The sequence below is a fragment of the Gavia stellata genome, chromosome 10, assembly GCF_030936135.1.
Source record: "Gavia stellata isolate bGavSte3 chromosome 10, bGavSte3.hap2, whole genome shotgun sequence".
NCBI classification, from domain to species: domain Eukaryota; kingdom Metazoa; phylum Chordata; class Aves; order Gaviiformes; family Gaviidae; genus Gavia; species Gavia stellata.
Genome location: NC_082603.1, coordinates 29,938,351 through 30,226,708, shown reverse-complemented (window position 1 = coordinate 30,226,708; position 288,358 = coordinate 29,938,351). Strand labels below are relative to the sequence as shown.

The 288,358-nt window shown below is 41.6% G+C and overlaps 1 protein-coding gene across 1 annotated transcript; it reads left to right on the top strand.

The window, feature by feature from the left end:
- Positions 1–77,392: 77,392 nt before the first annotated feature.
- Positions 77,393–274,800, top strand: LRP8 (LDL receptor related protein 8). Its single transcript, XM_059821665.1, has 18 exons — positions 77,393–77,462; positions 78,300–78,419; positions 198,488–198,610; positions 230,789–230,917; positions 249,028–249,390; positions 255,854–255,976; positions 259,367–259,486; positions 259,616–259,741; positions 261,621–261,792; positions 264,613–264,840; positions 265,421–265,539; positions 267,030–267,169; positions 269,647–269,788; positions 270,229–270,381; positions 271,037–271,267; positions 273,262–273,330; positions 273,560–273,732; positions 274,762–274,800. Exons 1-18 carry the CDS (start codon positions 77,393–77,395, stop codon positions 274,798–274,800), a joined length of 2,640 nt encoding a protein of 879 aa, XP_059677648.1.
- The last annotated feature ends 13,558 nt before the right edge of the window (positions 274,801–288,358 follow it).

Here is a 288,358-nt window from a genome sequence, read left to right as displayed (position 1 = left end):
CTACCTGCAAGGGGGTTGCAGAGAGGTGGGTGTTGGTCTCTTCTCCCAAGTGACTAGCGACAGGACAAGAGGAAATGGCCTCAAGTTGCACCAGGGGAGGATTAGGGCTGGATATTAGGAAAAATTTCTTTACTGCGAGAGTGGTGAAACACTGGAACAGGCTGCCCAGGGAAGTGATGGAGTCACCATCACTGGAGGTGTTCAAGGAACGTGTGGACGTGGCATTGTGGGACATGGTTTAGTGGGCATGGTGGGGTTGGGTTGATGGTTGGATTTGATGATCTTACAGATCTTTTCCAACCTTAGTGATTCTGTGATTCTGTGAGACATTTACTCAAACATACTTAAATTTATCTCTCTTCTCTCTCAAAAAAGGTATACCAGCCATGGGCTGCAACAGTTTCTCCGTTAATGTCTTTCAAAGTCAAGTGGATTTTTCTTCACCTAAGCATTCAGAATTTATTGTACTTTCCATATAGTTTGTTTCAAACATAACTAGACTTGCTTTTTATAGAAAAGTGAACATTTGATTTTGGTTGTGAGGTAAATATTTATTTCTGCAGACAGTTCAAAGAATTCTGCTATTCTGATTGTGTTATGTGTTTATATATACATTTGATTTAGCTTATCACACACCATTGGCAAGACCATCCCACAGAGAAATTTTTTGAATGAGATGTAGAATTGTATGTGGATGCAGCTTCATGCCTACTATAATTTTCTCCTTTTTTCATATTTGAAAGAAAATGAGGCACAATAAAGACTCTCTTCTCTAAAACTTACTCAGTTCACTCTAGCATTTTATGTAACATACGGTGGGACTGCAACATAAAGTGTGTACAGATAAGAGTTTTGTATTAAAATAGCATTTATAAGAATTATTATCTTGCCAAAATGAAAGGAAAGCAACCTGCTGATTTCATGTTATTGAAATCAATAGCAATAATGTCTGCTTCTTTCCAACTTCTGAATCATACGAAGTGTGTGGTTTTGGTATGCAGTTTGCTTTGTACATGAAACAGTGAAGAAAAACAATGATTTAGCTAAAAGGGAACAAATCAAAAGACTGTCTGCCTTTAAATTGAATAGCAGAAAATTGGGTTTTGGTTTTTTCCTCCTTCTCAGACTTTCCAGCTAACATTTTACACAGTAAATGTTTTTTGGCAAGGAAATTGTTCTGCTTACATCTGACATTTCACAGAGCAATAGCAACATAATCAAGAAATTTGTTCAGTCTGAGATCTCCATTAACAAATACTTGCAAACTTGGTTCAAAATAAATGTTTTCTTATGCATAACAATCAAGAATATCTTTTGAATTTTTAAGACACCACATATGAAGATAAAATCATCTCTTCAAAAATTATCTTAGTAGTTTGGAAGTGTTCCTTATGTACTGCCATAAGTTGTTAAATAAAAATTGATATAGTGATAGTATTATTAGCTCTTCTACATTATAACTGATTAGTCCCATCTTTATGGCTATCAGTTATGGTATACTCAACATGAGGACATCTACCTGCACAGGCAGAACTGCCCAAGGAGGACTAGCCAGGTTTCAGATGCTCCCCACCACTCCACACCCAGCCCCTTTCTGTTACATGGTTTTAACAAATACCTTGACTCCACCTATGGATTGGTAACTGATGTCCTGGCATCACTCACTTTTGGGTTTACAGGGAGACTACTGTGGCTTCCTGTACTGGCTGATGAGCTTGCAGGTTAATTTCCAATCCCTTACTGGACATCTCAAGTTAGGTCTGGCCCACAGGCTGGCAAGAAGTCTTCTCTAAACTGCCAAGTAACATCAGTACTCCCCTGTATTGTTGCTGGGAAGAAGGTGTTTTCAATTCCATGTACACCATGCCCCTGGTGTATCCGTTCATTAAAATATAGCTTGGCTATCTTGACAGTCATATATGTCTCTTCTGTCCACCCACATGGCTAGGAAACCAGGCTTCCTTCCCCTCCTGTCTAGTTTAGGATATTGAAGTATTCTTTCCTCTGAACTCCACATGTGCAATCTTTTCCCACTCTTACACACTCAGAAGAAGCCTTCAGCAAGGATTGTTCTGCATCATGTCGTGCATCCCTTTGCTCTCCTCCCACTTCTCTTTTGCATTAGTTACATCCTGCTTCACAAGGGAAGAAAAATCCCTTTCACATTTTATCCCCATCATACCTATTAGCTCATGTTCACTGTCAAGATGCGGACACTCACCTTCACCTAGCCCAGAATATCGTTTTACTAAGTAGCATTGATAACACAACCTTCATTCTTTCTTCTGTAGTCATCCTCATATTTAGAAGTTCCTTATAAAAACCATCAAAGCCTTAAAACATCCCCTGACTGACCTGCAGGACAAAAAATCTCCCTTTCACTGTTGAGCTTACACTAGTGCATATCCACAATGATATCTGTCACAGAATTGCAAGGTTCAGCTATCTGCTGACATGCTTATGAGGTTGTCCAATCCTGCCCAAAGCAAGCCTACATGACAGTGGATAAAGTTCTTTGAGTCGCTTCTGTAGACTATATTTTCCACCTTTCTAATAACTGTGAAATTGTACTGTACTAAACGTCTTTTTTAAATGTGAGGAAAAGTGCAGTATAGAAACAGTTCAGTATGATTAGATCATATATACCATAAGATTTGAAGTGGCTAAAATGTGTTTGGATTACACAATTTTTAAAACTGGTTCCAGTTAAGTTGTTTAAATTCATATAAACAGATTCACCTTTTCAATTCTCTTTCAGTGTCAATTCCCTTACTTTAAAATATTATCTTCAGTAATTTAAACAGGAATTCCACTGGGGTGGATTTTTTGTTGTTGTCACACAAGTTTTAGATGGAGCACAATTAGGTGTTGATTTTCATCTGCTATATCAAAAAGGTGAACCTCTATGCTATGATCAGAGAAAACTGGATGGAGTTCATACGTAAGTTTAAATCTTAAAAATTTATAGAAGTTATATAAAGCACTTCTGGTTTCTTTAACAAAGACAACTAAAATAAAGCTTGAGTACTTAAAATTGTGGATCTTTTTAATATATAACAGGAAAACTTAGTTCTTAAATATTAACAATAGAGACTTTATTACTATGACTGCTGTTTGTTTATTGTAAGATCTTTATTTAAGAGAAAAGCAGTAGTGATTAAACTGTAAAGTCTGTGATCTGGTTATTTCATGAGTACCAGAAGGGCAGGGTGAACCAGGAGAGAAATCAACCCCAGCAAGGAAACAAAACACACAATAGTTCTTATCCTGCATTAATGTATCTCCCATATAAGCAGGAAATAAGATGTATTAAGGGGAAAAGAATGAGACAGACATAAATACACACTCGCAGATCCTTTCCCCAAATAAGTGGTGGAGTGTTTAAAAATCCCTATCTAGAAATAACAGATCTATGCTAAAAACCTTCTGTGGAAAACATTCAGTCAGTTTGCAATAAATAAGGATCACTGTATCATCAAAGTCTGATTGTTTCCTTATATTCCCCGTCTAAGAAATTTAATAATTATCCCTTCAGAAGAAATCTTTTGTTTCTTTAGAAGGTCACCTTTGTAGACATTAATACAAAAGAGAAACTGAAAACCCAAAGACTAGTCCACTCTGTTAGTGCTATGGCAGCTGCTGGGGTGCCGTAGTTACACCACCATTTTACTTTAGTAAGCTCCCAAATTTAGTCGGTTTTAGCCTGGACACCTCTAGACTTGTCAATCAGTCTTCTGCCTGGAGAAACAAACACATTTTTAATCCAGAGTCCTCATTCTCCTTCCCCTCAGCTATAGTTCTTGTCATACTCTCTTAGACACAAAAACCACAAAATCACATTTGAATTCTCCCAAACAGCAAAAAAGGGATTTTATGCAGAAACAGTCACACTCACCATAGTAAGTAGGTGGCCTGTTTAGAGCCATCTTTGCTTAGCACCTATTTTGTGCTGAAATTGTCATATTACCTTGTCAGCAAGCCTAAAGCAATGCTAATAGATGGATAAGGCAGGAGACAGCTGAAAGACTATTACAAACATTGAGTGTACTTGCTGTGGGCAGGATTCCATTTGTGATTGTCAACACTGGTATATATCCCACATTTTCTAACTGCATTTCTCCACCTCACATCTGAATTAGATTTCAGAATATCTGAAGTAGCTTAAACAATGCAAAATAAATAAAAACAGCTGTTTGCCATAATTTCTTCCTCTTCAGCCTGGACTCTTCACAGATACTTCAATGAAGCAAATAAAAATGAAGTGACCAAATAGTAGTTACTTATCAGCATAGCATGGAGACTATCATCAAAATGTTTACCTTGGAGAGAGAACAGACAAGAATAGTGATGATTAACTTCTGGCATGCATGCTAGAATTGGTTTCTGGTATTCATACCAATAGCACATCATCTGGTCTTTGGGCGTGATTCTGGGAATTGATAGACTTCCAGGGAGGTGATAAAGCTCCTTGCTGGCTCCTTAACCCCGTATGTCAGAGACAAACTGTGATTTGTAGTGGGGAAGAGAAACCAAGCACTAGCACTGATGAATTTGCATTAGCTGATTCCAGCCAGGTATACTGAAGGATGCTGTTCAGAAGCATTCCTTCTCTTCTATGTTATTTCCATAAATTTCTCCTATGGACAATGACAACAGAATCTTTCCAATTTAGTTGAACCTTCTAGACTATATATATACACTATATGTATATGTATGTGTACATATATTTGAGGTATATTTTCACTGGAGAAGACTTCTGCAAATATAAACATAAAAAGACCAGTTGAAGGAATGTCTGCCTGTCTCCAAATTGAGGAAGTAAGGCTCTCCTCCTCTGACAGACTTACTTTCTTTCTATGTTAAGACAACTTGCATTTCTTTCTTTTTCCAACATGAAATGTGTTGATCAGCTACCTCAGCTGGCTCCTGGAACTTCGAAGTCCACTAACACAATATAGAAAGTAAAAAATGGAATAGAAAATAAAACTAATGCATTGATAGGGCAACCTGCTCTTCTACCTTCTTGATGCAGCAAATTAAAAAAGGAGAGACTTACTCAACAGTGGACAGCAAATCACCTGTGGCAGCAGAGATTATGGACAAAGACGACATGAGAGTATTGGAGGACTGACCAGCAGCTTTGACAGATACAATGATAAGAGGACGCTCATGTGAAGCCATACTAAAGTATTTTCACAGTGGAAGCAAGAGGGAAACCGAAGAGGCACATTTTCTTGGCATTTCATACTTTGTGAACATAAAATCACACTTTTGTTACAATAAATTGAACTATTTGCAAGATAAGTTATTATGAAGCATAAAAAAAACCGAATCAGACCATAGGTTTAGCAGTATTTCCTTAAAATCTAAGACAAAACTGATTTTAAGTCAGGAAAGTTTAGTTTGATGAACTCCAGAAAACACATAGAAAAAGACACCAAATCATCTCTTCAATTTCCCTGAAGCTGTGGGACCCAACTGTCACAAAAGGTTGCCTTTTGCTGCAGGGTTGTGCTGTTGAAAAGCTTGACCTACACAGCAGTGGCTCCTCCAGGCAGTCCCCTCTTTAGCTGTTTCCTCAGCAGCAGGCTGTTTCTCTGGGCAACTGCTCCGCTCTGAGAGCCAGCTCCTCCGAAGCACAGTGCTTTGGGCAGCCATGGCAGCCATCAGCGCACTCTGGCTCTCAACAACAGCAGAAAAAAGTGAAAGGGCAGCTGAATGCCCAGCAGCAGACCATACAGCCTTCACCCATCCGGTACACAGATGTAATGTAGCTGCTTGAAACCTTTCAGACTTGCGCTTCGTTCCTATGCCTGTTATATACATATGAAATAAAAGGAAATAAAAGGTGAGCAGTGGTGGGAAGTACTCACTACCTGATGGCTGATAGTAATCAATGATCCCTATTACCTGATCCCTAGTTTTGGCTGAACAACAGCAGTCCTCTGTCTTTCTACATACGTATCTTCATCTTTCAAATAACAGCACCAGCTCTTAGTTTATTTTAAATAAAATACTGGAGGGTTGAAGTCTGATCAAAATTACTTCCATTGCACATTTAAACTGAGGACAGGAGTTGCATTTCTGGGAGGAGGCAAGGTACTCCTGCTTTGACATATCAGTACAATAACCCCAGCGCGAGGAGTGTATTTCATGCCCAGTGTCCCATTTGGGCATAACATGCTGCAGGGTATGCTGAGGTCTTCCTCAGGCTTCCTCGGCCTTTGCCACCAGAAATCTCTTTATTCCTGAAAGACAGTTTGCTTTCAAAGTTCACACAGACGTGAACTTACACAACTGTTGTCTTAAAGTTTATTAGGACTCCAGCCTTTTAACATTAAGAGTCCTGTTTTCCATGGACAATGAATCTGAAAATGTTGAACTGGAACATGCTGTATTCCACTACTGTAGTAAAAATTCTCATATATATTTAACAGAAGACTTATCTTTCAATATTTAATGGAACCAAACCACTGACATGGCTACATATAATAAATTGAATTCACATAATGATAAGCGTTCCTGACTAAAGTGTGTATCTATGCAGTTTATTGAAATCACAATACAATCGCAATCGCAAATACAATATTTGTCTTTTATTTTAGCATTCTTTGCCTCAGAGCTCATACAAACCCAACAAGTTTGATAATTTTTGAGCATACTGTATTCTTAAAGGTTGAAGTATTAATGATAGTTACTGTTATTTGCAGTTGGCAGAAATGTTCGCAGAATATTTACTGGAAGGCATCCAAAGGTTTCCTTGCTCTTTAATAGAAAATCTGTACATGTCTGTACTGTACAAATTGGTACTGTATTTTAAATTATTAACCAGGGATAGAAGACTAGGTATAATATATGCACTAATTAGGCACAATATCTATCTCTTAAAAAACCACAGCTTTTTAAAAGTACAAATTAAAACCAATGTAATTAATTTTCTTTAATGAAGGAATAAGGCAACATCTTAACTCAAATAAAATATTTGTGTATATTCTTCATTCAGATGAGTCCCAGTCACTACACATATCTCAAGCCTCTCTTTACCCAAGTGTTTTATGTTAAGTATTATAGTTTTAAAACCAAATACTAAAAAGCAAATAAAAACATCATTATCTACAGGAAATCTTATCTATACGAGTTTCCATTACTGTAAAAAATAGAGATTATAATGAATATTTGTGTTGAGATAGTAAATAAAGTATGATATGGGTATTTGTGGGTGATCACACAGGGCCAATAATTAGGCAACCATCCTCCCCAAATTATATATTTTAGACTCGATTTATTTGCTACATTATCATGACAGTGATCTATCCAAGAGTCTTGTGATTCAAAATGGTGAACTGGTGAATATTACAGATTGCTAGCAACTTGATAATAAGCCTGGGGAAAGAAGCTGAACTATCTTCGTTATCTCAGTAAGACAAGATTTCCTATTTTCATAGCAGTCTTTTCCACCATGTGCACTCAAACATGGAGGGTAGAAATGAATATTTGACATGAGATTTCAGGAATTCCTTGTACAATGGTATTAATATTTTCATATATCTACTAGCAATACCAAACCTAGAACATTTTAGGATTGTGTTTAGCTTTTCCACAGATGTCTTCACAATAGTGACTCATAGGTAGCCTGTGTTCAACTAATGTATCTCTTCCTTGTTTGGTTTCCAAGTGCTGAGCTCCTGTTAGTGGGTTTTCATACATACATTGTATGCTGTTAAATTTCATTCCATTTCTGTTATTGCAGTTGCCACAGTATCTATTTCTTTCCTATATGAGCCTTTAATCCTCTTCTGTATTAGTAGGATCTCTCAGTGTTTGCTTTCAGCAAAATTTCATTAGCATACTCTTTTTGTGTCACAGTCATTACCGGAAATATTAAGTAAGACAGATTCCACTAGTGATCCTTTAAGAATTACAATAATACCCTCCCTCCAGACAACAGTTCCTCTTCTAGCACAACCAGGGGTTTTTCCTGCTTTAGCATTTTATTCACAACTTACTTTACAGAAGCCTAATAATATCTACAGCACTTTCTACTGATTAACACAGTGGTTTTAATTAACAGAAATATATTCGCTCAACCTGCTTTACCTTTGGTAAACTTAGGTTGCATTTTGTCCCATTTTCCATTTATGTCTACTTACATAGATGTTTTTCTTAAAAATACCTTCTAGAGCCTTGAATGCTACTGAGATCACTTTAACGTTTTCTGGTTATCCTTTATTCCCCTTTCTGAAATACAGGCAAGAGGTTTGCTTTTCAGTAGTGATACGCTACCACTTGGCAGCTTTATTAAAAATCCTTGCTGCTGGACATGCAATTTCATGTGCCAGTTCTTTCAGAACCCAGGGACGGAGATTATCCTGTCCCTCCAATTTCAGTGCTTTAAGCTCTTTTTCTTCTACTTCACATATGATAATTTCCATTTCTATATCCTCATTCCATTTACATATTACATTTCTCTTTTCTGGATGGTTTCATCTTTAAATGCTTGGCAAAGCAATTCTTATTCAGATTTATTTTCATAATAAAGGTCCTTTGATAAATCACAGTTCTATGTTAATTATTAGGCTTTGCCACATTAAATAAAAACCCCATAGTTTGGGGGTTTGTGGGGGTTTTTACAGCCAATTCTATATATAAACTTTACTGTGAAAGGAAAGAAACAGTTACGCATCCATGCATGTAATAGTGCTATGACAATGTTACTACTATCAGACCACGCACTGTTTAGAATACAAATACATCTGACAATAACTGGATTTGTGAAGTGCAAATGGCAGAACTGAACAGAAAACACTGCAATTAAATGACTTGCAGGATTAGGGATTTCAGTCTGTTATCAGACTATTTTATTCATGAGCCTCTACCGCATCCCTCTGAGTTAGTTTTTTTTGGAATTATAAAGCTTCACAGACTAGAGTTTAGGATTGTGGGTAGCTTCTGCTAGGTTAAAATGAGGTACTTCCCAGGGTAGGGTGAGTTCCTGTGGGCTGCTTAGGAAACAGTTATAATTACTCTGAGGGTTTTCCAGGGTAAGGCTCATAAGAGTCACTGGGCCAGGGCTGTGAATTAGGATAGTGTAATTTTTAGCAATTTCTCCTAACTAATTGACAATTGATAAACAGTCTGTTTCTTTTGTATTTGTCACATGATAACTAGCTTCCACCTTGAGCTACCTGTATACTAGCTCTAGATACTCAGAAAGCGGGTGTGGGCAAATGGCTACCTCACGAGCCTTGCGTTATCAGAGAACCTCATATAAAGAAACTCACATAAAGAAAAAATGAAATACAGGCCTTATAAGGAGATCCTGGGATATCCTGATTCGTTTTTTCTCAAATCATGCCTGTATCTGATTTTCTGTGTGCAAATTATTGAGTAGCTATAATGGCATGTACAAAGTTTACCCACTGTAAACCTAATAAAAAGGAAATAAGGAAAAATTGCAAGACTATGTTGCCTTGCAGAAAATTACACATAAGTCTCAAAGTAAGATCTAAAGAAATTCTATTAAAGAAAAAAAATTATTATTATTAATTTTCTCAGATTGAATTCTGTGCACTTGTGTATGAAAAATGACAAAGCAAAATGTTTCCCTTTTACACTCATTTCCATTATGAAAGTGGGGTTCCCAGGGAGAAAAGCATGAGAAGAACAGAGTATGTGGTGAAGAAAGACAGACCAGAAATGAAATGAATGAGGAATAATTTAGAAAGAAAATGTGTACCTGAGAAAAAAAAGAAAGAGAGGGAATGAATGCATGTAGCAGCAGAAAAAAGAATGGAGGTTAGATTTACAGAATTAAGTGAAAATGAGAGCTATTGTGCTCAGGGTTTTCAGTCTGATTTTGATCAGTCCTACAGTAGATGATTAATAGAGAAATATAATTTATGTGGGCCACTAAAGGAGGAGGGAATTTATATTTTTGATTTCTTTATGCTCATAATAAGGCTTCCAGAATATAGCAATGTATTGTTAATAAAAGTTACTATAGACGATCCTAATTTATTGGGCAGAAAGCCTTTGCCTTCGTCACATGGAATTGTGTAACAATATAAGCACTTTAGCAATTCATGAAACAATAGACTTGTTGCTCAGAAAGAATTCCTCTCTAAAGCATGTTACCTGGTGTCAAAACAGAACAATCATCAATGTAATGCTATGTAACAGTCCTGGTGCCGATGATACTTACACATGCAATTTAGGGAGCCTTAAACCATGCAGATGCGAGGATAAACTTCTTCCAATGAAGATTCGAAGTCTGAACTTGTTGATATGCATCTCTTTCAGCAAAGACTATTGGAAGCAAAAATAATTAAAGATTAAATCTGGCCTTATTTATGATCATTTTAGACCGACATAATGCAGAAGAGTCTGCTCTGACTTTTCACCAGAGTAAAAAAAAATGAAGGCTTTGCTTAATTTAATGAAATTATGCTAAATTGATATCAGTATAGTCAACATCAAAGAAAGACTCATAAAAGAATCATACCAATGTGTTTTTCCAGCAGGGCAGAATCTGCCTCACAGATGTTCACGTGCAGGCAGATGGTGTGCATACGTAATACATGTACAGGATAGAAATTCAGGCATATACAATGCCTGTTAAAAGCATAATTGGATTTCCCAGAAGACTTAAAAGGAAGGTTTCAGTATATACTCAGATTTTTTTTTCCAAACTTTGGTGCCGCACTAAATCTTTTCAGATACCAGAGTGACTTGACTGTAAAGACAAGGAACATCCTCAACTGTGGCATTTTCTGAAAGACGAGCCTTTTTCTTTGTAAACATGGAACGGTGGCATAGATTACCTGGAAATTTTAGTCAAAATGCTGTGGAGGAAACCACAAGGGCAGCTGACTCCTCCTCAAATTCAGCCCCCCAAAATCACCCGGGGCAAGCACAGCTCCTGCCTTTCATGTTGCTGCTTCGCTGCCTGGGTCCGCTCACTCTCTGCTGTTCTCTGTGTCCGAACAATGAAACCCTAGATTAAACAAATATAGTATTTCCATTTAAAGAAAGCAGCATTGTAGCAGCAGAAAGCTCTGCTGGTCGCCCTGTGCCCTCCGTCTCCCTCACAGTGCTCCTCCCGTGCAGCAGCCATTTTGCTGTGCAGAAGGAAGTGTGATGATGGCGCACTCCCCCACAGCCCTCAGCTGAGCCTCCCTGGCGTCTAGGGGCTGGTGTGTTCCTCAGGGCAAGGCAAGGGAGATTTTCATGGCAGCTTTCTTGCTGACATGCGGGTTGGGCTTGTGCAGGGGTCCCTGCATACCTGCCAGCCCTGGTGCCTTGGCAGGACCCTCCATGGTCCCAGTCCTGCCCCTGCACCGCAGCGAAGGGGCTGAGGTAGGAAGAGTAACGTGGCCGCCTCAGGGGGAACATGGAGCCCAGTGCTGTGGCTGGGGAGAATAGCTGTGTGCGGCACCCCTGAAGTGAAAAATGCCCAGGAAGAGAGGAAGAAATAGAAAAAAAGACACCAAAATACAGTGTAGCTAAAGTGGGCTGTTATTGACCCTCCGGTTTTTAGGCCTTGTGTCTCTGCCCTGTGCAGCTGCAGCAAGAGAAGAGCACCAAGGGCCACCCCAGCATGTCAAGCAGCAGCTGCCATTGCTCGAGATTTGTGCAAGAAGCGTGAACCCATCCTTCACGGAGGTGCTGCCCAGGGAAAGCACAACATAGACCTCCCTGAGGTGGCAAGAGAAGTGCTCTCACCAGCTTGGCAGATGGTGCAGGGCAGCAGCGCACAGGAGGAGCAGGTACAGCGCTGGGAGGATCCCAGGCCTCAGGGAGAGAAGCCGCTGAGGAAAAGGTTAGTTTTTTTTAACTAAGGAGGGGTTGTTTTGTGGCTTTTCTGGCATTGAGAGGGTCTCAGGTGCAGAACTTGGCACTGTCATGGCGCCTGCTGTTTTTGTAGTACCAGGGGTTGTGGAAGCTGGTGGCTCCTGTGACTCGTTCTGACCAACTCAGGGGCAAAAATGACGGTGAGAGAGGAAGGTGGGCTAAACATGGGGGGTTATATTATTTTAAAATATAAGTCTCCTAGAGCCCTCTGCTCCACAGTCCTTCCTTGGGCCAGGACACTGCTTCCTCCTTAGCCTGGCACTGCAGAGTTTTTATGTGCTGCAGTTATAAACTCTGCCTCTGTGAGAATAAAAGGGCAGGGGCAGGAGGGCAGCAAGGGCTAACAGGCCTTGGCACCACTAGCCCTGCTTGGGAGGCCAACACTGACAGCTTCATCCATGGCATTGCTGGATTTTTTTTACCAGCCAGGGCCCTCACTGGTTGGAACTGATCTGCTACCACTTGCTGTCTCTTAAAACTCCTGACAAAATTTTGCTGTGTTGCGGGTAGATGTAGATAAAGAATTCATGAAACAGGTTGGGGGGGGGGGGTGTTTTTCAACAGAATTCTGTTTCTAGAAATTCAAATTAAACTAGACAGTTCTGTCAAGAAAATGTTATAAGCTTCTGCTAGATCTTACTCCTTTACGCCAGGCATTTATGCTTTGTTTCTGTCACAGTGGCAGGTGGAAGTTTCATGTGGATAAAAGTAGTCTTGGCAAGGACTAATTAGCAGGATATTACAGATTAGGTGGGTGTTCCCTGTGCAAGGGCAGAACCAAAGCAAAACTCATGAGGAGAAGGAAAAGGCTGCAGTGATTACATTTGTCTTACTGCTGGTTCTGTTCTTAGTGACCTGTAAAATCAACACAGCTTTTAGCATTTACAGTGCATCACGCATGTTAATAAAGAAAAATGTAAATGTACGATAGATTTGGAAAGAATTGAGTTGAAAGCACTGTTTCAGCAAGTGCAGCCAGGTCCAGAAGAAACTGCTGCATTGGGCATGCATACTCTATGTACATGGCCCTGGTTTTCAGATAACAGTAGATTTGCCTCAGGGGCCTTGGTTTACTGGGTTCTCGTGACGATTGAAGATCATCTAGTTAATGTCATTATTGATAGCAAAGTAAACATACTTAAATTGCTTTTCAGAGAGGATAAAACACGTAATTAAACATTTTTCAGACTTCTTTTTAATTATATGGGGTCTACTTTTTATCTGTTACTTGAGCCCCTGGATGTCTTTGACTGCATAAACAGACAATATGACTAATTAATAGCCAGTAAAGACCTCAGGATAGAAGTAGAATCCTACAAAAAGATTTCTGTTGTGCTTTATTATATGAACAAATCTCCAAAGGAGGCTTTTAATGTCCTAGTTTTTCTCTTTGAATATTCTTATTCCTCTGGGTGGAATCCAGTTTGGACAGAGGTTAGTGCACATGATGCCTGGCTGGGTCATTTTGCTGGCAGGTGTAACTGCACTTGCCTGTAGCATTTTTTCTCTTTGTTGGCAAAATCGTGTATTTTTGACCCTGCACATCCCTTTTTCTCTCTGTTGCCAGCAGGCTGTGTGCAGTGCTAGCACAGCCAGAGTAATTCCAGAGATTTTCCTGCAGTGAATTTCTCATGAAACTTGGAGTCCAGCAGGGCACCTCAGGCTATGGAGCGAAGTGTTGCTGCTGTCTCCTCATTACGTACCACAATGATACATATTCCTTTCTGGAGACCACTGTTACTCTGTGAGCTGTGTTTAGGATGGCAAAGACTAAATACATTTGGGCACTTTGCTTCATATAAAGCTATAGGGGCGCAAACAACTGAGTTGCAAAATGAAGCAGCTCTCAGAACTTCTCTAATCAGTGCTAGATGCCAGGTCAGGGAGGTACAAGTCACATCTCATCCACCCTTTCTCAAGAACAGGGAGACAATAGGATAAATTTAGCCCCAAATCACAATATACAGTCACTGCTCTGTCTCTATACAGTTAATTTTATAGAAAGTGTTTGTTCTGCCTGCATTGTTCCCAGTGTTTGAAATTTCAGATGCAGTCTATTTCCAAATGCTCTGTTATTCTTCATACAGGTTTAATTTTCCTTGGTCTCTCTGTAAGCAATCTGGTATAGCTTATTTGAAAAAAGAATTCAGTTCTTTTTAAAGAGAGCTGGCATTAAACCTATTTTGAGTGGTTTTCATGCTGAATACCCAGGATGATGGCTTGACTGACTTCTGTTTTCTGAAACAGAGTGCTGAATATCTTTTATGAAAATGATAATGGACTAAAGAACAATTATTTTACTCTGATACATCTCATTTAGTCCTACTGAAGTGAAGGTGGAACCATCTGAGTAAAATCTTATGCAAAGATACTTGGCTTTCTACAGAAAGAGGATCTATTTGTATTCATTTTCTAAAGATGCATGACAGTATGTGACATACATTATTTCAGTTCTAATGTGCTCAGTCCGTGTAGTGCTTTTCTCAGAGTCAGGGAGGGGGGAAAAGGGGTGGGTGTGCTAGCCCAAGAAAAGGTTGCCTTCATTCCAGAACCTGGGACCAAAACAAATCAGTATTTTGTGAATTAGTTCCCTGTGTTCACTACGAAGCCTGGGAAGTAGCTTTACAGGTGTGACTAACAGTATGGCACTAGGAGGTATAAGAACTGGACACGTGCAATTAGGGGGCAGAGGGTGCTTGTGCTGACACTACGGAGATTGATGCTTGCCAAACCACAGCGTGAGTGAGCTGCAGTAATGAAGTAGAATATAGCTATAGCCCTGCTATATGCACCAGCAGGACTCAGACTTGTTTGTTTGGCCCTTCTTACAGTGGGATTTACCTTTGTTTGCTACAGAGCTAAGATCTGTCTCAAGGCTGAATGGGATGGTTTCTCATACGTCGTGCCACCTTTGAATCAGTAGATGGAGCTCCAAGATAAATCGTTCTAGCCCTGAAGCATGGCAATCAATTAAACATACAGCTGTTAAGAGACGACAGTAATTACAAGACTAAATTATATCCTTAAATAATCCCTAGGGATTTATACATCTTATTCTAAAAATCTTATCATACATACATAGAGGTTTGTTAGAGAGAGAAAAAAAAATTCATTCTGTGCCTCTCTGCCAGATCTCTCTGGTGTCTTTCCAAGTGTTTAGAAGACTCTGAATGATAGCCAAAGTTATAGATGTACTCTTGGCTTCAGTGCTTTTTCAACTGCCTATTACACTCTAGTTTATAGAAGCCTGCTTATGATAATGTGCTTTAATTTTCACCCTCTTAAATTCATTGCATTTTTCCTATATAATATGAACAGTTAGTACTGACTTCCATGGTTTCTCCACTTTACCATTTAGGCCCTTGATCTCCCAAATTATGGTCTATATTTAGTGCTCTAATCATTGTTCAAAAATCTGACCCCCTACTTTAGTGCACTTTTCATTATTCTTCAAATTATCTTTAACCTCTACTGTTCACTTATTTGCTAATTGTTCTCACTGTTTAAATGCATCACTTAAAGTTTCTGGAAGTGGAAACTTCTGTGTGCCTGATAAAAAAAATGCTTTGCATAAAACAGAAGAACAGAAGAAACATCAGCAATAAGAATTACCCCCTTAAACTGTGCTGTCTATAAAAGATGCAGTTTTCCAACAATATTTTTATTGCGGCAGCAGTAAAAGATAAACTGTCAGAGCACAAATAAATGGGCTTAAAGTTATTAATAAGATGACAAGATATGACAGGAATGATGTTTGTTTTATGAGAATTTGAGCTTCAGTAAAATAATTGTCAGAGAGATACAAACTAATTAGAACATAGCAAGACGACTGCCATGCAGCTTCTTTCCAGGTAAATGAAATTGGGAAGAGTTAGGAGGTTATGAGAACAGGCCCAGCTTTTTGGAGATGAAAGACAAGATAAGGATTGACTCTTGTAGGAAACCTGGATTAGGTCTGAATTGCTGCCCTGTTTTTCACAATGTGGGATGGGAGATGCTGCTGGTTTTGTCTTGTATTTGGTTGTCTGATAACTTCATGAAGTACCAGTGAAGCCAGGGTTACTATACTAATTTATTGAGGCTCTGGCTGCATCCTGTTAGTTAAATAAATAATGTATTTGCTTCTTCTGATGTGTAAGAAATCCACAGAGAAACATTAGCAATATTATATATTAATGTAAAATGAAATTAATAGTGATGTAAGCTAATAGGCTGAGCTTTGCACTTTTGCTGCAATAGGGAAGATTTCTTGCTTGTTCTTCCAACTCAGAAAGAGGGATAGTAATCTTCAGGCAGGTGATGGAAAGATGCTGGGACTTAGCACTGTGAATCCTAATAACTTGAATTGTTGGAGATGATGAATCACACACCTTGGGGACCTGTTTCCATCTTCACTTAGATTCATTCTGGTGATTTTCCCAAGGCTGCACCTCATACTGCATCCCCATTTACCTTCCTGTAGCCTCAGGAGAATGAAACCCAGCTTTGTGAGAATGTGAAAATGATTGGTCACAGATTTATTATGCAAGTTTCTTGGAAAGGGCATTCATTAGAGCTAGAGTGCACACCTGTCAGTGAAAGTTGAGATAATATTTCCTCCCAGGGAAACAATGCTGAGATCTAGAGGACAGACCACTCGCTTAGCTCCCTGCTCCACCATGCTGCAGGCCCTGCTGCAGGCTAGCAGGAAAATGCAGATCTGTAGCCTTCTATCTGCTGCAAAATGGCTGTGCTTTAGGGAACCAGCTCACTCCCTCCCTTTTCACTGACCTTGGAGGACGCTGGAGAGTCTGTGCATATAAAGAGGTGGGTATAAGCTATGTCCGCTAGAGTTTTGCAGCGGAAAGTTTCTCTGAGGTTCTGCAGAGTTCCCCTGCTGTGACCTCCTTGCAATATTTATGAAAATGTTTGGCTAAGCTTGTGAGGCCCTGTAAATCCCCAAGAGATCTGCATGCAGGATTTCCATTTATGCTATTCACAGTTAACTTTCACCAAAATCCTTGAGTATCCAAAAAATAAGACTTCAAAGGGGAAGCCTTTCAAAAAAGGAAATTAATTAGGTGGAAAAAGCAAAACACCTTCTGCTGTTAATAATTCAATCTCATGTAACTGTAACCTTTGGTACTCAGACCAGCAACTTTAATCAGAACTATGGCTGATTTTTTTAGCTATATTTTGTACTGCAGTCCAGCGTTGCTATTAAAACCCACTCTTCCGTTATGCCTTGGAGGAGAGATGGATCTGTTGGGAATAACACAAAACATGTATATTGGATTTCTTTTTTTAAAAAAGAGGTTAAAATAGCAATAGCAACCTTGTCACAGAGCACTGGCTGGGGAGCAGCTTGCGGAAGCTAATAGCCCTTGGCCTTGCCTTCAGTGATCCAGTCTCACAGGTGGTTGTCAATCCCTTGGAAATACTCTCAGTGCTGATTGTTATTTTTAATTATTAAGATAAACATTGTAAGTTAGATGACAGCTAAGAAGTAGAGCTTTTCAGTTAAACTAATAGTGGTAATACATTAATGGTGAAATGTCCATCTTTTAAAATCCTTTGGGAATTTTTGAAAGAAAGGAAAGGACAGACACATATATGATGAAGTCTAAGCAGAGAAACCATATGATTTTGGTAAGAAAGTGCTATGGAACACAATCTGAATTCTTAAGCCAGCACAGATGGAAATTAATTTGACCGTGAACTCCATGATCAGAGCTAGTTCAGTCTCCATGTACTTACTGAACAGCACCTGCAGGGAGAAAAGTAGGTAGTGAAATATTTTCTATGTAAAACATTTCTTTTCATTCCTTCAAGTCGACTCCAGTTGCATGAAGTGGAGAAGTAAGCTGGATGAGAATGATATCAAGAAGTTTCAGAGGAAAAAAGGAAATACAGGATAAATCAGGAGCCTTTGACATTTCCGTTTCTGCCTGGTATAAACCAGCAGAGTAGCAAGCACTCATTATAAGAAGAGTGCTCTAGGAGAAAATCTCCTGGAAAGATACTGAATATTCATTTTTTTCATTGCACCATGTGCCCCAAGGCCAAACCTGTCCAGAATTTTAAACAAGCAGTCCCAGGCAAAAGTGTCAAAACCAACTACAGCTTATTTGGATTTTCTTGAGAAGGTACAGCTTGCTCACAGACACTGAAGTTTCAGGGAGCTTGCTCTCATATGTTTGTTAATGTGAGCAAAATATCTAGTACTGAGCCAAAATACAGCAGCAGCAGAAGGGGAGGGGACTCACGTGCTACTGATAGAACAAAAAATTACACTATATACCATATCCTTTCTTCTACATCCTATCAGCAGGACCCACAGACATTGAATGCTCTCTGGCCAGAAGGCAAGAGAGGCAAAGAGCTGTAACACGAAACAGCATAACGGAACTGTCACTCCCTCTTAATGCTTTGTCTTTCTGCAGCCTCTGCTTGGGAATCCTGCAGTGCTCTGATCACTTCCCCATTTATCATCCTTCAGGACTGCAATCTCTCCCTGGAAAGGTTTAAATTAGGGAAGAGCAAAGAAATAAGGAAACAAATCTAGCAACAGAATTCCAGCTCCTCTCATAAATTGCTTGCAGGTCCAAGATTTAGCTGGAATTTCAAGGCAAATGTTAATGGTCTGATAAGACTTACAGTCATGGGAGGTGTTTTTAATAGAAATAGCATTGACAATACAGTGAATGATTCAGGCAATGATCCACTTTTAGTCTAAAACTTCAAAGATAGACAGGCTAGGCTCATTTACCGGAGAAACCGCCCATGGAAAATAATATGCCTGAAATCTCTCTGACCAAGGAGACAGCTTATTTCAGAGACAGTCATCCAAGACCTCAGCTAGTATAAATCAGCATAACTTGACTGATTGAATCCTGTGAAAACATAATTGGGTAGTGTATCCCTTCCACTACATTTCTTGGAGAGAGGTAAGGACAGGCCCAGTTCTTGTGGCTGAGAGAAGCTGTCACAAGTAGAAGTCTACAGTAGTGACATAATGAAAGAGAAATATATTTGTCTGTAAAAGGATTCAAAACAGTTTGGAACAATAAAAAAAGGCAATATAGCTGCTCATTTGCAAGAAAGTGTCATAAAAAGGCTGATCAAAAACTCCATCCCACTTTGCAGTACAAAAGATTAAGTAAAATGATACCATTTTCAGTGGAAAATTGTAGCGAGAAAAAAGCAAACGACCTCAGCTCTCGCTCTGCAGAGTAATTGCTAAGAGATACCTAGTCAATAGCTTTGTTCTGTCAGAGATCATGATAACATATACAAAGATAAAGCCAGGCAGTCTGTTTGGCTAGACATCATTAATATAAACCCCATAATTTAGAAAATACCTCTCCAGATTCCCTCTCCAGACAGAAATCTGCTAATGAACCATGATTCAGTTATATTCCTAATCAGGAGACTTTCCTTCAAGCTGCATTCTAACAGGGCAGTATTTTGCTTCATACATCCCAAAGACCAATTAACCATTTTGTATGCAGCTATGCTATAGATAATGAATGTACCATACAAAAATGCTTAATTCAATTTTGAAGAGAAAAAATAGCTTATGTCTGCTCGTTTCAGTAACAGGCAAACTGGATGATTTACAGGACCTCTCTAAAATGGAGTTCTACAAGGAAGAGAGCAGGGCGATTTTAAGTCTGGGTGGCAGCATGACAGTTAGCAAGATGAACCACTGGAGAAATTGGTGCCTAATCGGTTTTTGCAGCATGTCAGTCACAGTATGCTAATGCCACAGTCTTTAGTGGGCCTCCACCAGAGATAGATTTGGCCCACTTAACTTAGCTAGAAGGTCTGGAAAGCTCTAAGTCCTGTCAGTAAAACCTGGAAATGGCTGGGAAGCATAAACTCATCCACTAATACAAGGCAGGCCTGTGTAACTCTCTTCTCTCATCACAGCCACATGGATCTACTCTAGGCAGCTTTTTTTACCAGGTCTGAACTCTGCATTAAAATCTTCACTGCCTGAGTTTAAATTAAATCCTATCCATCCTTGCAAAGAGAAAATACAGAGGAAATCCTCAAGCAAAAATACCCATATGGTTCAGAATCAGAATAGAATACAACCTCTGCACCAGACTTCAAACAGTGAACTACTATTTTAATAAATAGCATTTTGCAGGAAGATCGGTAAAAAGCTTTCACAAAGGTTCTCTTTCACTCCTGATATAAGAAGGCAAGCCATTTCACTTCAGTCAGAGAAGAATCATTGTATCAATATCTTAATATTAGGGCTTAATCAACATCAGACCATTTATCAGGCCAGGTTTCTCCCCAAAGATAACTGGGTTTATATCTTTGTCCATTAAAGATTAAAAAGAATGTGTGTAAGACAGAGGAAGAAAAGCTCTTTGTTTATGTCTGTGAAGACCTTTTGTTGCCAGATATTTTGGAGCATCTTACTTTTTAGGCGGTTTCCTGATGGCTTGAATTCTGATTACTTATCCTCAGGAAGTCGGTATGATATTAGTTCCACTCATCTTGTTGACTTTGCTTTCATGTGCAGCAGGTGACACTGGGGAAAAGCAGAAAAGATGGAATCGTTATGGATTCTGAAAGAAGTAAAAACAAACATCCACCACAGAGCACTTCGAAGAACATAGGAGACCCCGCAGCACAGTTCTGCCATAACAACCCACTCATCCCCACAAGCTTTATCCTTTTGACTGGATAATTAGCATGGCAATACAGAAAAACTTGTGTGAGAGGTGCAGACTAAGCCTCTAGGTACAGGCAAGTAAGTCAGTGCTTTCCAGCAAAAGAAAAGACAACTAGGAAATGCACAGTGCTGGACAGAATGTCTTGATGGATTCCAGTTCCCTGATCTAGCCAGTCTTGAGGGAAATGTCAGTCTAGGTAAGCATTAGTCTCTGTCCCTGTGTATTCAGTCCATATTTGAGTTTTATGAATCAGCTGTAGAATGGGCAAGGTTTGCAGTGGTATTTAGATGCTGGAAGCTGCTGCTAGGTAGATAGATAGTAAATTTTTTGCAGATGCCTAGGGAGAGGAGATACTTAGTTCCAATGGAAGTCAGGCAGGTCTTTCCTACTAGGAAAAGTATGACACTGGATGCCTATCTCTGTGTTCTGAAATGATTTTGAAAGCCTGATCCTTGTTTTGTTTAGCTCAAGCTGCCAAAGCCCTTGTTCTAAATGCTGCAGCTCCCAGGCTGGACTCAAGAAAATCTAAGTTAATCAAAGTTGATAAGTAAAGTGGCCATCAGGAAATACAGAGCAGACACACTCCCTCCTATTCTCACACCCCTCTTATCAGATCCACATGGAGCATGCCACATACTTATCTACGTGTCTTCCTGTACATAAGTTTCAGGCACAAGGAGATACCCTGCCTGGAGATGTCTGGGATTTTGCTTCCTTACTATGCCCTATAGGGTGTAGCAAATTTGATCTTTTCCAACTGTGAGCTCAGCGCTGCAACTCCTTATTAAAGAACTGTTTGCCTTTCCTGAAGCATCCAAAGATTTCTTGGCATGAGAGGGTTCCTGTCTGTGATAAGTTTTTTTACAAATTGAGGCTGCTTTGTATTGCAAAGAAAAATCTGTTTCATCTGGTTTCTTCTTCAGCTTGTTTGTTATGTGGTAGAATGCTTAGATAGAATGCAAGGGAGAGAACAGGAGCTCTGCTGCTTAGGGAAGAGCATGAAGATGACCTTAATTTTTCAGATCCCTAAGGTATCAATCACATGAAATGCAAAGATTTTGCAGCAAAAACGTGGCATACAAGACTAAGATATCAAGGGAACCAAAGGTGAACAATCCAACTGTCATTAGATAGTTTTCCCTGTGCATTGCTAAAAAGCTAAGGCACTGCCATGGAAAAAACAGCAAAAGAAGTCAGAGAGGGAAAACATGCACACAGTTCTATGCATATTTCAGATGGTGGAACTGGAATATCTTATTCACAGCACATGCTAGTAATTGCTATTTTACAGCACTCCAAACTACATTAGGGTTTGCAGTGATGCATTTGCACATTGATAGCTTTGCACTGATGTCCTCTAAAAGCTGCATTTCCCCCAAAACATAACACTGCAAAGGAGAGACTTGCTGAGCTGTGCTAATACATAGCTCTGCAAACTCAGATGCTGACATTCATGTGACCCATTGATGATCTTATTGGCTAAGTGCCATGTTAAGAGATTGAGTGCTGATTTGATAGAACCAGAAGATGAAACCAGGTGTCCAGGTGTTGATACTTGCATTTGATAGCTGGATTCATATCCCATCACAAGATCTCTCCATTAAATGATATTGGTGTCTCCCAGTGAAGCAAAAACCCCAAAAAGACAAGGGCAGAACTTCATATGAGAGGAGAAAGGTGAAGCAAAGACAATAAAATATTTTTCCTGGCTAACATACAGATGCAGACTAGTTGGATTTGAATTCAGAATGGCACCTGTAAACTCAGGACTATAATGATCAGGTATTTTGGGGGCTGACTTTTCCCATCCCAGCCTGTGAGAAAGGCTGAAGCAGGCGGCAGGTGTATGGTCATCCCTACCACTGCAGGTACAACAGCTATGAGGGGAAAACTGAATTTGTGTTGGCTTCTATTTACTAACCCTCCCCTACCTGGCAGGGTTCCTCTGCTGAATGTAACAGGAATATTTTTATTTCCTCTGAGACATGATTTAAGGCTCCTGCAGAATTCAGAACAGCTGTGCAATGTGAAAGAGAAGGGACTGTACAAAATGCAAGGAAAAGGCAGAGTAAGTGAAAATAAAGCTGGGTGGGGTGATAGTGGGGAATATAAGGAAATGCAAGCATGACCTTTGCTAAGGCTGCAATCCAGAGCTTTCCCCTTCTATTCAGTGGTCTTTTAACCAACTCCTTATGTGAGGTTAGGATCAATAGAGCTTCTTTTTACCAGTTTCCCAGTGCATAAACACTACTGGTACTAAGAACCAGAAATGGAGGACGTAATAATCTTGTTGTTCCCCTCACAGAGGAGTGCTCTGCACCATTGTGGAGAGCCTGTCAGTCTACTGAAAGGCATTTGCAAGGAGATTTTGTGTGGTATCAGCATAGCTGCATATCAGGGAATGGAAGGACAGAGTGAATTACTGAGACAGACGGGCAAAATTTGCTTGAAGAACTAACTTAACTACCCAGTTAGAATTTGTTATATGGCAGATATGCAAGACTGAAAGAAAATCTGGAAGAATACTGATATATTGCTAAAATAAGGGCTTTTTGATGAGCACTATGGATCCCCATATCCTCTACTTTATCCAACATACCAGATCATTCTATCTTCTTGTGAAAGAGACACAGAGAACAAATCAGAGATCTGGAAACTTTGCCAAGAAAGGACTCGTCAACTTATGTGGACAGGCTTTGTAATTGATTGAAGATTTTTAGCAAAAAACGCACGTACTTTCTTGCCCCTGCCCAGGACAGCTTCTGGAGAAGGAACTGTTAAAGATGATGCCTTATTATTTTCAAATGGAGAAATACTTTTATTAAAGGGGCCATATAGTTCACGGGCAATGTTATTACTCAATTTTTGTATGTCTCATGAAACTCAGAAATAGTAGTTTTTAGCAGCAAGTGTGCAAATAAAGAACTGCACTAGGGCAACCCTCTGCAACAGTAAAGCAACCAAAACAAAAAAATTGCAATATTGCATAGCAGCTTCTAAAGGGTCCTGTGACTGTAATTATAGTCAGCCAGGTGGGATTGCAACACACCTAGAGCTTGACTTGTGCATTTAATGTTCCTCTGCTCTGGCAATCTTGTGGCAGAGCCATCTCAGGGCATCCGTGGCACTGGCTATGAGAAGAGGCATTGAGTGACAGGGAGGTAGTTGCTGCAGAAATGCCCAGCATGGTTTTCCTAGCGGGTCACCCTTTGGGAAATACACAGTCTTACTGTAAGAGTGAACTTGTTGGATTGCAGTTCCTAGTACTAGCCTCTTTTCACCAGCCTTTCTTTAAAACAAAATAAAAATGACAGGCAGTCAGCCTAGCTCTATATTAGAAATTAGTATGGCTGAGGATATAATGTTTTCTAGAAATTAAAGGGAAGAATAACTAGAACAGCTAGTCACCAGTCTTGACTATGCTTTTTGCCACTAAAACAGCTTAATGTCTTTTGTTAAAAGTTCTTTGTGTAGTGAGATATAGACACTAGAGAAAGAGAGAAGAACTGAAAAATCATTCCAGTTGCGATAGAATGATAAGCTGATAAATCAGTCCATGAGGAGCAGAACCACAAATGTACAGTGCAAAGCTGTGTATGCTACAGTGCATCTGAAATTACATCATTAGAGACTAGATTTGGCCATGTTCTGCACACCAGAGACTGAAACAGTCAAAAAATTGTTGTAATTATTCTCTATTTTGGGAGTAGCCATTAAACATTCTGGTGTGAATTTTAATAAGCAGTATTCTATGAAGGAAAGAGATCGCAGAATCACAGAATCACAGAATCAGTAAGGTTTAAAAGACCTGTAAGATCATCAAGTCCAACCATGAACCCAACACCACCATGCCCACTAAACCATGTCCCGCAGTGCCAGGTCTACACGTTTTTTGAACACCTCCAGTGATGGTGACTCCACCACCTCCCTGGGCAGCCCGTTCCAATGCTTGACCACTCTCTCAGTAAAGAAATTTCCAGCCTAAACCTCCCCTGGTGCAACTTGAGCCATTTTCTCTTGTCCTGTCGCTAGTCACTTGGGAGAAGAGACCAACACCCACCTCTCTGCAACCCCCTTTCAGGTAATTGTAGATGAGGTCTCCCCTCAGCCTCCTCTTCTCCAGACTGAACAACCCCAGCTCCCTCAGCTGCTCCTCATAAGACTTGGGCTCCTTCAGTAGTGTGGGGTGAGAGGAACAAAGTCTTAACAGACAGGCACAGGCTTACAATCCACACAGCTTTTAATTCAGTGCCCCTCTCTGCTGATTTCTGGTGTGAACTTCAAAAAGCCATGACAGGTTACTCTGAGAAACCTTCCTTTGACTAGCTGGAGCAATTCCTCCTGGAGGTGCTCACATTTACTCCTATCTGACTCATCTGAGAAGACTGAATTCTCTGAGGTTGGAGCACTCACCTACAGTGTCTACATGCTTCACTTCCCAGGGCAGGCCCTGATCTCAGCAGGGGCTTGACATGTCACTGATAATGAAAACCATAGCCACTAGCTTTGGTGAGTGTATGTGGGAATGGTCTCACCTGTGTCATCCCAAGGCAGGGGATATATAATCGCATGTGATACAAATCAGTCAGAGGCAACTGGTAGCATGAATTTACTTTCCTTGAGGTAGAAGCCTTGATTTTTCTTTTCTCATGAGAAGCGTGTTTAACAAAGTAGAGACTCCTCGATCATGTGTGTAACAAGCCGCTGCAAAAACTGGTAGGACTTCAGTTTCCAGGAAAAAGAGAAGAGGCTGCTTTTACTGAGACAGACTTGCATGCACAGGAATTTCCAGGGACTCTGTCCCTCCTCCTGCATTTTGCTGCCCCTTTTCACTACTTTAACTTAGGTTTGGACTGACGGTACCGCTGGTATGGTCTGGGGAGAGTTTTCTATGTGCAGTCTTTTCTACCTGAAAGACCATCATGTCAGCACATCATTTGCAAATGTTAGTGCAACAGGAATGCCTTGAAAAGTGCTCATCAGTATGCATACAGTAGCTGCTGTGCACAAATATGTATGAAATTTTGATCACTGGTATTGAAATGGTGATCCTGAATATAAATTAGGAAGCTTCTAAATATATCAAATTTCAGTTAAATGGTAACCAAGTAAATACTACATTTTAAAATTATAGTTGTCTTCCATTTACAAAAGGGAAATCTGATGTTAGTTCGTTCTTCAGGCTAGCTAAAGCCCTTTAGGGAATGTAAAAAAAACGTTATTAAAATAACAGACATTTAAATTTGAAAAATAATTGCCTAGGCATAAGCAAGCCTTTTATCATTCATGTGAAGCTTTCAGATCTTTAGATGTTGCTGAGATATGGCAGATAGGACATAAAAATTCTTACCTGTGCAATACCTTTCTATTATCTGCTCAGGGAATATATTTTCAAATAAATTGATTATCCTAAACAAACAAACAAACCCTAAACAGAGAGAGAAAGTACTGTATCTGGTTCCAGCTACCACTTGTGACGAGTTTGTCTTTACAGCTTGCTTGCTATGGCAGCTCTCTGAAAACCGTTAAACCACTGGACATCTTCATCTTCCTCCAACATTAAAGAAGAGAGAATTCCCATCATCAGAGATGTAGAAAAGCCAACATCAAATTTCCCTCAGTTCCCTTTGCACAGGAGCTGAAATGCACCTTCCCTTTGCATTGTCGGCTGTAGTCCTGCGAGCAGCTCTTCATACAGTCTATACAGAATCCCACACAGGGAAGACACCCATAGTTTTTTCTTGCTTTGTCAGTCCTTACCTAGAAAACCCTCTTTAATTAACTATCTCTCTATCAGAAGTTTTTAATTTAACCAGTGAGAAACACTTGGATCAACAGTGTAATCTTTCAGGTGTGTAAACAGTACACTTATTTGTAGTTTTGAGACAAAGGTTTTCTATTATTAAAATATCAAGAATTATCTAGCAAGATCCCAGTGCTTTTCCCTATTTAAGAGCTGTTATTGCCTTCATTCCAAACTGCACTTGAACAGCAAATCTGCTATGTGATATGGCTTGCTGTGTGTTCAGTCATGCTTTGTAGCTTCTGTGCATTTTCCTTGTACAAGAAACACAGTATGTTAGTATTGCACACATTCAAATCAACATGATGTAAATATTTGATTAGTTATCTGTTCATCTTAAACCAGATTATGCTTAACACATCAAATAGCTATGCTTTAATTGTGGAAAAAGAGAATGCAATGAATAGTAAAAGAAATAATGGGAAAGCATGTCAAAAATTCAAAATCAGTTGGGAATAGCAGTTCTGAAGGCAATACATTATTGCTAGAGTATTATCTCAGTCTCCAAAATTACATTGGTACACAATGCATCTGTGAAATAGAGCCACTATCTTTGTAGGGAAACTGTAAGTGTAGCTACTTCAAATATTTATAGTGTAGCATTATTTGAAGTGTATTAGGCATGCTGTACAGCACTTTGTCCTGCTGCTGTACATTCTGGATTGTGTACAAGCTGGGCTTCTCAAAAATGACTATTGCTTTCTAGTGTTTCCCCATTCTAGAAGCACATAGGTTGTTGAGCATCCATAGAAGCTCAGGATGGGAACACAAACACTAATAAATCCAACAACTGTAGTTATCCTGACAGTCTCAGATACAGCCCATGGATCTGCTGAAGACAATCCTCTTTGCGTTCAGTTGTATTCCATATTCCATCCCGGGAGAAGGGGGAGTGAATGCATTTTCATGCTCCGCTGGGTCCACGCTTTCCTCTTACACTGCACGTTATTGTTGTCACCTACTTGTGTTTTCTGTGACTTCCTGCAAACTAATGGGGGCCTGAGCATATTGTTTGGTGTTCACATATCATGCCATATGTGCTGCCACATGCCTGTACTGCACACTAAGCAATGAGTATTTTGTATTGTGATACCTCCAACGTGCCCCTGTTTTAGCATTTAACGTAAAATTCCAGCAAAAGGAAGCTTCTAATTTTTGGTTGCCTCAGAAATCTAGTTGTATAGGTATTATCAATAAAAACAATCAATCAATGACTGACAACTGTCTATCAACAATTTTGATATGACAGATAGTTTTGAACTGCATGGAGTAGAGTGAAATTAGTGCTATCTATTTTATTTATCGTCGGCTGTCCTCCCAAATCATCTTCATCAGATAGCTGTCTATACCAATTTTACTGGAGACTATCTTTTTAACCTGACATCATCTTCATTCTATACCCACCACAGCAAGTTACAAACTATGATCCTGACAAACATGCTGCTCTGGCTGCCAGTGCAAACATGGCACCTGAGTCTTCTCCTTATTTCATCAGTGTAAGTAAGTGGAGCAACTCCACTGAAACCAATGAAATGATGTGAGTGCAAAAGTTGTGCAATATTAGAAGTGGTCTGAGAGCACTGCAAAAAACCAAAAAGCAAGTTTTCCTTAACCTGATATACCTGCTTAACCTCATGCCCTGCTGTATACTAATGTACAGCTATGCCTTTCAATCAGGACTATGTACACTGTCATTTCCAGAGAAAAGTCCTTTTTAAATGACATGTAAATGAATTTTCAAAGGTATTAATTCTGTTTCATGACAGGGATTCATTCCTGGCATGAACCAGACTTCAAATAAGACTTTACCTAAGGTGTGAGGATTTAACAAGCAGCAATTAAAAACTTTTTTTTTTTGTATGAGACTTCTGCAAATCAGTGGGGCTGACTTCTGATGCTGAGTATGTGGTCTTTATGATATTTAATTTCCCAATATTTTATGACAATATATTTCCTTTTCCTAGTTGGAGTATGCAGGTAGAATAAAAATCAGGAGCCTTTCAAAAGGTGAATTATTTTGAGTGGGTGAAAATCAACCCTCTAAGAGACAAGTACTTACAAGTGCAAATCCTACTCATGCCCCATTGAAAATTAGGAATTGCTGCAGACACTTTGTGCTAGCCCTAGGAGGGCATCTGATATGTGTTTCTATGTGCTTTTTTTCTTTAATGACGATAATATTTATACAACCAGTAAGCATATATAAGAAGAGAAGGCTTGGGAAAAAAAACCCAACACTTCAGTGGAATGGCATTTCCACTTGCAGCTGGCATAGTTAATGTTTTATTGATAAGACACAGGTCTTGCTGTCTACTATACATATCCTTTACTTCATTTCCTTTGCAGGCAGCAAGAAATCTATCATAATTCACATTTTTCTTCTCGCCTGCATCTCTCTTAGGCAGTATTCTTAGTATATGGTATTGTAACAGTATCATCTCTCATATTATGAAGTTGATGGCTAAATGCCTGATCCTGTTATTTAAGCCCTCTCAGTGGGCAGAGAGGTTCCACAGAATTTTGGAAGTGCATGAACTTCTTGAGATTCTTGAGTTAGGAAGGAAAACTGCTGATAAGCTGCAAAAGGAAACAATTCATTTTGCACCCTTTCCGCCTTCTTCCTTACCACAGGGCAAGAGTGAAGGTGCAGGCTGAACAATGGTATAGGTGACAGAAATGTTTGTGTACAAAGCAAAGTCACGCTTCTTTCCACAGTTCCTAGGATGGAAATCTAAAACCCAATGAAATAGTGGGTTCACCATCTCCAGTGAGTTAGCATCTATTCACTTACAGTAAATTTCACTTGTGTGCAAAGACCTATGCAGTATTTCAGTAGCCCTTGGGCTCAGTATTGGCCCTTTTGGTGGGAATAAATGTACTCTTTAGTACACTTACTTTCATTCTAATTTATAATTCACTGACTCAACTCACTGGTCACCATCATCTTTTGTTTCTGTCTGGGCATCAGAAGTGTTCCTTACTCATATGGCACTCCTATTAACATAGGAGGAGGATATTACCATATCCTGTACCTCACACCTGCTTTTGAGAATGTTAAAACAAGAACCAACTTTGTGATGCATAAAATTGTAAGTAGAAACAGGTCAATAGAATAAAGCAATGATTACTGCAATGTACAAACATGAAAGCTGCCCTCAGGAGGTCCCTTAAACACATCGTTATAAGAAATGCTTACAAATTGAGTTTCCCATGTCAATAAAGTCTACTGCTACAAAATATGCCATCACTTAAAGCAAAACTGGAAAGATGCCTTCTGGCAGAGTAGAATCACTCAAGAGCATGGGGATAGATCCTGCCCAGCCAGTGAAAGACAACAAAGAAACATTTCTCTGTCCATTCTGGGTCACTACTATTTTCCTATTAGCCATCAGCTCCAAAACTCTTACTTATTTTCATTAGACCTGCTTCCACTGTAATTCTGTCTTTAGTCACATGTGTAATTTTAATTCCATATTTGAGAAGCAGATCTGGTGTCTCTGTCTTTGTTCATTGCTTGAAGAGGGCAGTTGTTGAGGTCTTGCCTGGTTGGTGCTTTTTTTTCTCCAGAGTTGTCTTCATACAAGTGCGTGTGGGTGTGTATGTGTAAGAAAGGGAGTAAGAGAGCAGATAGGGAAGAAGAAGAGAATTAACAAACGAGCATTAGTCCTTTCTTTAAATTACATTCTCAAAGATGCCTGGATATCTTTTTGCAGAAGTATAGCTCCTTTCTCCAGAGTTTTCAACCTGCTTTATAAGTAAGAGGAATCTTATTTTCCCCTTCAGAGAGACAGAAGAATTGAGACACACACAGTTAATGCCCAAAGTTATTCAGCAATTTCTCTGTTTTTTTTTAAATTGTCTTATTCACCAAAAATATTCCCTCATCTAATTCATATCTCTCAAAATTTCTACCTAGGAAATAATCTATTTTTTCATGGTTTGAGCTATATGTTTGCCTTAAAGAATAATTCCTTTGTTGCAGGGACTGAGTCTTTTGCAAGAAAAGCAACCCAGGTGAACTGCCAAGTCCAGACTCAATATAATAATGCCATCTGAGGGAGACTTTGAAAAAAATAATTAGCTGTCCTTGCTCCTAGATTTTGATTTGCATCTATACATTCTTGTCTTTGGAAGTTCCAGGAAGGTTTAGTTATAATTTTTGTTTTTCTATTGCAGCAGTAAGTTATCACAAAGTGATATTTTAAAGCAGGTCAATAAAACTTTGATCTTAAATTTTCAAATATAACTGTCTTTTGCCTGACATACAGTAACTTAGAGAGGATATGATTTACAGATGGTACATGCTCAGCACTTTCTGAAGGCGAAGTCCCCCTCTTGTCTTTCAAGTTGAATGTTCAAAAAGAAGCATCACAAAACATCAGACACATTTTGGAAGTCAAAGTGAATATTTGCTATAGCATATTTGTTGTCACTGACTGATTTACTTTTTTTCTCTACTTTTTCAGGCATAAGATATAGAGATTACTAAGTCTCTCTTGTAGCCCATGTATGTGAAGTAGAATAGGTAGTCCAATAAAATGAACTCTCATGTTTATGTTCATTATTTTCAAGAGCTCAAGCTATTTAGTTCTCTGCAAATAACCATTCAGCAGCATTAGAAGTTCTCCATGTAGCAAGTCTGTTCTATTACACTGAAGCACCCAGCCTGAAGGAAGATGCCTGATCAAACTCTCATCTGCATCTTTCAGACTTCACACCTGCTTGGAGTCAAGACAGTTTTCCATTCATAGACTTTCCCCCCTCATCACGCTGGCCAAGGCAATTCTTAATAGTAGTACTGAGCTGCAACAGCAGGTAATTCATACTAGTAAATAAAGGACCAGCTTCTAGTGATGCAGATGCATGCGAAACAACACAGTTCTTTCTTACACTGAAACCTTTTCACTGCTAATACAGACTCAAAGACAGAGTCTTACTTCCTGCCATAATATGCATTTACTCAACCCTTTATGACCACAGAGCAAAAGTGGTTTTCACCTGTCACAGAACTACTGGAATTCATCTTCGTGCACCACTAGCATAAGGGTTTCTTTGAAAATTTCATGGGAGAGCTATTTGCATGCAGTACGTTGTGGACGTGCTCCAAATGCTACTGCACCAGAGGCATGCAAATGTAGAAGTCTTATAAAATAGGGGTTTTCGTGGCTAGTCCTTGAGAGGCAGCATATTGGAAAGAGAAAAATAAATGTATTAATTGAGACCATAGACATTCTATCCTTATGAGAAGCAAGTCATCTGCCCTCCATTGCTAGTGTGAGTCAGTGCCGACTTTACAGAGACCTTCATATGAAGAATCTCTGAAAAGACAAGTGGGAGTGTACGTGGACTTAAGGATTGATATGGAGCGACTGCAACATTTGCAAATAAGACTCTGCGACTGAAAAGGAGACACTATTACCTCCTTATCAGAAGAGAAAGGACACACTCATGGGTTGAGAATAGAGCTCTGAGTCAGGAATCCTGTACTATTTCCTGTGGAACATGCTTCAACCTGGGAGATCAGAAATGATAGTTAAAAAAACGCTATTATCAGGAAGCTTAGATTTGCCGTACATTCAGCCACATCCCTATGTCAAACAGGGCTGCTCAAGCTGAAAATGTTTGATAACTTCATTAATGATTTCAATGAGGTATTAGAGAACATGATGATTAAATTTGCAGATCAACACTACATTTGAAGGGCTGCAAGCATTTTGGAGGATAGGATTAGTATTCAAAGCAATGTTTATAAATTAGAGATATGAACTAAAAAAACCGTGAAGGCAACTTGATAAGAACAAGTGCAACAGAGGTAGGAATGATCGCTACAGCATCAGAAAAACAGGATGACTGGCTAGAGAGAGTTCTGCAGAAAAGAGTCTAGAGGACTTCAGTGGATCATAAATTGGACTTGAGTTAACACTGTTGTACTATTGCGCAAACACCATTTGAGCTGTCCAAACTGAAGCACAGCAGGTGAGGTATGTAAATGCTCCATGCCTCCCTCACCTCTACTGGAGCAATTTGACCCATTTGGCACATTGCAGTTCAAGACAGATTTGGACCAACTAGTCCTGAATGATGGTAGCCAGAAAGATCACAGGTCTAAAAAACCATGGCTTTGAGGAAAGACTGAAGAAATGGGGATTTTCCAAGAATGTCAGGGCTGATGGGGGTGGCGGAGAGCGAAAACAAATTGCCGTGTAGTAATAAGAATCTTCTTTCTTATATCTATGTTCTGTCAGTAATGTTCTGTTATCATTGGACTTCTAAGGAAATACCTCTAGACAGCAGCATTTAGCTTTTTTTGCACACCTACAGTATAAAAATATTTATATCAGTTTTCTTGGCTGAGTGGATAGGAGGATGTCAAATAAGTCCCATTTTTCTAGGCCAATTGGACAGAAATAATTCAAAATTGTTGTTTATTGTTACCCTGTATGGCTTTAAAGTTGAAATTCAGTAAAAATGACTGACTTTGTGGTGGAAATATAAAAGTTGGAATTAAACTTTGTATTTAGTTGCCTGTAATAAAAGAGGTTTCCCATACTTACTTTCAAGTATCTAGCTCAGCAGGAACAGGAAAACTATTAATGTTGTTAGTATGTGACCTGTTAGCATTTCACATTTATTTTAACTGTTTATTTTATGATACTGCTTAGATCATTCTGGCATCCACACCAACTAGGGCATTAGTGATTTTCCTTTTCTTTGTCTTTTCCAGAAGAGGATGGAATTGGGAGTCTTTTACAGACATCAAAGTGGTAGGTGAGCAAAACATGCTTTGGACTCTAGCACTTAATTCTCCCCCTTTAACAAACAAAGTACTTATCTTCCTTGGTTTACGTCTCAAAACTAAGTACAGAATGAAAAGAAAAAAAAGAAAAAGAAAGGGAACAGTGCTGCTCTGAGTCTCTGTTACCTTTTATGCTAATTTTCAGATTAAAATAAAAGATTTTTTTTCGGCAGGAGATTGTGCCATTCTGCAGACATAGGTGGACTCTTCTTCCAGAGCATCATAGTCATTTTGCCCTTGACCATTTGTATCAGCATGGGCATGTAGAAATATCTATGATTGTGCAGTTGTGTAATTTTTACATTATTTTTAAGGGAGTGATATGTGATTAATTTAACTGTTTTTCAAACATCTGCTGTTTCACCACCAAATCTCTGACACTTACCTAGCATTTGAAGTATCAGCCCAAGCAATGTAGAAGGGCTGCAGAGCCAGCTTGTGTCTGTCAGTGTCTCTTGATGATCCTCAGCCTCTTCTATATTCACTCACGTTACAGGTATTTTTCCAGAAATTAGTTTGGCTTGCCTTCTCTTTATCTGATGAGCACTGGATATATATATCCAGGGTATATAGAGTTGACTTGTCTACACAGAGATAGACAGTGCCCTTCATTGGTAAACTAGTCATTTATTTTCAAGGTCAGTTATTAGGGGCATAGCTAGCACTTCTAGTTAGGATATTTTATTAAGAACTGACTGAGTCAAAGTTTTAAGATTTAAACAGCTAGGAATGCATAATACTTTGCAGGGCACCTCCAGTAATTACAGCAATTTTCTTAGAATAACATGCTCTTCCATGAAGTGCATCTGTAATTAGTTATCTTATTAATTGGATAATCTGCTTTTATCAGCATGACCATGTGAAAATGCATTTCAACATACAGATACAAAGCTAATGCCTTGTGTGTGTTTTTTATTGATTTTTCAGCCTTTGAAGTATTAATGTCTTAAGAATGTATCTGTGCAGCGAAGATACTAAAATAATTTTCTGTCACTATCCTAGGACTAGTGTGCATATCATCATTACACATGCATCCAACTTCATTGTACTATACTGCCTTGATATCTTTCATGCTGCATTTACATGATGAATCTTTCTTTTCCCCAATACTCTTCTTAGGAAAATTATTCTTTTCTTATATTATGTTCTGGTTTGATCTTTCCCCTTTTTTAGTCTTTCATTTTGCTAATTTAATAATCTTCAAAGACAAAATGAATCTAGATCTTGACACTGGATTTTGCCTTCCTGAAGGTGAATGAGGTTCAGAAATTTCACATGAGCAATTGCTAGTTCTGTGATTCTTCCTTGAGAACGTGCTCTGATTTTTTCAGGCACTTAAGTGAGGCTGACTGGCCTGTATTTCCCTAAATCCTCCTTTTTGTCTTTTTTATAGGTGGGTTTTGCCTTTTTTAAATCATTGGGATCATAGGACTAGTCCAGCTGTTTTCCCAGTGTTTCTGACACAAGAGGTCCTGGGATTCAGGTTTGCAATGACAGGCTCTTGTTGCCTCACACTAACTGAGGACCTTTGCTGGATGATCTGGGATTACCCTAATTTTATATAGTGGGCCAAAGTAAGACTGCAAAAGAATCTGAATCTTTATTTTAAATTATAAATAAATTGCATCCCTCTGGGTGTAAATAAGGGACTCATGAAACTCTCTTTTGCTGTGCTTTAGCTGAGGATCCGGCAAAGGCTGACATCCCAGGACAATCTATGTTTTATTCAACCAGCATAGTAAAAAGGAGATCAATGTGTATTGGTGTCTGCTGATAGAGATGATAAGGCATGGAAGGAGATAGCACCAATGGAAAAGGATATGCACAGTACAAAAAAAGACAGTAAAAGGCAGCTATGTGTGAACTAATTTCTACTCAGACAAGAACAATACTATGAGGGCACATTACTGAATGGAACAGTAATATAGGGAAATGTCTTGGCCAGTTACTGAAGGTAAATTGGAAGGAACGTGCTTAAACTATGGTGAACAATTTCAAGCAGCTGTGTTTCTCATGTAAGACGTGTTAATGTATTCCAAGGATTTTACAGCTTTCTGTATACATGAAGTAATTTGCTGGGAATAGCAGTACAAGGGGAAGCCATAGCTACATAATACAAATGTGAGAAGTTCTGCTAAAATCACTGGAATCGCTTTGCCCCAAGGTGCAACGGAAATGAGACTTCAGCATCAGTGTGTAATATCATGCTCCTTTAGGAGGTAACTGTCCTTTACTTAAGGTTTTGTCTTTCAGAGGAGATAGACAATACCATGAAACAGAGGCTATGGAAATTTTTAAAATAAATTAAAAGAAATTAAGAATGGCAGACAAAGCATTCTACAAGCGACTGGCAGAAGTCTCACAATCGCAAGCCCTTGTTCTTGTGGGGGACTTCAACTTACCAGACGTCTGCTGGAAATATAACACAGCAGAGAGGAAACAGTCCAGGAGGTTCCTGGAGTGTGTGGAAGATAACTTCCTGACACAGCTGGTAAGTGAGCCTACCAGGGGAGGTGCCCTGCTTGACCTGCTGTTTACGAACAGAGAAAGACTGGTGGGAGAAGTGGTGGTCAGAGGCCGCCTTGGGCTTAGTGACCATGAAATGACAGAATTCTCAGTTCCTGGTGAAGTAAGGAGGGGGGTCAGCAAAACCACTACCATGGACTTCCGGAGAGCAGACTTCAGCCTGTTCAGGACACTGGTTGAGAGGGCCCCTTGGGAGACAGTCCTGAAGGGCAAAGGAGTCCAGGAAGGCTGGACATTCTTCAAGAAGGAAATCTTAAAGGCGCAGGATCAGGAGGTCCCCATGTGCCGTAAGAAAAACCGGTGGGAAAGACGACTGGCCTGGCTGAATGGGGAGCTTTTGCTGAGACTCAGAAAAAAAAGGAGTGTTTATCACCTTTGGAAGAAGGGGCAGGCAACTGAAAAGGAGTACAAGGATTTTGTTAGGTCATGCAGAGAGGGAATTAGAAAGGCAAAAGCCCAGCTGGAGCTCAATCTGGCCATGGTCGTAAGGGATAACAAAAAACTGTTTTACGAATAAATTAACAACAAAAAGAGAGCCAAGGATAATCTCCATCCTTTATTGGATACAGGGGGGGGAGAACATTGTCACCAAGGATGAGGGAAAGGCTGAGGTACTTAATGCCTTCTTTGCCTCAGTCTTTAATAGCCAGACCAGGTATCCTCAGGGTGTTCAGTTCCCTGAGCTGGAAGACAGGGATGGAGAGCAAAACAAACTCCCCACGATCCAGGAGGAAGCAGTTAACAACCTCGTATGCCACCTGGACACTCACAAGTCTACAGGGCCTGATGGGATCCACACAAGAGTACTGAGGGAGCTGGCAGAGGAGCTTGCCAAGCCACTCTCCATCATTTATCAACAGTCCTGGTTAACAGGGGGGGTCCCAGACGACTGGAGGCTTGCCAACGTGACACCCATCTACAAGAAGGGCCAGAAGGCGGATCCAGGGAACTACAGGCCTGTCAGCCTGACCTCAGTGCCAGGGAAGATTATGGAGAGGTTCATCTTGAGGGCGCTCACAGGACATGTGCAGGAAAACCAAGGGATCAGGCCCAGTCAGCACGGGTTCATGAAAGGCAAGTCCTGCTTGACCACCCTGATCTCCTTCTATGACCAGGTGACTCGCCTAGTGGATGAGGGAAAAGCTGTCGATGTTGTCTACCTGGACTTTAGTAAAGCCTTCGACACTGTCTCCCACAGTATTCTCCTGGAGAAACTGGCGGTTCGTGGCTTAGACAGATGTACTCTTTGCTGGGTAAAAAACTGGCTGGATGGGCGAGCCCAGAGAGTTGTGGTGGATGGAGTTCAATCCAGTTGGCGGCCGGTCACAAGTGGTGTTCCCCAGCGCTCAGTTTTGGGGCTAGTCTTGTTTAATATATTTATTGACGATCTGGATAAGGGGATCGAGTGCACCCTCAGTAAGTTTGCAGACAACACCAAATTGGGCGGGAGTGTTGATCTGCTCGAGGGGAGGAAGGGTCTGCAGAGGGATCTGGACAGGCTGGATCCATGGGCCGAGTCCAATTGTATGAGGTTTAATAAGGCCAAGTGCCGGGTCCTGCACTTGGGTCACAACAACCCCATGCAATGCTACAGGCTTGGGGACGAGTGGCTGGAAAGCGGCCCCACAGAAAAGGACCTGGGTGTGCTGGTTGACAGCCGGCTGAATATGAGCCAGCAGTGTGCCCAGGTGGCCAAGAAGGCCAACGGCATCCTGGCCTGTATCAGAAATAGTGTGGCCAGCAGGAGTAGGGAAGTGATGGTCCCCCTGTACTCGGCGCTGGTTGAGGCCACACCTCGAATACCGTGTTCAGTTTTGGGCCCCTCACGACAAGAAGGACATTGAGGTGCTGGAGCGTGTCCAGAGAAGGGCGATGAAGCTGGTGAGGGGTCTGGAGCACAAGTCTTATGAGGAGCGGCTGAGGGAGCTGGGGTTGTTCAGTCTGGAGAAGAGGAGGCTGAGGGGAGACCTCATCGCTCTCTACAACTACCTAAAAGCAGGTTGCGGAGAGGTGGGTGTTGGTCTCTTCTCCCAAATGACTAGCGACAGGACAAGAGGAAATGGCTTCAAGTTGTGCTAGGGGACGTTTAGGCTGGATATTAGGAAAAACTTCTTCACTGAGAGAGTGGTGAAACACTGGAATAAGCTTCCCAGGGAGGTGGTGGAGTCACCATCCCTGGAGGTGTTCAGAAAACGTGTAGACGTGGCACTGCGGGACATGGTTTAGTGGGCATGGTGGTGTTGGGTTCATGGTTGGCCTTGGTGATCTTACAGGTCTTTTCCAACCTTAATGATTCTGTGATTCTCTGGGAAGAACTCTCTAAGGATGTGGTTATCTCTGGTTATCATGTGGGTCCCTGAATGTACTCCCTACAGCCTCAAGGATCCGTCTGGAAGAGGACAGAATCATACTTAGTTGTGCTAACTTAAGCAGAGCAAGCAATTTCAACTCTTATAATAATCAATTATTGGTTCTTAATAATAATCAATAATAATAAAACCATAGAAACTGGAATCTTTACTCAGCTCAAACTATTAGCTGGACAGCTGTACAGTGCAAAGTTGTGCAGACAGAGCTATGACAATGTGGTACTGTTACAAACTTTATAATTTTGGTTGGCCTACTCAGGGTTGCAAAATCCCCGGTGTGAACAGGAATGATTTTTTTTCAGCTTACTTCATGTTGTTTAGAGAGGTTACATAACTTCCCCCCCCAAAAAAACCCCAAATCCCTTCCTTTTGCCGTGATATGCTGTGCTTCCAGCAGCTCTACGTGCACGGTGGCTGCAGTAAAGGTACAGCTTGAGGCCATATGGGTTCAGGAAAAATGATCCTGTTTCATGCTATTCTTAGTTTTCTGTGTAGCAACTTTTTGTGTGTTCTCTGCATACTACTCTGCCACAAGAAAGAGCGAGAGTTCTCTGAGTACTACTTGCTATGAGCTGTTTGCTGGGCAATATGGAAGGTTATTTTGTAGGACATTGGGAAAATATTAAGTAGTTATGGATTTCATACGTCTAGACTTATTCAGAAGTTCTACTTAAAGGAGCTGCTTTGAAGTCAGGATTTTCTCTGCTTTGTGAGAAATAAGGTATATGCACCTCCTCTCCTATGAAGTTTGCATCAGGGTAATGAAAGCGTTTTGGTTAATTCCCTCCAGGGTTGGGACAGGTATTGCTAATTCCTCTATTATCTGACCATTAACCCTTGCAGTTGTTCATCCTGTGACATAAACTACCTGGTGTTAGGTCAGCTGTAAGTGGAAGGAGGACAGGACAGTGGGACAGCAGCCAGCTTTCACTTTGAGCAGGTTAACCATTTCTTCTTACTGCATGGGGCTCGACCGGGCCATCAGCTACGCTAGACGAAGCTGATGCAGGTGGCCAGCTGAAGCCACTGGCCCCCAGGGACTGGCAAGAGAGTATGAGAGAGAAATAATTAAGGAATTGCTCACTCTTCCCTTTCAGCACTACTTGCAAGCAACCTAACCCGGCCTGTGTGGGCTCAAATAGTGCAACAGCCATTGCACTTCATGTTACTGTAAAGATTATTCTGGGCAAATAACTCAGCTGCCTTAAACCGAGAGTCAGCAGTGCAGGAGTGGAATCCGGGGAATTTTCTTCCAGCATGATTCCTGCTATCATGCTGCATAAATTTTCTATTTGTCTTCAGAATGGGCTTATAGTGTTGTTGCTAATGACTGAAGAAATGCACAAAAAGCTGTTTTGAAGTATTCTACTCTTAAGTAGTTAACTGCCGCTTTCTAATACAGTTAAGTTTGAATAAGTAAAATGTCTTTCAACAAGCTATTTAGCCATCCAACAGCAAAGGAATAATATTTGAAAGAGCATTAGAGCTGTTGCTCGTCTCCAAGAGCTGCTCCTTAGGGAAGCTCTGAATTTGTATACTGGATGCTTGTCCACTTTGTCACCTTTTCATCTTTCCCTCTTTCCTCTTATCTTTATCCCACAAAACTAATCCTACTGCAAATCAGCTCCTGTAAGGTCTATGCAAACCTGTCCCCAATAACTCAGGAGCAGGATTGGTATAGGAGACAAGGAAGCTGCGAGGCTGAATTGAATGGATGTGACATCTCTATTCTCCACTTCTGCGTTATGGCTCTTATTTTCCTTGAGGAATGAGACAAATGGGGCTTGTTTCCAAGCTAGTGAGTATAAAGTTGAAGTAATTGCATCCGCAAATACGTGGTCATGGTTTATATGGTTGAAATAAATGACATTGTGTCTCAGTGTTCAGTGATGTAGAAAACACAGTTAGAGACAGAAACATAATTTTTTTTCTTTTTTCTTTTTTCTTTTTTTCTTCTCCCTGATTAACCAACATGTCACATCTTCCTTTTATCTGAACTCTCCCTTATGTGATGATAAGCAGCTGTGTGTTCATCAGAGTAGAATCTGCAGCAAAACACCTGTGACATGGACATTTGCAAGGGATTTTAATGGTGCTCCTCCAACATTAAATATGGTCTGATTTGTTATTCACTTTGTGAAATCCTGAGTATACAGCACAAGGAGAAACACGGAAATTTGTTATGCTTTAGCAAACAAACCGTGTTTGTGAAAGATCCAAAACAAGTCTGCTGCTAGCCATGTCTTATGTGTAGGTTGCTATCTTTAAAAGTATGGAGCTTTCCATCAGCAGAATCCTGTAGAGCTCGAGTTAATACTTCAGTAGTTAAATTTTATTAACTTAATTTTTAATACATACTTTGGCACAGTTCAATTAAGTTACATTTCAAAGAAAATTTACCTCAGTTTGGTTTGTTATTTTAAAGGAAAATTACCCTCATTTTCAGGAGTTGTGTTACTATACTTGCTATTGATTCATGTCTGTGTTTTATGAATAAAAGCAACATTTCTCTCAAACCATATTTGGGTTAATCATCAAATTTAACCTTGCTGTCTTATTCATGGGAAGGAGCGCTCAGACGCTATTGTAGTAAGATCAACCTGCCACAGAGCAAGAGCTGCCTCCTGTAATAACAGGCTGGACCGATCACATCTCTTCTGTGCTCTGTAATGGGGACAGAGTATCCCCCAGTGCAGGTATTTGCAAATCTGCTTGTTTATTTGAACTGGTGCTTAGGGTCTCCACCGGAGATTCAGAGTTTGCTGGCTGCTTTAAAACACAAAGTGAAAGCACTGCCTGTCCCAAAGCGGGACACACGTGGGAGAGAAAGTACAAATGGGGGACTTGGATACATACAGAGACGTTGTGGTATGTCCATGGATTGTTTTACTGAATTGCCAAACTGCTCCTGTAAACAAGTGTGCTCAGGGGGTCAGTGGGGGAGAGGCTGGAAGGAGTGGTTTGGAAGGAGACTCTTGAGGGAGAATTGCTGCATCCTTGTCCCCCTGCCAGTAGTAGGAGTGCTGGTACAGCCTCCTTCATGCTGCTGGTAGCTTCCTCTGGTTTGGTGAAAGCCAAAAGGAAGAAGGCAGCAAAAGGAAGAAGGAACAGAGAACAGGAAAGCGCATGGGATTTGGAAATTGCTGACAGAAAAGGCAGGAAGCTTGTTAGGATCTAGGAGACCTTCCCAGATTGACAGAGCTGGGGCTATCAAGAGAGAAGGTGCCGGGGCCTGGCAGAGAAATGAGATGGCTCTTCAGGAGAAGAACAAGGAGAAATCGTAGGGCAGCTGAGGCTGGAGTGTGGTCTGGTGATGGAAGGGACACAGAGAAGAAGCAGGGAATTCTCACCCAAAGAAGGAATGGTGGAGCGCAGCAAAGCAGAGGTTGTGGGAATTAGTATAGGAGAAGGAAGGGGAAAGAAGGATTGGCAGAGGGAGAGATTAATTTTTTTCTGTGTGGATCCTGCCTTGCTAGCGTTGAGAAAGCCTGGCTAAACTCAACAGGGATTCTGTGTTACAGGCTTTGCACCATTCACTGCCTTCTCATCCAAAGTAGGGAATGATCTTCAAGCCTTCACTAGCGTCCCAGCCGAGAAACTTTGTGGCCTGGATCAAGAAGATGTATAAAAGCTTGTATAGGGGTGATATAATGATTTACATTTCTCTTTCTAACCTTTAGGCCATTCTCTTTTCATGAGATGATTTAAACTCTGACCCAGACGAAGGCAGGTGGTGCCAACCAATGGCACAGTCATTCTGTGAGACACAAGTGCACGTTAGGAAGCTCTCCCATCAAGCTGAGGTTACTGCAGATTCACTTGTACAGACTCTGTACCCCAGTAGAGCTTACTGCTTGGTTTGTGCTGGACCGAACGTTTGCTCAATACAGTTGCTACCTAACCAGTGAGGAGGAAAGCCCTGAGCAGCCGGAATTAATCTTTGAAACCATTTTACCAGTTGAATACATTTGCCACCTAACTCACCCTCCCTGGATTGTGGGTTTATTCCTCAATTCCTCTCTCTGAGCACCTAGGCTTCAGCCCACCCATGTAAGCAGAGGTCCCTACTGATGAAAGCAATGGGAAGTGGAAGTCTGCACAGCTAGCTGTGTAACAGTTACTTAAATTACTGATCAACAGCCAGTTTGGCCAGGGGGAACAGAGGTTTAACAGTGAACAGGAGAAGAGGAAAGCAAAGGGGTATTCTTTCTCTTTCTCAGACCAGTGCTAAAAATCCAGATGTTTTTCCTCCTCCACTTGCCTTCTTTCAGACCAGCAAATGCATGTAAGTCTGCATTGTCTTTGCCTCTGTAATTTTCCACTCAACAGTTCCTCTCACCTGGCCATCTGAGTCAATACCGTTTTCCTTATGGTAAAGTACCCTGCTTTAACTTCAGCTGAAGAAATAGCTTTGTTTCTTCTCAATCTTAGATTTTGGCAGGGGAAATAAAGCCACTGTAAATTTATTCAAGTGCTAATATATGTGCTTAGATTTACTGAGACTAGGAGGAGGACAGTTGTGCACAGGCAACTTTAAAAACCCCTCCCTTTTTAGACTGTTATCATTTGGCATGCTATACTGCACATACAGTTTTTATAAGATGTTACTAATGAAGCTCAGTGTAGTCTTGTATGTGGTCTGAAAAGAACCATAATCTCAAGAAATGCTGTTTTTCCCATCACTGCTGTAGCATTATCTAGTGTGTTGTAAGTGCTGCCATTAACCATGATATATCAGGTTAAGAACTATGTAACTATTGAACTCAGATAGTGTGGGGTTCAGGGAAGGTTGGGCTGATTTATATTTATTTTTTGGACACAAATTCACCATTAGTTCTTGAACCTTATACGGTACGCTCTGTGCTCATTTTAATGAGTATTCCCATCAGAATCCCGATTGCTTCATGCACTTAACGAAGGGGATTTCTGAGTCTTAGAAAAAGTTGAGGCCCAGTTCTAGGTTTATCTGCTTAAAAAAGAGCTCTTTGAGAAAATATGTATTGGTAGCTAACCACTACTGACTCTGCCCTAAGGATCTGTCCTAACTTCAGGTTATAAACAGAAGATTTTTTTGAGAATAATAGGGAAGAGCATCTCAGCTCTTCAACACAGTCTGCTTCTACACCTGTATGGTTGAAAAGGATGTGTTGGAGTATCCTTCCATATTCTGTAGGAAGTAAAGGGTCATGATATACTCGATAAGAGATAGATGCACAGACAGCAATAGCTACAGTGAAAATACGTTCCTCCTTTTTCCTAGCCTGTTTGCTAAAGACAGCTGGAGAGAGTGCAGCCTGGGAACCCTGAGCACTTCTGCATAATTTTGCACTTAGTAATGATTCAAAATTTGCTCATTTACTGATTTCTAAGGAGTCAGTTCCAGTTCAGCTGTGGATAAGTTATTTTTCCAGCTGCATCTAAATGATTGTTTTCATATTCAGCACCATGATTAATGATTTCAGAAACAATAAGAAAAAGTATAGTTTTCATAGGCATATTTCTAATCCTTGTGAATCTGGAAAGTTCCTGTAAATAACTTAGTCTTATCTTTATTTGTGTTGGTTTCTTTCTCCTCTTTGTTGCCTTACCTGAACACTGTAAAAAGGCTTCTAGATGAGTGCCATGTGTTTAAGTAGCCAGTGTCCTAGTTTATACTGCTCATGTGATGTAGTTCAAAGCAAACCTGCCTTCAGTGCAACTCTGGAGTAATCCCACTGTTATTAATGAAGAAGTCTTCCAAAATTATACCAGTTCACATGAGAATAGAATATAGTGCTGTGATACAAATCCAAAGCAATCCAGCTGAACTCAGCCTTTAAAGTAACTACCATAGATGTACTATAGAGCTACGGCCACACAAAATCATCACTTCTGAATTGTTGATTTTAGACATGATTTTTACTCCCAGCAAACCTGAAGTGCCATCAAACTGTAAATAAAATTCTCTCCATCAGAATGTGAAATCTTGAAGTATTCAGCATTGCCATTTTGTGTTCAAATACTTGATCCCAAATTGTTCAATTCTTTTTGCACTTCTATGAACAGATGAAACTAGCGTCATGAATTAAAGCACCAGAGTTTGGTCCTGCATTCCTGGATTTCTCCTATAAGTTTTGTGTGCTATGCTTCAGCTTGTATTTTGGCCTGGGCTGGAGAACTACAGCAAGCACATGCGTGGGTACTCATATATATCCTTTGGACTGTTAGATTAGTAGGAGGAGATAGGTATATGATTAACAATGAAAACTACTAAGAGCATTTTATTAAAGAACTGCCATTGTTTACGCTTCAGGTTTGCTGAAGTGTCTCTGACAAAAGAAAGCACATTCAAAATGGTGAGCCATCTTGCTGTGGATTCATTTGCTGAAGCCACTTTGGACAGGTACAAATAGATATAAGTTCAGATCCATTGATCCAGTGATCCATTGATCCAGTGATCCATTGGCAAGTCCACTGAATTTAATCCACAAAAGGACAGAACCCTATATGGCTCCCTGCAGAACACGTTTTTTCCTCATGTCTCAGAAGCTGATTTCAAATGTGTTTCAACAGGCTTTTACCAGAGGTGATAACTTCTGCCATGTCTTGTACATGGACTTTTTCTAGCTATGGAGGACTTTGAGCATGAGTTTCATTTCCAAGACTACTTTTCCTTGCTTTTCTGAAGACAATCTGAGTTCCTAGCACCATATTCGTTATTGGTTGAATTTTGGAGATAGTGTGTTATTTAACTTCTACCTTACTGGGCAGTCATCATTAAAGTAACTTGCCTTACTTGGTTTTGTCTTAACAAATGCTTATTAGCAGATGCATTAACGTGGTAAGGTTTTTTGGCATGCTACAGGCTAAGTCTTTCTTCTCAGGCACCATTCCTTTCTTTGAAAGCTGTCCTCTGCTGCAGACTGAGTTACTCTGTTGGCAGAACCACTTCTTTGAGCACCGTAGACAGAGGAGCTGTGGCTGACAATTTGTCTTCAAAATGCCCTGTTTTCTTTAGGAAGCCTTGTTATTAATAGATCCCTTTAGCAGACAGTGAATCTTTTTATTGCCAATTTCCAGTCTGTAAAAATTGCTCATACTTCACCATAGCAATAGTCATCATTACCTTGTAAAGACCTTTTGTTTGTTCCTGTCATGAGCTCATTTTCATTGCACCCATTAATCTGAATAAACTGCATGTTGTTTATCTCCATCATTTCTGCAAGCTGGTGATGAGCTCTGTCAGTCTCACAAATATCGAGATGAATGGGTTTCCTTGAAAAACCAATGCCAGGGTAGGGAACAACAAGGACAATTAAAAGAATAAAGCACTAAGGAAAAGAAAGGTAAAACTTAAAAACTGAGTGTAAAATTGAATCTTCTGGATTTAAAAATAAGATTAAATTCTCTTTGGCTAAACTGCTGGTAGGTTGACACTGAATTCTCTGAAGTCCATTGGAATTTTGCCTGTCTTCCATGGGAGCAGAATCCCATGTGAAAATGGGTACACATTTCTTACTGGGTAATTTCTCAGCAGATAGAGAGCGTCCTTTGACTTGGTTGAGCCCATTGATTAAGCTAAATACAATATGAGTCTGCAGACCACTCAGTTGATCAGATACATGTAACAGCCAGTGTGGTGGATTAGAGCCCAAGGCTCTAACCCAGATCTATGTTCATCACGTGAGTGAAACCAATGATGTGACTGACCTTTTTCATTTCCACAGAGTTGTAACGAGGCTGATTCATTGAAACCCGCAGCTACAAGAGGATATGCATTTCAACCAGGAAGGGAAGAGTGCTTTATACACTTTTGTAGCTATGTTCAGTGTGTATTTGGAGAGAAATTATAAGTGAATAAATTATGATGTTAGACTGCACAAATTATTTCAGAGGAATGGCTGTATTTTTATTGTTACAGTGACAGTTCAAAGTGTTTAAAGCTTATGTGGAGCAGTTGTGAAGAGACATCAGTACACACATGCTCTTCTGAGTCTTGTTGCACTGAAGCACCTTTTAACAAATTGAAGCCGTTTGTAGTTGCTATGGGAGAGTCACCCTGTCTTGCTTCTTACTGTGTAAAGTGCAATGCAGGAAACAGTGGAAGTGCAGTGCAGAAATCCTTTGTTGAGGTTGCTGTGAATATGCAGAGATCCATCTCTAGCAGCAGAGAGGGAGAAAAGCTTCTTCCAGGTTTATTTTTAAGGATTGAAACCTGTGAAAAACTTGCTAAAGCTGAAAATCTTTGGATTCAGATAAGCTTTTCCTATATATTTCTTATCTCTCATGGCTGCTGATAATGACTGGCCTTTTCACCTGCGGAACTGCTCAAGAGCACATTAGAATGTCAAGTGCTAAATGAAAGCGGGCGGCACATATTCATGAATGCAAGTGGTAGCTTATGTCCCAATTTCCAATGAGCAGTTTCATTTGATGTGACAGAAAGCATGCAAATTGGGATATTGGCATGAACAAAAAAAGTTTTTTGTGCATACGGTGTTACAAAAGAAAGCATCAGCGACTACATATATTAAAACTAACCTGTTTTTAAGGTAGCAGTACTGTGAGGAACAGCTCTTCTTGCATTCAATATTTTAAAAACAGAATTGGGATTACACAACAATTTACAGAGAAGGTTTTCATAGCAAAGAAAATGTAATTCCTGAGGCTGACTGTCCACAAGTGCTATCAGTAGAAGGCCTACAATCGTAAGTCCCAAACCACAAGTTAGATAAAATATTGTCTGGTCATGTGCCTAATGCTAATCAAATACTGAGCATTCAGAGATTCCTGACCTAAAACTTTAATTGGTGTTTTTAAAAAAAAAAAGGGAGACCCAGGTCAGGCAAATTCAGAAGTTTTTTCCTTTTTCTTTTTATTTCCTAGAATTTTATGTAGATTTAAATGGAAAATGTCACTGTTGACATATGTATAGTTTTCTCTCCGGGATGTGAGATCTCTGACTTTATGTTATAACTGGCAAAGCAGAGGAGTGAAAGCTCTGCAGAACAGTTGTGCAAAATATTGGCAGTAAGGAAATTCCAAGGAGCAGTAGTATAGGCAGACTTGGTAGCCCCCCTTCCTTTTTGCTTCCTTTCCTGCTCTATTTGCTTGGCTTCTTCCCTTCCTCCTTGAGGCACATTTTCATCTTGTATGTTGTTGCCTGTGTTACGAAGCTCCATGTTGCATGTCAATTATACAGGTGGCTCTTACAGAGTGAACCCAGTGACTTGGAGAGAGAGGGATTTTCTTTACCTGTGCAGTAGCTGCTTTCTTTTCCTTCGGCATTGATCAAAAACACATGATTGATCATGGCAGTATATTCAATCTCCTGTATATAGGTCAGCTGCTGACATGTGTGGTCAGTGTTTTTGTGGTAGTTCTCCGCCTTAGTGCTGACAGTTACCAGTGTTTTGATGAGAGGTTCATCCCTTTGTCCCATTGTTGTGTTTTAAATTTCCTACTAAATGGCCATTTTAAGCAAATTCCATTTATCAGTAGACTATCACTGTGATTTCAGATGCGACTTCTGGAGTAGGACTTGTGATGACAACTGTTTCCTCATCTTGGACTGTCTATTTGGTGATTCACTCCCCCAAATAAAGTCTGCCAACTCCAGATTCAGACATACTCAGTTGTCTATATGTTGTTCTGTCTACCTCTAGACATGTCATATCTGCTGATATCCTAAAGGGACCCTCTGAGACTGAAACTAAGCAGTGGTCTTACTTGTGGAGGAAGAGGAAAAAAAGATTATCTTCTACTGGCTGGTTTCAAGATGATACAGTGGAAAATTGGAAGTTTTTCCAGTGTTTAAATGTGGAAGGAGCTGGAGACAGAATGGAACGTCACCTTTTGATAGCTTATTTTCTGCAGATGGGTACCTTGGAAAAGGCTAATCTTATATTGTAATGCTGGACTATGTTCCAGATGGAGAGAATAAATTGAGTTGGCAGAAGAGATGAGCTGTACTTTGTTTCTATAACTAACTTACTGGCCTGAAATGAAAGGCGGAAGGGCTAGCATGTGTATACTGCCATCCCGAGCCTCCAGCAATCTGGGGACACCTACTTCCCCACAGTGACTATTAAAGTCATATGTGCCATGCAGGCAGGGCGTGCTGAACTGTCCCTTTGTTAGATGTCTGCAGCAGATGAAGAGGTTTCCACCTCAAAAAGACACGCTGTAGTCACGGCACCTGGAACAGTTCAGAAAGAAAAAATGTTGGAAATGTTTTCTTTTCCCATTCCTTTTTCACTTAGGCTGCTGTTCATGAGGGCTTGATCCATACCCACTCTCTTCCTCTCATCCCTGGCAGCTTGACGCGCTTCATGTTTGTGAAATATTTGGCCATCTTCTTGCATCTCAGATTTTTTTTCCCCCTTCTTATTTCTTAAATAGTTTGTTCGCAATTTTGATAACCAAATTGTTTTATAGCTAATGTCTTTTCTTCACTTAGCTTCTCACTCACAATATTCAACAGGTAAGTAAAAATTTTGCAAGAAGTTTGGTATAGTCTGGCGACCTATAGTCCATCCTGGCCTGCAGGACTTGCATTGTCTTTGTGTTTTTCTCTCCTGAGCTCATTTACACTTTCAAATGGTTTCTTGCTGTCAGCTTCCCTATTTATCTCCTCTATTTCTCCTGGTTGCTTCTGCCAGCATTCTTGCCTGCCACCTATCGTAAGTTTGGAGATGTCATCACTTTTCCCTAAGCCATGTTTGCACTGAGCACACACATTTAAATATGGATGAGCCTGGATAGATTCCACTTTGTCTTTTGCCTGGCACTGTTATAAGCTTGTCATAAACACTTCCTGAAGGATTGCCACATTGAAATATTTAAGGAGCTGTTTAATCTAGTCACACTGATTAAAATTGTTTAGTTCTTTAATGCACCTTTCTTGCTTGCTTATATTTGTTACACTTACTGTGCTAGTTTGCAAATTTGCTGAGAAAAAAGATCAACAAATAATGACACTAATCTTAGCAACTTGCATGCTTTTGTCATGAAAGGCTCATCTTTTGCCACTTTCTGCAAAAGAGGAGTTGGCAGGAAAGAAATACACAAAAGAAATATAAATATAAAATATTTATAAAATATAAAAGAAATATCGTGGTGGGGGTGTTCAATAATTGCTTAGGCAGGGAAAAAGCTATAATTGAAAAGACTTCCAAATAATTTGATTCCAGGACTTCAAGCCTGAATTATAGTATCAGTGGCAGTTATGCCACTTCTGTCATTACGGAAAACTTTTTACTGTCCTTCAGTGTCTGGCAAAATCAACAGTCATCTGAGAAGTGTCAAATTATTCGTTACTTTGGTTCTGAATGCAGTAAGCTCCTGTTTTATGTGTCATTAGTTTAAAGCCAGTAAGGACGACCAGGTTCTGCCTGTTCTTTGTCTTTTATTCCCCTGGATAGCTTGCCATATCTAATTAATATTTTGTCATCCATCACTATATAAGTCCTCAATGCTGTCTTCCATGTGAAATGTTTTCATCTATTTTGCTCTTTGTACCATGTGTTGTGTAATGGGGTCTAGCCAGTAGGCAATAGAAGCAGCTGCCTCTGGTGCTGAAATGTGTGGCAAACATGTCCTGTTCATTGCTGCTCTGCTTTGAAGCTCAGACTTCATGGTAAGGCTCAAAACTCAGAAGCGTGAAATAAAAATTAGTCTACAGAGACAAAAATCTCCTATTATCACCGGCAAGTAGCAGGAGTCCATGTTACCTTGTTCATTGTTCTCTGAGTCAAATGAATTATGTATGTGTTGTTGGTGCTGAAGAAATAAATAATAGAAAATAATAGTAAGTTTAAAGTATTTTCATGATACATATTTGTAAAAAGACATAGTTTTAGGTTTGTGGAAGCTTTTATGAGTTTGGGAATAACCATCAAGAGCTTTTTGGGCCTTGAAGAATTGGTCCAGGAGTCTCTCAAGAAAGAAGCTGCTCAGAAAGATTTTAATATTATTTTCTCCTGATTTTTTTTCAGAGGTTTATCTACTGCTGCATATTGGCACATCTCTTTCTGGTATAATGTGACAGGAGGAGACACAAAACATTACCTTGAATTATGGGAAGAAGAAAAGAGCTAACCTTGATGAAGGTTATTGAAAGGTGCCTCTACTCACTTTTCTTCCACTTTAGTTAAATTTGGCAGCTCTCTGCTCATTCAGAATGGTTCCAAACGTCTCTCCAAATGTCTTCCAAATGCCTTGTGAGATTAAGCTGGGTGCATGAAATGCAAGTCCGCAAAAGTCATACGATTTAGCAAAGCAGAGTAATGACCCTTTAAAATTCTTTTAAGGTGTCACAAATTAGTCTTCTAAGTTTTTTTAGTTTTATTCTAACATGATGGCTATAACTATTCTAAAATTATTGCTGATATCTGCAACATCTTGACTGACATTACTTTGACCTAATTAATTGCTAATTCTTTAAATCTGTTACAGTGTTTACATGAATATTCCTCATCTACTTCACAGGTTTTAACGATACTGAGTTTGTTACCCTGGTATTTATCTCAGCACTTCCATGTAACTGACATTTTTGGAGCCAAACCCTCTATTTCAGTTGAGAACTGGAAGGCAGAATGATTGGAAACAACTTACAGAGTATTTCTGCATTGTTGGGAAGCCTCAATATGCTGTGAAGTGTCTCAGAAGTGCCTGTGTGCCAGCAGTCTCTCTCTGCCTCTGTCATTGCATGGGTGATGGTGCACAGACAAGCTGTACTGACCTCTTAGAATAACATCATTTATCTTTTTATTTACGTTGCCTACTTTGTGCCTTCTCTTGTAGCACTTTACAGGTGGAGATACAGAAACTTAACTGACAGTGAGTTGTCCTTTCCCTGTCTCTTATGTGGGTTTCCACAAGATGGTTGTGATTTAGCAGGAACCTGGATTCGGATATTCCACAGCAAGCTCAGTGCTTTTTTCTTTATCCTTTCTTGGGAATCCAACAGCAGAGGAGGATAAACCAGACTGGCATTTAGGCTGATGTTGCCTCCAGGGAGCACGTTGCTTAGGAGGGCACAGCGCAGATGAGTGCCAGTGCACCTGCGGCTGGTTTTCCCAAGACTTACCTCCATGCTTCCTTGATGCACAAGTCCCATGAAGATGGTCGGCGTGCACAGGCTGCCCTCCCTCCTGTCCCTTTCTACAGGCGAGTCCTGTGCCGTGGAGCTCCCTGGGAGCTGCTCAGCAGGCAGAGGGGCTAGAGGTAGCCTTCCCTGCCCGTGTCTTGCCTACCAGGCATTTGTGCAGCTGCTACTGTGGCTGGCTCCAGCAGGAGCGCTTAGGCCCCACTGCAGCAGCATTTGGTGCTGAGCTGAGGGAAGTGTGGCAAACCTTAACCTGTGCAGTACTACAATGTGGTGTGGGCATGATCTAACCAATCCTGTGTGCAACTCAGCAGTCATTTCCAGCTCCTTCCTCCCTCATTTGGACTGAAGGAATGCTTTGTATTTTAGTTTTCCTTGGGAGAAAACTCCTTCAGAACTGAAATCTTGGAATATACTGTTTTGCAATCAATACAAATGTGCTTATCAGTAGCCTTGGGCTTGAGAGGCACACAGGCTGTGGCAGTACCTATCTATTGACTCTAATATATTAGCTGACTAAAGTACTTTCCAAGAAAATAGCAGCAGCAGTTTGACCTCTAAGTAATGCTGCACTCTCATGTGTCCTGTGAATGAGGCATCTTCATTCCTATTGCTCAGAGATGCAGATGCTGGAGCATGCAAAAGCCAGGAGATGAGAATTTCACCCTTCTGGTTCAGCCATCAACATTTTTCCCTGTCTTTCAATCCCCATTTCAGCCTGATGTACATCTTCCATGTAACTGATAAACAGAATTGGAAATTGGTGAAAATAACTGCGTTGTTATAGTAGGAAAGTCTTTCCCTTTTTAGTTGAGGTGTAAGAACTGCAGCCCTTGCTTGCCTGAAGAGCTTTTATTTGGGGAAAGCCACAGTGGCAATAAATTCCAGTCTGAGCTTCAGTCTAAAGGGCGCTAGAATGCCAAATCTTTTGCGAAAGGTGGCCATGGGGCCGGCTGCTCTGATGACGCCAGACTGCTTCTGTTTGAGGGACAGAAGCCAAAAACCATCAGGAATTTTTTTTGTTTGTTTTTTGAGGTTCAGATAATGGTTTCCCATGATTCTTTGGGCCTGAATTCTATTTGAAGCTATTTATTTTTTAGGAATCTGTGTAGCACAGTGACTTGTATTATTATTGTATCACAAAAGCTATCAATTGACAGTGGGGCTATGATGTGGGTCCTACCATATTTACTGATAGTTGGTGGGTAGGTTAAACATCAATGATACTTTAAAGCAATCTTTACCTTTCAAAAGGCTTGGATGTCCATGGGATTGAAGAGGGATTAAAACTTTTAATGAAGATACAAGGGAGTGGCGGAACTGTTTAAACAAACTGGGTAATAACATAAAGGTGAATTGAGCAGGGTAAGGATGTCGGGCTGTTGCACTGGATGAAATCGTGGCATTAAACCCTTTCAGTTCTTACACTGAAAAATATAACTGACCTCTTGGTTCTGTATGTCAGAAGCTGGGGTCCTGTGAGTGCTGCTGTATTAATTTTCTGGAATTAATATAGGGGTCTTTTTCTGAGCATAAAGAATCTTTCTTTTGAAGCCCTTCCTTGCTTGGGGAAGAAGGGCATTTGTTCATGCTTATGAAGCCAGATTTTACCATGCGCATTACAGAAGAAGTCCCACTGAAATCAATTAAAGAATGTATGTCATAAGTGACCATTCAGTATGAGTAAGGATGGCAAAATACGGTCTTTAGATAAACCACAGGAGCAGAAAAGTCTGTCTTAATACTTTATTTTTATAAATCCTGAAGAAAACACGAGACAGATTGGTATAAACATGTTGCAGAAATTGAGGTGAGCAGGTTTTCTTCTAAATAGCCTGATAGCTGGGTTGCACCCTACAAGATTGATCTGGCAATGAATACAGAAATAAACTACTTAGCAGCATTTTCTGTGAGAGACTAATATCCTGCTGTATTAGCCCAAAGTACTGGGAACCGAAGAAAAAAGAGACAGATGAAAGGATAGAAAATAAAGGCCTTTAAAGGAAAATACAAAAGGAGAAAAAACACTTCTGCCTCTGCACAGATTCCAAATGGACGATTGACATAAAGGATCCTGGTATTGTCTCCCACCTTCTATTAGGGCTGTCTTATGGCTTGAACTGAGGAAATCTTAATTTTCTAGACTGGTATAAAAGGAAAAGCATCTTGAATTCCCTGGCCTGATGCCCTATTGAAGCATCAATTCATATACCATTTCAGAATGGGCCCGGCTAACAAGTGCTTCTGTTTGAATCCTGAAAAGCTTTCAAGGGTGTGCAGTGGCTGTTGCCTGGCAAACAGGGAGGAGCTGTCTGTTGAAACCCATAGCTGGTGTACATCTGAAAAGCTGGACCAACTGAAAATCATACCTGCTCTGCTTATATGTATGAAGAGATCAGCAGGTTGGTGTGGAAGGATCCAATACTAAGAATTTGTGTAGTGTACGTAATTATGGTTAGTAACAGCAAAAAGATTGAAGGAGGGATGTGTTCATTTGTCAGGTAACAGCTAAAGCCAAAAAAATTTAACTAATTTATTTCTGATTTAAATTTTTTAAAAATTACTGCTGTGATTATTGTACATGTGGATGACTTTTAAACAAAAGTACATAGTTGTAATTAAAATTATTATGTTTAAAAGAACAGTTGTTCTTTTAAAAATATTCAAATAAAACTAAAGAATGCACATGCCATACTAAGAAGAGAAACAAAGGAGAAAAAAGAAGAAGAAGCAGCAGAAGAAGAAAAACAAGAACAAGAACAAGAAGAAAGACAAAAAGAGAGGGGTTTAGTCATGGTCCTGAAGACAAACATGAAGGAAATTGTGTGATCTCCAGGGCATATGCAGCCCTCATCCGACTCATGGTGGTGATGAGCAATTGCAGCTGTGGTGGATGGTGGGCACTGACCAGTGCTAATGTGGGACAAACACCAAAAGCCCCAAGAAATCCCAGGCAACCTCAGCCTTTATGTTTTTTAAAGTGAGACAGCAGAGGGGAGTGTGACATCCTACTGTGTACCACGATGAGGTTACCAGTTATGGCTGTGTAAGGTACAGGATGTGGAAAAGTTGAATGAACTGCTTTGCTCTGCTGGGTTTCTGTACCCTGGCAGGTCATGGTTTATACACATGGAAGGGTGTACTGAGATGTAAAGGTACCATTTTGTTAAAACTATAGGTGGCTAAATGTAACGAACTGCTAGTAGTGCTCTGTTCTAATGTTAATGCCTTTCATGTTCAAAGCATCTTCTTCCAAGAATTCTGAAGTATTTCAAATTAATCAAGGGCAACCTTAAATCTGTGTAGTTTTCTGTGATGCTACTTATGCAGCCTTCTGTTCCTCCCATGTTGAAGCCATCTCTGGTTGCTAACTGATGATTCCCTCAGATTTTATTAATCAAGGCATGGCTTTCCTGTATGTGCCACTTCAAAACTTCAGGCTGCTCTCAGCTCCTGCAGCCACACTGGCAGATGACCAGGGCAAGGAAGCTAGTAGTTTTGAATGGAAAAATGAGTTCTCCCCTTTACTCGGGGAAGTGGTGGGGAGGGAGGAGAGGGAGGAGGAGGGATAAATTTCCAATTTACTGGACTTGCAGATGTAGTCATTTCTTTGTAGTTTGTCAGCTTTTCTGAGATGTCTTTCTGTAAATCCATAGGAAATAGATTGCAGCAGTTTTTTGCATGATTGATAATGGTGCATACTTCATCCAGTTTTAAACTCTACAACCTTATGTCCTGAGCAGTTTTTCCATATCACTTCTCACAGGACAGATAAAAATTATCTTGAGGTCTCCTTTGTGTGTTTTATTAGCATTATTAATATATTTTGTTTCCATTTCAGTCCCATTAAAGTCATAACTTCAAGCATATTCACTGCTGAATATCTCATCAGAGAGAGCTGTATATTTATAATCCCTGTTAAGAGCTTGCCAGTCATACAGTCTCATGCTTTTCCTCCTTCAGAACAATATCATTTTTCAGTTTATCAGTAGCTCTGACAGTAGAAGCAATGGGTGCTCTATTCCAGACTGTTTGCTTTTACGTTATTGCTCCTTAATGTGTTATACGGTAGTTTCATCTTTCTATCTCCTCCATTCCTTTGCTTATGGAATCACTGTAAATTTATGTTCAATAACCTCCTTTTTTGTACAAGTCTGGGAAAAAAATGAGCAATAAAAGCCCCATTCTGTCCTCTTCAGGGGGATATGCAGGCAAACTGTAGTGGTTATTAGTACAGAGGACAAAAAGAGATTTTAAACCTAAGTAGCTGGGTGAAAAGAATGGATACTTTATTATTCCATTAGGTAATTTGTGTGATAGTCACATTGCTTTATCATCCCACTCCTTTATCACTTCTATTAATAATCATGTTTATTTCTGTTAAATTGTTCCTGGAACTTACATCCCTGGAGCCATAAATTGTACTGAAATACGTTGAGATTGTGTACTTGTTTATGCAATTTTGCTAAAGCCAAATTGGATAATGGCTGAAAGTGATGCTCAGGATTTAATTCCATTGAATACTTTATGAAAAACATAAAATAAAAGATAGTAATTAAATGGTGCAAGCAACTGATTAATTCTTTGTGAAGCTGCATATGTAGTTTGCCCTATTGCTGCTGTTTTCAAACAAAGGGCTATGACAGTCACTCTATGCTTCATTGACTTGTGTGAAAAAAATAAAACTTGTTGTACAGCAAGGCCACTTGCATGGCCATTTCACTGCTGACATCTTGATACAAACCCCTTAGGGGTCTAACAGAGATCAGTTTATCAGTACAGTAATAACCTCATTAAGTGCCAGGGAAATCATAAAGCATTAATGCTATAATGCGTTTGGATTTGGGTCATTATTATGTTAGGAAAACATTATTAATAATACTTTATGCCTGTTTATAGGAATTCTTATGAGCAATTTGAGATACTAAATGGCAGGTGTGTCGGTCATGCTCTCTTTAGTCAGTGAGCTTTTAAGAGCAGTGGACTCTTAACTTCCACACTTCTATTACTGCAGAGCTCCTGTGCAGCATGGGACTATTGACCTGAGCCAGTGCAGCAGCACTGACACTGCCTTACCTCGCAAGTCTCTTCATACACACATTGAGCATTCCTATCTGTCCAAGACAATATTAAGAACTTCAGCATTAATCCTTTAAATATAACTGTTAAAGACATCCATAGCTGAACAGTATTGTCTTGTGATTTATGCATAGCTAAATTGTGCCATAGGACAGGTGACTCACCCAAGTTTTCATAGATAAGGTCCTCCTCCATTTCCGTAATTGTTTTAATTACCTCTAAAGCACTGTGACAGGTGAGCTGAGTCTAATGCCAGGTATCTTAGCTGCATGTGTCAGGGGCAGCTGTGTGCTTGCATCCCCTCAGGAGTTTTTATAGCTGGTATTGCTACCTATGGCTTTATTTAACATCTGATGCCAGCTGGCACCTAGGTAAATGGTGATCAGTATCAGTTTCTTCAACTCTTCAGGAAAATAGAATATTATTTTATGCACAGCAGCTCTTTTTGCAGTGTTCCTGGGTGACAATGATTTGCTCTTAAAAGACACTGGAATATGTTGCTAATTCTGTGGAAATACTTTCTGGAGATTAACAGTGTCATGTCATTTTCCTAATTAAACTATAAAGCACACCAAAGACATTTCCAACTCTCCTCCGTAGTATAACATTAGGAAATATCAGAACCATGGGTACTGACATACTAAACTTTACCTGGACTCCTGATACCCAACCAGGCTTTGTGTTTTAAAGCACACAAATGCATATGATACTCAGAGGTTTAAAGTTAGATGCCCAGGTACCCAGGAGATAGTCATGTCATAACAGATGCTTTTTAGGACTGAATGCAAATTCTGCTTTTGGCTTTTGTTTTGTTTGTGTGGTTTTTTGTTTGTTGGTTTCTTGTTTCTTTTCCTTTTTTTTTTTTTTTTTTAAATAAAGTGGCTTGGTGTATAAGGAGGACAGAAGCAGACTCTTCTCAGTGGTCCCCAGTGACAGGGAAAGAGACAATAAGCACAAATTGAAATGCAGGAAATTCCATATGAATGTCAGAACTTTTGTTATTATGAGTTGGTTGAACACTGGAACAGGTTACCCAGGGAGGCTGTGGTGTATCCATCCTTTGAGATACTCAGAACTTGACTGGACACAGCCCAGGGCAACCTGCTTTAGCTGACTCTGCTCTGAGCAGGGAGTTGGAGTAGATGATCTCCAGAAGTGCCTTCCCACCTCAACCATTCTGTGATTCCTCAGAGAACAAAAATTTGGTACAGATTATGTAATGTTGTGGAAATAAGGAAATATTAAATATAGCCGTGGGAATACGGGACAGAAGATAGACTCTCCAAAAGGTATAGCAAAGAGAATTTACACACTTATTACCACAGCTAATGTATATTAGCTCCCAGAGAGAATGTAGAGCTTACTATCACCTTTGAGAGGAAGGCCAGGATGTGAGCTAATACTCAAGTCAGTGCTTAATTAACCAAGGAAAAAATATCAATAGAGGTTCATCTGAATGTCACAGATAATATGGAAATACAGTTTCTAATTTAATGCAGTAAAGTCTCTAGACATGCCCACCCCATATAAATGAGATCTAGGCCATTATTAAATAGAAAGGATGATAAAACAGGGAAAGAAAGGCTAATCTAAAACAGCTTGCTGCAACTTTATCAGAGATGTACTGATAGGGATCATCTGTGTTTCTGAACAACTGTACTTTTAGATTCATAAATAATTGTTTTAAAGGGATTAATTTGTCATTCAGACTTCTGGTTACAAGTCAGTGGTCCACTATGGTTCAAACAAATAAACAAATCTACCATCATTTTTTAACCTGAAGCCATTTGATTGGTAACGTAGTGTAGCTTGCAGAGTAGGAGCATCTTTTTCAGAGCTGCAGCAAGGCTTTCCTGCCAAACCCCAGCTAGAGAGGGTACCCAGACCCTGCCTGCTATTTGCAGTATCTGAAGCAAAACAATCCCTCACCTTTTCACTGCAGGTCCTGTGCTGCTCCATTCCTGAGAGTGGTGCTGGCATATGGATTTGGTCATATGCATTCACTTTGTGTTACTGGAACATCTAGAAGTAATGTACCTGGAAGTAGAGAAAGGTGTTTCCTGTGCCCCGGTATTGGGAAACTCAGTGTGGCAGATGATAGTTGACATTGTCATCAGCAAGAGTACCTGCTAACTGTTGAATCATTCAAACTGAGCTAAATCTTGATGTGTGCAATGCAGAGCTTTGTTGCCTTGAACTGAAATAACTCCAATAAATTGTGTACTGCTGTTTCTTAGCAGGTCTGTAACAGCAGGTTGTTTCGAAGTCGGATGTGCTTCAGTGGCATGGATTTACACTGAATTGCTGGGATGTCAACACTGCAGTCTGAAAGGAAATGGTTCTAAAGTGATATCCAAGATGATATGTTTTCCTTTTCTCCTGCTGCCTGCAAAATCTATCCTACTTTAGTTGTGTCCTTATTTTCCTGCACTTGAGCTCCAAGATTTGCATAGCAGCCACAATGCTTTCTGCACAGCATATCAAATGGATTGCGTAGTCCATAGCAACATCATCGGTTTCAGTTCTTGCTATATGCCTCCTGTATTCACCTAACTTCATCCTTCACTGTGACTTTTGGGGACTTTTATGACAACAAAACAGTAAGTCTTCTTTGATTTGATCAATCTCTCTATAAGCATGTGTTCTGTTCATGAATGGTACTGGGTAGTCCTGGAAACTGTACATCCTTTCCTTATCAAAGGCAGTGTGGACAGTGATGATGGATATTGTTCTCAACCTCTTGCACAGTGGTCCGGAGTCTTCCAAAAATAATGTTAATACCAACTGGGGGCCAAAGAGTTTCTATAGTTTGGGTGCTTTTCTAGTATCAGTGGGAACATCTAATCCCACCATATAAGGCCTTCATAGAATCATATTGTTATTATCTTGTTATGCTCATGGCATGGACAGGTGCACTCCTTGCTGGGTAAAAAATTGGCTGGATGGCTGGGCCCAAAGGGTTGTGGTGAATGGAGTTAAATATAGTTGGTGGCTGGTCACAAGTGGTGTCCCCCAGGGCTCAGTTCTGGGGCCAGTTTTGTTTAACATCTTTATCAATGATCTGGATGAGGGGATCGAGTGCACCCTCAGTAAGTTTGCAGATGACACCAAGTTGGGTGGGAGTGTTGATCTGCTCGAGGGGAGGAAGGGTCTTCAGAGGCATCTGGACAGGCTGGATTGATGGGCCGAGGCCAACTGTGTGCGGTTCAACAAGGCCAAGTGCCGGGTCCTGCACTTGGGTCACAATAACCCCACGCAATGCTACAGGCTTGGGGACGAGTGGCTGGAAAGCTCCCCTGCAGAAAAGGACTTGGGGGTGTTGATTGACAGCCGGCTGAATATGAGCCAGCAGTGTGCCCAGGTGGCCAAGAAGGCCAAGAGCATCCTGGCCTGTATCAGAAATAGTGTGGCCAGCAGGAGTAGGGAAGTGATGGTCCCCCTGTACTCGGCGCTGGTTGAGGCCACACCTCGAATACCGTGTTCAGTTTTGGGCCCCTCACGACAAGAAGGACATTGAGGTGCTGGAGCGTGTCCAGAGAAGGGCGATGAAGCTGGTGAGGGGTCTGGAGCACAAGTCTTATGAGGGGTGGCTGAGAGAGATGGGATTGTTTAGCCTGGAGAAGAGGAGGCTCAGGGAGACCTTATCGCTCTCTACAACTACCTGAAAGGGGGTTGCAGAGAGGTGGGTGTTGGTCTCTTCTCCCAAATGACTAGCGACAGGACAAGAGAAAATGGCCTCAAGTTGCATCAGGGGAGGTTTAGATTGGATATTAGGAAAAATTCCTTCTTCACTGAAAGGGTTGTCAGACATTGGAACAGGCTGCCCAGGGAGGTGGTGGAGTCGCCATCCCTGGAGGTATTTAAAAAACATGTGGATGAGGTGCTAAGGGACATGGTTTAGTCGTGGACTTAGCAGTGTTAGGTTAATGTTTGGACTTGATGATCTTAAAGGTCTTTTCCAACCTAAACGATTCTATGAATCTATGATTACCTAACACTATGTAAATTAACAGTTCTACTTAAAAGTAAATCCACTGGTGATTGCAATTATAATGGTCTAGGGAAAACCTTTAGACCAGGAATTCCCTGAAGTACTGTTTCTCTGAAGCCTGTGTCAGAAAAGGATCGCACAGACTCTTTTCCCAAGCGTCTGCTGATGACCACTGCTGGAAGGAGGATACTGTGCAATGTGGATTCTTGCCTGGCCCAGTGCAGAAGTGATGTCCTCAAATGAGCTGCCTGCTGAGGGTAACTTCTTGTTTCAAGTGATCTAAATTAATTTGAGCCAGAAATTTAATTTTTAAATGCTCCTTGTTCCATGACTGTAACACATAGTTCTCTGGTTGTGTTAGTGATGGCTATATTCAGTTAGGTCAAAACAGTAAAAAGAGTAGCAAAAGGAAATGCCCATGGAGAGCAGAGGGAGCATGGAAAAAAATCAATATTTGTCAGCAAGAAAGCACCAATATTATAAAAAAAATGTGATTTTTCAGGCCCACTAATAAGAAATACAATAACACAGAGAAGCTTTTGCTCTCTTTTGTGAAAAGAGAGGAAATATATAGATGGCTGAATCCATTCAGTTAAGAGAACAAGTAAGCATCATTGAGTACCTCTGTCTTTCACAGCAAGTAATTGATATTTACCTAATTCTACACCCAGAAAAACTAATCCTTGTGTGAAAAAAATCATTGGTGCTAAATCAGTTCTTATTTGAACAAGGAGGTCAAGATCTGTGTAATTAAATATTGTCCCAGGGAAGCATATACTGTAATACCACTCGACAGGTACGTTAGTCTCCACAGAGTTTTGAGTAAGGAGTCTGATTGTGCCCCACCTCCACTGAAATCATTACAATTTTGTAGTGAGCTCAGTCAGGACAAAATCACACATACTGGGAGTAGCATGAGCAGCAGTTTAAGGATGCCCAGACCTGGACGTTGCTTTTTGTGCTGCAGTACTTCAAAGCCCCTTTTCTCTGGCTGCCCTTGTCTGAAGATGTGATGAAGTTCTGGGCCATGGCAGGCTCTCTGCTCTCAGTCACCGGTCCTGTTTGCCCTCACTCTCCAGGCAGAGCATAGTGAGCAGGCTTTCTGGCTCTCACGTTGTTCTCTGAACACCGACTCCTCTGATCTTAAGCAACAACACCAACCTGCCTAATAAGGTGCCCTGCTGTGTGTTCCCTTTTTGTGCTTCGTGCCAGCTACCAGCCAGGAATATCACATCACTGCACAGTAATGTTTCCATTAATATAAGTGCGATTTCCTGGTGCTCCATATCCCTTTAACTTGTGCCCATATGCACAACTGCCTGTATCTGTGCTGTGCAGAAGTATGCATCCAGAATGCATTTTTTTTCTCATGTAATATGAAAGGTATTTCTGAAAGAGTATCTAGTGAAGTGATGAGAATCCTCCAGGCTTTGAAGTCTAAGCTTTGCTGGCGTGATTAGTTTAAATGACTCATTTGCCATATAGGGAAGTAGTATTGATGGGTTTGGGTTTCTTCACCCCCCTCTTCTGTTTTGAAATTTGATAACTCCCAACAAGTGCTATTTGGAGCAAGCTTAAAGCTGCTGCTGTTTCCCAATAGGAGCTGTCCAATGTATGTGCAAAGAGGAAATTATCTGGCATTTCTGAGCTCTTCTTTTGGTTGCCCATGTGCTACTTTACAATGAAGGTGTTTGAGAAGATGGTGTCGGGCGTATAATACAAGCTTAGTTAGAATCTTTCCTCTCCAGAAGCCTAGGGCACTTTTCAAGATACCTGTTTCTGACTCATAGAGTTAGACAATTCCAAATGCTTGCACGAGCAGATTCAAGTTGTCTATGCACCCAGCTGGACCTTTCTGTAACAGCTATTCAGCTCCTCAGACAGTCTCCCGCAATGAGGATTTATCTTAGTGTTTGTTGCCTCAATCTCATCTCCTCCTCATTAAAATGAGCTCTCAGCCAACACAACCAAGACACATCTGCCACTTATGTGGTCCACACTTCCCCATAGCTGGATATTAAGATGGACTGTATGATGAGAAAACTCACTTATGCTGAAGACTGACTTGATTTACCAACATGCAAACCAATCAATCCTAGAACTCATCACAAAAACCATTTTAGTCTCTTAAACGCTCTTGTTACTCAACTACTCTGTTTCTGCTTTCAGCCCAGGAACATAGAGGACAGTAGGATCCAGCTGTGGAAGATCTGTGGAGGCATTGCGGGACCAGCATAATTCTGTCATCTTTTAAAGCCTGGCTGGAGTGTTACTTTTATGCGTTTGAATCTTCCTGTGGATAGTCATCTGCATGCTGCCAGCCCAACATCCATGTAGATTGGGTCCAAAAAGGCTTGCCAGAGCATCACTGTTGAAACCTCCTATGACTGTGTGCAGTGAGCATGGTCTGCTCTAGCTGAGCAGGGTTTAATTGCAATCATGGGATACTTCAAGTCAGGCTGGGCACTTATCCTCCCTCTTCTTCTTACAGCCCAACAACTGCAAAAGCAAGCTGTCTGGCTGAGAGTCTGGGGAGGTAACAGCTGGGTCTATGGTTTATGCCAGAAAAGAGCACAGACTTTACATGCATGTGTTTACAAAGCCTATGACAAAGGACTGTTAAAATGACAAAGTTAAATTCACAGAAGTTGAGCTTTCCTATGTTTCCTATGCAACCTTAATTCACTTATTTTACAAACCTGAATTTTGTTAATCTGTAAATACAGGATTCCACGCTAGATTTTTTTTGCTTGGGACCTTTGCTTCATTTAAAAATTAACATAATGAAGTGTGCTCTGAAGATAAATTGATACTCTGTAGTGAATAAGCACCAAAGTGTTTCATGTTTCAGAAAGTGAAGAGCAGATAGCCAGTGATGCAAGGATCTGCAGAAGGAAAAATGATGGGTTTGTGATGGCTTTCTCTTGTGGCAGGTGAATAGCAGAGAAATGGATTTTATCTCCACATGCGCCAGGGAAATCTTACTAATTCTGAGCATCCTTCTTGCATCAAGCGAAACTTTTCAAGGCTGTTTTCTGCTTGTGAGTTTTTCTTTTTTTGTAGTACACAGATAAGATCCTAGGGTTGTAAACTGTGTAACTATTGAGCAATCACAGTTCCAGCTGAAGCCACTGGAATCTTAATCTTGAATATATGAAGTACTGTATAACAGTCTGAAAACACAAGTTTTAAACAGCTTATGTTAGGTACCCAAGTTTAGCTGGTACTTCTTACTCAATTCATGTTCTGTAAAAATGGTGAACCTTAACATCCCAGAAAGTTTATAAAAGTGAATGCATTGATGTCTGAAGCATTCATACTATTCTGCTAAGCACCACAGAAAAGCCTATGAAGAAATGAATAATTCTGTTTTCAAAGCAGAATCTGAATAGCGTGCAATAAATAATGCCTGGTGAGAGTGAATAATGAAGGGAAAATAAACTATTGAAAGCTACACATTAGTTGAACGTTGTTCATTCTGTGCACTGAATGAGGTAAGGGTCTTACGGAAAAGAGCATATGTGACAGTGTCATTTACAGTGCTATCGTGGTGCCTGTGCACGAAGCACATGAATTACTATTTCACAGGCAACCACACCATTTTATGTGCTTGATTAGCAGCCTTTATAATGTAAGCAAAGCATAGTTTTTGTGTGCAATAGATAAGTTACATGGTTTTTAACTCATTTGAAGTCCCTACTTCAAGATCTGAAGGCTCTGAAGCCTTTTCAGTTGAATGGTACTAGGGTTATTCTATTCTTTCATGTGGGGGAACAATATATTCTCCCTGCCTTAGTTCTCTGAAATATGTGAACTATTTTGTCTGAAACTAAGAAAGAAAAACTCAGCCTGGTGCAGGTATCTCACATAATGGATTTTATTAATACTGTAAGTGAAAACAAAATTCAATCGTTGAAAGTACTGGGCAGGGGCTAAGACATCCATTGGTGACGTCAATGTTTCCTGTTGTACCACTGTTATTTAGGAATATGGTGGTGGTTCATCCACCTCACAACTGTAGTGACTGGAGATGCCAGACTAGTCTTTTCCTTAGCAGAGTCACCAGTTTTGTTTATATTTACACCCTATGCTGCTGTTACTCAAGAAAAAAAAAATTATATGTATCCACCTTCAAGGATAGAGGGGCAGTTTGGTCAGCCTCCAGGCGGTGAGGATGAATTGCCTGGTTTCATAAGTGTTTTTTGTAAACAGATACTGGTTAACACTGGTAGGATTTCAAGGAGACTCTACATGGAAGGCAGCAATGCAGTATATAGAGATCTGAGCTAGATGGAAGTGAATCATGTGAGGTGTTCAGGTTGCTCACATGGTTGTTATGAGGATGGATTTATATCAAGTTTGCTGCTGCCTAGATAAATATTAGTGCTGATGACACAGGAAGGTGTCAGAAGATGGTGGTCAGTCTGACTTCCCATATGGCAGAAGACAGAGAATTTGGGGTTTGCTGAAAGCCATCAACAGCCTCAGGGTCATTAAGTAATAAGCTCCTCTGCCCACAGCAATAATTAAAGAAAGGCTACCATTCAACTTAAATTTTACTTTTCAGCCTTTTTTAGGGGTACTCTTCAGTTTTTGTCCACCAACAAATTCCCATTCTGCTGTGCAGGACTCAGACACTGGCTTATTTCAAGATAAATTTTCGTAAGTACCGGTATCTTTTACATCTGAATCCTTGTGCACTTGGTTAAAAAAAACAAAACAAGCCACCATGTTGCACTATGTCCATTGTTTACTCTTGCATTTAATTGCAGGAATGCTGTCTTGCTCTTTGAGTTTCCTTTGAAGATTGATGAATTTCCAACGATGTCTAAAGCAAACAAGGGGACTTTAACTTAACACAAGAACAATGAGAATTTAAAAATTTTATAAGGGTGCCAACCATGCTGGTTTAATTTTTGATAAGGGATGATACTATGTTTCTGCATTTTTAAGAAAAAGACTGACAAAAGAGTCGTTTAAGCTACCTAGAGAGACAAACTTTTACAGCAAGACTGTAACAAATTCAAATGTTAATGGTAAAGATACCAGGACAGTCTATCTTAAAAGACTGTCATGAAATAGTCACTAGTGTTGCTGCATAAAAGTCAAAATATTACTTTTGATTTGCAGACACATTATACAATGCTGTCAGATTCTTAAAATTGATTTGGAAATAATTTTAAAATTGTGAAAAACTGACGTAATAAAATCCATGAAAATACCACCCCACACTGCAGGCAAAAACTTAACTCTACTGGATTTCTGTTTGTTAAGGGAAGACTTTGATTTATATTACCAGAATTTTTTATGTGTTTCAGAAAGATAATTTCAGGTTACTAAACTCTTAAGAATATAATGTGCAAATTTCATTTCCAGGTGCATGATATGTGTTATGATCAAAGGATCATTACACAATCATATTACGCACAGTAATATTTAATTTTTTTTTTAATTTGCACAGTCTAGCCTTACAGATTATCCTTGTGTAAGAAGCGTGATGTTTATCCATGAAACATTTATACTAAGAGCACCACTGCAAGAAACATGACTGGACACTCAAGGTCGGATTTGTGCACTTCGGCTATTTTGGGGGGGAGCTGAGTCGTGAATTGAGACCTATCATCATCCATGCATCAGATATGCTAGGTGTGTTGAATGGTAGGAAGAGCAGCTCAGTTGATCGGGAATAGGGCTTTTGATAGGGCTTCAGTGCATGCAGGACCCTACTACCTGGTAGACTCCCTGGGTGCAAGGCAATGCCATGGCTTATGTACCAACTATGTCTTCTCTGCAGCGGATCACACAGCAGTCTGACCATCTGTATCCTGCATATGTGACCACAGATGGGGAGAGAGAGGTCACAGTGCAGACCTGTGCATGGATTTGATATGAGCCTCACTGTGGGGAGTGTGCAATAGGAGATAACTACATTGCTCTCAGCTCTGTGGGTAAGATGTAGAATAGAATAGAATAGAATAGAATAGAATAGAATAGAATAGAATAGAATAGAATAGAATAATTTTAGTTGGAAGGGACCTACTATGATCATCTAGTCCAATTGCCTGGTTGTACAAGGCTGTTGGTTGCCTTTCATGGGCCTGTTCAGCCCTATCTCATTTTTCTTCCCTCTCTAAAATGGGTCTTGCATAAATTTTCCTGGCCTAGCAAATTTTTGAGAGGCCAATAATGCTGTTAGACCCTAGATGAACATGAATAATAGCCTGTTTGCACAGCTGATAACTGAGCTGTAAAAACGAATCTGCTCCCAGATGAAACTTGACATGCAAAATCTAAGCTTGGGGAGCAATTCTTTGTACGTATTCTGAATAAAAAAAAAAAAAAAAAGGCTTGGACTGCTTAATTTTTATTCATCCTTAAAATAAAAACTCTACAGGAGGGTCAGCAGAGAAAGCTTCTGTGTTTTGACATAGCACTTGAAATTAGCTTTAAACATAAAATACAGCAAATGTTTAATCTGTAATAAAGTTGAATCTGCTCATTTTGGAGAATAACAATGGCCAAGGGTCGAAGCCTTGGGTTCTGCAGTTGCCAGATGGGATCATTTCCAAAAGGGAATTTGGATGGTAATCAGTGTCCGCTGGGATCCATGCCCACCGCTCCGAGTCCGCGTGCCACAAAGGAGAGATTAGGGGCAGAATGAGAATGTGCAGGGCTGGCATGAATCAAAGGGACTCCCTGTAAAACCTATTACATCTGCTCTCTAAAAAATGCATAGAGAAACTGACAGTCAGGAAAATGCAGTTTTGATTGTGCTTTGACGGCTGGGAAGCTAAAATTGTGTGGGTGGGTGGCTAAGTGTAATTCCATGTCCATGCCAGCTTTATTTGACTGAGACAGCCGGAGTCAGGCCAGTTTCCATTGTCCTTTCAGGACTTTCAGAGCAGCAGGATAAATAAAGGAATGAAATGGGGAAATGAATTTATAGACTTTGGTTGTCAAATGATTAACAAAAGGCCCAAACCTTGGTGTTTTGTTCTATTGATTTTGTTTTGGCAAGGCAAAGATAAGATTGCGAACCTATACAAAGGGAAGTGGCCTTTACTTCCCTCTGTGCCTTTGTGAATGGCTGGGTGATTTGCTGAATTGAAGTTTCACTTTCGGACTGAAAGCAGGTGTTACTCTACACTGAATTATGAGCTACAAACACTCTGCCATGGTTTTGGGACCCACAGAGTTATCTAGTACTAAATCAAAACAGACCCCAAACATTTGGGTGGGAATATCTGAATTTCATCAATGCCTGCTTTGTAATGGTAAGAGAAACAATCCACTTCTCAAATCAAGCTTCAGGTGAACTACGCGGACTTGTCATGATCTTTGGGAGCCCATGTTGGTCCTTGAGGCCTGTGCCCCCTAGCAGGTGAGTGTGCCCATGGTTTGGGTCCTAGCCCTCTAAACCAGCTGAAGAACATGAGCTGGCCACGGGAGGTATCATTTTCCAGGAGAAAGGGAACAGCTGTGCAGGGCTGAGATGTTGGCTGCAGCCCTTCAGTGCTCTCCTCCAGTGCTTTGTGTTGGCTTAGTGTTGTCCTTCTGTCCTCCTAGGGATCATGGGCCTCCTTCGCAAGTACTGAGACCAGCCTTTGATGACTAGTGAACAATAAATATCTAGCAATCCTACCAAGTGGCACAGGTTATATTGAAATAGAAGTTATTTAAAAAAATAGTAACTCTGACATTAGTTTGGACATGTTTAAGCTTTCTAAAGAGTGAATGAAAGGGAGACAAGGTCTTTCTGAGACAACAGCAGGAGTCTCATGAGGAAAAATTAAAATGCTTTGACCAAGTGCTGTGGAAAGTGCTTTATGAAAGTTCAAACTGTATGTGTCTGACAAGATCTGTGCAGACATACAAATACATAACTACTGTGCTTTATCAGAGCCATAGGAGAACCCAGGGCTGAAGCACAAGAGGTTCAGCAAATCAGAGACCAGCTGAATTAGTAGGAGTTAGTTTAGGTTGGTTTAGACTACAAGTATCTATATGCTTGTATTCTTTCAGGCTTGATCCATCTTGGTTAGAACTTAACATATGTGGAACTGAGAGACACTTTTGCTTTTGAAGAAGAATTGGGGATGGGGGAATATTTTGAAGTGTTTACTAGTAAGGGTAGTAGGAGAGCTGTTTTGTGCTTCTAGAAACTATGTCTCCAGGACATGTTATTCTGAAGTGCATCTATCACTTGATGCTTTATGTGATATGACAAAATGCCACAGGGATTGATCCATCAGCTGCTGTTGTTGCAACATGGTATAACAGGCAGGAAATCTGAAAGGACATATTTTCTGAAACTTTGTTTAAAAGAACTGTAGCTCTGGGAGTGTACATACACGTCTTTCACTCATACAAGCATGGATTCTACACATGGCGTGAGCTGTGTCCTAACATTTGTGAGAAAAGGTTTCTCAACTTCAAAGAAACAAGTTTTTCACAACTCAGTTACATTGCTAACTCTTCTCAAACGTACGTAAACAAGGCTGCGTTTGTGTGACTTTAATGTATCTCTAATGAAGCTATGCATAGAGACACCCAGAAGAATTTTATCATTGACTAAGCAAAACACTGTGCAAAGTGAGGAGATATTTGAACATCAGGCCTACATTTGCAAGATGATAACTGGATTCTTTTTCTCTCTTGGCAAAAAGATCTCCCAGTGTTTCCCTTTTCTTCCCCTCCCCCCATTCCTCTTTCAGGGGGATTTTAAAAACTAGTTTGATTTTTATCCACTTTGAAAAACAAATAATTCCACTCTGACCAAGCGCAAATCTTTCGGTTATGCACAAGACTCCATTCATTCTCTTGTTATTTAGGAATTGAAAGTGATGAGATGGCAATATCTAATGGGATAGCTTTGAAAAAAAATATTAGACAGGCTAGTAAATGAAAAGAGAAAGCAAGAAAAAACCATTCAGAATCCGACCTTGAAAAATTTGCTTTTAATGAGCTTTCACTTTAAAAAGGAAAACAAATGTTGGGTTTATATTCCTTCATAAAGAAAGACAGCCTTGTCAAGCAGCTATAAGAATTTACAAATTAGATGACTTAGACTCTGCCTGCCGCTTAGCACGAAGGCAATAGATTCACCACTAGCTTGAAAGCAAGACGGGTTTTAAAGTGTTCTGCTGTCATATGAAATCCGTACAAAAATAATGAGAAACATTCCACGCAGACATCATCCTAAATTCCCATTTGGGTATTATTTTCTCATTGATGTTGTAATTAATGCTAAAATAATTTGTCTGTGAGCCTTCAAGATGCTTAGAGCTTTCCAGAGGGCTGCTAGGAGCTGAGGGAATTTTGCACCTCACAGAACCAGACCTTGTCTCCGCTTCCACCATCCATGCACAATACACCACTTCTTTGCAGCATTGGGGCCTAAACAAATAAGGTGTGGGAGAAAAATTGAGCGAGTGTCTAGCTTACAGAATTTTTAAAAAGGAAAAAAAAAATCCAGGCTTGGTGCTGCTACTAGGTTTTACTGTTTGTGTCTAAGCCCCTTGGGAGCCATAGAGCAAACAGCAGCCTGTGGTACTAATCTGCTGCTTTACAGCATTGGTTTATGGTCACTGTAGAGTTACACGAGACACTGTCAACTTCAGTTTTGCTCCAATTCATGATTCCTTTGTTAGTAGTAATAGGATAAATAGTTTGAAGTGAAACATCTTGAAAAAATCCCACTGTACTTGTTACTAACTATGGCCTCAAGTCTGCATTTCTGTTAGCTTTCACGGTGATTAGTCACTGTACGACAGCAAAGAGCAGATCAGTCTATAGCAGTGCTCCCCTAGCATGCAAAAGATCTTGCCAGACACCTAATCCTCACTTTTTTTCTTCTGGGTCCCTTCATTTTTATGCTCATTAAAATTAATGGGAAAGGTTCCTATTGTGACTGTAGGTTTGGTTGCACTTAAAGATCTATTGTCTAGGGATACTGCTGTGGCAGGGTGTTCAGTCTTGGGATGGGAATGAAGGGCAGAAGCCTTCTGTGTTAACTCCTCTCTAGCTGAATAAAAGCTTTACCAATGGACTGCAAAGCATCTCTTATCTTTCCCCTACTCCCTTGAAAAAGCCACTATAGAGAGGTAGGAGCAAAAGCATGAAGTGGAAGAAGATGGATTTGAAGCTGTACTGGAAAAGTATTGTGAGTAATGCAGCACTCTCCAGGAAGCCAGGTTCCCAGGGAGCTGCTCTTTCCAGATACTTTGGGAACCTTAAATGGCCAGAGTACTGCTGAATGGTGCTGGGTTATATTTCAGTTGATTTGCTAAGGAAAAACAGGAGGTGGTAATCAAAGTGGACTAACTTGGGATTGCAGTTTTATATACAAATATGTATATATATAAAAAAAAAGTTTAAGATAGTGGTTGTAAGTCAGAATTGCTCTGAACACAAGAATCCACAAGTCATATGCACAATTGAGATACAGACTGATATCTGCGTATGTGTCTACGCAATTAGTGAATGTGTGACGCAGTGTATCTTACAGTTAAATGGAAGTCTTGGTCAGTAAATGTTGCAGCCTCATACCTGAACAATAAGCACCACTGAGATTTTGTTTGGCCAGCAGTGTGGCAGTGTTATATCATATTGCTTCTTATGCTTGAATAAAGGAGGAGAACTGAGTGACAGTTTTAGGACAAAGATGAATTATGGCTATGGAAGAGAGAGATTCTGGCTTGTAGGAGAGACAATTCTTGAGTGATAAACTGATGAGTTTTGTAGTTTGATTTAAATCTGATTGTGTGATGTCCTCCTTTCTTTACTAGGCCATGAGCTGGCTAAAAATAAGGATGTCATTAGAAGACTTTGAGTGCGCTAAGGGGTTTAAACTGACCTTTTAGGCATAAAACAAGCAAAAGAAAAGTCCCAGTGGCTGTGAAAGGTCCCTAGAATGTGAAAGGGGTAGATGGAGCCATTAGACAGAGTCATATGGGGCAGGGATTTAAATAAGAAATATGATAAGCAAAACAGCAAACAGCTTAGTTAGGGGATTGGAGTCCTCTGGAAAGAAGTTGAAGTTGAAAGAGAATAAAATTAAGCTAAGAAACAAAACAGATTATAGAAGGTATTGAACAAAGCATTTTAAAACAATAAAGTTGCAAAAATAAGAGCATAGAAAAGGGAGATCAATGCATGGACACCACTTAGATACAGATAAAATTGGAAAAAATTGGAAGAAAACCCTGAAGGATTAGAGTACTAACTTGCTTTCACACATGCAAAAGAGGATTTGTGCAAATGAAAGGTAATATGACCTGTCATTAAAAGTGCCCTTACAAAGAGACAGATGGGGATGGCCACAATGATGTAGCGGGGCTGAAGGGTAAAATGTTGATGAACACTGATGCTACAGTAAGAGTGATCAGACGCCTGAATTGGGGGAGATTCCTATAGCCACATGGACAAGAGAGGAAGTATTTAAGGAAGTCAGCAGGGGAAAACTTTTTATTGAGAGCTCTTGGAAATCAGTCTAGGGAAAACTATGAAAAGAGGGGAAGTAGAAGAAACTTTTCCGTGCAGCTTAAAATGAGCAGATTTTGAAGAAATTAATCAAAAGCAAAAGACTAAAGTATCTTAACAGATAAAAACAGTAAGTAGAACATTTTAAAACAGAGTATTAAACAAGGTACAAACAAAAGTAGGTTTGGTAATCTCAAAGGTAGGAAGGAAGCTTGTGAAAAGTGTTAGTCATTTTGAGCACAGTAAGTAAAAAAACAGGAGCTATGTAAGAGTCTTAGGGACAAGTCCTGATCAGAAGTGAACCTGTACTTACACTCCACTGAGTTTGTGGCTTGTTTTGTGCCTCACTTAGCAGAAGCAGCAGAAAATGAATTTTAGTTTTAAATGTAATATACAATACTACGTATAGCTGAAAACTCACAGGAGTTTTGGCTTGAGAAATTTATTTTAAAATGTAAATAATATTGCAGGTATTGACATATCATTTGGCAGTTTAAGGGATGTGGCTGCTAGTGCCTTAGTTCAACTAACTTTAATTAAAAGGTTTAATTTAAATATCTGTTTGCAAAACATAGTATGTTAGCATATCTAAAAGCCATGAGGAGATTGAACAAATTGGTTTTGTCTAGTTGAAAGACAAGACTGAAAAAGTCAGTCTAATGGACAGGGGCTATTTTCAAAGGTTATTATACAAATAGAGGAGGACAGTTTTTTAAATGTCGATTTGAAAGAAAAAAGAAATATATTGTAGAAGGACATTAAGTTGTTTGGGGGAAAATGGCGGGAGGGTGTTAGTACAAATAGCTTAGGAAATTTGGTCTCCATGGCTTGAAGAGTTTCAGCAGATAGACTGGAGACTTCCCAGTGGAAGTATGTGTACACTAGTCCTGTCCCTTCTCTTCCCTGACAGTCTAATTTTTTTTTTTTTACATTTAGCAAAGATTTTATTGACAAAAAAATAAAGCACCCGCCATTCTTCCACACTTGAGAGACCTCTCTTTGGCTGGGGCTGTCTCTCTGACAGTGGTCACAGGGCAGGGGAGGTCCATAGCTTCTTGACAATCGTGATTGTGAGTGGCAGTAAATAAACCAGGGTAAGTGATACTGCTCTAACTTGGCACCATCATGCCCAGGTTCTCAGTGTTAAACTAGATGAAATCTGTTGCCCATCTCTAAATCAGTGTGGATGGTATTGGTCACCTCATCTTGCACGGCTAGTCCATGGCATCTTCAGCTGTGACGTGGTGAACACTAAAATGCTCCTGGTTATTGTATGCCAGGTGGAAGTGATTGTAGCATGTTGTTCAAGATGGACTTTTGGTCTGAACCTGAGTAGTAGTGTTCTGCAAAACACGGGAAAGCATACATACAATGGACAAAAGCTGGAAACACCAGATGAACTTTCACTAAAATAAATTTGGTGCATTGCTTTTTACATTTTTCTGAATGATTTTTCCAATTCAAATACAATCTGTGAATGGGATGGTGTGTATATGCACACCCATGTGAGTAAACAACACAAGAACCTGGTATGCAAATACAAACCTGCAGAATATCCAATGTGCAGTGTATCAGCTATTCATCATGACACTGAAGAGACTTCTCTGGTGTATAAGCTGTAGCTATCATGAGATACATATGGATCTAAGTGACCAAGTGTTGAAAAACCTAAGTATGGAAAAAAGATCTAGGTTCTGTGTTAGGAAAAAAATAATCCTGCTATAAAAATAATTTTGTGAAATAGATCAAAGAAATTATATGGATGATGAACGACACAGAGCTAGCTGATGGGAAGCTCCATCTGGATGGAGCTCTATAGAAATAGCGTTTCACAGTTTTGATGTACCTCCTTGCTCTGTTAGTGGCTGGCCGATTTGTGTTAGTTTGTGTTGTTTAACATGCAGTGGTGTGTGAGCAGAAGTAGAAGCAAATTAGCAGATACACATATAGCAGGTTATTGAACCGCCCTTTCCTTCACAGCACTTTGAGATGGTCTGAGAGCCTCCTGCCCTGATCTTCTTTGTGGCCTGGGGCTGAGGCTGCCCCATTGCTGGTTGGTCTGCCTGAACTTTTAGGATGACTTTGAATGTTTAGTTAGTAGATAGAGGTAGAACATACCAGTCATTCAGATGGAGAGAAAAAAGAGTTGACACAGCAGCCTGAGCCTAATTCCTAGTAAAAACTATACGTAACAGCCAGCAGAGAAACAGTCTGCTACAGCAGGAGAGCCCTGTACTAGCTTCAGAACTGTTGGGTCACAGATCAACCAAAAATAAGGAACATGTAGTTCAACTCTGTGCTGGTCTTCTAAAAATCATTAGGATGGCACTGTGTTCCTAAGTTTACTTACGTTACTTTTAAGCTGAAATATTCCCATGCGTGGGAAGAGCACACATTCTGTGCTATACACCTGGAGCCAGTAAGGACCAAGCAGGGGCAGAGCAACGTGAAGCAGAGGTACTTCACACAACATGTACAGCTGGGGAACTCCTTGCTTCAGGATGTGACCCCTGCTAAAGCTTTTACTTACATTACATTTGAAAAGGAACTGATATTCATGAAAACTTATTCAGGACTATTTGAATACAAAGACACTACCACTGTCTCAGGAAGTCCTCAAGATACGTATGGCTGTAAGATAGGAAACTGTTCTGGGCAAGCATTGCTGTGTGCTGGCTCCGGTCTTACCTTCGCTGTCAGGCATGAGCTGCAGTGTGGGTCAGAATGAGCTAGAGAGACCCTTGGTCTCACCTACCATAACCAGTCTTGAGATTAGGAGACAGACTGGTTTATGTGTGTCAAATCTATAAGCAAACTCAGTTGTGAACTAGCAAATGCAGTTTATCAGAATGTATTTTGTATATGATGGTTACTAAATGTTGCATATTAGCTGTTGGAGACTTACTGTTTGGCTAAATCAGAACTTGTATCAGAAACAATGTGGCCAGCAGGAGTAGGGAGGTGATCGTGCCCCTGTACTCGGTGCTGACTGAGGCCGCACCTCGAATCCTGTGTTCAGTTTTGGGCCCCTCACTACAAGAAAGACACTGAGGTGCTGGAGCGTGTCCAGAGAAGGGCAACGAAGCTGGTGAGGGGTCTGGGGCACAAGTCTTATGAGGGGTGGCTGAGGGAACTGGGGTTGTTTAGCGTGGAGAAGGGGAGGCTCAGGGAGACCTTATCGCTCTCTACAACTATCTGAAAGGAGGTTGTGGAGAGGTGGGTGTTGGTCTCGTCTCCCAAGTGACAAGCAATAGGACAAGAGAAAATGGCCTCAAGTTGCACCAGGAGAGGTTTAGATTGGATATTAGGAAAAACTTCTTCACTGAAAGGGTTGTCAGACACTGGAACAGGCTGCCCAGGGAGGTGGTAGAGTCACCATCCCTGGAGGTATTTAAAAGACATGTGGATGAGGCGCTTAGGGACATGGTTTAGTGGTGGACTTAGCAGTGTTAGGTTAACGGTTGGACTTGATGATCTTAAAGGTCTTTTCCAATCTAAATGATTCTATGATACTATAGTTCTATGATTCTAAATATGTCTGTGCTGTTGCTTTACAGATTTCCATACAGTCTGGATAAAAAAAGCATGAGTTCCTGTTCCCATTTCTGACTCAAGAAGTGAGCTCCTGGAAGAGACGCACCTTGGGAGGTAAATTAACAGTCTTAATTAACTATTGGAACATAATGGATAAAACTAGATTTAATTTCTCTTACATACCAAATGGTTTCCCTTGCCCAATTTACTTCCCCTTTAGCACCTCTAGTTTCCTTCTTGCCTCTGCAGTACCTTGGAGACACATATGTCCACAAGATGGTACTAGGCTACAAGGAGCCCCTACAATGGCTGGTCAGTGAAGGCTGTTGAAATTGCTGTTGGTCAGGTGTCATCAGAGCAATTTACTCATAAAAAGGTCATTAATGGTGTTTTCTGTGAGAGACATTCAGGCCAAAATACCTGTTTGGTTTTTTTTGATAAAACAAAATTCTGATAGGAATCGTAGCAAATCATTGCTGTGACTGGTGCTCTGTACACTCACGCCTGTTTCATACCGGATAGCTTCATTATTGCCTTTGGAGCCACTTCTGGTTTAAATTAATTTAGGAAAGAGAAGAATGAGGCCAGGAATTATACTAGCTTTATGAATCTGTGTTTTGGCATATTTAAAAAAGAGAAATTTAACCTCATGTATGACAAATACCTCATTTGCTTTAAGCAGTTATCGTAATCTATCCCATTGATCCAGCCAACACAAACATGTGCTACCTTTTGCATGCTAAAAAAAATTGTTCGAAAAGGCTTGAATAAATTGTTAATATTCTTATTAGCTGCTAGAGAAATAGCTCAATGATTAGCTAGTCTCTTCACATAATTCAAACATGTTAGTGACACTATTGACTTGCAGAATTTTTGTTAAAGGCACAGGTGCATTTTTAAATGGTGGACCAGTTCTGAAGTCAATGGCATTTCAGGGTTTGAAACTGAAAAGTTTTATTACATCAGTTTATGTAAAATTAGTGCTTGATTATTTTTTTAAGTAACACTCCACATATAATGTTAATCCTGTTGTGATGTTAGATTCAAGTTACTCCTGAAAAATATCTTTTCATAGTAAGATTACTGAAATACTCTTAATCCTGACTGTATGAACAACGCTGCAGTGTTAATGAAAGACAGTGAACTGCTTTCTCATCAGCACTGTGCAAATGGCGTGATAAACACGGCCCCCGAGAGCTTGTAAAACATTTCCTTTGTAGTTACCGATCAAACCGCATGTGCTTAAGCAGTAGCAAGGGCGAGCCGTTCCTGCCAAGGGTGGTTGCCACCTTTAGCATACTTCCTACTTGTTTCACTAATTTGAACGCAATTAAGTGGAGATGACCACACCAGTATGGTCATAATGAAATCCCTCAGTGGGAGATCTGAAGTAATGAGGAGAGCACACGACTTGTGACTCAAGGCCATTTAAAAGAGTCCGTGTGTTTAATTGACTCAGTAAAATTAAGACCATGAATGAGGCTGTCATTTTAACTGGGCATATGGAGGGAGGCTCATGACCAGAGGGCCCGATCCTGTGTGCGTGGTTCAGAGCGGCGCAGGCCTGCCTATCCCAGCCAGAGCTCCAGGGTTATCGCAGCGGGGCCTGGGCCTGGGCCTGCCCCTGCCCCGCTCTCCCAGCGCCCTTTCGCTCCTGCCCGCCAGCACCGCCGGCCCGTTTGCCCGGAGGTGCCGTCGCCTCCCGCAGCCGTGGCGGGACTTGGCCCCTCGCGAAGCGGCAGCGGCTGAGCCCGCCCGCTGCCAGCCCGGCCGCCGACGCAGCGAAGGCCACCGGCCTCCGCAGACAGGCCTGGCAATGCGCGCCCGAGCGCGGCGTGTGCCATCTGCGGGGCTTCCGCTGGCCGCCGCGGCAGGGCTGCGCCGCAGCGCGCCCGTTCGCACGGGCGTGCCGAGGGAGGTGTCCCGCAGGTGTCCCTCCGGGTACGGCCCCTTCGGTGCTCGCCCCGGCGGCGGCGCTGGGCGGGAGGGGCGGGGGCCGCTCTCTCCGGGGGCAGCGGCAGGCGGCGGCCGGGGCCGTGCCGAGCGGCAGCGCGCGGGGCCCGCCCAGCGGGGCGCGTCACGGCGCGGCGGCGGCGCGCGGCGGGGCGGGGGCGGCGCCGGCCGCAGTCGGCACGGGGCAGCGAGCGGCGCGCCGGCTGCGCGCACCCCGCACACGGCGCGCTGCCACGGAGGGAGCGAGCACCATGTGCCGGCCAGCGCTCGCCCGGCTGCTGCTCCTCCAGCTGCTGCTGCTGAAGCTGCACCTCGGCAAAGGTGGGTCCGGCGCGGCCCGGCGGCTCTCCCTCTGCGCCCGGGCGGCCGCGGCGTGCGGCAAGTGCACGCCTCGCCTCGGCGCTCCCGGGGAGCGGGCGAGCGTCCTCCCTGCCCGGGCACCCAGGGGTGTGCGGCCGCGGGCACCCACTCGCCGCGGTGCCCCGCGCTCGGGGCGGGCGCGCTCGGGGGTTGCGACCTGCGGGGCCCGGGCACGCTCGTCAGCGGGCGAATGCAACCCGACCGCTGGTGACAGGAGCTGCCACCTTTAATCCCTTTCTGAGGAGATTTGTGCCTCCTCAGAGCAGCGCTGCACCGTGTCTGCAAAGCAGATTTGCACCGTCCCCTCCCGCCCTCAACTTCAGTTGGGTCGGTTCCCTTTTCCCGGGACGGCGGCGGTGCCTGTTACCCCCCGCGTCCCCAGGTGTCCGTGCGTTTTGCCCGGCTAACGGACGCGCAGGGGGTCCCAGCATCCGTGTGCTTCATAATTTTCCTTTGTCTTTTGCATTTCGGGTTTAACCATCTTCTATTCCCAGGCTTCTTTTCCCCCTGCCTTTAAAACAATGCGGGGAAGCACGGGAATGGTCCCTTTCATCCCTGCACAAAGCAGGTTCGGGATCACCGCCGTCCTCCCGCGGAGGCGCGTCTCCCCCAGCCCCGCACCGAGCCGCTCTGCCCTGGCGAGCCTGGCCCCAGCCCCCACCCTCGGCCGGCGGCTGCCGGCGCCCTGCCCGGCTTGTGCGCGGCCAGGGCCGGGCGGCGAGGCGGCCCCGGGATGCCCCCGCCGCCCCGCCGTGGGAGCGCGCCCCGCTGACCCAGGCGCGGCCCTGTGTCTCGCAGGCGCCGTCAAGGAGTGCGAGGAGGACCAGTTCCAGTGCCGGAACGAGCGGTGCATCCCCGCCATCTGGAAGTGCGACGAGGACGACGACTGCTCCGATAACAGCGACGAGGCGGATTGCCGTGAGTGTCCGTCCCCTGGCACGGTGGGGCGGGGAGCCGGGGATGGGGGCCCTCCCCGCGCCGAGCCTGGAAGGGCGCGCTTCCCAGCTGCGCTGCGCCTCTTTTTTATGAATGAATGAAGTCGCGCCGTCCCCGGCTCCGGCGCCGATTGGCTGCCGGGAGCAGCAGATCCGTGACGCGGCGGCCGGGCCCGCCGCGCGCTGCGCTCCGCGCCGCGGGGTAGCGGCTCCCCGCTGCCGGCCGCGGCCGGGCTGACTCGGCCACGGACACCCGGAGGTGATGCGGCAGCGCGAGTCCGGCGGAAGCACTCACCTGGCAGCTCCTTGCCCTCTCCCTGCTCTCTCCTTGCCCGCCGTGAGGTTCCGCCCTCGCCTCCAGCACCGTTTACTGCTCAGAGCCCTCAGGGGAGTTGGGAGAGATGTTTAACCCCGGGCGAGTCCGTGCTCAGGGCCAGTGACAGGTGCTCAGATGAAATGCTGCTTACCTTTAAGTGTCCTACACGGTGCGGGGTTGCTGTGAGTTTTGTGTTTGAATATATGTTTGCAGTCATGGTGAGAAGGGAGATGAACAAGTAGCACTGCTTGGCAGTGTCAGCCACATAATACTGACTGATTCCCTGGTAGTGTAAGGAAAGAGAGAGAAAGGAGATCTATACTTTCACTCCTGAGAAGATGGCACTGTTGCCTTCTCCTGTGGTGCGGCTGGGGTGCATGTGAGTGGTACCCAGTAAACTTGGGGTAGTTTGTAGGGTTGTGCTGTTATTACGTCTCTATTATTTTGCTTACAGCTTCTGACAGTCTAGGAGAATTTGTCTCAACCATGGAGTGTAAGAAGCATCTGTAAAAGAAGTTATGGAGCCTAAGTCTAAGAGAAGTATCTTTAATTTGGGGTTTTAAGTTGCAAATATTGTAGCAAGTATCACGTCTCTTGAATTATCTCTGTAGGATAATACACGTTGAATGTGCATCAGATTATAATTCACTGAATGAACTGAAAGTTCACAGACCCCGGGGGATGTATCAAGAAAAGAAGAGTCACTAGTTATGTGTTTTTCAGTATGCAACTATCCTGTTAACAGCTTCACCGATAAATCTGTGTCAAGTGATACTCAGAGTGAAGTCTAAGTAGATTAGTTTAAGGAGAGCAGGGATTCTCAGACTCTTGTTCATGGGAAACATCTTCGTGTTATAACATAAAACGTAACATTTATTTCTGGTGCATTTGTATTCAGAGGACTTGATAGGCTTGATATATGCCTAAGTTTATGATCTGGGGAGTTAGCAGCATTACTTAATTCAGGTATAGAAATGGTTTATGCAGGAATTACATTGGCACTAGTTAGAGGCAACTTAGAATTGGAATGTTTCAAATTACAAAAGACTCAGGGAAGCCAAGGCTGAGAATTGAGAACTAGCTTGGACTCATGTGTAGTCATAACTGGGCAAGTTTTCTCGGAAGCGTATGAGTTTCCAGAGAGAGACGCTAATCTGTGGAAGCACTGACAATCTCTGAGCAGGCTGATAATGGTATTCTTGAAGCCTTCTATTTAAAAGTCTCTCTGTGCACTGTTGTACAAAGGCTTGGTGAGCTGCAGGTGACTTATGGGCTGTGCTTTGGGAACTGCTGTTTCAGAGGTTTGGATCGTGGCTAGAGTAGCATGGGGAGGAACCAATTCCACACCCCACACTCCACATTGAAGAGTAGGTTTGTGGCCTGAGCTCCTTGCCTAGCACGAGTGAGTGGGTCAGTATTTGGGCTGCTTTTTTATCTTTCCCTTTTCCTTGTGATCCACCCTCTAAGCATTGTGTCAGAAGAGAGAGTGTTAAACATCCTGTTGAATATCAGCTCTGTGTGAATTGTGCTGTGTTAGAACGGTTAGATGGATAACTGCATCTGATTCAGTTTTATTTCAGAGAGTTTTTACAGTTGTTGGTTTTGGGGATGGTAAAAATATGATGGCTAGATTGTGGTAGAATGGTGACTTTTGAGATGTTAGGAAAAATAATTTTTGGGTGTGGAGACATCAGGAAGAGTTCTTTGCTTTAATCTCAACTTGGCATTTATTATTGATCGGGGAGCATACTAAAGAAATTACTCATGGACTGTTAATTTAGTTCATATATATATAGACTTCGCAGTTGCTTCTCCATGCAGTCTGAAAGACATTTAAATTGCATTTTCCACACACATTTTTCTTGCTTATATTGTTCTGAACACTGGTTTCTTTTAAAAATGCATACCGCTTTCCAGCGTATGTAATGTTTAGAGTTATACTCATTGGGTGAAAGAATGTGTTCCATGTGGTTTTTCTTCTAGGTATCACCTGTTATGACTGCTGTAATAAACAGATACTTATTTAAAAACTATATTATGAACATAAGCGATTGAAAGATCTGTTCTGGAAAACTTAGCATGCTGGAGTGGTGATGAAGAGGGAAAAGAATATGCAGGTAACCTGCTGGTATTGAGTACTGATATGGACCATGATAACCCCTGTGATTACTTGCTGATGCTTTTTTCCAGAGTTGGTAACATGTTTGTAATAGCTCATTGCTGCTTGTATATATCCTCCCTTGTTGAAGAGACAGGATGGTCTTCATCTGTTTTTAAGAAATGCTTTATGAAACAAGCTTGTCCTTGTGGTAGACTGGAAGATTTTGTAACAAAGAGTATCTTAAATAGTTCTGCAAGGAGATAACTTTTCTGGCAGTACTTTGTATGCTTCCTACTGGCAGTCATCTTTGCGTAGCACTGACATTGTTGGGCGTTTTTTTTGTTTTATTTTTTTTGTTTGTTTCTTTTCACCCCTCCTCTGGAGCTTTGCTGGTATAATGTTGGCTTTTCTAAAGGAATTTTAGGCTCCAAGGAGAAGGTCTCAGTAATCATCCTGTATCATCTCCTTAGAATTTGCTTTCTGTTCAGTAATTCTTTTCTGTTGTGGTTGGTAGTTCAAGTTATCTGCCATAGGATTGATGTGTGAGTTAATACGGCAAACATAGGAACCGAAACATGAAAAAGTAATTAAATCTCAGCTCTTACACAAATCAGATTACTCAGTACTGGTTTGTAAGGTGTGTTAAGTTTATCCTAGGTTGCTCAATAACCTTCTTATATGTCATAGGGCCAAATTCTTTCTTGGTCTGTGGCAGTTGACTTTAGAGGTTTTACTTGCGGGAAATGAATGAAATGAAAGGAATCCAGTTTGGTTTCCTTCTTCAGGAAAAAAAGCTGTTTAACACATTGTCTTAACTTTAATTGGCGTTGTTGGTGAAGGCAGAATTTACAAGCTCTCTGGGACATGGTTTGCTTGTGACAGCAGGCAGTAGACACTAGGTGCATGTTAGAGAAATGGGATTTGTTGCTCACACTATTTGCATTATCATGCATTGATTGTTTTTGTAGGATACCCACTGCAATACAGACTAGACTGTGTATATCACTTCGGTTCAATTTAATCTTTACAACTTTAGCATACTCCAAGAAGCATCTTTAGAGTTGAAACTTCATGTGTCTTTGGTCTTCCTCATTTGAGCAAGTATCTGTTCTGCATATGATGCATATTTCGTATTGCATATTTCAATGTTATCAAGTCCTTTTAGTAATGTTGATGATTTAGAACAGTCAAAGGGCCACCAGAAAAAATAGATGACTCTCGCAGTATGAAGACAAAGTGCTGAGGATTTAGGGAAGAGAAGGAAAATAGGGATTGCAAAAAGTGCCTCGCCTGTTGGGGAACGGTGAAAAAAGAACCAAATAGATGTAGGTAGCAAGTAAATATGAATATAGTTACTGCCTTACAAGAAGTAAAAGGAAACAAATCCTGGCAGCAAAAGAACTGTTGCAAAGGAGGCTACCAGGAAGAAAGGAGACAGTGCTCATTTGTCTGTACGCATGTGGCTTGTACAGTGTTAATAAGAGAGAAGGAGGAGATACTAATTTGTGTGCATGGTGCAAATATACAAAGCTGTATACAGATTGCTCAAAATATGAAGATGCCTTTTTCCTATTACGTTTTCAGAAAGATACAGCATTTTATGGGAAAGAAAAGAAAAGGGGTGTAGAGAAGTTCCTTAAAATGTTCCTGTCTATCTACGAAAAGGCAACTAAACTCCCAGGAGGAAAATAGTGAAAGTTACGGTGTTTGGACTGCTGGGGAAATAAAGTCTTAAGCTCTGGAATTAGAAATCTGTATAAGACTGTTGACTCTGCTCTATGCAGAATTATTTGCTTGAGCTCAATCCAGTCTGCTTAGGCCTGAGAAGACAAAAACGCAGTTGCAATTTACAGCTTGCACGGTCATGATCTACACTATATGTGATCCACACAATGAGGACAGGCCTCCAGGGCAGTTTTGAACATGATTTTTTAGATACATTTTACTCCTTCCCTGTACAAGCAAGTGATGCTTCTTACTCTCAGGAAACTGAAAAGTCAAGACTGAATTTTGTAACCTATTTCAGAGAATGTTTGCAGATATACAGTCATTGAGGCTTTTCCTTAACGGTATAGCAGCAACATTATAAAACACCAAAGCTATTTTTATAGTGGGAAAAATGTCCATTTTCTGAGGCACAATGTTTTGGCAAAGGATCACTCCTTGCTGAAATACTCAGAATATGGAATACTGGGTTTTGTTCTCTGTCTCCCTCAGGATAGGTGGATGCTGCAGGACCAGGTCGGCCCTGGGGCCCTCAAGCTGTGTGCCCAGGGTGCCTGCTGCTGTGTGACATGTCGCCCAGAATGGAAAATCCTGGAGACCTGCTTTGGTGGGGGAGTGGCTCTTGGAGACTTTTTGCCCAGTTTTGCAAGTTTCTTCTTGCTTGCCACTGCAGCCAGCAGAAAATAAGGAAGAACTTGCAAATTGCAGCCAGACACAGTATATTTGACCCAAAATAAGAGCTCTTAGTTTGATGGTTGTGTTTGATAGGATTTTATTTTTCTGCTGCAAGTAGGGTTCACATTATCTTAACCCAGAACTGAGGGTGGGTAAAAGAGACTGGGAGACCTCTGCTTAAATGTTTCACTATTAATAAATCCTTAAATGTGGCAAAGAGTATAGTTGCAAAAAGCAAGCAGTAGCTTAATCAGTTTCCTAAAATGAAACACAAGCTGCAAGGCCACTTCAGCTTTGTAATATCTGCCTGCAGGGGGACACAGCCAAATGCAGAATTACTATTTCTCTTTTAAAGCTTCATTTTCCATCTTTGTATTTCGATCCTTTCTGTGGTGTTGCTTTCTGGTGAGTACTGTTCATAGGGTTATTTTATACTGGACAGGATTGAGGCTGCATCTGCTATGAGATGCAGTCTGAAGGGAGTTACTGTTGTTCCTATATGTCCAGAATTCAGGGTGAACACATAGCATCAACAAACTTCCCCCTACCTCAGCCCTTGCCCTGCCTTCAGGCCACAGTATGTGACTGTATAGCTGGGGCACGCTTCCCTTGCTACCTGGAGTAAGAAGGACTCCTGTTCTCCTGCTGGCTTTGTGCATAGAGAATCTGCAGAGAGTTTGACTCCTGCTGCCTATGCGATAGCCCAGAGGGCAGCCTGATATTCTCCTTGCTTTTCAGTTCAAATTTCACTAGAGCTGGAATTTGGGAATAAAAATCTATCAAAAGCCTATTTGAGAAATAAAATCTGGATCCTGTGAAGAGTTAAATATGGCCTGAGTGGCTTTGAAATGCAGGAGTATAATGGTGTGCCATGCTTGCAGGTTTTGCGTCATGACAAAGTGAGACAGCAGGCAGTTACAATTGCTACATATATTCTATGACTTTTTTGTCCTCCGTTATCTGCTGCTCCAATTTTTCTTTATGTTCAACGTTGAGACAGTATTCTCTGTGCTGAGTGATAGCTGTATGTTACTCTGGAGATGCCTGTGTGTCTTCGATGTTTGCATATCACCATGTGGAGAGTTTTAGGTTTCCTTGACATATGCATGGTCATATGCTCTTGATTATGTCAGTGATAGTTTAACTGAGTTGCGTGGCCAGATTGCATGCTCATCCCAAAACTGGAAGCACTGGGAAGAGTGGTGCAGAGAGGCAGGGCTCATTTGCTTGCTTGTGTGCCTTGTGCCTGCCTATCCTGGTGTGTACTGTGTCAATGTGCAAGCTAGGCTCAACACCAGTTTATGTGCAAGCAAGGATCAAAACCAGATCTCTTGTGTTCCACAGTGAATGTTGTTATTCACTTATCTTCCCTTTTTCATTATATTCTCATTGTCTGTCCTGAGAAAACTAACTTGCATATTTTTTGTTTGGGTTATCTTCCCTGTGCTGCATCCTTTATGTAGAAAATCAAGCATTAAGTACATGTGGGAAACATGCCCTTCTCTATTTGCCCATCTCCTGGCACATTGGCTTGAGGAGTTTTATTATCCCTAGATACAAACTGCTTTCCAGGAGGTGGTGTTTTTCTACCACTCCTGCTCATGGTCTGGGAAAGAAAGAGAGGTAGAACTGGAATAGGACCACTGAAAAGACCGAAGAGGGAACTCGGGTGCACGGGATAGCCTTGGGGGCATTATGGCTACAGAGGGAAAAGAACTTGATTTTATGGAGTGCTGATGTGCTATAGCAAGAAAGCACATGGGTTCTCTGTATACAGTTAAAGGAACAAGCTGTGATCTGAAACGCTTTCCTGAGGTCAAGGAGAATGGCAAGATTGAAAATAATGATTAAGTTCAAGAAGGAAATGATGAAAGTGCAGTCAAAACCGACAGTGACTTGGTTTGTTTATCAAAGAAAGAGCTCAGAGCTCTCATTTCAGAGGATATAAAAATATTCTACGTTTTGAGCCTAGGTAGGCAAGCTTCATCCGGAGTATTTTCATGTATAAAAAGATAAAACAAAAGTCAGCATAGACCAGTTCTCTTTTGTCTGCAGTGTTAGAGACCCAGGATTAGCACAGGTTTGAGATGTGATTTCTTATTGGTTGATGTTAGACTGGAAGATACTTAGGATAATTTAATATACATCAGAAAATGTTTAGAGAAGAATTATGAGACTGGAGGAACCAAGTGTAATGTGTTGATGCACGCATTTATCTGACAGACCTAGACTAAGAGATTGCCAGTGCTAGAAATAATGAGTTTTCTTGACTCCATTGTCCACCTAAAGGGCCATTAAACACTCTGTAAGGCCTGAAAATGTCTGACAATTATTGATTCTCTTAGCTGTTTCTAATAGAGCAGACACCCAGCCTTTGTTTCTGCTAGCATATCAAATGGCACCAGCTTTTTTAATTCACTGGCAAATTTACTATGTCTTTGGTGTGCCTCAGAGACTGTGATGTTGTGTTAAAGATGGCCTTGTGGTAGATTTGATTTGGTGTGAAGTTCTCCTGGTCCTTGTACTGTTGCTTCTCTGATGGCCTTCTCCTCTGTACAACTTTCCCGTTTACCCGTCTACCTGCAGCTTTTTCCCTGGTAATTCCAACGATGTTCCCAAAGCATGTTACTGCTCAGCTAAGCTTTTCTGTGTTATTACATGCCTTTATAAAACGCCGTAAGATGTCAATTTTTCTTTCTTTGCTTTGCCCAAGAAAGCTGATCAGTAAGCTGAGTTTGAGTGATGGGGATGAAGATTTGTACTTGTTTTCTTATGCAGTGGCACGTCCTTGATAGAAAAGCAGACTGCCTGCTCCAGTGTGGTCTGCTTCCAGTGCAGACAGCTGGTTCTAGCCAAAGGGAAGCCTATACTGTTTTACTGTGTGTGTGCAGGAAGTGTTGAAAACACTGAGTGTAGTTTTTCTAACTCTCTATTTCCTGTTAAAATTATTAATATTTAGATAGCCACAAGGAAAGGGGGTAAAAGGCCCTGTGGTAAAATTAATGCAGATTTTCTGCTCTGTGAAAAATTCTGGCAGAAATACAAGAGATAGCAAACTGATTAGACTTTAAAAGTTATAACATTGCTGTAAGCTAGTTGAAAAATAAAACTAAACCCATCCAAAGTGAAATATTTTCAAAAGCCAAATTTTAACCTAAGAGAAGCCAGAAGATTTTTAAAGCGGGGATGTGAGCTCCATCTCTGATGGTCTCTCAGGGTGAGATACACTCTGTGTCTTGCCCTAATAATGATGCCCTGATGGACTGTGGTTCTGTTCCTGGCAAGGACCATGACTTTTTCCCCAGAGCTGAGGCTGATCTGGCAGCCCTATGCCTTGCTCCTCATGAAGAGGTGAATAAATGGTATTACAGCTCTTCTGCAGGTGGGAGCTGGCCCTGAGTTGTACAAGTAGTCAGCAGCAGAGGCAAGAACAGAAATGAGGTTTCCTAACTACTAGTCAATACGCTCAACTGTATTGCTTACTGCAGAGGTAGCTGTCGGACTAGTAGAAGTGTTTAAATTTTCTCCCCAGGTTTCCTGGCTTTTTTCAGCCTAAGCTAAGGCCTGGCTGTCAGTTTAACCTTACAGTTAATGCCAACAGCAAGTGTTAGAAACTAGGAGAGAACAGGATTTATAGCTGGCTTAGAGTAAGGCTAGTAGCCTTTGGGCTGCAGCCCTGTAAAGTGAGCTTTATTGCCAATTTTTTTTTTTTTAAGATGTTCTGTTTCTGGTACATCAATATTTTTTTTGCATTATTAATATTTATTAAATGCTTAAGAGCATGTGTGGCACTGTACCAGGACCAGAGCAGACAGGGACTCAGTTTCCATGGCAGCAGGAGCACAGTCCTGTACTTGCAGAACCAGAAGGGCTCTTTTTGGCAACTGCTCTCTGTGCTGTGATTACTTTTTCTTTTTAAAGATAGATACATAATTTAAAATCTAATTCATTAGTGCTGCAGAATCTTGTCCATCCTGGGTGAGAATTTTGCCTGCTGTAAGTTTCTTTATCTTTTCTGGAGTTCTAGCTTGGTTTCTGTAGTTTCTGTGGGTGTGATTTCTTTTACTGGCAAAACACTGAAAGAGGGGGGAAAAGAGTGTGTTTAAAATCCATTGAAATAGATGGAAATTTCCTCTTGATTTTGGTTAAATTTGAAATGTTATGTTGTTGTAGACTTCTCTCCCTTTCCAAGTAGCCTATAGCATAGTTTTATCAATTTAAAAAATAATTTTTTAAGAAACTAGTGTGTACAACTGACAGTAAACTCTTAATTGTTCTTTTTTCCTCATTTAGGTAACTGCTCCAATTCCAGGTTTTAACTTTGTTTTGTGTTTTAACTTTGTTTTGTGTTTTAACTGGCCTTCTTTCATGCTTTTTTCATGCTTCTTTCCTAGAGATGTAATGTGTAGTATGATGTATATTGAGGTGACATTTTCTTCATTACTAAGGGTGAATTCAAATTTTCTTTTGATCCCAAGTCTTTGTTCAGCTGTGCATTACCCGGTAGAGGTTTTCTGTCCATCTTTGCTTTCCATGTATAAAATTAATGCAATTAATTTCTTTGGTGGCTTTTCAGGCTTCTTCTGTTTTTGTTGATCTAGATGAGTAAGGTTGTAGGTATCTTTCCAGATGTATTGCATGGGTCTTCTACGATACCTGCTGCCTGGCTTGCTGATTTAGCAGTGATTATATATCAGTATATCTTGCTGGACCCGTTCTGTCCAGATATGATGCTACTCTATGTGATCCAGGGAGTAGTTAAGAGTGTAAAAATCAGCAATAGCAGGAGTGATGAATATACTTGCACTGAGAATAAGAATTTCAGATGTAAACTTACAACTTTTCCTGTAGACTTCTCATCCTGAATCACAATTGCATCTGTGCAGCTACTGATAGAGAGAAATGCCCCAGTTTCTTTGATAACAAATGTCAGTGTTGAGTGATATAGGCCAAGAAATACAGCTCCTGTCTCTGTAACTGAGTGGTTCTATTCTTGTTACTGTAGTTGTGTTAAACTGATTACACATTTGTCATCCAGTGGCTGGTTAGCAGTTTAGCTTTCTATAAATCTTCACAGTACAAGTGGACTAAATACTATCTTATGGATGTGAAAACCGATGCTTAGAGAAGTTATCCTTTGCCCAAGGCTGTCAACTCGTTGTGAAGATTAGTGACTCATGAAGAATGTTCCCAATTTCTTGTTTTCTGGTCCATTATCGCATTGTTTTACACAGATAATCACATTTTTTGGATTAAATGGCTGCTCAAGGGCTTAGCCTTTGCCTTTGTCATATACAGTTTGTAAAATATTAAGAAAAATCCCAGTGTTGAGATAACTCACTGTTTCAAAATTTTAGTGTTGGGTCAAGTTCAACAAATACTTCAAATGGATCACTTCTTGTATTTAGTATCAAAGACACATAAAATACAAGTGTTTGAGGGGGAACATGGTATTTATTTTATTTTTCAAAATGGACTTCTTTCTTTTTGTACATTCTAACATATCCTGAAGAATAATAGAGCGCAGCCTGTATACGGGCAGTCACCACTGCAGCTGCCTCTTCAGCTGGCCAAAAGTCACGGTTTTCAGACTGCACACAACAGATTTTCTCATTGCTAAAGGAGCTCTTGCCATTTCACGTGGGGACACTGTCTTTCCAGACCTTCTTTACCTCCATGCCAACACCTTGCTGTTATCTGAGCACTAACTATTGAGGTAATATATCACTAGCGCACCCTTGCCTCAATCAATTATTTGTAACATATCCTTGACTGGCAAGAACCGAGATGACTAGGGAAGTTTAGTTTGCGATTATGTATTTTATTGCTGCCTCTCTTTTCCTTCTTCCTTTCTTGTGTAAAACAATAAAGATACTATTTACATTGCACAACTCTTAAGTTTGCGCAACAATATTAGTTTCTGCTAGCTTGATAATTAGGGCTGCATCCTTACCTTGGTGGCAATAACAGGTAGCATTTAAATTAGCTGGGTACTACTGGGTGATCCTGTTGGGCTTGTTATACAATTTAGAAGGGATAACCTATATGGGCACAATTCTTGGGTGGATGATAAATAATGAGTTTCAAAGGGAAGCTCTGGAGCAATCTCTGCCAGGATCACATTGGTGTGTTGAAATTGCACGCTTTACTTCAAGGAATTGCTCTTTGCTGGGTGTTTTCTCTTGCCCTTTACACAAGAGCTCTTTAACACAGAATTTTGTCCTATTTTTATAAAGTAATGTGTTATGTATGTTTGCCCAAGGTGCCAGTGCATGTTGATCCCTGAAGTTAAATAAGGATTAAGGAGCTGCGTTGACAGGTGCTGAAAAGAATCGCATTGGTCCAGTTCTTGACTAGAGGGACTCTGATCGTGGTATGGCACTTCAAAGAGTGTGAGTGCGGAGCAGGGGAGAAATCCTGGGGCCTGCAGTATAAATCCAGGCACCCTCTTCTAGAGGGAAATGATAAATAACGTAGTTAATTTTTCTTCATGGTTGTGGATGAGCATGTGCCTGAGCAATGTGGAGCCTTTCCGAGGCTTGCACGCAGCATCTCATTGCCTTGCTAGAATCCTTTTCCTTCAAGTCCTTCTGCATGAGTTTAGCCGTTAATTCTCATGGCCGCATTTCACAGAGTGCCTGTCCTCAACAGCAATGCACAAAGCGTTTGTTAACACCTTCTCTCACTCAGGCATTGAAGGAGACTCTGCAAAGCTTGGCTGGGAACAGCAGGCATTTCTTCGCTTTTGATTATGCACACAATCATGTGAATGCTGCCAGCCTTACTTTGTGCAAATACTTGTAGAAAGGATTAATAGCTCCTGCACAAATGCTGTATTTTAGCTGGCTAGAAGCTGCTAAGTTCACCCTGCCCAGATCTATGTAGTTCATTTACAGTATTTTTAAACTTTGAGACTGAAATCTAGGTTGAGGCTGCTAGGGTGACAGTGCTGGAGAGACCAGAGCTGCTGTGGAGCTTCACATCTGCCTACTGTTCATTCCAGTTCAGTTCAGGGCAGTTGTGCACCAAATTGTTGGGCATACTGTGAAGTGTGTTGGCAAACGATAACCCAGAAGATGTGTGTTCACAGAACAAAAGCCATCACCTGTCACCGAGCAGTTCTGATCCTCCAGCTTTCAAGGTCAGGACTGAGATACTCAGCACCATGGGAAATGTTGCATTCCTGCAGCAAGAGTCAAATTTGTGCTGGGGTTTACAGGGTCCTCGGCTTACAGGGCTGTTACCCTGGCACCTGGCAGCTTCATCTCTGCCTGCTCAGCACGCTGTAGGAATGTTTCAAGAAAACTTGAAACGAAAATACCCTTTTAGGAGACTGTTTTCTTTCCGTGCTTCTCCATGCAAGCTGGATAGCTGTCAGTGGGCTGTCCATAATAGTAAGGATTGAGCAGTGATCTTTGTTACTAACAGGTTCCTTTTCTGTACTATGTTGTGCATGCTTCATTATCATATCACAGGGTTAATTTTAGAGTGCAAAAAAGATGCTTCTCTGGCAGTGAAACCACAGAGGGGGAGGAAGGCAGCTAAGTACAGGACCTAATTTGCCCCCTTCCCACAAGAATTTTTTTTTTTTTATCTTTCTGTGGGTGAGTGTGAGTTTGAATGTGGCATTAAAAACATACTCAATGATGACTGGCTTAGGGCAGAATCTTGCTGTATCATTTTTGAATAGGGTTTTCTCCCTGCTACTTGTTTTTACTGAGGTCTTGTGGGATTAGGTTTCTTGAGGGAAAGAACAAGCCTGATGAGACCTAGAACAACAAACCAAAATTCCCTAAAGCTTTTCTTTAAAAATTATGGGCATTTTTTGTGACTGTGGTACACCTGAAAGCTGGTGTCATCTCTCCTTGAGCTGGTTGGGGGTGACTTTTCTGTAGACGAAGCTTTTTGGTGCATCAGCTTGACCTTTAACATAGAAAAAGGGCAGATGTAAATGTCATTTTTCTACAGTAATCAGTTGGGATTATCTGTTACTGTGTTGGGTTTTTTTCTCTGCTTTTGTAATAGCAGAGGTTTTTACAGCAGTTTGACATGCAAGAGTGACGCAGGTTTCACTGGCTTTCATTGGATAAATTCTCGTCAATAGATGGGAAGGGGAAGATTCACACCTGTTAGCGCTCTGTGTGTGTGTGAGAGAGAGAATTATATTTCTCATTGGATATGAATTGGAAGATCGAGGATCTAATTTCATTCTGAAGTGTTAGAAATCAAAATATTAAATGATGAGTATCTCGGGATTTGGGGAAGATACTTGCTGTGTGTTCTGCTCTAATTAATTGTGGCATTTGATGGGGTTTCCTTATTACTTTAGTCTATGGACAGCACCATTCCCTGATGTTGAAATTTGAAGAAAGAAAACATCTTGTTTGTGTGATGGCTCAGCCTGATCTTGATGCTGCAGAAATCCCTGAGGAAATGCTGATCTGTTATTTCAGATTGCTGACTAACAGCTTGGCCTTGTAGCTTCATGGCACAGGCCTGACCTTCTCCCTGCTGGCATAGCTCTGTTGAGATTGACATCTTTTAGCTGGAAAAACTGCTGCTGTGCGTTCAGAAAGGCTGAAAGGAGATGGGTTTGTGTGGTCCGTGAGGTTCTGCTGAGAGAAGAGCCTGGTCAGCCTCACTGCGCCTGTGGGGTTGTACCCACGTAGCCATGCTGGCAGGGGCTCCTCCAGTGTACGCAGGGCCACCATCTCCCATCCAGGCAGAGTTTCACCTCGGGTATATTTTATCTCCTGAGGTGAAAAAATGGTGAGGGGAGCAATGTTGTCAGGGGAATATGCTGGATAAAACATCACATTTTAAAGTGATGTTTCAGGGGATCTTTTGTCCTCCACAGTTATAAACAGTCACAGCTGACAACGAGGAACCTTTCTAAACTCAAAAATCAATGGTTTCAGTCCAGTTTTGTTCACAAAAATATTTTCTGCAGCAGTTTTCACTAGGGTATTACCCAGTTTTCTTTTAGCCTCCGGAAGTGCATGGAGCATCATCGTGGACCTACAACAAATCAAGTCCCAATCCTGGTCCATGATGCATGCTCTGTAATGGTACAGATCGAGTGGTTTCTGCAGTACTGCAGACAGGAATGATGGTGTGCAGGAAGAAGAGCAGGCTTGCTGGGGAGATACCGTGTTTAATGACTTCTCCTTGATCACAGTCAAGTTGTCAGTTCCCACCTAGTTATGTGCAGAGTAGACTCGACAAGGGGGCAGCAATTTCTGGGCTTGGACCACTGTTTTGTTCCAAGTGAGGGTTAACTCCTGTGTAATTCTGTCTTCACACACAGAATCACTAAGGTTGGAAAAGACCTGTAAGATCATCAAGTCCAACCATCAACCAACAAACACCACCATGCCCATTAAACCATGTCCCACAATGTTTCATCCACACGTTCCTTGAACACCTTGGGAAAGAAAGTACAGTTTCGTTCCATTCCTGATCTCACACATTCCCCAGCTATATCATTGTGTGAGGACTTGCCATAGGCAAGCCATGAAAACAGAAACCATCCATATTTTATTGACTATTCATTCATTCTGTATCCAGTACTTCTTTTGCCTCTGTTCTCCAGTGTCCTGCTGAAGGGAAGATCAGTCACAGGTCTATTTTAGTTTGTGATATCCCTAGTTGAAGAATGATTTTGCTTTCAATTTGGAGACTGTAAAATTGCACCCTCACCTGTTGGTAAGCTGCTTATTCTGCATTTGCAGCTCTGCTCTTTTGTGGAAGGGGCCAAGCTTACTCCAACAGATGGTGTATTACTCCTACAGCTAAGCAGGTTCTTTGTGTGCTAAACTTCAGGTCTCTCTGTTTTCTGGAGCAGAAAGACCCAGAGTTCTCGGTGTGGTATAGGTGTAGTGCATAGGTCTGAACTTTAACACAGGAAGGCTAAAAGAGCAGGAAATCACAAAGGTTGATATAATATTTAAATTGTATTGAGAGGCTGCTTATGATGGTAAAATACTCACAGTCGCTTTGACTTGCCAGTGCCTCTGGTGTTCACGCTGCCCTAGACAATGAACATCGCAGCAGCTAAGGTTTCTCCAGGCTTGGCCCACAGTTTGCAGCTTTATCTGTCACAGCAGGGATGAACCTGAGTGATATGAGCTGCATTTCTCAGTCCCACAAAATGGTGTGCAGGCTATGCTCCTACCACCACTTGGGTTGAGTATCCCCAGTTGAAGCTCCTTGTCCTGCCTGACAGTCTTGTATCCTGGCCTGAATATGGCTTGGAAAGCCTCAATATTATTGCTTTAATCCACTTGCTTATGAAAAAACTTTAAAGTTCATGTTCTGGTTTAGATATTGTGCAATATATTCAACTGACAAAAAAACAAAACAAAAACCCCAACCCTGAACCATTTGGAGAGGCAGTTTCTCCTGCTAAGCTGCAGGCTATTAGATTGCATAGCAGAACTCTTGGTGAGTTCAAAGCGAGTTTATTGTTGCTGTGTGAGTATTTAGTGAGTCACTGTAAACCTCTCTAATTCTGTTACGTCAGTATTGTACCTTACATCCTGCTTTATCAGTACCCATTTCTCAGTTAATAGTAATAGGTTTTTCCTGTAATATATGGATACTAAAACACTTCTAGAGTATTAGATTTTTAGTTTGACTGGAGAAAATGGCCAAGAAGAATTGCCAAATGTACTCACATTTGGCACTCTACATTTCTGTCCCTCATGTGCACTTGTTTATAAGTGTATGAACTTGATGGAGGTTTGTTTTGATGAGCTTTTGCCAGGTTGGGCTTTTGTTCAAACAGCATTATGTCTGAATAAGTGAGTCAAATAAACTGCCTTTGCGTTTTCCAGTGTGCTGTTTCTCCTCCAGATGAAGAGCAGGTTACTGTGGTTCAGTCCTGCCAGATCTATTGTATTACAAAGTTTTTCTAGGAAGGTGGCTATAGAGTAAAATTATACTGCTCTTGCAAGGATCCTTGCTTATGAAGGCTTCATGCAGCCCCTCTGGGGACAACGTTCAGGGGCTGTGTTCTGGGGGAACATGCAGGTGAGAGCCAGGTCTGCTGAAGGGTCATTTGGGTGCTTTGGACAGTTATGCCTGCAGTTCTCCACTGGAAAGGTTTCTCCCCGTGCAGAGAGCTAGTAGTGTAAGCTTGCCTGATTGGGCTCAGACACTGGAAGGCAAGGGAAACCTAAAGAGAAATAAAATGTCACCAGGGCTGAGAAGGAAACCCCTGTGCAAGGTCTGGTGAGCCAGCTGGAAACTCAGCCATGCCTGAACTTTGTGGTTTTAATAAATGGAGCTTGTGTGATGCCTGTTGAGAAAATGCCCAGTGTGGAGAACCCATAAAGTGCAGAAAGAGGATGTGATGGGAAAGGCAGGCTGAAACCTTGACAAAACACGTCCTGTTTCAACAGGCTCTGTGGCAGGCTCTCCTCCCCTCACCCAAAGAAACTGTGTAGACTTAACCTCAAATGTCATCCGAGGAAGTCCTCATCTGGAAATGAAGAGCTGTTTCTGCTCAGGCCTGTTCATTCCTTAGCCTCAGATTGCTGACAGTAATTGTGATGGTGTGTTCTGCATCACGTAGACCTCACCAGTTCTTTGAGAGCGGATAACTCCCTTCCAGCATCAGATGATCCTAGTTTGATCCCAGCTGTCATGCTGTAAAGGTGAGTGGCTTTCCCCATCTTATGGCTGAGTCTGGTGGGGTGACAATACAGTTACTGAAACTTGCCAAGCAGCAGATACACAGCAGGAAAGCAGGAGACCTTTGCATTGGTTTATTGTTGCTATTTCCTGTGGAACTGGCTTTGCATATGGAAAACTATCACTTTCAATGCAGAGAACTAGAAGGGTGTGACTACATGTCAGTAAGGTGTTTTTGACAGAATCACAGAATCACTAAAGTTGGAAAAGACCTGTAAGATCAAGTCCAACCATTAACTAACACCACCAAATTTACAAACAAACCAAATTTACCAACAAACACCACCACACTTATTTCTGCTGCAATAAGTAGCAATAGGAAAATAAAAAAGCCTACCTTACCCGTTTGACTATTATTTAGGGCAGATAGGCCCGAAAAGTTATATTAAGGTTATTCAGTAAATTCCCTATTTTTTAAAATGCAAGCAAGAAGTCTCATTATAGCCATCAAGACATGCAGGGTACTTAGCTCTATTAAAATGTGGGCCATTTATTCAGGCAGGGGCAGGGACTTGGTATAAAATATCTTTTTATTTTATATTGGTGCCTTTCTAAGTTTGCACTGACAAGCCCCTTCAGCTCTTATTTTCCCAGTTTACCTACTTGTGAGATGGGGAAATGGTTTGTCTTTATTTTTGTAAAATAGTGCTGTCCATATATGGTCAAAAGAGTGGAATAGGAGCTTGGTATTTCTGTTTAGTTAAATGTGTGTGCTTGCAAACAAAATCAGCAAATTGGCATTTGGTCAAGAGAAGCAGCTTTCAAGTTTAGAGGGATGGACTTCTGAATCCAGTAAGAATATTGAATGAAACCCAGATGGCATCCTGGAGCGAAGTTTTGTGGCATCAATTAGCGTGTAGGTGACCGTGCTTCTAGCCAACTGTGAGTTATTTGGCAACTTGCCACTTGACTGTTAGTGAAAATTCAGGAGCAATGAGATGAAATAGAGTTCCTAAGAGACAAAGAGAAAGATGTCTTCACTTGAGAGAAGAGATTTGTGGATACTATTTCTCAAATGATTTAAGCTGTCTGCTCTTGTACAGCCACATATCTCAGCCTCATTTATATACATTTCTTTGCCACATTTGTGTAAATAAACCCATGTAAAACTTCTCTCAAATTTCACATGTGATTTGTTCTCAGGAAGGAATCTGCAAATAAAAGGGCCACCAATAGCTGGACCAGTGCCTTTGTAGCTATTAGAAGGTGAGCTTAATTTAACATTTCCTTCTGGAAATTATGTTCTTATCTACATTTTAGGACTTGGGTATTTCTACTGCAGGTTAAGACTAAATGAAGTTGTGGGACTCTGGACTCAAAAGGAGCTGCCAAATCCCTGAAAAACTGGCTGCATTGTAGTAGATTGTAGTATCACAGTTTCATATTATCCCACTGAGAACTGAGTCTAAAGAGCAGTGAGACTAAACACCCATTACAGGACAGCTGTGGGATTGTGACTTACCTGATATTAGAATGAACTGGGATCAGTTTTTGTTGACTTACGGAATGTACATCAGCTTACAGAAATATTTCTGCATGGCTTTCCTTTTTTTTTTTTTTACAGTCCATTTTAAAGGGACTTAACATCATCTCCATGTCTCAGGTGCTAACATTTCAGATGGCTTTTGCATCTGTGCAATGGGGGATAATTAGGTTTGTAGAGCAGATGTTCTGGAAGCCTGCACTGCAGTATGCCTGGCTGTTTCTGGCTACATAGATTTACTCCTGGGTCCACTTGTTTTCTTTTTATGTAGGAGAACGGCAGATTCCCAAAAAGTCTTCTGTATCCAGTAAGGACTTCAAGATCTCATACCAGATTTCTTCAGTAAATGCTTCACTAAGAGCTTTAGAAAGGAACAGTTTTGCTACCAAGAATTTCTTTCAGCTGCTTAGTAGTGAGTTTTTACTCTGCACTGAAATATGTTGTGGCTTTTTCAAAATGGGCAGAAGTGTTTGCAAAGAAGTAATGACGGTGAGATTTTTCACTCCGTTCTCCTGAGGCATAACAATTAGGGGAAAAAAAAGCCCCCAGGGAAAGTAGAATTATACCATTATGCCAGAATTGCAGTCTGTTGTGTACTACCTTGTGCTGTACTGCCTGTCGGAGGAAGAAATTGGATTTTGTAAATAGCCAGATAGGAACAAGGATATGAGTTGTGAATATGGATGTATGCTAAAAGTGACCTAGGACTAGCTTTATAAAATACAAAATGTTCTTCATGGCACTGGAGATATGGTTTTGCTCCATTTTATCATATCACACAAGGTTGCATGCTTCTCCCAGTGTAGCTGTTATGAAAAAGGCAGTGTTTTGCTTTTGAAAAGCATTAAATGTAAAAAGCTATTAAATGGAAGTAGCCTTTTTTATTAAAAAGTTACATCTGACTTTTTACTGAACAGATAATATTATATGCAGATGTGCTTTCCCTCATCGTTTCATCAGGTATGCCTGTTTTTCATAGACAAGGGCTTAGGCAGCTGATCTTCTGCCTTTCAAAGGCCACCAATTTGCTTCCATTCCAGAGGGGACAGGTCTCTTTCAGAAGTGACTTTGCTAGGTCATTCCTTCTGGCATTAGTCCAATCCAGCACACACATTTGTTTTTACAGCTTCAAAAAGATGTCGAATGAGAAACAACAATAGCTTCAAGGAAGGACCTGGAGACACAGCACTAAAAAAATAAAAGCTTTCAAAGCTTCATGGGAGTGCATGTATGGGGAAAAATACTACACATTCAGAGCAATACAGTGGGCGATTTTTTTGGGTGTAGGCTTTCAGCTGAGAATCAGAAATGGACACTAGTTTCTTGTTTCCATCTCACTGCTACTGAGTTGGGGTCAGTTGCGTTGCAATTCTGAGCAAACTCATCTCCAGTTTGAAATCAATGGAAATTGCAGGGATTCCCTCAATCTAGTTCTTGCATTTCACAGTGACTACTGCAGAAAGAAACATGGGCATGCACTCTCAGGCATTTTACAAGTAAAGCCAAAGCATAGTGTTATTTTTAGATCTGATTTTTTAAAATGCCTGCTGAAAGAGCTTTCTCTCTCTGCTTTGCATAAGAATGAACCTGGCAATCAGATCCTTATGTAAATAAAACTTGCAGCTCACTCAATCAATATTTTCTTCTTTTCTTGGCATGTATAGAATAAAATCACAGAAGAGCTAGTTAATTTTCACAATTAATGCTGATCTTGCAACAGCAGTCACAATTTTAAGAGTTACCTGAAATCTAAGTCTCTGCAAAGTCCTGGTCAGAGAATTTTTTTCTTTCTCCAGAGGTCACGTTGTCATGGCACTCTTCTGTTCTGAGGATTTTAATTTTCATACCATTTTTGGCAGAATCACGTTTGAGAGCTGCACATTTCTCCCCTTTAAATACCACAATAATTAGGAAGACATCCTGACAACTGAGTCATATGAGTTACTTTCATCCTCAATACAGGATGAATCCTCCTCGTGCCTTATGCACAGGAAGGTTTAATTCCTTCCTCTCAATTACTTCCAGTAGTTTATGCAGTGATCTATCAGCTGCTGCGAGAGGGAGAGGAAGCAATAAATATGGCAGAGGGTTGCTATGCATATACAATTTCTGTTGCTGGCAAAGTTCAAAGTCTGTTTCAATTTTCCCTTGATTCTTTCCAAAGAATCCCTCCAAAATGTTCTAATATCTTGTCAGGGCTGTGCTCCAAGGATGCTGGATGAACTGTCAAAAACCAAAGTGCTACAGTGCTTCCCGTATGCAATGGCAGCTGCTGCAAGGAGGAGAGGGAGCAGTGCGCTGTTCCCTTCTGCTAGCAACAGCAGGAGGGTCTTGTAAGGGGCACTGTAATATTTTAGTACCTGCTGGGACAGTTTATTTTATTTTTAACTCTGAGTCAGACAAGTCTCACCAAGCTGTAAGGCACTTATAATTTGGAAACTCAGCTGCTGATCATCAGCACTGAGAGCTGAACTTCAAATCTGATGCAGCCAAAAGTGTCAGGGGCTAAGAGTGATTTTGAAGGCATTGGGATGTTTCCAGATACAAGATCATTAATCTTCAGAGTAGACAAGACCTTGATTTAACCTCTGGGCCCTCTACAGTGTCTGTTGTTGTGTTGATGTGTTATTGGTCAGTATAAGAAGTCCAATTTAATACTCAGTCAGAATTTGAACTTCTGTGGCTTTCATGTTTTGAAGTCAGCACTGCTGCTCCTGTGGGATCATCTGGTGTGGGTTTCTGCAGGAGCTGTGACGACATTAGTTTTTCCATTAACATGTGGCAAATGCTCATGCTCTTCTCTCTCCCCCCCCAAGGTTTTTGGCATGGTACTGCATTCCTATCAAGTCGTTGCTCTTAGGCTCATGACTTTCCTATACTCATGGGACATTTTAAATTTAGTTTTTTCATTTCATCATGGTGGGTGCTACTTGGTGGTTTTGTTGAATGTCTGATCTGAATTTTTTTTTTTAATGCTTTTCATATTTTGTAGAAATGACAAAAGGAGGACTTGTATCTTAACCTGTGGTCTAGTGGTGATTCAGCAGCCTAGCAGGCTTACACACGTGCCAGGAATTGAGGTCAACTGGCCCAGTGTGGTTTGTGCTGGTAGTCGCAGGTGTGGACAGACCAGGAAAGATAACATGTGGCCCAAAGGAGGACAGCTGTGTTCCTGTTCCCTGCTTAATTCTTATGCTTCGGATTTTCTGGCCTTTGTGTTGTCTTCACCTTTACGTCTGCACACAGAGTGGTGACAAAATCTTCTCTACAGACTTGTTTTGGCATCACCAAAACCAGAGTTAAAGTGTGGTTTGTTTTCTTCGCCTTTAAAATCCTCCTGCAGAAAGGATGCAAGTGTGGTGGCAGAACTTATAAAATAAACAGCTGTTGGATGAGTTTAGACTCTGACCACTTCCCCAAGTAGGAGTAATACTTTCTGGTCACTGCTTACGTTGACTTGAGATGAAGTAGGTTTTTAAGTGCAAAATGTTTCACAAGCGGTTACCGAAACAGAGCTATCCAGTTATCCCTTTTGGGTTTTTTTGTAAGTCTTCAATAGGATCCTAATCTTCCCAGTCCAAGTCATATCACTCACAGCAAGGTTATTTGTAGGATTTCTAGTGTCTTTCTCTTCCATTTGACTTTTGTATTTTGCAATAAATTATACAAACCTTTGGTCTGGTGCATCATCTGATTACCTCCTGTTCAGTATTTTTCTGACAAGAGTACCTGAAAAGCACAACCAATCCATGACTAATGCTACTAATTATGGCTAATGAGTGTTTTTTAAAGCATTCTCACAAGCAAATCCAAACCCAGCCTAGCAATGTTTCAGGCTACTGCTTGGTTTTTATTGCTTTTTATATTTTTATTAAGTTTTAGAATTTAATGTTTCAAAGTTTGGCCATAGACAATTGTGAGCTTTTCTTTAGGTCTCTGAGCACCCTGGCCCTGGCTGGAAGCATAAAGTCTTTATGTCATACATCAACACAGGGTGAATCTTTTCCATTCCACCAAATTAAAAAAGAAATTGTCTGTTTGACTTTCTGCTCTCATTGTAGGCTTGAAATTCAGTCCTGAATCTTCTATACTCAGTTTATAAGTCTGTCCCTGTTTTTGCTCGGTTTGTTTGGTTTGGTCATATATTCTGTTAGCTCATAGTCATCAAGGTCAGTGAGATTACAGTTTTTCTTAATCAGGAGGCATTTATTAAAGAAAATTGCAGTTAGAGATACAGAACAAGACCTTCCATAAGCACTCAGCTTAACAAAATCTGAGCCACATACTTTTGTCCTATGTGTCTGACCTGCATTTTCACCCTCCTAGCCCCTTGCAATCAGCCTGATTTCTGTCACCTGCTGTCAAGAGAGCAGAAAAAGCCAGGTACTCTGTGTGAAGCTATGGATACTCTGATTGGGTTGTCAGTGCATCGCTGGCTGCCACCAAACAGGATGTGTGCACAGGCTGAGATTTGCTTTCCTTCGGTGAGGATGCTAATTCAGAGCTCTCTCACGCAGGCTGCCATTTTCTGAATCTTAATAAAGTTCCTATAAAGATAATAATCTTTGAGATCTATACTTTGTTTTCAGACTTGGTTGAAATTAATAATCTGGTTTGATTAGTGGATATCAACAAGAGGTGTAACAGACAGAAAAACAGCATGATCACGTAATCATTGTGTCTTTAAGATACCAGTCTACAAACAGACTAGACTTCTATTTAACTGGAGTTCCAGCTTTGTCTCTGCCAGTACCAGGGGTAAGTTACAGATATATAACACAGACATCTAGTGGCTGAATACCATACTGCGAATAGAGGTGCCACTGGCGGATCCTGGCTCCCTGTGGATGCCATACAGGAAAGATACTTCCAAAATACAAGACCTATCAATGCTCACAGCTCCAAAATAATGAAAAATTGGACGTGGTACATAGGTACAGTTGGTTGCGCTCTGTAGATTGGGAATCAGTGCAGAAATACCCTGTAATACCCGTGAAGCTCCTAGATTGCCAATGGGAGCAGATTTATTGCTTACAGTGTTGGTCTTTGTTATAGAGAAGTAGACGGGCAAGTTCAGGGCTTAAGGTTGCTGTAGGAAATGCAGTTTAGAATTGGAGGAAGGCTATCAGTTTTTGGCATGGGATATTACTTCATTTACATGGTGCTGCAGATATCCCTTTATTGTTCATCTTTCTGTAAACCAGAGACATTTTTCTTCCTCTGATTTGATTTCATATTATATTTTATCTTCATAATAGATATTTTTAACGTACATTTGGATGAAATTTTGCTTATCCCTGAAGGGTGGTTGTCCCATATTGGCTCAAGGGACACTTGTCAGACTGCTGTGAGGTGATCCAGACTTGACTTTGTTCAAGATGGGTAGAACAGCTTTTAGGCAGTTTCTGGCCTTAATCCTGGAACATTTGGCTTGAGGGTCAGACTTGGTGTCTGTGACGCCCCTCTGGCAGCAGAGGCTTTGCCCCGGTTGTGAAATTGGTACCATTTCATTGGCACCAAGTCTCACACTTGTGACTGTTCCCTTGAGCTACCATATTCCACTGTAAAGACTGAATTTCTTTTCTTTTCTTTGATTCTATTGATCTGGATTTCCTCATGGCAATCTGATTTCTTCAAGTTCTTTTTCCTTCTCTTTACTGTGTAAAAAAAGAGTCATCATCTGGTCTCCCCTGTGCTCAGTTTGGTTCGTGCTTGCTAGAGGCCTCACTAGTCCACCTTGACTGCGGAGACGGGCTTCCACAGCCCTGGAGGCCTTCAGAAGTGCAGCCTTTGATAATGGGGCCACAGTGTTGGCTAGGACGCATAAGCTGTAGGTAGAGAGGATCTCCATGTTTTATATTTTTTTAGTCCTGACTGTGTAAATTGCTGAACACTTCCTCCTTTCATGTTGGGCTGATGGAGCTCTTAATTTCCAATGACTAAGCTCAAGCCCTTGGGCACAAGTCCTTGCATTTTAATCTGTTTTAGCTATTTAGTTTGGACTGGAAAACTTGTATGACTTCTTATAGCAGGAATTAAAGCTGCAAATGGTAATTCCAAGGATGAGACTGACACAAGAGTCAAGTGTATTCTTCTTGGAGTTTTTTGTTATTGACCTGCAGCTGCAGTGTGCTGTTCCTGAAATATTAGAGGTTGGTATCAGGACTAGGCAAGAAGTGTTTATTTATCTGCTTTACTTTTTTTTGGTGAATTTAAGTAGATAAGGTAGTTGACAATTACTGAAGAAAATGATAGAAGGCTGTAGTGTGATCACAGTGATGAAAAATGCATTTTGGTGTGTAACTAATGGTGTCATAGGAGCAACATACAAGATAGCCTTTCCACTAGTGGAGCTTCTTTCCAAGGAAGTACTTTGAGACTAGTACTGAAAGTTCAAACTTTTGGTGAAGGAGATTTAGATTAGACATCTGAAGAGTGGCAACAGTGAAGCTGTGGTGTGAACTATATAGGGGGTATGTCTGTCACTGGAACCTTTTAAGAACAAACAAACTTCTGTCAGGAGTGGCTCAGGGCATTTGATCCTGCCTTGGGACAAGAGTTCGAGGTGGAGGACATTTCAAGATCCCTTCTACCCTACTTCATGTATTTCTGTTTGCTGGGAAGGAAGGCGTAGCTGCCTGATTATCCTGCTGCTTCCTTTCTGTGCCCAAATTCAGAGGGGATGAATTGTTTTGCTCCTGGTTGAGCAATTGTTTATATAAAAAAAGCAGTCACAAAACTGGTCATCTCAGTGTGGGAAGGACATCCTCTCCTAAAAAAAATGAGAGTTGTTATTCTCTGGAGATTGCAGGTTATTCTGCCACAGCTGCTTAGTAAGCTTGCTTACTTACGGTAAATGCAACTCTTCTTCACATGCTACAATTACTCTGTCTGCTTTAATGAGTTTTGCAATTTGTCAGGTCCACACACAGAAAAACACACCAAATCTTAGATATCCATAAAATACACATTGTTTTCAACTGACATTTATTGCTGCTGTATTTCAGTAAAAAAGAAAAATTAAATAGTACAATAAATACGGGATATTTTCCTCTTTCCAAGCTTCAGAGATCCCAGCTGTGAGAACATAATCGTAGACTCATAGAATGGTTTGTCTTGGAAGGAACCTTTAAATATCATCTAGTCCAACCCCCCTGCCATGGGCAGGGACACCTTCCACTAGACCAGGTTCCTCAAAGCCCCGTCCAACCTGACCTTGAATGCTTCCAGGGATGAGGCATCCACAACTTCTCTGGGCAACCTGTTCCAGTGCCTCACCACCCTCAAGGTGAAGAATTTCTTCCTTATATCTAACCTAAATCTACCCTCTTTCAGCTTAAAGCCATTACCCGTTGTCCTATCACTACAGGCCCTGATAAAAAGTCTCTCTCCATCTTTCTTATAAGCCCCTTTATATATTGAAAGGCCACGATAAGGTCTCCTGGGAGCCTTCTCTTCTCCAGGAATCTGCAGGATTAGTCTGTGTCTCCTGCAGTAAAAGCCATTCAGGTGTATGGGGTCTTTTGACACTTGGATTCTGTGATACGGATGTGTTAGGAATACCTACTCAGCAAGGCAAAGGGGAGAAAAATGTAAGGATGGTAAAATTGCAGTCATCTTAGAAAATAAGCATGCGTGGGATTCTGATTTCACTGCTGGAGGGCAAAAAGCAGTAAGAATGTAGAAGTCCAGTCTGCTCATTGAACAGAAAATCCAGTTGTATTTGAATCTGAGATGGAGGCCCGGGCAATTAAAGGCTGTAGGCCCTAATTTAGTTTTGAAAAAAGGCCAGATTGGCAGTGGTGCTTGGTAGCTTGGGTCCAGGGCTGCGCCTGCCTGCTGCTAGGCTCTGTCTAAGGGGACTGTTAACTCCATGCTGGGATTTTCTGGTGTCTGTCAGTGCTGAAATGTGTTCATTAAAGGAGATGGTGCTGGTGTCAGACGTCCACATGCAGGGTTGTCACAGTCTGGTTATTCTTCAAAGATTAGTTATTTTACTGACTTTTTGCTGAAGATTGGCATGCATTTCCTAAAGAAAATCTGGACACCCAGCCCTAAAAATAGCCAAAGACAAGTGGCTTCTGAGTAGTTTGCATCCAGTCTGTGGCCTTAGAGGAAACAAATCTGTTCATGAGCTTCTGGTGAGCCAATCCAATATGGGACTCTGTCCAGTCTTTTACATGTTCTCTTAGCCCAACGCTTCAACTAGTTCGCAAAATCACCCGAAGTGCAACCTCTCTCTTAAATTCGGGTAGGATTTAGGAGGTCAGTGTGGCACTTGTGCTGGGTATGGCTGTTCCAGGAAAATCCCACAGTGGGATTTAGGATATGCAACCTATAGCAGTCTGTGGCTTGGTCGGAGCTATCAAGCAGTTGAAACTCTGCTGGACTGGGCTGTATTCACAAAATTGTGATGTGTCCATGTAATCAATGAGAAAAATCAACAGGACTCAACGTGTGTACATAGGTGGATAGGATTGATGGTTCTATAACTCAGTGTCCTGTTACAGGCCTGCATACCGGGGAAAGGAAATAAGTAGCACTATATACAGTGAGACTTAGAGGTGTAAATAATTTGCAACATCTGTATCTACTAGCTTTTGGAAGAAGTGGGACTCCAACTGAGTGGGAATGACTGTGATGGCAGAGCCTTCAGTGAATTGAGGCAAGGTGTCTGTGCTTCACTGCTTTAGAGAAATTAGTCTGTCCTTGACTTCAGCTGCATTTTTATGTGACATTGGACAAATCGCTTAACCTCTCTGGTCATCGTTGCTTAAAATGGAAACGTCAATATTCTTGCCAACCTTTGTGAGCTATCACTGGATTAATGGATAAAAATTGCTGGATAAAGCATAAGCATCATTTTCGATGTATTTTATCTTGTTTACTTGCAAAGCAGCTGGGCTACCTTGAAGTGTCACAACTGCCAAACATGTGAGAGGGCACCTACCGTGTTTGCCTGATTCAAGATAGCCCCAAAACTAAGATTACCTGTAAATTCTTGAAATTGGTTTAGAAACATATTTTAAATAGGGTTTATTTAGTGTTTGAACTTCACTTTCTCTAATGGACTCTCTGAGCTCCACGCTTTCAAAAGTTGTTTAGGAGGATGACAGCCTAGACTCTTGACAACCATAGCCATCATGAGCAAACCTGGGTAGGCAGAGGAAGAGAAAATACATTGTCATACTTACAGATAACCCATCTTCTTGCTTTATTTGTTTAATTCCTTGGATCTTCGTCTTTAGCCTCCTATTTTTAAGCAAACTCTTCCCGTGCATTTTCATTATAATTACAATATTTCGAATTACGAGAAGTATAATATCTAATTACTTTTTAGCTGCCTTTACTGAGAAGAAAAAAGTGTTTTAAAGGGAAGGTAATTCAGATTACTCCACATAGGAGGAGCAGCATACACATGGACAGGTACTGAAGATCAGTTGATGTGCTAGTATTTCCCTGTGATAAGGTGTTTCTTCCCCCCACTTCCAACATGCTAATTTAAGATAAAGTTTAGATTTAGATCCTTAAGAATTGGGGGGGTGTGTGTGTGGAAGTCGTCTTGGATTCTGTTCAAGATGACATCTTTCTTTATGCACATGTTTGTTTACAATTAGCAGTCCCCACTGAACCCTGTCTATCAGACTTGCTCGTTTCTGAGGGTGCCCCATACCATTTTTCTGGCATGTGACTCTGTCTTCTTGCTTTGCTGTCCTCCTGCTTACAGCGGTGCTGCTTCCATCCCTGAGCTGATTCAGCCCTTGGACAGTTCTTGGAAGCGGTCAGTTTTGCTGTCAGGTTGTTTGATGTCTACAGAATTTGTACCAAAATGATTGTTTGCTGTGCTGTTCAGACACATCCTCCCATATCAGACAGTCACTATTTCAGAGTGACTTGAAAATCTTGCAGCATTGTTCTGGGGCACAGTTACACTGGAAAAATGCATGGCCTGCGATTCTCAGCCATTCTCAGCTAAAATGGCCCATGGAAATAAGGACCCAGTGGCAGAGATTAGTGAGCACGAGTCAGGGCAACATATCTGAGAAATCTGGCTGGTACGGTACCACTCGGCAGTTCTGCACGGGACCTGGGCACCATGGTGTTGGGCACTTGACAGACACATAGCAAAGACCTGGCTCTGAGGCTTTTAATTCTCTGCTAGGTGCTGATAGCTGAGATGTGAGAAGAAGCAGGAAGATACAGTGTCTTGTAGGAGTAGGGTACAATAAGGGCAGAATAAATGTCTTTGAGTCTCAGTCCATCTCCTTGTCTGCGTGACCCTTTGCTATTTCTTCTTCAAGCCTCTTGGATGTACTGATAGAACCGTGTTTTCCTACTGCTGGAAAAACTTTGTGGTGTGACTCAAGCTGCAGTTGGCAATGACTGCCTGAGATTGTCCCTCCAATGCTTGTTGAGGTTTGCCTAGGACTCAGAGAAGAACAACAGGGAAGGGTTGGGGCAGGAAAGAATCAGTAGCCGGCAGTGTTGTCTTAGGCCAAGCACTGTCATTGCAAAACCCTTGCACTAAGCTAGGAGGAAGATGTTGGAGTGTTCATCTTGATTCCTTAAGCCACAACGTCTGTCTGCTTTTGTTAGCAGGCTTCCCTGTTATCCCATAATCCCTTCAGACACTTGAATTTGTCTGCTTTTCTGCCTAGATGGTGGGGGGTGTTGGGAGGCTTCTTGTTTCAGAGACAGTTGTGGTCTTTGAATGAAACTTTTTACCCTAATGTGACAAAAAGGAGGCACAAAGCCAGAAATAGCATGCTGTGCTGTTTATTGCTTGATTTATTTGTGGCCATGTCTGTCACACAGATGCCAACATGTTTTATCTTCATTTACAATAGCCCAAAATGTTTCACCTGGACTGATATACAGTCCTAGGCCAGACAGGGAGGTTCCATAGGGAGATTTTTCTTAGCATGTAGCTTGTTGCTGTGATTTTTTAAAATTTTTTTTTAACCCCTGCTTCCCTCTCCGACCTTAAGTTCGCTTGTAAAGCTGTGCATGTTTTCAGTGCACAGTTTGGATAATTAAAAATAGCTGCTTGCGGCACTTGGCTTCTGTGCAGCCTTTTATCAGTAGTGCCTCTGAGAATACCTTGTGTTTGGATGAATGGTTTTAAATAGAGTGGTGAGAACTGCATGGAAGACAAATCAAACGGGCCTCTTTTCACAGCAATCTTTTTTACTTTCCAATGCCTAGAATGATTTTTAAACTGAAAACATACCAATAATTGAAATTTAATGTATCCTTGTTAATCTTGTTTCATAATTATTAATAGTATTATTTTTTCTTACTGGTGGAAGAGTTGTGCTCACAGAAATTAGTCATCAGTGGGTTGTTCTAGGAGTGGTGCAGGACATGCAGGACCTATCACAAGGAGTCTGCCACAGGGGCCCATCCTCATTATTCTGTCCTGTGAAGAACCCAGTATGGTGGGCTTAAAGGGATGGTGCCAGAAGCCAGTTAGAAAACTATCAGTGAAAGTTTCTACCTAATCTCCTTCAGTGATTATCTTAGGCTTTGAAACTGAAGACATGATATCCCATTAAAACTAGAATTCCCATTAAAAATCCCCCCTTATGAATGTACTTATGGTCAAAACAATCATCTAATATCTTTTCTCCCTTTCCACAGAAACCTCCTCCTTCGTCTCACACCAAATCTCGGGATATGTGGTCATGATTTCTACTGGAAATCCATAAGAAGTTTAAAATCTTTCACTGATTTATTTGTGGCTCTTCAGCTTCTGCCATGAGCCATCCATTGTAAGAGCCTGCAGAGTTCCTAATTTCCTTTTTTTCTGTGCCATTTACTTTCTTAAAATACTTCCCCATGCTTTCTCTTCTTCATCTCCTCTCTACATTAAACAGTTCAGGCTTGCTGGAGGGAATGGGAAGATATATGAATTGCTGTTGTCTGTGGTGTATTTAGCCTGTGAACTTAAATTTTCAAAGCCTTTGTTCTGGTATGTTTCATGGGCAATTTATTCTCTTAAATAAGTGTGTGTAGATGTAAAGGAAAAAGATTTCACCTTTTTACACACAATTTTTGGAACATACTGATTCTTGTATGTTATTTCTCAGAAAAATCTCGTGTGGGTCTTAGTATCTTATTTCATAAAAAAAAAAAATAAAGCCAGGTGAGGCTCTTCTGAGCATGCAGAACATTGCATGAACTTCTTTTTTTTTAAAAAAAAAAAACCAAACAGGAATAGTCTCCTAATAGAAATGGAATAAACCTATATACCCCAGTAGTGTTGCATTGTAATCATGACTTGCAAATCAGCATGTGTAACCTTGTCCAGTGCAAAGCTTACTGACTTTCTAGGAAGCTTTTGTCCTGAAAAGCTTGAAATCAGAGGTGGTACGTTTTCTTTAAGCACATACACACACTCAAAAGTAAAGAACAGTGCTAGGTGTGTGTGTGCCCTTGTATGACAGATAATTAAATTACGTGTTACTGCAATACCGAATTTTCATCATTGACAGACTTGGTGATGTCTGAGCCGTTGAGTCCTGGAATTATAGATGGGTAACATGATAGCTTTGATAGTGACCTAAGTCATCATGATAATGCTTTAATTTTACCTCTGGTGGATTTCTGATGCTGACTTTGTTGACTTACATTACTTTTCTCCCCCAAAGTATATGTGGTCTGAAGAATGTTTGTAGAGTACCTGTGAAAGCATTGCTAGGAAAGCATGAAAGGGAAAAAAATAATGAAGCCATAGTGTCTTGGTGACATTTTTGCTCCATTTTTCTTCCCTGTCCTCTGTTTGCAGTCATACTGCAGAGAAGTGAAATGAGAATTTGGTTATGGGTGAACAGCTGCAGAAATAAATTCTCAGGGCACGCAGAGTCTTCATGTGTGTGTACAAATACATGTGAGGATGCGGACTGGGCTATCTCCAAAAGTTTACTTCCTAGAGAAAAGCTCATTGAAGTATATATGAACTCACTGATGGTAGGGTTTCCTTTTAGAAGTATCAGCTTCCCATTACTGCTTACATTCAAGAGCAGGCAATAGAGTTTCAAGATGCCTCTGTGTTGACTTTCATTCTTGTGTTAATTAGCAGATAGCTGTCAGTCTGGTGTGTATGTGGTTTTCAGTGTTGGTCTTTCTGGCTTCCCCGTTTATCTTGAATTTAAATGGGAATTCAATATATAATCAAGACCTAAAACCTGCTAAGCACTGACATAGCAGCAATGCCCAGCTCTTCTGATCTGGCCAACACTGTGTAAGAAGCTAAATGAATATTAATGCATTCCTGTCGACTAGCAGCTTGGTTTACTTGTCTCTTTCATATTCTGCAATGAAGTATGAGCTTTCTGGCTGGGTCATTAATAAAACAGCTAGTGGGTGATTTATTTCACCCAAAGTACTAGTTGGCCATTGTGTCTCCAATGTCAGCAGTGAATGGCTTTTCTGCTGTTGTCATGGTCTCCCCTTTAGTAATCACAAGGATTCAGGAGAATGCAAAGGACTAGTGTCATGGGGAACTTGCTTACTACACGACTTGCTCCTGTTGTTCTCATTGTGTAGTTTTCAACTGAATGTGAATCCTCTTTTCCTGGGAGACACCAAGAGCTCCTAGGCCTCTTGGTAAGAATGCTGGGACCTTGTCACATTCCTCATGGTGCAGGGCAGATTAGACTGCTGTAGCCAATACAAAAGAGTATGTATTTTTTTTTCCAGACTGCTGAAGATAGATGGTGTCTGTCCTTCTTCCTGGTCTGGAGGCTGTCTTACCAACTATCTCTGTGTGTCTGATGTCTTCATGGCTCCAAGTCTTGGCTTTGTTTGGGCTGCCATGGGAAAAAGTGCTGATTACCTGTCAGTCTTAGGAAAATAATTATTTAGAGTAACAAAGTTGCTCTGCAGTCTCATTTAAACAATTTTGATGCAGTGAGCAGAACAACTTGATCACCTACTCTGGCTGAATATAAGATCTATTAAGGAGAGGGATCTTCCTTTAGAGAGTGTCAGAAATGGTCTTAAGTTAATTGTTCTGGATTTGGATCGCTGTTCAGTTCAGTTAGCAGACATTAGTTAGCAGAATTTGGTTCAAAGCTAAATAGTTCAGTAGAGAACTACAATGTGGCAGAAAGTGTTCTGGCATATCTAGACACATAAACTTCTGAAACAGACCTGAAGACTGCATGTGTGTATGGCTTCGACCAGCAGATTCTATTAGAAAAATGAATGGGCTCCCTTCCCCTGCTAATTTTGGTATATAATAATCTTTGTCACTTGTTTGCAGGCATTAAAAAAATCTGGAACAAGTCCTGGTTCTAGGACATTCATTCCCTCTCCTGTGGTTTTGGTGGAAGCTACACATGCATATGCTGGTTGCTGCTGAACTAGCCAAAACAGTTGGGCAAATTCTTGCTTACAGATACACTCTTGCATTCTATGCATTTCTGTGTATGTAGATGAATTTTTCTGTTTTCTCCTTGTTCTTTCTTCTCTCCTGATTTTTTTTTTTTCCAGGCACAGTTTTGGCATCTGCTGTCAAAAAATTTGCCCCTTCATTAAGATGCCAACTTTAAAAGACACTGAAAAGCTCAAATAACCATTTCAGCTGATATAAGCAATTACAGAAATTTCCAGACAGCAAAATGACAATCTCAGTGAAGCTTGGACAATTGCTACATAGATGTTAATCAAGAGGGACACAGGCAGATTCCTGAATTATTAAAAGTGCAGTAATGTTTCTCAAGCCTTGATATGCCCTGATGAACCATGCTTAGGGAACAGATTTTGCCCATCCTAAGTTCTCTTATCTGGTACAGCAGAGTAAGAACTGAGCAGCCTCCTCTCATTGCCTTTCATCAGTTGGAACATCTTTTCAGTTTTGAATTTCTGAGGCTGTTTCATCGCTTGTGCTGCCATTCCCCCTCCCACCCTTCCGCTTTGTTTGCTTGACAAGAAGAAAAGGCAGAAAGTGAAGCACGCAGCCACATTTCCATAAGCTTAGACAAATTATTTCTTTCTTTTTGTTTCTACCCCAGACAGGGTGCTTATAATTAGTCATCCCTGCTGTGGTTGAAGCGGAGTTTTTAGAGGAAAGCTTTGGTGGTTTCTTACCAGCAAGAGTGAAAAATAAAATGAATGCAGTTCATCATTGATTTGGGGAATAGTTATTAGCCTCATAATCCAGGCAAATAATTTTCTTCAGTCATTTTTGTTAGAAACACTGGAGCAGAGATCTAGTGGTACTTTTCCCTGTCATGCTGAGATCAGACAGTACTGGCAGCATTTGGTGTCTTGAAGCTGAATGCAGAGTTAAAAGCTTCTTAAAAAAGCAGGCTATTAAAGTGGCACTAAGAAAACTTGTTACACTGCTTCATGGTTGGGTGGGATAATCTGAGCTTCTGCTTTTAATTAAAAGTGGACCCACGTTGCAGAATGCAGGCCTGGGTTGAGAGGATGTTTTGTGTGTGTATTTTAAGTCCTCCTAAAACTGGCAGTATTGAACTCTTGGGTTTTGGCCAATGAGCAGTTCTAACGTTGAAACAGAGAAGAAGAAGAAGTGGTGAAATTAAGGGAAATCTTACTTCCTAGTAGGGAAGTCTAGAGTGTAAATGGTATTGCAGACTCTTCTTGGAATTTTAAAACAAGTGTGTGGTGGTAAGATGTGAAATACATCTTTATTAACCTTTTAGTCTGAGTAATCAAGAGAAGTTATTTCTGTCACTGTTCTTAATACTTGCTGAGTCATTATCCTGTCTTGTAAGGAGCTAAGATGTGACATAACCTTCTCTAACATTGCAAAGCTTATTCTCTCATCCTTTTTTAGTAGAAAAGGCAAGAAGAAATACACTGAAAAATATGTACATAGACCTTGGCTATGGAAGTCATGTTGTGTTGAAGCAGCTAAAGGGACGAGTCCTTGTGAGTAATGCACAAAATTTCCCTTTGGTTTCATTTAGACAGTTGGGTGTACAAAGCTTGTTGGTATACAAAGTTGAGTGTACAAAGCTGAGCTCCAAATACAGCTCAGATGTAGTGTGAATTCAGGACTTGTTTGCACAGTGCATCAATGACTAGCATATTATACTGTAATCTATTTGTGTAAAAGTTGGGCCCTCACTGCTATTTTTGCCATGCAATTGATTCTCAGAACTCGTGATTCCCATTTAATAGACGTAATATGAACACCAATTCATTACATCTGTCTTATTTCTTCTTTTTTGGTAACCAGAGACAGGTTTGGTTATTTCCTGCTGTAAACACGAAATTGCATTTTTAAGTTCTATTAAGTATTCTGGAAAACCAGTTCTTTCTGGAAACTTATACCACTGTTGAACTGAGAAATGGTTCAGAATTGCTTGGTCATTCTGGAGGGAGAAACAAGGATATAAAAAAGGATTTTACTTTCTTAAGCAGTAGAGATTCAAAATTTGCAAAGATAACCAGTGCTATTCCCAGTATTACTTAATTATTTAGTTTTTATTGAAGTAACTGAAAATCTCTTTTAAAGTCAGTCCCGTACACAACAGATTTACCACTTAACTGAGTTTTAATTGACCCTTTTATTATTATAATAATGGGAATAATGCTCTGGTAAATGTATTTTCCAGTCGCTGATTTTGGTAATAAAAAACAGCTTTAGATTGCAAAAGACAAAGAAACTCAGTTTCATGGAATTAGGCTGCCCTTCCATTTTAAAGGTAACAGGGTCTTCTTTTAACCTTGGATGGCACTCCCTGACTTGTTTCCTGTCTTTTCTTCTTCATGTTGGCTCCTTGCCTTGAAGAGGAGATGGCTTTTTAATACAGCCACTAAATTCCACCAACTCAGAATCTTTCAATCCAATTACTATGGTAGATTAGTTCTTGACTCTCTCCCTCTCCAACTATAGCACTTGTGAATCAAGTGTTTGTTTTTCATTGCAAGTTTTTTGCTAGAATCAAAAGATTTTCTTTTTTTTCTTATGACTTAGCTCGCATTGTTAGCATGGCTCTCAAATGCTAATGATAACAGTTTTACTAAAGCATCAGCTAGGCACTGGCTGCTGTGCTTTGTAAGATAAAGCTTGTTGTAAAGTTGTGCTCGGAAACAAAGCAAAGGTTCACATCCTGGAGCTGCGAACATGGCTGGAAAAGGGGTAATCCTAGCTGGTGCTAGGATGTTTAGTGCTGTCCAAAAGAACAACCTCTCCACTTCCTCCCCAGGAACAGTAGTATTAGTATAGTACATTAGTATAGTGTATTTTGTAGCATATTCACCAGTTTGAGGACAATGCATAAAATCCTAAACATAACAATTGTTAACCTTAGTTATAATCTAGGGAATGTGCCATGAATTCTGAGGAAAATAATCTTCTTGTCTGGCAAGGATAACAATCCTTTATTCTAGAAATGCCAGTTTTAAAATTGTTGGGCTTGGGCTAGCAGAGCTGGTTGATGAGCAAAATATACTTAGTAGACATTACTGATACTTACTAGACATTACCATGGGATTTGTTTTTGAATTCTAACCTCTCAGTGTATTCCACTGAGTGCCTCCAGCACAGAGTGCAGAAGTTGGATTTGACTTATAGCACTTTTGTTCAGGGAGGGTTTAGCCTTTACATTACACTGATCCTCAAGTGCCACCAGAGCCTGGCTGGCTCCTGGCATACCTTTAGGTGAGGGCTGCTGTGCTTTGTGCTATCTAGAAAAGCCAGTCCGCCGGCCAGACATAACTGTAGTGCTATCTAATGTCATCCTTGAACATCTGTGATGTACTTGGTCTTCTCCTTTCCTTCTGCAGCTGATCCCCTGCTCCCAAGGGGGCTCCACAGCCATTGACATAGTACACATCAGCCCCAAAATTATTGAGCTGTGCTTGGACATGACGTGTTTCGAGATGTAATGCCTGTTTTCTGTGACTCATTGTACTTTAATCTGTAAAGTTTGGCAGAGCAAACTGTCACTATGAAAAATTGTTTACCTGCCTAGATATTTGTTTCAGTGCAGAACATGGTTTGTGTTTAAGTAGACAGATTTTTGCCTCCAAAGTACCTTGCTTTATGCTAGCTCCCACATGGGAACTTGATTTCTAAGCCAGTTTCTGCTGCAATTTATACTGAAAAGTCTCAGAAGTAGTTGGGGCTGGATGTGCTGTGAATACATTAAAGCAAATGCTGTATTTGTGCTCCGTTCCCTGGTATAGGAATTGAGCATCTGTTTTGACTGGCAAGTGTCCCTCAGCTGTATTCACACTTATAACATAACATGGGAGTTTGCGGACAACAGAGATGCACGCAGACAAGATCTCTTGTACATTCAAAAATGTGCAAATGTCTTTACTGCTGGTAATAGAAAGAAATTAAAAAAAAATGCTGAAAGATATAGAATAAATTCCAGATATGATGGCATTTTTAGCATAAGCAATATGTGAAATTTATAGCCTGCTGCTGATAAATTGAAAGTTTTGAAAACCTCTTTTGTGGATTAAATACTAAATGAAAGGTAAGTAATTTGAATGCAGGCAAAACAGAGCTAGGGTGGTTACCTGGTAGTGCTACAAGCAGTTAATGTAATTCAGCCAAGGATGTTAAGACACTTTATAGATACCCCTTTTAAACTTTACCTCTCCACCCCTGTGAAGTTATGTGATTCATCATTTACAGGCAGATGATTCCCATCTGGGTAGGCAGATATCTAGCCCTGGGCTTCTGCAGGTGGCCTGCTACAATGAAAGCTATCAGAGAGGGCCTGGCTTCAGAGTAACAGGCCCTTCTGTGCACTGAGGGCAGCCAGGAACCACTCCATGTCTCTGAGGCCTCACACAACGGCAGTGCTTGTCAGCACTGGAGAACTCCTAGAGGCTTCACACTCTTCAAAGTGGAGTTTTGAAATCCTTCGTGTATTCTGCAGTGGATTATACCATTAAAAAATGTAATGAGAATAAACACTCTTAATCCTTCAAACCAGTAATATGTATTTGAACCACTAAGCATCAAATAGATATTAAAACTGTCTAGAAACGTCTTTGGAAAAATTGTATAAAGTTGATGCTTATGTTGTAAATGTACTGCAGTAGTTTCAGGAACCATCTTACCTTTACTTCAGATTTTTTTTATTGTATTTATGGTGTGGATTAAATTCCTATTTAAGCTTAACTTTCTGTGTTCCACTGTTTCACTAAAATTAAACGGTTGTATCACATACTTCAAATACTGATATCAAACTGTCCGTTCTCCCTTTATAAGGGAGACCATGTGTGTATATATATATACACACACATACACACATGCACATATATATACACTAATTACCTAATCAGTCTGTTTTCAGAGTGATTTTGAACATGTGCTTTTCCTTGTTTTGCTTTCATTTAGTTTGTGTTTTCTTCTGCATATTCATCTTCACTGTGATTTTCATTATTTTGATGTTCCTAAGAGCGGTTATGAAGAGAACGGCAACAGCACACAGACCATTGAATTCTTTTTAAAAAGAACTGTGAAAAGAAGGACGAGCAGATGAATGTTTGCTCATTAAGTGTGTTTTGCAGATTTTTCCAGGTTTTTAGGACCGGTTCAGCTCCATCAGTTTCTCCTGAAACTGGGAATTTTGATGTATCTGTTGTTTGTATTGTACTACTTACTCAATCTTGTTGCTTGATGCTTAAAATATTAAAAGGGGGTTGGTATGTTAAGGCTCTCAACATTGCTAACGTGGAATTTTGAACAGCTGTTGACAGCAAAGAAAACACTGCACAATTTTCCCAGTTTTAGTTAAGACCATGAGGGGGAGTGTGTTTTAAAATAATGGGAAGCAAATGCAAATTTATGTTGGAGAGAAATGTGCTCTTTAGATAGGATTTTATTACACCCTTTGTGGTAAAGAGAAGATTGGAGGGTCTGCAAAATCTCTGAACAAGTGTCTTGCCAGGTTCTGTGTCATGCTCGGATTTCTTTACCTTAAGGCATAAGCTGTCAATGCATCATGCAGAGAGAACGTATTCTCATTTGAAAACATCTAGGAAAGAAAAACTTCTGTGGATGCATCACTATGCAGTTGCCTTTATAATTTATGCCTCTTTCTTCCTTCATTTCAAGCTGCCTTCAGCTCTATTGGTGGTGGTGAGGAGCTGAATCCCATTTTGCTCCTCCTGTCTCGTTTGAGACTCCGCTTTCAGCATGCGGTGACAGGGTGACCCAGATTCCCAGGGTGTCTTGTGAATACAGTGTTGATGCACTGCTTTCAAAGTCCTTGGTTAGCAAGTCTTATCCCAGCTAGATGATGTTATATTCTTTCCTGCTCACCAGTTTCGGACAGGTGCATCTACCAGTAGTGGTTTAATATAGTTAGCATTAACTAGCAGCATGTGTGCTTGGATATTTGTATGAATACACATGGAAATAACAGTTGGATGAAGGGGCAGACAGGTGTGTTTAATAAAATAGATCAGTGGGAGTGGGTGGAGAGAGGAAAAAAAGCCCACAGGCATGGCAGGCTCATGGTGAAGCCTGAGAAGTCATGGAGCCAGGTAAGCTGGAGAGGGTTGGAAAAGCCAAATGGAAAGAAAGTGAGGGAGGTGGCTTCTCCCTGGTTATGAGCAAAAGGAAGAGGGAGTGGGAACAGATGGCTCTAAATTGTATAGCCCCCTGATGCGCTGTACCTTTCTGGGATCAAACTGTGATTGACTTCTTATTTGAAGGTGGAACTGAGGCTTTTACAATTGATACATAGAAAATCAGATCCTTAAAAGGCACACCCACAATTCTGGTAATTCCTGAGAAGGAGCTTGTGTATGTACATCTTTGTTGCAAGAGAGTGGGGCATGAACAGTCATGAGCCTTTTCTGATGGGTCATCGTGTTTAAAAAACACCAGTCTAATCATCTTAGCTGGTCTTAGTTTGTTGTGCCTTTTTTTTTTTTTCCTTTCTTTTTAGCAACAGTAAAAGCAAGGTAGGTTGAGGGATTGTTTTCAGCAGCTTTCTCAGGTTAGACATTGTATCTGAGGCTCTTCTACCAGGAGTCCTTACTGCTGCTTGTAGGCTCAGTATGTTTAAATTTGTTTTTTTGCTGTTGGGTTGTGGGTTGTTTTGTTTTGTTTGTAAAAATATTTGGATCCTACAACACAGCTATAGTATGATGTTGCTCGTTAACACAGCAGACTGAGTTTATAGCTTACCAGAGGAATGCCATGTGAGGGGGGTACTGCAGGGAATCCCAGAGATCCCAAAACAGTTTTTAGTTTTTCCTTTTCTGTGAAGAAAATTATTAATGCTTTTAGGAAAGCCCACCCTGAATCATGAGAGGGTGAAGGTGCCTCCCAGTCTGTACCTGGCAACCAACTAGCAGAGCTGGAAAAATAACTTGTATGAAATCTCCAGTGACTGAGATCCTGGGAGGAGAGTCCTTTTTCAGACCCCAATGCACAATGTATCCTATGGTCTGTCTATTCTGAGTGCTGCTTATTTCTGTTAACTGAAAGGACAACTTTTAGCAACTAGATTTTTTTTCTGCCTAATGGACAACCAGGAAACACTTTTGCTTAAGTTCCAGGAACATACTGTATGATGCGTTGCTCTCTGTGGACACTGGAAAACATGCTCCGGTTCTAAAAAGCTTTTAATATGGGAAACTGCTAGATAAAATGAACAGCTTTTACTAAGAGTCTGGAATCCTACTAGATTTTATACTGCTGCTCAAATATTTTTGTATATTCAGAAGGATACCTCTTCAGTTTCAGGCCTCCCTCCTGCAGTGTCAGATGTATACCTACTCATTTTACTGTATGAATTTAGAGGCTGTGTAGGTCTTGGAGACAGTCTTTGCTTTGGGATTTCATTGCCTTTTATAAGTGAGTGCTTCAAAACATGCCAGTAACTACTGAATTTGGCTTCAAAACAATTATTAAGAGGTGCCTGATTTTTTTGAATTAATTTTCTTCCTTTTTTTTTAATCATTACCTTCTCTGGCTAGATCTTCATACCTACATTGTATATGCTGTGCTCCTCTGAAATATGTTTCATTCAGCTGAGTCATTTTTTGATGTGTGTTGCTGAGACTGTAGTCGAGCCAAGAGTTTTTGTTTGTTGAGGAAAAACAAGCCATGGAGTTTGAAACCCTGCTGGTTTAAATGTACTTGGCTGAAGGGCATGAGACCCTCACTCCTGTGCAAGCAGCCACGTGTTTGCAGCTGCACAGAAACGTGAGTGTGCAAGTTATGAACTCTGGGGCTGTAAGACAATACCACATCTTCAGCCTGTGCTGGGATAAATTGGCATAATTCAACTGAAATGTTGCTTTAGGATGGGCAGAGTTTTACAGTCTGTCTGCAGGATTGCTGGCCTCTATTAGGTATTCTTTTCCCTTGGCTGTCTTACTCTGTTGACCCTTCAGGGAGGGTAAATATACATCTGTCATGATAATCGGAGCCATGAGAAATACTGAGGGAATTTCATCTTGTTGTTCACCAGCTCCTGTTTCTGGTGATAGCAGTAGCTTTCTGGGCATCCCTAGGATGCAACCTGGGGTTTGACTGTTTTGGCTGAGCCTAGTTGACTGGAATGTGATAACGATGGTTTTGGAAGAGCAGCGTGAGAGGACATAAAGTGGAGCTTGGTGAAAAGTTAAGAGGACACCTTGGTTTCAGTTTGTGGAGTCGGTCACATTGGATTGGTGACAGATGGAGTGAATGGAAGTTGGCAGTGTCAGGAGACTCTTTTGGCAACCAAAAAGAAATCTGAGGAAACAGACATAGCAAGACAGGAGCTGGGGAAAGGGCAGAGGGTGTTTCATGTTGGAGAGGCTGGGTAGAGCACTATGGTGTCTGCGGCTTTGGTTGTGCATCTTGATGTTCCACCCTCTTATGAAGTTCCTTGAGAGTTAAAAAAATCGCATTTGTGGTTCTGTGCGTTTGGTACAACTCTTGACCAAAATTTGAAAATACCCCTGGAAATGCCAAGTTAGCCATTAAAGGCCAAAGGGAACCTTCTTGCTGTAATGTTTCTGGGACTAAGTTACTGTTGGATCGCAGCCCAGCCTTAGGATTTGCTGGAAGGAGTTTATTCCAGGAAAATCCAGACAGGTGAAGGCAGTAGCAGTGACAGTGTGAAACACCTGATGATTTTTGGATCGTGTGGTGTAGCATGTTTCAAGCTGTGGCCTACAGAGAGCTGTCTGATACTGAACTGTAAGAGCAGAGAAGGAGAAACTATCATGGCGGTTGGGCAAAAATGCTGCAGAACATTGCAGGTCTGCTGTGGGGAAACCCTAGCAGTAGTTCCTCTGTTCCAAATGCCTAATGCTTTTGAACTCAATTTAAAGGATTCCCGTGGTTTGTGGGAAGGGTGCTAATGATCTTTCCCTCTTCCTCTGTGTGGCAGGCATTTGAAATCTAACAGGAAGAAAGCCTACAGACCAAGAAAGTCCAACTATAAAATTCTTTTCAGGTTTTGTTGAGATAAAAATTGTATTTTCCTTTTGTCAGGTTGTTTTATAAGACTAGCAGGATGTTTCTAAAATGCTAGCCTATGTTAGTGCCAAAGGAACAAAAACATATGCAAGAATGTCTGTGTGCTGGTGAATACTCCTTGCAATTACATGTTCTCCTATTCTGGGATTATGTTCTTCAATTATGATGCGTCTTGATCTGCCCCATAAAATTCCTGCGTTCACTGGTGAATGTGTTGGACACATAAGAGCACAGAACTAAGATTGTACAACTCTTGTGTGCTTGATGCTACAACATAACTATTTTTAAAAAAATATATTGTCTAGATAATGCAGTGTGTACTATTTATAGCAACACAAATATTTCAAGATTATGCCTGGAGCAGTGAGAGCAGGAAGAGTTATAAGAATTTGCAGGTTGTAGTATGCAAAGCTAGAAGATACAGTCATATCTATTACACTTAGGGGAAGTCTCATTGCTGGCACAGAGAGCTGAAAATGATAGGGACAAGATATCCCTTGAAATGGGCACTTTAAAGCAATCATGTGCAAAAGGGAAAGGTTACTGCATTGTTGCCAGGAATCACAAAATGGGCAAACTCTTCACTGCACTGACAGATCTGGAAGATGCTGGTGGATTATGAGGAAGCATGTGGTTAGAGGTGAGTAACAGGTACAGGTGCTTTATCTTCTAGTTCAATTCAGGTTTATGTGAATTAATAATTAACAAGAAGCAACTGCTTCTGTCAGATGAGGATCTATCATGTAACTTCATTGGTCTAAGTGAAAGCTGTAGATGGTTCATTTTTGGAGAACAGCTTGTCTTTCACTAGTATTCTCTCGCTGGACAGGAGAAGTTCTGTTCTCTCTGTTGGTGAGAAAACTGCATGAAGAAAGCAGATGGATGTGAAGATGTGACTAGGTATCTTCTCCATCCTCCTGTGCAGGCTTGAGGCAGGGTAAAAGTTACAGCTGGGTAGAAGAAAATGTTGTTGGTTTCCATACTACCAAATCTTTGATATATAGTGTTGAACACTATAAAAATAAACTTGAACAAATATATGCTCTTCTAACTGTCAAAAATTGCAAAAACATGCGCTGGGTTTGATGAGCAGTTGTCTAGGCATTGTAAATATATTCCTAAGAAACTGGGTTTGACAGACAGGGGAGGACATGGAAGCTGCAGGATTTCAGCATTTTTGAAATCTCATTTTCATTTCTGGACTCTCAGTCGTCTTTTGTGTGCACATGCTCAAATACCCATGAAGGCAGTGTTGCCATTGCAAACTAGTTTCCAGCTTTGATGGCTTGGAAGTCTAAAATTGAGCTGTTCACATTTCAAACAAGATGACATTTGCTGTAGCATAGGGGTACCCTAAGCAACAATGTGCCTGGAGGGATGTCTGTTGACTGCTGGCTCTAGAAGAGGCAAGTTTTTGAGGTAACCCAGAGTTTGCCCAGCTAAGGGGTGGGTTGTGTTTAAAAAAATTTATTCCAGAGAGTTACTGCAGTAGGTATTTTGGGAGAGCTGTTTTGGTAAACTTCCAAGTGCAGATTACTTCCGAGTATCTTATTTTCCTTCTCCACTAATTGCCTTAGGCTCCTGCTAACAATTGCCCATCCCTTGCATATGGAAGGGCAGTTGGGGGCGGGGGGAGATGGACAGTGCGCAGATCTGGTGGGTATTGCAGCCAGCCTGGCTGCTGTGCCCTGCGGTCTCCCCACCGTGCAGCTCTGCAGAAGGATGGGGAGGGGACCCCACTGGGAAGCTCCATGGGGCACAGGCGGTGCTTTGGTATCCAATTCAGAGGATTAATACCACTTTCTGTTCCTTGGACACTGCAGCCAGTTGGCCTAGTGTTCATATTCAGTTTGCCCACTTCCTGAGTGCACTTACTTGTGTAAATCTGCTCAAGCGTTTAACTCTGAAAGAGCAAACAAACAGGGAAATGAACAGGCGGCTCTGCTGGCTCTGGAGGGGTTGCTTGCTTCTCTTTCCTTGTTTCTATGAATGTGGCCCCTTGCAGTACATACAATGCTGTCTGTCAGCTCTCCTTTCCCAGATGAGGGCTTTGCTGTGAAGTGTAAAGCACCATCTGTGCACCCAGCATCTTTGCTTCTTTTGAAATGCTTGTTGGAAACTGGACACATACTCGCTCTTCTTCCTCAATGCTCGGTTCCTCTGCTGCTGCCTGTTTGTGCCCTAGTGCCAGGGGCAGGATGGACGACTGAGCCCGTGGGTCTGCCAGGAGGAGCCGCCCCAGTGTGTGGTGGTTGCCTATAAACGCGCAGAGAAGCATACACGTGGGAAGAGATTGTGTGCTCTATACAAAATGGCATGTAGGATTATACTGAGGGAGGACAGAGGCCTTTGGCCACACATATTCAAACTCTCTGGCTTGTCCCATAACTGATGGACCTCTACTTTATTAAGCAGCGTGGTGAGGATTGGCCTGCTTCATATGCTGGCTATACCACAGAGCCACTAATCAAGTCAGGCTCATATCATCTAATAGGTTTTCTCTCACAAAAGTGCTAGTGGTGTTTTATTGTAGGTTATGGCTTAGTTTGATACATGCGTACACTTATTACTGAAGAAATCTGACCATGTTTGAGATTCTCAAGATTAATTTTCCATTCTTTATTACTTCTATTAAATGGCAATGGTTTTGTTAATCCCTTGCTACTCACCCAGTGACTCTTGATTGTTTTGGATGCTTTGGTCCCCCAGGTTATTGCAGGGGTTCTTAGAAACCTTCTCTTGCAGAGTTCCTGTGCTAGATTTTAGCATATGTAGCATTGCACCTTCTGCATTTTGGCACAGTGCTTTCTGTGTATTACCCTGCATGCTTTGTCATTTCTATCCTCTTAACCTTCATACCTTTCAGTCTTGCACTGAATGCCTAGCTCCTGGTTTGAGTAACTTGGGCAAAGCAAACTTTCTGACCCAATTCAGGTCAGAGTTTCAGGCTGGATTCCTCATGGGTAATTTAGTTGTGCCCATTTTAAATTTCTGTGCAATCACGTCAGACATGACATTTATTCCACTCTCTAACTCTTCTATGGCAATGGCTGTACTGTTTTTAAAGGCTGCCACAGTCCATCCTTGAGTATCTGGTGTTATAAAGGTTAAAGGACTGTTATAGTACAGAATTGGTCCTGGCAGTATAATCTTAATTGAAGGAAAACTGTAATTCTGTCATAAAAATTCTGTGTTCTTGTTGTCAAACAAAGGAATATCATCAGGCAAAAAGTAAAAATATCCAAGATCTGCCACATACTTTAATAGTAATTTGTAATTAAGCCTGTTTTACTAAATTTAGTGCTATATAATGTATTTTGAGCATTTGGTGACAGCCTCCCAGGAAGAAGGTTCTTGTTCTTTGGTCCCAGCCAGATGTGTTAGGGACCCCCAGACAGCAGTGTAAGAGAGGAAATGAGGCAGGTTCTGCACACTTCTGTATCTAGGCTCCGTTTCCTCTGTCTATGCTGATCCTGTAAGTATCTGTTCTGGAGTGCCATCCATTTCAACATGTGCTTCCCTAAGCTGGCTGGTTCATGTTCATTTAAAATCCAATGCTTTGTTGAGAAGCCAGTTCTCCTGGCTTTTTGCAGTGGATTATGTTTCAAGAGCTGATTGATTTTTTTTTTTTTTCCCTTTTTTAATTGAGCTATGTTGTTAGTTTTTTCAGTGGAAGGTTTGTACAAAAGTGGCTCTCAAACTTCTCTGCTTGTGTCCCCGTTTTCTGTTACAAACTCTTCTACTGCAGTTGAATTTCATCTGACTTGTGATCCCACCTGGGATTCTTGCCCCTGTTTGGGGAGCTACTTGCCTAGATACCCATTAAAGTGTATTACTTCCTGCAGGCTCCAGCAGGAGCTGCTGCCGCTCAAATCCTGAAAGGCATTCTCTTGGTGATACTTATTCTTGCTTTAGGTGCAGAATGCTGGGCCAAAATCATTCCTGGCATATCTGCATCAAAAGCAGGGACTTACTTGCTACACTGCTGCTGATTTTAGTGTTGCTACAGAGTGTTTGGCTTTAATTTAAAATGTCAGCCCTAATCAAACACACAGATGTTCCCTGTTGATTATATCTAAGGTTTCCTACAAGAGGAGTTTATTTATAAATAATAGTTGCAATTCCTGTTCCTGTGTGAACTCCAGTGAAGATACCACACCACTGATTCTCTTTACCTCCCCTTTTGCCAGGGTAAAATGTTTTCTCTGGTTTTTTAAAAGTGCTGTTAGACTCAGTCCTCCATCCAGGCAATGTGCCCTGCTGCTTTGCATTCATCCAGGTTTCTATCCCTTGCTATTAAACAGATGTTTAAAATGTCATAGAACTCACCAGCTCGCCTTTTGCACAGTTCAGTTATGATTATTAATTTGCCTACTGGTGATGACCTGCTGCAAGACTGGAGAGGAAGGGAAGTGGGTGGATTGCATGAGACCTAAGGTCACCTCCTAGATGGAAGGTCATTAGCACAGCAAGAGCATTGAGAGAGTCTTACTGATGGGAGCTGCTGGAGAGCCCTGCTAGCACGAAGGCTTGTCTGCAGTTCTCTCAGTGAAGGGGAAGACTGTCCCTCGAGGCAGACTGACCTCAAGGACGGAGGCTTGTCCTTTGAAGATTCACCATGGGTAAGACATCCAGGCAGAGGCATATGTTGTGGGACACCAGGGAACCTTGTCACAGAAGCTTTATGGGACAGGATAGGAGGAGAAAGAAGATGGAAGACTTCAGGAACTACCAGTGTGGTGTTGGTTCTGTGCTATAAGAAGTATTCTTCTTAAGCCCTTGTAGCTCTCCAGGGGATAACCAGAGTTCAGGGTCCTGGGACAGAGAGATTGATGGTTCATTCCAGTCTGACCCTTTATCTCTTCTTGATTGTCATTGCTGTGTGAAGTCCAGTGACTAATTGCATTAGCAATGCCTCCTGTTCCCGATCAGGGAATTCCCTTTTGCTAACACACTGCTTGACTCATGAGTCATGTTCTTATTCTACTCTGAAACAGAGAAAAATTTACATCCCCATTAAGTGGGTTGCTAAATCCAAACTTGTAGTAAACTGAAGCTGGCTTTCTTTGGCTAAATTCTGCCATTGATTTTGGGTCTTGACTTGCAGTATCCTAATCTCAGACTAGGCACAGGTTTCAGTGTGCTGCAGAAGTGGCCTGGATTACCTCTCCTGCTCATCTTTGAGATATCTGAAACTACATAATTGCTTGATTGGCCCTGAACTGTGTCTTCGGGAGATCTGCCAAGGCACTCTGTACCCCTTCTTTGACATGTGAGCAGAACTCTTGATCATGTGTATGGATCTTGGATCTCGCTTGTGTTGAAGAATCCATGTCCCTTCTGAGTTGGGACACTTTGGAAAAAAGTGAAAAGACAGCAGCATTAAGGCAGCTCAATTCATTTGCATTTCATCCTGCCTCAAATTCAGGCTTCTTTCCATTAGAGGAAGACTGATTCATTACTCTGGTGCAACTCTCTGCACCTCTGCCCACCTCCTAAGTACTTTTTTCCTGGGCTGCTCTGAAACAGTAATCAAATGTGTGATCCTCCAGTGGCATGCCAGCACTCTTGAATCCTTTTTAGTTTGTCAGGGTGGGGGGAAGTGAGATGCAGAGCCGATTCCTGGGAGCCCTTAGGAAAAAAGTATTGTGCCTTGTAAAAATGAGTGATTTTACTTATTGCAATTGAGGAGTCAATTAACTGGCTAATTAAAGCAATTTCTCATTACATAATTGAATTCTGGTTCATCACTACTTCTACTCTGCAAGGCTGCCCCAGAGAGCAGAGCCATTTCTGAGTGCTCTGTATCACAAACAGAAGAACCGCTCACTCTCTGTGTTCAGATGCGGCACAGAGTCGCTCATGACTCTGGCAAAGGGAAAAATGGTTGGGTGGAACTTCCCTTGATTGCTTGTTGAAATAAACAATGGGATGTCATCCAGATGGTTAAGAAAAAGGCAGTTTTCTCAGACATGGTTTCTAGTCCCAAAGATAAATGAAGAAAGGTGGTGATGAATATTGGAGACCCAGCTGTTGGCACAGAAAACATGAGGTTTAGGATGCCCAAGGTTACACTCTAGAATATGTAGAACATCTCAAGCTCAAAGCATTATGCTGGGTTTGGACATGCCAGTGTTCATCAAATATGCTCTTAAATTGGCTGAGAGGAGAGAGAGCTTTTAAATTCTGGCAGCTTACTTCTGTACAGAAAGATAGACTGAAGATGGAGTTATTTTTTAATGAAGGATGAATTATAAAAGTGTCTGTACTGAAATGTATGGTAATAGAAGGTATATGGAAAAAATGAGTGACAAGGATTTGAAATACTTTAAAACCTATAATATGAGATTTTAGTGGGCATAGTTAAAACCAAGCATGGTGTCAAGCCATGCCATCTGAAGGAGAAGAGAAGGGAGGGCCAGGTTAATGACACTTGTTGCTGGTGAGCCGTGATTTGACAATGAGGAATTGTGGCAGAGATCTTCTTGAAGTTAGAATATAAGTACTTCAAAGCCCAGAAGAAATAGCATTTGGCAGCTGATGAGGACTTTGAAGACTGAATGAGACACAATTAAAAGAGCTGCATTTAACATGTTGTGGTGGGTTGACCTTGGCTGGATGCCGGGTGCCACCAAGCCCCTCTATCACTCCCCTCCTCAGCAGGATATGGGGGAAGAAAATGCAATTAAAAAAACCCTTGTGGGTCAAGATAAAGGCAGTTTAATACAGCAAAAGCATAGGCTGCATGTGGAAGCAAATGAAAACAAAGGATTTATTCTCTAATTCCTGTTAGCAGGGGATATTCAGCCACTTCCTGGGAAGCAGGACTTCAGTATGCGTAGCAATTGCTCTGGAAGACAAATATCGTAAATAACGAATGCCCCCCCTTCCTCCTTTTTCTCTTAGCTTTTATTGCTGAGCAGATGTCGTATGGTATGGAATATCGCTTTGGTCAGTTTGGGTCAGCTGTCCCGGCTATGTCCGCTCCCAAGATCTTGCCCACCTCCAGTCTACTGGTGAGGGGGGATTGTTGGAGAGACAGCCGTGATGCTGTGTGAGCACTGCTCAGCAGTAGCCACAACACTGGTGTGTTATCAACACCTTTCTAGCTACCAATGCAAAGCACAGCACCATGAGGGCTGCTATGGGGAAAATAAACTCCATCTCAGCCAGACCCAATACACCTGTTTGGCTTCCCTCACTAGTGTGATACCCAGTGACTGAATGCCCTGATCATGTTGTACCTTGGAAATAGGACTCAAGTGGAGCAGAAACCATCTTCTCACTGAAGGAGGAAACTAATTTTAATTAGTGAATGTTGTGGATTTTGTTAGAATTCAGGTATTTTAACTGATGTCTCATTAGTGAACACAAAGTGCTTGAGAGAAAATTATTGCATGGGGTTTTTTATTTATTTTTTTTCTCGTTTGGGTTTTTTGTTGTTTGTTTTAAATGTTCTTTTCAGACTACAGAGCTGGGCTCCTTCCTGTGTTTGAGACACTGATCAGGTACCTTGTTCCCTGAGCTCCAGTTCCTCATTTAGAAACAGAATGCATTGCCCCTATGTCACAGGAGCGCTTTGGGGCACTGTCACTTGTGTTTGCAAATCCCTCATACTTTGTTGATAATGACCTCTAATAGAAATAACTGGGCTTCTAAAACTCAATGGGAAATTGATTCATGCTTAAAACAGAAAAGGTACGGTACTTTGTGAACTGCAAAATTTACTGGATAGGGAAGAGTGAGAGTAGAATTTAAAAAAAAAAAAAGTAAATGAAATTGGGGCCTATTGGTAATACTCCGCATCTCCAGAGTATGATGAAGTGAGAAAGAAGGGGCTAATGATGGCTTCGCACAGTAGAGTATGTGTTTCCTGTACTTGAATTTTTGGTTGAAGTACAGAATGGAAGAAAGGGAAGCAATGGAGGCAGATATCAGTATGAAAGCTGGGGGAAGGAAGAGGAAGGTTAGGAGGAATAGAAAATGTCTTGTGTTAATATATGTTGTGAGGAGGGAAGGAGTGGGTATAGTGCTGTGAAAGACTACTCTGTAAGTGGCAAAGAGCATTAGATTGTTAATGACTGAGTTATATTTGATAAATATATTGCCAAGAAGAAAAAGAACAGAAGTTGGGAAACAAAATCTATGAGAACAGCATACTTCAAAAATATTCAGCCAGAAGCTGGAGAATAAGAAGCCCTAGGATATGTTGTAGGGAGCTGCCTAGCACTGGTGGAAATAGATCACCTGTAGAAACAAATCTTTTGTGGGCTCAATTTAGATGAGTTTTGCTGTGGGTTGAGTGTGATGGGGCTTGTGTTTTTGTGGGTTGGGGGTTTTTTGTTTGTTTGTTTTCCCTGTGGCTGGTGTACAGTAGGAGAGGAAAATCGAGGCAACTTTTTTTAAATACGTAATATTTCACTTCTGACTGCCACTGCTTGGTATCATGACTCTGGGAGCTCAGTTCTCGCTCTTGACCAGCGGCATCAGCCTCCATATGTTCCTGTTATCACGGGTGAAATGGGCTTTCCTGATTTCGCATGGTCTGACGGATACTGGTTTTTACAGTGGCAGTCTTTTCCTCTCTCAATCAAATTATTAGTGTCATTGTCATGAAACATTCAACATCTTTCAGCCCTTAGGGAAGAGGAGCCCAGTTTGGAACAGAAACCTGTGCATCCTGACAGCGCACACTGAAGCACTGTGGAGTTAAAATGCACTCACGTTTGTTGTCCCTTAGGAAGCACTCCAATTCCCAGGCTGGCACTTCTGACATAACTCAATTATGGAATCGTAAATAAACAATTGACATAGGCCAGGGAACTTCAAAGCAATCAGTACAGTCATAATAGGTTCTAGCTTGATAAATAAACCATGCTGATATAGTCCAAAGGATTCTTAATTTTTATTTTTTCTCCTTCTGTCTTAGATCAAAGCTTCTTCCTTGAACTGCAGCCTGTCAGATCCTGCCTAACCCCTTTCCTTCCCCCACATCCCCTGCTGATCTCTTGGTACAAGCATCATTACCCATGGGACTGGTTTCTTTGCAAGGTGTATTCCATCTCCTAAATTAATTGGATCCTGATACACACTTGCATGCAAAGTAGTTCTTGGAGAATGATTCTGGTCCAGTATCTATCTTTTTTTTCTATTGAATTGACACGCATAGCCTGGCTTCCTAGGTAGTCAGGATCACTTTTATGTTGATCATAAAGAGCACACAACATGGATGTAACTTTAGTTGCCTGCATTGCAGCTTTGTACCCACATAGTGGAGTTTTGTTCCCGACAAGACCAGGACACAGTGAGGTGGTGGCTGAGATGGTGTTGCTTGCGCATCTTGGGAGCATTGCTGAGGCCTTTCCCCCAGCCCGTTTATTGCACTTAGAGGCAGTTGGTTCATGTATCTCACCTTCACTGAGCGCAAGACTCTCTTTAAGATATCCCATCCTCTGTTACCAGACTGAAAACATCGTGGGAGCATTTGAATGTCCTGTAAATCAGTGGCAAGCCTTGCGATAAACTTACTCCGTGTTCAACACGCTATTTTTGTGCCGTCCTTTGTGCCTTGTCTGTGTCAGTAGCAAGCTGACCTCAGGAAGGTTTGGAGGGGAGCAGGTGCTACCGTGCTGCCTCTGCCTGCGCTCTGCAGCCTTTGCAGGGAATACGCATTATGTAAAAATGTCCAGTCTAAAACACTGTGAGTCATATGTCTGAGTTCATAGTTCCCACTTAATTTGTAAAAGTGCGAACCCGATCAGTGAATGTATCGCTAACAGCTTTTCCCATTCATCCCCAGCAGTGGCACAGCACTGGCTCCAAAGAAAAAGTGCCTTTTGCTTCTGTGTCACGGTGCCAAATCCAGCACCGCCTCTGGGATGGCAAGGGGGGGCAAAGGGGAGAGAGGAGAGCAGCAGGCGCAAGCAGGCTCCTGCTGTGACTAGTTAAATGCTGACATGTCAGGAGCTGGGAAATGGTGTGATAGATGGTTTTCCTGCGACCTGGATCCTGACAGCTTAAGGAGGTCTGAAACTTTTTTAACAAGTTGATGTATTAATAACAATCCTATTGTTTGTGTGTATGTGGGAGGGTGGCAGGTCTTTGCGTGAGATCTGACTTTCTGAGAAATCCCATGTGATGCCCGGGTGTTGATGCACAAGACCACATATTACTGTGCTGCCTCCTATCCAGAGGAGGAAGTTGCCAGGATTTTCTGAGAAGAAACCAAACAAACCCCCCCTTGTAACTCCAAATAAACAGGGAAGGAGAAGGCAATGATGTTGTTAGCTTCCTAACAGTTGTGTTTACAATGAATCCTGTCAGTGAGGACAAATAAAATCTCTAGTTTTGGATTAATAAAAAGACCCCAATCTATGAGGAGCTGATCTTTTCAGATGTACTGAGAGCTCCCTGACCTGCCATAAGAAACCCGTGTCAAAACAGTGCAGAGCCTGTGCCTGGGTCTTTGGCCCAAAATTGCTTTAAGTATTTTGGTGTTTTGCACATCTTGTTGCCAAAAATTCAGAGTCTAAAACTGTCTTCCAGGGAAAGGGATCTTTATGCATGCTCATGTTTGATTCAAGCACTTGTTCTTATTGTGTGTGGTGCAAAAACGCAAGCTTTAAAATCAATTCCCTATTCCATTAGCATCCTCAAAGGATGTCTCTGGTCACATCAGAGGCAATCTGCTCTCTCTGTCTTTTAAACAAAACAAATAACAATAATATAAAACTTCATCATCTATGAAATCATCTGTCACCCTCTGCAGAGACCTGTCACGGCACTGCCTGTGTATCTGCCTCTGCCTGGGAATAACAAAGACATTTCTCTGTTGCAGGCTGCCTGTCTGCCTCCCCCTCAGCTGAGGGAGAATTGGTTTGCTGAATTTTTGTGGCCCGTTTGGTCCTTGGCCTCTTTGCTCGCGCTGCCGTTAAGGATGCCAATTAATGTTAATCTGAAGGTATACGCTTCTCTATTAGATCCTGGAGTAATGCATTCGGCTAGTCTCACATGGGTCACCAGGCAGCTGTCGAGCAATAACGTTTATTGCATTTTTACTTCATATCCTTTACTTCATGATTGATCACTGTGGCTTATATAAAACTAGTAAAATTGACAAAATTTTAAACTATTGTGCAGGCTAGTAAGTGAAATGTGGGCATGAGAGCAGAGAGTTTCTAGGCAGCAGGTTTCATGCAGTTATTGAGAATACAGAGGAAGGAGAGACAGTGAAATTAAGTGCAAATAAGGGTGTGTTTTGTTTAGATTTCAAACAGGAATCTTGGAAATTTTCCTTGTCATGTAAGGATGTGATGTTCAGTAGCACGCATTTAATTCATTTAATTTTGCCTTGTCCTTAATGGTGCTGTATTTTCTGTTTACCCTTGCACAGTCGTCTCTGGATAGGAACTCTCAGGATGATATTTGACTGCCTAGGGAACAGTAAGATACAGTGTCATATTTATGCTGACCCCCATGGGGTTTATATTTGTTTAACCAGTGAGCTGGACAGTTTGGACCTGGTGCTGGTTAATTGCTCCCACACGATAAGTTAAGTTACCTTATTTGTCCTATCATACTTCTGACAAGGAACTGGATGAAGTAAAAGCAGGATTAGCCTGGTTGATATGGGAGCTCTGTTGCGGTGCTGACGGCCTCTCTGAGCACACCACGGCTTGCTCTAGCAAATCTCTGCAGCATGTGCCTGGCCGTAAGTGGAGGTATGGCCCTGACAGAGCCCATGGAGCCTGTCATGCTTAAAATGAAGTGCTCTGTTGGACTCAGTCCACAGGCCACATTTTGATTGTTTACAATTGAGTAAATCGGGCCTGTCCCCATGGAAGTTAATGGGATCAGTCCTCGTGTGACAGCAGAGTGAAACCCAGCAGAGTGAAACCTTGCATGCTTGAATCTTCCATGCTTAATACAGTCCATTTTTTCCTGTTTCAGGTCCTTCACTCTTTCTCACGTGTCTTGCTTCACGAATGCATTCCTTTAAATGTGTCACGGATCAAAACTGTAAAATGCTATCTGTCAGCATGGGTGAAATCTGTAATCCCTGTGCTGTTCAGGTAGCCAGCAAATTGACATTCATTTATTCGGAAATGGGGCACTTAGCCATCCTTCTAATGTTATGGATTTGTTCTTTTTTTTTTCTCTTCAGATTATGACTTACTTAATGTATGGACTAGTAGTTGCTGTATGGTTTACGTGTAAGTTGCTTTCTTGAAGCCATGTGTAGGCAGGGAGCTCAAGATGACATAACGTAGGATTAAATAATTGTAATATTATGTTGCGGTGCAAAAAGGGGGGGGCGATTGCAGTAGGTGATTGATGCTATCCAGTTTAACTGCATCCAGGCAGAACAGGCAGGAGTGGTGCAGGGTACAGATGGATGTGGGTCCTCCTTAACTTGTGTTCTCTGCAACTAAAATTCTTCCTGCTGTCTGTTGGATAGATTTGGGATGACAGAGCTTTCCTAGCGATGCCACTGTAAATTGAGACTGAATCTATCCCAGTGTCACTCAGCTCTGAGCCTAGCTTGTTGTACTGGTGTTTATTAGTGCCTTGTGATTGTGCATAGCCTAGTTTAGTATTTCCTGTCAGTAAATTTTGCTAGTGTTTAACAAATTAAGAATGTTTTGACTCCATTTTCTCCCTAGTCAGCTCCAACTTTTTCAATCAATAGTTTGTAGCTTTAAGTATCCAAGATTTTGTTGCTGGCTTTATTTGTTTTAATTCTGCTTTGGAACTGTTTGTACCTAAACTCGCTGTGACTCAGCATGGGGTCTTGCTGCCTCTGCTCAGAAATGCACATTTGCTGAACTCAGCTGGGAAAGATTTTTGTCAGTGGAGAGTAGAAAGGTGAAGAGAGGTGCTGGAAAAATTCAGTTAACACTTCACTGCAGTGCTTATAACCCATGTCTTAGGAATGTGAAAATGAGTGTAAACAACGCAACTTTGTAATATCCAGGATGAACCAAAAAGAAGCGAAAACCGTAAGATATGGTCAGGTAAGTTAAAACCTAAATCTCTTACAGATACCCAGAAGTTCCTACTAAACACGACAAAGAATTTTTTTTTCCTCAAGGAATACTTTTTTATTAATATTATTTATTTAGGCAGAGAAACACTGAAGAACAGTGCTATGTCTTGTTTCCATGAGGGCTGCAAGTTTCTGCTATAAGAACTGGGAAAACTCAAGCCCAAGCCTCAGTACAAACCTACAGGAAAAAAATACATGAGCGGAGACACAGGTGTGCCTTGTCTCCACAAGTGTCTGCAGGCTCTCCCCGAGCTCCAGGACTGTCATTGCATGCCACGAAGTAATATGTTCGCTATCAAACTAAAGCGGTTGGAGTGGCAGAGCCTTTGGGCTCATTATCCTTTACGGACAATGCAGTGTGACAGTGAAATGGCTGATGAAATCTAATGCTGTCTTTTCAGTTAAAAGGCAGTGTGATGATTATAGCCATTCATTTCTTGAAGGCTGCTGAGTGACAGGGATTAACGAGAGTGAGGCAACTATACTACATCTAATGAGCAAAGGTTGTACTGCAGTGTGGAGCCGACTTAGCTCATGAGCAGCCAGACCAGCTCTGGCCTGAGCCCACAGGGTTTGTGGTGGCCAGCGTGTTGCTGTGATCGGTTGAAGTCTGAAATAAATTCAGAGGAAAAATAGTTAATGTATGCAGAAAGCAATTAGGTTAACAGCACAGCATGCTGTGTAAATTAATGTGTGTGGTCAGTGCAACTGTTTATTTAGGCCAGGTACTACCTTGTGAGCTTCTACACATGCAAGAGTGGTGAAGCCTCCCTGAGGCTTTGATGCTTGTGTTGTTCTGCAACCCAGGGAGTGCTGCTCTTGTATGGTTTGTGGCTACTGTATCCTATGTGGATGTGTCTTTTGTCTTGTCTTGGGAACTAGGAGGGTTAATTATAAACATCATGGCCATTAGAAGTCTGAAGACCAGCTGAAGGTCTGCAGGAGAGTCTTGCACTTGGTGTTGAGGTTGTGCAGTGGGTGGGGGGCATGCTTAATAAGGTGCACCTGGAGGCAAGATTGAATTTTTTTCTGCATTTGGTTGCAGACATGCACCTGTGCTGTTGGAGGCCATTTTTGGAGGGGATAGATAAATTGTATCAGCTTAAGTCATGTTCTTTCCTCAGTGCAGATTTTCCTATGCATTGATTAATCAGCTTTAGGATGTATTGCCACACTGCAGATGGCACCGTCTATAGAAATTATCAGAACTGGACAACTGACTTTCCTGTCACTGGAAACAGGTATGTAAGGCTTTAGTTAGCTAAAGGCCTGAGTTACAGCTTCTCAGACTTACTGCTGAGCGTTCTCTGCTGAGGCCCCAGTGGATGTTCCCTGGCGTCTGGTTTTGTCACTGGTTCTTTGCAAGATGGTTATAGGCAGAGTGTCTTACACTTGGAGCAATTCAGTCTTTGGTGATTTTTAAGGATGCTTATGCAGTCCAGTGGAGGTGCATGTTAACTCCCCATTCAGCCCTACCAGGGTGTCCTCTGATGAGCCAGTGCTGACATCTCCAGACAGCTAAGCTTTTGCCTAGCTGCTGTAGTCACCTGGTGCTGCCATGCTGTCAGTCAAGGGGGTGCTGACTGCTGAAATAAATGCTGTCCATCTAATTAGTATGTAGCAGCAGAAGGCTTTAATTATATGGTTAAATACACAGAAATATAGGATTGTCATACGGGATTGGTCTATTGGCCCTTTGTAGGCTGACATCCTGCCTCCAGCAGTAGCCAGTGCTGGATACATTAGTACATAACGTATTTCTTTTTGCCCTCAGAGTAATATGCACAGGCTGTTACAGAAAAATTTCCCCTCTTGCTTTGTTGAAGCCAGTCTGTGTCCAGAAGAGTAATTCCTCCTCTGTGAACACTTTCACTCTGCTGTGGTTCAGGTTAACCCAGCGACTTTATATTTTATGTTTTCTAGGCAAAGTATGAAAGATGAATGAGCTCTTTTATTTTTTCCCTGGCTTTAACAGGAGACTTGTTCTCTGCAGAATTTCCTGAAGCTTGTGGTTTCTCCAGATCTTTCAGTGCTTTCTTGTGCCTAGTGGAAATTCGTTTGATAGGTGACCAAGTGGCGAGCTTCCAGAGTATGTATGCTCCTGTTACTCTTCCCTTTTCACCTTTTCTTGTGAATATTTCTCATGCAAATTGATCTTGCAATTTTAGTTAATAATTTTAGGTTGTTAGGTTTTTTCCTTCTTATTTTTCACTTTCTATTTAATCAGGCATTGACTGCTGGCAGCTAATTATACAGTTCTGATCTAGAGATGCATAAAATGGTAAACTAAAGTTGTATTTTGGTTCCCATGGAATGTGGGATGTGCTGTGTGGTCTTGCTCAGTTTGAGCAGGTGAGTATGAAAAGGATGAAGAGAGTAAAGTGTTCTTCCTGGTGGCAATATCCATGCAGGGGATGCTTCACCATGTGGATAGTGTGTGATGGGAAGAGTTGCTGTTCCTTTAGCATTATGACTATACTGCCTTGCTGTTGTACAGGAAGAAAGATTCCTTTAGTGCTGTGACTATGCTGTCTTCCTGTTGTACAGGAAGAAAGATGTGAAGCAGCTACTTCCACATGATGTTAGAGGATCCCAGCTGACTGAATTTTGATTTTCTTCCAAGTCTGTCTCCAGCTGTGTGGAAGGCTTGCTCATTCAGCTATGTTGGTGTTAGCAATAGTGGTATACTCGCTCACTGAGAGTCAAGAGGTCTCAGAATTTCATTCACAGAGGTCACTGAGCATGTGAATACCAGTCTGCATAACAAGTATTAATCTGTGGCCATCTGGGAGCCTCAGACCAAGGCTCTGCGGAGTCAGAATGACTCATCAGCCGAGCCTGGGCAACCTTTAGTACAGATGTAGCTGTTGTCAGCAGAGGAGTATTGTTTCTGCAATAGTTTCTGATATCCCTCCAAAAGAAATCAGGGACATCCACAAAAGCTACACTCTTATGCAAGTTTAAGTGGCACACGGGTTTTCCCAGAATACAAATATTATCATAAAGCCCCCATGGCCCTGGGAGTTTGGGTTTCTCAAATTATAGACTAATTACACATTTATCTTGAAGTAGGGGGGTCATACACCGGTGGTTGAAATGCAGGTTATAAAAAGGGTCACTGAACGTCTCTGGAAACTGTGAGATGCTGTTGCTCCATTGAATGCTTACACACAAAATTCAGCACAGTGAGGGAGCAGGAAGATTCCGGGGAAACTGGGTTCCTGCAAGAGGTAAATTCCAGTCACTCCAGTAAATGTGTATCAGAGTATGTTGTAATCTGGGCTAAACAAGTGTGGGTGTTATCTTATTTTTCATTGTGAATGCTGCTGAAGGATTTAGAGATCCCCCTGGACTGAGAGATAAGCCTAACAGGAGTTTTCCTGATTACTCGTTACTCTTTTGACACTAACTAAATTGGAAGGGGGAGGGTAGAAAGACATGGCTGTAGTGGTTTTTATATTTGATTGGTTTAGAGGTGATTGTAGGGGTTCATTTCCCCTAATTTGGGAGGAGTTGTTTAGGACTTGAGGTAATGGATATGCTCTGTGTGTGAAATACACTGGAGGCTAATTGATTTATGGGCAAATTAAATGTTACATTTTCACAGGTGGAAAAAACTATGTTCAGAAGTTCTGTCCTCCCACGTTCTCACCCATTGTGCTAATGCCATACCTTGGTCCACACCACCCTCCCTTGGGCTGCTGCAGTGTTACGACGTGATCTTCACAATGACTGTGTGTTTTGGGATTTTTGTGGGGTGGTTTTGTGGTGGGTTTTTTTTGCTTTTGCTTTTTAAAGAAACAGCAGTGGAGAAAATGTAATAATGTAATGCCAGACCGTACTCTTCACTGCATGAGTTTGTGAGATCTCTGATAACAGTGTTTGGTGGACTGTAGGTTGTGTAAATGAAGTAATCGTCCAACACTGCGAAGAACATACTGATTTAATAGGTTAAGGTAAGAGGAGGGGTAGTATTAAGGAGTCACAGTTTGCAGTATGAGAATAAAGGAGTACAAGCGTTTGCTATATTGATACATGTCTGTCTTCTCAGGGATAGTTACTTTTCCTAGGTGGTACATGCTATACATATAGGTATTGTCTATTTAGTTATCCTGCTGGATATTTACAGAAGCTCATGAAATACACAGCTGCCTGTATGCAAGTTTGAGGTTTTATGTGGTCTGTATATGCTCTTCTGCATGCTCGCACGGGAAGGGAATGGTGAGAATGAGTGTAGTGAAGGTAGCTGGATACTCTGCTCTTATTCACAGCATTTTGCAGCTGTAATTCACAAAAGGTATAGGAACTGTTTACTTTCACATTTATTCTTTGTTAAACAATCTATGAGAAAAGAAAGACATATATTCTCCTTCCCTTTTGTAGGGTTTGGCTTGGAGACTGTATTGCTGCCACAGGAACTGTATTCGAGTAAAACGGATCTAGCAGAAGCACTGATTGTGATGAAAGGGAGGTTTTGAACATTGTTCTAAACCCCTGCTTTCAGTTGTCCTAGTTTAGCTACGTAGACCCAAATATACTCTGCATCTGCTTCAGACAGGTTTTGTTGATAAAGCAAAAGATGAGCTATTTATCAGAGAGACTTAAGGAAAATAGTCTCACGTGTGTGTGTGTTTGGTCTTCACTGAAGAACGTGAGTCATTAAGGGCTTGAAATCTGTCATGGCTTTGCCTTTTTGTTGAGGATGTGCTTTTAATAGTCCCATTAAAATTCGGCTGGGCATAAACCTTTGTGCAAATCTCTGTAGATGCATGCTTAGCTTCCATCCTGGAATTGTAATTTTTTTGTCTGATTTTTCTTTTTTTCCAAAACCTGAGAATAATCTTCAAGCATTTCTATTAAAAGAACATTGAAGGCATAGTCAAGCACTTAAATGACTTATTGTCAGAATTGACAATAGGAGCTGGTTTTTGCAACCTCTAATACTATTTTAATCTCTTTATCTGCACATTAAATATCTTACATGTGATCTGAACCTCGAGACAGAGTTCCACAATTTCTGGCTCCTTAAAAAGGATTGTACTTTGCTAGAATAGAGAAAGTATGACAGATGATTGGGGAGGGTGTGGTGTAGAAATATAGAGAAATTTTTGGTGACATTTACTGAAACTGCACTGTGAAAGGAACTATACCTCTAGCTTGTGGTAGCACACGTTGGGAACAAGCAAGCAGCTCGTGCTTCTGGCCTGGTAATGAGATGAGCTCAGAGTCCAAAATCTTGTGAGTGGGTTCGAGTTGTAAAGAAACTTCAGCAATTCAGTAAATGTCTTTGTTTATTAATAATGGATGATGTTATTTAAAACCTCAAGTGGAGGACACATTGAACATGACCTTCATATAGTTTTGTCTGGTAGTTGTTCACAAAAGGTATGCCTGAAGAAGGCTATTGTGGTATTTGGCTTTTTTTTTTTTTAAAGTACAGTATCTTTTCTTTTTGAGAAGCACTGAGACAGCTATGCATAAGACTTTTCTGCAGCACTTGCTCGAGGGTATCATTTACTACCAACAGAAGTGATTCATCCTCTACTGGATGCGGGGGGGAACATTGTCACGAAGGATGAGGAAAAGGCTGAGGTACTTAATGCCTTCTTCGCCTCAGTCTTTAACAGCCACACCGGGTATCCTCAGGGTATCCATCTCCCTGAGCTGGATTACAGGGATGGAGAGCAAAATAGGCTCCCCATGATCCAGGAGGAAGCAGTTAACGACCTGCTATGCCACCTGGAGACTCATAAGTCTATGGGGCCTGATGGCATCCACCCAAGGGTGCTGAGGGAGCTGGCGGAGGAGCTTGCCAAGCCGCTCTCCATCATTTATCAACAGTCCTGGTCAACGGGGGAGGTCCCGGATGACTGGAGGCTTGCCAACGTGACGCCCATCTACAAGAAGGGTCGGAAGGAGGATCCGGGGAACTACAGGCCTGTCAGCCTGACCTCGGTGCCGGGGAAGGTTATGGAGAGGCTCATCTTGAGGGCGCTCATGGGACACGTGCAGGATAACCAAGGGATCAGGCCCAGCCAGCACGGGTTCATGAAAGGCAGGTCCTGCTTGACCAACCTGATCTCCTTCTATGACCAGGTGACCCGCCTAGTGGATGAGGGGAAGGCTGTTGGTGTTGTCTACCTGGACTTCAGCAAAGCCTTTGACACTGTTCCCCACAGTATTCTCCTAGAGAAGCTGGCGGCCCGTGGTTTAGACAGGTACACTCTTCGCTGGGTAAAAAACTGGCTGGATGGCCGAGCCCAGAGAGTTGTAGTGAATGGGGTGAAATCCAGCTGGCGGCCGGTCACAAGCGGAGTCCCCCAGGGCTCAGTTTTGGGACCGGTCTTGTTTAATGTCTTCATTGATGATCTGGATGAGGGGATAGAGTGCTCCCTCAGCAAGTTTGCAGATGACACCAAGTTGGGAGGGAGTGTTGATCTGCTTGAGGGTAGGAAGGCTCTGCAGAGGGATCTGGACAGGCTGGATCTATGGGCTGAGACCAACCGGATGAAGTTCAATAAGGCCAAGTGCCGGGTTCTACACTTTGGCCACAACAACCCCAGGCAACGCTACAGGCTTGGGGACGAGTGGCTGGAAAGCTCCCCCGCAGAAAAGGACCTGGGGGTGTTGATCGACACCCGGCTGAAGATGAGCCAGCAGTGTGCCCAGGTGGCCAAGAAGGCCAACGGCATCCTGGCCTGTATCAGAAATGGTGTGGCCAGCAGGAGCAGGGAGGTGATCATGCCTCTGTACTCGGCGCTGGTGAGGCCGCACCTCGAATACTGTGTTCAGTTTTGGGCCCCTCACCACAAGAAAGACATTGAGGTGCTGGAGCGTGTCCAGAGAAGGGCGACAAAGCTGGTGAGGGGTCTGGAGCACAAGTCTGATGAGGAGCGGCTGAGGGAGCTGGGGTTGTTCAGTCTGGAGAAGAGGAGGCTGAGGGGAGACCTTATCGCTCTCTACAACTACCTGAAGGGGGGTTGCAGAGAGGTGGGTGTTGGTCTCTTCTCCCAAGTGACAAGTGACAGGACTAGAGGAAATGGCCTCAAGTTGCGCCAGGGGAGGTTCAGGCTAGATATTAGGAAAAAGTTCTTTACCGAGAGAGTAGTGAAACATTGGAATAAGCTGCCCAGGGAGGTGGTAGAGTCACCCTCCCTGGAGGTATTCAAGGAGCGTGTGGATGTGGCATTGTGGGATGTAGCTTGATGGACATGGTGCTGTGTGGTGTTGGGTGGGTTGGTTTTTGGTGTGTTGTGCCTTGTTGTTGTTGTGTGGTGGTTGGCTTGAGTGGGTTGTTTGTGGGGGTTTTTTTGGGTTTTTTTTTTGTTTTTTTTTTTTTTTCAGGTTGGACTTGATGATCTTACAGGTCTTTTCCAACCGTAGTGATTCTGTGATTCTGTGATTGTTTGCTGTACTTCCCATTGTAAGTATAGGGACTGCCACAAGTCCTGAAACAAAATAAGAGAGCAGCACAGCAGATGTTGTTACCCATTGATTCACAGGTAGTACAAACCTGATTCTATTGTTAATACTTTTTTCTTGCAGTGTGATTACTCTGATTTCACTGTAACTTTTTTTATATCACTGTAGTTGAGAACAAAATTAGGCCCCCAGTGTTTACTGATGAAATAATGATTCCAGAGTACAGCTTTTTAGTGCTGCTGGTACCCCCACCGTTATCCATATTCCAGTTGCTTAGGAATTCACATTGCTTTAGCATGTGTTTCTGTGCATCCCCTATTGTTGCTGTACTGTGAAACTGTTACAAATCTGTAATATAAAAACTCATCTACACAATGTATGTAGGTGAGCAGGCACTTCTTTATTGCAGCGCTGGACGCACAGGGGATCGCTCCACCTAGTGTGCATGCCTAGCTTCTCCGCTACCAAAGTTATATACAATCAAAGTATACATATTCATCATATTTTTCCAAGAAACAATTAACATATTCATATCATTTCCGAGAACTCATTAATATATGTAAATGCTCGTAACGCATGCGCCTTCAGGTACACAAGTGGTCGTCTAAGGTCCTCTGGTGGTCGTCCATAGTCTTCCTCATGGTGTCCTTTAGTTGAACCCAGTCTTTGCGCATGCTCAGGTTGGTTGCAAAATCCTATTCTTGGAATCTTCTTAAGTTTTCCCGGTTTACTGACCAGGCCTACAACTTATCATTCTCTTGACAAGCAAATTCTACCTCTTCACAATGCTACATTGTTCATAGCTAGTTTATGATTAAATCAGGGATAGCTCATACCTAGTTACCCTTATACAGAAAATATATATAAATAAAAAATCTTAATCTTTTAATAATCACTTTTCTAGCTTATAAGTTTCTGTCAATTTCCATACCTATCAATAATCAATGTTTATTTCTATTAATATCAATCGATTGGCATTCTTGATATTCATATCAAGATGGGAGGATAAAGGGGGATTTTTCAAGCAGCATCACTGGTGCATATCAGGTCACACTGTTACAAGATTCAAACAAAACTTTTCTATTCAATTCTTCATCGTTCCATCTCGTTACTGTTAGTTCCTCAGTATGGAACGGTGACTCCCTGGTGAGGTTCCTATGGTTATTGTTTCTAACTTAACAATCCTATCTTATTTATCTAGTAATTATATTTAACCTTTTCTATATAATCATATTTTGATTTAAAAAAATCAGAATATTTACAACAGGACTGGACCGCACCAAAATCCACTTCACAGTTGCATCTGCCCCAGGAACTGCTGAATGCGTCTGTCACACGGTGAGGATTTCTCATCTGCGCTCATATTAAAAGAGCCACTCTAGCTGCGCATGACGCATGCTTGAATGTCAAATCTGGCTGCCAGCAACAACTGGCTTTGTCTTTTTTAGTTTTAATGTCAGTAACAGGTTAATTTGTATATCTTATCTGTTACTATATTAATTTGTTCCACACTGTATTTGATTTTCGCATGGGATATTAGAAGTATTAAATCTTGCTAAGAGAAACATTTCCACAGCAGGAGAGCTGAAGCAGTAGGATGGACTTAGACTACAGAGGCATTTTTGTAGCACTTAGATTGACTAGAACATCTACTGTGTTCTGAAGTAGCAAGGGAGACATTTTCTTCAGCAGACGATGCCTGGTCACAGAACTTGATTTTTAAGGAGGATTGTGTTTGCACTCTGTGGCATGCTTGGTCAGATGATTTGGATTTGGGAAAGCAGCTTAAGTGCTGACTTGAATTGTGAGTCACGGATCACGTGTCTGTGGGGCTGGGGTGTGTTTGAGCCCCTGGAGGTGCGTGGTATGGGAAGGACTTGAGTGAACTCGAGGAGAGGAGGAAACAGTTTATGCAAGTGGAAGTAAGCAACTCTGTCAGTGCAGGAACAGCCAAGGAAATGTTGCCAGGAACAGAGTGAATACAGGTTGCGTAACCCAAATTTAGTGTTATCAAAGATAACACTCTGGAAGGTGAGGAGGAAAGAAGGGGTTGAGATTTTTGCATGTCCCCACTGAGCAGGACTGTAGAGGGCTAGAGAGCTGGGGTGGAGCAATAAGAAAGATGGGGATGTGGGGTGAAATTGGATCACTGTGATTTGCAGGAAGGCAGAGGGGTATGTTGTGGAGATTGAGGAGCTTTGTGAAAGAGTAGGAAGGAAAAAAAACTTGAAAAGGAATGGTAATCTTTTGAACATTGAATTTAATTTGAAACCAGCCGTCCAGACTTTGAGGCTCACTTCTTATGATCCCTTGGCTTTAGAGTGAATATAGTCAATCCTCTCTTCCTCAGAGAAACCACCAGGTTTTGTGTTGTGTCGTGGAAAGCTGGCAGCTGTGCGCACTGCAGAGTCTCAGCATTATTTGTGCTGTAATGCCTAATCAGTCACCTCTTCAGCCATGTACTTTGGAGGGTCTCCTGTCATGTTATGTCTCCCTTACACTGTCCTGCAGGTTTGTCTGCTGGTTCTTGCTTTTGCTGCTTTGCAGTCTTTTTTGGGGGGGCTGGAAAGAAAGGGAGAGCGATTTTCTTGCTTGGCTCTTGAGTTGGTATTATCCTGTTCTGTTGCCTTGTTTAGTATATGGAGAATAAAGCAGGTGATTTCTGCTTTCCTTTCCTTGCCTCTCAGAGCAGAGGACAGCTTGACTTGCCTTTCCCCAGTAGCTGGGCTTTGAAATGTGCACCTTTCACGCTGCTTCAAGTGACTTGACGACAACAAACCCCAGGTACCACAGTGAAGGATATGAGCATCCCTCCTCGAAGCAGAGACTCGTGTGACTGAATTGCAGTTCCTGTTGCTGTTTTAGGTGCCATCCAGACTTCATGAAATCATGTCATGGGAGTGTTTATAAAGTAGAAATTGTCAGCTTGGCATGAAGTTTCACGGAAAGTAGAAATAATAGGTTCAAAATGTATTATTAATACTGAAATTCCTGGATACAAATGGAAATCATTTGACAGATTTCAAATGTGCTATGAGTTTCACGTAGAGGAAAAGAGCAGAAAACTACCAGGGAGGGAAGCGGGTGGAGGTGTATATGAATCAAGGAGACATCACAGGTTGTGATGGTTACTGTGAGACAGAATTAAAGATGTGCTCTTTGCTTCGGGCAATGGTGTGGAAGATTTGTGTTAATGCATTACAGGCTCTTGTGCTGTGGGCAGTGACCCCTTCCTCCTCCCAGCTGCCCCTTTCCTGCCAAGGAGGTGACAGCAAAATGCACCCAGCAGGCTGACCCTGCTGAAAGGGACGCAGCAGCTCTGCGGGCAAGTGAGATGGAAGGGCAGCACTGCAACGTACACGCTGGGAGAGGAGGATGTGAGCCTATTAATGATAATCGTCCTCCATAGAAAGAACAAATCTAGACTGTGCCATAAAGTGTTGGTTGCTTCCCTAGCACCCTCCATTTGGATCCTGTCTTTTGGTGATGCCCATGGAATATATAAACAAGCAGCTATTACCAATGCTGTGTGCAGAAAGGAGGGCAGTGGTTTTAACCAGGGAGGTGAATATAGTCCCATAGAACCAGCAGCAAGTACCCTCCACCCAACCTGGTAACGCCCTGCCTCATAGATACATCTTTCTCTTTCGCTGTCATGGCAACTCTTTATCCTTTTAATGTCTTTAAGACTCCACTAGAAGTGCAAAGATCCTAGTGAAAGTTTATTGCTGTATTCCGGGTATGCTAACGGTTCTTGTGAGGTCCCTTTTACCCAGTTCACATGCTCTGCTCTTACCTTTTGGTTTAATGTGGATCAAGATTGGATGGGTTTTCTTGCTGTAAATTTTGACCTGATAATATCCAATATGAATGGAAGACCAACCTCTTGGATTGATGAGTTGAGTTTTCATGGTAACATTTGAGTTAGCACTAGTGAATGCTGAGTACCCTTAGAAACTGAGAGCTGGATTTCTCTTTCGTTGGGGTATCACTATTGTCTTCACTGGAGCTTGTTCTTGATTTACCCTGCAGCAAGTGGGAATGGCCCCCAGCCCGGGAAAGCAAGCTGAGCAAAAACTACAGCAAGAGAAAGAAACCCTGAGAGAAAAATGCTAATTATATATTTTGACCTTGTTGCATTAGAGATGGCATCACCCACATTAGCCGCTATTCATGATCATTCCCCAGGGCCTGAATTGCTTCTGGACAAGGAGGGAAGTCTGGGGCTTTTATTGTGGCTGCCTAGTTAAGTTACAGAATGAAATATATGCCATGTAATGCTTTTGGACAAATTCAGTGGTTTTTAGCTGCTTTTGCCTGCCGTTTGTCTTCTGTGGCTGTAAGTAGCTTCTGTAGCGGACAACAGTTACCAGACGAAAATAAAATCCTGGGCAGAGGATGGGAGTGAGCTGCCCAAAGACGGCAGGGGTGGAGCACAGCATTCCCTTTGTGGAGGAGGAGGGATGTTGGTTAGTAAAGTCACAAAGAAATTTGTTCTACTCATTTGCTTTAAATGTTGGCAGGTGGCTCAGTTGTCTGTGTGCATTACTGGGAGCCAGACTTTATGTTGCAATGTTGTCCTGCTCAGTGATCTTTTTAAAACATTCTTGAGCCCCTAGCTCTTACTCTTTGGTACCTCATACAAGGCAAGATTTCTCCCAAATGAGAGTTGGTAACAGATCGAGTTAAGTCTGCTTGTGCTCTAAGGGTAGGAAGGGAGTGGGCAGAGGCAAGTGGGAAAAGAGGCACTCTGTGAAGAAAGGCGAGAACAAGTTATTTTCTGTAAAACTTAGATTAAATCAGTGCTGTATTTGAGAGGGGTAGAAGAACTTAGTGCCTAGATGTGAACATGACTGGCATCCTCTGACTGACTAAATATACACTGCAGCTTCCCTTATTGGGAGAAGTGGTCTATCTACTATGAATCTGGTTAGAATTAGGTCCGGTTTGTCAAAAGGTGCATTCAGCTGCCTAACCTCATTTTCCTGTAAAAACAAGACTTGGATACACTCATTCTTGGCATATATAGGTGTCTGGCTTCTTTTATTTGTGTGCTGATTTTAATGGCATTTGCATGAGGGATGGAGGTCTCAAAGCTTTAAGGAAGTAGGTATCCTGCCTTTATCTCTTGAGGTTTCTTGGGTTTTTAGGGGGTTGGAGAAGGGGTCTTATGTAACTGTATAAGACATCACAGAATCTGCACAGAGGAGTCCTGTTCTGGTCTTAAAAAACCCTTCGTTCATCTTTTGAAGATCTTCTTCACCAAATCCATTGAAAACTGAGCTTCAAAAAGTGCAGGAAACTAATTTGCTTTCCACGACTGAAACCAAAGTTCTTGTTTCTGAGCAATGATCCATGTCCCCGTGGTGAGCAGTCAGCTCTACCCCAGTCAGACATCAGCTCATTTTGCAGTACGGACTGACAAGATTCACCGTGGTGGTCAGTCCTTCAGCTCTGCTTCCGCATATTACAAACTGAATGAGCAAAACGGGTAGTAACACACAGGATGGGATGCTGGGTTTCCTTCTTTGGGATTGCCTGTTTGAGCTTCCCAGACTTCGGAAAAGAAACGCATATGCAATATAAATTTTAACCTAAAGTGAAACTGTAGCTGTGTGGATTAGATCTGCCTTTATATTTTAGGTGTTACCCTTCTCTACAAGAAGCCTGTTTAATTTTCATACGTTAAGTGCACATTGCCCATCTCAGCGTCCTAATGGTGTCATGGTCTGGCCTTTTGTAAAGGTACTGATGCTGTCTTTCCTGCATGTAGAACAAGTTGCCTCGCAGAGTACACCCTCATCTAATTTGTCATCAGTTCATCTCATCTTCTAAGACTATATTTTATATTGTGTTGTTTTCAAACCTGGACAAAGCACAGACACAGTCTTAGCTGATGCCTCATTTTTACTTATTTAAGTCCCATGCTGCCAACTTGACCCATTTTTTCCATTCTACCGACTGTTTAGATCTCGCAGATTAATTAGTCAAGGAAGGCACAGCTGATCCTGGAGCAAAATCCATACCCACATTCTGCCTCTCTGTGATCCAACCCTCTTGGTTCATTCCCCCCCGCCCCGCCATTCTGGGATGTAGGCTGTTGGTATTACATTGCGCTGTAATAGACCCGACTAGCCATTATCATTAGCAGTGGGTACCAGCTTAAAAACCCAGGCATCGAAGAACAAAAATGCTGGCAGATAAATTGAGAAATCCAGCCAGGAGGAAAACAACCCAGAGCATCAGCCAGACGGCTGCTACTCCCTGTACAGAAGAGGAGGACCAGGCAAGACAAGTCAGCTAAATGTTGTCTGACATTTAAAAACAACTGTTCTGTTGTATTTGAGAATGTTGTTGAGAAACCCCAGCCCAACGCAAATTGCTGTCAGCACGCCTCAAAATGACCACAGACAGGGTGAATCCCCCTTTCCTCTGGGTGTGTGTGTATATACAGGCAGCCAATTCTTTCATGTATTGTATGGGGGCCATGTCCCTTATTTATTAGAGCCCTAGGATGTCTTTAAGCTTGCTTTCTCAAACCTTGGGAAATCCTGTTACACCTGAGAGCCATTGTACTTGCCATTTGTGTTCACATACTACTGAATTCAGTTTTTTCTCTTTTTCTCCCCTCCCCTATTTTTTTTTTCCCTTTGAAAATGTTATTAACTAGAGCATTAAATGCTGGCCTCCAGCGGGGCGTCTCCATATGTTTACAACAAATGTTTCCTCCATAGAGGGAGGATGTATGTGTGAGAGAGCATGCAGATATAATGGGGCAGCTCTCAGATCCAGCCTCCCTGGGAGGCGAAACTCAGGCACTTGAAAATGCTTATCAATTCAAGTAATTCAGATGGAAAGAGATTGTAACATTTCCCAATGCACCTTTCACCCCTGGCGAGGAGAGGACTTGCAAGCATGGTGACCAGATTTTTCTCTCTTGTGATGCGTGAAGATTGGCCTATCTCCTGGGGAAGCACAGACTGTTATTCGGTGTGGCAGAAGCTGCTTTATCAGGCACGTCAGACTTCAAAGCCAGTTGGACTGACTTGCCCCTCTCCACTTTTCTTTCAGTCCAAGTTTTGTGTGTAAAACATGTTTCTTATCAAGCCACGACTTGCTCCCCCTGTGAGCAGTTGGGAGGATGTAGCGCATCTGCCTTCAGCGTTCCTGAACATTTTTGCTGCTGGCTGGTGCAGCGTGGAGGGCTGTGGGGGGTTACATGGCTGCTGCTAGCCCTGAGCTGCAGCATTCCCAGAAAACATCCCTTTTGTGTAGGAGGCAAGGTTAGAGATGTTGGTGAAAGTGACTCTTGCAATGCAATTCCCATAGTTATCGGCTGGAACTGGGCATGGCTGTGTTGTTCCCTAGTGTCAGTACTTTGTAGATTAACTGTTCAGGTAATAGCGAAGGCAGAGTTAATTGCAGCTGTTTTGAACTGAAAATAGCAAATAATATTCATCAGTCATATCCCCCTTTTGGCTTGTAAATAATTCATAATCTGACCCTTATTTTATACAAATGTGTGGTGTTCACAATGATGTACTTTGAAGGACTTATTTTTATTTAGTATCTGCTCATCAGCTCCTTCACCTTCCTAATTTTTTCTACTGTGGCTGTCACCCAACAGTGAAGGTTTTGTTTCTGCTTCCCGCTCAGCAATTGAAATTTAAATGGGGAAAAGCAAGAGAGTAACAAATAATATGGTTTGGTACACATTTTCATGAGGAATAATTGTCTGAAGTAAAAGCTTTCAGGATTCATTAACTACTGGGTGTTTGTGGAAATGCTATCGGAGCATTTATGAATAATGGAACATGAGTGACTATTGCACACTGAACTCTGCCCTTTTAGATTATGCAAATATTTGTGACACAATTGTGTATATTGTAACATCTCCTGAATCAGCTCCTCACAATTGCAAGGAGAGGAGTGGAAGAAGAAAAATCTGGTTTTCCTCCTTAGTTGGTTCATAAGTAGTTGTAAAAACACAGAAAACAGTTGTTAAAATTGAATGTGAAATGTTAAAATTAAAAACATTTTTTTTTTAAATTGGAAGAACCATACTTCCTCTGACTTTACAGACTGGTATAGCTTAAATTTGTGGTGTCTGACTTCAAGGTGGGTGAATAAAATGTGCAGTCTGTGCTATAGACCATATGTAGGACACTTCAGTTGAAATTATTTGTTTGGCAAAGTTGTAAATGATGTAAAGTCCGGACCACAATATAAACGCTGCATGTGATGAAACATCAAGGTTTTATCAACATGCCTTTGAGAAAGCTACAATAGTTGATACATTAGCTGTAAGTTATGTAGGTCATTTCAAACAAGTTCAAGTAAAAATAGCTCTATGCTGTAAGATACCCACTTGTGTTCAGAAGTTTTTATATATGTTATAGAAAAGCTGCCTTAATGTTCCAAACACATTGAAAGATGAGGCAAAAGGTAACCCAAAGCTAGCAAAGCTTCGAACATGCCTTTGGCTGTATTTCTGTTTATTTGGGCACTATTGATATCTAGAGGTAGTTTTATTTCATCTTTCCCCAGAAATTCTTCAATGTTACCTGGTCAGTAGTTTACAAAGGCTGTCAAGTCTTTGTTCTGGAGCTGCATGGCCTGGTTCTGCCAAAAAAACCCCCCGATTTCTGCTAGGATTGCTGTCTGAGGACATTTTGCAGCATACCTGGTGCATAGGCAAATATTCTAGAGGGATTCAAGTAGTTTGAAGCTGAAGAGCAGCAGTGGAGCAGTTAAGAAGTGCTATAGAGATGATACATTTTGCTTGTGTCCAACCCAAAGCTGTGCTGGCTGTCGTCTTTGTAAATAGGCAGAAGTCGTGTAATACTGATAGTGACTGCGACCGTTTCCCCACTGAAATCAATGGCAAATAATCTGGTGACTTCAGTGGTAGCAAAAATGGGCCAGTCCTTTGGAAACTTGTGTTCTTTAAGGTTAATCTGGAAAGGGTAACTAAGCTAATTGCATCATCTCTTGAATTACTGTCAGATCACAAAATGCTAGGGGTTGGAAGGGACCTCTGGAGATCATCTAGTCCAGCCCGCCCGCCAGAGCAGGTTCACCTAGAGCAGATCGCACCGGAATGTGTCCAGGTGAGTTTTGAGTATCTCCGGAGAAGGAGACTCCACAACCTCTCTGGGCAGCTTGTTCCAGTCCTCCGCCACCTTCAAAGTAAAGAAGTCCCTCCTCATGTTTAGATGGAACTTCCTATGACCAAGTTTGTGCCCGTTACCTCTTGTCCTGTCACTGGGCACCACTGAAAAAAGGCTGACCCCATCCTCCTGGCACTCCCCCTTAAGTATTTATAAGCATTGATAAGATCCCCCCTCAGTCTTCTCTTCTCCAGTCTAAAAAGACCCAAGTCCCTCAGCCTTTCCTCATAAGGAAGGTGTTCCAGTCCCCTAATCATCTTTTTAGCCCTAATGCTAACAATTAAATATTTTCTTTATATTAACAGCATCTTCCACTTGTTTTCCCAAAACCGCCTCAGCTGCCTCTCCCTCAGCGTGTCACTCTTGCTGTGTTGCTCCATTTGCCTGCAAGTATCTTAAGAGATTTCATTTCACCTGGGATGCAATGCTTTTTGAGCCTGATTCACTCAGTTGGTTTTATGGTTTATGGTCTGCTGTGGCAGCTCTCTGTCTTCTGCCCAGCCTAGCATAACTCCAGCTCTGTCACTTCTGCCTTTCTAAACATCATAGGGTGCGTCAGTGCTGCTCTGCTTGATAATGTTTGATGGGAAGTACTGCAGTTATGACTGTTGCGTGCAATGCCCATGGAGAAGCGTTTTCACCTATTTATTTTCCAGCTCATGTTTCCTGGGCATTTTGATGCGATTGACTGTGACTTTTGCTTGACGAGGCTAGCTGGTCATTGCCTCGCGTAATCGGGGCCTGGGCTAAACAGTTGGTTAGTTTATTTTCCAATGATTGTTTCCTGACTACTTTGATAGCTACCTCGTTATGTCTCAGTATTTAATGGTTTATGAAGCACGTGAAATTTTGTAATAACTTCAGGACTCGTTTTCATAATATCAATTTGCAGTAGCTGACAACTATTCATTTTCATTTTATTGCTTTAATAATTGTTCTAAAAGGTTAATACCAGTAGTCTGGCAGCACTAGTGGTGCATTAGCATCTGTTTCTTCCTGAAGTGCGTGTTCTTCTGTGGGGGCCTGTTCTTGACCTGAGTCAGGGTGTGAGCTGCCTACGGAGAAAGCACACATGGAAGTACAAATCTTTCTTGAACACTTATTCTTTGTGTTTTGAAGTGGGTTTGGGCACAGGTGGGAGCAGAGCTGTCATCTGTGTGATTGCCCAGGATTTGCTCTTTGCTTCATGGACAGGTAATTCCCCTTTTTCCTTTCATCCCTTCAAAAATCTGAATTTCATTTAACAGCAGCTTGCTGCAGAACTGGCAGTGGACTCTGCAACACTGTTCTCAGATCTATTAGCCCCTAGAAATGATGTTACACTTCCAGTCTGAACCTACCTTCAACCTAAAGTCACTGGAGCATGGTAGACTTGGCTGCTAGGCTAAATGAACCTTCTAATACCCCATTTTTGTTTGCCAGGTAGGTGCTCCCAGTCAGTAATCAAATTGCTCTTCACATCTGCTTTGATAAGCTACAAAAGCTGTTATTTCTATAAGACTCATAGCCTACTAAGGAAAACAACTGGATAATCTGACAGGATCTCATTTTTATAAACTTATGTTGATTGTCTTAAAATTAAAGATGTATGTAATTCATTTCCTTAGATTAGCTAGAAGTGGTATTAGGTTGACAGGTCAATAAGCACTCATTCATTATATTTCAATTCTGACGTAACATTAGCTTTCTTTGAGTCTCCCGGAATGACATGAGTATTCTAAGATTTAATGAAAATAAACAGTATTTTTTTTTATTGCCTCCCCACAGCCAGCTCTTTTAAACTCTTGAGTGCAGGTTACTTGCCTTTAAAAAGTCTAAATTTAATAACTGCTGTTTAACAGCCTTGTGTTACTTGTTAACATAGAAATATTTTGCTATCATCTGCTGTGGAATGGAAACTATTTATGAGCACTTTCTACATTATTACTGTTACTTTTAGAGTATTTTAAAATGTCTTTAGTCTTTAATTTTGCTACCTGAGGAATTTCTTCTTGTATCATCTTGTTTGAATGTTGCTTTCAAAAGTTCCTGCCCTGTATTTATTACTATCAATTTGCTTTTTGGTTTTCCTCCCTTCTGTATAGGTTGGGATTTTTCTTTACAAACTTAGTGTGCATTTTTATTGACTATGGAATGAGCATCAGATAAAATGTTCTAGCCTTTAAGTGTGAGGCAAAGATTTCAGTTCATCTTTGGTTTCTAAGTAGTTTTCGAGCAGTGTCTTGTGTATTCTGAAGCAAGTTAATATGCATTTACTGACTTAGCTGGCACAGGGCTAAGGACCACTTTATTATCAAAAACAGACTGAGGATGGCATATAAGTCCAAGGGATGCTAATAGCTATTTCATTATTATTAATTTTCCAGTGAAGTGATTTAGTAATGGACCTTTACCACAAAGATAATTTAACTGCTAAATTATATCTAAATTACATGTGCACTTCTACTCTGTACACAGCCTGTTAGCACTTCTGTTGAAAACAGATAAAGTTGGAACACCTTTTGTAAAGGAAAACACATTAACGAATAGAAATTAGTTTCGTTCTCCTTGTGATTGGGGGGGGGGAAAACCACTGACCCTTTCAATATTTTATGTGGTTTATTTTCACTGTCTAACTGTATGTGGCTTCCCCCCCCACCCCCCAAGTCACCTGTACTAGTAGGGCTGTTACTAGTTCATCTTTCTTTGTGGGAGTGTTTCTTTTTGTGATCCATAGTTATGGATTAGGAGCTTTCAGTGTATTACTGATGGAGCAATGTCACTGAATACTTAGCAACAAGCTTTTTCTCTCAAATGTTTTTAATGAAGCAGAAGTTTTCTTTTGACATCTAATAGGTTTAAATACTATTAAAAAGAAATTCCCTCCATTTCAGTTAATTAGATTTTGTTTGCTACCTGTGATAACATACGCTTGCTAGTTCTGACATGTTCAGAGGCAGATAAGACCTAAATGTTTAATTTTAAAAAGAAAAGTAAAAAAAAAAAATGGGTTTTATGTGAGAACGCTTCCTTTGCAGTTCATAGAACCTAGAAGAGGGAGAAAAAGGGTGCAGTAATAAATTTTCTTCCTTTTTACAGCTCGTCTTAAAGCAGAATACGTGAAAAATACTTGCAAATTTATACATGTGATTATATTTTCAAAACATTATAGTTTTTCTTTAAAGCTTATTACAGAAATTTGCTTTCTCATTTTTTTTTTTAAGACCTGTAGCAAGAGTATTGTTTGCCAAACACTAGGGGTTTTAAAATACTTCCCTAAAGAGCGGCTTGGTAACTCTCCAAGGATTACCATACTGCTGACTTCAGAAAAAATAAAGAGCACAGAAAGAAATTTATTTGCAAGCCAGGCAGTAAGAGAAGAATAATTCCCAAGTGATTGTGGGAACTGCTGACACGGTATTGCTTGGAAACAACATGTTGTTTGGTGCATTTTGGGGTTCGGCTGTTGTGTGACACTGAGAGCCTCTTGGGTTTGAGGGTAGAATGAGAGTCCCTTAGCATCTCCGGTGGGCAGCGGGGCACAGCCGTCTCAGCCAGGCAAGGGGTGCCCAGGAGGCACCTGCAGCAAAAGTTGAAATCATCTCTGCCTTGAATGATTAATATAGCTCAAGTCTTGCAGGTCATTTTTTTTTTTTAAATTACACATCTTTGGTAGTAGTTTTGTAGCAAAAACTTCTCTGACACTTCTGATTTATACAACAAGCTTTCCTCTGTTCTAACATTTGCCAAACTGTGACCTTTCAGTTTAACCTTTTCTGTGTGCAGTTGATGTGTTTTTCAAGGATTTTATTTATTTATTTATTATGCTTTTTGGCTTAAAATGAGTTAGAGGCTGTTGGGAGAGCACTATAAAATGTCACAAGGAAATTGCCAGCTTTGCATTCAGTGGAGAGGCTGGATAATGTTTACTGACGATTGAATAACCAGGTACAGAATTAAAATGGTGAAGAGAAATATTCAGTAACTCCCTGCTCTGTAAATGAGGCACAGCTGGTAGAGAAAGAAAATAGCCCAGGAATATATAAGTCTGTATTATACTGCAACTACACAAGGGAGCCCAATTAAGGTTGTTCAGGAACTCTTGCTTGACAGTTTGCTTTGAATGTGTGATTTTTATAAACTTAATGCTCTTAGAGAACAGTAGTTTCTAAACCACTGTGTGCTTTCTAAAGAAATGTATAATATACTTGCTTCAGGGGGAACCTGCAAGCAAGAATTGTGAGATACATTCAGCTCACATAAGGGCTGCTCTTGCAAGATGCTGATCTTGCCAATAGAGAAGTATGAGTTGTGCTGGAGGCCAGCATGTCCAAAGCCAACACCTGTGTACATAGGTCTCTGGCTGCTGAGAGAGAACCCATTATGTGCTCGTTAATTGTACCTGGTTCCTGCTGAGCAGAGAAATCTCAGCACTGAATTTATTTAGGCAGGTCATTGTTCTTACAAGGCTGTGTTTTGTAGGCAGCATTGGGAGTGGAAAGCGGATGTGAAAGGGACTTGCTGTGTAGACCTGCGGTGGTGGCAGCAATCAGGTGGTTACCGTAGTCCAGCCACTGCTGCTTCTACTGCTGCTCCATCCAGGGGGTGTTTAAAGACCTTGTGTGGATGAAAGATGGAGGCCTTGGATCATCCCTACCCGCACGATGGCAGCAGTTTAAGGCACTCTTAATGTTGCAGCTTTGGCAAGACGTGGCTGGGCAGAGCCCAGAGGATCTGTGCACGCAGCAGTTGGCTCCAGCTCCCTGGTAGGAGCACCTCTAAGACAGCAAACAAGGACTCTGGCTGGCTTGTTTTCCAAGGCTCTGCAGTGACGGGCATGTTGGGTTATGTCTGTTGTAGTTGCAACTGTGTGGGTTGTTTAAAGGTGACCCTGTCCTCCCTTTATGGGTTTCTTCCACCTGTTAGCTGGAAGGGTAGTGAGGGGTGATACCTTTCAGACCATTAATAACACAGAGTTCTGTTATCATAGAATAATACAGAACACAAGAAAGTATTGCACCACCAACTATTGTGCTATTGTGTCTTTTGGACACAGGATTAGTGAATTGTTCAGATTTCTGACATTTGTACTCAGTCCCTGAGGTCACATAGGTCTTGGCCATGAAGGGGAAATACATAAATATGTAAGTATCTACATGTGTATACACGTGTGTTTTGAAAAAATAGGTGGTTGCTTCCCTTAACTACAGTATAGTTTTTCTCCTCTCATACGCCTGCAGAGAAAAGTAATTTGCTTGGGATCCAGTTACATGCAATGTAGTCTTTCAAATGGTTGATTTCTTTATTCTTATTTCGGTTTGTTTTTTTTAAACCGGCATTTTGAAACTGGGTGACAGTTGGCATTCTGGATAGGGGAACAGAATCATCTGCTTTGTCAATATTTTACCCTGATGTATCTTGTTCAATATAAGTTGAAATTAATTGCCTTTTATCTTTCCTCCACAAAACCAATTACAATTCTGTCATCCATTTAGGATTAATACTACTAAGTGTATCCCTTTTTCCAGATAAATATTCCACTTAGTACACAGGTATTCTACTTACCCTAGGCTTATGCATAGGCAGAAGTTGCATCAATTTCAATTAAATCCCTCTAGTCAATTCTTACAGAATTTTGTTTTCATGTCCTTAATTTGAGTTAAATGTGGCTTATATTGATGGAGTTCAAATAATTTCCTCACTGAATGTAATTAAAATACTGCAAAATCAAGATTATGAATGTCCAGTCAAGTGTGTGTGTTTGGTTTTTTCCCCCGAGTTTTATACTGAGATACCGATACTAGATTCACTTAAACTTTTTAAATGTGTTAAGACAGCAAAAGAGCAAGAACCTTTGGTGAAATTGGGTGTGAGGAGGGATCAGTAATCTACTTATGCAAAGAAAGATGCTCCTACCTGTGTTTTGAATACCAGGTAATATTTGAATACTTTGGGTATTTCGAGTAGGCTGACTTTACTGATGGTGGGAAGGACAGGTTGACTGTGTACCCTCCCCCACCCCCCCCACCCCCCTTCATGTTTGGTTATATTTTAGGGTAAAATTTTGGGAGGAATGGGGGTGCTAAGACAGTAAAGCTAAGCAACGGCCATTGAAACCAGACGTGGATTTCAAACGTTGTTCGAGTCTGAGGATGCTTGGCTTTGCTTAATAATACAAGATATATATTCAAGTCCCAGAATCTATCACTTCCAGAAGTATCCCAGCTTGTCAGAACTGCCACTAATTATTGTCCCTTTGTACCATTGCCTGCTGTGCTGTCTCACCCCAGGACCTCTTCTGGCCCTGAGAGACACATGGAGTGCTAAGCAGGAATTTGTCCTGATTATGCAGTATTGATTCATACAAGCAGGTAAAAAGGAAAATGCTGAAGGCTTTTGCAAGGGCTCATGTCTGTCAAACTCTGCGGGGTTCTGGGATTCATTCTCTTTTCACTTTGACGCCGTTTAACTCCTTGATAGGTAACCTTTTTGTTTTGAGTTCAGTAAGTACAAGATCTGGCCCTCAGCCCTGAGTACTCTCCATTCAAGTGGAATGTGGTTGTTACTAGGCTGTGATGTGAACTCCCCAGTAATTGCTCTCAGTTATTAATATGGAAGACTTCCACCACCACCCCGAATGTCAGCCCTGGAGATTTTCCTTTTGTTTTTAGCGTGGTCAAACAAGATGCGGGTAAAGTTTGCATGAATATATAAATTAGCCATCTGCTCCTAAAGTGATAAAAAATCACCTAAATACTGCTGTGGGGGAAAAAAAGTATTCTCTAATCTGTCTACATATTGGAGAATACTTTTGTTTGGTTCAGGAAAGCACTCAGCGTGACTCTATGCTACCCAAATACTCCAAGAGCTGGTGTTACACTGAACCATTCATGTGGCAAATTAAAAAGTCTGGTGGACGGATGATACGGTTCTGAGAACTCAATAAAACTTATTACCTACGAGACTGATCTTTCTATTCCAGTGACATATGTGCTGGTAGTTTTGCAACAGCAGGAATAATTAAGAAAAATACAGTTTTAGTATTCTGAGGCTTCATTTTAATGGAGCAAAAGAACTAATTTCTGCCTCAATATATGCAGGATTAAGTGGAAATATCTCCTCCATTGCCTTCCCAAAAAGATGTGAATCTCCTAATCGAAGTCATATTTGTTAAGCTAAAAGGGTGATGAAGGCGTGAATATATTAAGGTAAATCCTTGAGAGGGCTGAAGTAAACAGGAGTCATTTGACTTGCATCGTCAGGGATATGAATTTATCAGTTTAATCTGGAAAACAGCCTCATTTCATTTAGACATAATGGCAGCTGAGAAACACACAGTTGGTCTTCCGTGTGAGTTAGCTGATCTTATAAAAATTCTTCATAAGGTGGTTTAAAAATAGAGCAAGTGCTATCATGCATCTCTTGTCCATGAACTGTTTGGTGTTTACTAGTGATTCTCCAGGACAGGAAACAATAAGGAACACCTTCAAATCCCAGCATCCAAAGTAAGGCAGACCCCTGAGTAAGAGTTGATTTGAACACCTGAGGTAAGTATAATGAGCAGCTGTGTAATAAATCGCAATTACTCTTCAAGAGCACTTGTCTGCCTCTTCTGCCAGCCTGTCTTTCATGTGGCCCAGAGGTACCAGCAAGCGCTGAAGAGGTGATGCTTTCTCTCTTCCATTTCGAGGCTGTATTTGGAAGTTCAGCCTGGAATAGGAGCGCTGACTTAAGCACTAAAAACAGACTAGGATGCCTGCTTGGTCAGCCACTGTCTGAGCGGCAAGCATCTGTAAGGTTGTTAACTGAGATCACTATATCTTTTTCTATACTTTTTTTACAAGTGAATGTCAAATAACTCCTTAAAGTTGAACTTGCAGGCTGTCTGTAGTGGAAACCTGCAGAGTTTGGCTGGCAGTCTTACAAGTTTTATAAGCATCCTCCTGTTTCTGGGATAGTATCAAATGATTTTAGCTCCATCCTTTTTTAATTTGGGGGAGCAAGGTATAGATCATCGGTGCTCTGAACCAGAAATGTTATTGGATAGTCTTATGATTGTCTAGTGGGAATTGCAGTATACTTTTAGAGCCTAGAAAAAAAGCTGTTTTTTCATATTAATATAGGTTTTAGGCCTATGCTGGAGCATATGCTTCTGCACAAGTCAATTCAAAACAATTGCCATTATTTGGTATAGGCCCTAAAATCAATAGGTAATACAAACTCTAGGCAGAATTCTTTTTATTTCCATTTCCACAAGTGGCAGTGTTGAGTATACCAAGAGAAATTCTCATTATATATTACTTCTATTTCAGCATTTTGATGCTGGCAGCGCAACTATGCGTGTCCTTCATCTTCTTTTTCTTCCCTCTGAGCCAAGTAACTTCAAGAAATATTTTGAGCTAATGATGACCATGCAGTAATAGTGACTCTGCAGTTCTGGTAGCTCTCAATTATACACGTAAGATCAGAGAGTGGACTGTAACAAGTATTTTGGGATGTCCCTTTTGTTCTGTTCCCTTAGCTTTCTCCCCTCATTTCCTTATATTGTCTTTGGAAGGATGTATTTCTTTCATTTGACTAGCGGGGAGGGCCTTCATTGCTGAATGCGATTCTCTTTATAGTCAACTCTGCTCTTCAACAGAATTTGCAGATGGAGTAATTGCTGTGCACGTGGCACCAACTTCCTTTGTTACTGCTGTGACAGGTTGCTTTTCGGTTGACTTGACTTTGAAGTTCTGAGTTCTCCTTTCTAACAAATTTGTTGTGGATTTTTGGCATTATTTCTTGTATGTTTACGAAGCTTTTCATTCATATTCACTTCTTGTCGCTGCCTTTGCGCTGGCTGGTTATGAGAGAGATTTGGGCTGTTATAAATAATAAAATAGAACGAGACAGATCTATTCCTTGTTCCGTTCAGCAAAGCTCTTGGGAAGCAGCATTCTTATTAATTCTCATCTTCCTGCTGGTGACACGAGACGGGGGATGGAAGTGCATGGTTAAGAGGATGGCATTGTTGTGTTTTCATTGTTTTTGTCTGTGTGTGTTTGTGTTGGGTAGAGATTGGCGTGAGTTTTCCAGCTCTTACACAGGATCATTGTGGAAGCAGTTCATGTCTGTTAGTTGTGAACAGATGGTAATGCATTATTTTTGGCATGGGGAAGGAAAAGAAGACCTCACATTGCATATGAATAGACATCTCTGGGGATTGTCCTACAAAAATGAGGATGCAAAAGTAAAAGCAGAATGAAACTTACCTAGGGTTTCATGCCCCACTGTACGGGACTTCAGTCAGTCCTGGCTTTATCTGTTGCTTCTGGAAGTTCTTCTAACTTAAGACAGATGCAGACATAGTAGGGCTGACGAGCACATTTATTTTAGCTAGTCAAAAAGATATTACTTGCATTTTTTGGAGTAATATTAGAAATGGGTAGGTACATGGGCCAGCAAGTTGGGTGAGAGGCATAAGGACTAGCTTAACTATAGTAACATAATTTATGTAATTTTGTTTTTTATTATTAATGTGTTTGGGACTATGGTTTTGCTGTTGTGTTACTGCAGAACAAAAAGACCATTTCTTCTGAAGCCCACACATGGGGAAGCATATGGAGATGCTACTGTGCTGAGGTCAGTGTAATAACTGATAGAAAGAACATGTTATGAACTTACCTGTATTTAGTTTTTCTTAGGTGGTGTAGCAAGCAGCATCTTCAAGGAAGCGTTTGACAGCAGTAATGGGGTTCCTTACGATTATGGCAGCTCCTCTGAAATATTAGTGACTGTGTGAGGGAAAGCAAAAAAAAGACTGTTTTGGAAATAGGCTGGAGAAAAGGTGGAAGTTCATCCCTTGCTGCAATATGACAAGAGTGCGAGTTCATTGGTGGAGGGATGCCCAGAGAGGGTTGATGTGCTAAAGTACTGGTCAGCTTTTCTTGTTGTTTATACTAGTCCTTGGCTGGAAGTACATAGCAGAAAAGGAAGTCTGCATCTATTCAAGGACAGAGTAAAGGATCCTGCAATGACTGGGACTGATGAGACTCCAGACGAGACCTGTGCCTGTAAGCAGAGAGGAGCCCAGGGTGTGCAAGGTGCTATTTGGATGGGGCAAAATAGAAAAAGGTATCAGTCGAAAAATGAGGTACGGACTACACGTGAGTAGTATAATGTGAGGGTAGTAGCTGACTGAGAAATGAGGTTGTGGGGAGTTTGGAGTAAAGATCAGAGTTTTGGTTTAGACATGGTGAAAACCAAAACACCTGCAAGGAGCAACTGAGAAGCAAGCTGATTCTTCTTCACCATAGGAAGCTTTATGATTCCTCCATCCCCCCCCCCCACATGCCTCCCTTGCTCCATTTCCCACCCTATTCACTCACTGTTCAGCATTCAGTCTAGCGCTCAGGCTGTGTGAGGAGGACTGTAATACAGCTGCCTAATTACCTCCAAAATAAACTGCACAAAGCTCTATGGCAAGCAACAAACCTAGGGAGTGAAAGAACAAGACCAGGGAATTTGAAATTGGGGTTGTTGAGCATTTAGGATGGGTGATCAAAGGGCCACATCTTAGAGGTGGGTGCAGTCAGCACAGCAAAGGGAGGAAAATCTGGGGAACTTCCAGAGATAATACAACCTGGGTGAGGTGTGGCACTATAGGCTTATACCATCCAATACTGGACTCTGAGTACAAGGGACTGATATCTATGTGTGCTGGTTTTGGCTGGGATAGAGTTAATTTTCTTTATAGTAGCCAGTATGGGGCTGCGTTTTGGATTTGTGCTGAGAACAGTGTTGATAAAGCAGGGATGTTTTAGTTCCTGCTGAGCAGTGCTTAGACAGAGTCAAGGCCTTTTCTGCTTCTCACACCGCCCCACCAGCGAGTAGGCTGGGGGTGCACAAGAAATTGGGAGGGGACACAGCCGGGATAGCTGACCCCAACTGACCAAAGGAATATTCCATACCATATGACATCGTGCTCAGCATAAAAGCTGGGGGAAGAAGGAAGGGAGGGATGTTCAGAGCGATGGTGTTTGTCTTCCCAAGTAACCATTTCATTGTGATGGAGCCCTGCTTACCTGGAGGTAGCTGAACACACACCTGCTGATGGGAAGTGGTGAGTGAATTCCTTGGTTTGCTTTGCTTGCCTGCATGGCTTTTGCATTACCTATTAAACTGTCTTTATCTCAGCCCTTTGAGTTTTCTCACTTTTACCCTTCCAATTCTCTCCCCCACCCCCTTGTAGGGGGGAGTGAGTGAATGGCTGTGTGGTGCTCAGCTTCCGGCTGGGGTTAAACCACAACACTGTGGAAGCAAAGTATGAACTAAGACAGAAACCCAAGTATTAGAAACCTTCATTTTCTTTGTGTTTAATACCTTGCATTTGGCTTCAAATGCCAACCATTTAAGCTCCCAACAGCATTCTTTCAGATTGAGGAATTAAGGATTTGTGGGGGAAGTGGAAAGCTCTCTGTATTCCCATGGAGGGTCCAGCTCAGGCATTCAGGGCTGAGTGATTGCTCTCCAGCACAAAGCCTCAGAGATTCTGAGATGTGTGTGGTGCCTGGTTCCCTGCAGTTTCTTAGTTGTCTGGCTTTTAGCTTGTTTAAATAAAACTTGACTTGCAGCATGAGAAAATTGTTTCTTGGATGCATTTTTAATGAGCTCTTCTACAGTTGGTGGGACCCAGAGGTAGTTCAGTGTCTTCTGCTTAGTGCTGCTGATCCTTGTCAGAGATGAATATTTGACAATGCTTAGTGATTTTTAAAAACCATTGGAACACTGATTATATCTTGTTATTTTTAATTCTATTTTACAGTGGTAGGTTGGGTTTGTTTTTAGTCACTGCCACTTTGGCTTTGTGCTGTGCATTCCTTCACAGAGCTGATGTGATAGCGAATGTTTTCAGGTCAGATCAGACTAATTAAATGCTAAGACACAATTGTACGTGAGTGTCTGAGAAGGTCAGCTCTGAGGCTTGCCTTTAGCCTTCTCCTGAGAGAGTAATTATATCGTATCTCATTCTTCGGGCTAAAGAGTGCTGCTCTGTTACCCAGCTCGGTCAAGTTAATCATACTGCTCTGAGCAGACATGTAAACAAGGGCTGTACTGTGTATAAAGAAGATTTGGCTCTTCTTGTGAAGACCACTTAAATATAACAGCACTTAGTATGTGCAGATGTCTGTATTAGCTTTTGACACAAGCGTGCTATTGCCTTTTAATTCTCTTGGTCTTAATGTAATGTACTGGATCATCGTAAGGTATTGGTATGCTGAGATGGTAAAAAATGATGCTTTTATATTTTTATTACAGTGTGAGTAATAAGAAAAAAGCTATAAACCAATAACTTCTAAGTTGTTTTTATAAATGACAAAACCTGTGCACTTTAAAAATAATCAAAATTACAGCACAGTAAGTTTACAGTAACAGGAGCTAGGCACATGTTTTAACCCTTTGAATGCACCTTGCAGTTTAGTTTGGGTCCAAGTGATTTAAAAGCTGAAACAGAGATTTGATATTGCTAGATTTCTTTGTAGCAGGTATAACTTGATTTGATCTTAAAGATAGAGGGGTGAGGGGAGAATTCATCTGGAACCATGGGGAATTTTTTTTTTCTTCCCCTGACCAAAAAGACTCATTTAGGGTCAAACTGCAGGGCTAGCAGCTGGGAAAGAGGCTGGGGTTGGGAGCTCTGATACCACCCTGAAAGCTATCAGCAACAGAGCCTATCCCAGAGCTGGGAAGCCCACACAGGCTCTTCCGGAGGCAGGTGAGACCCATGTGGGCAGCACACCCTTTTCCCACACCAGGGATGGCTGTACTAGATGACCTTTAAAGGTCCCTTCCAACCGAAACTGTTCTATGATTTTGTAATGTTGGAGGAACTGAGAGAAGAGCTTCCTTTTGGTTTCAGAATGTCTTAACTTATGAAGACTTGCAGGCAGTCAAGGCTGAAAACAGCTGAGCTTTCTAACCAGCCATTTAAAGTACTTTTGCACATCCAAATGGGTATATCTTTAATTACTTGCTGTTGGTTATGACAAGCTTGTTTCTTCCCTCCCTTCAGAGTAACGCATGATCAAGAGGGAGGGACTGCATGGTGATAGTTCCCGCTGACTTTAGTGCTCTCTGATAAATCTGAAAATTTCTGGGACACGGTAGTGTAAATAAACACTGCCCCTCACATCTCCTCAAAGTTTAAGAGGGCTCTGGGTCTGATTTGCTAACGTGCAGGGTGGATTTACACTGACATATACTGCTTCTGGAAAACATCTAAAGTTTCGAAGCAGTATCATTTCCATGCAGATTTTGTTCACCTGTTTTGGCTCTGCATTTGGCCCAAGTCTGAATTTTGTACAAAACTTGCCTGACACTTTATGTATTGAGTTAATTAAATGCATGTGGTTCTACAGCTGTCACTGGTGCTGTCCGGACAGAGGTATGTGTTTGTAACTTGTCCCTTTTTTCTATGATAAATGTGACAAATACTGGTTTTTGGGGTGGGGGAGTTGGTTGTTTTTAAGCACATATTCAGCTCATTTGGCCAACTGGAAATATCAGGAGAGCCAAGGTGCACAAATCTCTGTCTCATGGGCTCAGGAGCAGAAGCTCTGTGCTTTTGTCTTTCCATTAGGCAAAGAAAGTGTCAAATGCTCGCCTGGTGTACGTTGAAACAGGCTCTGAAGTCAGTGAACCTTTCCAGTGATCTCTGGTTCATACAGACTGACTCTGTAATAACCATAGGCAAACACAGATGGTCGTCATTACTTCCAGGGGCCACGATATCTAAGCTCATCAAAGAGTGGAATGATAAAGCTGGTTCTTGATCTCTGGATCCTGAAGATCAACAAGAGTAATGACTGCATCTGGACCCCCTGTGACAGTGGAGGGCTGTATGGTACTAAAAAAATTCTCCTGGATGGATGCGTCTATGACATTGTGGTTGCATCAGCAGCATTAAGTTCTATTATTTGTTTCTGTAGCAAAAAAGACATTGAGGGCTTTGTTGTGAAGACCTTGGATTCTAGGAATGTAAAGCAAATGAAATAAATGAGTAAGAAAATAAAAATGATGCAAATATAAGCTGATGTGATGGCAATTGACCTTAAGCAGATCAAAACCCCTTTTTATTAACATCAAATTATAGAGACCAGTCACTGAGAGCATTTGTCATGACTGCTGTATTTATTTTGGAAGGTGATATGACTTACTGTCATGAGTGCCTCAAGCAATCTCTGTTGTTGCTGAGTTTGGCTTCAGTGTCAGTAGTTTGCTGTTCATGATGAAAACTCTCATTTGGAGTAGCCTCTACCGGGTTTCTCTTCAGTGCTATGATAGAGCTGGGGCTTTCCAAAAGATTTGAATGGAAGTACTATAGCAGCCTCAAGGGAGGCTTTCTGGGAATGGGGAAACACAGAAAATAATACCTGAGGTCCTTAGACTTGTTGGCAGATTGGAGCAGACAAGAGATCAGGAGGCTCCAGTAAACAGTCTGATAGCTGAGCATTAAAGGAAGGACAGGAAACTATTTTGCTTGGTGCAAAAACACAGTGAAAGGAGGACTTTGTCAGAAAAACTCGTGTGGAGGCATTGGTGCCTGCATTTAGCGTGGATCAGTGATGAGGGCAGAGAGGAGGCTGTGCGTCACTTGGGATGAAATACAACATGATCCAGTACATTCACTCTAGAGAAAATCTTCCCAAGAAACCAGGAGGTTTTCAATGGTCCATAGGGTGATGGCAGTTTCCTCTAAAGGAAATCCTTTGGAAATTTCCTCTCCAAATCTGGAAGCATAGCTTTGTGTGCCTTCCCTGCCTGTACACCAGCTGTGGCTGTGCTGCGGCTTGTGGGGTGGTTTGTTTTTCCTGTAGACATGACTCTGTAGGAGACATTAATGGAAGAAGTCTTGAAGGAACAGTTGTGCATGGGATTTGCAGGAGATTGTTATTATTTTAAAGTTTTTATTGGTCAGAAGTGGCCACCTGCATTGCAGAGGTGACTTTGTGAAGGTAGGTGGAGAAACACAGGTCAGTTAGTAGTGGCTGCCCTGGAGTAGACACAGTTTTGCTCTTGTCGGTGGTCTCGACTGTAGGTGCAAGGATGCGAGGCAATGTGTTGCAAAAACTTCCGCAGTACATCACTTGGCAGGTTCACGCGCTTCGTCTGAGTAGTTCTGCTCTCAGAGAGCCTAGACTGACAGTTCCAGCTATTATTTTAATGCTGTGCAAATAGTCTTTGTATTTCAAAGTGGGGTTTCGATTTTAACAACAGTACTTTCTGCAGGAGCTGATATTTCTCAGTGTTCTCACAGCAACCAAAATGTCAAGCCCCTTGGGAAATAGCAAGCCTAATGTATGGTGGTCAGTGATAATTAAACTTCTAAATATTTTCTCTTGTGTCAAGATGTTGAAATTTTTTTTTCTTTTTGTTTAACTTGCTTTGTGACTTCCCTGCTCTGATATTTTTATTTTTTTCTGATTGCTTAATGCATGCCATAACCAGAACACTTGTTTCTCTATGTAGGAAACATACTATTGGGGGGGGGGGGGGGGGAGGGATGCAGAACTTGTACCAAAGTGCTTGCTTCTTCTTAATTATACTTGTTTTTTATTTTAACTGTTATCTCTGCTGATAATTATCAGGTGGTCTCAACACTCGCTGCTTAAATAGTGAGCTTTTTTCAATGTTGTTGGAGAGGGTTGCTTAACACAAACAGAAAAGTAATTATTTGTAATCCAGTGTTAGCTTTGGAGTCAGTTTGTGCTTGTGGAACCGGCAGACTGAGTCACAGCTTTCTATTGCTTCTTTTTGGCATTTTTTGGCAAAGAACACGTCTCTGGCACGCTGGGCACCCTGTCCTTCCTGTACAGGAGGCTGATCTGCCTGAGAAATAGACCTTTTTCTATTCTTCTCTACAGCTGCTCTCAGCCTAACTTGCTTTTAAACTTGTGGAGACTCTTTCAAAGACCCAGTCATGTTATTCAGAGCCAGCAGCATGGGGGATAAAGTCATCCTGGGCAGCTGTGAGAGGTAGCTATCTCTGTCCCTCTGCTTGGGAGTGCTGCTGCTTTTCCATGCCTGGGATTCCCATGAGGGTCCGGGGGATGTGCAGGTTTCCTTGTTACACCATAAGGATGCAAGAGCTAGAGCCTGGCCATGTTTGTCTCTCCTTGGAGACGTTGAGGATTCAAGGGTACCAGGGTATCACTGGTATTGCGAATCGGTGTGTCAGTGCTGTGGGATGACTCCTAGTGTGCATACACCTATTCTGCAACAAAAGTTGAATAAAACATTGCTTAAGTGTCAGAGAAGCAGCCCTAAGCACCCATAGTGAGTTTCAGTACATTACTGTATCTGTTAGCTGGAGCTGTGTATATGACAGGTAATTTTCTCAAGGATGTTTGAACGTTTTTCAGAGGCCTTTTATATAGAACCAAGCAGCTTTTACTGAAGTTGTGTTTCTTCACCCAACTTTATTTCAAACAAGAGGATGACTCCTTTTATGGTGATGGCAGCCAGCACTTGTGGGCAGCTCCTCCCTGTTGCAGCATAAGATCTTCCTCTGGGCCTCTACATTTTTTTTTCTGAGAGGTCTGGCCTTATAAGCTGGCATTGAAGAGAGGAGGCAACAGTGAGTGCAGCTGCTCCCAGGCTGCGGGTGGTTGCTGCTGGTGTAAAGCCTGCCCATCTGAAGCATGACGGTTGGCAGAAAAGGCACTGAAGTAGGAAGCCAGGGAGTGATTTGGTCTCCAGAAGTGGTGTTCATGGAGGTCAGGTAGCACTAATGACGTTTTTGTAGGATCACAGTGAAACAAGGTAAAGTTACACCAGCTAAACCAGCTGTTGCTTATCTGATGAGCAGACATGGCAACTCTGTGCTAATTCAGCCTGTCCAGCTAGACAGAGAAGTGCTCTGGCATGATATGCAGTGGAAAGAACCTGAGTCTCAGCCCATGAGGCCACAGTGTCTGAGCCGTTATCAATATTATTCTTCATTTCTGTCCTTTCAAACCTCTAGAAGGTATGACAGTTAATTTATAGGCTCGCTCTTGTATTTGCTTATGTCTGATGTGTAAACATGTATGTGTTTGGAGCGAAAAGGAAAGGGAAGTCCAGGAGGAAGAATGATCCTGAGTTTTGACATTGGAAAGTTCAGTTTTGCGGAGGATGCCTGACTTTCAGCAGCGAGCTCTGTCATGACCCAGCACAAACAGCAACAGCATTGGCCTGGTCATGGCTTCTTTAGTGCTTTTTGAATTAGTCCTTAAAACTCTCCAATCTATGATTGCTAAATGAAAATTTTCTTGGCCCTTTATGCATGTCACTTAATCTCCATCTGTTTCAGTCAGTTCAAAAGTATGGAAATCCATTCCAAATACACAAATGCTATGGGGGTCTACAAAATCTTTTTAGGGAAAGGGATATATTTGAGTGTAGAAGCCTAACTGCTCTTTTAAGTCCCTGAATAGCTGCTAGAAAATTTGTCACTGCCACTCCTTTGAATTGGAAAAGAACAATCTGCATTTTCTGAGATTCAGCAAATCCAGAAGTTTCGCAGCCTTCCTTCTCTTTATCAGGGAAATGATGCAACATTGTTCCAAACAAGATGGGCACTACAAGCAAAGCATAATTAGGATCCCAGTGAAAGCCAGTCATTAAAATCCTGTTGCATCTCAGGATCTCCTTTATCATTGTTTATTTGCACAGCGCTTATTCCTTTATGCTGAAAGACAGCCAGGAGGAAAACCCCTCTAGTCCGGGACTGAAAGTCTGCAGGCAGCACCACCCTGGTTAGATATGTCTGTTCTCGTTCCTTTCCCTCTCACTGTTTTGTGTATGACCCTTTGACATTTGCATATGGCAGGAGTCAGAGAAAAGATGGTGAAGGATTTAGCCTGAAGGAAAATAGACTCTGATAAGAAAACGAGACTTTCAACCTGGGATATGTGCACACAGTCTGATGGGGGGAGACTGGCTGGCTCTAGTTGTTATTCACTGTGGATATGCATGACACAGAAGTGATGGTCCCTGCCTCATGGCAGTGACAATGTAGATGGTCCCTGAAAAACTGGGAGATCCCTGGCATAGGAAAGAGTTTGCATAGAAGCAAACTCTTCTGTGTGAAAATAAATCATTTGAGACAGTAAACAGCATAATTCCCATTGCTGTTTCTAGCTGTCATTTCCTAGAAAGTAGGATTTTTTATTTTATTTTTTCCTGCTTCCTTCATGGGATGAGAAGATATCCCAGATGTTAGACTTGTTCAGATAAAGACTCAGTGCCTCTGTACTTCTGGTTTCCAATTGTTTTGATTCAGATAATTCAGAAAGCATCCCTGGTAATGTTACTCTGTTGAGGTCCCCTCAGGCTTGCTGAAATCTCAGGAGCTGTTTTCTGGGCTCTGAGTCAGTAGTGCAGTTCTCTATCTTTTGATCTTTAGCACTTCCTTCCTAAAATCTGTGATTTAGACTTTATTTTAACATTTTCTGCAAGAAAGATTCCATGACATTGCTAAGGTTCACTTAGGTGCAAAGTGACACTATATATTAGAAGAAAGAGTTGGGAAAAGGATTAAAACTAAGAAGAGTTGGCATGTTTGCATTACTTGATCTTTTGTCTTGGTGCTGCCCGGATAAACAGAAGTGCCTCCAGTGGCTATGTCTCAGCAAAGAACAAAATCAGGTAATGTTTTTCTTGTGAAGTCTTTCTTTCTGATGTACACATGCACGTGTGTGCCCATACACATGGGATCTAGGACTCTAGTAGTTTTGTTGGTGATTAATAACTGTTAATTTTTATGGAGGCAGCCTCCAAGGGAACTGTCATGAAGTATTAGGACCCTGTAGTTCAAGGCTTCATGCAGGCATGTGATTAAGGGTAATCTTTGTCCCAGAGCTGTGACTGTGCTGGGGTGGGGCAAGGTGCAGGGACTGAATGATTCGGGCAAATGGGGGTGGGAGGGTGAGGGGGCAGAGCAGTAAAAGAACAGAGGATGCGAGGTTCACATTAAAACTGAGCGCTCTCCTAATCCCTGTGTTTCTATATTGGTATTACAGAGGGCTTTAAAGATAATGCAGACATTGCTGATTTTGAGCCTTTCTGTGTAAAGGAGGCAGCCAGGAAGATGAATCCAGTGGCCGTTACCCTTGCTTTGAATCCCTAGCTAGATTGTACCTTCTTATAACCTGTAATGGCTCTTCCTTCTAAAATCAGCTCTTCCTCTTCACTTCCAGATCCAGCAATGCGGCTTTTTTTTTTTTAAGTCTTTATGCACTGCTGTATTGTGCTAATGCAAGGTTTCTCCTCCTTCATAATATCCCTATTACATAATATCACCATCCATCAAAGTGTGGTGAAAGGAAGCAGAATTGCATTATGTTTCCATGTTTGGTGCAGAAACCTACTGTATACCACTGTATTTTTTTTCTTTAATATGTCTGTTACTAGTCAGCTTAATACCTTATACAAATAATCATTAAAGCAAAACCACAGGATAAACTCTTTGCGTAAGCAAAGAATGGAAAGTATTCCAACCGTTTAATGAATTAACCTGTTCCAGAACCTTATAGCGTATTAGGAGAGGCTATGAAGTGAATAATAGATAGGGTGCTGCATGTTCTATGATTCTGTGTTTGAGAAAATGTGTTTTCCTTGCATCAGGGCTGCATGCCTGGTGGGGATTGCTTGGTGTGGATATGAACACAGGACTGCTATAAGGGAACATAGCTCAACTTACATTTGTCGAACTGCACCCGCCACAGTGGATTTGATCCATTACGTGTCCACAAATGTGCTTTTCATTTTGTTTCTCACCCAAACCTTTCTCATGAGTGGCATTCAGGGCTCTACCAGGTACCTTGTTACTGTCCTAGAAGTATGTCTAGTTCTTGGAAGAATTTTTTTTAGTGCTGGAAGGGACCCTGGCATCTAGACTGAAGTTCACTTACATTTGCTTGCTCTTCTGTTCTGAAGAGGAAGGGATTTTGCTTGGGACTTTCTGTTTTCAACCAGCTGAAACAGCACTTTCTGGATTAGGGGAGACTCCACAGCAGTAGAAGAGGAGGAATCCCCTCTTCCCTGAGAGGAGAGCTGTGACTTATTTTTTCCTTGCTTCTGAATGGTTTTGGGGATAAAAGAGCTGGGTCTTAAAATACAGTATCTACCTAGAGATACTCCATAGCTCCACTGCACTTTGAGAGTGAGTTAAATCCTTGTTCTGATGCTTGGTATCTTGTCCCAGCATTAGATGCAGCACTGCCTTGATTGTGCGGGACAAGTCAAACTGGAGGAAATATGTGAAAGAGGGAAGAACTCGAGCCTTTGTTTCTACTGTCTCACTCCTCACATATTTCATTTAAACAGGAAAAATAGGTTCCTTTTTACTTTAAATGTCTTCCTACAAAGCTGTGAGTCCATGAACAAGCTCAAGCACTTTGGTTAATATTTCAGTGAATCTCTCTCAAACTTGAGACAGAGCATGAGACCTGAGAACTGGCAGGGAGAGGTGACCAGGCTGGTTACGCATGAAATACGTGGGTACCTGCCTGTACCTCAGATAGCCGGGAACTGGCATGTTAAAAGAAGCTCACAAAGTAACATAGTTGAAATCAGAGGCTGAAATGGCTGTTGTGATAGAGGAAAAATGCTTTGAGGAAAAAAGGAAAGAGTGTTAAGGGCAAGAAGACTACTGAGGGAGAATTAACACCCTGTGAGATGCGAGAGCAAGTCAGGTTACTGGGTATGAAATGGGCTTCTCTGGTAAACTTGCCCTGGTGTGACTTCTACCATTGCTGAGCTGTGGACGATTTTACAAATATACCTGGTAACAACACATATAATACATGTGCTCATTATTTATAAGCTGGCAAAGTTTACGTATTGCTTTCCCGTGAATGGTGTTGGTTGATGACTGTTTTAAAGCTTGTACACTAATAAACACAAATCCTGCAGTGATGTATGTTTTAAAGTCCCTGTTCTCAAACTGATACGACATTAAAGGACTGAATCCTTAGCAGCAGTGAATGTTGTAAACAGCTGTGTTGATTTCCGTAAAGCTACGCTGGCTTACGTCGACTAGGGTTGTGGCCTGCAATACTCAGGTATGTTTAGCACAGTGCATTTGTCCAAAGATACGATGACGAGTCTCTTTGCATTGCCAAGAAAATTGTCCTGCAAGCTATGGAGCGCACTCAGTACATCATGCCAGTTCGGTCGAGGCTGAATAGCAAACGACAAGCCCCAGAACTGGGTAAATGCCTCTGTAATTTGTCTTCTGACATTGTACTGCTTGCAGCTCTGCTAAGGAAATGGAAAAATGTAGATAGAGCCCTGAGCAACCAGTCACAACACAATGAATCCAGCTTCCAAAACTATTGTAACTGGGATACTGCTGTCCTCATACATGCCAGCAGCTACAACAAATAAACAGAATGGAAGCAACCCCCCTCTTTGAAGTTTTGTGAACCCCCCCTATTTTGTGAAAGTAGCATAACTTGGCAGTTTGTGCAGCAGGATTGGGTCAGTGTGTGGAAACAACAGGCAAGTCTAGATCCAAGTAGCCTCCTTGCTTCAGGCCCCAGCTGTCATGCACCTCTGACCAGCAAGAAGTCAAGGAAGCATGTAATACGTTCCTTTAGGTCACATTCTGCAACATGCACTTTAATATGGCAATGTGTACCAATGCAGCTTTGAATTGGAACCCGCTTAAGGAGCAAGAACAGCTCATCCAGACAGAAAATCTCTATTGACACCAGTAGGTGAGGTTCTGACTTCACAGGGAAGGTCTATTACGTTATTATCTTAAGTATGAAGTAAGGGGAACTAAGCAAAAGGCAAATGTTTCTTGAAGCTTGGGACCCTCAGAGTTTTGATACAGTACTGTACACAAGCCTGCTTTGGCTTGTGTCATGGACACGTAGGATCACTCCAGGGATCCCCTAAACCTGCAGGGTGCTTTGGGGAGACAATGCAGCTTTCTGATTCAGCCAGCATTTAATGTCCAGGATCTTTTCCTGTTATGCCGTGTTTCCTCTCTACCCCCCTGACATGTTATTAAATACAATATGTTTTATTCATATAAAGGAGATTTTTCTCCAGATAAATATGTTCTTCAAACAGAACTAAATGGCAGAAATTTCCTGAGCAAAAATAAACCATATCTCTCTGTTGAACTTTTGCTAGTAACAAAACATAGCCCTTTCCATCTTCAAAGCACTGTGCAAACTTTAAATAATGGAATTGTTTTTATCAGGGCTGTGAAGTATGTATTAATGTTCCAGATGAAAGATGGGGAACCGAGAGGTTAAGTGATTCAGTTGAAGTTGTTGGGATCAGAGCCAGCTTAGAGTGGAGACCCTCTGGGCTGCCTGGACCTAGAACATGAGATTCATGCTTGTTCACGCTTCTGCTGGTCTGAGATCTAGATGTAATAAAACTTAGTGAAGTCAGTGGAGATTCACTAGGAATAAATTTGTTTAGTCTTACTCATGTGCTGAGGTGCTGCATCATTGAGCAAATAGTCTTAGTTATTCAAGGGTAGGTAATAAAATGCAGACAAGAAGCCTTCTAGCTATTAGAAAGAAGGTAAAACACAGAAGCTTCCCACATGCTTTGTGCTACAACCCGAGACAATCTGCACTCTTGCCCTGACAGACCCAGAATTTGATTGTGGTTTATTTGTTATAGATTTTTGTGGTTGTATTTTAAACTCAGCTGCTCATTGCCATGCACAATATTACAAAGCTCTCAGTGCCTACGCACAAGTGTTTACTATACATGCTGTGTGGCAAGGGGGTAGGGGAGAGAGGTGAGTGGCTCCAAACTTGAGCTCATATGCATCAACAAGGCTGGATCATGGAGGGGTCTGATCTTTTCTGTGAAACATTTATTTGCTTGATTTCATTGGGGAATGATTTTTATTGCTTTCATATGAGCTGCTGTGCTGTCATTCTCTACAGTAAAGATATGAATGTGCCTTCGTGCTACATTAATGATCAATTTACTGATTTACAAGTATAGATCAGTGAACATGATATGTTGTAAGCGTACAAGAACTCATAATTGATGTTAGTACTTAGTAGAACTTGAAAGTCTAAATGTCACTCACTTCTGTTAGCAGCAGCCATTGCTGGTAATGTGTCCATCAAACTGTTACTCAGAACGTCCTGTGAGTTAGAGGGAGCAGTTTGGTAAATGTTTTCAATGAATGTCTTAAAAGCAGAGAACGTTCTTAGGAGTGGAATTAAACCTGTTTGGCTTTGCCATTGGTACTGACTGTTCGTAGGAAGTGTTTCCAGGACAATGACATCTCAGGGGATGTTAAGAAATAAAGCGTACTTGGAGTTTTCAGGCTTTGGAGAAACCTCAGCCTGTACCCTTAGGAGTGGGTGTGCAATACTGCAGCGTGGTGTGTTTATGATGTCCTGACAGCTGTTAGGGTGGGTCAACACGTTGTGAAGATAAGGTCCGTTTATTCCAAGCATAGTAACATAAGCAGCGTTTTAACTTAACAGTTTTATTTATTTCATGGTTCGTTCTTGCAAATGTTACAAGGCAAATGAGAAGGAAATAAAACATTACGATAAGACCTGGGATATCTGAAGTGAGAGATTTTTAGTTCACAATACCATGCAGATGCCAGGTAATATGAAAGCATTTGAACCAAATGAAAAAAATGTTGATTTGTATAAGTGACTGTTGTTTATACACAGGTCACCAAAGGAGCACATTATGGAAATGGGCAATAAATTAAGATGAACTGAAAGCAGGAGATGGGTTGAAAGGGTAAACCTACCAGAATAATTCAAGCACAACCCAGTCGAAAGGTCAGGTTACTGAGTGGTAGCTACTGTTCCCATGAGATTAGGATAGGGGAAGGCAGACCAGATGCTTCCCAGTTTCTCATTGTTGTCAGAAAGATTTTTCTTACTAAGGAGCAGGATTCCCATCTGCAATTTCAAACAGATGAGAGCGTGGTCAAAACACAGTGCATGGTCTGAAACTAGCTTCAGATATTACTTGTTTTCATAAAGCGCTGCCCACAGCTGCAGCTGGCCTTGGTGGTCCTTGCCCTTGGTGCCGTACCAGCGTACGTCCATTGATGGGAGCAAGGGAGGAGGAAGCACTAGCCTCTAGTCTCCCTGAATTCCCCAGATTTCCAGTGAAATCTGATTTCTTCGGTGCTCCAATACCTGCTGCCATTAGCAGTAGGCTGAGGATTCTGGCAGCTCTTTTAAAAAATAAGTTTTAAAAATGTAATGTGTCACTTGAGTTCATTTGTATTGTTGAAAATCAGGCTGTTCACTGCCTTCAGTGCTGCAGAAGGATAGCCTGCTAGCATGGCTGATAAGACCCCAGCAAAGTTTCTAATGGGGTGTCACAAAGACAGTATTCCCTCGTGCTCAGTCCTGACTCGTTTTGTGTGCAGCTGTTTGGGTGAGTTTTGAAAACTCAAAGTGGAGCATAGGCTTCCATTTGTCAGAGAATGACATTGCAGAAGTGGCTAGGAGGGTCTTCCGAGGTGTGGGAGCAGCGCGGTAGCCGGGAGGTTCTCTGCATATTGTATGTGCATCCTTTGGTCACGAGGTTGCACTTCTTGTCCATTCAATCTTTCACTCAATAAGCAGTTACATGTACTTGAGCATTATAAACAGTGATCACATATGTGTTTATTGGCTTGTAAGTAAATGATATTTCCTGGAAAACAAGAAAATATAACCACATAAGTAATATTTCTGAGTTTCAGTATGCTTGGAAAGGTATATTCCTGCTAGATAGGTGGTTGTAGCAGTTAGAGTGCATACTTTCTGAATAATTGAGGATGGATAGTTAAGGTCATAACACCTATGTTTGTGTGTAAGTATGTGTATTCATATAAGTGTGTGCACAAGCACACGCATGCTAGAAGATTGATTTCTGGCAAGCAGGTTAAAACTTTTCATGAAATAATGTTTTCTGCTAATGAGTTGTTCCCCTTTTAAGGTTTAGACAGTGCCGTCACACAAAACAGTGACCGTCTTCTATGCTAAAGTTTGCAGCGTTTTGTACCTGTTAGCAGCTGTAGAATGCTGTTTGGATAAAGACGTTTCCTGAAAAGTTGACTTTTTTTTTAAACTCAGTATCTGCTTTGCCATGCCACCTTCTGCCATGTTTTGAATTAAATCTTTCAAACTAATCAGGAATGAACTAGTTACTAATCTTCAAAGGGAGTCTTAAAAAAAAAAAAAAAAGTTGCTTTAGGAAATGCTGTTAAACATTATGTATCTGTTTCTGTTTTTCTCATCCTTTCCCCTGGGCAAAAACCAATATTCCTTCGTTCTGGCAAGAGGGTGTAAATCTATGGCAAGTGTTGGCTCTCCAGTACATACAGCTGGAGGAGGAGGAAGGACGACTGACTATTTGGGATCGATCTTTTCTCAGTTTCAGATAAATGTGGTATTCCATCTCCATAGGCTGTTTGGTGCTTTGGCCTCTCGTAAATACATTAGAACCAGCTGAGTTTCTTGTGCAGGTAGATTGATTTCTTGCTTGCTCCTTACAGTTCATGTGGGAAGGTTTCTAGAGCATCTTGCTACTTTTAGATAAAGGGCTGTATGTGCTGAAATGAGAGAGTCTAGTGTTAGTTATGTAATGCACACAAATTTAAATAAAAAATATTATTTTAGAGCTAAATTAGAAATATTAAGACATCACCTTATTTAGCATCTTTCTCTTTTGTGCTTGACTTTGAATTGTTGTCCTTGACATGGAGTATATAATAATTCCCTAGCTAGCATGCCCTTGCTGCCCAGCCCTGTGGGAGGGCCTGGAGCAAGCAGGTGATTCCTGAAAGGTTTTAATAATGTATGAATAGCATTAAAGTAAATGCAGGTAAAGTTTTGACCTTTTGAATCTGTAAAATTAGAGATGCACGTATTCTGGAAGAGGTGTTGTGATTTATAGGTGCCCTGGGGGCAGGTAGAGAGCATTGTCACTGTTTGAATGTGATGTTACAACACTCTTGATTTATTATCTTGTCATAATACAGATTGCAAAGCGCTGCAGTGTGGGAATGGCACCTCACCCTGCTTCTGTCCAGCACCATAGAGCATTCAGTTGAAATGTGAGAGCTGCTGAGTGTGGCTGTTGGCAGAGTGGTCAGCTTGGAGATATCTAGGATGTAGCTGCTCCAGAGGAGGTTTGTCCCTGCAGAGAACAGATTTTATAACCAACAGCTTACATATGAATCCTGGCAAGGAAAGATGTGGGGGAAGTATGGAGACTGGCTTGACTCCCTTTCTTTGCCACCTCTCCCGGCTTATTTTTGGAGCTGGCAACACATTGCTCCAGAAGAGCAAAGGTTGTGGGCTGGTGTGTGTGTGTGCTCACGTGCTTGTTCCACCTTGTGCTGGGATTTCTTCCTGGGGACACCTGGGGTCCAGAGAAGGAAGGAAACCATGGGGCAATGCAGCCACAGAATGGGGGTTCAGCCAAATGTGATGCACCTCAGCTGTCACTGATTTAGGGCTCTGCTGTGTCCTTGCAAGGTTAGAGGGAGGTTTTCATTTTTTGTTTCCTTTTTGCTTCCATTGTTATAAAATATTTTATTGATTTATAAAAGAAGATCACAAAAATGTAGACTAAAAATAAAAGACTAAGCTACAAACTAAAGCTTCACCCTGGCAGCCTCTTTGCTGTGTGAATAAAAAAAGATTCTGCAGTGTGGCAAGCTGTACAGTAAAATCGCACTGAGAAACAGCAGTGAAAACAACTAATAAAAACTGACATAAACATGCGGTTTTAAGACTGAATTCAAACAAAGCAGAAAACAATACATACTTTTCAAGGTGGTGATTGGGAAGGGGATGGAAATATCACTGCAGGCTGTATATTTCCCTCAATTTATGTTTATATAAATCAAATTTAAGTAGTGTCTTATTGCTGACTATGGAAAAATATTTCAAATTGTAATTTTGTTGCATGTGCTTGTTCTGAATGTTTTTATTAGTTTTTAGATAATATTGAATCTCTAAGGACAGGCCTGAAGCTGAAATAATTGCAGATTTTCTGTTGCTCTGCTATTTAAAAACTTGTCAACCATTCTGGTCTCAGAGCAGAAAAGCTGGTCCAGAGAAAGCTGGACTGTGACTGCAAGGGCAACAGCAGATGTCTACAGCTTTCCACTTGTCGTCTTGTTTTTACTGCAACTAAAATGCAGAAGACCAGATTTTGTTCTCCATTTGATCTTGCATAAATGCACATGAACCCATTAGGAGAGCTCTTCCAGGCTGTTTGGAAGCACAGCATGACTTGGAGAAGCAGGAGGTTTTTGTCTTCTGACTTGGATTTTGATGAGTGAGGATTTCTTGAGAGGATATAATTTTGAAACAGTGTCGTCTAAGTAGCCAGTAGCCACATCAGTTACATTTTAAATATTAGCGACTGGTCTCCATTTGGTCTTGGATGACTTGTGGAGAGGACAGCGAGGGTTTGATCTAAATCTTGAGCCTGTGTTTGAATTGAGTTAGCAAAGGACTTGGTGTTTTCACAGAAGACTGGCATGAGCCTGAAGACTTCTAGGTGACTATTTATAAATTCATCTGTCTCCAAAATAACTTTGTACCCTTGTACGCAGTGCATCTGGCTTTAGGGGAGAGTTTAATTTAGTCTTCAGAGACTGCTAGCAAACCAGTAAATCTTTGTTATGTAGGACAGGTCACTGTTAGTCCTTAATTTGAATTTGGGCACGTCTGTGTGTTGTAGCCTTAGACCTGTGGCTGGTCCTTGCTCACTATGCAGCAGCCTTGTAGGGACTGTGAGAGGCCCCTGTCCTGCATATGCGAGGAGCACAACCACTGTGGGTGCAGGACCCGGAGGTTGTGACTGATAAACAGCTATTCCACTGTTGGCAAACCTTGACTTAGTTGCTTCCATGGGGGCGGGGGGCAGAAATAAAAATCAGTGTAAGGCAGCTCCATTACATAATGAAGGTTACCTGGAGACACAGATACTCAAAGTACCCTCTGTTCTTTTCTATTCCCAGGGACAATCAGCTTATTTTCATTTTAACAGCTTACTATCAGTTCTGACCCATTTAAAATTCACCCGCCAGTTGGATTGTATGACAGGACCTAGCTGACACAGGAGCAAAGTGAAATGTTCATATCTTCATAATGAACTGCCACGGACCGAGAGCTGAGAAGAAAAAAGGAAAAGAGTGGAGACAATAAGAGACAAGAATGGAGCTCTATGAGAAACAAAACTTTTTTTTCCACAAGGCAGTGAATAGAAGCTTTCTTACTAAAATATTGTAAGTGATTTTGCTCTACTGTCTGTTGGCAGCTTCACATCCTTGAATCATTCATTCTTTCATGAGAAACGAAGTTTGCACATTGGTGTATGTTCGTGCATAGGCCCTTTCCCTTCTCTAATAGTTGTTCTGCCAACCCACTCCCTTCCACCTCTCCCGATAAAGAGTCGAAGGCAGAGGAGGGAGGACAGGTCAGTCTGTGTGTTACCTGCTTCTGCTGGACGTGTGAATGACTCTGACCGTCAGAAGGGGAACGCTTGCTGGCCAGTGGCTGTAGTTTCAAGGAACAGGACTGTTAAACATGGCCATTTGGAGAAACTTCTGCCTTCTAAATTTTCCAGCTGCATTTGCTCTATATTTGATGTTGGCTGGGGTTTGAGGTTTTTGTTAGCTTTTTGAGGGGAGGGGTGTGTGGTTGTTTTTAGATATCTGTCCTCATTAATAATTCATTTCATAATAAACTCCCACATGCATGTGCAGGGATACTGTTAGGTGATTACCTGACCTGGGATTGAGCTGCTGTTGACTTGGCCATGGGTTTAACTATACATTCATTATTTTGCTTATATTTTTTGCCCTTAACAGCCAAAGATATGTGTGAGAAGCGAAGAGCGTCAAAGCCAGTGTGCAGTTATCTTGCCCCCCCATGCAGATGGACCCTTCCCTCTGTGTTCCTTTACCAGCTCCCTTTCCTTTCCCAGAGGCAAGTAATAGAGAGATCTGCACATAGTCTGAAAACAGAGAAGTCACCCACTGAGTAATGATATTGGGATTGAACTTCCCAATGCTGAGTGCTACAGGACAGTCATTAGAAAAAAATTATTTCTAACAATAGTAATTTGTGGTTCTTGACTTCTTTAGGCTTTCTGAGGGATTTGTTTTTCTTTATATCCATCTTCTGCTTTTAGGAAAACAAGCACTTAGTAATGGAGGGGTGAGATGAACCACATCACACAGCTTCTGCTTAACAGCTGTTCCTTGTAGCTGTCGCGTAGTAGGGGATCATGAAGATATTTTTATGCTCTTTTTATTTTTCTTTTCAGAATGAAGATTTTAATTGATTCTGTTAAGTCTTGCCTTTATTTGTCAGTTTGCAGAAAACCCTTGGTGCTTCTGTACATCAATTCCAATTGGTGCTAAAGTCAGTCACATTCTTGCTGCTGGCTTATGAGCAGAGCCAGGTTAATTTATTACACCATGTCATAGATAGCCCTGTTCGACTCCCAGTGAGTTAGAAGTGTCTTTGGTTTGTGCATGTGAAGGAACAGCATCTTCTTCCCATGGTGTGAAGCAGGATCTCTAGGAAAAATCCTTCCCTTTCCCCTCTCAAAACAACCGGAGGGGCCCATTGCCTTCAGTGAATGGCTGGTGAGCAGGGAAGTTATGGCTGAGCATAGTGCTCTCTCATGTTCCCACTTGGCTTTGATTATTGTAGTTTTTAAGGCCTGACAGAGACGTGAGGGACTCTATATTGTTTTCATATACTGACTTGCAGAGGGAACATGCAACAGAGGTGCCTCCTGCCTCCATTGTGCCTCCAGTCTGAGAATGAAGGATTTGCCAGCACAGGGAGAAGAGGTGATTCCTCTGGTTAGACTTCTTCCACGTCCCTGTATCGCACAACACTGAGCGTTTAATTATTGTGCTGCTGTGACTTCAGTGCCAGCTGCCAGTGCACACTCAGCCTCCTGGAATATGACGAGTACTCTGAAAGCAGATTTTATTTTATTCTTGCATTCAAGACAATGCTGAAGCCATTATTTTTTTTTACTTTGGTTTTAGTGCTTTAGTAACTTTATGACGGACACTAGCTAATTATTGAAGGGCAGCATGTTTTCTTGTCAGAGCTATAGAGACTTCAGATTCTATGATCTGAGGCTGTTGAACAAGCAAGTAGGAAAGTGTGCAGAACCTCGAACTGTAAATGCCTCTAATTCAGTGTGAAGGAGCTAGGAAAAACTCTAAGGAAACTAGAGGCTGTGAATTCAGGAATAAGCTGCCAGTCTTCAGCAGTTGTTTCTGCATGTACAACTGTTGAAGGGATGGCATAGGTAGGGCTATATTTAAGTCCTGCTGTGGCTTTACTGACGTTGGAGTTTCAGTGGGTGTGCATCAGGGAATTGCTCTTCATGAAACTGTGTTTTCTCTTCTGAGTTGGTCGTTGTTCAGTGCCACTGAGCTCCAGCACTCTTGCCCACTTGTGGTGGCCACTCGGGCAGTAAAGCGTTTTTGAATGCGGGTTGATCCTTGGAGCTGTTTCTAGCTGCTGCTTCTATATTCTAGGTGGCCAGAAGGTTTCAGGGAGTGTTACTTCACTTGGCAGGCCAGGAATCGCAGCAGAGCACAGCATGGCACGGAGCTGCATCTGGTTGGGAGTTACGAGCTTTCTATTTAGACTCAGTTCTGCTATAGTGTCTCATGAAACCAGGCATAAGTGAAATGATCAATCCAAGTGTGAGATGTGGCCAGACTGTATTGGCTTGGGCCAAAACGTACAACTTGATTTGAAATGGGAAGGGAGGGAGAAGGAGCAGACAATTTGTTTGAGATTGAAAGACTGAGGGAAGTTCTGAGGTTTATAACCTCAGTCAGCTGCCAGATTGATTCAAAGATGAAAAGATGGTGAAAGCTATTGGCAGGTTTTGAATATCCCACTGATCTAGATATCAAGTCTCTTGAGAGCCCTACACCTGCCTCTGGCAGGGCTTGTCCACTCAATGGGCAGCTTCTGACAGTGATGAATAGTTGGGGATGATCTTTTGGGAAGTTGGAGTTCTGTATCTCCAGGTTTTTTATTATTTTTAATTATAATGTTGCCACCAAGGAATGGGTGATTGCTCAGCAAAATTGGCCTGAAACCTCCATTCATCCCTCCTAGCTCTGGTGACCACACAAAATAAGCCAGAAACTGGAGTAACTGTGGGATTTGCAGAGGAAGGTCTGTGTGGCACAGCCGGTTCAGCACATTGTCATTAAAATTGATGACTGTTGTACTCCTCTCCCACAGTGTCACTTAACGTCCAAGTAATACTGGGCTTGTGTAGCCTGGCATGGCAGTTAGATCCCATTTTTATCTTCTCTGGAGGTGTCACTAAAATCTTAGGTTTCCATCAGATCTACCCTTACTGTCATGCTGACCACTGTGTGCTGGCACAACTGCTCTTCCTGACTCCTCACACAAGCAGCAAAGGCTTCAGAGTTTACAGAATTTGGGGAATTATAGTCTGCTTCTTTTACCGTCAAGTTGAGCATCCAGTGAGTTTTAATTGAAAAACAATTTTTCAGTCTCTGTGACATCTCTTTGACCAGAGATTTTCTGATGACTGTGTGCCATGACCCCTTGGAGTCCTCTCTGATTACCATGCTGTGGCATCTTTGGGCCAGCCAGCAACATACGTGGTAGGCTCTACAGAATTTTTCTCTGCATGTTCATATACCGTAAAATGTGAGGGGTTTTTAATGCACAGACATGAAGAGTTCTTTTGATTTTTTTGATTTTTTTTTTTTTAAATAAACTCTTCTAGGATTTAATCAATTGCTCCTAGCTGGGCAAGGAAAGGCCTAATAACAGGAGGTCGTATCCCATGTCTCCTTCTATGGAATGCTCAGTGTCTCAAGCGATTGTAGCTGCATAGAGAGGCCCGCCAGGCAAATTGTCATACTCTAACAGAGGCTCCTGTCTGGTCATACAGACTATCCAACAGTAATTTAACCTGGCAGGAGAATGAGATTTTTTACTTAAAAGCTGCACTTTATTAATCTGGTGGAAAGGACTTCACCTTAGCAAAAGGAAAGGTGGAACAAAGTGGTCAGACTCACATTGCCTTGCTTTTGGCACTCTGCAGTTGAGCTGCTTGCACTTGATACTTTAATCAGTAAATCCTCTTGTAGCCAAGCACTTGATAAAGTGGCACTGTAAGAGGAAAAATGTGTAAGAGGAAGGCGTGTGAACACTTCAGCAGCACCCAAGCAGCTATGTGAGCTGGGGACAGCGGGACTTCCGAGCTGGCTTTCGTTTGCGTGGGGGATTCGCAAAGCTGCGAGAGGGTCCAGACCTCCTGTCAGGAATATTTCAAGAGTTGCTGGAGGAATATGGAGCCTAATAATAAATTCTATTTATTCCATATATCTAACATAACAAGTAACAACTTAAATGGGTGTTGATGCTCTGGTAGCCGACTGGTTTATTTCACTTACCTTTTTATCTTTCTCATTCTTCTTGCCCCAGTGTTTGCTCTTGAGGGATCCAGTTTAGCGTGCTCCCACCAAAATGGAGGGCTTTGGGGGGTTTGTTGGTTTGGGTTTGTTTGGTTGTTTTTGTTTTTTTTTTTTTTACAGTCTGCATGACAATGGGATAGCAGGGTGAGGAAGGAGTTTGGCCAGAACTCTCCTGGGTCTCGCTGGTCATGAGAAGCTTCAGGTGATGTTACCTTCTGGTGGAAGCCTAATATTGAGGGTACTACCCGCCTCCTCCTGAAAATCTGGCTCTAACTGTTCTGGTTGTAAAGTGTTTGGGACCTTCCAGTGAAAAATGTTCTGACAGGATAAAAAAAACCTACTGTATGTTACTCAGCTTTAACAGGGAGTGCAGCTTCCAGTGTTTCCCACCCCTCCCTCATTCTCGGAATTCAGTCTTTGAGCTTGTCATGCATCTTAAAATTCTTAGTTATGTTGCCTAAGTCCTTATAGTTATACTTGCTGAAGCTATTTGCTAACTTGATTTTTCAGGCCAGTAACATAACTACTGCTGTGCTTAGTTTATCAGCATTTTTGCAAAACAGTTTGTGCATCCAGAGCACTTCTTTAGCATTCTGAGTTCTAAGATTGCCTTACACATCAGCGCCAAAGGCAAAAGAAGGTATATTTCTTTTTTTCTTCTTTTTTTTTTTTGCAGTTGTCGGAAATAAAACAATTGAAATGCACAGCTCCAGAGTTGTTTGTAACAGAGCATCTCTTGGCACACAAAGCTGCCTGGCTTTCTCACACGTAAAGTTTTGCCCCAACATGGGGACTGACTTATAGCTGATATCCAGGACAAGAAGTCAAAGAAAAAGTGATGTTTCCTAGGGAATGAGAAGCCCTTGCCTGGCACTCATGAATTACAAGGCTGAACTTTTTTATGTGTGTGTCTCCTCCTCCTTTTGTTCCATTTTGTTGCTGCCTCCAGTAACATTTTTCCTGACTATAGTACCATTGACTCCTGTGATAGTTTAATAGTTTCTGCTGTTTACATAGTTGTCATTTAAATTGTTGTGATTTAAATTTGCATGCGGAGTTGGTAAGTGCTCAGAGTTTACCGTGGTACCCCAAAGGTAATTTGTATTCTGGTCGCTGGAGTTGTCTTGGTAACACTTAGGTGACTGGAAACCATTTGCAGAGGGGAAGTTTAATTCTGATATTGCTCACCGGTCCCAATTCTGGTGGTGACAGGCTGGATGGTGTTTGGTAGTTACGCAACCTTTTAACTTTACCTTGTAGCCATAGTCTTCACAGGGTCTTACCTGTGCTGTTATTTAGAGAAAAGTTTGGAGGAATGTATGAAAATTATTGTTCCGCTCGTTCCTTAATTTCTGACATGCTGAGTTTGGGGATGCTGTCCCTCCTTCTGGAGGCAGAATTCTCACCCTTGAATCTGGCTTTTTGGTTCTAATGCTAATTTTTAGTTTCTAGAGGGTACTGATTAGCCGGAGGCTGCAGATCATTTGCTGTACTGTAGCGGTAGCCACGCAGTATTGCCAGTATGTGTGATGTAACAGACTTAAAAGATAACTAAAAAATGGTACACGTAGATTAATGTTTTTAGTGTATATTAATGCTGGGGATCCAGAAAATTACTGAAGTATTGCAAGTTTAGGACTCCATACTCTAATGGCTAGGCTTTTACAAACTCCTCTTTTGAACAGTCTAAAAACATACTGTTGACTTTCTTGCTAAAAAGTGTCTGGAATACCATTCTGGCTGCCCTGGACAGAAAGCATTGGTACTTTATCACCTACAGGGACCCAGTACAGAAGGGGCAATGCTGGAAAAGAGAGAAAACCATAATAAAACAGTTCTCTGAGACATTTTCATGGTCACTGATCTCCTATAAATCCATTTATAGCTGTTCTTACGAAAATCACAGTGAGAAAAGACTTAATCAGGAGCCAAATATTGATACAAACGCCTGTATTTCTGGGCTTCTTGTGGTAAAAAAAATACCTCCTCTGTAGTATGTTTAAATCTGGACTTAAATAATGCCAGTGCACTATTGCAATTCATCGTGGTGAAAGAGGCTTTTAGAGCTAATCTGAATTGGAGTAGCTACAGTGACTTCAGAGCAGAGAAGCCATTTCTCACACCAGCTGAGGGCATGGTGCAGGCAGGTTGGGTATTTGGAATTAGACTGAAATCTGCAGAGCCGCTTCTGCATCGTGCAAGAAATGCTTTCTCCACTTTTTGCTTTCTTTCCTATTGTGAATGAACCACAGGAGAATAAGGCCAAAATCCACTTTTGTACTGCCGGAAGAAAGCTATTTGGCTTTGATAGCGGCTTATTTTCATGGAGTTTTCTCCTTTTTATGTCTCATTAAAGATGGTTTCCATAGGTTTTACATAGGTAAGTCACTGGCCTCATGGAAAAAAAAAATAGTGAGAAAAACATAAGGGGAAAAAAAAGTAATAATCACTGGGAGGATTATGTGTGTGGATGTCTTGGGCTTATGGTACTTGATCTTTCGGCAGTGTTCATGTGGGACTCCTTAAGCAGTAAAAAGTTCACAGTTCCTTAGAACTTTGTTCCCTTTATTCTTGTAAAACACCTTTGGAAATCAGTTCAAAGACACAGTAGACTTTGTTATGCTTGTCAATCATACCTTCTAATGTATGTTTTAAGATGCTTTTTTCTTACAAAGTCAAGGGAATTGCTGATGAGCATGGCTACTTAACAATGGAGTAAAAAAAGAAAAAGTCGTTCTGAAAGTAGAGAAGATCTGTCTGTAGCTGATGTTGCTGTATGAACGACATGAGTATTGCTTATTAAGTAAGTTAAACTACGCATCCTCCAGGTTTACTTTGGGATCACCTCGTTACTGATGTTTTTCCACAAAGCACTAAAGGATGGACTGCTGCATAGGACCAAAGGCAAGCTGCTCCATCCGCCTAGCCTGGTTGCATTTGGCTGGAAGGGGCTTGGTTTCTTACATCAGGGAAAACTCTATTCATCAACATCTCCTTGCACAAAGGGGGAGGGTTGTTTATGTTTAGAGGCAGCAGGCAAATTGGTTTCTCTTTGTTTTGGTCTTCCTGCGCTATTGCTTTGCAACTCCTCCATCTCCAGCGAAAGACTTGCGGTTCCTTTGTTGCCTCCTGCTCATTTCCATGGCAGCCGATCCTGCCGTGGCAGGCCCAGGCCGAATGGCACTGCGTGGACAAGCCGCGGGGAAGGAAAAGGCTGAGTGTGGGAGCAAAGGAAAGCAAGACCAAGAATGGAGCCTGTCGCTCGGACTGACTGTAGGTAATTGCATAAATTCCATCAAGTGCATCCCATGGTTTCAAGCCCCTGGAAGCTGTAAATAATGTGTGTTAATTAATGGGTTGCCAGGAGCTTTAAAGGAAATCCAATTGGACCGAGGGCTGCAGAATTCAGCAGCTGTAGTGGCTGGAGCATACATGCGGTTTGACTAACTGCTGGTTGTTCATTTTATTTTTAATTAAATGACTTACAGAGCTGAAAGCTCCTGCCATCCTCACCTGGGTACCATTGAAATCCATGAGGTACGGAGCTGGGGAATTGGGCAGAACTGGTTGACAATAATAGCACAGGAGACTTTGTCTGAAGGCTGTGCAGGGCTGTTACTTCAAAGTTGTACAAATCACAGCGTTTCCTATATTGTATTTCTTTGTGTGATCCTTGTGGTTTGGGTTTTACATTTTCTGCGCATCCAGTGCGATTGGTGGTAGACAAAGCTGAGCTTTAGGTCTGGCAGGTGAGAAGCATCAGAGGAGCAGTGGCTCTTTGCAAATCTATAAAATACTTTGGAGTGATGCGTCCTGTAGCTGCACTGTATGAGTGATTCATATAGCATTTGGTAATTAATTTGGCTGCAGAAAAGAGCAAAATTAACAGTGTAAGGGCCACAGAAGGTGTGTTTTTAATGCCTTTCCCTGTCAGCATCTCCCAGCACAACCAGGGGTAGAGACTGTTTGTCTCTCTCTGCCTCAATTTCCGTCCGTGTGCAGTGAGGTTAATGGCACTACTCTGTGGCGTGGGGATGCGGTGGAGAGGAGGTGTCTGAAAGATGGGAGCTATGACAGTAGAAGTGGCAGCACACAGGTATCTCAGACGGGTACATGAAAGGGTAATGCTGATCCTTGGTATGGTCTGGCTTACCGACAATCTGCCTGCTGCTCCCTCGTGACCTTAGTTCACAGCAACTCGAGAGTAAGGGGAAATGTGCCCACTAAAAATGTTGACATGGTTCCACCATCTGCTTCTACTGTATTAACTTTCCTGACTAATTGCATGTGTGATGCTGTGCCACATGGTAGCTTTGTCCTTTACATCAAAAGACAAAGCCTCTTTGTGTTTCCTATGGACCTTTGAACCACACTTGCCATTGAAGGCCCTGTCAGTGTGACACAGTAGCTGTTGATGTCTTCTTGCCTTGATGATTAGAGAGTTCAGCATAAGTAAGCTTGGTCATACTTGTTAATAGGTTAAAGGGTATTGTTGCATGCATCATAATTTCCATGTTGTGCCTATTCATTTCCCATCCCCAGGGTACTAGTATTTAATATTGCAATACACAAAAGCATTTGACAATACATGATGATGGGTGAAGAGGTTTGTGCTTGAATGGAGGAACTGCGTGACCGATGCCTAACTCTTAACCTGACCACTTCACTTAATGTAATGCAAGAGCCCATCCGCTCATGCTTCCTGGCAGAATATTAATAGACGTTTGTTTGGCACTGTTCCGCTGTAACAGACTTGGATCAGAGGATGAACCTGCTGTTCAGTCTGAAATGATGCTGGCTTTGGAGACGTTTTTGAAAATGCTTTTGTGTGCAATCCCTTACAATTCCCAGAGCTTTCATTCAGTGGTCTTAAAAAGTAAGACTCCTGGCAAATTAGTCATTGGACGCGATGAATGTCTTCTTCACAGGGCAGCTAACAGAGCTGTAGAAAAGATACCTTTACAGGTAGATACACAGGGACATCTGTGGCACTGGTCTGTCTAAAGATCATTAAGAACCAGGGTCTAATATTTTTTTTTTATCGTCTTGGACGTTCCTGATGTGTTGCTACCCAGTTAATTCAATGCAGGTTCCTATACCATACATATTGGTATGACATAAGAATGCTTTTCAGCAATGTTTATTACGGCACAGGGATTTTCTGTGTATATTTTTTCTTCTGTGGCATACCAATTATTACTTCCCATTTTCCATTTCCATTTTTGGTGTCTGAAGCAGTGAAAGAATTCAGGACAATGAATGCATGGTCAGACAGGGGAACTTTTCTTAATAATCCTAGAAATAAATTTTTACTCCAAAAAGTGCCATAATTCTGCTAAAAACAAAGCAAATGGAAAAAGAGGCTAAAGCTGAAAACACTGGATTAAGTCTTTAGAAAAATCCCTGCTCCTTTCATTGCTATTGACTCTTCATTCTTCCAAGACTGTGCAATGGGTATTTTAGTTGTAGTATTTTAGCCTCCCAGAAAAGTAAACCATGGCATGTGGGGTTTTTTAACCGTATAGAACATTTCTTGCATTTTTTTGCCCTACAACTTACTAATCAAATTAGGAACAGGAGAAAAAGAGCAAACATTGATCCAGTATTAAGCAACTGGACCATGTATAAAAGTGACATCAAATGTGCTGTTGCTTTTCTGAAAATAATAAATAAATGCAGCAGAACCAAGCAAAGTAACAGCTTCACTTCCCCTGCTGTTGGCTGCTGAACAGAATGCTCAGGTGTGTTACTACACATGTAATTCCCTCATCGGGAGCACAGACCCATGTCGCCTTTCCCCACTGGCCACCCACACGGATTTGTGCGCAGAACCGGCAATACCTTCTCGGTTATCCCAGATCTGTTACGCTTCTCTTGTCCCCTCTCCCTGTTTCCTACCAACAGAAGGTATCCTTTTGCCACTGAGAGGACTGAGTTTTCAAGTATGTGATTTAGGTCATTGATCCTGACCCTTGAAGAGCCTTTGTTTTTTTTCCTGTTTTTTCCTTTCTTTGTTTTGTTAGGGATTGAGAGTTTTGCATTGAGTTCTGCTGGGTTTCCAGTGTGTCATTAGATTTGGGTAATTTATATTACAGGTCAGAGATACCTGGGCTGTTGGCAACTAACACATTTTTGGGAATGTATAATGCTTGTTCATAGCAATGTCATGTGTGTGTGTTTTACCGTGCTTACAAACACAGAGCTTGCAGGTGTAAATATCAGGTTACTGTTTTTCCACAGAGTTGTAGTAGCAGTATGCAGCCTGGACCCATGCCAAGTTCTGCAAAACAGGGCTTAAATGGTATATATTTCTCTTCTGGCTGTTTCAAGGCTGAGTTGCAGAGGAAGTGATTTTGCCTGCAATTTTTGGGACTCCCAGTGTGTAATCACACTGCTCTGCTTTCGGTGGCAAAGGTGACTGGTGAAATTGCTGCTGCTTCCCGGCAGATGTGTTTTATACTTTCACAGCCCATGTTGACCGAGTGACCCGGGCTGCGAAATGCACCCGCAGCTGTGCGAGGGCAGGCTCTAGCAGTGAAGTGGCAAACGTGCAGCCAGGGGTTGAGGATTGCCAGAAATGCCTCATGCTGGTTTTAACCCCAAACACAGCATATATCATGCATCTACAGCTGGAGCATAACGAGATTGTCGTAACTGGGTGTCTGCAGAGTTTGGGACTTCTGGATTTAGCTCCCGCATGCAAATCTGAGTTTCAGCAAACTTGGCATGAAATTCTGCTGAAGGTGCCATGTTTTGCTTTGGTGTACTTCAACCTTACAAGTATGTATACTAAATTCAGGCAATGAGAACTTAAATGTTGTATCCAAGCTGTGAAAGGCAACTTCTGCAACATGGTGTCTCCCCTGTGAACTCCAGTGTTGTACTGTTTCAATGCAACAGCATTAAGTCAGGCAAGAAATAATAGCCCTTCAGGCTTTGGGGATGTTCTTTGCCATCCTCCCCACTGGTGTTGGGAGATTTTGTTACCACCACCTATGAAAAAAGAATAATACTTAAAAACCTCAAATAGACCAGAAATCTTAAGTAGTAACTATATAGGGAGGGCCTCGTTTTTCTTGTATCCTTCTCGGCATCGCTTAGTGAAAGCATCTGCGTTCACGTGTCTTAGTCTGCTCCTTTCTCGTCTTTTTTGAATAACTGAAGGCAAATTCAGCCTTAAAGTATGGCAGTTCTGTTTCCCTGGTGCCTGACGAGCTATAGGCATGTTTGTAGGTGGGAACCAAAATTGCTCCATGAACTTGAATAAACAACTTCTGTTTTTCTGCCTTAATATAGTTGCTTGCAGAAATGGCCTTCATTGTGTTTTGTCCTCAGGAAGCCTGGCTTTTTTCATCAGGGGTTTGATCGTTTAACCTCTCTATGGAGAGGTATAACAATTAATAATTTGGGGATATCAAGAGTTTTCAAACTCCAGGGACTGCAGCACAGTATCAGCCTGGCTGAAGAGTCCAATGCTTGTGATCACTCCCAAGTTTCAGAGCCTGGGGAGATTTTCACTCTTCTCATGTTCCTGCCCAGGAACACTTTCATATCTCTGTGACCGTCCTGTTGAACAGCAGTGTTTATTGGTGCCTCCTTGAAGCGTATAACTCTGACTTAGGCAAGGGTTATAAAACCTACATTGAAAACAGACATCATAGGGTGTCATAAAAACATCTGCGTCCAATTTTGCACAGAGACCACTGAAGCCAATAATTATTCATGGACTTTGGTTGTATTTCATTGGGGTAGAATATGGCCCCTAGTGTTTAATTCCCAGAAATAGACAGAAAAATGTCAAGTGCCTCTTGGGGAATTTGCAGATGTCTTTCATTGTGAAATAACACACATATAGGTGCCACCCGAGAGCTTGTGTCTTGCAAGAATGTCTTGCTGCTTGTTAAAAGAAAGCAAAACAAAACCCAGAACAGGCGGGCAAAGCTGGCGATTCTGTCAGCAAAAGTCAGTGCGGATGAGCTTTAGTCAAAGAAATATTTAGAAACAAACTGGAAACTCGGAGCATACCAAATCCTTTGAAGGGGTCGTGACTGCAGCAATATGGAGTTCTGGAAACACGTTCAACTTCCACGGCAGAGTGATGGCTGCTCTTTTCTGTAAAGAGGAAATTTTGACTTGAGCTTAAGATACCTCACTAGCAGATGTGGCTGAAAGATGTGGGTCAGTTCCTTGCCTATGCCACAGATTTGTTGTGTGTCTTTTGGCATGTCATTTGATGTCTCTGTGTCCATGTAACTGTAACTGAGAACATGCATGACTTACGCATTTCAAGTCCTCAGATCTCTTAAGTAAGAGGAGGAAGCTTTCTGATAGTCCTTTTGTACAGTTCTTTTGTACTCATATAATCTTTACTGTAATAAAAATTACATTTTCTGAAGCCTGACCCTGTCTGTACACTTGCCAGCCTGCTTGTCACTGTTGCCGCTGTATGAGAATGGGCGTCAGTGAGATTTTGTCGGTGGCCGTGTTTTGACACTGAATGGCGGGAACTTTTTTGCACCTGCCAGCTTGCCACATTGCAGTGAGACTGATCGGTTGCATCCAGAGGTGACTGCAGGCTGGACAGGGTTGTCAGCCTATTTCTGAGCAAAGCTGGGGGTGTATTTAAGATGCTGGTAGAAAAATCTGTCCCTTCCTCCCCCTTCCTCTGCAGAAGGACACGATTTTCCCATTTACAAGTAGAATGGGTGGGAGGTTGGTTGGTTTCCTTGTGGGTTTGGGGGGGGAGTTGTTTATTTTTTTAAACTCCACAGACTTGAATACTGAGGTGATATGGGTTCCTGGAGAATAGCAATGAGAAAATTGTCACAAAACCTGTTTTTTGCACAGCTTAAAAGTTCACTGATGCTTCACGAGTCGATCTTAAAAAAACCTGAGAAAGCTAAAGGAAAAATGGAGGGAGCAGATGCTGGATGGAATCTTGCTGGAAGCAGTGTGGAGCACGTTCCCCTGAAGCGAGGCAGTGCTCGAGCTCTCTGCCCAGGCTGTTCCCAGCTGCGAAGCTCCCCAAGACAAAGCCCCAGAGCCCTGCCAAAGCCTTCAAACTCCAAAGGAGAACTTGTCTTGAATACCCAAGTAGTATTACAGACCAGAAATTACAGACTTCTAATGCCCTTGAAGGCGCACGCCAGTCCAAGTGGTCATTTTGTCCTTGGATTCTCTTTTGGGATTCCTGCTTTTACTACTGGTGAAGCATCATCTGTAGGGATAAATAAGCATTCATTAGACCAACTTGTATGTTTGGAAAAAACCAGAGCAGCTGTTGAGCATACAGCCCCTTCTTGAAGCCTGAAATGGCAGCAGCAACCTGAGGACAGGTTGGGGGAAAATTTTGTTGAGTTTTGCCTTAATTACATGAGTAAATTTAGCAATGAAGGCATTTATTTGCTAGTTGAAGTCACTTTAATTTCGTACATGAAAACAAAATGCTGTTTCAGCGTTCTGTGTTTTCCATAGCTTCCCATAGCTTGCAATTAGGTGCTGCCATTTTCCTCATATTAAACTCAGCGTTAAACATGAAAATATATTCAAATAATTCTATATAGGGGGCTTACACATATCACCATTTAAAATGCACAAAGGTGGATACCTTTGATACTACTGAAAATCACAGGTTTTTTTCTCCTTTTAATTTAATTGATTTGATTGATCAGAGAGCCTAGTTTAGGCTCAGCAGCTGCATGTTTATGTTTTGGTTACTGTAATAGCAGCTTCAAGCACCCCGAACCCTCTGACGAGGCTTCTGTCAGTCAGGCATTGTTTGCTGGGGCCGGTTCAGGGGGTCCTGGGGAGAAGTTTCTTTAAAATGTATTTCTGGTGGAGTATCAAAGGGACTGTGGTCTGTGTCTGAGCATCAACTGTTTGAGGTGATCTGATTAATCTTGCTTTATAAATGTAATTGCCTGCTGAGATGGCAGCATCACAAAAAGTGGCCAGATTCAGAGAGTGGTTAAATATTCCCTTTCATTACTTCAAGGTGTCCTTAGTTATCCGAAACTTAGAAGGACTCAACAGTCCACACACACTAAGGTTTCCTGACATTTCAACTCTATGATCTTAGCTGTTGCCATTTTATAGCTGCAAAGCACCACGTTCCTGGGATTGCCCGTGCTGAGGATTTGGCAGTGAGGGGCTGCCGGCAGCCAACCCTGTAGCCCTGGCAGAGGTGCTGCCGGTGGGGTCGGGCTCCCAACACATGGTCCTTGGGTGCCTAAAGCTGGGGCAGCTGGGCATGGCCAGGGACAGAGCACTGTTTGCCTGCCCGTTGTGACCAGGAAACCACGCCAGGATGGATTGTCTTACGCTCCCTGTTACACTTCCTCCGCGTTACTTAACAGCAGAAATTGAGAGTACTTGGGCTGCAGTATTGTCAGATGGAGGTTAGGATTTTCAAATCTCCTTAAGACGTCTAAGTCATTCTTTGGGTATATGACCTGACCAAAGGTTATATGCTATATAATAGAGCAGGGACGCTGACAAAGTACGTGGTTAGGGCTCAGTCTCCCGCTCCAACAGTTTCCTGAGTTTTGGAGTACGTATTAAGTTTGCAATGAGCTTAACTTCAAATTTTAAAAAATTAAAAATTAATTTGCTTTCTTGTATCGCTGGGAATTTTTGTTTGGGAGTGGCATCTGCAATGTCCTCGTGGCTGTGTTTGCCATCAGGAGTTGACTGAGGCTACAAACTGAAGATGTCTGTTTGCTGTCAAGTTTTGTATAGCCCAGAATCTCTCTCAAGAGGTGAATAATGAGCCCAGCCCCTTCCTTTCTCTTGGTGAGCCGAAAACCTCATTGGGCCAAGCAGATGATTCAGCTAGGGTGTATTTTGCTCACTGTGAGACTGGATTAATTGAGGTCTTTAGGAAGTGCAGAGTGAGCCATAATGATGATGTATTTTGTTCTGGGAAGAGCTAGTTTGTGTCCTGTGTTATACTTCAAGCTGCTGTTGGCACTTCTCAGGGCTGAGTGATGGCGATGGTCTGTGTTAAGCTCCTGAACTTGTGTGATGCTGCTTTTCTTCTTCTCTTATGGAGTCTTGTCAGCGGCTCTGATAAGCCACTGATCAAAGTTGCCATTGAAGTTTCCCAGCATGAAATGAAACCCTGTTTTATGAATTTCAATTTCTTTTTCTGGCCTACCATCATCTTCCCATTCTCACATTCTACATGGTTGTGCCATTTTACTGCTGCAGAAGGATCACAGCAAAACTTTTGTTGTATAGCCTTTTATTTTATTTCATTTTATTTTTACAGCAGCTTGGGTGCAACTAGTTTCCATAAGAAGGCTGAATACTGGCTGCAAATGAGAACCGACGCACAGTTTGACGGGAGGTCTAGTGATGATTCAGAAGTTAAAGTAGGAACAGAATCTGTGTAAAGGAATGAGGGTAGTGGAACAAATTAAACCAGTTTTCAATGGGTTTGGTGTCTGGGGTTTTTGCTCATTTGCTTTTTAATCCCTGATTGCCGCCTTCCCTCTGCAATAAACCTACCCTGGGCATGAGGTACAGAAGCTGCGTAGTGCTGGCTGGCTGGCAGCACACGCTGCAGACCAGCCCAACAGCCACTTGCTGCCCTCATCTCCCTCTGCAGAGCTGTAATTTTGATTATTCTCTATTCAGCTACCAATTTTATGAAACTTGTACGGGTAGACTTATTTTTCACATCTTTCCTTCCTTTCAGAATTGGTGGAAATTGCCCAACAGTTACTGAGGGGGGGAAAGACAGGGAGAGAGCAGAGTCTGTGGTGTCTCCATGGATTAATGCTCAAGGATGCTCCCATCAGCCTGGTTTTCTGTTTGGATACCCAACCTAGAATTTGAACAAAACCCTTAATCTAAAAATCCTGTGTTTAGAGTCTGTTATTACTACATAGGGGTTCATTCTCTTAGGGGAAAAAAGTAGATCTTTGATGTATTAAGTGTCCTTTACAGGCAAGTTGTAATCAGAAAACGTGCTTTCGTATGTGCTTTTACATCACCGCTGCTGTTGAACAACTACAGCTTTTCTCACAGAACTCTTGATGATAAGAGAGGAAATATGTTTGCTCTGCTCTTCAGGTGCGTTGGTTTGGGAAAATTAGGAGTAGCAAGAAATGAAGCTGTTGTAGTGTGGTGTATTGCTTAGTATTAGAGATGTGCAAAACAGCAATAAGCAAGAGGCATAAACTGGAAATTGAATCACAGAGGGCCTGGTATCTTATAAAAAGTAACTGTAAAGATGGTCCTGCCCCATAAAGCCTCTAGAACTTGAAGCAAAAGTTAAGTGAGGTTAAATGAAGTGACTGAGGGCTTTAGGGGGAGGTGGGAGGATGTTGGGTTTTGTTAGAGGAAGAAAGAATAAATCCTGGACCTTTCAGTTAGATTCATATACCTGTTTGGCTTTAGGGTCAAGGATTTGATCTTTCGGAGAGAGGTATTTTTGGAAGGTAGAAGTCACATTTAGATCATCCAGTCCCTGCTCCTAGCCAGCACAAGAGTTGTTCCCTTCAGTATATATTTATTTCTGCCAGTCTAGTTATACATGTCCCCAATGATTGCTTTTTTTTATGAATTCCCTCTATAAATGTTCATATTCTAAACCAGTCTCCCTGGGTTCTCTGCTTTTTATTTGCTGCAGGGATGAACCCTGAATCCATACTTGCAGTTCAGGATACGAGATATGAGTAATGGAAAGGAAAAGGATGTTTTGCAAAATGAGGGACCCTGTTGGTTTGATGCAGTTTAGTTTAAAACTCAGTGTGTCAGGGTATTTTTCTGTCATGGCTGGATAAAGATGAAACCTTTGTTTTCCCTCTTGCCATTCTTCCTGGGAGAAGAGAAGCAGGAATGACTTCCTTTGACCAAACCTTCTTTTGGAAAGCTGCCCAAGCCATCCGTGGGGGCTGAGCCCCATGGTCGCACAGGCGCCGACTCCCACTCTGGAGTTTCTGACATATCTGTCCAGCTGCAGATGTGAGAAAGGAAAAGCAGGTAGCAAAGGCAAATCAAGGAAGAGTCAAAAGAAAGGCAGTCACTTTGGTGTCACTCCCTGCATCCGAGCAGGGGAGAAGATGAAAGGCTCTGTGTACGCTTCAGTAGCCTTCTCTTTTCTTGTTCCAGGTATCGGTTTGCCCCCCGAGGAGCAGAGGCGCAGGGATGCTGTGACTACTTACTCTTGTTTGTTTATGTTCATTTTGAAGAGACGTGAGCAGAGCTGCCTGGGCTGCTCACGGCAAAGGAAATGGATCTCAGGGGAACAATTAATTTTGCTTGGCTATTTCTGAGCCAGGTGAAACCATAAAAATGAACCTGTGTCCTCCCCATTGTCTAAAAGGGATGTATTTATTTATTTTACATTTTAATGCACCACTGACAATTTATGGTGTGAGTCTCAATGAATTTTTAATAGAGAATTGATAGAAGAAAGGTGTATAACATGGGAGATTAATAGAAAAGGTTTTCTGTTTTGAAAAAGAAAAAGGAAGAAAAAGACAGCTGATATTTTAATTAACTGCTCCCTGCCTGTGTTGTGATCCCAGAGACATGACGATTGAGTGCCAGAAGGTGAATCTGGTTGGAAATAAAGTGATTCCAGTCTTGCGTTAGAGGTGAGAAATGAGACAGTGCTTTAGTATTCTCGCAGTTTGAATAATCTGGGTTGCTGTTTGTAGCACAAAGCAGAGTTTATTAGAATTAAGACAGTCTGCAGAGCCGTGATCCAATGTGTTGGAGAGTACTAGTAGTGAAAGGTAATAACAAATAAAATATCGTGTATAAAATGTAAATAATAAAAAGCAGAAACAGTAAACACAAAGAAATAGTAGAAGTAAATATAAAAATCACAGAAAGGTTTGAGCTCCCCCTCCCTTAATCCGGCTCCTTTAAGAGATTAGACAGCTTAGGTTCAAACAAAGGACCAAATGCATTTGTATCCTGCTGATTTATCTGGCACCGGACTGTTGGACCTTTGGGTGCGCGTGCAGACAGGGATGACACTTTTCAGTTAGGCCGCTGCTGATGAGGGGTTGTGCCCAGCTTCATTTTGCGAAGAGGAGCTCCACTCGGGGAGCACATTAACACCTTCCAAGTGATGCCCCGGGACTGTCAGTAATGTTTTTCTCCCCCTTTTGTGAATCCTGGCAAGCTATTAATTGTGCTGCCGAAGAGCAGCGTCAGGGGAACAAAGCAATCAGTGCCACCATCTGCTGTGAGCAGGTTGGCCATGTTGAAGGGAATGCCTGTTACGCTCCTTTCTGTGGCTGACCCCCTCGCTCGCGCTTGCATCCACATGTCCCGGAAATAACAGTCATCAGAGTGTTAGGCTGATGGAAAAAGGGGAGGTTTATTTTGAGGTGGAAAAGTAGTTGTGTTGCTGTCCAGATCTCTAGAAAATGAGTCAAAGGATAGTTTTCCTATGGAAGGGAAGATATTATGACATTGAGAGAGATAGTATAAAACTAATACCTTTTAAAAATTAAGTTTCTTTATGTCTCCAGTATTATACTAGTCTCTGCTTTCTGGATGAAGATGTGATTGTTTCATTTGTAGATGCCGTAATCTTCCCCAACAGCAGGTACCAACGTTTTACCCAGTCAGCTTCACAGCAAGCAGGGGAGTGCTCCGACTTTGCTTATGCATGCATATCCCATCTGTATCTGGTCAGAGTTTCTGACCAGCAGATTAATTAAATCAAATTTACATTAAATAAATCAGAAGTGGTGCTCGATAGCCAGTTTCACAAGTTTTGGTTTTCAAACCGGAGGTGTTCAGGAGAAGGTTTGTTACCTCTGATAATGGATGTGCAATGTCTTTGGAAGATCAGACTGGATTCTTAGTATTGCTGGTCTCTTGTAAAACTCTTGGTCCATATGGGGTTGGGGTTTTTTCCTGTATTAGTTCCTAATATCTGGTTCTGAATGACTGAAGAGAAAATTGTCCTTTTTTTTTCTTTTTTTTTTTTCCCCAGAATCTGGCTCATTTAGCAACAGAAAGGGAGTAAATGTATGTTCTCTTTATGAAGTGCATCCTGAGAGACTGTACAGCTGCTTAGTGATGCTTTGCAGTGTTTTCCTGCTGGATGCCTGTTCAGGGAAGCTATGTGTTTTGCGTATTAGAACATGAATGCTTGATTTCTGCCATGTAGACCTCTCCAGCACCTCACACAGGAATGCTCCTTGTTTTCTGTGTGGGCACATGACCTATATTTAACATGGCTCCTTCCCTGACTGCAGCTCATGTAAGAATAAAAGCAAGGAAAATAAAAGATCAAACCCTGGAGGCTTATTTGTGTAATGCTTTGAAAATGTTTGCTGGAAGAAATATTGATGTAGCGATGATGTGTGCACATGACTTATATCAGGGAATAGCTATCAAGCTCCAACGTCACTGCGAGGGCAGCTAAGCAGTGGAACAGATTGCCCAGGGAGGTTGCATTTGTCTCCATCTTGAGGGGTTTTAAGACCAGACAGGATAAAACCCAGAGTAACCTGGTCTGACCTCAGAGCTGACCCTCTCTTGAGCAGGAGGTTGGACTTGGTGACCTCTTCAGGTCCTTTACTACCTGAATTTTCCTGTGATCCTATTAGGTTGTGAGCAGCTTTGCAGGGGGAAGAAACAAATCTTCTCCCCGCCACCACTTCCTTTGTAAATTGATTGCTAACAAAGGTTAGATACCAGTCAGCTACAGAGACTTGCGCTTCAAGGGTGGTAACACTGAGACTGAGCCATTGCTCATGACTCTCACAGCATGGCTGTTCAGTCCAGTTCCTAGCAGAAAAGCCACTGAAGTCACCATTGCAAAAGCGGTGAGTGGCTGGTGATCACATTGACAAAGAGGCCAGGGACCGAAAGGGCCAGGAATCTATAGATTACTTTCTGCTGCAGTGGGAAGATGCTGATTTGTATTACAGAGCACTGGTTATGTTGCACCACCAACACAGAGGAATAGGCCAATTAATTGCTTGAGTTCATGTCTTGCATCTTTTTCAAGCCCTAGATTAATGCAAGCAAAGCAAATTGTGCAGAGTGGTTGACATTTAATGAAATGGATTTTAGTGTTTGGAGGAGTGCTTTATGATCATCTACTATGGTGACAGATGTACTAAAAAAGCCATGAATAGATTGCATAGATAAAAACATTATTACTTAGATTATAGTACTCCAAAGGTGAGACTTGTTTGTCTTACTGCTCTGTGAATCATGCAGCATGCTTTCAGTTCCATGTAAGCAGCAGCTTTTTGTAGTAAAAGCATTAAAAAATTATTTTGAAAATGAATATCCCTGTTTTTTGAATATCTGGAAAAAGACATAAAAGAGTGGATCCATGTTAAATAGTGGAGGGATAAGAGTTCTAGAGAGAAGAAATACCCATCTTTGATACCTGTTTGCCTCTGTCATGAAGGAGCAATGTTGAATGTGAAATTAATTCTCTCAATACAGGGCAATCAGTATCAACCTTAGTGGGACTGGGTGCAATGGAGGTCTTCTGTGCTGCTTATATTCATGCCCAGTACTTTTTTTTTTCTTGCAGCAAAGAAAACTTGTGCTGAGTCGGATTTCACTTGTGACAACGGCCACTGCATCCCAGCCAGATGGAAATGTGATGGTGAAGAAGAATGTCCTGATGGGTCAGATGAATCAGAAGCAGCGTGCAGTGAGTAGCACAGAAAAGTGCTGTTTCTCAGTACATTTTGTCTTATCAAAGCATAGAGAAATTGGAGGTGGTGTTCCCAACACTTGCAGGATGATCTGTCAACTTTTGCTTCTGTTAGAACAGAAATTAAAGACACAAAAGATTCAGGTCATTCAAATCAGATGGTTTCCAAACTTTCAAAAGTACCAGTTTTCCAGACTATGATACAGGCAGCACTATCTAGTCTGTATTTCTGTCTGTAACGTAATTGAAAACATCTCTAGCGCTGTTACAGTTTATCTAGTTGTAGGGCTCATGATCAGCAGTGCACGAAGATTCACGCTCACGTGGGATCAGGCCTTTTGGAAACTCAGATTTGCAGTGTTTTGCATGATAGCGTATTAGGATTAATCATCACTGCAGACAGCGCTTCTGTCATTACAGAGGAACTTTGCAATGTTAGAGCATTGCTCAGATTTTTTTTTTGTCTCTGAGAACAAATGAAGAAAAAAGTAGCAGATGAAAGATGAGCAATGTAAAATAACTAAAGCTGAGAGTAAGTATGACAGATGTTAACTGCAGGTAACACCTTTTAAAAACCCATTGATTCAGTCAGTACAAGGACATGCTTGATTTTTGTGTAGTGCATTTTATCTTGTTCTTTTGACTCTCTGAGGATGTCCATTCGTGCTCTATTGTTCTAGAATTGTGAAAGGTTGTCTGATGTTGAGTTGAAGGGAATCCTGGGGATATTTTAATGAAAATGTTAACTAATATATAGACTTCTATTTGTGTGCTTACTTATGTCTACAGATTTGCTCTTGGACAGACCAAGAAACTAGTACAAGCCATTCTATTGAATTTCCAGTCATGTACTTCTCAAACATATCCCCATGAGTCAGAAGCGGTTTTAGAGGAAGTATTTTATCGGATTTTATCAGAACGGAGCACTTGGAGGACTTCAAAATTAACAATACTTTTATTTTTAAGCTAGTACCAGTCCTACTTTTCTCCCTAATTAAGAAAGATGAATGCGCTTCTCCTGCATAAAATAAATGGAATCATTTTTGCAGCCATATACAGGCTGCAGAAAAAATTACTTCAGTAACTACATTAACATATTTATGTACTGTATGTGTTGGTCTCTCACCCTGCATCCTCCTTAGTTAAAAGCTATCTTATTAATGCTACTTCCCCTACCTGATTGTCTGGAGGGGGGCTGAATAACTAAGCAGCTCCATTCCCTGTAGTCTCGGTCTGTAAATCTCTTGTCAGAGGCCATAGCATGGACTGTGTATAGGTCATGCAGTGCTAAGATCCCTGACGATTTCTCTTAATCATCTTCCGTTCCTTTTCTAGCCATTTCACTTTCCATTTTTCCCCCCACTTATTTCATCCTCTGGGGAAATCAGCCCTAAAACTTAAGTATCACAAAAGATACTTGACCTAAGCCTCTGATTGTTACAGTACAGGACTGCCGTCTTGAGTGGAAAGTAATTTGTTCAGGTTTGTGTGATTTTTATTTCTTTATTTCCTGCTTGAAACCTTCTAAGAGACTGAAGTCTGCATTTCTGTGTGGTGGTTCTGTTCAGAAAAATAGATTGCCCTTGAAACATCTCCCTGCTGCTAATGGGACTGGGCCAGTGTCACCTCGACATAGGAAGAAGGTTGTTCCCATTCTGTAGTACGTGCCTAACAGATGAATTGGGAATTCCTAGTGAAAGTAGCAGTACCTATATGGACCAATTCTTAATTTGTCCTTTTAAATACAAGGGCTTTGAAAGCAGCTCAAAGACTGTGGCATAACTGTACCATATTTTATTTGGTTATAGCTGTCTCGAGCAAATTTACCACGCTTTGCCTTAGCATAAGATATTTAGGCTTTGTTATGAGTTTTAGCCAAAATAGATCAATTTTTATGTGGCGGATGCATGAACTTTTGTCTTGATGTTCATGGGATACTTGATACAAGCCTATGTCTGACTTGTGGATAGCTCACAAGAGAAGCCAGTGTTTCTCTCTGTACCAATTAAAAGCTTGCCTTCAAATCTTAAAAATGTCTGCAGCTAGAATTTTGGAACTTTACTTGTTTTATAGGATTATTTAGATCTGAAGTTCACACTTAATCAGATAAAGTAGTTTTAATCTTACGACGGTTGATAGCTATAGGCTTTAATTTGCACAGTAAGGACATTCTTTTCAGATTTTTCTGTATCTTTGTCAAAGTATGTGTCATCTCAAAGGCTGATCCGATCTGCTCGGTGAGGGAACAGAATCAACCTGGTAATTCATAAGCACGGTGCTGGTTGTGGAGTTAATTCAGACATGTTTGCAGGTCTTCCTATCACTACTGGTCAAGACAGCAGTGAGTTATAAACCTGGGGGACTATTAAATAAGAAACTGGAGTGTTAGGTTTTCCTTTTAATTTGTACCCTTAACATAAAAGGGTATGTAAATGTTATTTAAGGGCAAAGATGAGGCTGTAATGACAGACAGAAGATGTAGCGAGAGGCAGAATGTATAGTTGGATATTCCTGTATGGTCCCTCCCTCCAGTTCCATTTTCTTTCTCCCTGATGAAAACAAGGCTGAACTTTCTCCCTGTGGCTGAGGAATGACTGCAGGCCCATATGACTGTCTCATTTTCCTGTTTAGAAATGCAGCACAGCCCTTTGGAGGAGTCTGCACTGCACAGTTTCCCTAGGGAAGGGGCAGGTTGGCAAATGGAGATTTCTCACCTCTGGCAAGATCAAACTGCTTTATAAAATCAATCGCTTTCAGACAGGCCATGTAATTGCCAGCACCTCTGCCAGGATCTAGGGTTATTCCTCGATTAATGCAACGTTGGGCCGTTGTCCATAGTCCATTCAAGCTAGGGAGGTTAAGAGCATTGATAATGCTGACTGTTGCATTTTAGGAGTATTTCCAGGTTAGAATGTGATGAAAACAAGGCAGTTCTTCTCAGCATCTAACCACGTGCTAAATGGCTTTTTATTTTCTGAATGCTTTTGTGGTGTGTTTTTTAAATACATTTTGTGATCTCTTATTAGTAGTTAGGGATGTTGTGTCCCTATTTCTAATGCTCAGTTAAAGGTAACAGCTTGTGGTCATTTTTTTCTTTATAGATAACCCCGCTGCAAAACCAAAACAGTACTTTGCATTTTCTGTTTCCCAGATCACTGAAGTTGCTCAGCTTTGTGTCTAACAATATCCTCTCTAGGGGTGTTACCTATCCCCAGATGTTCAGGACAGCATGACCTGTCTCCTGTTGGATAGGTAAGATGGCATTACAGCTGGCCTGTCTTCTGTTGGACCTGTGATGTCTGGGGCCTTTTCTGCTATTCATGCAATTATTTATTTTTTTAAACTGCGTTTTCTTCAAGCCACTGAATGTGGCTGGGAGCGGTAGCTGTAAGGGTATCTTTTGAGTCCCATTGAATTCTCAACTGAGGAGATCTATAGGACTTCTCCCTGTTGTGGGTTTTGGTGCTAGTTGAAGGTTGGTTAATTTCTAGCACGGGCTGATTTTGAGGAAGACAGTTATCCAGGCTTTTGGTTTGAAATGGGTCGTTACAAATAAGAAACTGCCTATATTTCTTCATTTTTCTTAGAGCCAGATCCTTAACCGAAACATGCTCTCACATCCATAGGTCTGTCCAAGTGAATTATTCATGTAACATGTGAGTGTTACCACTAAACCTCAGTGTTCTGCCATCTGTCAGTTTTTCAGTGCTATTATCTGGCTGCTGAATTTATTTTGTCTCATTTAATTTATATTAAGGTTTCAAAGAAGCGTGTCCCCCTTTTCTATGAGCTGATCTATTCAGGGGCATCTTGTGGGCTGGATCTGTTCTCTCTGAAGTCATCACCAGAAATACTGTCAGTTTGGGGGGGAGGTGTGTTTTATTATTTTTCAAGTTTTTTTTTCTGTGTGGAAGCAGAATGAGCCCCTAAATCAAGAGAAGCAACACCATGTGAACTCAGAAATTAGTGCTATCCGCAAGGGGCAGAAGGGACCAAATTCACAATTGAGGCTGGGGAAGGGAGGAGAGGGAGGAGGACTTTAATATTGAAGATAAGAAAGTTAGTTTGAGAAAAATACTTAATAAATGAAAAGAAATGGGATGGTGGGTGAGAGGGAATAAAGAAACACCATTTAGCTGTGCTGCAGTGGTGTTCCTTGTTGGGAAGGGGAAGAGTTAGTACTTGGGCATGCTAACTCCCAGCCTCGTCTTCCTTGGCAAAACCTTTTTAGATTCAGCGATTGCTTGAACTAGGCCTCTGTTCAGGAAAGGGTGGCTGCTTGTACGTAAAGCAAATGAACCACTTTGGCCTTGCAGGATACATGCCAAGAAAATAGCCGGGAGAGAAGCAGGCTTGTCCTGTTTGACATCAGCCATTGCGGCTTCTCCGTGCCTGCTGTGGGGGAGAGCCTGGAGTGGGTGCAAAACTGCCATCGTTGGAAGGTGCTCTGAAATGATAATGGATTTCATCTTCCTTGTGCCAGCTTGTTAGTATGCAAGGAGCTCCCCAGAAATCGTTAAAAAGGATAGCAGAGTATCTGGAAGTGGTGGGAGTAGAGTTAGTGCCTCTGTCAGCCCAGCGCCTGTGACTCCCACATACCTCACCGGCAGCTGTTTTGAGATACAGAAAATATTTCTGACCTCAGGGTAGGCTCAAATGCTGAGGATCTTTTAATTGTTTGCTGCAAGGTTATACAGCAGCATGCCTCTGCCAACTGCAGGAGATCTTTGGTAGTCTACACGTACTCTCCTGTTGGAGAGCCCACCATGGCCAGAGCCCTGGACTTATTTTTCATTGCTCTCACTAAAGCAAGCCAGTGCGGCTTGGTGATCACCCTAGAGCTGTGGTGCAGCCACTGCTGATAATCACAGGCTTTGCTTATGCATATGAAAAGATTCCTCACTATTTTCCTATCCTGTTTCTTGAAGCTGAGAGAGGGGGAAGGGAAGTAATTTTTCTTACCAAGCTAACCGAGACCTCCAGCAAAATGAATGTTACCCACCTAATGCTGTTCCAGCACAGGTATTGAATCATTCTGCTTTTTTACATGAAGGAAATCTTAAATTTCCCTCTGAAGTATTTTGATTATTTAACCAGTGACTTAAACAAAAAAATCTCTAGAGAAAAATAAAACTGAATGCTAACAAACAGTAACAGCATTGATGGGAACACAAATTCAAGGGATAGAGCAAGTGAAAATCTAAGCTGGCAAACTCTTGCCTTAGGACATTGTATATATAATGAGCTCGAGGAATGGAGGCAGCATAAACTCACCACTTATTTCTTTATCAGCTATGTGACATTCTCCTAGTTAAGAGCAGAAAATATTATACAGAAAGGTATGGTAGGGTCTTATGAGGAAGAAAAAGAGAAGGGGAAACCTGAATTCATACTGCATCTAATAGGGGAATGATTTAATAGGGCAGGTTTAATAAGCAGCAGTCCTGGAAATAGATTTTTAAATGGAAACGGAATATAAAATCAAACCCTGAATGTTCGTTTGAAATACAGTACCAGTTCATGCAATCCTTTTTATTTTTGAAGTACATGTCACAAGTTGTTCAGGGAGATGTACCCAAACTTGACAGTTACATTTTTAATGGGTGTCTTCCATGGTCCTAGGCACTTTGTGTGATCTCTCGCAGTGGTGGTCAGTTCTGTCTTCATTTTCTATTAAGTTGCCCAAATGCAAAATTCTGTAATTGTTGGTTGTGTTGATGGTATTACTCACCCCCAAATGCACAGTCCTCTTTTACCTCTTCATTCACCCCAAAGGATATTATGTCTCCATTATTCTTCTTTGATACAGATCTCCTGCACGACTGAGTGAGTTTGGTGACATCACTGCGCTTTTGTGGAAAGTGACTTAAAATGTTCTCTGCCCTTGGAGAATTTATCCTGGAGAAGGGTGGACTGTCTCATTCAGGGCATCACATAGACTGGGCCATCAAACTTAAAGTAGCAAAAGAAAAAACTAGGCCAAATCAGCCAGGCATAACCAGATACCAGGTTTTAGGACCTGGGGCAGTAACAGAGAGGATTTTTTTTTTTCTTTTTTTTTTCCCCCCAACATTAAGAGCAGATCGGTTTGTATATATGTGGGGAGATGGTGGGGGATTGTAAATGCAGTGGAACATGTAAATTAAAGACCATTCTGTTGGATTAATTTGTTACAGATCATTCAGGGAATTGAATAAGGTGATGTTAATGTCAGAAGTACAGGTGTACATTTTAACCCGCTATACTAACTGGCTATTGCCAGCATAAAATACAGCAGCTTTGATAGTCTTGTCACCGTCCCCCTGCGGTTGTCCCCCCATCACTGTCCCTGGTGGGCCGTTTGGAGCAATGCTGGATTACAACAGCTGAGGACCACATCTGTAAAACAAATACAAGACAAGGTACAGGATGTGGAAACACTTCTGGAGCTACAGGACCCTCCCAGTGACAAGGCACAAAAGAGGCAGTCTCATTTTCCAGGTGCCCAGACTGGTTTGTAGGGCTAATGATGAAATCTTTGATTTGTCAATGTGATCAAATTTATTGAGACAAAATAAAATTATAACAGCCCATGGTCGTCTCTCCATGAAGTCATGGAATAGTTTAAGATAGAAGGGACCTCTGGGGGTCATCTAGTCCAATCCCCTGCTCAAAGTGGACCCCTATCCTCATGTTTGACCTCCCCTATTAATGAAAAAAATCCCTGTATCTCACCAGACTTTCCTTTGTTGCAGGACGTGTCTGTCACCTCCCATCCTGTCACTGTGCACGTCTGAGAACAGTCTAGCTCCATCTTCTCTAGACCCTCCCATTTTGTAGTTGAAGGCAGCAGTAAAATCTTCCTTTAGCCTTCTCTTCTGATGGCTGAACAAATGCTTTTCCCTCAATCTCTCTTTGTATGTAATCTCTCATTTCAGACTGTTTTGTCAGATAATTGGAAATTACACAATTCTACAGCCAGGATACAGTTTTTGCATTGTTCACTTACCTCTGTCAAAGCTTTACCACATCCAAAATATAACTTCAAAATTAATTAATTTTTATGTCTCTAGTATGCTACTTAGCTTCCAGGTCTACTTAGCAGAGGGTTCCAGACTCTTGAAAACTCCATGGAAGTGGAAGTGTTTAACAAGACACTAGAGATGGGCAAGACTTGTTGAGTCCTGTTAGCAGACTACTAGTTCCCAATGGATCTAGTCCAGTGCAGATTTTTAAAAGTCCTTCTTATCCTAAGTGTATATAACTCTTCAAGTTCTCACAAATGTACCTTTACTTCTGATTTAATCATCCTATCTCAGCCAGTGTATACTTGCTTCCCAAGTGCCTCTGGTTCCTTAACCACTGTAACTGCTTGAATGCCTCCATTTGTGTCCTTACTGAGCAACACCAAGTTGACCTCAATATCCCAAAGGACACAAAATCATAGGGACTAACACAAGAAGTCTTTGACAGGGTAAGGAACCAAATCCAGTTTTTCCTGCATCCTCTTCCTTTTCTTGAAGTGTGAAATTATCCTTTTACATCAAAGGAAATTCAGCGAACGCAAAGCCTAGCCGTTTATCCCTAGTAGTGGGATAAATTTATCTGTGGCTCATGGGCACTGAATTACATGTCCTTTTTGATGGTTACATGGCTGTGGTGATCTCAGCATTTTACTTACCTAGAGATGTAAATTAGTATAGTATAGGGTATGTAATGATTGTGCTCCAATTCTAGCAGTGCTAAAAAGTTTTAAATAATACTTGTTCAAAACAAAATGGGTTTTTTCCCCTTAAGGGGAGGTGGTTAGAGCTTATATCTCAGTAGTGACCTTTTTGGAGGGCCAAGTCCAATAGGAAAACCAATAGAAAATACCTATCATGTCTTTTCTGGTGTTTTTATTGTTCTTTTCTTAAGCAATGTTACCTTGCGAGAAAGTAACTTTTTCATGTAGCATTGAAAGCTTTGACATTTGCAGTGTTCTTGTACCTCAGATCGACTTTGAGGTTCTGCAAGTTGACTGCTATGAAGATTTAAACTCTGGCATTTAAATATTTTTCCTATTGGTCTGATGTGATCATGCAGTTCATAAACAGGAATGGTCATAAAAGGGTTTGCTGCCTTTTTATGGCTATAATTAATCTTGCAGTTATTTCAATAGGAGAGAATAGCAGGAAAATGAAAATTGAGCATGTGAAGTTCTTGTATGTGTAATTATTTAACAGGCCATAAATATTGAACTAGTAAAAACTTAAGAGGTTTTCAGAAATCTCAAGCAGCTTTTCACTGCCTAGTGCTTTCATTTATACATTCTCTTGCTCCTTGCTTTCTGAAATTCAGATTACCTGATTTTTATATTTATATTTTTGCTTGTGTATTGGGGGGGGGAATCACAGTTGGTTTGCTTACTATGGCTGATGTGAACAGGAAATAATTTCTGGGGATCAAAGGCAAAACATAATTTGAAAATTGAAATGTTTTGCTGACTGAATGAAGCAGTATTGCACTGCAAGAGCAAAGAAAGCAAACCTTTTCTCCTTTCTTAAATGGGTAAATTACAGTGTGAAGAAAATAAGTGAATATCAGATGACATTATTTTGATGTTTTTCATGTTTAAATAGCTTCTGTGTTTTAGTATCATAATGTATTGTATTCCTAGATCCACCACCTTTTCCTTGATAGGTATATTTCCTCTGTTTCGCTATTTCTACAGTTGTAGGATGGTGTTTTCATTCAGGACAAACTTCCATTGAAATAATTTGCGGTTTTAATAAGGGTCTCCATCCTGCTTCCTTGAGGATTAGGATCATGATTAAGACTGGTTTAATATGCAGTCTCTGCATGCTTTGGTAGATAATTTATGTAATTTAAACCTTGCACTGGAGATTTTTAAGTCTCCAAAATGCTTTCAGTCAGATTGTGCTCTGGGGTGAGGCATGGTCACTGATGGTGCTGTCTGCACGTGTGAGGGTAGTGTGGATCTTCACCCTGTGCATTTGTGGGATGCGATGAGCTTGCATAGCTGCTGAGAGTCTTAATCAGGGCTTTGCTTTAGCAATAGATTCTAGCCTCTTTTCTAGGGATGCTGTAGTCAGTGACTATATTTGAAGTGACAGGTTTCGGCTCACCCTTTCCATCTTGTATTTTAACATATTAAAACATGTTAAGAATCCTTTGCATTAAAATACAGAGGACTTAGCTTAGTAGCTTTGTTAAACCACACATGCTTGCACATTCCCACATGAATGGATTCATGCCAGTTATTGCACCATTTTTCTGGCTTGTACTGCTAGGGTAGTCATCTTACCATGTCATTTGAGTTCTCGAAGTGTACTGTTGTACGAGACTCAAGTTATTGTATGAAGACTGTGAATTCTCTGTGTTGGCATAGAGGTTGCAAACACTCGTCATTTTAGCACAAACATAACCGTGCTTCTCCCTTTTTTTTTTGTACAGGGAGAAGCATGTCTAGCGTGTTTGACAATCAGCGATTTCATTTCTAGCCATTGTGTGTGCATTTAGATGGGTAAAATTATACATGTGTATTTAGAAATACACATACGCGCACACACAAAAAAATAATGGTATGCTGTTCAAGCCTTTCAGCAGGTATATTGGCCCTGTATAGAATGTGAATGAGAAATAGCAATTAACGTACTGAATTCTGCTAGAATTTATATGTTTCTGCTTCAATTCCTGCCTCTAGACATGTTGCAAGAGTCAGACTTGGAGCTGAGTTGTGTGAACCTGCAGGGATATTTGTAATGAAGTAAGGGTGTAGGTGGTAGGGGAAAGCCTTTTTGTCTCAGCCACAGGTCTACATGCCACTATTGTGCAACAGCCTGAACACATTCAATTAAGATTGCCATCTAAGTTGCCTGTTCCATCCTCTGAAAAAGCAAACAGGTGGGGGTTCCTTTGTATGTATATAAAAGATTAAATGTTCCCTCTGAGATAAGAAACACCATTATTTAATAGCAACAGGGCCTTTTCAGACTTGCTTTCTTTTGCATGTATAAGAGTGAGGACATACTAGAAATTAAGTCTATGTTTGCCTACTGAATTATTATATTCTGTTATTATGTTCTGTTGGTCCCTTTGAGGAGGAATTCATTTGTTAATACCTTTAACAACTTAGAAGAGTTGTTACCTTAGTGTGAAAAACCAGCGTCTTCACTTGGTGTGAGCTCAGATCTTGATGCAGCAATTGCCTCTTCGTGGCCATGCAGATGTTACCAGCAGTGGTGCAGGATGGCTTCCTTTCAGCTGTGGTGGGTGCTGGAGATGGCTTAACATGGAGTGTGACACTGAACTCAATTTTTCCTCTACAGTATGAATTTTTAAAAAGTCCTGGATGCTGTTTGGTATACTCAATCCTTTGACAGAACAGAGAGAAGATACCATAATGGCAGATACAAGATGAAATACCAGTGTTGCAGCGTATTTAGGCAAGCTTTTCATTTGGATTAAAATAGCTGCAGACTTCAGGTAGCAGGAAAAAGTGTTTTACAATGAATTCTGGCAGTTTCCTGGAGACCTGTATAACTCTTCTTTCCATAATTTTTATCACTTATCTTGGCAGGTTTCATTATGTTTGCTCATCTAGGGACCTTTTGTGTGTTTATTTTCCCTATTGATAAGAAGCACTTTTTTGTGACCATAATCTCTTTTACAAATGGCCATGGTCTCAATGCTACTCAACTCCTTTATCCTTTGTATAATTTTGTCCCCTTAATGTTCTGTGGGGCTTTTTCCTCCCTGTTTTGATTAGAATTGGAGTAATCTCTGTGAAAGAGAAAAAGAAAATGAGCCTGGGAAGAGGGAAAATGAAAGAGCAGCTGCTGATACAGAGGCTCAGGAGCCCCACGGGTGTGTGCTGGACTCTCAGCCACAGTTGAGAGACTTCTGAAGAGGCTGTGTTTTCTTCATCGCTGTTTGTAACCACCAGGCTCTCGATGGAGCCCAGTGTGTGGTCTGTGAGCACTACTTCTTCCTAGTGCCTGGGGTACGGAATTGCTTCTTGATTAGCCAGAGAAAGAAAGGGAAGGAGCCAGCACGCACATGTGCACTTGTACATGAACCCCCAATTCATTCATACTCTTGAGCACCTGCAGAAGTACACTGCATCCACTGGACCTGATCTCCCCTGAAATATTGGTACATATGTGGCTGTCGTGGGCTGGTATCAACTGCAGAGCACCCGCTCTGCTGACGAAACTCAGGTGTCTGCCGAAAAAGTGGTGACTATTCTGTTAGTAGCCTGACCTGGCAGATAACTCCAATTATGGACTCCTCCCTATGATTGACCTCTTTGACCATGTGTTTAATGATACTCCAGCTTTTCAGAGCAGGAACTGAAAAGTTGCTCTGCTTATCAGGTATCTGTAAGTGCAACTACTGATGTTTCACTTCTAAAAGCGTTTGATTGGTGGCATGGTTGGAAACAGCATGTTAGTCAAACAAGTTGCTTCAGCTGAAAATGACTGGTAGGAAATCAAGATAAAAAGCTATTGGTAAAATTTTCTAATCTTCTGGATTTATCAGAGTACACCAAGCTTTCATATAGTCTATGTAAAAATAAAAAAAAACCCAAACGATCCTGTAAGAATAGATTTAATTAAATTAATCTGTGAGAAAAAATTAAAGTGAGCTTTGCAAGAGGTTATTCAAATATCTCAACCCCTCAGATACAATGTTTAGTTTTTTCACAAAGGGAAAACATGTCTAAGTTTCTAGTAGGTCTTTTGATTATTTTAATCAATGGTTTCTTCCCAGCTTGCACAATATGTTCATTTATAAGAAACAGCAATGCTGTGGAAGATCACAATAGAACAATCTATGGGGTTTTTTTATAATTAAAGTTCCATTCTGTTTCTATAATTACCTAACTGCTTATCTGATGTGAAACTCAGAGAAACAGTTCCTGATCCATTATATCCAAGCCAGACAGCAAAATAAACTGCTTTAAAGGGATTAAAGAAAAATTGTCAACTTTAAAATCACATTTTAAAATCCGTTTTGCACTTAACTGCTCTACTGCAAACCCCTTCTATATTGTGCTTCTATCCGATAACCACCAAGTACTTTACAAACAACGATTAAACTCAGTGGTTATTTCAGCACCAAGAGGTGCGTGAGGGTGCTTCAGAAAAGCAGCTCAAACATGGGTCCTGCAGTAGCATTCACTGTTTCCTGTGTAATTAGGTAATGGTGTTTGCAACAGAGCATTGCTGAAGGCAGCGGCGTTCTGCCCAGGCCTCTGCAGCTGCCTTCTAGCACAGAACTTACGGCTGCGGTGAAGTTACTCACGTGGGGGCTTGCAGAGTGGGTTTTATGAGAACAGACTCAAGTAAAGCAAGAAGACTAATGAAACAGAGAAATAGCAGGAGGAGTGAAACAAAGATTATAGTAGTAAGGTCAAAGGGTCCCTCATCTGAGGCCAAGCATGGCTTGACTGTTACCCTTATATATATAGGTATGTAATAGACACATAGAAACATAATTCTATTAACAACATTATTACAAATTTGGCAAAAGTAGCCTGTGAGGGTGGGTTTGAGGAAGAGAAAGAGCATGAGCAAGGGGTTTGAGAGGGTGCTCTGTGCAAAGGGCAGGGTGAGCAGCTGTTAAGGTAGGAGGGTGAAACTGGTGCCAGTGGTGGAGCACAGCTGCTTCTGCTTTCCACACTGAGGTAGTGGTAGGAAATAAAGGTAGCAGTACCTATTTCTCAGGGGACTTACGTGACATTGCTCAGGAAAGCTGTTGAGATGCAGGTCTGGCAGTCAAGAAACCTGGCCTGAGTTCTGGCTCTGTTGCTGCCTTGCATGGGACCATAGGTGAGTGAAGTGATTCAAGTGTCACCAAAAAAACGGAGTGGTGTAATTTTGTCAAAGCTGCTCACAGTGGTGCCACTGTATCTTACTAGGTGGTTGGAGTAAGTCTGACTATATTCCCCTTTGATAGGCACCAGTTAATAGTAAGGCTATGAACTGTGATTCGATTTTACCATGGGGTTAAAAGCTCTTCAGTACTCTTCTTGGTCTAATTTCTTGCCAGTTTTTTTATTATTAACTGAGTAAAAGTTGAGAACATGGGGACATTTTAAGTTGAACATTGCTCTTTCACAGTCCCTTACTTACATTTTCTTCACGCCTCTTTAGTAAGGTATTTTTTTAAATTTATTTTCTAAGAAGTGAAGTCAAGGGGTAAAGCCTAGACTTTCGGAAGTGTACAAGGAAATATCTGTAGGGTCTGAGCTGAGGCCTTTGAAAAAGATAACCATTTTTTAAATGCACTTTTTTTGGATATTTCAGTGTAGGCAGTTTCTTCTAAGCTGAATGCCCTAAATTAATGGCTTATAGGAAGGAATTTCTTTTGCAGACTTTACTTCTGTAGTGCTAGTGGGAAGGGGGGCATCTGGCCATGTCCATGCTTTAATATCATGTGTACATGCATCAGTAGTTTAGCGAGGGCGGTGAGATGCACAGGCTCTGATAAAAACTGAGCTTAAGCAACTTCTTCAAAACCATCCATGTGAAAGTTGTTTGTTTTTTGATGTGGGTTTTTTTGTGGTTTGGGTTTTTTTTTTTTAAAAAGTGGAAGTTTTGAATCTGTGTAGCCTTCAGGCATAGATCACCCCTTCCATATGTACTCTTAGATTTTGCATCTTGCTGTTCTAATGCATGCTGTAGCTGGACTTTATTGTCCTGAAATTTAAAGGTCCCTGTTGCTACTTTCAGCTGCTGTTGGACTGGGAGCATAGAGTTTTGAGTTGTCTAGAAATCAGCACATTATGGCAGAATAGAAGTATGACATTGTCTCACTACCAGTCACACTCCATTGTTTAGTGTGTTTTGAACTAACTATTCCTTGTTACTTTTCTTGAGCCAGTAATCTTGGTTGTGAAGGTTTAAGGAGAAATTTTTAAGCAGTATTGTATGTAAGGATTATGGAGTAAAAGCAGAATTTTGATTATTCTTCTTTTTCCTTCCTTTCATTGCCAGATTGTGCTGGTGTAAACATTACACCTTGTTTTATTTGAAATGCAGAACTATCCTTTTAAATGATAGTTGCAATGAAAAAACGGAAAAAGTAACAGATCTAAACTGTTGGTGGCTTCAGATCACCGGTGGCCTGAATTCTGAGCACAATTTGAGTCCTAATGTGCAAGATTTTTCTGTTTATCCAGTAGTGGCCATGGCATTGTGCTTATGCATACTAACTTATATACACACACATGTCTAAGTCCTGCATTACAGTTTCTTTTCACGTGCTAATGAGCAAGGAGTTTCCATGTGTGTGACTCTTTTCTTTGAGATGGGAGCCCATCATATTTTCATCATATGGTATAAAATATTTATTACTGTTTTTAAAGGTTGGCTTCAGGAGACAGCCTGTGATGTGACTGCATTTAGTAACATAAATCAAAGTCCTTTTCTTTTAGCATGTTTAAGAAGCTATAAGGAATTAGTTGTGGTGATTTCTAAATACCAGGGAGATAACCACTGTGAAAACATTTTAAAAGGAAATAGCTTGAAGCTATAGAATGATGTTTAGAAAAGGCGAATTTAAACTAAATGAAAAAGTAATCCCTGTTACACATAATAAATGGAGGACAGTTCTCTAAAATTATGCAAAAGAATTAAAAAAAAAAAAAAATAAGGCTGGGATTCAGGTTCCTGAGAAAAGTGTGTTCAATAGTTATGCAAAATCAGGAACTTCACAATTGTGGAATCAGTTCTTACCTTTTCATAGCCTAACAACAATTCTGCATATTTTTCTCCTTCACTTGGATTTTTTTATTCATCTCCCATGGTCCTGGCTTGGAAGAAGTGTTTTTTTCCAAAGACTGTAAAGCAGCTGCCACTGGAAGCTGTTGTATAACATATGTCCCAGAAGGAGTGAATACATCCCTATCTGCTCATCAAATATTATGAGAACTAGGGCTGATGTTTCTGGCTTTCAAGACACATTTTCTCTCCTGCTGAGCCAAAGGAAAAATTTTGATAGTTCAGACCCGCACATGTGCTGACTTACTTCCTCTGTACTGTAATTACTTAACCACTTTCCCAAATCCCAGAGATCTTCAGAGGTCAAAACTGACTGGATGGAGAGAATGGAGAGGTTTGAGAGGAGAAGCAGGAACAGTAGCATGCAGTCCTTGACTGCGATGATTCAGTGCACAGTTATGGTAGCCATGGGTGACACATGCCAATACATGCAATACATGGGTGCACGAATCTGTCTTTTAAAAAATATTTGCTGTGCCTGGAGCTCCTGCACATCGTGTAGTGTGTAGGTTTTGTCAGCTAACACCATATTATGAACTGGGCCTTAAGACAGCAGAGAGACTGGACAGAGCAAGTCAGGTTGTTCTGTTGATTAAAAGTCAACAAGAGCGTGTTATATCCTCTTCTTGAATATGCTCACAGAATTTGCATTTGATTTTTCTGTATACCCTGGTTTGTTGAGACTAGGCACTATTTCAAAATAGGGCTGGAATTTGGATGCTGGAGCAACTTGTAGGCTGGCTTTATTCTTTTGTGGGGCCTCACAGCGTTACCTTTATTGAAAAGGCTGATGTAATGAATTAATACATTTGTACATTGTTATGAGCACACTTCTCCAGTCATAGCTAATCAGGATATTGGGGTGATTTCAAACAGTAAGAAATGGATATTTGATTTTGCTGATTTCACATGGCTACCCTTGTTTTGTATTGTGGGGGGTTTTTGAACCCAACAGAATAAAGAATTCTTTAGGTATTCAGACAGTTTTCATACTTCGGTTGCTTTTTAGGGGGTTATTTTGAAGGTTATACTGGTTCAGCTCAGCCTTTTTTTACTTACTCCAGCCTGGGATCATCAGAAGTGTGTGGTGCTGCAGGACTAGACTGTAATCGTGACACAGATCAAAATCTCTGCCAGGCTATTCTTTCCCTCTTCTAAAAGCAGATTAGCAGGCTGGCATCTGTTTTCTTCGGGGAAGATGGCACAGATGCCCATGCTGCCGAGGAGCTGACTCACAGCGGTATAGCTGCCCTTTCTGTAAGGCGTAGGATGATTAATGGAAGGTGCGCATGTGCCTGCCAGTCACCCCATGTCCTTGATGTTAGCAGACAGGGATGGTGGCTTCTTGCTACTCTTGTCTTTAGTGTGAAGCAGGGCTGGGCAGGTGCTTTGAGTCTTAACAGCGAAGCTCTTGCAGTCTGCTAGACCCTTTCCCCTTGAGCTCTGTGTGTCTTCTCTCCTGCAGTTGGCAGGTGGAAAAATCTACATAAAGACAACTCTGCCTCATTGTCAGAGACGGTTTTGGAAAGGTTAGGCACTGCAAGGGCAGCCAGTTATTTAAAGTTCTGACAGACTCCCTCAAGTCTTAGGTGGCTGCATGGGAAATTATAGCTGACCTGCATAGGAAATGAGGTATACTTTCAACTTGAAAGTCATAAAAATTACTTTATCTGGACCAAATGTAATCTTCCCTACTATACAGGCCACAGAACTGTGTCTCAGAGATCTATTCTACCTCTTTAGTTACACTAGGACGGAAAGAATGTCTTTCTGCTGAAGAAGTTAAAAAGCCATGTACCAGCCCTTAAGAACCAGTGCATTGTACCATATTTCTATTAGCTTTTTCTCCCCTTGCTATGTGGGTCGGATTCTTGCAAGTAAAGATAATTCAGTCACTGGATTAGCAAATAGCTTCAGGAGCACCAGAACTAGGGAAATTTGATTTTCCCCCCACCCCACCCCCCTCCCTGTTCATTTATGTCCTGGGCTTGATTGACTTTTTGGTGCATAAGAGGGTAAGAATTCTAGTTAAAACTTTTCCCCAGTTTCCTTCTGCATGGATTCTTTGTCTTCCAATATAGGTTGAGCTTACATGACAGCCTTTTGTTCTGCCCAGTCATGTATTTTCACTGACCTTACAGGAGCTCTCCTTGAGACTTCTTATCATCTTGTTATTTTCTTTGATTTGGCCTCTACATTTAGAGTTTGTGGGGGCAGAGAAATAGATTCTTGGGGCTTTTTTAATGGTTTATGGAACCTTTGTTTCCACAGGAAATCACCATAAGAACCTATAATACTGAAAGTTGAAATAATTACAGTCTAGGTACAAGAGGTAGTTGGATAATAAAGACATTGAATAAGGAAAGCCAGAAGTATGCATGAAGAGTTTATGGCCAGGTATTTTAAGGATTGTAAGGAATTCTTTAGCTGTATGTAAAGCAAATCCGTATAGTGTGATACTGGTCAATGAGAGTGAAACAGTAAGCTGCAGTGGCAGAAAATGAGAAAATACTAAGAGTATTTCTAATTTCTGCTCAGAAAGAGGAGGAAGAAGATACATTTGCACATTGAACAACATGCTTGCTACTGAACAGCAGCTATTAAATGTTGTGGTTTTGAAACAGAAGAACTGGCAAACTCTCGTTGAAAGACACAGCCAGTGAATTTTCTGATCTGTACTTTGTTTTTTTATTTTTTTAAACTTTTATTACTTTTTTTTTTACGGATGTTGGAACATTGGTGGAAGTTTCAGAAAGTTAGTAAAAGCTGGTATTTTCATGGTAGTTCAAAAGGTTAAACAGCGCAGGGTACAGAACCTGCTGTAGGAGGTCTGCAGTCAAGACTTGAGTTCCTAACTGCTACAACAATACACAGTTCAGCTCCAAGAGCTGTATGTGCTGGTCATGCTCTTAGTCTTGGACAAAACTATGGAAAGGCTGATAATGGAATATAATACCTCAAGATTAAAAAAACAAATCTGTGTTAACATGTTAGGGAAAAAAGGAGTTGTCTCACTTTTCAATGTTTCTTGATTGAACCATGACCTTGTTAATAAGATACTGTGTGTGTTAATAAGCTACTATGTGTATTTTGTGATATGTGATCTGAGCATAAAGGTTATAAAAAATGTAGTTTTTGGAATAATTAGAGGCCATGTTAAACACATTGAAGAACAGGTGACTGAGAGGTGGTAAAAGACATGGGTAGCTGCTATAAAGTGGAATGGTTATTAGACAAAGGGTTGTGAACAATCTTACAAGGCTCACATGATTATAGAGTTGGAAAATATGCTTTATTAGAAGGTATTTGATTTATTGAAGAGAGGGTTGAGAGTAGCCTTTATCAATTTACACCTGTCTCCTTACAGAAGAGGTTTCATCACACAGTTGTTTCTTTAGCTTAGCAAGAATCAGCGTAATTTGATCCAGTGAGCAGAAGCCAAAAATACGTAATAGAACTAGAAATAAGGACTAGAGCTAGAGATAAGATAGAGCTCTTAACAGTAGCGGTAAATAAACAAGTGGACTCACTTGTCCAGAAATTTTTACCAACTGAAGGCTTTAAATCAAAATAGATACCTGTCTTAAAGATATACTGTCATTTAAATGGGGTGTTGATGTAGAAGTGACAACGTTTTGCTGTGCAAATGTTCAGCTAATTCTGTAGCTTTAAACATGGGAAGTTCTCTTTTGCCCAGTTGCTGCAAGCCACAGTAAGCTCTGCCACTGGGAGGTACTCCATCTGGGAATTATTTGGGTATCCAGATCACTGGGAAAGAATTTGCATAGCAAAAATAGCTTTGGTCAGTTAAGGGAAAATAGTTTGTTCATGGGTAGGGGAGGGCCACTCTCCTTCCTCCTCCCCAACCATAGATCATCATTCGTAGATCTCCAAAGACAGTCATAGGTATCAAGAAACCTTTTTTCTGTTCTGTGATCCTTGGACATCTGTCTTTCCTCAACAAATGGAAACCAGGAGAAACCTCTGAGAGGGGACGTGTCACGTGGATGGAAAATGTAATTGGTGAGATTTTGCACAGTGTATTAGCTTACTGCCTGACAGGCAGATTGATGGCAGAGTTTTCATGGAGTTAATTATTCTTCACTGAGCAGAAGTTATCTAATAGATATCTATGTATACTATCTTACATATAGTATCTATATCTAATATATCTACATATACTTCTTTTCATCTCTGATCTGCACAGAATATCCCCAGAGATAGACAGACACTATGTTTTAGATAGAGGAAGGTGTTTTCTGCTGTGTCAGGTTTTGCTGCCGTGACCTGCTTGAAGCAGGCTTGCTGCCTTTTGGGATTGGGCCTGCTGGGAAGCTGACAGTCATAGTTAAAGCAGGCTCCGTTGTCTGAACAAACTCTGGCTTGTTTTCTTCTGATCAAAAGTGCTTGGTGAAAGGTGCAGCTTGGATTCTTTAAAGCATCTCATTATAGGTTATATTTAGAAGTGGGAAGAATATATTATTAATTACAAGGATGCTCTAAAGCAGAGAAGCTGTTTAATCCATGCCCTTGATGAACAGAAAAGTTACTGTACCGAAGGAAGGTTATGCAATTAACAGTATATTCATTAGGAGTTCATCAGATATCAAACTACGCTTATCTTCAGGATAGTACTAGAATATCTGACAATTTCCTAGTTATTGCTTAAGTGATAAGAGTGAGAGACAGGAACTGACATAGGAAAACTTATATAATACAGTTTACATATCTGTTATCTGCCAGTTTATATATATATTATTTTACATCTCAGTTTACAGGCTAAGTACTCTCCTGTTGCCTTGGTGGAAGTGGGGTTTTCTGGGAAGAACTGGAGATGGAAGTTGGCCCCACATATTTCTTGGCTTATGTGGTTGCTAAATGGTCATGATGTATAGCCACTTACTGTGAGGATCATTACAGCTTTTTTTGTATCTTTTGTTCCCACAACACCCCTTTTACCAAGGTAGCTGGCCACTGGGTTCATCCCAGTACCATTCTGGATGTTTGCTTTGATCTGTTTAGTACTCCCAACTCCAGTCTGTGTATTGGCCCCGTAAAAGAGCCACCTTTGCAGAGGCATTTCTCTAACTTAAGTGATTTTTGTAAAATACTTTTGGTACTTAAAAAATAAGATATTTTTTCTGTCTTCAAGTTCAGACTGACATCTGGTAACTGATTTTTGTTAATTGTGTGATATAGTCTGGTGAACTGTTTTTTAAATCGTGCTTGAAAACCTAATTTTGAGTTGAGCATTAATTTCCTTCGAAAGAAGTGGAGAAGTCGAGAGCTTACATGTGCCAGAATGTGTATGAAATAAACCTTCTTCTGGAATTTGTGTCCAGATTTGCTGTAATAGGAATGGAGCACTCTGGTATGCTTATTACGGGGAATTCTAGAAATTAATATATGGGAAGAGAAATGTATAAATCGGTCCTGGTGCTGTGCTCAGATGCTTGTATGAGAATTTGACAAGTGACCAAGGTGATTGTGGTTGGTAGGCTTGTACTAAGCAAGATTACTGCTAGTGAAAAGACTGGATTCTTTTTAGGAACTAATTTTTAACAGTTCAGGGTCACAGTGCCACAGATTTGAAGAGATTCTAGAAAACTCTCCATCATTTGTATCTGTAAACCAAAAGCAGTCAAATAACGTTTGATGCAATAAAAAGTAAATGTGTCTCTTGTCTAAAAGTATCTCTGCAGAAATTTTTCCAAGATGCTTTCAAACTGCTGAGTTACAAATCACATGGAGAGGTATGATTGATTTATTGTGTGCTGCAATCTGGAGTATTTTATCAGTGAATCTTTAGTGAAGAAGGTTGATGTTAATAAAGCTGTAATGTGTTTAGACCAAAAGCAGAGGAATAAAGGAAGCAGCACTACTGTATTACTACAGATCAGGAGAATATAGTTATTACCTGCGTCTCTGTAGAGAGTAGCTCTTTCGGCAGTCTCTGCTAAGTCAGGCCATGAGGGACAGGCTTCATGAGTCAAGGCTACAGAGTTGGGTCTGGTGTGCCCATGGGATGCCCAGGTAATGGGAATTAGGCTGTGTTACTTAGGCACCCGGCTGACACGGCCAGGATGATACCTGAATAGATGACAAAAGACTTGCAGTAAGTCACACTTCGGTGGAGGAAGGCTAAGGCAGTCATTCCCCAGCTGTGCACCTTTGCTCAGCAAGGCCATCGTAGGCCCTGAGAGCTGTATTCAGCAGCTAAATGCATCAATTTGTCAGCTGTGTGGCTGCGTGAGAAAGTTTGAAAGTTGTTCAAAAATCTATTTGCCCACAAGGCTTCGGCATCACTGATCTAGGGCAGTGAACAAGTTTTCCTTTCAAAAGTTGCATTTCTCAGGGTTAATTAGCTGACTTCCATTCATGCCTAGCTTGTGCCGCCTTAACCTCCTGACTCTCATTTCTTCCTTGACACTTCTTTCTTCCCGTAGCATGTCGTGTTTGAACTTCGCTGATTCCCAGCTACGTTGCTACCAGTCTGTGCTGGGTCAGCTGTTACCTTTGAGTGCCTTATTCTCCTAAGGCTTGCCTGAATCACAATTGCCTTGAAAGCATCATGCATCACTAATCATAGGGCAACACAGTGTATCATGATAGATTTCTAAGGCTGTCTGCAGCCAGACTTAGGTTTTCACGGTAGGCATCCCTGGATATAAGCAGAGGTAGAAGATCTGTGTTGAGAAACAGCTCTGCTCTCAACTGTGCCAAAGATTGGAGTTCAATCTGATTTCTGGACTATAGGAAAGGCAAATTCCTTTTTTTCTTTTTTTTTTCCTTCCCCTTTTTTTTCCTGACCTCACCCATGCCTGTTAATGCAAAAAGGAGGGGAGGCTGAACTGCATTACAAGTGGCAATGTGTGCACAGACTGACAGGGTAATTATTGATGTAGACAGTGGTGGGATGGGAGGTTTGACAGGACAATGTTGTACATCACTCACTCTCAAACTAGCTCTAAAAATAATAGAGTTTAAAGAAGACATTATGTTCAGGATGAAAAAAGGGGAGTATTTTAACTGACCTTCTTAAACAAAGCCATTTCTTTGTTGGATTTGTTTAATCTTTGCTTTTTTTGGATTGAGCATGAAAAATGCCTCTCACGAAAGGGAGCATTTAATAGCTTTGCTATTAGAAAACTATCTCTAAGGAGAACTGAGTCCTGGATTTTGCTAACAGGTCTATGTATTTGCTAACTAACAAAGTCAAAACTGTCAGTTTATTAAATTATTAAACTGTTTGAGATCATCAGTGCACATTGCTGCTTTAGGTACACCAAGAACAGGTGGTTCTTCAGCTATTCTCGTTTCTGACTTTGTCTTAAGTTTTTCCCTGTGTTTATTACTAGTATCTTCTCTCCTTTCCTCTGTGCCAAGCTAAGGGCATGACCAGCTGATCCCTGAGATCAGAGATGCTCATCCGTGAAGGGAAAATAAAATTTTAAAGTAGTGCAAAATGATCTGAAGAACTCTAATATGGAAACTCAGGTTTTCAGTAGCCTGAACAACGTCTTAGTGTCACAATTCCTCTTGAAGACAAGTTCTGCACTGGCTTAGAGGTGGAGCAGAGAGAAGGGCAAGAAGATCTGGTGGTTTTAGGAGGGACCATGTTAGGGTTTCAGCGGGGCAGGATGAAGCATCCAGCCACTCTCACTCTGTGCCCATTCCTCCTGCTTAGCTGCGTGATGGGCTTCGGTGGCATGTGTAGCACCAGCCTGCTTGAAGTCTCTGAAATTGTGGGTTTTTACCCATAAATACCAACAGAGGCTACTTCTATGCTGATTTAAATCGAGTACCTTGAACTCTTCCTGTAAGCAGGTAGAAGTTAAGGTTTTATCCTGCTTGAGTTTAAAAGAGCTAGTCTGCCTTATGACTGCTGCTGATAAAAGTACAAAACTAAACCTTCTGTATAGCTATTCCCCTCTTAAAAATCACTGTAGCAGTAATATACTTTTGTGACTTAATACAAGGAAGTAAATGTCACAATTGGCAAGGATATATTTTGATTGGTTTCCATATTTAATGTTGGCCTCCGGGATACTAGCTGGGATGGAGCAGTTGCTGGACCCGTTTTGGCAAATTCTCAACAGGATCTGTGACTTGATTCCTGATTCAGTTGAAGTCAGCAGTGAATTTCTTGGGCCAGGATTTTTCCCTGTGTGCTTGAACATTTCTCCATTTTAAGTCCAGGGTAAATCATGGATTTGTCTCATCCACAGAGAAGACATGCAAAGGGCCAAAGTTGGTAGAAGTAGGGGGAAAAGTTGGGAGATGGCCACAGACTTCAATTTGTCAAAATCCCCTTTTTGTTCCCCTAAACAGTGAGGGCTGTGCTTCATAGTGATTAAGCTAGGCACTTGCCTGTCATTACAGAACTGTATTAATTTATTCTCTGGATTAATCTGAGTAAATGTTTCTAGTGACCATATGGCTGTGGTATCAGGAAATATATAAAACTCCTTAGCATTTAGAGGTGGCAAGAGGTTCATGGTATCTCACATGGCTACACACACTATAACAATGTTTTACTCAGATTGAGTTGGAGTACACCAACCTTGTTTCTGTTGTATACCTCTTCTGCCTTGCCATGGGGAGTCTTATCCTTCATGCTCAGCTCTGCAACAGGATCAACACCTTCTAGCGCCATCATGCCACAAGTAGGTGGTGGTCGCAGTTGTTTTGTGTGTTACTATTGTCCAGAATCTGTATAAAATGGTAGTCAGGTTTGGAATCCCTGGATTATGTTATGTCTCATTCAAGTTTATTAAAGGATTCGTGCATCTCTGACCAAATCAATGCTTACAGACATTTAACTAATGTCTAAGAGACATCTAAGTACTATTGATCATAAGAAGCTGGGCTGAATGAGCTAGGTGGAGTACAGAGGCCAAGACAGTCCAAGGACTGACCTCACTGAGGAATTGCTAACCCTCTGTGCGGAGGTATTAAGTGTCCCCTGGCAAGGGAACGTTTTTGTAACAAGTTGCTTGAGCTTAAAAGCTGCTGGAGGGAATGAGCCTTTACAGTATGTTCTTGGATTCTCGTGGGTGTAATGGCAGATAATGAAACGTGGTTTGTCTGGGAGCAGAAAATCCTTATTGTATCATGTAGATCTTTCTCATAGTTTAAAAACCTGTCGTGATCTCTTAGAAACTGGTCTCTCTGTGCTCAACCAGACTTGACAGTGGGGGAAGGTCACTGCGTATGGTACAGACACCACTAAAACACTGTCATTTTACAAGTGCTGGATAGTTAAAAAAAGAAAACAAGGAATTTAATGAGACTCAACAACCTATATCCTGACTGTTGTTAAACATCTGATCTTAGTTTGTAAATTCTGAAACTTTAGAAAGTATGACCATGAGGATAAGTTAAAAACAATTAAAAAGCTTCCTGACTCCTACTGAAAGTATCACAAGTTTCCTGTAGTTTGAGGCCAAGGAGGATAATGAAATCATCCAGTTTGACCTCCTGTCTGCCATGGGCCATTAACATTGACTTGGATTTACCCGAAATGAGCCAAGTGATCCGGGTTAAACGACTTTAGTTCTCGGCAGCAGGGCTTGTTGGGTATATCAGGTAGAGGACAGAAGTGCCATCAAAACAGTAACTTGCAAAGCTATAAAATTAATTAGGTGACGCATGCTCAGATGATTGCAGGAAGTGAGCATTTGCTATGTTTACAGAAAGACAAAATCAGCTGAAGTCCTGCCAGTCTGACTGAGGGAAGGAAATGCTTTTCTTATCCAAGTTTGGTAGTTTTGATTTTTAAAATGAGTAAGGAAGATGCAGCAATCAGGAATCTTAAGAAGCTTGGAAGCCCAAGAGTACTAGTTCTTTCTGTCCAGCATGCTATCTTGAGCTGTGCCAGTATTCAGTATTCTGGCACAACGTAAGTGTGCCAGGATAGCTCTGAACTTGGGTAAAGAATCCCGTCCTGACCCATGCAGATGACTCAAGTTGTGGGACATGAAGCTTAGTTATACTGTAAAACCTGATGTCATTTGTCTTTTCAGCGTACTATAGAAATATCTTACCTCTTTACACTGTGCTCAAATACAGTTTATATTACCTATTAAAACTACTGGCACTACCCCTGAGAATTATTTTCTTCATTGAGGTTGTTTGTAGTGTCTGTGTTAGAAACATTCTTTTCCTATAAAAGCTACCTCACTTTTATTCTGACAGGCTATATTTCAGTAACGAGGATTAATCCTGGGATTTTGAATTCCTGATTATTTCACTCTGATCTCAGAGGTGATAATCACATCACCAGTGTCGTAATCTGCACAAAAGCAAGGTACACGCTATCTATTTTAGATGTGCTGAACCTTTGGTATGCTAAGCTTATTTTATCCCTCCAGTTTCTAGGCAGAGAAGGAGTTGGAGACTCATCGAAGACTCCTACCCCATGCTGTTGTAAAGAAGCCTTTCTTAACAAGCACGCAAGAATGGACTTAAGGCTGTACTGTGCAGTGCAGTGGAGTTAAATCTGTGTAAATCCTTTTCCATTCTCCTGGGAACTTCTGAACATAAGTCACCGTCAAACAAATCACACCACAGAATCTAACTTTTTATCAGATATATCGACTGTTAATGCTGTTTATGATGTGATTACTTAACCTTCATGGTATAGTTTCTTAGTAGCCTTTCCTAATCTGTCTTTTGAGTCACTTACAGTAATTTATATTCGAAGTTTAAAGGTAATGGCCAGAAGTTAATTATCACTTTGTGCAGAAAGGCTACATTTTCACTATTTCTCTGCCTTTGCATGCTCCCACAAAGGTTATTGCACATAAGTACGTTCTTACATACTCAGAAAGGTAGAGTCAGATAGCAGCAGTCCAAGTTCCCAGGTCCTGGGAATCAGTGTTGTCAGCATGGCCCAATTCTGACCTGAACAGACCATCCTATGCTAGCAGATGGATGGGTCAGCCTCCTCTGTCAACAAAGGCATCAATTGTGGTGGTGGTTTGGTCTCATTCCAAGTTTCCGAGTGCTGTAATCTTAATTCACTTAAGCCACTAATCATGATATTCGTTTTGGCCTGGGCTGATTTCAGCTGGAAATGTAAAGTTGCCTTTATTTTCTCAGTGATCTGAAGTGTATGCATAATACAGATATGGTGAGCAAACAAAATATTGCTACTGGATGCAGTTGCACCGACTTTAGAAGTTGCAAGTTCACGTAAAGCTTGTGATGCCAGCAGCCTGATGCTCATACAGCGTGTTGCTTTACATGACAAAAGGGGAAGTTCACTGCAGAATCCTAACCTTTGTGGAAACAATTCTTTGATTAACATTCCCCATAATGTGTTCTACGTTTTAGCAATACACAAAGACAGATCTAAATGCAGGCACCCAGCGAAGCTGTGGGTTCAAGGGAGTTCCTGTGTGGCATTGGTGTACAGAGCACACACACTGTGACTAAAGAAATTCTTGAGACATATCCACCATGGATTCTGCTGTCCCCACGCAAACACTTCTCATCGTAAATGAGGCTCTTGTTTGATATTGTTTGGTTTGGACTCAGCTTGGCACAAGGAGGAGATAAGGGAGATTAACTAAATATAACAAATACGATTATATAACACTCTTTAGTGAAGTAAACTAAGGCAACAGCAACGGAGTGAACTAGTGGGTGAATAGGCTAGAAGCCAGTGTTCCTAGCACCCATGCTGAGGTGGGAGAAGAGGCAAGGGAAGGAAGATACCAGTGCAGACACACCTTCAGCTATGATAGTAATTTAAGTCACAAGATGGATTTTGAAATGTGTTTCTTATGCACCCTAAATACTTCAATGGGGAAGTATCAGATGTAAGTCAGTAGTGAGTATAGACTGGGATATACCTTCATATATCTATGCACACGCACATATATACATATATAGTCGTGTGTGTATATATATATTTGCAAACTTGTGTCTGAGGTGTTTTTCTGAATTGCGAATCTCCAGGAATTGGGAACTCTGAGTTCTGAATTTCCCTAAAAATTCTCTACCTGTCAACTCCCTTCCTCTCTTCTGAACAGTTGCTCATTTAACAATTGTGCTTGTTTTGGCTGGAAACACAGAGGTACTAGTCCTGTACGTGGGCAGGTATTAACATTTATTTTGTCTTGGTACATCTCTGAGATAGGACTGCCAGCTATGACAAAAGAAGATTTGAGGAGAGGAGGTCCTTGTTAAAAAACATTCCTTTTAAAAAAAGAAAAAAAAAAAAGCTGACAACTAAACCATTGCTGGAGGAAAGAGGGAGGTAGGAATTTTAAGTTTCATAATAAAGGTGGTAGTGGAAGTTGAACAGGAACAATTTTTTGGCATGTCACAAATGAATTAAACTATTTCAGCATGGTATTTTCTCTGTTGCAGAATGAAGTTTCAGGTGGGGATTTTTCTTCTGAAGAACCTGGGAAAAACAGAGGGGGCAGTCTGGAGAGGATAGGGAGTTATTTCAGCAGAGAGAGAAACTCTTCAGACCTGTAAGATGATGTATTTCCACAACGGGCGTTCTTTTCAGTCTAGTGATGAAAAGTCTTGTGGGTTTCCCACCAGTAGAAGCTGCTTAATTACATTTTGTGTATGCTCTTAGAGTACCTGTTTGGTGAGAACCTGACAAATGGTCTTCTGAAAGTAAATCAATTCTGTTTTCTTGGGCTTTCTTGAATATACATGATGTCCGGAGCCTGAAAAGCACAGCAGTGGCACAAGAGGAAGCAAACAGTGGGGCGCCAGTTAGGCTCTATGGTTCTCTGAAAGACTTTGTAGCCTCCTGTAAAGAAAAAGAAGAATGTGGCATTGGTGGTAGTGAGTAAATGGGAACCTTCTTGTCTTCTTTGCTCTTGTCTCCTTATAAATAAAGCATTGTTGTCCATCCTTGGCATTTGCAGTTCATTGTGATAAATTGGTCTTGATGTGTCTGACATTTCAACCAAGTTGTTTAATGGTGCTTTTCTGAAAAGGCAGATCTTGCTATAACTTGCGTTGGTCCAGACTATATCCAGGGTAAGAGCACTCACTGTCACGTACAGCGCTAACCCTTTCCTTTCTGGGTGCATGAGGAGGAAAGTAGGAAGTAAACATTTTGGTCATGTAAGCCCAAAAGGCCTGGGTTTGTGTAAGCAGTCTGCAGGAACAGAAACACTACATCTGGATTGCAGTTGCTAAAAGCCTGTTTCTTAGCGTGGACAACACCATTGAGTCCACTTGCACTGCTGCAGCATTGGGGGGGGGGGGAACCCAACTAGCTGAAATAATGCAGAAGTATTTTCATCAAAATCTTGCTCTGAGTTTTATGCAAGATCCCCTATCTGTTATCTGCCAGTGCTTACGGGTTGTTGGCTTCCATGCAATGATTGCTTGGTTGCAGAAACCACTGGAACACAGAGATTTGATGAACTGTGACCAACAGCAGCTTCTGTTGCTGCATCCCTGCAAGTTCAAGCTTTGATTTACATTTTTTTAAATGTCTGTAATTACTCTGTCAGCAAGATGATTAACACAGAGATTGCTTTCCATAACTAGGAGTCTTCTGTCCCTACCTTTCCAAACCTTTCAGCTTCCCAAAGCTATTAAGCATCTGCCCACAGCAGCCAAGCAAAAGTAATGCCCATACTTAAACTGTGACCAATAAGTAACCTTTTTGCTGGTTAATGATTCCACTGTGTTATGATACCATTTTACCTGATTTTGAAGAAGGTGAAATATAATTGTATGTGGAAAGTGTTCTCACCTGTCTTGACCCACTTAGTTCTCGATGGAGATTTACTACGAGGATGAAAAAGTTGGTCCTACTTGTCATCAAAACAAATTTTCCTTTCCGTCACCATAGCAAGAAAAACTAGAACAATTTCTTTGGGATGTGGACCAATAACCTGATTAACAAATGACTCTGTGACTTTCTCTGGTCTCCCAGTTTTCCCAGTACGCCAGTCCAATGCAAACCTTGTTCTGGAATGCACTGCACAAATGGAGGCAGGAGACAAACTTCCAAAGTACAAAAGCATGGAAATCTATTTGGAGTAATAAATCTAGTGAGGAAAGTTATTTTTTATCTCATGTATTCTAAGCATGTGTGTGTTTATGGTAAAAACTTGGTGTAGAGCATGGGACAGCCTAGAAGCAAACCTCATCCCAGGGCCCGACCTTGAATTGAATGGGGGGGAGAAGAGGGGCTCAGTAGGGCGCGAGTGCTCTGTCTTGCACAGCCGTGTGCGGGGTAGGGGACGCTGGGACCTCCTTGCCCCAGCAGCAAGCTCCCTGCCTGGCCCTCTGAAGCGGCTACCCAGCAGCCAGCACTTGGTGGTGAAGGCATTTTGGAGGGCGCAGCTGGGTTCCGGTGGCCGTGGAGCTGCGCACCTCAGAGCTGAGAGGCTTTGGAGGCCTTGGTGGAGGAATGCAAAGCCCAGGTCGTTGCTGGAGACCCCAGTCACATCATTCCTCTGTACGGTATTTGTGGCAAAAAGCCCTGTTTTTGCCGATGCTGCTTGGCGGGTCCCTTGGAAGAAAAGGCCAGCGCTGCTGTTGGGGTCACTTCCCTGCAGCCAGGTGTTGTGCCCCTCTCTGGTGTCCCCCGGCCTCCCGTGCTGCCTCATACGCGTGGCCTGTGGCCGTCCTTGTCCCTTTCCCAGAAGTTGCTGTCCTCTCCTCAGAGTTGCCACCTTTCTCCTCAGAGGGACAGATGGCAGTGAGGTGAGGCCTCCGGCACCTTCCCTCCCTGTCCCCTGCAGGTTCCTCCTGCCAGAGTGCAGTCTGCAGTCCTTGTGTGGTTCGGTACAGAGTTTAAAAAAAAAAAGTTATAGTGACTTGACTGCACATTTTTTATTTTTCCACACAGCGTTCCCCAGACTCACCCCTATGCATGTGAGTGCTGGGTAAGGCCGTCAGAAGTGATATTTTTGGGGTGCGAGCCCTCTGTGCTGAGGGGCTGTGATGCTTCTAGGCCAAATAGACCATTTTAGCTCCATTTTTTTCTTGTTTGAGGGGGCTGCTGGTTGCCAGTCAGCTGCCACAGAATTTGTTTTTCCTTCTGTATCCATGAATTATTTGGGTATGTTTAAGGATGGTGTGCCCTGGCATACAGCTGTGGGGATGGTGTCCGGAGCTGCTCGGCCACGGTGAGGCATGCCAGCTTCCCCGAGGGTGAGGGCAAGCACCCTCTTTGACGCCATTTTGCACAGTTGGCAAGTGACCTGGTTTTCAGACGTGCTGTCTGGCTTCTGTGGAAGGATGCGAGTGCTCAGCGGCACTGAGCGTCCCTGCAGTTGTGCATTATAAACCTGCAGCTTGGAGGGACCAGAAGCGAAAGGAAAATCCAGGACAAGGGTCCCGGCCTGTGGCAGGGCACCGATCTGAGCTGGCAGACGTGTTGATCCTGGTGGAGTGTTGTTGTGGAGCCTTTCCAATGTCAGGCAATTTTTATTACTGACCTGCTGGTAAAATAATGAAAAAGTCTAAGTAAGGATCCCTTTTTTCCCTAACTCTGTAGATCATGCAACATTCATAAATGTTATTTAGGTGTGCAGTGAGCAAATTTCAACAAAAGTGCTTTTGCCTCAGGGTTATAAAACTTCATTACATCTGTTATTAACTGTCTGTCTGTGGCAGGACCTAATTTTTCTTGATATACTGGTTGCCCACAGTGTCTATAAACTGCTTCTTATTGCACTTCAAGGTGCTAAGACAGAGAAATCCTGGGATTAAATGGCACTGCTTTCTAAGTGGCTGATTGATGCTTTGGGGCTGTAAGATGCCCCTCTGCAGCCTTCTTGTGCAGATGGAAAGGGAGAGGTATAATTTTCATCCTGTCTTGCTCAGTACTTCAGAAGCTGATTGACTTTGCATAAATACCTTTATCAGGGGAGGGTAACATAAAAAATAGTTTTAATTCAGAATTTAGGTTCCTCCCTTTTCAGTAGACCTGCAGCTGTATATAGAGTTATCATCATTAATACCAATGGAAGAACTATTTGATAACATGTAATTTTTTGAAGAGAGAAATTGGTCTGTTTAATAAGCAAATCCTGCCAAACTGGATGATGATTCCAGAATACTAAACGATTGTTTAAACTGTGGAACATTATGCATTCGAGCAGCCTTGTCACAATAAATGTAGATCTGTTGCTCTTTACACCAGTATGAAAAAAAAAAAAGTAATTTTGGCAATGCAAAATAGTTATAAGAGAACAAGCTTCACAGCTTACTTGGTTCCAGATAAATTTGGCAGATTTTTTTTTCATAGCTGTGTTCTTGCATGTACTGGGGGTTATGCTTCTGTGCGTCTTCCTGTGTCTTCATTTCTTAGATCACAGTCACCTTTAATTTAAGTAGTTTCAGTTACGTTTGTTTAACATGTGTGAGTTCATGCTTGTACTTGCCACTTTTTCCCCAGGTTTACTGACCATAATCTGCCTAGGTCATTAAATTTAGAAACCCTTGTACTAAGTATAAGTAAACCCTTATACTAAAATTAGGCAATTCGTTTTTCCTGACTTAATTTGAGGGAGTATTTTCAGAGTAGTTTGTCCAGTACTACTGCTGCTGTGTGCAGGATGCTAGTGTTTTAATAGCAAAAGCACAGCGTATTGGGGGTTTGAGGCAGCCACAAACAGGGAGTGCTGTTGCTGTATTGAGCATTACTCACACTGAGTATTCCAGTCCTTCCGCCAGTCCTTCAACCAGCCCTAGGTTCTTAGTTGAAATCCCTGTTGATCTGTTGAAGCAACTCTGTCAGTTCATTTTGGTTGAGTTAAGCTTGAAAGTGAGGGGTGGTATGTGTTTTATTTGCATGCTCCTTTACAGTTATGTTCCTGGAAGGATTGGCTGGGTCAGGCACAGGCTGGAAGGACAGAAAGGTCCTTGTTTCTGGGGAAGCCTGTGCAAGGAGACCTGGTTCAAGAGGCAGCAGCGTATTGCAGAGATGAAAGTTGCAGCACAAAGCTGGGCACTTGTAGCCCATGCATAGGCTGAGATAGCAAGGAGAAGGTGGGAAAGGGCTACCAGGCCCCAAGAGTGTGTAAAAAGCAATGGGGCTTTGTCACTGGGATGCCCAGAAGCAAGAGCCTGCCTGCAAGGAAGTGCTAGGTAGGAGAAGTTGCCTATGAATCTGATTTCTGTTCCTCCCTCCTAATTCCCTTGAATTTAAAGTTAAGTTTCTGGGATTTTGTTGAAATAAACAGTGGCGCTTTTTTTGCTCCCCCACCCCCTTTTTTTTTTTTAATGTAAAAGTATTTTTAGGGGGGGAACACATATGGGACATGTAAGCAGCCATAGCTCAAAATCATTACAATATGTCTCAGGATTGAGCCATACAAAATAAAAGTAACTTTAAAAGTGCAAACGATGTTAGCAATGTCTAGAACTATGTTTAACTTGTGGTTTTTTCTTTATTTTATTCTTCCAGCCAAGCAAGTATGTCCAGCTGAAAAAATTAGCTGTGGAGACTCAAGCAACAAATGTATCCCGTCATCCTGGAGATGTGATGGGCAGAAGGATTGTGAAAGTGGTATTGATGAGTCTGGTTGCACTCCTGGTGAGTTAGAGTAATACTTTAATATGTATGCAGCATCTCCCTTTAGGACTATAAAAGTCCTAGAGTGACTATTACAAATTACATGTAAAGGGATGACTTTTCCTGCCAACAAATTCATCCAGTCTACATTTGCAATGCTAAGTAGCAAATTTTAGAAAAAGCGAGGAAAAAAGTATTCTCCAGTTAGAGCTGGTTGGAGAATATAAAGTGAACTCTATGGAGAATTAAGTATTCTTTTACTACTGTAGCAGAATATAGTTAGTCAGTTTGGAACATGATTATCAGGGCTAATACCTAAATGATGTGCTAAGGACTTAAATAACAATGTTGTCCAGAGAAGGGCAACGAAGCTGGTGAGGGGTCTGGAACACAAGTCTTATGAGGAGCGGCTGAGGGAACTGGGGTTGTTTAGCCTGGAGAAGAGGAGGCTGAGGGGAGACCTCATCGCTCTCTACAACTACCTGAAAGGAGGTTGCAGAGAGGTGGGTGCTGGTCTCTTCTCCCAAGTGACAAGTGACAGGACTAGAGGAAATGGCCTCAAGTTGCACCAGGGGAGGTTTAGACTGGATATTAGGAAAAAGTTCTTTACTGAGAGAGTGGTAACACAGTGGAATAGACTGCCCAGGGAGGTAGTGGAGTCACCCTCCCTGGAGGTATTCAAGGAGCGTGTGGATGTGGCATTGTGGGACGTGGCTTGATGGGCATGGTGCTGTGTGATGTGGGTGGGGTTTTTTTTGTGTGGTGGTTTTCGGGGGTGGGGGTGTTTGTGTGTATGGTGGGGTTTTTTTGTTTGTTTGGTTTGGTTTTTTTTTTTGTAATGGTTGGACTTGATGATCTTACAGGTCTTTTCCAACCTTAGTGATTCTGTGATTCTGTTCAAACCTCCCTCTGTGATAGCTCAGCAGCTTACCACCATGTCCTTCCTCCTGCAGAGTGTAGCCCTATAGACTAAGGCTAGCTTCTGCTGGGATATAATAGATAGGCCTGGACATTTCTTTATTAATAGCTTGTTGGTTTCACTGGACAGAGAGAGAATGATATACTATTTACTGCAACAGTTTTAAATTCAGTCCCTAAATGGCCATTGCCTTTTATTAGGCCTTTCTCTGCTGAATGAAAGAGCTCTTTAACAGTGTTTTCCCTCTGTGAAAACTCCTACACTGTGTAATCAAGCCATTTCTCAAACTGTCTTTTTGATAGACTAAACATATTTAGTTCTTTATGCTTCTTGTTGTCAAGTATTTTCTTTTGAATGAATGCTTGACTCATTTTTGTGGCTCCCGTTGGTATCCCAGCTGATTTTCCAACTTTCTCTTTATACAGACCACCAGAACTTAGGGAATATCAGTCTTACCAGTCTGTGCAGAAGTAAAATCACCTTTCTAATACTGTTCTTGTATAACTCTTGTTTGTCGTTATTAAATTCTCTGTGTGCAAATGATCCTAGGCTATTAAGAAGCTGTCTCATGCTCCGTGTAGTTATTCACCCATCTATCAATATTTCTGGTGTAGCGAGTGGTATCAGCAATGCTATTTTTACTTCCAGATTACTGGTGAAAGGGTTGAATGATTACATGCAAGCACGCATTGATGTTTCTTAATTTGAAAACCGAATTTTGGGCTCTAATACCTAGCCAGGTCATAATCCGCATTATATTTTTTATTGGAGTTGTGTAATGAAATATGTTTTATGTGAACGTTTTGTGGTTTTGAGTAAAACCCTGTGGATAAATGTATTTCTTTGCAGTCAGCTTTATCGAACAAAATTTAGTCTTACCAAAGATTCTACTGTCTAAGCAACCTGTTCCGGTGTTTATCTATTAATTGTAAAAATATTTTTCCTTTGTCATTTTTTACTTTTTCCTTTGTCACAACTTGTGTCCATTGCCTCTTCTCCTTTTGCTGTGCCCTTCTGAGAAGAGTTGGCCTCCAGCTTCACTGTATCACCCCTTTAGATACTGGAAAATTGCAGTACGATCTCCCTCTAACCTTCTCCAGGTTAACCAAACCCATTTCCCTCAGCCCCTCCTTCTATATCCTGTGTGCCAGCACCATAACTGTCTTGCTGGACTTCCACTGGACCTTCTCCAGGTTGCAAATGCCGTTCCTGTACTGTCAGGGTGGCACAAACCTGGACATAGTATTTCAGATATGGCCTAACAAGTACCAGCTAGAGGGGAATAACCACTTCCCTCCACCTGCTGGCCTCACTCTTGCTAATGAAACCCAGTGTGCAGCTTGTTGTGTATGAAGCTCGGTGTGCAGGTTTGATGCGACTCACTAATTCAATTAACTACAGATTAGACACAAAGTTTTTCAAAGCAGCTCTGTGCCATATTGCACATGACTCAGAGGTCCAGGGGTAATGGTAAGAGGTTACTGTGCTTGCGCTGAGCCTGTGCGGCATAGTTCCAGTTGGGTTGGCTCGCACAGAAAAGGCATAGGTTGCCTTATGTTGCCTTGTGTTTCACGTGGAATTAAGTGCGTGTGCATGAACAATTCCTAAGGAATAAGTTATTATGATGTGATAAGTTGGTGATGTGCTTAGACCCCTGGTCCTGTGTCCTTTAAGCTAATGATGTTTTGGCAGTTTTCAAAAGTCTTCTATTTGTTTTCTGTATGAAACTCTTAGTGTTCTTTCTATAGCATGTGCCTTTTTTTTAATCTTTGAATCGGGAGGCTTGAATTAGAGGCAAGTTAAGAAGAGAATTGTAACTGCTAGTGAAAAATTTATTCTTTTCCCAATACAGGTTAATGAAATTAAAACAATTTTTACACTGGTGGCTGCCTCCACTAACACCAGTAGGAGTTGTCTCATGAAGTCTTTTATTTCTAATAAAAATCTACTAGAAATTGCTTTGAACGTCTGTTTTTCAAGGCTCTAGGTAACCCCCAAAATGAATGTAAATACGTTCTGAATGCCACGTAATTTCAACATAATGATGCTATTAATGGATTTAGAAATGACTGGGTATTTCTCTTCTGGATGTTTCAGCATCTCTAGTCTTGCTTATCTTCCACATTTTTAGTGCACATGTAGGTTCTTAAAATGGAAATTTAGTCTAAGGACAAATTACCGTCCTCTGACGATTGTTGGGTAACTCATGTGAAATGAATTAGTGACTTTCATTTAGTTCCTTATGATTGAGTGCTGTCCCCATGTAGGCTGCCACCTCGGTGGGTGCACATTGGCAGTCTCCGCTGAGGGGTTGCTGCTGAGTCTGAACGTGAAATGGGCCGTTCTCTGGCCAGGGGACCAGGCAGAAAGGCACTGACAGGCAAACTTGGGGCTTCCTGGGTGGGTGCAAACATTAGAAGCTTTCAATCCTGAAATCTGTTGACTCAGCACCTTTCAGAGGCATTAAACTCACTTTGCGAAGGGAACAGGAGGCACTGATGAATGGCTGTAGTGGGAGTATTTTCAGTGAGGTTGCTTGTCAAATTAAGGTGTTTTCCTCATGGATGAGTACAAATGTGTTAGCCGTTTGAACTCTGAGAGCTTGTGGAGGATTGATAGCTGTCCTCTCTTTTATCCAAATCTGATAAACCTCACTAAGTGTATCCACTGATACTCTGTTAACATTCCCATTTCTTCTCTGTGTAGAATTCTCCTTTATCCATTTTCTCTTATCTCAGCAGCACACAGTATCCTGACAAAAAAACCCAAAAAGTCTGTTCCTGGGTTCAGACCTTTTTTTTTTTCTTTTTTTTAACCTCTGCACTCATGTTTTTGTTCTCATTTTAAAAGAAGCTTCAGCACTGACTGTCACCTGCAGCCCCTTGGAGCAGAGCACCCTGTCGTAGCTAAGGCTGCATCTCTCACAGAGCTGACCAACTTGTCTATAAATAACACATCTTTCTGGATAAATGTTTGGAAGGGAGTTTATTTCTGCACAGGATAATTTCTATGGTGAGAGCCTGCATGTGCGATAAACAAATGGAAGATGACTTGAAGATACTGAGTGAGGGCATCCAGAAGAAAAACCCTAAGCTCTTTCTACATCTGTGTTAATAAAGCTATTACTTCAAGCTAATGTAACAATTTAAACATATTTTAACTATGGATACTGCTATTTCTTGATAGTAATAACTGGCTCTTTGTATTATAATTCTTCAGAAGAACTCAATACGGAGTTTATGAACATTACTTGAGCATTTCTGCATTGGTAATTTGTACCACTAACAATATTGTGCTGGTATCCAGATACAGGAACAGGGCTTGGTTGTGCTACGGCTGTGCAGCTGCCTGCCCCTATGTCAAAATGTTCGCAGTCCAAGTTAAGGGAGGATCTACTGCAGGAGAGGAAAACAATTATTACGGTAGTAGAATCATTCAAAACTGTAAGAACAGTGCAAGTGTATTATGGTTATTCCTCCTATGTCTGCTTCTGGCTTCCAGCAACTTGCTTTTCAGATACTGTTCTGGATTTAATAATTCTTGATAGATTTTTCTTCTCAGAATTATGTAATTGCTTTTTGAATCAATGTGAAATTTATCCAGTGTAGTCACTGTAGGCACTGGCATGGCCAGCTGGAGGGAGAAAGCTGCTGTTCAGAAATTCGGGGACAAAACTATAGAATACGAATAAGAGAATCTTCTGGTTGGGTTGGGTTCTCCTTTGTGCTTTGTATCAGCCACATCCTTGGTGCATCATCTTGCACGAATGGAAACAAACTGGTGCTCTACATTCCTCTCCTTTGCTTTTGGTCACTGTTGAAGACTTGCTGTTTCGATTGGCACCCTGTGTGATCTGAAAAAGGTTTGTCACAGCAGTGCTCAGAATATCTTTCCTTCAAGGAAGGAGAGAATTTGCAGTCTTGTATGCTGTCCTTGTGTAACCCCCTTTAGACAAAGGGTTCAGCTGCAGTTAGCAAGCTCTGGACTTACCTGAGTGCAGGTATGCTGAAAAAAAAAAAAAGCATCATCTCAAACAATGGATAAGTCAAATATTTCCTTTGAGTTTCTCATCTCCCCCTGTACAATCCAGCCCTATAAAAAGCTAGCCTTAGGAGTAAGCAAAGCAGACTGTATTCATCTGAAATAAGGGACCTATTTGCCGTGAGAAACAACAATTTGATAGATGAAATCCATTAAAATAAAAACTTCAACAGAGATGTGTAAAACAGGCTTTGCTGGCCTGTTAGGCCTGGTCTGGTACCAGTATTAGGAAAGTAGTTATTTTCATAAGCAGTCCAGGCACTGACCCCATCATATTGCTTGGAAGCCATTATCCATGGATGATAAGGCACTTTATTGTTGTTCACCCATGAACAAGGAGGAAAAATGATGTGATTTTCACCCTGTGGAAGAACTTCCCAAGTAAGCAATGGAAACTGTGAATTATTTAACTTGCAGGGTATAAAGCACCAGTGATTAGGGATCCAGATTTGTGCCTTCACAGGCTGTAATTGCACCAGGGATTAATTGTGGGTATTAATCCTTGCATGTAGGTAGCTAAGTGCCTGTCTGCCTAAATAATTTACTTCCAGCAGGTAAGCTTTAAGTCCACTGCTAACTTCCAGTGCACAAACAATTTTTGAAAATGCAAATATCTGCCTCCTTAAAATAAGAGTATATAAAAAGAAAAAAAACCTTATTTTTCAGTTCTTTGGAGCAGAAGTAATTTGTGTCTTTACAATGCTAAATGTGTTGTAGTCATAGGTTAGCTTTAGTCCTCTAAAATAGGCAACAGTTAATAATGCAAGAGCAGTCTTGAATTTGCTGGCTTGGAGGTGCTGGCATTCTCTTTCTTATTTCCCTGGTTGAGGTTTTCTGCTCCCAGCGTACCTAACCTTTGTCACAATTGATTGGAGAAGCTTAGGAATGTGTTTACTGAGACTAAAAAGAGAAATTAAATATGAGAGACTAATTAAAAGCATCACAACTTGGGGTCAGTCTGGACTTTAACTACTGCAGAACTTGTTAAATCTCTGCTAAGAGAGATACTAACCAGTGTTTTGTCAGTTGCTCAGGAATGCAGAGAGCATTTCAGCATGGCTTTAGAATAGAAGAGCTACCATCTTGTAACAGCTGAGATGGGTATTGAACCCGTTTAATGCACACATAGCTTGTTCCTGCTGACAGGACTCTGGGATGCTCAACAGAGAGAGCAAGGCTCTGGCCCCTTCTGTTCTGATTGTGTTACTGGTTCTCACCTGGACCACTTCTTGCACCCAGTATGGAAGTTGTGTCTTGCAGATGAGGAGTTGGAAGTGTACAGTTTTCCCCTTTCCCAATAGTCAGATACAGTGAAATGATGTATTGATTGATATATTGATAGCATAATAAGTTATTTTCCCATACCATGATTTATTCTGCTTAACTATAGTACAGAGGCAGCGATCCATGGGAACTTGTGCAGGTAACAGACATACTTATAATGATCTCATAAAGTTGTCCAGGGGTGAGATCCAGGAATTCCTGCAGGAGTCTTATGACAGTGACAGCCTCATTACCAAGAGCATCTTCTTTTGGACCCTGGTCTTCTGGCTTTTCATTGCTGACCATATATCTCAGAATGAGTTCTAGCTTTTCAGCCCTATGATACAATATGCCAGATTAAAAGTGAACAAACTGGGTAAAGGTTTTTAAAATTAATAAGAGAAACAACAGTAAGCCCATTCTTGCTCAGCTGTAAGCCACATGTCTTTGCTATGGTAGCTCAGAGCCTTCACATTTCCATAGCATATATATCACTTACAAAATCCTCAGGGCAGGAACTTTTCACTTACTCTTTTCTGTCAAAGCTCCAGGCACATGTGTGATTCTGCATAAAAAGCAGCAGTGCCTACAAGTGAGGGGTCCTTTTCTTGGAAGGTCCAAGTGCGGAAAACTTTCAGAGTTGACTCTTTCCAATGCCTTGCTCAACAGCCCTCACATCACCTGAGAACCACTGGCAGAAGGCAGGATTTAAAGCAGGCTAAAGCTGGTCTGATCCCTCCAGCAGATCCACCTGGTGATGAGCCAGCTGAATTGGGGAAATTACAAAGCTGATTTAAAGCCACCTTCCTCCACACTGCTCCTGCACCTACACTCACATGAAGTGACCTTTCTCTAGAGGAAATGGCCTCAAGTTGCGCCAGGGGAGGTTTAGGCTGGATATTAGGAAGAATTTCTTTACTGAGAGACTGGTGAAGCATTGGAACAGGCTACCCAGGGAGGTGGTGGAGTCACCATCACTGGAGATGTTCAAGGAACGTGTGGATGTGGCATTGTGGGACATGGTTTAGTGGGCATGGTGGTGTTAGTTGATGGTTGAACTTGATGGTCTTACAGGTCTTTTCCAACCTTAATGAGTCTGTGATTCTGTTTTATCATCTTTTATCATTGTCCTGTAGCAATAATTAGCATCATGTTGTCTCAGCATCATTTTTTTCTTGATGCAGTAAAAGGTACCTGTATTTTGCGTCTGAGTCGCACTTCCAGTTCTGCCTGTGGGGATTTGACCATACTGATTTCTTCATTCCAAATCTCCATAGATCCTACTAAGAGCTTTTTACTTCGTTATAACATACCACTAATTTTACCTTCCTTTGCAGCCTGATTAATACATGCTTTCGTCAAAGTTATGAATTCTGTTTGTTACCTTCATTACCAGGCTAGGTGCACAGTGATGTACTGTACCTCAGTCAGCTTAGAGAGGGAAATCAAACCCAAAGGATCAGATTTTGCCATATATTCTCCTTGAGAAACCCACCAATTTTAATGGGGTTAAAGCCAATAATATTGCAGTCGTGCCTGTAGAGGATACTATCACTATTCATGATTATTTCAGCATGTGATAAAAAGAGACCTGGCTAGCCTGAAATTCCTGTCATTTTATAGAAGGTAGCTGTAACTTGGATACACTTGCCATGGTGGAGGAATTTACAATTATTTCCAAGAATGGAAAGAAAATTACTATAGATTTAACAAAAGAAAGTCCTTCATAAATAAGATAAGATAGCACAGCAATGATATCCTCTGGGCTTTACATGATGTTTAATTACTGGACAGCTGGAGGGATTAATGCTTGTGCATTATGCCCTGGCTCTCAGAAATTAAACATGTACAGCTGCCACTTTATCACCGCTTAAAGTATTAGAGCTCCTTCAAAAGCAGTAGTAATTGCAGAAAAATCCCCATTGTTATTTAGGAAAAATCTCAGCCCATAATCATATTTGTCCTGAGTTCCTTCAGAACAAAACAGCAAGAAAAATGAGATTGGTAGTTACCTTTAATTGCAGTCTTACAGGAAAAATGAAAGTAGTTGCATTTTTAATATATTAGATGCTTGTTGTAATTAAATGTAAAATACTTAGGTTAGAGGTGAGATAGTCATTGCAGAAGTCAAGGATTAAACCATAAAGCCATGGCCTAAGCTGTGCCAGGGCTCTACCTGCAGAAGGTTAGGGCAAAATGGCTTTGTTTTCCCTACTGCTGTCTCTTGAGCTTAGGTTAAAAAAAGAACAGACACTTGTAACGTTCTGTAAATGGAGCTTCCCAGTACTACGTGGTGACTCGCTCACCACAGCAGGCTTTGGTGGTGGCCTCTGCGTATTTGCTGTGTGCTGATCCCTCAGTTACAAATAAATTGTCTGTATCAGTATGTTCCATGAATAATTTATTCTTTAAAGCATGATAGATGAAAACACAATATGAAAACAAGACAATTTAGAATTTGGTACTTTTACAATGTTTCCCTGAAGGTACACTAGGAAAAAAGAGTAGAAAAAAGAACACACATGCTCTCACACACACAGAGGAGTCCTACACACACCAAATGATAATTTTTCACAGAGTTGTGGAAGAGTTATGTGGAAGAACTGGTTTTATACCGAGACTTGTGGATAATTAAAGCCTAATACTGCTGGACAGCATGTTACCTGTGCGCGCACACAAATGATTTGTCCTGCTGCTTTTTCTGTACTTTAGCTAGAAAAGTTGTCTCTGATTCTTCTTTCTAATCTTGCATGTCGTACTGTCAGACGAGCAAAAATTGGCCTGTAGTTATTTTTATCTTCTGGGCAGTCTGTCTTTCAACAGTTAGAGCTCTTGGAGTTGAAATAGCCAAGAAATTGCATCTCTTATTGCCAAATATGATTGTATTTCATGTCCCTGAAGCACTTTCTTCATAAGAATGGAGCTATAATTCTGAACCTATTCATCCAAAAAGCAAGAATCTATTTAGCGTTATTAAGGGAAATCTTCTGTAGCTGTCAGTGCCAACGATTGTGTTACAATGGCAGATACGTGGGTAGGAGTTCCATCCTTCAGTGGCCACGGGTACATATGCGTTATGCTAATTAACGATCGCTTAACAGTTATGCTTCCTGAGCATATGATCTGAAGACTGAATCAGAATCAGTTAGCTTGAACTCAGTACAGCCCTACGCAGGAGAGAACCATGTAATTTTTGATGCAAAACCAAAAAAAAGCTGTTTTATGAGTCATACTAATAGATAAAACAACATCTGAAAGTTGTCTTAGTGGCTGAAATACGCTATTTTCATAGAGAGGAAGATACAATGGTTGGATTAACTTTGCTTATATTTTGCAAAGAAATTTGTTTATTTGTTAAAATATAACTGGGAAGGTTTAACTCACCATAAAATACACTTCAATACACTTCTTTCCAAAAGTCTAAAATAATTGCTCGTGTTGTATAATTGATTCTTTACCTCAGCCCAAATCCAGCAAAGCGCTGCCTTCTATTTCAAAGCCATAGAAACTGAAGGGCAAATCCTAATACCAAAGAAATCTCACTACTGTTAAAGTGAGTGCAGTTAGCACGCGACCCTTACGCTTTTAATTGCAGTGAGTGTCACTCAGTGCTTAAATTTTCCGTTTGAGTATAAAACCTAAGACATTTTTTCTAAAAATGATTGCCGTTTTGTGGAATTGTGGGTACATTATGTGGGTATGTTGTTTACATCATATAATAGCTGTGCCCCCTAATATCAACTAAGTGAAAATAATTAGGGGCTGGTTGTTTCCTGAAAAGTCTGTCAATCTCTCCCCCTCCCAAAACCACCACAGGGGTCTTGTCGGTCAATATAGTATGTGCTTATATTGATAACCTTGAATCTGGCTACACTGAATTTTGTCAATTGTCTCATTGTATCCTCAAAGCTTGTTTTTTAAGGTACCCTTCCCTTCAGATCAGTTGCCTTGCAAACTGTTTAATTTTAAAGGTGTCTTTTTAATTGTTATTGAACCTACATTCAAACTCACTTTGGATCGCTGTTCCTAGAGAAATGTGAGAGACAGTTGGGTAAACTGGGGGGGTGAGATGTGACAATTCTCAGTGTTTCCTTGTTTTGTCTGTGCTCCAGAAGAGTTAGTAGTGCCATGTTCTAAATGCGATGAATATTTAAGCCTAATAGTGAAGCAAACTGCAGTAAGAAGAAATATCTCCTTTTAGAGAGAATTCCCATCAAGCAAAGTGAATTAGTGGAAGTGGAGATTTTACGGGGCAGTGACCTCATTGCTTGCAGTGTGAGCACTGCTTTGTCCCTCATTACTCAGTTGAGTTAAAACCTGTGAGCCCTCAGCTGCTGTAGCTACCAGATTATCATGCTGAAGCCAGGCTTTCCTCTCTGCCTTACCTGTTTGGTGCATTGGTTCAGAAGCGTATCCTGACGGTGGCCAATGTGCCCTTTCTTTGCTTTGTTTTTCACAGCTGGCCTATGTGGCGATTCCATCAATGAAGAATTCTACCTAAGAATTAAGATCTTTTTTTTTTTTCTCTGTGAGTGCTTTTGAGGTGTGCACAGTTTTCATGACGTGAGAGCAGCTGCACAAGCATTAGCAGTGCCTGTAGCTTTGCAGTGTCGGTTGCTGCTACCTTGTTCCTTATCTGCATTCAATAAAGATAAGTATTGTAGATTGTTACAAACCTCTAGGATTCCCTTATTAGTTATGGCAGTGTAAAATACTTGATTGATTCTGGTGGAGCGGTTGTTTTCCAACTGGTTAAATTGGTGCCATCCCTGTGCTTAGGAATGTGTGGGTAAGGAGGAAGTGGCAGGCCAGCAACGTAGCTGTGGACCAACAGACATGGGTTTGAATTCTTTGCCTTTCCCAGTCTGAAAAAAAATGGAGCTTGCAAATTTTCTGAGAATAAAACAAATTGTGCCATCATTTGCCAATGTGACTAAAGTGTGGCTTTTTAAGATTCTGATGAAGTCTCTCTCCTAAGCTAGACGTAAAAAACCAGAAAGCAATGGAGAGAACAGGCAGGTATAATAAGGCAGTTCGTGTTTCTGTATTAGCAGATGAGTACAGAGTGGAAGTCTGCCCAATGGATGGAAGGTGAGGTCTATGGAGTAGGCTTTTCCTGGCAAAGTGTCTGTGAATTAAACTCTGCAATGGCAAAATTAACTCATGGTCATGCAGAGAGTTCTGTGCAGGCAGTCCTCATAACCACAGGGAGTTCTGCTGAATCCAAGAGGTCTGCGTGTGCAGTAATGTGGTTTTTGCATGTACTCTCACAGGATCGAGGCCCTGTTCAGTAATGCTCTGTTCTGGTTGATAGAAGAACATTTATATATTCCTCAGAAATACAGAATTTTGTGTAATAATATTAGAGCAGGTGTTAGTTTCATGGATATTGTCAGATGTTTCTGAGGGATTTGCCAAATTGGTATAATTTGTAAAATTGCCATTTTAATAAGCAAGTCATGTCTGAGGGTATAGGAGTGTACCGTACAGTTTCCAATTTTCAAAGTCAGAAAAGAAACCCACTAAACACATCCCAGCATATTTTTTTTTCTATTTAAATTTTGGCTAATACCAAACATCTCCAGTCTGATTCAGCTGATTATATTCCAATCAGAATACAAAACAGTAATAATAATGTCTTTATCCTCACCAGATCCCCATGGGGTATCATGGATTTTAGCAAAAAACAGCACAGTATCAACCTTAGCCATTCTGACCATCCTTTTTTTTTCTCCCAAATTGCTTTATTTTACCCCTAAACCTCTACACTGGACTCGCTTGTTCTTATTTTGAGGTAATTTTCAGTCATTTAACCAGAAGAACCTGTGACAAACTTCCTAACACTTTCCTGGTATGAAATAAAATTGAGGAGACTGCAAGTGTGAGTTAGCAACCTTATTGCACATAAGTAAGGTTAAAGACAGAGAAGTAATTCATTGTGTGCATACCTGTTGTACATAAGCTGCTTCAGTCTGTAAATTGTGGGGTCATACTTAATTCTATTTTCAGAAAATTAAACGACTTCGAATGAATACATGACTCTAAGAAAATATATTCTAAATCAGTAAATACATTTTTGAACCAACTATTCTTTATCAGCAGGGGCTTTGGCATCTGGTTGCTCCATTATAATTAACTAATACTATTCCATTCTCTGCAGCAGTATTTGCAAAATAACTCATTTGTGTTTGAGGGGAGCAGTGTGGCAAAGACAGTGAGCGCATGCAAATATTAATTTGCAAGAGTGTGTGAGATGGCTTCTTAGCTACGTTAGTGATTTGAACAATATCAGGAATTACTATTCCTTCTGCACTCTTCGTCTACATGGGCTTTTCGGTATCGATCACCATAGCAACAACCACTGTTAGTAGTGAGACTGCAATTCAACTGCATTATTCCCTCCATGGGAAGGGCAATGCGCTTCAAGGTCATCTTCATTTACTTCCATCCCTTTTGCTGTCCTTCCTGGAGGGCAGCTTTCTGTGGGAAACTTGTCCTTCTAGGCATGAATCCGTGCTTGAAAGACTGGCATTTGATGGAAGATCTGTATGAAATATTCAGATATTTGGTAGGCACACCAATTGTCTGCAGACAAAACAAATAATTTAGGTACAATTAAGCCTGAAAACAAATATTGGTTAAATAAAACTAACATGTTGACAGCATTGGTAACTGGCCTGGGAGTTCCATCTTAATTGAGCCTGTCTAGAGTCTGTGACCTCCTTATCCATGGTCCAGCTCGGACAGTAATTTATGTGGACTGTGGTAGCTGGGTTTGCACTTCGCATGGAATACCTGGGCAGATGGAGCTCAGGCATTCCACTCCTGCAGCCACATGGAGCTGAGATCCTAAACTTCACGCCTTAGGAGAGTTTCTAAAGTCCACCAGCCTCTCCTGCCAGTGTTGAAGTGGTGATAAATCGGTAGATCTCTCCCTCCCCAATGCAAATGTTAGTATGCGCAAATCATCTTTTGCCTTCTTTAGAAGATCCATTATCGGATTTAAGCAAACAAGAAATTTTGAGCCACACTTTTTTTAAGTTGCTTTGGGAAGGATGTCAGAAAAATGCAGTGTAATAACTCATCTTAATTTCTTGTCTTCAGCATCAGTAATAGCTGTTAGCCGCTTTACCACAAATTTTACCAAATAATTATCTTTGTTTAAGCCATTCATGTAATTTCAAGTGGAACTGACTTTTTTGGAGGAGAGAGCTGAATTAAATATGACTCCTCCTGAAAAGCTAGAAAATCTTTAATTAAATATTAGCAGTGGCAGCAGTTACAGTCCATTGTACCTAATTCCCAGCTCCTAGTAATGATGAATATCCTGTTTATTTCATATTTTGAGTTTTATCCAGATTTGAGGATCCATGCTTGGTAGAGATGTCCATTGTAGAAATGTTGTTATGTACAAATATGTTGTGGTTTTTTTTTTTTAAATTACAGTTCTCAAAGAGTGCCCTGTATCTTTAGAGCATTCTACTTTTCTCTATAAGCACTTAAAAAGCATGTGTAGAATTATCTTAATTTTTTGGTGCAGCGACTAAGCCGAGATTGTCCCTGCCGCACCAGACTACTCATTAAAGCCTCTGGTTAAATCCTGGCTCCGGGCAAAAGAGAACCAGCTGGTACTGAAACACTAACTTCGCAACTGCAATCTCTTTCTTTTTCTTTTTAACTTCCTCTATCCAAAGACTGCTTCTGCTCCACTCTCCTCGAGAGATGTGACAAGACTGCAGCTGGAGGCTGTGAAGCAAAAACTGTGACAGTTGTGCTGTAGGTATGGGCATATAGTAAAAGGCAGAAATTAATGCAGAACACCTCTGGTATATATTGTCTATAGGCCAAAGCATATGTGCACTATCATTTAGATGTGATATTTTGCTACCTAAAACTGTGAAGAACCTTAAAGGATTACAGTACTCTACAAAACTGCTTTTGTAATTATGCTTGTTTACTGCTTTGAAGCCTGTTGGTTAAACACTTCTTCTTGACAAACATTTCCAAGATTTCTACTGGGATCACTTCGTATTTGAAGTAGGTTTTGCACCTTAGAGTACAACATTTATTAATTTCTTTGGCACTAAGGAAAACAAGCTAATATTTGTTTCCTTTGTTTCGCGCACACAAGCTTACAATAGGACAGGTAGCAAAATCAGAGAATGCAAACAAATTGCTCAAGTCAAAGAAAAAATACCCCAGTGATCATCTAATTACTATTTGCATGTTTTCTATTGAAATGCTCTGGAGGCAGTGAAATGCTGTAGTGATGGGACTACCTAGGTAGCCTGACAGCTTTATGAAAGGGGATGTGAAGTAAACAGTCCCTGGGTCTTTACTTCCCCATCCTCATCTCTCCAGGTGCTATGTAAGATAATTTGTAGTGCTGCTTTTTATTAGGTTCTTCAAATCGGCACCAAACCATGCAGCAGGGACCCCAAAGAGCATGAGCATGCTGGCACTTGCCTAGGTACAGAGGGATTGTAAGCAGCTTTTCTCCTCTGTTGCCTGCCTGTGCCAGAGCAAGTCCCCGAGTGGCTCGAAGCTGCAGACTTTGCTTTATCCTGGCGTGCCTTGAGGATTTTAGCTGTCAGAGAGGATAACGGAATGGTGAGAGGAATTGGGACGCTATCTGCCTTCTCGTGGCCAGCAGGAGAGCCAGCTGCACACGGAGACAGAGGTCTCTGCTGGAGGCATGTGTGACCCAGAAGGAACTGTCCCATTTGAGCTGGCCTGAAGATGGTCATTAGGTCTGTAAATGAAGGAAAGGGCATTTTTATTTCTTGAGTTCACCAGGAGGTGCCTAGAGCAGCCTTCTGTAGCGAGGGACCATGTGCTCCCATTTGGCACTGCCACTGGCTGCTAGTGCATGCACTGCAGTGGCCCCTGTGACAGCTCTGGTGGCTGTCCAGCGGCCTCCTCCTCATGGCACAGTGGTAGCAGCCCATCAGTCTTACTGGTTGTCCCAGCAGTGTATGGCTGCTGTAATTGCAGGCACTAATACCTGAGCACAAAGAGCTGCTCTTCTGCCTCCTAGGCCTTGTCCCAGTGCAGGTGATGCCCTGTCAGTGCTGGTGCCGCTGCCCCTGGCTTTAGCTGCGTGAGTGAGTTGCAGAGATTGATCACCACCTAAGGACTGCGTTGGTGGGAAGGGGGGAGTTAGCAACAGCCAGACTGCTGTGCTTGTTCAGTGGAGGGAGAACTGGTAGTCTCTAGTGTTGTCATCACACTAAATTTAATTTTTAAAAAGAAATAAAATAGTCATGACCATGCGATTTTTCTAGCTAGTAATTCACAAGCTTCACTGAGAAAGTCCTCATGAGATGTTACAAAAGCTGAACTGCTTCTATTTTCTGGCTGCGATTATCAGTAATTTTGTATCTGTACTGGGATTTGTAGGTGCAGAGGAGGAGCTTTTGTGCAAACTTCCATTGTCTGTATCCCACACATATGTTTATCAGTTGCTAATTTGCCAATGCAGCAGATTTCTGAAGGGAAATGCATACAGAGAGAGGGAGGGGTGGAGGTGGGACGAGGAAAACAACGAGGGGGAAAAGGTAGGCTCATTACAGTTGGGAAAAAGGAAATTAGTGCACATTTGGAGGGTGCAAATCATTACAACCTTGCCCAAAAATTAGGGATCAAAGGACTATGCAAAATTTTGCTCACTGATCTGTTTCTGAGGTTCATCAAAATAATGCCAGAAAAGCAGTTTCTTCTTGTCAGCCTTGATCTGTTACAGAAACTGTACGTAGCCCTAGAAATATTCCTGCTTCTCACTTCCTTTTTTAAATAGATCGGTAAGATTATAACTGTTACCTTAAATTTCCACTTGGCAGTTCCATATTATGCATCATCTGAAGAGAGTGTTAGGTTATACAGCTGTGTACTGATCAGTAGGGTTAATAGATTATTTTATTTCTAGTTATGGGATAAGGATAGAAAAGTATGCTCAACGAAGAAAAAGAACAGAATTTGGGTGAAAACCGGAGCATTTTAATTGTGCTATGCAAAAGAGGGCTTTGTTATTTTTAGATGCTTCTCCACCAGACTGTGCTCGTATTTCAGGTCCTTATCAGAGTGATTCATCTCCTAATATTAGTTGTCTGATCTCGGTTCCTTCTGTTTGGAGAGGAGAAATATTAGCCCCTCCAAGGGACAGTTCTTATCCCAAGGTAGGTGGCAGGAGTTGCCTGTTGAGGGCATCTCTCTATATCCAAAATACTCTACTGAGTACAGAAGGAGCCTGAGCAACCCGCCTGGACCAGGGTTAAGACACTTTGGTGTCTTAACACTAGGTGCTCCTTTGGTGACCACCCTCTGTTGCATTTAATTATTGATGTCAAGTTGGGCACACGGCAGTGTGCAGCTGAGATTCTCTTTAACATTTACCCCTGTTGGAGGGACCTTGGGTCATAGCCAGTGCATGGTAGTATTGCACCAAGGAAGGCAAACCTCTTTTTCTTCTAATTAGGCAGATTGCTACTCTGATAAACACAGTAACAACTGTAAAACCTGGGACTAAATGGGACAGAGCATAGTGCAGGAGAGGAAAAATATATATATTGTCACGCTCTGATGTAAAACTACAGGCTGCTTAGGTTAACAGACAGAGCCCAGCAAGTTTGCACGCTAGGATGTAAATAAGTATCTGTGTACAAGTGAACATGTTCTTAATTGCTAGATAAATAGAGTTTCATTCCCAGGTATAAAACAGACATAATACTTCAGTAGAATACCACTGGGTTCCTGTCACTGGCTGAAAGCTGGGATATGACATCTCCTTTACAGAGATTCTGCTGCTTTCCAGATGCACTTGCCATTGCAGCAATTGGTACCATCTGAACTATATGGTGTATCATAGGGGCTCTACAGATATGACAGCAGATAGTTCTGCTTCTGAAGACAAAAAGACTCCCAAGTGCAATGTAAAAAAAAAAAAAGTTTATTGTAGTTTATTTGTATATATTTATTGTACTTGTACTTTATCAAAGCCATAACTTTCCTGTAGATGACTGGAACTGCAGAAGCAGAATTCTTTTTTAAGTAACTATCTAAGAGTACTTATGGAGAATTTCTGCCAGGGTTTTAGTTCCCCCATACTTCGATGAAATAAAGTGACTGTGAACAGCACGTTGTTGGACTACCTGAAAGTTTAATTTGAGCAGGCTTCTCTGGTTCAGCTGTCCATTAAGCTTGCAGAGGAGAGTACTCCGCTCAGCTTCCTATCTGACAAATGCCTCATTTGTATGTTAATGTTGAGTTGTGATTTCCGGGGAAGGCATTCAGTGTGTTGTAAAGGGCCTTACTGGCAGATTGCAGCTAAATTGATGCTCGACTCACTAAATATTTACCCTACACATCCCACTTAATATGTCCAAAACCAGGCACACTGTGAAATCCTGAAACCTGATTCTGTGCTTGTGAAAGTCAGGAAGCTGGTAATGTCAGCGTGGAGCAAACTGCAGCGCTGTGCGAGTCCACCAGCGCATGCCAGCACACCTCCAGCCCGCCCTGCAATCTCCCTGCTCTTTCCGTGCTGTCACCCCATACACCAGGACTTGCCTGGCTGCTCTTGCCTCAACACCAGGGCAGCACGGCAGCTGGCCCCCCACTTTTCCTACCTGCAGTTCTCTCAGCCCTGCTGCCCTTTCTTCTTCAGGGCTGCTGATGGCCCATCAAGGGTGTATCCTATGGCACAGTTAGGGAGATGACCACTGCATCTTCACCTGCTCCTTGCCACGTAGTTTACCATTAGGAAAAATGTTTTGAGTTAGAACAGCCAAGGTAATGCTTTTGTGTCCTCGCTTTCCCCCTGTCTCAGACATTCCTAATGTGCTAAAGCTGGCACAGTGGTGAGGGGTAGGTTGGAGACCTTACAGCTCACCTGTTTGTTTTTATTCCCAAGCCTGTTCTCCCAATGAGTTCCAGTGCAGTAACAAATCGTGCATCTCCATCATCTTCGTGTGTGATGGTGACAATGACTGCGGAGATGGCAGCGATGAAAGAAAATGCTCCCCTCTGACCTGCAACCCCAATGAGTTCCAGTGCAACAACAGCATGTGCATCCCAGAGCTGTGGGTCTGCGATAACCAGCCGGACTGTGAGGATCAGTCGGACGAATCCATAGAGAAGTGTGGCTACGATGCCAAGGCTCTCAACACCTGCGCAGCTCATGAGTTCCAGTGCGACAATGGCGAATGCATCCACCTGAACTGGAAGTGCGATGGGGACGAAGACTGCAAGGACAAGTCTGATGAGCAGGATTGCCGTGAGTGTCTGCAGGGCTAGGGCAAGGCTGAGCACTCTTCTTTGTGGGAGAGAGGGGCCAGAAGGCTGTTGTGGGCTGTGTTTTAAGGCAAGTCTTTGATGTCTATGCAGCAACTGTGTGCCTGACAAGGAGCGTTTGTGTCCCAAATGGCGTGGCTGGGCACCCAACTCAGCAGGGTCAGGTATATTCCAGACTCCTTTTATGCTCTTTCTTTGAGGATTCAGAGACGAGATGCAAGAGCTGTTGGATGGTACCGTGCCTCAGAAGAGATCTGTTTCACTAGAAATACAAGGAATGGAAAATGGGAAAAATGTTCAAAGCCCTCAGGCTGCGTGGTGGGGTCACAGTCTAGAGGTTAGAAGCCACAATGCTAGAGGGAATATATGATCAGCAGAAAAAAAATAATTAATTTTCTGCCTCTGAAGTTAGAGTATACTGAACAAGGCAGTCAAGAGCAGCACCTCTGAAGAATCCAGTTTGAAATGCACTTTGAGCTTGGCTTGATAAAGGCACGGGGCTAATAAATAATGGATTTCTTTTCAGCTGGCTTTATGCATTTAACATGGTGTTGTTGGTGTGCATGGTTTTGTGAATGTTTCATCCATTTTTAGCTGCTAAACTGTTCAAGCTGGTCAGTTACCTGAGAGGGGGAGAGAGAGAGAGAGGCAAAAAAATAAAAGCAAAATGTTTTGCTAAAATATTCATAATCACAAGATTGAAATAAAATAAAATATTTACATAGCTGTATATCTTTAGCAGCTCTGACATTGGGCCACCTCTGGGGAGGAAGGCAGCAATCAGCTGCAGAAATCAGACATTTTTGCAAAGGTACCTACGAAAATATACCACTTTTGCTAGCACCATCTTTTCATACCCATGACAACACTGAGCCCAAGCTAGTGAGCTCAGAGCAGCTGTGTGGGAGAGCCCTTCAAGGAGTGGGGGATCAGACTCTCTTTCAGGCAGAGAGAGGCAGATGTAAATTCAGTGGCTTCTTTAGCAAGAGGAGCCTGTAGTAAGTCCTGGACACCACTGTTTACACTGCAGAAGAGCAGGGGGATGAGCCACAGGTAATCCTGGAGCTGCTGTGCCTTTAAAAGAGCCAAGGACTCTTAAAAGAGTGGTGAGAGCAGAGTAGGAGAAGCCAAATATGTTTTGTTAGGAAGAAAGCAGCTTTGACTGCTGGGTACAAGGATATCATCACAGTCAACGCCCTTCTGAGTAGGGATGGATTAGGTAGGTTGTCTTTTCCTTCATCTCCAAGAAGGTGATACAGGAGCTGACAGAGCTCTTGGGCACCAGGTACCCAGGCAGTACTTCCAGGGTGTGAAGTGTCACAGGGACAGTGGAGTCAGGAGGCAAAGTTGGTTCCTGGCATCCATTTCAGTATGAAGTGACTGTAAGAAAGCCATGTCCATTGGAGATATGCTGGGACAGCCTGTGTTGTTTGGTGCCTGCTTTCATTCTGAGACCTCCTGCAGACAGCCCTGTACTTGTATCCCCTCCGAATCAGGAGCAGTGGCTAGGCCCGCATTACAAACACAGGTGAAGAACTGGTGTCTGGTGCAGGGGACTCCAAGCAGAACAGATCTCTGTCCCACAGGTTGCATTCCCTGCAGTGACGGTAACCTGGCAGGATGGCTGAGTTTAGACAACTCAGGAGAGGGAAAGGTGAGCTCCCTTTTATTTCCAAGTGGTGAAAGAGGGGAGTGCCTTACAGATGGCACTTTCCAATGAAATGTCTCTAAAATTTCAATCCCTGTTGTTCAACTTGAAAGGAATTTTTTTAAGTCTTTTACAGGCCCCATTTACTTCAATACTCTGCTGGGTGAGAGGAGTGGGACTGTGCCCGTGTACCTTGCTGAGGCAGAGGGAGCACTCTGTTCCCCAGCTTCTCTGCTTGACACCTGTCTGACAGACACCAGCAATATCCAGCTGAGCTCAAACTGCCAAGACGTGAGGCCCAAAAGGAGCATGGCTCTGACAGCATCCCTCAGTTACAGAGCAGCTTCACCAAGTAGCACCTTCAGATAAGCCAAGGGCAGCCTCCCTGGGGCAGAGGACAGAGCTGGACACCACTGCAGCATAGTGCTGACAAACAGTGGAGGAAGAAGGAAATGTGGCAGAAGTTACTTGAGAGTTACATCTCTGACTAGCGGAGATTTAGTACCCGAGTTTTTTTCCCAGTAAGTCTCAGTACAGCACAATGTGCAGCTTATTTACCCAGGAGAAACGAGCATGTTGAGCTGCTTCTGCTGCTTTCAGTCCTGTGGGCCAGGAAACAGCGGGATTAAAAGCCCCATGTTTTAGCTACTGCAGTGCTCCTCTGTAGAGTGCCTGGTTCTGCCCTTTACACCCATGCAAACTAGGAGTCACCCCAGTGCCACAGAGGTGTATAAGCCTGCTGCTGTTTACACCGCGGGGAGGGGACTCTCTAAGGTAGTAGCCAGGAGAGGACTTGTGGCACTGAGCGCTCATGTAGCTGATGGGTCAACTGGGTTGGAGTTTAAAACTAATGTTGCTTCCCCATCCTAAATGCAGCTGTTGCTTGGGTGCACGTGCCTGCAGTAAGAAAGTGACATTTGAGAGCTCTGGAGACTCAACATCACTGTTCATCTGTTGGACTGAAGAGTTTAGGGATTGAACTTTATTTTTTTTTTTTTCCTCTCCAGAAATTCTGTTTTTGAGATCAGTATCACATGGCACGCAGGGAGTTACAGGTGCATGACACTGCTCTATCCCCTTAGCAACTGGGATGGCACAAGTACCATTAGGTTTGACTTGATTAAAACTGCAGATAATAGCACTATGTCTTCTCTTGCAAATGGGAATCATATGGGGTTTACATTGTATAAAACAGAGGGATGGTAGCTAATGCTTTAAAAAAAAGTCATGAGGCCATCACCAGTCATTTGTTACAATCATTTGGGGGTGATAAACGAGTAGAGTAGAAATGAAGGGTGACAATTGGTGAACAGGTTTTGGCAGCGAGACAGCAAATAAATAGGAGGGAATGAGTCATTTCAGGAAAGCTGTGTGAGAACATTGAGTGATTGGGTTATTTTCCCTAGCATATCTATTTAAATATATATATATATTTATAAAATTAACGTTAGGTTAGATTTATTAGTCTCCAAATCGGGAATGGTTGTATTTTAAAATGTCCTTTGCAACTTGTGTTAGATCATCCAGGAGGGAGAATAAATAATGCTTATAACTGACAGCTAGAAAACAGATCCCTTGAGACCTGACCTCACACTCTTGTGCCTCTGTCTCCCCATCTATAAAATGGGATTGATGCATTTTGCAAATGCTGGGGTTTTCTTGAGATTGAGTTCATTTGGGGGGGGGGGGGGGGGGCGGGGCATGGACTAGAAGACAGAAGAAACACAGGCTCAGACTTGGAATCTGGACTATATCTGCTGAATTAGAGCAATACAGCTTTGTGCCTGGTATTTGCAAATGGGAAGTGTATCTGAATGTGCCTGTTAATTTAGCAGGGCTTTGGTAAATTGTTTCATATTTGATTTGAGGAGCAGAGGAGTTGGCTATAAAACTGCTGAGAATTCACTGATTTAAATCCCTCGAAATAGTACAGCAATTTTCTGAACATCTTGTGCAAATAAACAGCACAGCTCTTCCCTCTTCTTGGGATATTGCTTTATTTTGGGAATGGCCCTGATGGCACCCTGCTGTCAAGTCTGCCAGTGGTGCTGAGATGGGTTTGTGTCCCAGCTTCACGATAACAAAGTTCCTGGCCCTCTCTCCTCAAGCTTATGCTCACCAGGTTAGGTATAAACACAGCATTCTCTCTCCTTGTACTGAAAAACACACCAGAAAATAGAAATGCTGTATATGCATTTTAATATCTTTGTGACCAGTAAGAATTGTTACGTATCTGCTCTTTTTGGATGTCTGTTAAGAGGCTCAGGGGCAATTCCTCAAAGGTCTGAACTTCTGCAGCTCTGCTGGAGTGAGAAGTGAGCCAGGAAACCATGCCTGGTCTCCAAACTTCTGTCTCTTCTTCTTGAAGCAAAAGCTTTGTGCAATGATGTTGTACAGTCCCACATCTGTGTTTTGCAGTCCCTGTTACGACCAAGCTAGGAGCTGTGCTGTCATTGTTCTCTGTCTTGTGGTGCTTGTGCAACGTTGTCTTTGCAGTTCCTGCAAAATTCTTCATCATTTTAATTTGTTTTAGGATTAGAAACCTTTCTATTCTTAGCATCTAGTTATAACTGCTTTCTAGAAGAGCTTTGAAGATTACAATTGAAGACAATTAGTAGGTTTTATAACAGCTGCCTTCCAAATCTGTAGTTGTTGTCATGCAGATTTACTTGGTAAACTGGAGACCTGTTCCTGCTCCAGGAAAGACAAGACCCCCGTTGGCTTTAATTATATGTAGCACTTTTGTGGAGGGTTAATACTTGTAGTTAGAAGTGGACGACCATCCTTTCCTGTCTCCATATATAGAAGTTGCTACAGAAAAGGTGAAGTAAACTGTTTTTCACGTTGGGGGTGAAGACAAAAAGTAATTGTGGCGAGGGAATTTTCAACCAGACAATAGGAAAGCTTTGCAATGGCCGAGGGTTAGCTTGGAAGACGTTGGAATTGCCGAGGGGTAAGGTGATCTCTCCCTTGTCAGGGCTTTCTCCAAGCGGGTGGTTGTACGTGGCAGGAGTGGTTCAAGCAAAGTGCCTCTGCCTCCCTGCAGGAGCTCTCAGTGCCACTTCCAGATCTGTGGTCTCTGATTCTCCCAGACCACAGCTTTGTTTCTTCCTCTCCTTCATTTTTCTCCATTTAGAGCAGCAGTTCCCACATGCTTAGTTTGGAGCTGCTGTCCCAGATGTCCCACTGAGGTTTCCCATTTCTGTGGCTGGGTTTATTAGCTGAAATATGGCGACACAGCTGGTCCCATAACTGTGCTTATTGCTTGGGATTTTTTTCTCACTTTGCAGCTTTTTATAAAGATAGTGCATATGGCTTTCCTCTCCAAGGAGCAGTGCTATTTCCAAACTTTTCTCATGTGAATACTGTGTATTTCTAAAGGCAGGCTTTCTCCCTTCCCCCACCAGCCCTGCAGTTGTGGCTTTTCCTGTCTCCTGTGCCGTTCGCCCGCTGAAGATGCACTAGAGCTAAGTCCAGTGAAGCAGTCATGAGTCTGGATCGTGCATCCTGTGAGATGCAATTGCCAATAATGCTGAGCCTTTGTGTAACTAATACTTTATGGTATCGATACTAGCTCACTTCATGTCTGTGGCTTTTCCTGGGTTGTCTGAAAGTAGTAATTTTTGTATTAGAACCAGTTTGTCAAATTGTCATGGAAGGTCTGCCACGTAGCTCTCACCTCCCATGTAGTAACATCAGTGCTGACCTCCTCTAGCTATTCAGAGGCAGTGATTTTCTGTCATATGATACCAGGACGCAATCAGCAAGATGGAAAGGCTAGAATCAAGAGCTCTCCAGGGTGCACTGCCTTAATAGGATTTTAAGAAAACATCTGTAAGACAGTCCCCTCAGAAGTAAACTGCATAACATGTCCCTGTTTTGCCAGTGAACTACAGGCTGCAGCCCTTTGCTGGTTAGCGAGTGCCTGTACCCTTTGTCAGCTCCAGTCTGGTCCCAGGTAGAGAGGTCTCTCACTTAGTGTAACTTTGGGGAGGGAAACATGTCGGCTTTTAGTATGGTCAGTGCAACTGTCTGTTTTATTTTTTTCCCCAACTTTGCTGTTCATCAGATCTGACCTGGGCAAGTGAGCTTCAGGCTTGAAACCTGGCCTGACACTGTGGAGACGTTTTTGGCCTGTAACCCCAAGAAACACCAAGCCAAGTGCAGTGGAACTCTTCTGCCTTCCAGTGGTCTGTTAGCTCATGGGCATTTAGCAACCCAAATGATCATGTGTGTGTTGCATCCCTAGTGTGATCACATTGGCTTTGGCAGAGAAAGTCAATACATTTCTCTTGTCCATGCCCTTAGCCTGAATATGTTTTGAAATATATCTTAAATATAACTTTTTCTGAAGGAAGGAGAGCTGAGAAGCAGTTGCCTTTGCCTGTCTAGTGCCACTCTGCAGTCCTAGTTGCAAAACAGCCTGGCCTCTCACATAGACTGAAGACCCCAGAGGGGCTCCACTGCTGATAGTTTTGCTGCCTGCTGGCTTTCTTGTGTCTCACCTGAGAAACTCCACTGCCTGCACTGATTCTGTTTTGACTAGATCAGCTGATACGAGCTTTGGGGCTCTTTTCCCAAGGACATAGAGGGTGATCTGGGATGGCAAAGGGGCACAGGAGGACAGTGGCTGAGGTAGCTGCTGCCTCTGTTGGTTTGGTGGAAGCAGCCAATGCTCTGTGACATTTGCTGACAAAAGCGTGCAAAACTCTAGGAGTGTCAGAGGTACGTGGCTAAAAGGTACCATGCAAAAGATTCAAGTCCTGTGTGGCTAATGCTTAAATGTGTTGTCTTAAAGCTCTGGTGACCTGCCAGCCGGATGAATTCCAGTGTGGCGATGGGACCTGTATCCATGGAGCAAAGCAATGTGACAAGGTGCATGACTGTCCTGACAACAGCGACGAGGCAGGCTGTGTCCAAGGTAGGTACAGACAGCTCTGCACTCCTCGTGCTCCATGGTGTAAGCCTGAGAGAGCTGCGTAGCCATTGGAAAGGGAGTAGGCCTGTGCTGCTCCTCTGGGCCATGGCAGGCTGCTTCCCGTAGAGAGTTTTAAGCCGTTCTGGCAGTGGGGTTGCTTGGGAGAGATGATTGTGCTGACCAGGCAGACTGCATGACTTGAAAAGTTCCTTGCGTGATACTCAGGCTTGATGTTAATTTGCTTAATACCATCCCATTTCTGCTAATGACACCCTCTTGAAGCTTTATGTCAGGCTTTTTGTTGTCATGAGCCTCATCTAACTTAGTTGCTTTCCTCTCTTGCCCGACACGACAGAGTCAGCATGTGAAAGTCCCAGCAAGTTTCAGTGTAAGAGTGGAGAGTGCATTGACGGAGGCAAAGTGTGCGATTCACATAGAGACTGCAGGGACTGGTCTGACGAGCCTCTGAAAGAATGTGGTACAGTACTTGCCTTCTACGTGTTGCTCCTGTTGTAACCGCTTCCCCTCTCCTCCATCTGGTGCTCACAGCTTTGAGCGTAACCACATGTAGCTGCTAATGCTATTTCTCACTCTGCTCCTCTTTCCTTGCCTTTATTCTCTCATCACCCTTCATATGAATATAATTAGTAGCCTAGTCTGATCATCCGTAAGTTTGAACTGTGCCCTTCTCAGCTCAGCTTTTATTCTTGGAGGGATGTATGAACTGAGCACGGGACTAGGAACCAGGAATTCCCCTTCTCCCCACAGCACAGACCAGTTTATTTAGCCTCATTGCCTAAATTATCTTTGAGTTGTAAGATGATGGTAACATCATAAAAATTTAGTATTGGGAACATGCTTTGAAGGTGAAAACACAGAGTGGCAGCAATCACTGAGAGATGACTTCAGCCATTTCTGGGTTTTACATGTTGTTGCTGCTTCCCTTAGAAATGGCAGCAGGTTGCTCTCTGCAGCATCCTGCTAGCTCTGGGCTAGCGAGAATGCGCAAGCCACAAGAGCCAGGTCTGCATCTGGGCTGTCAGAGTCAGCAGAACGGAAAGCGCAGGCCATAGAGCTGTGCCGCTCTCCCTAGGGCAGCCCTTCTCTGACCTTTCCCACTGGGCATTGTGGGCACCAGGCACCAGCCCCAATCTGGAGCATTACTGAAACACATTTGGTTTTTTTCCCCAGTGCAGAAACATCGCAGACAAGCATCCCTTTCCATGACATCATGAAGCACCAGTAGCATGGAGCTCAGTGCCTGCCTCTTAAATAACTCACATTCAGGAAGAACTGTCAGTCTCCTCTGTATCAGACAAGAAGTGTGTGTGCATGCCTAGTGAGGATGCTCTTACCTTGTGCTTTCAGTATGCCCTTGCTTTCTTCCACACTAATCCACATCTCCCTGTCTTTCTGAGTGGGTGTTGCAACTTGTCTGTCTGTGGAGGTCTCCCAACAAAGCTGGCAGCCCAGTTTGTCTTAGGAGACTGGGCAGTGGCACAGCACAGCTGGGCTTGGTGCTCAGCCATACATTGGTGCCATGGCTGACTTGGTGCAGTCCCAAGCTGGCAGTGAAGTGTTGTCTGAGTTAGGAAGCTGAGCAGAGAATAGCCCCCAAAGGAAACATGTTTCTTTAAGAGTGCAGAATGATGTAGACTGCTGTGAATGCAACTCCCACGCACACGTAATCCATGCAGAAGGCAGGAGGTGCAGGACATGCTCCTCATCTTGGTGTGTCTGTGCTAGACAAGGCAGTGCCCTCTGAGATTCCCCAGAAAAGCATGACAGAAGACAGAATATCACTTCTCTTACTTTAGGCAGGCAGTGAATATACTGCTGAAGTTTGAGTAATGGGCAGCAGCTGCCCAGCAGAAAGAGAACAGGCTAACGTCTCTGCCTGGCTCCTCCTCAGCTCCTATTGAGAAGTGCAGCAAGTGAACCAGCACTTGATTTACAGTCTCTAAATCCATTCCACAAAGCATGTCTGAAACCATGGGAATCATCTGAGTGACGGTTTGCTTGGTAGTCGAAACAGCCTTTGTAGTATTTTGCAGAGAGCAGTTGTGCATGTTTATGACCCAGTTTGCTAGAGGCCTATGCAAGTGTAGAAATAGGTGATCTCCATTAATAAACATCATTGAACAGTGACAACGCACAGTGTGACTCTGTGGACACCTTCTTGGAGCCTAGTGAACTTGCTCTATTAATAATGTATTGATATCTATATGCGTGTGTCTTTGATAGGAAGGTGAAAGCATCCCAGAGCCGAGATGGAGTTCCTTCTGGCATGGTATTTTCCTAGTCTTACTGACTTAATTGGCTTGTGGTTGTTTTCATTTTCTTCCAAGAGCACTGGTTTAATGGCTCTGCTGTAGTGCTCACCTGCAGTGTGCAAGGAAGCAAGGAGTAAAAGATAATGAAAAATTTGCCTTTAAATTGCATTATAGATTGAAGTAAATCAGTTTTGCTTGTTCTAGTGAGCTTGCTATCCCTGAAATCGCACAGCTTCTGTTCAGCAGTCTTACTTAGGGAGAGGATTTTCTCTTCACCCTGTATAGGTTAATTACAACAAGAAGTATTATTTCTGACAGGAAACCAGCTTTCTTCAACCTCTTATTCAGTTCTAGTTACAAGGATCCATTTAGTCTGTTTTTCATTTCAGCACTTGAAAGCAGGATCAGCGAGGTGGCCTTGGATTAGACAGAGACCCAGGAGAGGAAGGGGGGCTGTTGCTTCATAAGTTGCACACTTGGGCTGATGCAGACTGCCAGCAGAGACTGTTGGGTGGGAGGTGTTTGTGGGAGGACTGTATCTCAGTGCTAATGGAGTATCTCTTGACAGACTGTACTTTGGTGTTTTCTGGAATTTTCACATAGATCATTCCTTGGAGCTAGATGGGAAAATAGTACAGTATTTCAAAATAGCTGGCCCCTGGGAGATGAGACTCCCCCAACATGAATTATTAAAGCTCAGAGAGACTGTTCAGAAAAGTCAACATGAACCAGCGCATGGGGAAGGAGGAGTCTCCTGGAGAGAGCCCTTAGGTCCCTTGGAAGTTTCTCACATGTGGCAGAACATGCTCAAAGCAGCAGCTCTCTGATGGGATGAGATGCAGAGATGCAAATACGCTGTATCCCCAGGGCTCCCTGTTCATTTAGCCACTAGCTTTCAGTCTAAATGATCCTACAGTGTTGGTTTGGAATAATAAAGAGCAAGAAAGTGATTTGGTGGTGGCTTCCTATCTGTGAAGTCACTCCTGTGCTCTATGGGGCAAGCACCTGGCTACCAAAAGCTGATAGATATGGGAAAATTTCTGAGGACCTCTCTTAATTTTATTCAGTCTTACAACGAAAAGCCCTCCTTTGTCATAGATAATCTGTATATCCCTTCCAGGTATTAATGAATGCTCTATGAACAACGGTGGTTGCTCACACATATGCAAAGACTTGAAGATTGGTTATGAATGTGAATGCCCACCCGGATACAAGCTTCTGGATAAAAAAACGTGTGGAGGTAATTTACATGCAAACAGCAGTCCCTTGTGTTTCACCATACAGAGATGTGATTATAGTCACTTCAGCATTGCTCCATCACAGATGGTTTGATTTCAAGTTATTGATGGGTTTCAAACACTCCTTTCAGACATAGATGAATGTGAGAATCCAGACGCTTGTAGCCAGATCTGCATTAATTACAAGGGGGATTACAAATGCGAGTGCTACGAGGGATATGAGATGGACACCCTGTCCAAGAACTGCAAAGCTGTAGGTAAGACAATGCCACAGGCACTTAAACTCTGCTTGCTCAACATCACAACTCCGATAAGAAAACATGCTTGCAGGGCTGAGGCTAGGGGAACAGAAACAAAAGGAAACTAGCAAGCAAAGGCATTTCATTTCGAGCAGCACAGAACTGCTGCAGTGATAGCAGATGCGTCTCTAGGCAAGAACTACTTACCATGCAGATTAGAATATTTTAACAGTGTACAGAGCAAGATTACAGTCACTAGTTGGCTGTTTGAAGCTGAAACCAGAAAAGAAAGCCTCTTGACAGGTGTTATTAAAAACAGTGCAGCAAAAACTCTTAGTGGTAGTAGTATTAAAAGCAAGAAAACATCCCAATTAAAGCACGGTAGGTTAGCCACCTCTCCACCCTCCCAGCCTCTTACACAAATCCAACGTGAACACCAGCAGTTTGATCAACCTTATTGCAAAAATGCATGTTCATGGCAGAGGGATGGAAAGTTGAATGGTGCAAGATGGACCATTAGCTATGCTGGGGGTTTCTTTAATGGAAATAGTGGGTCCCTTGGGGAAGGGTGAGTTACCTGCAATATAAAGTTGCTTCTTTAGTGTTACCCTGCATATCCATGTGGCCTCTTTCTTCCCAGGTTCTATATGGTATGCACAGTGTCCTGCTGTCCTCATAAAGTCTGTTAGTCTCACACCTGAGTTAGGACTGATTCAAATCCTGGGACACTGATCTGTTTGTTGGTTAGAAAACTCTGTTGTGCCCAAGAGTCTGTGCTGAGACCCCTGCAGCATGATGTATTCCAGAGATAAAACCTTGTCCCAGGTCTTCCCTTTCAGCATCATGTTCCTCAGTCCCCTTTTGCCCTTCCCCGTGGAAGGACGCTCTTCGCTAGGATCTTCTACTAACCACTGTTGGAGACAAACCAGTCTAACCCACTAAAGCTTGTTCTGGGCCTCCCATCCTGTCCCTACCTCAAACAGGGAGGCGCACCAAGAGCGAACTAAAACTTTAGCTGTTTGACTCGCAGCTTATTTTAGTGACACTTAAGAACGCAGAGAATCACGTGCTGTGCTACTTGCAGAAGGCAAGGACGTGCACCTCTTGGTCTGAGCCTAGAGACATAGATGTCTGCCTTCTACAGTAGGAAACTGGCCTCCATGGGGCCCACTGTGAAGAACCGTGGAGGCTAAGGTGCTGGCTAAGGTCTTCTAAGCAAAATAACTGTTGGGTTTCTATGTGTCCTGCTCTCCTGTCTTTTGGAAAATTCAGGTGGGCTTTATGCTTCTTGAGAGGCACTGGCCTGAAATGACAACTGCAGTAGCAGTATCACCAGCACCCAGGCTGCAGGCTCTGGCCCCACAAAAAAGAGATGTGAACTGCCTGAGCCCAAGTGCTCAGGTGGAGTATGTGAGTTATGCATGTACGTGACAGTCTAAAATTCCTCCCTGGCAACCAGTCCTGGCTTTGCTGGATTCAATGTGGCTTTGTCATGCCTCAAGTCTGGCTGCCTCCCTTCCCTCCAGCCAGCCCAGAGGGCTGTCTCTTCCTTGTGCTGGCCATGAGTCACCAAAATCTGGCCCGTGTATTTTGTATCTAACACGTGTAATTGAAGGTGACGACACTCCCCAGAGTTCTGCTTGTAGCTTAGCAGAATGGGCAGACCAAGAGCCAGTGTGCATCTAGTAACCACAGAGGTGCTGCGGTCCTCCATGTCCATGTGTGATAGCTCTGCCTCTGGAAGCCATTTACACTTGCTTCTGGTGTGGTGTAAAGCTTCCTTACAAAGCAGAACTATCAGTGACTGATAGTTCTGTTGTTGTTTGAGAAATTAAAGCTGAATCGAGCCCTTGGGGTCAGCTGCTAAAATGACAAATGCCCTTATTTCCTGTGGTAGGCAAGAGTCCATACCTGATCTTCACCAATCGCCATGAGGTCCGTAAGATAGACCTGGTGAAAAGGGACTACTCTCGCATCATTCCCATGCTGAAGAATGTCGTGGCGCTGGACGTGGAGGTGGCAACAAACAGAATATATTGGTGTGATTTGTTCTACCGAAAAATCTACAGGTAATGGGCAAGAGAGGATGTGTTTTGGTACCTTTCCAAAGCTATGGTTCAATCTGTACCCCTTAAGGACAATCTGCAGGGAACAATGCAGGGTACAGGGAACCCGAGGGCTTTTCTTCCCTTACTGGATTACCTGGTGTGGCCAAGACTTTGTAAGCTTTTTCAGAAATTGATGAAGAAATCAGGGGCTTGTGCAGTTATCTGTTTTGATAATACAGGAAGGCTTTTCATCAATAATAGATCCTGCTGCATTTGTGCAATTACATGTAGACTCTTGTTTACTGAATCATAACATTGCTAAGCAATGCTGCATGAGACTGCTGCTGTTCTGTGTGCTTGCTGTACATAAAACCACCAAGGACTTAGCATCTGAAAGCACAAAGGAGGCAAATCGTCAGAGCAAGGAGGTAGCAACACAGATACTAGCTGCCCACTGTAGTCTCTGGTAGAATGGATTTAAATTCATACCACTTGACCACAGTACACATTCTGTAATTCTTACTCTCCCTCCTTCAGCTGTTTTTATGGCATCCATCACAGTATTATGTACCAGGGCTTGTGAGTGTGCCTAGTCAAAAATGCATTTAATTCATGCACTGAAAATCCCCCATGGTATATTCTGATTTGCATAGCTATTGCACCCTATTGCAGCTTCTACAGTGATTTGTTCTGGATTTTAGCTAATGATCAGGCAGAGGGTGCTTGGTTTCAGTGTGTGGGAGCCAAGACAGGGTTTCTGCAGGCTGTGGTAGCTCCCATGTCACTGGCAGGGAAATTTGCCCAGGCTGTGCTGAGTGTTAAGCACTCAAGTAGCTAGGCAGGTACCCCGAGCATGCCTGTGGGGCTCTGAAAATGGGGAGATGGTTCAGAAGAAAGCTAGCAGCTTTCACTGTGTCTGATTCTGTAGGCACAGGCAGGGGTGGGAAAGGGCTTCATATTCAGATGCAGAGAATTATTCAAGACACACTGCTCCTTCTGCAGCTCTCTGACACTGAATGCCCTGGGGCGCTGGGGGCACCTGAACAGTTTTCATACCCTGAACATGGCTATACCAACCCTTTTTCTTTTTCCAAACAGCAGAATTTTTCTCTTTCTTACTCCTGCTTGCATTAGCTTTGTTTTAAGTCCCACCTTTTCTGCAGAGCAAGCTATGCAATCATAACTTAACAATTAATGTGCCTGTTTAAGATATTGCTGCTATCACTAATATCAAACACTTCTAAACAAAAGGCCACCATGTCCCTCCAGCAGAAGAAGGACTCCACCTGCAGGAGTCCTCTGGGGAAAAGCAGTGTATAGTTGAATGGCTATCGCAAGGTGAAAACTATGGTACAGGAAGTAATTGCTGGCAAGAGATCCCATCTTTCCTAATGCTCACCTCACTTGCCTTTCCAGACCCTCTCCTATTGAAGTGATGTGCCCGTTGGGGTGTCAGAAGATACTTTACAGTATTTAGTTACTGGGATAATTGAAATGTCACCTGTATTCCAGCCCTCCCATTCTGAAAGCTGGAGGAGCCTCTCTTGGCCTCCCCACCAGTGCACTGAGTCACACTGAGGGTACAGCGCAGCAGCTCACTGCAGTGGTGGATGGGAAGTGTTGAACACAGCTGTTTCACTGGGGAGGAATTAACTAACCTGGAGTTGTGTAGTTAGAACATGTGGTGCTTGTCAGACTAAAATAACAGAGTCTTGGGAGCATTGTCAGATGCCCTGCAGAACCCTGATGATACCATTCATTTGGTGCTGGGTCAGAGAGAAACCAAAACCATTGCTTGTAGTGAAGATGCAGTAGCACGCTGTTAATCCAGGCTGACTCTGTATAGCCATTCCAGCCTGGGCCGTGGGCCATAAAACGATGTCAAAAATTCCTGGGTTTGGACATTTGTTTCTAAGTCTCTGATCTGATAATTGAGAGCTCAGCTCCCGTGTGACATACCTTTTCATTCCATGCCAAAGGCAGGATGGGCAGTGAACAGGAGATGTAAACCATCTTGCATTTTCATATGTTCGGAGCAGGGGAGGAAACTTTCTGCTGTTTTGTAACTTTTTAAGATGTACCAAGTTATTCTAAGAGCCAGACTAAGCTCTTAGAAACACTGATGCCAACTCAGAGTAACTCCATTTCAGTTCACTCAGTGCAGTTGATATTGGTGCAGGTGCAACAGAGCAGAATCAGCCTGTGTGCTTGTAGGAGCAACATTGAGTTATTTATGAAACATCCATGTGGAGTTTGCTGCCTTTCAGTAGTGTTTTGAAAGATTTTGAGGCTGCCACTGATATTTAGTGAACATTCTCTTTGTATGTAATGAGATCACTTGCCAAATTAGTACAGCTCCGTTAATTCCTTTGATGAGTCATAATTTGTTACACAGGTCCTAATTCTGCAATACATTTAAGCACATTTATTTGCATGCTAAGTTCAACTCTGTTCAGCAGAGCACTGGAGATTATATTTCTAATGTCCATAAATCCCATGCATCGATGCTATTGAAGTTAACATGCCTGAAGTCAAATGTTTTGCTGAATTGTGCAGTTATAGCAGGAAGCAGGTAGAAAAATGAAGTGACAGTTCCCTATTCTGGAAGTGCCTGCTGTCCAGATATAGGCAAATACAAACAAGTTGTAGGAGAAAGCAGAAGGTTGCAGCATGCAGCCATAAGGGTTTGTATGTCAACCATGCTGCCTCATGCGCACTTTCTTTCCATGGGGTTGCAGTGGTGCTAGCTGGCATTCAGCTGTCTGAGGTCTAACCCCATGCATATGTGCGCGGCCCTCTCTGTGCTGTGTGTCAGCCCAGTGATGAGTCCTGTCTTCACAGTGCCTACATAGACAAAGCGAGTGACACAGCTGAGCAGGTGATTTTGATAGACAGCCAGCTGAACTCTCCTGAAGGATTGGCGATAGACTGGGTTCATAAGAATATCTACTGGACAGACTCCGGAAACAAGACCATCTCAGTGGCCACTGCAGATGGAAGCAGGAGGAGGACACTCTTCAACAGTGACCTCAGTGAGCCAAGAGCCATTGCTGTTGATCCCACACGGAGGTAGGTGTAAAGACCACAAATACTCCCTTCCCCAACAGAGACGTTCCAGTCTTCTTTCTGCCTCTCTTACAAACTTGTGGGTGGTTCTCGTGTCATCAAGACTTCAGATGCCCTTTAAGATGGATAGATCTGTTGAACTTAAATGGGACTGCTGAGATGGTTCAACTAAGTCTTTGCAAAGCCACTGCTGTTAAAGAAAGTTCTGATAATAATGGTCAGGTCATGTGTTCGATGGGCCTGAGCTGGTCCAGGCACATAGGTTGTGCTGGGAAATGAAGTAGTCTGTCTGAGATGTGTATGGGCTACTTGGGTAAGTGAAGTCCACATACCTAGCAGACACACCAGGAGATAGTTTGCATGTGGTTACTAAGGTGAGCTTTTGCATTCTGGTACAAGTTTTGTGGCAGAATACTCTGTGGGACAGTATGTGGCTCCACTATGTGCGTATCAGAATTAACTGAAGTGGCTGAGGGGCTTTTCTATAATAAGGAGAGAACAGTGCACCTCCTACTCCGATTAGTAGTACAGATTTCTTACGCTAGAGTCCAATATACTGTTTTCTTGCATCTGTCTCTTTCAGGTTCATGTACTGGTCTGACTGGGGAGACAAAGCTAAAATCGAGAAAGCTGGCCTGAATGGCGTGGGGCGACAAGTGCTGGTGACTGACAACATTGAGTGGCCAAATGGCATCACACTTGGTAAGTGCCCACGCTAGAGCTACAGCATCCACTGTGGCCGATGTAAATTTATTTTTATTGTTAAATAGGAAAACAAAATAGTAAATGTGCAAAGGCACCTGCACATAAAAATCCTGGAAATACTCTGTCACTTACTGCTCACCAACATGAGTGATTTTAATTCAGTAACAAGCATAGGCAGTAAGTCTTGCCACAGTCAGAACCTCATGCTGCAGGAGCTTTGAGTTGCTTTTAGGTGTGCCTTAAGGCAAAGGGAAACCTGGGGGGAGGATGCAGAGCTGCAACAAGCCTTTGGAAGTCCAGGAAGCATCAGAGGCCTTGGTGCTAGTGCCTCTGGACCTGGACCTGTCTCAGAAGCAGTGTCAAGATACTTCATTGGACTGATAAATGCATGGTACATCAAGGAAAGAGACACAGCCTGCAGAGCCCATTCCCCATCGACATGCCTGCCCAGCCACTCTGGGTGGGGGGCAGCAAGATGGCTCATATCCTGCATCCTGCTGGCTCACAGAGGGCTGTGGTCATTCTCACTGCCACACGAAATTGCAGGAGTGGAAAGGAGGTTTCCTGCCCTCATGGGGCAGCGAGGGACAACCTCCTGTGGCGTTACAGCCGCATGTGTTTAACACCATGCAGATGTGAGGTTCTTTGCTTGGTTTTATATTTGAAAAACCTGGCCGTGACAAGGATGTAGGAGAAAATGCTGCTGCCATTGCATAGTGTTGAAGTGCTACTGCTGTGAACAAATAATGTTATCCTTTAGTAATTAAGAAATTAATTTCTTGACTTGTTTAATTACAGAACTTGTTTTTGTGTTGGCATTCATCCGCTTGCATTCTGTTCAGTGAATCTCATCCAAAATGAGTGAATTTGTTCCAGTAAGAGAAATTCAGTGCTTAGCATTCTAAATAACATGTGGATCCTTCCCTCCCACTCTTAACCTGCACTCTCCCCAAAACCTGGCTCGTTGTGGTAGGAGTGTCCCCACCACCAGTGTTCCCCCAGCCTGCAGCACAAGAAGGGTTTCTGGACCGAGGATTCTTCTTCACTGAAAATGTGTAAATCGCACAGGTCCTTCAGAGAGGTGTTTAATTTGAATCACAGTTGTTGTTCTCCAGCAAGAGGCCAAGGACTGAATAGCCTTGAGAGGGATGAATCTTCTCGCTCAGGCACTGATGGAGTGACTCTGGGAAGCCCAAACTGCTGCTGGCCTGCTCCTCCTGGTAACAAAAGAACCTCATTGTACAAAGCTGTCAGTAAGGCATTCCCTACACACACACACCAGAATGTTCCTCCTTTTTAATCTTATTTATAGGGTCTTATCCCAGCATATCTGGGCACTGATTCAAAATTGGAACTAGTGTTAAAAAAAAAAAGGCCCAATAATAAAGAGATTAGTCATGCTGCCAGCAGGAAAAACATGCTGGGCAAGAGAAAAAGAGTTGCAGGAGCTGTGTGTAATTTTGCTTCCATTGTGTTTCACTTCTCAGATTTGCTGAATCAGCGTCTCTACTGGGTAGACTCCAAATTGCATTCACTGTCCTGCATTGATTTCAATGGCAGCAACAGAAAAGTTCTGATCTCGTCTGTTGATGATCTGAGCCATCCTTTCGGATTAGCAGTGTTTGAGGTAAGAGTCAAAAACGGATGCAGAACAGACTGGAGACTGCAAGAGGTCTCAAAGCTCTTCTTGATTAAAAGCTCTGCCTTTTGCATAGCACAGAAAGCTCAGCGAGGGCGTTTGCTGCTATAGAAACCGATTAACCTGGTGTGGGTTCAGCAGGGAAAATTGTTTTCTGAAGCCCTTAATCAGGAGCAATGCACTGTCTCGTGCTTTTACCTAATGTAGTACCAGTGCATCCATGAGGAGCAGGTGGTGCCCAGCGTAACACCTCCCACACAACTGGAAAATGGGTAATGAGTTTTCCGTGATTTGAATTGAGACAACTGTCCATACAGAGGCCAAAACTATTAGCAAGGGAAGGGAGAAGCCACTTACTATGATGAGCAGGTGGGACAACCATTCACTGAGTGACACTGCAATGCATCTCTCATCTTTTGAAACTCAGACTTTGAGGGGACCTACATGGGCTCAGAGCAACCTCTCAGCCTGCAGTGGAGTACTCGGCTGCTCTCAGCAGCTTTGTTTCACACCATCTTTGCATACCAGTGTTGTATTTTCTGGTGCCAACAGAACCCTCAGAGGAGGATGGCCCCTTAAATTTTGCTGTGTTTGCTAGTTGTTTCTCTTGTCCATCCCAGCATCTGCAGAAGTATCCTCAGAAACGTTTTCATCTGTCTCAGGAGTCTCAAGGCTTCAGCTGGGAGTATTTGTGCCAGCAAGGCACTCGCAGGGCTCCCCCTGCAGTCACTGTGCACCAGTGCATTGCTGAGGTTGGGGACTTGGCATCAAAAAGGTGCTCATTCACCTAGTTCTGAAAGGCTCGGATAATTCTCTTTCAGGCTAAACTTCTCCAGTTATGACACATAAACCCTGCCACACATCAGAGAATCTTCCTGTCCAAAAAAAATATAGCTGTGATCCTACAAAGACATAAGCCTATTTTCACAAAGGCGTTAGGCTTCCAACTCCTACTTGAGTATGTTCCATTGAAAACCCTGTTAGTCTTGTAGATTCGGTACTGTTGTGCTGTTTAGTGTCACACTGTAGCCTTACTAAGAGCAGTGCAGTAATTAATCAAATAGTACCGTTCAGATCCTCAAATGTCATCGAGGAAGAACTAAGACCTGGTGAGATCTGCAGAAATTACTACATAAATGGGCATCCACGTTTCTGCCATTAGTTTATACACAGCTACCCAGTGGCAGGGCCCAGGGCTAATGGCTTCCTTGCAGTTTGTACCTCATGCTAAGCATGCGTTCAAAACTCTGTGTTCCCCATCCTATCTCAGGAGTACTCCAGGGGTATGGAAGACATAATTGAAATCCCTGCTTTGCCCAGGTGGAAGCAGAGAGACACTCCAGCTCTTCTTCCCCTGGTAGAGGACTGCCAAGTATCACTAGCCTCGGGCAGTGAAATCTTCTCTCTCGTAGCTAAGCTCCTTTCTGTGATTATTTAATTTGTTACGGGAACATAAACTTCAACTTTGGCACCTCACTGTAGGTAAGCTACAGCAGAGAAGGGTGTCTGGTTGGCTCCCTGTCAAGGTGTGTGTCACAGCCTCCTTTCTTTTCTTTTCATTTCACTTAACTAGGTTGGCTTTTGACTCAGCAAAACACTCTTCCTTAAACCCCTTATTCCTCCCATGCAATGTGTGTGATATCTAGGCATCTAACTTGGGCATAGGTTTCCCCAAGACATTGCTGCTCTTTAGTTTTATCCTCATCAGCAATGTTCGGAAGGATCTCTTGGGTTGTTTAACCTCTGTACACCCTTCCTCATCTGAATGGCTGGTTAGAATAACAGGCAACCCTTTTGCTTTTGATAATTTGCCCTTGTTCTCCAGCAGTGTGATTTTCCTTACTGAAATGTATGTGGGTTTTAGCAGCAGCAGCATACGTAGGTGACCAAGCAACTAAATGCTGTTTGATAACTGCAATTTCTGTGTACTTCCTTGACCAGTTATTTTGTATCTTCAATCATAGTATGCCGTGCAAAAGATATTAATAAAAAGAGAAATAGATACTCATCTTCCAGGTGTGCTGTAGGCACTGTCCTCTTCATAGATACCTGCTTAATGCAGGTCTTGTCTTTGGAAATGAAAAAAAATCAGCAGAGATAACAAAAGTTTCTAGTATGGCCCTTTGGTTCTGCTCATGATCCACCCTGTCTTCAAAAAAAATGGTTCAGAAACAGAATGGATACAACTCTTCTGTACTTAACCAAATTCCTGCTCCCTTGTCTCAGTCTCACAGCTACTCAGAATTAGTAAGCACTTTATAAACATGTAGGATTGCTGTGCTTTTAAACATTAGAAATGACAGTGTCCAAAAAAAAAAAGAAAAAAGCTGCAGATAGAAGTAGCATGAACCGAAGGTGCCCCAAGGTAGGAACACAGTGCATTGACTTTGTGATTACAAGAGTTTAATCCAACTTGAGTTAGTTTTGAGCAGGGCCAGGTCAGAAATCCCATGCATTTCCTGCAGGACAGAGTGTTCTGGACTGACCTGGAGAATGAAGCAATCTTCAGCGCAAACAGGCTGAATGGCTTGGACATCTCCATTTTGGCAGAAAATCTCAATAATCCTCATGACATCGTGGTATTTCATGAATTAAAGCAGCCCAAAGGTAAGACATGTCCTTGGTGTATCATGGTCCTAAATCAGGTTTATTTAGTTAGTAAATGAAATGCTTCCTGATGGTTCTTGATGAGAGAGAAAGCACAGGTAATAATGTGAAATCAATGCCTAATGTTTGAAGTTTCTGCCTAATTAATTCAGCAACAGCATTTATTGAAAAGTCTGCAATTTGTTAATACATGTTTAATTAGCATCTCTGATAACAGTGAGTTACTCTCGTCACTCTGATGCTTGCCATTCATCATATATTAGGCAGTTTTTATAGTAGTCTGTAAGGTTTCACTCCAAACTGTAAAGATGTTTAAGCAGCCCGATTAATTGATGTAGGGAGTGGAAGAGAGTCATCTTAGAGGACCTGGTATTTCTTTGCCAAGAACAGGAAATAAATAATTAGAAAAACAACTTGTCTTTTCTTCCATCCTTGAACAGCTCCAGACGCCTGTGAGCTCAGCCCCCAACCAAATGGAGGCTGCGAGTATTTGTGTCTTCCTGCACCTCAGATCTCTCCCCATTCTCCCAAGTATACATGTGCCTGTCCTGACAATATGTGGCTGGGTCCTGACATGAAAAAATGCTACAAAGGTAAATACAAACAAGTTGCTGTTTTGCTATTCCAACAAAATCATACTTAGAGTGAATGTGTTTCCTGATGGTGGAACACAAACACTAGCTTTTTATTCCACATACTTGCTGCCTTCTGAACACAGCATTGTGGTGTCCTTTATTGAAAACCTGCTTATTTCTGAAATAGATACAGAAAAAGATACAGCAGGAAGAGGAAAAAAGGGATAAGGCCCAGCACTAAAAGTGTGAATGGTCAATAAATCATTAAAATTTGACACGTTATTGGCCTGTAGATACTGGATCTGGAGAGGCCACAGTCATTGCTGATAATATCCTGAAGAGACGGGTGGTTTCAATGTAGTTTTCCCTAACATGCAAGTAGTGCCTGGTATAAATTCAGTATCTTCTGAGGTACTGAAAAAAACCCCAAGTTTTTGAACTTCTTAACTACCTTCCATCCAGAGTGCTTTATTACTATTAATAAATAGAGCTTGACTTCAGGGAATAATTTCTGTAGCTTTAGGCTAGTCTGACTACCTGGTAAATAGAACTGGAATTTGTTTTCTGCTTCTAATCAGTAAACATAACAATCCTCCCCAGATTTATATCACCATTTGTGATTTGCTTTGTGTACTCACTTTTACCAAATTTCATGTTTGCTCTTGCTTTTCAGAGCTTCCAACTACTTCAACTACTGTACTGGTTTCTACAACCGCAGCATCCCGTACTGCCGGTACCACAACCATCACAACCGTAATTGGCAGTGCCAATAACACCACTGAAGTCGTCCCCAAAGCTGTATCAGAAGCTACGATTACCACCCCAGGTTTTCATTTACCTTCCACCACATCCATCCTTATAGATTCTGAGATGACCACTGGAAACAGCAATTTATCACAGCACTGTAAGAGAATGAGATTCCTCTTTTCTTTTTCTATATACACCATATGACAAAAACAGAGTTGTTTTTGAGTTGTAAGCAGGTTAGATGCAGGCACATCCTGTTGCATAGCAGGAGAAATCAGGTGCTCTTTCTGCAGACACCTCTGTTACGATGGCTGATGCGATTCCAGCCACTCAGGATGTTAAGGAACTTACGTCAGATTTTCATCCAATACACATAAAGCTGACTCTACAGATGAGGCCCTGAGAGTTCATACTAGTCCTTGCCTTGTGCCTAATACTAGTTAATCCCAGCTTCAGTGCTGTTTGTAGTGCTGCGTACCATAACATGGATGATTCTACAGGCGCTTCACCTATTTCAATTGTTTAATTATTAATGGGATCCAGCCCAAGTTGTGGGTGAAAAGTGCCTCCTGTCCAGCTTTAGCCCTGCTGGGTTTTTGGGATTGTACAGCCCAAGACAAGCTGCATCTGTTTTGTGTGGCTGTGCTCTGCATGTTAACGTGGCCTGATCCATGACATATGTTTGAAGTTTTGCATTACATGTTGGAAAAGTATCCCAATGGAGAGCACTAAAAGGCTTTCCTCAAGTTCACCCCACATGAGTGAGTAATGAAACACCAACCTACCATCTCAGGGGTAACAGATAATCCCTCTAGATTGTGCTGCCAAGGCAAAGCAGAAAAGCTGAACTGCTTTTCCAAAAAACATTCTAATCCAGAGGGAAGACTTTACTCTACACGACTGTCATTCAGGACCTCAAACAGATCTAGATTGCTTTAAAAACAAGAAAATGGGGTTTTTTTCCCTAAATGTTTCACTGAGCAGAATAGGTAGTTTCCATTGCATCTGGAAAGCAAAAATAAACCATCTCTGTTTGACTGGGGTGCCTGTTTGTAGTAATAGTGATGCAGTGCACTCTCTACTGCATATGGGAAAGCAGAATCCAATTTCTAAAATTTATTCTTCTAAGTTATTTGTGCAAAAGTCTTTCAAGTGCAATAATTAACTTTTTAATAAGCCATGGAAGCAAGGTACTTTAATTGTCCACGTTTGAAATAGTCTGGCTTATTATTAAGTAAATAACTGTATAATACTTCCCTGTTACCTGCCACAGGGAAGTATATAAAAGCGTGAATTGCCGTTTAAGTTCCATGAATTGGTGTATCAAAAGACAAACTACAGCTAGTTCCCCCTCTCTCAATGTCTGATATTTTAGCAAAAATATTCTGTGCTGATCGCCTATTGTAAGAGCTCAGAGCAAACAATTTTAAGTATGTAACTTGAAAGGTATATTATTATTTTTCCCTGTAATTGTTTTTTTCTCTTCTAAGTACAATATGAGTTTTGGGGTCATTCTTGCATGCTGAGGCAGACTGCAGCAATGAGTGATATATGTGTAGGCTAACTCCTTAGCTGTAAATAAAAAAAAAAACTAATTAAAAATAAAAGCCGTGCAGATGGCTTTGAACTACATTCTTCTTCTGACAGCTCAATAAATCATTAGTTGTGTCAGTACTAGAAAGTGTTCTACTGTGGATTTTCAAGAGCACTGTTCACCATCCCCTGATCCATGCATGGAATTTCCATTAAATGTCACGTTTTTTAAAACTGGCCTCTGTTTTTGTGCTTGAAAATTAGAGGCACAAGTACAGTCACTTACTCATTTCTGGTTAGAGCTTCTCTATCTGATACTTCCCTCAACTGGCCACACTCTCCTGGTGGGTAGTTTGCAATCCTGTGAAGGCAGTAGCACTTCATGGCCAGGCTCTTTATCCTTCCTGAGAAGAAATAGCTCAGCTTAGCCCAGATTTCTCTGTACGTGTTTTTTATCTTCTCCATAATAATTTTATTACAAAACTTCTCATAAACTCTTTGATTACAAAAGCTTTCTGATGGGCAGAACAACATGGTTACTAACATAAAACATTCTTTAGATGTGGCTTTAAAACCAGCAAATGACTTAAATGATGAGAACAACTTCTGTAATTACAGATGCAAATAATGACCAAGGCTTTGATTCAACTGTGACAGCAGCTGTTATTGGAATTGTCATTCCTGTCGGTAAGCTGATTTAACCTTTGAAGGAGATCATACCAAAATGTTAGTATAAAGACACTCTTCTGACTTTCAAGGTTGGGGTGGGAAAGAGTACAGGAACTGTTGAAATGGGGAAAAGTAGTCTGGCTTCAAGAAAATTGTACAAGGATGGATACCTACATGGGAACATGCCAGCAAATTCATGCCCTCCCCACGAAACTGGCTAACAGCCCTTTCTTTCCCCTTCCCTCAGTGGTCATTGGCTTGCTGTGTATGGGGGGATACCTCATCTGGAGAAACTGGAAACGGAAGAATACAAAAAGCATGAATTTTGATAATCCAGTGTACAGGAAGACAACAGAAGAGGAAGATGAAGATGAAATCCACATCGGGCGGACTGCCCAAATTGGACATGTCTACCCAGCAGTAAGTATCTGAGGAAAGTGCTGACAGAGAAAATTAATTTTGTTGAGAGTTTTGATACAGAATTATCTCCAGCCAATTACAGCGTTGGTTATTTGCCATATAATGACAAAAAACAGAACTTCTTCAATAATAATTGAATAGGCAGAAGCCTCAACTTCTAGGCAGCTCGTGCAGTTGTGTTAGAATGTAGTGGTCTATATAAGATACTCTGTTCAAATGAAGAATAATTGTCCTAATCGATGACACCTAGTAAGCTAGCAAGTGTAAAGCTAGCTATCTCATGAGCTCAGTATGTGACAGCTGATTATTTATCCTCTACTGGATTCCATGTTGCTGTGCTTAGACTGCTACCAAGTGTCTAAACTTGTCTTAAGGATAACTTGAGTTTCTCTACAAGCCAGGGAGAATATTTTCTGTATAATATAGCAGTGTAAGGAAGAGCCAGATTCCTCACAGGGAGGAGTGAATGAGGTTCTGCAAGAAGTTAAGGAAATTTGCCTTGGCAAGATTAAGCTTTACAAAAAGCAAACACTCATTTTGATAGCAAGTCCTGTGTATGCAGAAGAGAACCCATTCTGCATGGCGGTTGGTCTGTAAAGGAGCCTCCTTCCAAGCAGCAGCCCTGGCAGCTGCTTTGTATTTTTAGAAGAGAGCATGAAGTTCTGCAATAGTGAGTGTAAGACAATATAGCTTCCATAGGCAGGCAGGCACAGAGGTAATGCCCTATATTATCTGAAGATCCTGCTAAAGATCACACTAGAGAAGGTGTCATCCCATACAAGGAACTTCATCCATGTAATACATGAGTGAAGTAAACTTTCCAACCTCTTTAGTAACACTTGAGTGAGCGACCCCATTTGGGGAAGAGAATCAGATCAAAAACAGATTTCTGTCACCATTACACTAGGGACAACAATGAGATCTTTAACAGGAAATACAAGTTAGCAACAGTATCAGAATTTGGTTCTAATGCATCAAAATTCACAAGTCACAAACTTTCTCCTCAAGAGTGTTTTTCTTCCTTCACAGCGTGTAGCATTAAGCTTAGAAGATGACGGGTTGCCATAAGGATGAAGTTGCTGCTCCAACACACTGAACAAATTTGCTTCGGATCACAGAACCTGCATCTTCTTTTTAATCGTTATTTATGTTGCAGGAGGGTAACCACAAAGTTATAATGAACTGCAAACATCCAAAGGATGTGAGAGTTTTGTATGTATAATCTTTTATACACATTTTAACTCGTTGCACTACCCATTTGTGATAGTGAATAAGCGACAGCTGAGCTACTAACTCAATGTACATAACCAGCCAGGCTGAAGGTTCAGTAGCTACTGCTTTATTTTAAGACTATATTTATAGATATTTTGTAAATATGTTGAATATGCTTTGTGGCTATCCATCAACATAAGTAAAACAAATTCTGTACAGGCAGTTTAGAAATATTTATTAACAAAATCTGGATTATAAGATCTGTTCTGTAAATATAGTAGAGGGGTGAGAGTATTTATTTTTTGTATGTTTGGCTTGCTGTGCATAGATTATCTGTGTATATATCTATCTAGACTAGATAGATATATAGGCATATAAATATATACATATATATAAAAATATACACATATATTTTAAAACTAACTAGCCTATGTTTATGAAAATTAGGGATAATTGAATTTTTACAGGATGTCTGAGAAGTTTGCTTTGAAATCTGAAGACACTAAGTAAGAAAGAGCTGGACGGTAAGGGTAGCTGACACATGAAGCACTCCCGTAAGAAACAGCTCCTGTTTTCCAAACGGGCTTGTGAGTCTGTCCAGAAAGATTCACCTGCAGTGCTTTTAACTGAAGAGCTATTGCTTACACTATTTCGGTCAGGAGAAACTCCTACGCTGCCCCATTTTTTTGTTTTGTATTGTTGCTTTTTACATCTTGGTACAAATTTTATTTAGGTTTTTTGTTTGTTTGTTTCGAAATGTAAATCTAAATGCTTTTCCCCACTGGGAATCTTGCACCTCTGAATTAGCTTACAATGAGTAGAGACAAAGATTTAGCCATATACTTCCTAGCCTGTACTTCAAAGTGAGCACTCTCCCCTGGCTCATCAGGAAAAAAAACCCCAACACTACCAAAAGTTAATTCCTTCCCTCCTTGCCCTTCTCCCCTGCTCACACTGATTTCTCATCTTGTTCTGCAAGATTCCCAGGGAATTCTGTGGGGAGTGAGTACACTTACCTACCACTGCATAATGGACTGGCACCTCCCTGAACTGTACCAAAACCTAGAGAAATATTCCTAGTGTTCTTACGTCAGTCCAAGCTTTTGTATTCAAGTGAGTAGCAGAAACTCAACCTCAATAGGTTTGGAGGTTTTTTCCTTTTGTTTTTCTTTCTTTTAGAATAAATTCACAGTGTAATGCGAGCTGGAAGTTGATTCTTGACTAAGAAAAGGAAGAAGTGTCTAAAGACCATGTATGCATTACAAACATAATATGTACTCTCAGAACACTTCTTGGCCTGCATAGACAATACATAAATAATCAAGCATCCTTCTCTTCAAATTCTAGATTTTTAAGGCAGTGAAAAAATGATTGAGATTTCCAATTATTGTTTTAAGGTATGAAGCTCTGTTTCTACGAATCCATGCACTGTGTGCATGAAGAAAAAAACTGAGAAAAGGCTGTATGTGGTAACACTGTAACTAACAGACGAATGTAAATATATTTGAAAGATCTACAGTTTTGATACTTTTTTAAGAACAGTACACAAAAACAAACCTGTATAAACGATGTATAAAAGGCTGCAGTTTTTTTCAAACCATTGTAAATGAATTCAATGTGCAGTGTTGATTTCAACCTTTACAGATTTATAACTACTGAAAAGTCAAACACCAAATTTGTTTTTTAAGAAATTAATTATTTTAAATAATGGTTCAGATTGTTAGGATGATATTTAACACTGTAATCATTTCTGATCTCTGTCTTGTCATATTGAAGTTCTGTTAGAGTAAGTTTGTTCTTGCTTGGTGCCTTTTGTGTTTCAGTTATGTTACAGACAGGAGGACCAGGGAAGGGCGGGGGAGGGATCTGCTCCGTGTAACACTTGGCTATACTTACATCAGTACCGATTACTGAAAACCAAATGAACACATTTGTAAAACAGTGCACTGTTTCTATAGAAAGATTAAATTTTTTTATCTGGGACTACTGAACTAATTACTTTATAGTGCCTAAAATGCTGTCCTAGACCTGGGCCTGTATCATGTTTTGCTCTGAGTTTTCCTTAACTCTTTAATTGTCCAAACCCAAAGTGGGACTTGGGAACGCTGTTGTGTAGTTCAGCTGTTCTCCGTATAGTTTCGCTCTCTATCTGCAGTAGCTGCAGCTTCACAATAGCAACCCTGAAAACAGTTCCTATTCTATACGTAAATGAAGAGACCACTTTGTTCTTTGTTATCTTTCTCTGCCACTTTGATTTTGGTCATCTTCAAATCACATGGAAAACAGTACCGGGTTCATTATTTCCTTGAGCTGAACAATTGTATCAGTGATGTAACTAAATAAGTGAGTAAAAATTCCAGTGGTATGAGTACACTAGCCCTCCCCCACTGTGAGAAAACATCTCAAAATGGTGCATACAACAAAACTGGTGTTGTTTTTAACCCAAACTATTACATGTTAGACTGCTGAAGGGCTAGTTGCCAACCACTCCGTTTCTTCGTAGAGCTTTTGGTAAACCATATCTACTGAAGCTGAAAAACTTGTTACAGCCAAATACGCACTCCTTTGTGGTCCTGAAAAAAAAGACAGGAATACTGCTATTCTTGGAATCACAACAGACAGTCTTAACTTTAAAAGAAAAAAAACAAACCACACAACACACATACACTCTCTTCCACAGAAATAAAGCCAAAATGAGATCCACGCTACTAGAGTACAATGATAGCTTTAGGTGGAGACACAAGTGAGTTGGAACTAAATGTGCAGTTAGCTTGCTCTCTCTTCCCCTTCTCTTATAAAAATGAAATGCTAGATAAGAAACAAGGATACTGTGAACAAGGAGGGATGACTGGAGGCATTTTCTGAAATGGATGGGCGGTTTGGGTCCTATATGAACTTACGTACGACATTTCCCTGCGCAGAGAAGCTTGAGCATGCCGTCAAATGCTTAAAAGATTTTTCTCCTTTTAGTTATTGCTGTATCTCCCCTTTGGTCTGTTTTTGTGGGAAATCTACTGCATAACTTAACTTGAATTTTAAGTTACAGCTACTTTATTCCCCTGGCTGATAAATACCCATATCTATTGATATGTACCTCCTGAAAACCAAGGCAACCAAACCATGCATCAAATGACCATTCTCTTTCCCACCCCAGGTAATTTGCAGGATGTCCTCAAAGAAGCATTAGAAACCAGAGCTCTGAAAACAATACAACCTTTCACTGTCTTGTGTTGTTATAAACCTTTGGAAGCAGTGTATTTATTAAAAGTAACTTGCAGTCATTTTTCCTCCCTAAAGGAATGCTGACAAGGAGCTAACACTTTTCAGACACAGTAGTTATTACCAAACTAGTATGGACTTCTGTACTGGTAATACTGATGGGTTAGTTTTCTGTTTAAAGTAAGAAAAACCTATTTTCAGTTAAAGTATTTCTCCATTTCAGTTAATTATTTTAGCAGAGTAATATGGTAGCAAATAGAAAAACTGACAAAAAAAAGAAAAAAATACCTCTCCAAGTCTAAATAGAGAGGACAGCACAAATGAAAAAAAGGGAAAGAGCCTCACACGCAAGTCCCAAATTTATCTGGGGCATTGAGGTATGCCTGTTAAAACAGCTCTCTTTCTCACCCCCCCCCCCCTTTTTTTGATTCTATGCTGTATTAGCAATAAAATTCTATTTTTCTTGTTTCACTTTTTATACATAGTAACTGTACAGTATGAGATAATCTGTACTAATACTGTGCTACTTTCATTAAGGTGCTGTACAACTCCATGTACTCCTATAAATCCCTTTCGTGTTTATATAACATATGTAACTCAGTTACCTTTCTGCCCTCTGCAGGAGTATGTATGCTTCATCTCCTCACACTGAGATTGCTCGCCATCAAATCAGTCCTTTAACTTTGTCGAAGTTTTAAATCTGTCTTTCTAATTTACATCCTTGCCTCCAAGAAGGGTGCTACAGCCATGGTCCATTGCAAGCTTTTTCACTGCTTCAGTACAGGAGTTTAGAGAGTAGTGCCAATTTCAGTTGTCTCCTAAATGCACAGCCTCAACACTGGAAGGATTCAAAGGGAGAAAGATAGCAACAGAGACAGTGAATTTAGATGTGGGATACATAACCCACCTTTCAGATTCCAGCTATAGTCCAGTTGCACATTAACATGCTGGGTGCTCAGTGGCCAGCTCAGAACGCTAATTAACAAAACACCCACACTCACACACTCCCTCACTCCTACTTTGCGGGTCTGGGTGCCCTCTGTTCAAACAGCCATAACAGGAGCACTTTCTAAGAGTTTGCGCCGACTGAGATGCCCTGGAAACAGCACACTGCTGGATGAAGGTATCGGTACAGTCCCAGGTGACGGCTTAGTGGAGTTGTTTTCAGTTATAGTTTGAGGGTTGCTGTAGGGTGTCCTGATGACAAAAATTGGGGCTGCAGCTTTGCAGCTGTGTGTTTCTGCAACAACTTGCAAATGATCATTCCCATGGAACAGCAGCACACATGTCCTAGCCAAGACTGTTGCTTCACGATGCAGTGAAATGCAGTGAATCTGGGGCGAAGCAGAGCTCTCAAAGTCTGTGCCAGGGCCAGGAGCGTCTGAGCTCTCACACATAAAGAGTGAGGCTGAACCCTAATCTGCTGCAATGAGCTGGAGGAAAGGCATACGCTGGTCATCCTTGTCACGGGACAAAAATGTGCAGAGCTGTGCATTTCAGTAAATAATCCGAAGTCCCTGTAAGAGAAAATGGTGGGCTGACTTTCTGCAAGGCAGTGACAGAGACCGAACTGGCTAGTGTCAGCTAGATTAAATGTGCTGGGCAAATAGTTTACCCAGCTGTTTTCTTTTCCTCCTGATGATGCACTGAGCTAGCGCACCTCATTTTACTTGTATGGCTACGAGCACAGACTCCCCACCCAAGAAGCAAGTCTCACAGAATCAAATTTTACACAGATAAAGATGAACTTGCAGCTTTTGATACCACAGCAGCAGACACAGTAACACAAAAGATTAGCTTCACAAAAGATTACCTCACAACGGCATCTGCAGAAGTGAGGCCATCTGCCTCAGGACACTGAACTTTGATTTCTCATACCAACAGTGGTAGCATCTACCAGAAGAAAGCAACAAGCACTAGGTTAAGGCTATGTTCTTAGCTCTTACAGGTGGTTAGTAATGCTAACTTGTATCTGTATCAACAAGCAGAATAAAAATTAACATGATTTAAAAAATAATAATCTTTTTCTAATTATTTGCAGCATTCAAATTTCACTATGTTCTTCAGTGGGAGAACATTTTTCTTAAGGGATTAGCCGCAGCTGCCTGCTAAGTTCTCCACACTGTTAAGGAAACCATTGTAATCGTGTCAGTCATGATAAGGCAGCCATCTTAGCAGGGAGCTAAAAGTTGTGATAGCGCAACAAGCAAATCTCCCTGATATTTCGATAGGCCCTAGCCTGGTTACATGGACGGCTTACACAGGATTACAGCAAAGAGGAGGATGAACTGATACTACTTTTTTTTTTTTTTTGTCTTCACATCAGTTCAGCTTTTCAGTCCTTGCCTACAGGCTGCAAAGTCAGGTAGAAGAGGAGAGGTTGTACTGCAGTTCTTGGCCAGGTACAACTGAGGACAAATAACAAAGACATTTCACATTACCCTATTCAGGATTTTATCTGCTGAGTCTGCCAATCAAGGAATTCATTAGTTCCAACTGTAGTAATTTATTTTCATGCATATATTCCCCCATTGGGACTTAGCTGAAAGCACATACATTCATTTAATTCAAGCCATTACACATAAAGGATAACGGAAAGCCTTATGACCAAACGTTCAAGAAAAATCCCTGAATCTATGTATTTTGCTAATAAGGCACAGATCTAAATAAGATCTAAGCAAAGAGAACACCTTGCAATAATGCTTAGAAGATAAATAATACTTGGAAAGTATTGTTTAGGTCTAAGTTTTGATGCCAGGAATTTTCATACAAAGGCTAAGTTGACTTTTAGACTTCCTGTAATAATGAAAAACTGACACGAAATTATTGGAAATTTACATTACATCAGTATTATGAACAACATCTGAAATGGGTACCACATTTAAAAGCTTGACCTCATAAACTGACTTCATATTACTTTGATGCTAAAGGCATCAGTGGCAATACAAGTCATGAAGAAGTTAATAATAAAAACTTTTTCAAACACATCAGAGGCTGGAAGCCTGCAAAGGAGCAGGTGAGGTTAACAGAATCTGTTGCTGTAGAGGAAACTCATGGCTAGTATGTATTTTTAGTTTTGCATACAACCTTGATCTTCCCATCTTAAAAAAAGCCTAATGCAGGTAGAAAAGACACCAAGAAGGTCAACAAGGCTAATTGACGAAGATTTTACAAAGCTTCAACTCAGAAAGACACAACTGAGAGGATGCAGAATACCTATATATAAAACCATTAATGGTGCAGAGAAAGCACTAGGGTGTAATTATTTTTCTAAGTATCCATTAGTAGCTACTATCAGACAGGAGATGGGGTAAATGGAACTAGTCTGATCCAATATGACAGTCCTGATGATCAGATGAATAATTTCTCATATTTGCTTTTCTTTCTTTTTTAATGAACATGGAAATTTTTTTAGAAAATACAGTAACTGAAGCTTAACAGACTTCTTGTCCGTATGAACAAAGCAGTTCACGGACCTCAAAGGCAGCTCTGGTTCCACAGGGAGCCATACCAGACAATTACACACCTTTCCTTCCTTTATTGCATAATATTTACAGAAGGAAAACCTCCACAGTTTACCTCTTCCAGGCAACACCTGACCAAAAGCCTTTATCTCTAGGCTGCTATTAAGGTCACAGTAGCACTTCTGCACCTGTGCCTGCCCTTCTGTTCCTCTTGACTGCCTCCTGTGGTTCTTTTGGAGCACCTTTCTCCAAGAAACACCCAATATCCCTTTTTTAAAAGGCAATATTCAGTAGAGTCACTCTGATCACATAGTATTGTTAATCAAACCCCTATGAGCTGAGTGAGAAAGATACTCCAGCTGGGATGTTTAACTTCTGCTCTTCCTTTAAGACAGTCCTGTGAAACTGCAACACTCATTTATGTAGTAGTAGCAGTCTTTAAAACAGAAGCGTCATCACCCAAAAAGACACATGCAGAGTCGCTCAGGTACTAAAACTGATGGTGCTTAACAAACAATTTTTTTTTTAAAAAAAACAATGTTAATAATTTCAAAATAGATCTTTTGGGAGGTTTTGTTGTTCACACAAGCCTTTTTATTATCGATATTAGGATCTTAACAGAGCAAAGGGGAACAGCAAAATGTTAAGGGCAATGGACTTAAGAAAAAAAGAACATTATTTACTAAGAGAAATAAAGAAGACAAGACAGTCTGTGCAATCTCAACATTACAAAACATGGTTGAATATACACAGCAGAGATTTTGAACAACTGTGTAAAATTATTTTCATTTCCAAAACTGACAGATAAACATGAGCTTCCAAGATCTGTATCACTGTACCATAAATACAGGCATTGTAAGAACAAGAAATTTTAAATAGTTCAGCTAGCTGAGTAAGTTCATTCCGAGAATAAGTTCGTTCTCTCAACCGTATGAGATGCCTCGACCGTCATTTATAAGCACTGGTCTTTTTGCAGGAAAGACCAAATGTCAAATCCTTTTGCCCTTTTGGGGTTATGTACATGTGAGCTCCATCCCAGTGTGCTGAGGTACAAATTCTCCAAACTACACCCCTCTTTGTTTCTTCCCTTTTTTTTTTTTAATTTTGGTGATTTAAGAACTACCCATTAAGAAATATCAATATGGACTCTGATCACGAATAACTACTTTGTCTCTTGCAGACTAAGAGACAAAAACATAGGGCTTTGGCACACAATCCCAAATGGAGGTTAAGGTTGTTCCTTTGCCTTAGCTATCACTCTTCACCCAGGAGATAACTACAATTGAACAGTGATGTCTTAAACATTACAACTTACATGGACAACCACCAAATACAGAACATTTTGGTTTCTTCTTCGGTCATGTTATCCATTTACAGACGCTCGTATAACTTCAATATATAAGGCACCAAAACAATTACATTAGAGAAGGGATGATGCCCAAAGTACGATCACTGGGCCTAGATTCAGACTCCAAGTAATACAAATACACACGGACAAGGGTGCACCCCAAGCCTGACTTACAAGCAACCTAAGGTAAGACACGGGGCCATCTGTAGACCTAGATAAATTAAGAAGCTGTGACAGAAGCATCTAGTGATGCTGCTGCATTTGTTTGTAGTACATTACTCTGGACTTTCAGCTACATTGTTCCAGGGATTCGCTACCATTATGGTTTCCCATAGCAACAAGGTATACAGCACTGATTCTTCAGGAAAAAAACAGCTGAATGGGAGCTATAGCTCCCCACAGTGAGCGCACACAAGTGTTTCCTTGGCTTGCAGGAAATCGAAACAATGCACTCCTCCACGTGCATCTGAAATACAGCTTGAATTTAGTCAACATGTACTCCTGTTCACAGCAGCAGGCGTTTGACCATACCCACGCTGTTTCAGACCCTGCAGACAAGCCTGGTCAAAGCAAGGGAGAATGGACCAAACCCGCTAAACTTCCCCCCCACATTCCCCTGTCCTCACTGATTTAGGAAGAAATGAACACAGGTAGATCTATGTCCCTGCAACAGGATAAAACAGGGGATCAGCCTTCACAAGCACTTGTATTTTATAACAAAAATGTTTATTTATTAATTCTTAACTGAAACAATGCATTGTTTGAAGAACCATACCAGGACAGTCCCAGGTACTTACACCATAAAAGTGCTAGTAGGCTGTAACAAGGGTACATGTCATCAGAGTTATGACCTATCTTAGTATTAACCGCTATTCTTCCAAGTACCAAGCATTGCATAGTATGTAAATACAGCCTATACACACACTAATAAGCATTCAAGATTTGTTAAGAACAGTCAAAACTTACCACAGGCACCCCCATAAGAACACATTCTCTTAAACTCCTCACCCCAGCCTCAAACAAACAAATCCAGCCTGGATGGACTTCAGCATTAAATGCTCAGTTAAGTTACCATTCAAAACAACAAGCCGACAATTTCTGGTTTCCCCTTGTGCCTTCAAAGCAGAAAGCAAATGGTTTTATTTGGGATCCACTGCATGGGTGGGAAGACTATCTTGAATTAACTGAAGGGGAAAAAAAAGCATCAACTGGCAAGAAAGATGAGGTGACAAAAAACCAACACTGCAGGGGCTGGCATACGGAAAAGCAAAAAATACATATCCAAAATAACGATGCACAAAATAATATAAGCTGTAATTTCATCAAAGATTTTAGTAAGTCTTGAGCACAGGAACTGTGCTTACAAAATCACTATCATTCAGTTCACTTTCCCTGCACAGTGACTATGCAGGCTGGTTCTGCATGGACTGTGCTTCAAATTGTGACCACACAGCAAACTACGACAGGTGATATGAACAACCATGTGCAAATCTCTAGTACCTTAGACTGTCTCTTCAGAGTTGGCTTTAGATTTGTTGAGAGTTTTCACCTTACAGAGCAGATGTGTGTTTGGCAAATCCAGCACCTGGAACTGAACAGGGCAGGGATGGGCCAAGGGGTGAACTGGAGCTTTCTGAAGGGAGTACAAACAGCAAAGCGTCAAACACCCGCTCACATCTTAGCCAAAACACAGATACATAACAGCATATATATTTAGATATTTATTTGATGCACAGTTACCTCCCTCTTTCCTAAGGGACTTACGCACTGTTTGTGCTACCTATACAAACAGCTCAATTTAATCCTAAATACTGGAGCAGCACCTTCTAATCTGCAGGTATACAGAAGCCTTTTAATTTCAGTGAGTCGATTCAAGCCAAAATCCTAATGAAGACAACATAATTTTTAGTGTCAATAACTACTAGTGCTATGAAGGCTCCAGAATACACCGAGCTTTGATTTAATACCTCCCTGTTAGAGCACAGTCTACCTTCATAACAAGAAAAAGGCCAAAGAGGAGTAAACTGCAGCTGCTCCTGCAGACCAGGAGTCTACAGCCATATATTATTTTGATTAACATCTTCTCCTTTGAGAAAAATCAACACACAGTGCTACCAGAATATTTATGTCATCAGATCTAATGAATATCAAGTAAGATGTCAGATTATATTTATATAGTACTAGTTACTGTCTTTACTCACGAGACTTAGCAATGTGGTTTCCCTCGGTCCGTTGAAAAATATTCTAGGTACCTCTTGTTCTTTTGGGCCACAGAGAAGCTCTGACCCCAGTAAGCTACCCTTTCGGAATCAAGCAGAAATTCTGCTAGTTGACAGTGATCTTACGCAGTGTCAGTTTTGTCTACTTACCCCTACTTCTGCAGCAGCAGGCCTCAAGTATCTCCTCTTCTCTACCAAAATTTTAAAAAAGAAAGCAAATAAACAAAACCTGTCTAAATTATAATCAAAGTATAATTAAAGTTTGCTTCCAGAGAGGACGAGAGGGACTGCTAAGGAAAGAGGGTAAAACGTGAGTGCTCTGAGACCAACGGCAATTAGAAAGAAGTGAAGGGCAGCTGGGCTGGAACTCTGGGAGGGGAATGACCCCAGCTGACACTTATTCAGATGATTTGATAATCTTCTATACCAGGCATTTTAGCCTCCAAGTACCTACACACAGGTGCTGCTGACAGAAGAAATGCAAACAACTATAAGAAAAAAATACACAGGATAACTTTTTACACATGAATTCATGTCAGCCTTTGGCACCTGGTCGTTAGTTCTAGTACTTAGTATAAAGCAAAAATATTTGGCAGTTTGAAAATTGTGCTCACATATAATTATCGTGCTGGCATTCACTGTATGCAAAGAACTGCATGGTAATTTCTGATAAAAAGACAGGCAACTCCTCAAGCCACTACTTTACGCTGCTATGACAACATAGGAAGAACAAAGATCATTGCTTTCTTTCCTGCCACCACCCTAAAATTAAGCCTTTCCCCACTGACACTCATCGGCTAACACCTCTGATTTGATGAGCATATTGAAGTAAGTATTTTTCAGTTCTGCTTTAATCATCTCAAAGACTGCTGGAGTAAAACTGAAGTCAGACAAATGGTCAGTGATGAGCTGGCTGTAAAGAAAATGCTATTTCCTTTGTAAAAGAGTCACATTATAAATGTCACATCAGACCTCAGTGTTTTTAAACATTTTCATTTGATTTTCTTTCTTACTCCATGCAAAAAACATTCCCTTAGTCAAAGACCAATTGCTTTATATTTAGCCTTCTTTACTCCACACACATTCTTTTTATAATCCATGTCATAAAATCTCCCCCCTAAACCATAAGTCTTCACCTCACTAACCTTACAGTTTTGAGGTACTCGACAAAAAATGCACATGGTTCATTATTATATGCAAAACCATTATCCCTCTGTAGTCTTTAAAACCATGCAAAACTATGAGTTAATGAGTTGCAATGTAAACCTACGCATTTCAGGCTTCTGACTAATGTAGAAAATAATGTTCAACATATGATTTGTTGAGCTCTATTACGGACAATGTGCTGCTAGTACTTACAGGTAGCTTATGATGTAACCCTTTCAGTCTAATGACCAAACCATGCTCTCCAGCCACCAGCTAGTTCTCCAGTTTAGCAATGGGCTGGTTCTGACAGATGCAGAGAGAGCATGCTTACAGAAGTGTCTAGAAGCACCATATAGTGGGAATCAACGCAGAAAAGAAACAAACATTCAAGTCAGTAGTTCTAAGAACAAGAAGTTGTTCAGGCTAAGACCTTGGAACACCTAGTTAGGTATTATTTTTTCATTCAGAGGATACACAAGGATGTCTTGTAGTTTTTCTAGCACGAGACTTAGAAATTTTGTATGCCAGAGGAAAAGAAAAAAAAAAGGTATCAGTGTATGATTACCGGCAGCATTCTCCAGAGTATACAAGGATAACACCTACCTTGAATAAAGAATTAATTTTCAAGGACTACATTAACTCTCAGTAAAATGTGTTTGCTGTATATTAACAATACTAAAAAATGTGTTAGAGGTAGCTGCAGAGAAGACATTTGGAAGATTCATAACTTTATCTGAAATGGAAATGGCCATGATAAAGTCAAAATAGGTATAAATGCATTTTACCACTTTAAGGAATCTTTCATGATGGTTAAAAATTGTGAAATGCTCCAGAGTATTAAAATCAAGCATTTCTATTAAAAATTCAAAACCTGTATTGTTAAGGCCTGGTAAAATACAGGCTTTTAAAGATATTTCAAGCAAATGATTCTCCCTTTCATGAAGCTCTTTAGTGATCTTACAATAGAACTACTATCCAATTTTTTTACAACAGACAGTCTTGATCAAAGGTTAGCGGGCAAGCTGCATGGGGGGGGATGTAATTTATTCATAGAGTTACAAGCAGAAGACTATGTAAGATACACACACTTTACTGCTGTTCTCTATCAGTTTCTTCCACATCTACACACTGGAGTTTGTTGAATGTGCTGCCCATGGCTGATGGCCCATTCCAGCAGAGGCTTTGATAGCTTTCTGTTCTAGCAGATTATTCCGATTACCAGAAGGGTTGTAAGTTACTTTCATACTGAGCCAGCTGCATTAACACCTACTATGCATTTCCTTTCTCCTGCAAAAATACGCCATCTCCTACCTCCTCAAAAGATAACTACCGAGATACAGAGAAAATTAAATGAAAGAAAGGAAGTCTTTATTTTAACCTGCAATGGACATTTTAGTTACTTTATCAAATACTAAATTTTCTGTCTTGGTCTGCAAGGCAGATTACAGAGAGATATTCTTACCTCTCTGCAAACCTGTGAAGAAATCAGGTGGAAATGTACATAAGCTGGAAGGGGGGGGGGGTGAGGGGGGTAGAAAGGGGAAGGGGAGGGGAGCAGAGAGGGAAAGAAAAGAAAAAGAAGAGAAGAGAAGAGAAGAGAAGAGAAGAGAAGAGAAGAGAAGAGAAGAGAAGAGAAGAGAAGAGAAGAGAAGAGAGGAAGAGAGAGAAGAGAAGAGAAGAGAAGAGAAGAGAAGAGAAGAGAAGAGAAGAGAAGAGAAGAGAAGAGAAGAGAAGAGAAGAGAAGAGAAGAGAAGAGAAGAGACGAGACTGCAGAAACACTGTCAGCTTCAATTCCAGTATGCAAATACTTTTCCTCTAGACTGTTCTTTCACCAACTTGCGTACTTTGAACTACATTTAAAAGTAAAGAGAACCTGGAATTGTAGTCACTTTGCATTAAGAACAGAAAAAGCCACCCTTCTGGTGAAAAAAGATATAATGTTCATTCAGTTCGTAAATTGCTCTAGACTGGCACAATGTCTTTGTCTGTTTCCATCATCTTTATAGATGCTAGTATTA

Excerpts from the sequence above, each read along its gene's own strand:
- LRP8 (XM_059821665.1), top strand. The coding sequence starts at position 77,393 with ATGTGCCGGCCAGCGCTCGCCCGGCTGCTGCTCCTCCAGCTGCTGCTG. Across the intron at positions 264,841-265,420 it reads GCTGTTGATCCCACACGGAG|GTTCATGTACTGGTCTGACT; the intron begins GTAGGTGTAAAG and ends TGTCTCTTTCAG. Across the intron at positions 269,789-270,228 it reads TGAATTAAAGCAGCCCAAAG|CTCCAGACGCCTGTGAGCTC; the intron begins GTAAGACATGTC and ends ATCCTTGAACAG.